Below are 288358 nucleotides of genomic sequence, written 5' to 3'. Positions count from 1 at the left end.
TATGCTCCGCTCTCCCAGAGAAGGAAGGTCAATGTCAACCAGTCAGCGCTTTCCTGCTTAGCTCAGGGTACCTGATGGCTCCAAGCCTTGCCTCTGCTCTATGTAAGGGTGGTAACCTTGCTTTAACCAATCAGCATATGCTCAGTATAACTTCCTCATTCCTGCTCACTTTGGCCTATAAAAATCTCTCGCTTGAAACTCCTTTCTCTCTGCTAGATGCTACCCAATTCATGACTTGCTGAATAAAGCCAATTAGATCTCTAAATTTACTCAGCTGAATTTTGTTCTTTAACAGTAGAGAGGGCCGTTTGTTGGCAGAGCTGTTTTATTTCCCCTGAGCTCCTCAAATTCCTCAAATTCAAAGCACTCAAACCAGAATTCACCAATTTCCTGCATCACTGAAATGTGTAACTCAGACTGGGACTTGAACCCATGTGCCAGGGCTTGAAACCAGCCAAAACCCAGATGGGACTTGAACCCATGCTCTTTTAACTGAGGTCACACACTTGGCCCCAGGACTTGATGAAGCTCAGGCTCTTGATATCTCATCCGAGAAAGAATTCAGTGAGAGACAAAGTGATAGGTAAGAAGTTGATTTAGAGAGAAACACACTCCACAGACAGAGTGTGGGCCATCTCAGAAGGCGAGAGGCCCCGAAATATGGGATGGTTAGTTTTTGTGGGCTGGGTAATTTCATAGGCTAATGAGGAGGAGGATTTTCCAAGTATTTTGGGATAGGGGTGGAGATTTCCAGGAATTGGGCCACTGTCCACTTTTTGATCTTTGATGGTTGGCCTCAGAACTGTCATGGTGCTGGTGGGTGTGTCACTTAGCTTATGCTAATGTATTACAATGAGCATATAATGAGGCTCAAGGTCCACTGGAAGTCAAATCTTCTGCCATCTTGGATCTAGTTAGTTCTAACCAGTTTTTTGTCATGTCCTATGGCTATGTCATTCTTTTAAAGGTTGTGTCTTGCCCCCTTCCCTCCTGTTTCATCCTCTGACCCAGGCTTCCTCTTAAACCTAAGAGTCACAACATATTCACACCTAGGCAGCAAAGGTAGAGACCCATGTTATCCATGGCCTACCATTTCCTTTATTCATTCCACAAATATTTACCGGGGACATTTTCTGTGCCGGACACTGTTTTGGGCACTGGAAGACAGAACTCTGAACAAAACAAAGTCCTCCTGGAGTTTACAATCTGTTAGGGGAAAAGACAATCAACAAATCGTTAACTTAATATCAGGTAGTATGTGGTAAGTGTATGAGATTGTAGGGGAGCAAGATTTGCTACCCCCTGATGTGTCTCTTTGGCATGAAGATTATTTTAGGCTGATTATTTTTAAGAAATAGAAGACTCAGGAAGTCTTTCTTTTTACCTCCCCCTAACTGCCTAAAGAATTCTGATAAAGGACATATTCTAGAACAGAGCTATCACCAGAGATATCTGCAAAGAATATGGGCTAGGGGTGGTGGGGCCTAGAGATCAGAGTCCACTCTGTGTCTCATTGTCTCTGCAAGGCCCAGCAAACATTACCTTACCAAACATTTGCTTTTCCATCTCCAAGTGAACTGCCTTCCTCCCATCTGAAGTCCCAAACCACTAGCCCCAACATCCTCTTTTGTCTTTAGCTGAAGGTGGTATTTAAGGTGAGGGCTTTGGCCACTTTGGTGAGTTACTCAGTTCTCCAGGGTTTCTCCCATGTATATGTGTTATTAAACTATTGTTCGATTCTCCTGTTAATTTGTCTCATGTCAATTTAATTCTTAGGCCAGCCAGAAGACCATAGGACGGTAGAGGAAAATTTCTTCCTCCCTGACAAAGTAAAATAAAGGAAGTTGAGGAGGACAGAGAGTAGCAGGGAGTGGTGGCTAGAAAAGGCTCCATGGTGACATCTGATCAGAGACCTGAATGCAGTGAAAAAGTGAAGCAAAGGTTTTGAGCATGGTTGTAGCTCAATGAGGCAAAGGAAGAGGGGTGTGTAAGGAGGTCCAAGAGATATGCAAGGCCAGGCCCCCTAAGACATGCAGGCTGTCCAGGGACTTGGATTTCAATACAAGTATGCTGGGAAGCCATAGGGGGGTTTGAGCAAGAGAATAACACAGTATGATATAGGTTTTAGAAGCCTCCCTGAATTTCTTCACCCTGCAACCAGATGGTCCTCCCCATTCTTTCCTCCTCTTCCTCCTTTGTCTCCTCCTATTTTCTCATTTCTTCTTAATGAAAAGAGCTCTACTGATTGTGTTGATTGTAAATATTTTGTACGCTTACTGTAAAATATTCAAACAGAATAGACAAAAATATTTTTAAGTAAAGGTTAAGTGAAATCTCATGGATAACATTTTGGTACATCTTACTAGTATTTTGGTAAATACAGAGAGGGTTCTTAGAATACAAATATACTCACTTTACTCCTTGAATCAAAGCCTTTTAATAACTTTTCATTGTGTAACCGAGCAGGACTCTATGGAGCCTTCCCAGGGCAGACGCCTCCCCCATATCCTCTGCTTTAGCTCCTCTCTGAAGAACCTAGATAATAGTATCTGATGCACATTTCCTGAGTTGTTTTTCAGGTGTGAAAACCCCCCACCAAATGGAAGATGTTAACTACGTGATGACCATGAGAACATAGCTCCCAGACCTCCTGGAGCCTGAGGATAGATAATGTTAACCCCTGTGAAATCGCCCTGTTACCTCACTATCAATCAATCAGAGAGCTGTGCACAAGCTGATCACATACCCTGTGACTCTCCTCCCTCACCTGGCCTTTAACAATGCCTCCCTAAAAACCCATCAGGGAGTTTGGGCTTTTTGAACATGAACTGCTCCAGACTCATTGTCTGGTGCCTTACAATGAATGCTGCACTTTCCTTCACCACAACCCGGAGTCAGTAGATTGGCTTTACTGTGCACAGGTGCGTGGACCCAGGTTTGGTTCGGTAACAATTGCTCTTCAGATAAAATTTATATCCTCTACGTTGAGCTCTTTCATCACTTCTCCATCCTGCTCTTTTTTGCATCAGAACCTCTGCAGAGACCCAATGCCCCACTCTCCTACACCCAGCTAAGCCTTCTCCCATAGCCTCTCAGACCCTCCACTTGTGCCTCAGCCTCCCTGCCTTATAGCCCGGCTCTCTATGGACTGTGAGCTTGGAGAGCAGTCAGACTACCAGTACCTAGCTCAGTGCCTGGTACGTAAGAGGAACCATAGATTATTTTTCAGTGAATGTATGAGACAGCTTTGATTCTATATACCCCATTCAAGAGCCATTTAAATATCAACTGGATACCAGATTCTATTCTGTTACCAAGAAGATAAAAGATTCTTATGACAAGGTTCCCCTCCTCAAGGTTTTCACAGTCTCTTGCTTGTCCTTCAGAGATGTCTCTAAACTAGAGTAAGGCAGTTCTTCAGGCTGTGTCAGCTTGATCCAAATATGCTTTATGGATATCACCGTTAGCTGTAATTCTAGGATTCCAAATACTCTTACGATCTGCTATTTTTTCTATTCACTGTTTCAAGATAAATCAGTGCAATGAGGATTTTCCCTTCCATTTAAAAATTGTGGTAAAATATATATGCAACGTAAAATTAGCCTTTTAACCATTTTAAGTGTACAATTCAGTGGGATTAAGCACATTCACAATGTTGTGCAACCACCACTATTTCCAAAACTTTTTCATCACCCAAACAGAAACTCTGTACCCATTAAGCAATAACTCTCCAATCCCCCTCCTTTTAGCCCCTGGTAACATATAATCTACTCTGTGAATTTACCTATTCTAGCTATTTCACTTGTATGTGGAATCATACATTTGTCCTTGGGTATCCAGCTTATTTCACTCAACATCATGTTTTCAAGGTTACAATGAGTCTTTTTATTTTCATTTTTACTTTTTTTTTTTTAAAGTATGGGGGAAAATGTTTGGTCTACTACCCACCTATAAATAAATCAGTGCAATGATATTTCTTATTTTCATTTTTGCTTGGAATATCTTTTATAACAGAGTAAATGCTTAAAAATTTTATTTGCGTTTTCTCCTTCCTTTGGTTTTGGCTCACGCACTTATGACATGTTCTTTCTACAGGGGCCTTATTCTGTCATCCCACTCCACAGTTTTCCCTGCTCCTGAGATGTTTGCATACACTTAACAGAGTGACAAGAGTTCTTGACCTTACATCTGGGGAAGTGGATGACATTATTCCTTGGGTATCCTGTTCTCTCTCCCCAAATCTAGGACGGGAATATCTTGAACCTGGAGAAAGAGAACATTTTGGATTGCCTGCTGTTCACTACCTTCTGGTTTTATTTCACATTCAGTCATAATTTTTCTCTCGGTGGTCATGGGCAAGATTGTGACCATTCCTTCAAGTTCTTCAGGTCCCTTTTTTTTTTTTTTTTTTTCTTGCGGTACGCGGGCCTCTCACTGTTGTGGCCTCTCCCGCTGTGGAGCACAGGCTCCGGACGCGCAGGCCCAGCGGCCATGGCTCACAGGCCCAGCCGCTCCACGGCATATGGGATCCTCCCGGACCGGGGCACGAACCCGTAACCCCTGCATCGGCAGGGGTACTCTCAACAACTGCAACACCAGGGAGGCCCCCCTTTTTCTTTTTTAAAAAAAATAAATTTATTTATTTATTTTGGGCTGCTTTGGGTCTTTGTTCCTGCATATGGGCTTTCTCTAGTTGCAGCGAGCAGGGGCTACTCTTCATTGCAGTGTGCAGGCTTCTCATTGTGGTGGTTTCTCTTGCTGCAGAGCACAGGTTCTAGGCGCACAAGTTTCAGTAGTTGTGGTGTGTGGGCTCAGTAGTTGTGGCTCACGGGCTCTAGAGCACAGGCTCAGTAGTTGTGGCGCACAGGCTTAGTTGCTCCCTGGCATGTGGGATCTTCTGGGACCAGGGCTCAAACCTGTGTCCCCTGCACTGGCAGGCGGATTCTTAACCACTGTGCCACCAGGGAAGCCCCTCAGTTCCTTATAAGTGTTTCATTATTAGTTTTCATAAGCATGGCCACAGCAATGGCTAAGGTTCCTCTGCTGCTCCTTCTCAGCTGGCTTAACCTGGCCTCTGCTCTCTTTCTTTTGGCAACATCAACAAATTAATACTAGTGTTGAGGATAAAGAAAACTTTACCCTTCTAGGTTCTTCTGGCTGGTCTAAGAATTAAAATGACATGAGACAGATTAACAGGAGAAAATCAAATTTAATTTTGTATGTACTGGAACCCCACATGCATGAGAAGGTCAGAGAACCACATACCTGAGAAGTTTAAAGACAGAAAGATAAAATGAGCTATATATGCCATTCTGAACTAAGGAATGGGACAGGGGCCTGAGGCTTCCAAGGACAGGATGATCATTCACGGGACGATAAGAAGAACAGCAGATGTTTGGTGAGTAGCTATTTGCCCTGCCATACTGACGGGGCACTTAGATAAACTTTATCTCTGGTAATAACTCTTTTCTGGGAATAATCCCCAACTTAAATTCTTCTAGGTAGTTAAAGGAAGGGTAGTTGTTTCTCTTGACTCTTCAGGGTCTCGATTGCCTTTGGCTCAAAAATAATCCTCATACAAAAGTGGCACATTTTGGGCTTCCCTGGTGGTGCAGTGGTTGAGAGTCCGCCTGCCGATGCAGGGGACACGGGTTCGTGCCCCGGTCTGGGAAGATCCCACATGCCGTGGAGTGGCTGGACCCCTGAGCCATGGCCGCTGAGCCTGCGCGTCTGGAGCCTGTGCCCCGCAACGGGAGAGGCCGCAACAGTGAGAGGCCCGCGTACCGCAAAAAAAAAAAAAAAGTGGCACATTTTGTGGAGACTGGTTCTGAACCCCTACAATTGTGATACTTGTATAGAGGAAGCTGCACAAATTCTTGGCTCAAACACCACCCCAGATTATAAAGGACAGATTAACAAGAGAAAAACAAACAAGTTTAATAAACATGTAAACTTCATGTATACATAGGAGATATCTAGGAAAACTGAGTAAGACTCCCTGAAATGACCCAAGAGACCACCCTGATATCATCTTCAGCTGAAGACAAAAGAATGATGTTGAGGATGGGGCAGTCTAGATGTGGGAGGTTAACAGGAAGGAAGGGCAAGTTTGTCATGCAGATTTAACCCGGTAGCCTACTCCATTGACAAAATCCTCCTGTTATTTAGAGCCAACCTTTTGTTCCTGGAGAAAAGGAGACACAAGTAGAGGTTTCTCTTATAAATATAAATTTCCTTTATAAAGAAAATGTTTTTAGGAAGTTCCCTGGTGGTCTAGTGGTTAGGTTTTGGTGCTTTCACTGCCATGGCCCAGGTTAAGTCCCTGGTTGGGGAACTGACATCCTGCAAGCTGCACGGTGTGGACAAAATAAAAATTAAAAAAATAGTTTTTAGAGATTCTCTTGTGTCTGCTTTCTCTCAAAAATAATCAGCTCAAAATAATCCATATGCCCAAGAGGCATATTTTGGGGTTGCATACTCTTTTACCCTTCAATATCTATTTAATTTTCAAAACAATCTTGCAAAGGAGATAGGGTGGGGTTTATTTTTCTCACTTTACAAATGAAGAAATAAGATATAGAGAATTTAGGTGACTGCACTAATTCGTGCAGCTAATAAGTGACAGAGCAGGAACTGCAACCATGATTTGTGATCGGTTGCTAGGCCTTGTCTCAGCCTGACAAAGCAAGCACTCAATAAATATTTGTTGAATGAATGAATGATGTGCTTGTCTGATTGGCCATTCTGTTGGCAGGCTTGACAAAAAGCCAGCTGTTTCTTAGAGTAAGCAGAACTTTTCCACCCCTACTTATTTCCATGTGTCTCAGTAATGCTGACTGTTATTTGGACAAACTTTTCAATGGATAATTTACTTTATCGAAGTAGCAGAAGATCCTTAATTTATAAAAATTCTCAGAATGTTGTTATAGGAAAATAACACATGAGAAAGTGGAGGACGTGGTTCATTGTTCATTCACAAAACACTTATATTTAATAACATTTATTTAACACATTAAAACAGGAAGGAGGAGGGATAATGAGAGTTGAGTTTCAGCCTAAAGGAGAAAATATTTTTATAATTAAATAGAAGAAAGCCTCTCATGGATCTATGGTGATAGTGAAATGTGAACTGAAAAATATGATACTTTTTTGCACTTGAGATCCAAGAAGAAAAAAATATTCTATGTATTTCTTTCCATGCAGTAATAGAGAAGACAGACAAACAAAAAACCTAAGCCCTTCTAAAGAGATGTAGTTTTTGAATTTCACTTTTATTTTGTAAGTAGCATCCTTTTGGAGAAGTGCAATCCCCAAAGAGAGAAAATTCATTTCAGAGTTGCAGTCCTCAAATGTAAGCCATTTCTGCTGTTTCTTGCAGATCGTTTCTGCCACCTGGGGAGTTGCTCTCAATTGTATTGACTTTCTGTGACCTTCCTTTATCATGCAAACCAAGGCAGTCAAGTTGGCTGAGCTGGGTCCTCCCCAGTCCCCAGCAGATGGTCATTACTCATAGCAAATGAATGGTAGGATAATTGTTGGGCTCTGGCTCTGCCTACAACTCTATAAGCCAGTAAACAGGTTCAAGGTCCCAAGATTAGACAGATGTTTGCAATGACTGATGTTCCATCATGTTCTCTGGAATGGATTCCTATTTTGAAAGCTTTAAATATTTCCAAATCACAAGTGAGGACTGATCTAAAATATTATGTAGGGGTTGGTTTAAATTCTTAAATCATTCACACGTAACAGTAAAAATAAATGCCATTTCAACGCTAGTCCTGAGAGAAATAGAAAACAAACTTGTTAATAAAAACATCTTGAAAGCTTTTTTATGAAAAACCATTTTTAACTTAAAGATAATGTTTTCTGATTCCAAAATATTTTCTTTTTAGAAAAACTAGAAAACAGAAATTACAAAGGAAGAAAATCTGTTTAAGAATCATACCGCTCAGAGATGAGACAAATAACCCTTGGTTGAATTGTATTTCCTTCCAATCTGTGTTTGTATGCTTGCATTTTTACTAAGTTAGAACTTAATAAATATACATTAAAAATTTTGCATTATTTCACTGAATATTACAAATCATTGGCATTTTTCATATCACTAGTAACTCCATCAAAGTGTTTTTGAGTACTGACTTATACTTTATCATATAGACATCCTATTAAAAAAAAATCAAGTTGAAAAGTATTAAAAGAAAAATTTCTATAGACAATTTACTGATCTGCTAGCTTTTACTCAGTGATTCATGAATTGGGCAGCATCCACTCTGGCAGATAGAAAGGAGCTCCAAAGTGCAGTAAAAGGCAAGAGATTTTAATAGCCTAAAGTGAGCAGAAACAAGCACATTATACTGAGCATGTGTTGACTGGTTAGAGCAGGGTTACTTTCCTTATTTGTAGCCATGGTAAGTCTTAGAACAGGTCAGATAACCTGTGCCGAGGAGGCAAGCACTGATTGGTTGATCTGGGCCTTCCTTTTCTGGGGAGCAGAGTACAGAAAGTTACGTCTTAGTTAATCATGAGTGACTCCATCCTGGGTCTACTTTATTTTTTTTTAAAGATATTTTTGATGTGAACCATTTTTAAAGTCTTTTATTGAATCTGTTACAATATTGCTTCTGTTTTATATTTTGGTTTTTTGGCCGTGAGGCATGTGGGATCCTAGCTCCCTGACCAGGGATCAAACCTGCATCCCCTGCATTGGAAGGTGAAGTCTAACCACTGGACTGCCAGGGAAGTCCCAACGGGCCTACGTTAGATATTTTAACAAAAGGGAATTTCTGGATGCCATTGAGGGCTTCAGAGTTTGATGATGGTACGTTTATTACCTCTAATTTCAGTTAAACTTTTATGACTTTAATTTTCATTTTTTATTTTTTAAAAATAGAGAAAAGAGAAAATAATATGACCAATGTATTTGTATTCATTACTCAGAATTAATCAATGCTAATGTTTCATTTTTTTCTAAAAATTTTAATAAATAAATAGGATATTACAGATGTAGTTGTATTCTACTTTATTCCCCCCACATCTCCGCACTACAAATTTGATGTGGAGTCAGTCCACTTTTTATATTTTCTGTAGAGAGAGATTATATTTTATGTGTTTGAAAAACCATGTAATGGAATCATACAACGCATATGATTCTTCAGCTTGGATCTATTGCCCAGCAATGTCTTATGAAAAACCATGTAATGGAATCATACAACGCATATGATTCTTCAGCTTGGATCTATTGCCCAGCAATGTCTTTTGAGATCTATTGATCCACATAGATTGATTCTTTCATTCAAACAGTAATCCATATAGTATTGTACTCTGTAAACATGCCAACATTTGTTTATCCATCTCCCAGCTGATAGACGAGTTGTTTACAAATAAATTTTCTTGTTACAATGTAGCATATTTTTTAAAGTCTCCTTGTATACATGCGTCAGAGATACTGAAAAAGTGAAATTTCTAGGTTGTAGGGTATGGTCATTTCAACTTAATAGCTATTACTCCAGTAATTTTTCAAACAAGTTCTAGCAACTTATACATTCCAGTTTTCTCACATCCTTGTAAACACTTGATATTATAAGACTTTTAAATTTTGCCAGTCTGATAGATATAAAATATCTCATACATTTTATTGTGTACTTCCCTGAATACTGACAAGATCGAAGACCTTTCTACATGTTCATCAGTTATTCTTCATTTGTGAACTCCCTGCTCAATTCTTTGTCTTAAAAAACCTATAATGTCGACGTTCTCTTTGCCTTTTTTCATTGATTTGTTCATTTTATATTCTGGACACTAATTGTGAAAGAAAATTCATATATTATGGCAAGACAATAAAAATTTAAACATAAAAAATCTTCTCTGTCCTTTGGCCCCCCCTTTCCCCTCTACTGTGCATTGTGTATCTGCATTATGCACTGACCATACCTCCCCCATCAGCAGAAATATCTGCTCAAACATAAAGAGCAATATTCTCCTAGCATCAACAAGACAGCTCCTTAGAGATAACATTCCTTCCTGATCTTGTAAGGGGCGTTATCTGGATTGTGTAAATTGTCAATAATACATCATTTAATGTATAGCCCCTATCTCAAAAACTTATATAACTGTGCCTTGACTTCTAATGGGCAGAACAGTTCTCAGAGATTTCTGAGATACTGTTCCCAGTTTATAATTCTCAGTTTGGCTCGAATAAAATTTTCCATTTCTTTCTTAGATCAAGTGATTAATTTTTTGTCAACATAATCCTTTGTGGTTTGTCTCTGAACAAATGCTTATAATAACCATTTTGTTTAAAAGTTTTAATATTGATGTACCAAAATACATATATTTTTTATGATTTGTTTTTAAAATTGTTATTTTGTTGTTAAGAAATCCATCCTTACCCCAAAGCTGTAAAAATATTCTCCTACATTTTCTTCTGAAATTTTTATTTTTATTTTTTATTTAAGTATAGTTGATTTACAATGTTGTTTTAGTTTCAGGTGTACAGCAAAGTGACTCAGATATATAGATATGCATTTTCAGATTCTTTTCCCTTATAGGCTACTACAAAATATTGAGTAGAGTTCCCTGCGCTATACAGTAGGTCCTTTTGGTTATCGATTTTATATATAGTAGTGTATATATATTAATCCCAAACTCCTAAATTATCCCTCCCTGAAATTTTTAAATAATTATTTTTACAATTAAGTTTGATATACTTTTGGAGTTTTCTCATGAAATGGAAATCTACTTTTACTTTTTCTCATATGGTAATCCAGTTAACGCAGGACTATTTATTGACTTGTCCATTATTTTTCTAGTAATTTGTGTTGACATCTCTCTAATACATTAAAGCCTCACATGTGATTGTGTGTGTTTCTGGGGTCTTTTATAGTCCCTATATTATAGTCTTCATTTATATGGCTTTATAATAAATTTAGGTATCCCTTTTTATTTTTCAGTATTATTTTAGACTTTTATTCTTTCATATGAGTTTACCAAACTGTTGACCTGAAACAAATAGACAACCAGATATTTCCCCAGCAAATATGAGTTTATTCTGGACAGCAGAGAATTGCAATTCAGGGTCTGTAATCATGGTGAGCCACATGCAAGTTCCTGAAGGACAAGGAAAAGAGAATGCTTTTTATAGGGAGGAAAAGGAAGATGGGAGGGCTATAGTAAACAAAGAAATCATGGTTTTTCATTGGCGGAGTCCCTGTCAAGAAAGGAGTATTTCTTTTTCCCATTGGGCTTTATTATCATCGTAGGGCATGAGAGCTCCCCCTTCTGGTCTTCCAACTCTATTTAATTGAGGTTTCTGTTCATTAATTTTTTACAAAACCATTGATGAGTTTAAAGATGTTGCCATCTATTCCTACTTTGCTAAGAGCCTTTATCATAAATGAATATTGAATTTTACTGAGTGTTTTCATCTCACTCTATTGGAAAGATTATGGTGACTTTCTCTTTGTTAAATCTAACATGGTAAATTATATTGATAGTTTTGTGTTAACCATCCTTGTACTGATGAGAGAAACTTTACCTGATTATGGTAATTGTTTTGTATACACACACACCACATTTATACTATACATACAGTCACTTCTCATTATTCACCATAGCTATGGTCTATATAGTTGCTGCAAACATGGAATTAGTGAACACTGAATCATTGTTCCTAGAGGAAATACAAACTTAGGTTCCTATAAAACTCTAGGTACATTTTAGTCAACTGGTCAACGTATCTTGTTTTATGTGTGCTTTTGTTTAAAGACACTTTATTTAATATATATTGTTGATTCATTAGCATCGAACTCATGGCCAACAACACTGTAACTCATGCCTGAATAAGGCATACCTAAGATGTACTTTCTCTGAAATGCACATCACAGCCTTTTGTGCTTAAAACACCAGACGGCATTTTAGCACATATTTGGGGGCCATTTTAAACAGCAAAATCACCAATAAAAAGCACAAAGATGTGAAAAATGTAGCACTAAACAGGTCGCAGAATAAACACTAGTTCACTGTAAATGAGTGAAAACAGGAAGGCAGAGTGTTGCCTTGTCTGACCGCAGCTGGGAACCAGCTCTGGCAACTCAAATTTTTTGCAACTCTGCACATATTTTTGAATAACAGTGCAAGCACTCTGAGTATTGATTTTGGGGTTACAAATACATTTTGACAAGTAGGGGAGTTCATAAATATGGAATCTACAAATAATGAGAACTGACTGTACTTCAGAATTTATTTTTAAAATTCAGGATTAATGCATCCGTGCTCATAGTAAAATTATACTGTCCTTGTTCTCTTTGATAGCAAGGTAATTTGGTGACTTTTCCTCTTTCTATTCTCTGAAACGTGTTATATGAAATAGCAATTATGTATTTTTAAAAAGCTTGATAAAACATATTTTTCATCCTGAAAAATTGTTCTTTGGCACAGGAAGGGGAAAATGTGACAACCTTTTCAACTTCTTTAATGTTTATTAGTTTACTCAACTTTTCATTTTTTTCAGTAAAATTTGGTAATTTGTATTTTTCTGTTTTTTTAGAAAATTGTCCATTGCATCCAATGTTTAAAATTTATTAGTTAAATTTTTTAAAACTATTTTTGCATCTCTAAAATACCTGTAAAAATGTCATAATTTTTATTCATTGTTTATGGCTTCTTCCTTTTATTCTTGCTCAGATTATCTAGTGTTATCTTTTATTTAAAAAAAATTTTTAAACATCTTTATTGGAGTATAATTGCTTTACAATGGTGTGTTAGTTTCTGCTTTATAACAAAGTGAATCAGCTATACATATACATACATCCTCATATCTCCTCCCTCTTGTGTCTCCCTCCCACCCTCCCTATCCCACCCCTCTAGGTGGACACAAAGCACCAAGCTGATCTCCCTGTGCTATGCGGCTGCTTCCCATTAGTTATCTATTTTACATTTGGTAGTGTATATATGTCTATGACACTCTCTCACTTCGTCCCAGGTTACCCTTCCCCCTTCCCGTGTCCTCAAGTCCATTCTCTACGTCTGCGTCTTTATTCCTGTCCTGCCCCTAGGTTCTTCAGAATTTTTTTTTTTTTTTTTTTTTTTAGATTCCATATATGTGTTAGCATACGGTATTTGTTTTTCTCTTTCTGACTTATTCATAGAGTGTTATCTTTTATATTCATCTTTTTAATGACTACTTTGGGGATGTATTGACTAGCTCTCTTTGTTGTTATCTATTTCATTAGTTTTCTTGCTTATTTTTATTCTCTTATTTTCCATACTTCATTTAGTTTGCTTGCTTAATGTTATTCTTACTATCTTATGTGGAAGTCTTTATTTTCCTTTCATGTCTTCAGATTAGTGCATTCAAGGCTACAAATATTCCTCAGAGCATTAATCTTGGTATATTCCACAAATTTGAAATGCAATTTTTTAGTTTGTTTTTTGGATCTCAATATAAAATACTGCTAATTTTCACTTTGATTTTCTTTTCAAATAATAATTTATGTTGTTTTTTGTTTTCAAAATATGTATGCAATTGTCTTTTTTTTGGTTGAAAACTACTACACTGTGGTGAAACCTGGTCTATTTTAAAAAGAATTTCACAATAGGCCAAAGATAATGACAAATAAATGCAATACCTAACCTTAACTAGATGCTATGCAAGATGGAAAAAAAAAACATTATAAATGATATTATTAGGTCAGCTAACAAAATTGGAATATAAACAGTAGGTTAAAGTACCAATATAAGTTTTTAAGGGTGATAACTGTGTGGTGGTAATGCAAGAGAATATCCCTATTTTTAGGAAATATACCTTGAAGTATTTAAGGATGAATAACCACAATGTGTGCAACTTACACTAAAATGATTCAGGAAAAACAATGCATACATATACACAGAAAATGATAAAACAAATGGGAGAAAATATTAACAATAGGTTAGTCTGAGTAAAGGCTATATAGGTGTTCTTTGTACTATTTCTAGCTTTCCCTATTTAACGTTCTGTATATCTTAAAATATTTCCAAATAAAAAGTTTTTCATGTTTCCTCAAAAAGAATGTGCATTTTCTACCTGTTGGGTACAATAGTCTATATGTATTAGGTGAATATTCTTAGGTATGTTATTCACATCTGTATCCTTAGTAATGATCCACTTGGTCTGCTTCAACTATCAGATTCAGAGAGAGGTCTTTTAAAACTCCCAATAGCTTTGGATTATTTGTGTTTTCCTAGTTACTCCCTTAGGTTTTGCTTTATACATTTTGAAAATATAATGGTAGGAACATCATTTTTTCTTTCTCTTTATTTCACCTTCTATGCAATTTCACCTTAGGAGTACCTACTATAAAAAGACAAATAAAAAACAAAGGACACCCACTGGGCAAATCTGGGATAAGTTACATAGCAAAATAAACAATGATAACACTAGATCATAACCAAAGGAATAAAGTATGAATCTGAGTCCATGCTGATGTAAATAAAGATTGAATAAAGAAATGGGGCCTGGGCATATATCCAGAGAAAACCACAATCTGAAACAATACATGCACCCCAGTATTCATTGCAGCACTATTTATAATAGCCAGGACATACATGGAAGCAACCTAAATGTCCATTGACAGAGGAATGGATAAAGAAAATTTGGTACATATATACAATGGACTATTACTCAGCCATAAAAAGGGACAAAATAGTGCCATTTGCCGAGACATGGATAGACCTAGAGACTGTCATGCAGAGTGAAGTGAGTCAGAAAGAGGAAAACAAATATGGTATACTATCGTTTATATGTGGAATCTAGAAAAATGGTACAGATGAACTTATTTGCAAAGCAGGAATAGAGACACAGATGGAGAGAACAAACTTATGGATACCGAGGGGCGAAGGGGTGGGTGGGATGAACTGGGAGATTGGGATTGACATACAGACACTACTATGTATAAAATAGATAATTAATGAGAACCTACTGTATAGCACAAGGAACTCTACTCAATGCTCTGTGGTGACCTAAATGGGAAGGGAATCTAAAAGTGAGGGGATATACTTATACGAATAACTGATTTGCTTTGCTGTACAGCAGAAACTAACTCAACCTTGTAAAGCAATTATACTCCAACAAAAATTAAAAAAAACAAAAGAAGATGTGGTACATATATACAATGGAATATTACTCAGCCATAAAAAAGAATGAAATAATGCCATTTGCAGCAACATGGATGGACCCAGAGATTGTCACACTGAGCGAAGTTAAGTCAGACAGAAAGACAAATATCATATGATATCGCTTATATGTGGAATCTAAAAAGATGGTACAAATGAACTTATTTACAAAACAGAAATAGAGTGACAGGTGTAGAAAACAAACTTATAGTTACCAGGGGGGAGAGTGGGGGGTGGGGAGATAAATCAGGAGATTGGGTTGACATATACACACTAGTATATATAAAATGTATAACTAATAAGGACCTACTGTATAGCACAGGAAATTCTTCTCAATACTCTGTAATGACCTATGTGGGAAAAGAATCTAAAAAAGAGTAGATATATATATATATGCATAACTGATTCACGTTCATGTACAGCAGAAACTAACACAACATTGTAAATCAACTATACTCCAATAAAAACTTTAAAAGAAATGGGGGAGAAGGGAATGTCTTCTTTTCATCAGAGTGCCAGCTAATAAATGCAGAACAAATGATTCAATTAGAAAATTGCCATTTGGCAACCAACACACAATAATAATTTTAGGGGAGAGTCATCAAGGGAGGCTAAAATGAATGGGTGAAAATTTGATGACAAACAGGATACTTACATAGTCTTAAAGTATCTCTGTAAGATACTTATTATGTCAACTGAAAGAAAAAGACACAACATAAGAGCTTAAGTTTAAGTTTTATTCAGGGTCTTCGAGGACTATAGCCCGGGTGACAGCTGCTCAGTAGCTCTGGGAAAGCTGTTCCGAAGAGGGAGAGGGAGAAGACAATTTATCTGTGATTTTGGCTGGGTAATACATGAAGTCAAGTATACATTTTGGTAAAAGATTTCTACTAGTCGCAAAGAACAAATATCTCAAGTTAATGGTTTTAGTGCTTTTCTATGAATGGAAAGACGCAGGAACCTGGGTCCAATAAAATTCTTCCCAAGATTATACATCTAGATATCGAAGGGCCTTGCTTGTCCAAAGCACAGAGCATCCTGTTATCATCTTCATTTCCTCTATCTGGAACAAGAGTCCTTCATCCCATTATCACCTTAACTTTCTGTCTGAAGCACAGAGTGCACTGTTGGTCAGAGACTGCAGTGGGTGAATGAATCTTTGTAGAACTGGGTGGTGAGCAAAAATGCTCTTTTGTTCTTGTTTACAATGAAAAAGGGAAAATAATAAGTGGAGAAATTTTGGCAGATACCATCTTAACCATGTGATCAAGTTAAGTTCACTAGAAATGGGATAAATGAATATTTTGTCATCTAGGTCATGAACATCTCCAATTTATACTTAGATGGTTTTATCCATTACATAATATTTTCCCTTGAGCCATGCCCATAAATCCATAGATTCCTGGCTTATCAGAAGCAATCTTAACCAACTATGTTCTTCCTGTTAAAAACATTCCATAGATAAGGACTCCCTTGCTAGGAAATCCCTTTAGCTCTTTTGCTAGGAGATATTTGTTAGCATTTTTACAAGGAAATAAGGTCTGGTCACCTGTCTTATTTCTGCCCCCACGCTCTTTCCCCCTCATCAAAGGAGAGAAGAGACCGCACACTTACAACTTAACCCTTTTCTTCCCATAGACATCGTAAATATATTCACATATTCTTCTCTATTAATTTTTCACCCTGGTGTGCTTCATTAAATAGAAATCCTTTATCTAGATATAACTGTGTTCATCGATAGTTTGCTTTATGGTTCCAATTATTTTTTTATTAGTTTCTGCTTTATAACAAACTGAATCAGTCATACATATACATCTGTTCCCCCATCCCTTCCCTCTTGCATCTCCCTCCCTCCCACCTTCCCTATCCCACCCTCCAGGCGGTCACAAAGCACCAAGCCAATCTCCCTGTGCTATGCGGCGGCTTCCCACTATCTACCTTACGTTTGGTACTGTATATATGTCCATGCCTCTCTTTCGCTTTGTCACAGCTTACCCTTCCCCCTCCCCATATCCTCAAGTCCATTCTCAAGTAGGTCTGTGTCTTTATTCCTGTTTTACCCCTAGGTTCTTCATGACATTTTTTTTTCTTAAATTCCATATATATGTGTTAGCATACGGTATTTGTCTTTCTCTTTCTGACTTACTTCACTCTGTATGACAGACTCTAGGTCCATCCACCTCATTACAAATAGCTCAGTTTCGTTTCTTTTTATGGCTGAGTAATATTCCATTGTATATATGTGCCACATCTTCTTTATCCATTCATCCGATGATGGACACTTAGGTTGTTTCCAGCTCCGGGCTATTGTGAATAGAGCTGCAATGAACGTTTTGGTACATGTCTCTTTTTGAATTATGGTTTTCTCAGGGTATATACCTAGTAGTAGGATTGCTGGGTCATATGGTAGTTCTATTTGTAGTTTTTTAAGGAACCTCCATACTGTTCTCCATAGTGGCTGTACCAATTCACATTCCCACCAGCAGTGCAAGAGTGTTCCCTTTTCTCCACACCCTCTCCAGCATTTATTGTTTCTAGATTTCTTGATGATGGCCATTCTGACTGGTGTGAGTTGATATCTCATTGTACTTTTGATTTGCATTTCTCTAATGATTAATGATGTTGAGCATTCTTTCATGTGTTTGTTGGCAGTCTGTATATCTTCTTTGGAGAAATGCCTATTTAAGTCTTCTGCCCATTTTTGGATTGGGTTGTTTGTTTTTTTGCTATTGAGCTGCATGAGCTGCTTATAAATTTTGGAGATTAATCCTTTGTCAGTTGCTTCATTTGCAAATATTTTCTCCCATTCTGAGGGTTGTCTTTTGGTCTTGTTTATGGTTTCCTTTGCTGTGCAAAAGCTTTGAAGTTTCATTAGGTCCCATTTGTTTATCTTTGTTTTTAGTTCCATTTCTCTAGGAGGTGGGTCCAAAAGGATCTTGCTGGGATTTATGTCATAGAGTGTTCTGCCTATGTTTTCCTCTAAGAGTTTGATAGTTTCTGGCCTTACATTTAGGTCTTTAATCCATTTTGAGCTTATTTTTGTGTATGGTGTCAGGGAATGATCTAATCTCATACTTTTACATGTCCCTGTCCAGTTTTCCCAGCACCACTTATTGAAGAGGCTGTCCTTTCTCCACTGTACATTCCTGCCTCCTTTATCAAAGATAAGTTGACCATATGTGCGTGGGTTTATCTCTGGGCTTTCTATCCTGTTCCATTGATCGATCTTTCTGTTTTTGCGCCAGTACCACACTGTCTTGATTACTGTAGCTTTGTAGTATAGTCTGAAGTCAGGGAGCCTGATTCCTCCAGCTCCGTTTTTCGTTCTCAAGATTGCTTTGGCTATTTGGGGTCTTTTGTTTTTCCAAATTTTGAAATTTTTTGTTCTAGTTCTGTGAAGAATGCCAGTGGTAGTTTGATAGGGATTGCATTGAATCTGTAGATTGCTTTGGGTAGTAGAGCCATTTTCACAATAATGATTCTTCCAATCCTGGAGCATGGTATATCTCTCCACTGATTTGTATCATCTTTAATTTCTTTCATCAGTGTCTTATAATTTTCTGCCTACAGGTCTTTTGCCTCCTTAGGTAGGTTTATTCCTAGATATTTTATTCTTTTTGTTGCAATGGTAAATGGGAGTGTTTTCTTGATTTCACTTTCAGATTTTTCGTCATTACTGTACAGGAATGACAGAGATTTCTGTGCATTTTGTATCCTGCTACTTTACCAAATTCATTGATTAGCTCTAGTAGTTTTCTGGTAGCATCTTTAGGATTCTCTATGTATAGTATCATGTCATCTGCAAACAGTGACAGCTTTACTTCTTCTTTTCCAATTTGGATTCCTTTTATTTCCTTTTCTTCTCTGATTGCTGTGGCTAAAACTTCCAAAACTAAGTTGAATAAGAGTGGTGAGAGTGGGCAGCCTTGTCTTGTTCCTGATCTTAGTGGAAATGGTTTCAGTTTTTCACCATTGAGGACGATGTTGGCTGTGGGTTTGTCATATATGGCCTTTATTATGTTGAGGAAAGTTCCCTCTATGCCTACTTTCAGCAGGGTTTTTATCATAAATGGGTGTTGAATTCTGTCGAAAGCTTTCTCTGCATCTATTGAGATGATCATATGGTTTTTCTTCTTCAATTGGTTAATATGGTGTATCACATTGATTGATTTGCGTATATTGAAGAACCCTTGCATTCCTGGAATAAACCCCACTTGATCATGGTGTATGATCCTTTTAACGTGCTGTTGGATTCTGTTTGCTAGTATTTTGTTGAGGATTTTTGCATCTATGTTCATCAGTGATATTGGCCTGTAGTTTTCTTTCTTTGTGACATCCTTGTCTGGTTTTGGTATCAAGGTGATGGTGGCCTCGTAGAATGAGTTTGGGAGTGCTCCTCCCTCTGCTATATTTTGGAAGAGTTTGAGAAGGATAGGTGTTAGCTCTTCTCTAAATGTTTGATAGAATTCGCCTGTGAAGCCATCTGGTCCTGGGCTTTTGTTTGTTGGAAGATTTTTAATCACAGTTTCAATTTCAGTGCTTGTGATTGGTCTATTCATATTTTCTATTTCTTCCTGATTCAGTCTTGGCAGGTTGTGCATTTCTAAGAATTTGTCCATTTCTTCCAGGTTGTCCATTTTATTGGCATAGAGTTGCTTGTAGTAATCTCTCATGATCCTTTGTATTTCTGCAGTGTCAGTTGTTACTTCTCCTTTTTCATTTCTAATTCTATTGATTTGAGTCTTCTCCCTTTTTTTCTTGATGAGTCTGGCTAATGGTTTATCAATGTTGTTTATCTTCTCAAAGAACCAGCTTTTAGTTTTACTGATCTTTGCTATCGTTTCCTTCATTTCTTTTTCATTTATTTCTGATTTCATCTTTATGATTTCTTTCCTTCTGCTAACTTTGGGGGTATTTTGTTCTTCTTTCTCTAATTGCTTTAGGTGCAAGGTTAGGCTGTTTATTCGAGATGTTTCCTGTTTCTTAAGGTGGGATTGTATTGCTATAAACTTCCCCCTTAGAACTGCTTTTGCTGCGTCCCATAGGTTTTGGGTCGTCGTGTCTCCATTGTCATTTGTTTCTAGGTATTTTTTTATTTCCTCTTTGATTTCTTCAGTGATCACTTCGTTATTGAGTAGTGTATTGTTTGGCCTCCATGTGTTTGTATTTTTTACAGATCTTTTCCTGTAATTGATGCCTAGTCTCATAGCATTGTGGTCGGAAAAGATACTTGATACAATTTCAATTTTCTTAAATTTACCAAGGCTTGATTTGTGACCCAAGATATGATCCTGGAGAATGTTCCATGAGCACTTGAGAAAAATGTGTATTCTGTTGTTTTTGGATGGAATGTCCTATAAATACCAATTAACTCCATCTTAATGTATCATTTAAAGTTTGTGTTTCCTTATTTATTTTCATTTTGGATGATCTGTCCATTGGTAAAAGTGGGGTGTTAAAGTCCCCTACTATGAGTGTGTTACTGTCGATTTCCCCTTTTATGGCTGTTAGTATTTGCCTTATGTATTGAGGTGCTCCTATGTTGGGTGCATAAATATTTACAATTGTTATATCTTCTTCTTGGATCGATCCCTTTATCATTATGTAGTGTCCTTCTTTGTCTCTTCTAATAGTCTTTATTTTAAAGTCTATTTTGTCTGATATAAGAATTGCTACTCCAGCTTTCTTTTGATTTCCATTTGCATGGAATATCTTTTTCCATCCCCTTACTTTCAATCTGTATGTGTCTCTAGGTCTGAAGTGGGTCTCTTGTAGACAGCATATATGTGGGTCTTATTTTTGTATCCATTCAGCCAATCTGTGTCTTTTGGTGGGAGCATTTAGTCCATTTACATTTAAGGTAATTATTGATATGTATGTTCCTATTCCCATTTCCTTAATTGTTTTGGGTTCGTTATTGTAGGTATTTTCCTTCTGTTGTGTTTCTTGCCTAGAGAAGTTCCTTTAGCATTTGTTGTAAAGCTGGTTTGGTGGTGCTGAACTCTCTCAGCTTTTGCTTGTCTGTAAACGTTTTAATTTCTCCATCATATCTGAATGAGATCCTTGCTGGGTAGAGTAGTCTTGGTTGCAGGTTTTTCCCCTTCATCACTTTAATTATGTCCTGCCACTCCCTTCTGGCTTGTAGAGTTTCTGCTGAGAGATCAGCTGTTAACCTGATGGAGATTCCCTTGTGTGTTATTTGTTGTTTTTCCCTTGCTGCTTTTAATGATTTGTGTTTAATTTTTGACAGTTTAATATGTGTCTTGGCATATTTCTCCTTGGATTTATTCTGTATGGGACTCTCTGTGCCTCCTGGACTTGATTAACTATTTCCTTTCCTATATTAGGGAAGCTTTCAACTATGATCTCTTCAAATATTTTCTCAGTCCCTTTTTCTCTTCTTCTGGAACCCCTATAATTCGAATGTTGGTGCGTTTAATGTTGTCCCAGAGGTCTCTGAGACTGTCCTCTGTTCTTTTCATTCTTTTTTATATTGCTCTGCATCAGTTATTTCCACTATTTTATCTTCCACCTCACTTATCCATTCTTCTGCCTCAGTTATTCTGCTATTGATCCTATCTGGAGTATTTTTCATTTCATTTATTGTGTTTTTAATCGATGCTTGATTCATCTTTAGTTCTTCTAGGTCCTTGTTAACTGTTTCTTGCATTTTGTCTATTCTATTTCCAAGATTTTGGATCTTGGAAATAGAATCTTGGATCATCTTTACTATCATTATTCTGAATTCTTTTTCAGGTAGACTGCCTATTTCCTCTTCATTTGTTAGGTCTGGTGGGTTTTTATCTTGCTCCTTCTCCTGCTGTGTGTTTTTCTGTCTTCTCATTTTGCTTATCTTACTGTGTTTGGGGTCTCCTTTTTGCAGGCTGCAGGTTCGTAGTTCTCGTTGTTTTTGGTGTCTGTCCCCAGTGGCTAAGGTTGGTTTAGTGGGTTGTGTAGGCTTCCTGGTGGAGGGGACTAGTGCCTGTGTTTTGGTGGATGAGGCTGGATCTTGTCTTTCTGGTGGACAGGTCCACGTCTGGTGGTGTTTTTTGGGGTGTCTGTGGACTTTTTATGATTTTAGGCAGCCTCTCTGCTAATGGCTGGGGTTGTGTTCCTGTCTTGCTAGTTGTTTGGCATAGGGTGTCTAGCACTGTAGCTTGCTGGTCGTTGAGTGAAGCTGGGTGTTGGTGTTGAGATGGAGATCTCTGGAAGATTTTCGCCATTTGATATTATGTGGAGCTGGGAGGTCTATTGTGGACCAGTGTCCTGAAGTTGGCTCTCCCACCTCCGAGGCACAGCACTGATTCCTGGCTCCTTAATTTGGGATGATTCGTTGTCTATTCATGTATTCCACAGATGCAGGGTACATCAAGTTCATTATGGAGCTTTAATCCGCTGCTTCTGAGGCTGTTGGGAGAGATTTCCCTTTCTCTTCTTTTTTCTCACAGCTCCCGGGTCTTAGCTTTGGATTTGGCCCCACCTCTCTGTGTAGGTCGCCGGAGGGCGTCTGTTCTTCACTCAGACAGGACCTATGGTTCCAATTTTTGAACTGTGTTTATAAAATTGTTTCCCACCTCAGGTCACAAAGATAGTCTCCTTTATATTCTTCTATGAACTTTATTTGGTAATGTTTTCTAAATCTCCATCTCAGAGCTGGAGCAGTCCTGCAAAACTCTTAGCTTTATGCACACAGCCCTGGTCCAGCTCTTTGTGCACACAAGGCATGGGCTGAATGCTAATTCCTGAGAAGTTGTCCTCACTCTAGCCCACGGCATTTAAGGCTTCAACCAGCTCCAACAACTCTGTGAGCCATTTTGGCTTCAGCCTCCTCATGCTGCTTAGATTTTCAGTTCACTCTCTTTTTGGCATCTTGGGTTTTTGATTTCAGCTTGACTATGTTTTCCCCCTTTCCCCCATTTTTTTCTTTTCTCTTTCTCTCTTGTCTCTTTCTTTCCCTTTCCTTTTTGTTTCTTTCTCTTTTTTCTCTCTCTTCTTTTTTTTTTTTTTTTTGGCTGTACTGCACTGCTTGCAAAATCTTAGTTCCCTGGCCAGGGATCAAACCCATGCCCCCTGCAGTTGAAGCACAGAGTTCTAACCACTGGACCGCCAGGAAATCCCCCACCCCATGTTTTTCTTTTTGAAGTAAAATGTTTGCAGCGTTTGTATGTATGCAGCCTTGGTGATAGGCCATCTTTTCACAAACCTTACCTTTTATGTTAATTAAGCAATTATAATTCCTTTCCCTTGTGATGACATGTTTAAGATCACTTAATAATCAAAATGGAGGAACTATGGTTCAGGTATTCAAAATGGAGCTGGGTGTCCATCGTGGGTCTGGTTTCTGGCACATTCCTGCATCTATTCCTCACTTTTCTGAACTGTTATCAAACTCAAGGACACCGCCAGCCATTTTCAAAACAGTTATCTGCTAGCAGATGCCAGCTACAGCCTTATGGTCTCAAGGTCTCCCCTTGTAACCACGCAAGTGTTTCAGAACCAAAGGAATCCTTGCTAAAAAAGCACCCTTACTTCTTGCCAGCTCCAATCCTAATTTTTTTTTTTTCCAGCTGTGCTGCACGGCATGTAGGATCTTTGTTCCCCAACCAGGGATAGAACAAGCACCCCTTGCAGCGGAAGCCCTGAATCCTAAATACTGGACCGCCAGGGAAGTCCCTCCAATCTTGATTCTTGACAATTTATGTAACTTTGCGGTTTTTGCCTATTAAGCCTCCCTCATTTTGTAGACCATTAGAACACAATTTAAGTGCTTCTTAAATCTGTGTCTCCTAGGTTATAGTCGTCAGCTTGAATAAAATTCTCTTCTATCCCTTATTATAGAATGTTTATTAATTATTTGCATTGCCAGTTGTAACATCATAGAAAACAGAAACCTCTGAGGATAGGAAACTTTTGGGGGGAGATAACAGAAATACCTAAAGAAGAATTTTACTAAGTTTTTGCCTAATGTGATATGAATTTTTCCCAGTGGATCCTCCCAATCTTCAGTATTCTGTTTGTTTTTTTGGTCACATGGCATGCGGGCCCTTAGTTCCCCCGACCAGGGATTGAACCCATGCCCTACACCCCCCTACAGTGGAAGTACAGAGTCTTAACAAGTGCACTGCCAGGCAAGTTCCAAAATATTCTCTTCTTATCAATGCCTTTCATCAGTAGTCTGAACTTGGATGTGACTAAGGATAGAGGCTGCTCATAGAATCCACTCAGGTTACAATTTGAGGTTCAAACTCCACTTCTCTTAGTAGCTGTGTGACCTTGGACAACTGAGAAGTTGTATCTCAGAGTCTCAGAAGAGTTTTATCTCTTCGATCAGGATCATATGTACCTCACAAAATTGTTGTGTTGAATGAGGAAGGTCATGTACGTGCCTTTCTTTTCTGCTCCCCCAGTAGAAAAGCAGAATAGTAGTGAAACCATGCACCTCAGATTGAGACTTGAACCCACATGCTGGGACTTGAACCCGGCCGAAACCCTGATTGGGACTTGAACCCACGTGGCTGGGACTCGAACCCAGCCAAAACCCAGTCTTCCAACTGAGATCACACACCTGGCTTCAGGACTTAATGAAGCTCAGGTTCTTGATGTCTCATCATAGAAAGGATTCAGTGAGAGACAAAGTGATAGGTAAGAAGTGGATTTATTTAGAGAGAAACACACTCCACAGACAAGACTGTGGGCCATCTCAGAAGATGAGAAAGGCACCAGGGTATATGGGGTTGTCAGTTTTTGTAGGGGTGGGTAATTTCATAGGCTAGTGAGAGGAGTATTCTAGCTATTTTGGGAAGGGGCAGGGATTTCCAGGAATTGGGCCACCGCCCACTTTTTGATCCTTATGGATCCTTGGAACTGTCATGGCACCTGTGGGTGTATCATTTAGCTTGCTGATGTGTTACAGTGGGCGTATACTGAGGCTCAAGATCTAGTGGAAGTTGACTTGTCCGCCAGCTTGGACCCATTTGGTTTTAATCAGTTTATGTCATGTCCTCCGGCTATATTATTCTTTCAAAGGTTGTGCCCTGCCCCCTTCCCTCCTGTTTCAGTAGGGTGGAAAGATTTCAGGAGCATTTGGATTCCTTATTCACTTGCACTGCAAAACTGGGTAAGTTACTCAAGCCTCAACTTACTTTAGTCTCACTATGTATGAAATAGTCTCTAGGATTTCTTCCAAATCAAAAAGTCTATAACTTAAGATTTTGCAATTGTATTTAGGATAAAACCCTGACAAGGTTCCTGGGCAGTTGTTTTTCTTTGCAAATATTTATTTATATTTATAAATTTACTAAATGAAATAAGTGATTTATGAGTTAAATATTTCACAAGGTAGCAAAGGGTATTTCTTAGATTATCTGCTTTAACCCAATACACAGTTATATTGTAACCGATTGCAAGAGGTGTGTCAAAAATTTTTTCTGAAAATTGTTAATTCGAGTGATAAGTACAATGGAAGGAAGAAGGAAATCCAGCAGAGGGGGATCAGAATTGTTGGAGAGATGTTGGGGGTGGGGCATTGGCTACAGTCTGTTTTTACTTTGGTTGGAAGTTTATTTAAACATTTATTACTTAAAGAGCAACAGTGAGACTAATTTAAGTCTTCTCGTGTTAATTTGCCTAATTTGATGATCATGTGAAAGTTGTAGTTTCTAGTAGAGACGAGTTTTTTCTTCTAGATCAAAATGACAAAGAACCAAGTAAGGTAGGACTGATAAAGGCTCTCTCTGTGTATGTTTTTACTTTTTTTTTTTTTACAAGTCATCAATCTTTAACGAGATTCTTTTTGCTATAGGCAATCTAAATTGATCCATGGTAAATGGAAAATAGCAGTCTATTCTTAAGTAACTGTGAACAGGAGGCTGAAAACTAGCTCCTGTTAGAAACAGTTGCAGTATGTTGAAGAAATCTGCACAGGCACACACACAAAGAGACCTCTCTCAGCAATGGAGGAGCAGCTGAGCTGCATCGCTGCAGAAGGCCATCGATCACATTTATTATACTGCAGACAGCAGCAATTTTAAGTGAGGCTGGGCTTCCCAAATGAATTCCAATAATTCAAGTTATGATTCCTAAACTGTGTCAGACTAATTCAATATTACTTTTAGGCAGGAAAAAAAAAGGTTGAAATTATTAGTCCCATAATGTGGGTAAAAGAACATGATTTTATTACCTTAATCATTAATAAGGGCATTACAAACCATGTGATGATTTTTAAAAAATAAAATGAGAGAAATTGTGCAACTCCTACTTACTGCATTACAATTGCATAAATGGTCGTTTTTGTTTGTTTTTACATTAGAAATAATTTACTTTAGAGTATAATTTGAGTTTTGAAGAACAATTATTATTTTGTTTTTTAAAAATGAAAGTGTTTTTGTTTTTGTTGATTATAAAAATCATTTATGGTCATGAAAAAGAAAGGAATGCAAGATATTTGAAGTGAATTTCCCCCATATAACACCTTTTGGAGATATGGGTAAGAAAAAAGTTATATAGTTTCCAGATTTTTAATATAGAGCTTTTCTTCCATCCCTCCATCTATCCCTCCATCCATGCCATCTTTCCATATTGAGAAGTAAAGAGTTGGAGAGGGGGCAGGACAGAGGAGTATCCTGTTCCCACAAAGTGGAAGACTCACACAGCACATAATCAGGGCACTGCTCAGACCCCTCTGTGGGCAAAAGAAGGCAGCCCTGCTGCAGGGTAGGCAGAGCTGAGTGCTGGGAGTTTGGGTCTCCATGTCCTTATTTAAGGTCAGTTTCTAACTAATGTGAGACTTTGGGCAAATCATCCCAACCTCATTTATAAAATATATGTTCTTTGCATGTTACTATACCTTGAATTAGATTCTGCTTTATAACTGTTTTGGGAAAGGAACCATTAATTTTTGATGAAAGGTAATTTTTTTAATTCATACGAGCATTTAATTGGTGGATGCTTTGAAATACTCTAACCAAATGTGACATTGTATATATTTTTTAAAGCCCCATAGTGACTGTTCAGCTAGCTTCCTTTAGGCTGAGCTTAAAACACTTGATATTTTTGAGGAATAGAGGTGAAACAGATGTTTCTGTTGGCTGAGAAAATGCTTCAAACAATTGATCATGTCTTGCCATTGATAAAATGATACTAGCACTGGGATCAGTAACACATATAAGGGTTTGGGAGTGGTTGTCTATGCATGTGGAATTTCAAAGATGTGGGCCACAGAAATACAGGGGATTTTGTATGGAGCTGAATGAACCTTCCACAGTCTGAAAGCCCATCTTTGGGAAACAAATATCTGGTTGCCATGGAGACACTCAAGGTGGATGAAGGATGGATTAATCAAAATACAGTAAATCCTTTTTACAAGCTTCCTAAGAAATCTAGTGTGACATGAACCCTCTGGTCTGTCTCCTCTTATTCTTCCCTCCATCACACAGGAAATCCACCATGGACGTACAATGACACACACTGATTGTTCTGAGTTCTATGTACATACTAACGATACCCTCTCTTGCCTGAAAGTCATGACCAAACAAGCACAAGGGCTCCTCAAACATTTATTTTTTAAAATAGCTTTTGAAATTTAAGGAAAAAATTATCCTACTCTCTCTGCTATAAAAAGAAAAGAGAGTGGTTAGAAACAGCCTCTGAAAATTGATTATTAACTGAGCTACATTCTCTGGGGAATAAAGGATATGAAATAATTTGTGCTGAGATAGAAGCTGCATTCAGACTGAGTCTAAATGTACAACTGATCTGATAATTTTAGCTGTTCAATTTAGTAAAAAAAAAAAAAAAGTCATCTCAGTCCCAGTGTCAGTTAAATAAAGGAATGAATCTAAATAAATTAAGTTGAATAAATTAAGTGAATAAATAAATTAAATGGCTATTCCCTTCCTTCCCAACAAACTGACAGGCCAAATTAATCAAAATAGTTAATCTAGCTGTGGGGGACATTTCCAGAAGTCTCCAGTAAATCACTTTGGGGCAGCCAATTCAATTCAGGACCCCCGATCTTGAATAGTCACTGCATCAAGTAGATTGGATGAGCTTGCACACAATCAAGCCAATGTAAGTAGGTTTTGGATACCTTCCAAGAACTGATAGAAGTTTACAGTGAGGATGTCAGTTATTGCAGGAGAGGGATGGAGTACAGGGCACAGGCAGGGAGGTTTTCCACATTGACACACCAGGTCTGAGACTCCATGTGTTCTCACAGACTGAAGGGAACAGAGGATGCAAATTCTAAAGGAATTCAGCACAGAGTAAAACAGTGATTCTCAACCCGGGTTGATTTTGTCATGACTGGGGGTAGGGAAGGTTGGGAGTAGGTGCTATTGACATCTGGTGAGTAGAAGCCAGGGATGATGCTAAACATCCTACAGTGCACAGGACAGCCTCTTGAGAAAAAGAAAAAGAAGAAGAAAAAGAAAAATGTTGATAATGCTGAGGTTGAGAAATCCTGGAGAATAAATAAATAGTTAATAGATTCTAAGCAGCACCTTAGATAGAGCACAAAATCATGGATTTACCTGAGCAGAACAGAAGGGCTATAACTTCTGAGCTGAGCAATAAGGAATCAACTCTGAACTTGGAATGTGAAGACCTGAATCTCAACTGGAGCCTTGCTATTTATTATTACCTATAACATGTCAGCCTCTTTGAACTCAGTTGTTTAATTTGTTAAATGGTGATAGTAATATCAGCCTACCTTATACTACGGATTGTGATAACAGATGTGAAAACATGGAACACAGGGTTAGTGTTGAGGAAATAAAGACTGGAAACAGACAAGCCACCTTATCTTTTATGTTTGTTTGTTTGTTTTTAGATTATTTTCCCATATTGGCCATTACAGAATTGTGTGGGGTTTTTGTTGTTGTTGTCATCCTTTTTTGGGGGTTTTTTGGCCCTGCCACACAGCATGCAGGATATTAGTTCCCCGACCAGAAATCGAACCCATGCCCCTATAGTGGAAGCGCAGAATATTAACCACGGGACTGCCAGGGAAGTCCCTATTACAGAGTATTGAGTAGAGTTCCCTGTGCTATATAGCAGATTCTTATTAGTTATCTATTTTATACATAGTAGTGTCTTTTACGTTTTTTGAGGCAAGGCTGGTCAGTTTTGGCCAACAGTGACAATAAAAAGAAAAAAAATTGATTTGAAATTTATTATTCATTTTGGATCTTAATGTACTGTAGGGGAGGAAAGTTTTCGTCAACCCTCTTAGGGTCACTGGCTGGGTCTGAAAATTAAACTGACGTGAGACAGATTAACAGGCGAAACACATACACGTCTTATTGAATTGTTACAAGTACATGGGTGCCTTCCCAAGAGAATGAAGACTCAAAGAAGTGACCAGAGTAGGAGCTTTTATACCTTGTAGACAAAGAAACATTAAATTTGTGATGAATTGAGAAGACAGACACGTTTTGGTTAGTAGTAGTCAGTGATAAAGGAGTAACTAGGAAGATAAGAGTTAGTTTAACAAAGTTTATTTATACAGATTTCTCAGCCCCCAGTTCCCTGTCTCTGGTGATAAGGATGCCTTTCTTCCTCCTGGTACAGGGAGGGTACATTCACGTGGGAGATTGTTGACCTTGAAACAGGAGAAGGGTGAGGCAGCGGAGGTCAGCATGACCTTCCTCCTGCTGTTTTCCCATACTCCTTCTGTGTAAGATTGTCAATATACCAAGGTGCCATATTTTGGGGTCACATGTCTTGAATCCCATTAGTATGAAATGTTTGAAATGTTTTTTGCTTAGAGGCTACTGGATGTGAGGCTGCAACACTGCAGAAGGCTATACTTCCTGTGTGGCTGAACCACCCTGACTCCATTTTGTCAGCTCCATCTCAGGCCCACAGTACAACCCCCTCCCCTTTCTGCATGACTGAGCTCTAGCCTACTCACCAGGAATGTGCCAGAGCCAGATAAGTTCCCTATCAACATTTACCCTTGCCTTCATCTAATATGAAAACTGCAAGAATGCCTTTTGCTGATGCAGATAGTTAATGGCCTGCAAGGCCTGATGGTCATGAGACCCCCCCTGGGGGGGAGGGAAGAAAAAAACCCTAGTTTCCATGGGTGTGGACGTGCTTCTCCCTTAGTAGTCAGATTATGTTTTTAGTTTAGGCCCCTTAAATCCCCCTGTACCCCTTTCTGCAGCACAGAGTGTAGCCGCGAATGCCTCTGGACCTTCATCTGCCTGATCCTGCCTGTATGTAAGTTACCCACAATAAACTTCATAATTGCACTTCACACAGTTGCCTGCTTTGTTTTTCAGTCTCAAAGTTCCTTTTCAGTTTGGAGGATATTATTCAATATCCCCACCATGCAGCACTTTGCACTAGAAAAAAGAAGTGCTAGGGAAGGTGTTGGGGAGAAGTGTAGGTAGGAAAACTGGAAAGGAAGCACAGGGTGCAGGTATCTAACGGGATTTCAAAAATGAAGTTTTACTGTGAGATAGGCAGTGTAATGTGCTATTTGTTTAAGAGTTATGTTTTTAACATTTTGAGAATATGCTTTGCCACCCATATACTGCCTTTGTGTAAAATAGGAAATTTGTCCCTTCCTTGAATATGTTTAATTTTATTTTCCTCAAGTACAATTTTTAGAAGGTAGTATATTATTTATTTTTTAATATTAAAAATTACAGTAAGCTTGAGGTCATTCTATATAAATTCTACAAATTAACACCCTTATATTCATCACAGCACCACTTACAGTAGCCAAGGTATGGAAACATCCAAGTGTCCACTGATGAATGAATGGATAAAGAAGATGTGATATATGTATTAGATTAGTGGTTACCAGAGGGGAAGGGCATTTGAGGGTGGGTGAAATGGGTGAAGTGGGTCAACTGTTTGGTGATGGACTTGTGGTGATTACTCTGTAGTGTATACAGTTGTTGAATTATAACACTGTACACCTGAAACTTAGATAATAATTTTAAAAATCTACAAATTAAAGTACTGAACACACAATAAGGGAAGTAAAACTTGTAATTATAATAACTCACTAGAGTACTCAAGAAATTAGGACTTAATGATTTGTTATAAAGTAATTATACATCTTGCTTTCACAGAGAAAATTTTTTTACGAGTTTTAATGCCTACTTGCTTCTGTCTTATTTTCTATAGAAATGCAGTTTTTCTTGTGATATTTATACCTTTAATAAATTTTATTTTCATGAAGCTATAAAACTCTTCATTGGCAAATGGAACTGCAAGGTTAAATTTATCCCAAGAGCCACGAAGAGTTATTGGAAATGTGTCCTGTAAATTATTACTGCAAATATACTGCCTTTTTTTTTTTTTTTTTTTTTGCGGTACACGGGCCTCTCACCGTTGTGGCCTTTCCCGCCGCGGAGCACAGGCTCCGGACGCGCAGGCCCAGTGGCCATGGCTCACGGGCCCAGCCGCTCTGCGGCACATGGGATCCTCCCGGACCGGGGCACGAACCCGCGTCCCCTGCATCGGCAGGTGGACTCTCAACCACTGCGCCACCAGGGAAGCCCCCTGCAATTCTTAAACTAGGGTATTGTAAGTGTAGATTTTAGAAATCAACTTAGGATTTTAGTCCTTACACATAGAATTCCCCTTAGTATCATTTTCCTTACTTTGTTCACCAGGCAACTTCAACTATTAGTGTTTACACAGTTGCAGTAGTTTATTCTTTAAATTACATTTGCCATCTATGACACTGAAAGGCCATTATATTCTTCCAGTATTTTAAAACTCTCCTTTAAAAATGATGTTGTTGTATCTAATAAAGAAAAAAGAAAATTGAATTTAAATTTAGTTTTGGATCATAAATGGGATTCTCAGTTGAATTAAAACTTCTTACTCCTTTTTTGGTATTGCCTATATTGGGAGAGAGATCAATGTCAAGAGACTCTACAATTTGTTTAGTATCAATATATTTTTCACAAACATTATTGCTTTGTCTTCAAAAAATGTATTAATTCCTTTGATGCTTTTAAGTGCATTGTGTACACTGAATTTTTGTTCCTGCATCATTTTCACTTAACATCAATTTTACTGAAGCTATTACTACAAATTGGTACCTACCAAATAAATGTTAAAATGATTATTTTCGCAATCAAACCTTTGACTTGTGTTGCAGAAAATACAACAGCACAATGGTTTTTAACAGAGCATTGCATTTTCCTTTAAGTAAGTTTCTAGTGTCATGATAGCTTCAGCTTCACTTGCTCATATATTTTTTTCAAAAATGGCTTCAAATTTCTTTCCTAAAATTGTTTTCAATAAACTCCAACATTGATACCAAAAAAGTTGTATGTTTTCTATCAAGTTTAAACGAAACAAGGAATATGGAATATTTTATAATTCTTTTCAGGGATTTTCTGCCATGATCCCTTATGTTTTCCATGCATATTTGTGGCATTGTCATATGCCTGGTCACTCAAATTATTTTGTCTAGATTATTTTATTATTTGTAGATTTGTCTAGATTTTGTCTAGATTATTTTTGTAGGCATTCTACTGAGAAGTGATAGTATCTGTGTCAATATGGCTTAACTGCTTTTCCCCAGGAAATTCTAGCCCAAGGAGATAAGATTGTTAACCAGTAAATAACTAACTTCACCATTTGCTTCAGGAAATTTCTGCAAACCAATTTATCAAGGCAAAGAGTTACCTCATCATGGAAATCAGCTAGTCATATCAAGAAAACTGTGTGCTCACCTGGACAAACAGCTTGCTTATCAGGAAAAGAGTTTGTGTATCCAGACTTGTTTCAAGACTTGCTGTGCCCACTAATCCTAAACTATTATGTTACAAACTTTGCCTAATCCTCGCCAGTTCCCTATCTTGAAGAACTTGCCTTAAATTACCTGAGCATAGAGCCAGAAACTTTTCCCTGCTGAGACACTAAGACTCTGTTAAGATGGTGCTCTCCCCTGCTGCTGTAAGTCTAATATGCTTAACTTTGCCTGACCAACAGGTTTTTCTGGTAGTTTTTGTGGAGGGAGACAATAGTCAACATTATGAAAAATATATATAGTCTTTTTCTAGTCATATCATTTACTGAACAAACTCCCACAAAGTGTTACAGACATGTTTGCCTTTTTGAAATCCAAAAAATTGGTAATAATTATAATCTGTTCTACATAGTGTGTATCAGGCGTTGTATCTAAAATAGGTGAGTGATATTTAGCACTTCTTACCTTAGTCAAATAATGTATGATTTGCTGTTGATGTTTGTATTCTAAGAAAATATTCTACACTTAATGTTATCATTTGTTGTGGTTACGACAGATGAAGAAAATGCCCATTTATTATGCTCATAAAGTTCTCGGATGATCTGAATGTTAGCACCATTGCACCCAAACTGTATCATCTATATTGTGTTAACAAGTGCATGAGATATTTTATCTTATTTTCACATAGTTTCTGTTTTGTAGCATTAATAATTATAGCTATATTTTAAAATCACAGTTCAATTTCAAATGCCTAACACTATTGTTGATATGCATTTAATTTTCATGTTTACTAAGAGCATGTGATAAACGTTTCCAAACTTTGTACTATTATCAATCTTAAGTCAATTTTTTTCATTTGCAATGACTTTGATATAGAGACAAAATACAGCTTTGAAGCTGAATGTTCTGGTAATCTTTTTTTGTCATCTGGAAGAATTTGTGTGTAATGGTCCCTAAAATTTATTATTTGTAACTTGAGGTGGATAAGTATCAACTAGAATTTCCTTTGAATATTCCATTTATATGGATCTGTACCTGCATTCACGAAAAGTACATTGGGTTTTTTTTTTTTTTTTTTTTTTTTTTTTTTTTGCTGTATGCGGGCCTCTCACTGCTGTGGCTTCTCCCGTTGCGGAGCACAGGCTCCGGATGCGCAGTCTCAGCGGCCATGGCTCACGGGCCCAGCCTCTCCGCGGCATGTGGGATCCTCCCAGACCGGGGCACAAACCCATGTCCCCTGCATCGGCAGGCGGACTCCCAACCACTGCGCCACCAGGGAAGCCCAGTACATTGGGTTTAATGGAGTCTTTGGGTTTTTTATCTTCTAATTTAAATGAAAATTCATCAGTTATGACTGACACGGAGATAGAAGGTAAATTCATACCCTGTCCAATCAGTGACATCTCAGTGCCACATTCTGTTGAAACTGGTAACTCTAAGGTCTTCTCCTTTCCCCTCCTGTATTTCATCTACTTTCTCCAAAAATTTGTTCAATTATACAAATATGTTTCTTTCATTTTCTCTAATGGAGTTCTCTTTTCTTATACTGATAATTTTTTTAAAAAATTCTTTTTGACATCTGGGAAGAAGTTATGAATAACTTAATATCTTATAATTTGAAACATTTAAAAATAATAGGTTTGGAGGAAATATAACTATACAGTGTAGAAACCGGGCAGTCAACACCTTAACCAAGTGATCAAAGTTAACATTCTGGCAAAGAGTGTAAAAGAACACAATTTACCCCAAAACGTGTCTTTGGCATTTGGATTATTTAGAGCTATAAACAATCAAGGACCAAAAGACTCAGGAAGAAACTCTGACCTTCCCCCTAACTGCCTAAAAGAATGTAAATAGAGAACTTATTCCAGGAAAGGAACTGTCACCATAGATAACTACAGTACAGAGTAGGTATGGTAGACAGGGAGGAGCCTAGAAAAGTTTGTCTGTTAAAATTCCTCTCCATGTTCCATTGTCTCTGTTTACCAAACATTTGCTTTTCCATCTCCCTGTGAACTGCCTTCCTCCCTTTTGAAGTCCCAAACCACCACCCACAACATCCTCTTTTGTCTTTAGCTGAAGGTGGTATTTGGGCTTCTGCCATTTTGGTGAGTTACTCACTTCTCCTGGGTCTCTCCCATGTGTACATGTTGTTAAACTTTTGTTTGATTTCTACTGTTAATCTGCCTCATGTCAATTTAATTCTTAGATCAGACAGAAGAACACAGAAGTGTAGAGGAAACTTTCTTCCTCGCCGATATGAGACATGACATCATCATGTGCCTGCTGACATCATGAACTGAGAAGGACTCAATATCACTTTGAGACAGGAGATATCTGGGCCCCAGGCTGAGCAGCTGGAACTTGTCTCCTGTTGACTCTTCCGAGATAAAGATAATGGCAGAGCTCTGCTTGAGTAACAGATAAGGAGGCCACATTTTTCTTGGGATCAAGGAGACCTCTCAGACCACACATGCGCAGAAAAATCCTCAGGGGTCAGGGAAGGGAGGGAGCACCAGCCCATATTATGTCCTGCCAATCTCCCAGAAACCCCCACACTGGAATCTATCTTGGGTAAAAGATGTTTACGCACATGAGTCAGACCAAATATGGGCAACGAGCAAGATGATTGACCAGAGGGAACCCAGAAAACTGCCCCCATATATGCAATTATTTTTTTTTTTTTTTTTTTTTTCGGTACACGGGCCTCTCACTGCTGTGGCCTCTCCCGCTGCGGAGCACAGGCTCCGGACGCGCAGGCTCAGCGGCCATGGCTCACGGGCCCAGCCGCTCCGCGGCATGTGGGATCCTCCCGGACCGGGGCACGAACCCGTGTCCCCTGCATTGGCAGGAGGACTCTCAACCACTGCGCCACCAGGGAAGCCCCATATATGCAATTTAAGCCACCCCAAAAGCATGGGGCTCACTCCACATGCTGCCTGTGTGTTCTTCCACATGTACTTTGCTTCTAATAAATGCATTACCCACTTCACTACCTCTGTCTCTTTGCTGAATTCTTTCTTGAAAGACGACAAGGACTGAGGTTCTGTTTCAAGCCTGCTGGCCCTCGTGTTCTAGTCGTTAGGATTCGGTGCTCTTCCCACCACAGCCTGGGTTCAGTTTCTGGTCAGGGAACTAAGATCCTGCTTCAAGCTGCCACACCCTGTGGCCCCCCCAAGATCAACTTCTGTGGTTTACTTACCAAAAATATTAACCCGAATTTATCATGAGGAGACATCAGATAACCCTCTGTGTCATTTTCCAAGATCAGTTTTGTGACACCAGCTGTGGGTCCTACCATTCACTTCAATCCTGACACTAACTACCCGGAATTAGCACAGACCGTGTAGGTTAAGGGGCACAGTCCCACAATGCTGCCCCTACTTCAGACACCAGCTGAAATTCTTGAGTGTCCTCAAAGCACATTTCTGCCCACCCAATCACACATTTGGGGGTTCCCACCACAGCCCTCTGCTCAGTTTTGATGATTCTCTAGAATAGCCCACAGACCTCAGGAACGTGCTACACTTACAACTACAGTTTTAGTATAAAGGATGCAACTCAGGAACAGCCAAATGGAAGACAAGTGTTGAGGAGGGATTAGGGAGTGCAGAGCTTCCACACTTTTTCCAGGGGGCTATCCTCCCAGTACACTAATGTGTTCACTAACCGAGAAGCTCCCAGATCCTTGTTGTTCAAGAGCTTCTGTCAAGGCTTCATTACCTAGACAAGGTTAATTATGCCAACTAAAAATTGTCACTAACCATCTGGTTCTATAAGAATAAAGTTATTAGCCACTGCAGCCACTGACCTCCAACACACCCTGAAAGGAGTTCAGGGTGAAGATCAGGAATGAGGCACTCTGTGCTCTGGAAAAAACTGGTGGAAGAGGCCTTTAGATAGTTGAATACTTTTAGGAGATTTTATGAGTGCATTTTCTTGCATCTTTTCAAATCATTAACAGAGACATCTCCCCATGGCTAGCAGCAACATTCTGCCAAAATGTGTGCCTGACTGCCTGTATCCCCTTTCACTAAAATCATGTATATACTGAACTCCCCCTACTTTTTCTTTCTCCCTCCCTCCCTTCCTCCCTCCCTCCCTTTCTTCCTCACTGGGTCTTAGTTGAGGCATGCGCGATCTTCGTTGTGGCATGTTGGATCTTCAGTTGCAGCATGCAGGCACACAGTTGCAGCATGCAGACTTCTTAGTTGCAGCATGCAGACTCTTAGCTGTGGCATGCATGAGGGATATAGTCCCCTGATCAGGGATCAAACCCGGGCCCCCTGCATTGGGAGTGCGGAGTCTTATCCACTAGACCACCAGGGACATCCCCCCCTACCTTTTCAGAGCAGTTCCTCAGAGCTATCTGAGAGGCTATCCCCCAGGCTATAGTCCTCATTAGGCCGCAAAAAGAACTTAACTCACAGCTCTCACATTGTGCATTTTTTTCAGTTGACAAAACATTTATTACTGGTGATTGAACTCAATCTCTAGTCCCTCTTCTCTCCACAAAGGCCGAAGGTTCTATTCTTTTAATCACATGGTTGGGTTTTTTTGGTAACTAGCCCCCCATCCAGAAGCTATCTAGGGTCAGGAGTAACCTTACTAGTGTAACAAAGATACTTCTATCACTCTGGAAATCTCAAGCATTTTAGGAGCTCAATGGCAGGAAAAGGGGACAAAGACCAAATTTTTTAAAAATTTTATTGCAATATAGTTGATATACCATGTGTTAGTTTTAGGTATACAACAAAATGATTCATATATATGTATGAAATTAATCCCTGTTGGTCACATAATTAGCAAATATTTTCTCCCATTCTGTAAGTTGTCTTTTCATTTTGATTGTGGTTTTCTTTGCTGTGCAAAAGCTTTTAAGTTTAATTACGTCCCATTTGTTTATTTTTGCTTTTATTTCCATTACTCTAGGAGACAGAGCCAAAAAATATTGCTGAGATTTATGTCAAAAAGTGTTCTGCTTATGTTTTCCTCTAGGAGTTTTATAGTATGAAGTCTTACATTTAGGTCTTTAATCCAGTTTCAATTTATTTTTGTATATGGTGTGAGAGAATGTTTTAATTTCATTTTTTTAAATATGGCCTTTATTATGTTGAGGTAGGTTCCCTCTATGCCCACTTTCTGGAGAGTTTTTATCATAATTGGGTGTTGAATTTTCTCAAAAGCTTTTTCTGCATCTATTGAGATGATCATATGGTTTTTATTCTTCAATTTTTTAATACGGTGTATCACACTGATTGATTTGTGTATACTGAAGAATCCTTGCATTCCTGGGATAAATCCCACTTGATCATGGTGTATGATCCTTTTAATGTGTTCTTGGATTCTGTTTGCTAGTATTTTGTTGAGGATCTTTGCATCTATATTCATCAGTGATATTGGTCTGTATTTTTTTTTGTAGTATCTTTGTCTGGTTTTGGTATCAGGGTGATGATGGTCTCATAGAATGAGTTTGGGAGTGTTCCTTGCTCTGCAATTTTTGGAAGAGTTTGAGAAGGATGGGTGTTAGCTCTTCTCTAAATGTTTGATAGAATTCACCAGTGAAGCCATCTCGTCCTGAACTTCTATTTGTTGGAAGATTTTTCATCACAGTTTCAATTTCATTACTTGTGATTGGTCTGTTTATATTTCCTATTTCTTCCTGGTTTAATCTTGGAAGGTTATACCTTTCTAAAGAATTTGTCCATTTCTTCCAGGTTGTGCACTTTATTGGCATAGGGTTGCTTGTAGTAGTCTCTTAGGATGCTTCGTATTTCTGCAGTGTCTGTTGTTACTTCTCCTTTTTCATTTCTAAATTTATTGATTTGAGTCCTCTCCCTCTTTTTCTTGATGAGTCTGGCTAATGGTTTATCAATTTTGTTTATCTTCTCAAAGAACCAGCTTTTAGTTTTATTGATCTTTGCTATTTTCTTTGTTTCTATTTCATTTATCTCTGCTCTGATCTTTATAATTTCTTTCCTTCTACTAGCTTTGGGTTTTGTTTGTTCTTCTTTCTCTAGTTCCTTTAGATGTAAGGTTAGATTGTTTATTTGAGATTTTTCTTGTTTCTTGAGGTAGGCTTGTATTGCTATAAACTTCTCTCTTAGAACTGCTTTTGCTGCATCCCGTAAGTTTTGGATCGTGGTGTTTTGGTTGTCATTTGTCTCTAGGTATTTTTTGATTTCCTCTTTGATTTCTTCAGTGATCTCTTCATTATTTAGTAACATATTGTTTAGCTTCCATGTATCTGTGTTCTTTACATTTTTTTCCCTGTAACTGATTTCTAATCTCATAGTATTGTGGTCAGAAAAGATGCTTGATATGATTTCAATTTTCTTAAATGTACTGAGGTTTGATTTATGACCCAAGATGTGATCTCTCCTGGAGAATGTTCCATGTGCACTTGAGAAGAAAGTGTAATCTGCTTTTTTTGGATGGAATATCCTGTAAATATCAATTAAATCTATCTGGTCTACTGTGTCATTTAAAGCTTGTGTTTCCTTATTAATTTTGTTTGGATGATCTGTTCACTGGTGTAAGTGAGGTGTTAAAGTACCCCACTATTATTGTGTTACTGTCGATTTCCTCTTTTATAGCTGTTAGCAGTTGCCTTATGTACTGAGGTGCTCCTGTGCTGGGTGCATATATATTTAAAATTGCTACATCTTCTTCTTGGATTGATCCCTTGATCATTATGTAGTGTTCTTCCTTGTCTCTTGTAACATTCTTTATTTTAAAGTCTATTTTATCTGATATGAGTATTGCTACTCCAACTTTCTTTTGATTTCCATTTGCATGGAATATCTTTTTCCATCCCCTAGCTTTCAGTCTGTATGTGTCTGTAGGTCTGAAGTGGGTTTCCTGTAGACAGCATATATATGGGTCTTGTTTTTGTATCCATTCAGTGAGCCTGTGTCTTTTGGTTGGAGCATTTAATCCATTCACGTTTAAGGTAATTATCGATATGTATGTTCCTATGACCACTTTCTTAATTGTTATGGGTTTGTTTTTGTAGGTTCTTTCCTTCTCTTGTGTTTCCCACTTAGAGAAGTTCCTTTAGCATTTGTTGTAGAGCTGGTTTGGTGGTGCTGAATTCTCTTAGCTTTTGCTTGTCTGTAAAGCTTTTGATTTCTCCATCGAATCTGAATGAGATCTTTGCCGGGTAGAGTAATCTTGGTTGTAGGTTCTTCCCTTTCATCACTTTAAATATAGCATGCCACTCCCTTCTGGCTTGTAGAGTTTCTGCTGAGAAATCAGCTGTTAACCTTATGGGAGTTACCTTGTATGTTACTTGTCATTTTTCTGTTGTTGCTTTCAATAATTTTCCTTTGTCTTTAATTTTTGTCAATTTGATTACTATGTGTCTTGGCGTGTTTCTCCTTGGGTTTATCCTGCCTGGGACTCTCTGTGCTTCCTGAACTTGGGTGGCTGTTTCATTTCCCATGTTAGGGAAGTTTTTGAGTATAACCTCTTCAAATATTTTCTCGGGTCCTTTCTCTCTCTCTTCTCCTTCTGGGACCCCTATGATGCGAATGTTGTTGTGTTTAATGTTGTCCCAGAGGTCTCTTAGGCTGTCTTCATTTCTTTTCATTCTTTTTTCTTTATTCTGTTCCACAGCAGTGAATTCCACCATTCTGTCTTCCAGATCACTTATCTGTTCCTCTGCCTTAGTTATTCTACTATTGATTCCTTCTAGTGTATTTTTCATTTCAGTTATTGTATTGTTCGTCTCTGTTTGTTTGTTCTTTAATTCTTCTAGGTGTTTGTTCTTTAATTCGTCTAGGTCTTTGTTAAATATTTCTTGCATCTTCTCGATCTTTGCCTCCATTCTTTTTCCAAGGTCCTGGATCATCTTCACTATCATTATTCTGAGTTCTTTTTCTGGAAGGTTTCCTATCTCCACTTCATTTAGTTGTTTTTCTGGGGTTTTATCTTTTCCTTCATCTGGTACATAGCTCTCTGCCTTTTCATCTTGTCTATATTTCTATGAACGTGGTTTTTGTTCCAGGCTGCAGGATTGTAGTTCTTCTTCCTTCTGCTGTCTGCCCTCTCTAATTTCATTGTTTTTACATGTAGTTGTCCAGTTTTCCCAGCACCACTTATTGAGGAGACTTTCTTTTCTCCATTGTATATTCTTGCCTCCTTTTTCATAGATTAATTCACCATAAGCATGTGGGTTTATTTCTAAGATCAAACATATTATCATACCACAATCCCAAATTGTGGGACATTTCACAAAATAACTTGTCAGTGCTCTTCAAAATTGTCAAAGCCATGAAAACAACAACAACAAAACAAAAGAAAGCAAAACAAACAGAACAAAACTGTTTCAGATTGGATGAGACTGAGGAGGCATGTTAACTAAATGCAGTGTGGGGCCTTGGATTGGATTCTGAACCAGAAAAAGACATTAATGGAACAATTGGTAATATTTGAATAAGGTCTTTAGATTAGTTAATAGTACTGTATCCATATTAGTTTCCTGGTTTTGATCATTGTATGATGGTTATACTACATGTTTACATTAGGGAAAGGTGGGCAAAGTGTACACAGAGAATGCTTTATACCATTTTTGCAGATTTTTAAAGTCTGATATTACTTAAAAATAAAAATAAATGTAAAATAGTATACATGTTACACACTCTAAATGTTAATAGCAGTTACTTTTATACTGATGAAATTTCCATAATATTAAATAAATTCTTTCTATAAAATATATAGTGGGTAATCATTTAGTAATGTCTAATTTATATCTATGAAATACTGCTTTGTGAATTTTTAGTGGTAAATGAATATTAGTTATCACATAGTGATTCATATCATAATGAAAGAACTTACAGATTTAAATTAGAAACTCAATAATACCTTTCTAGTACAACAAATACATAGTTGGTGATATGAACTACAATATGAAACCAGAGCCAGTGCTCTGGTAACAATAGTGAATTTTATTTTAAATTTTATTTTACTCTCCAATCAATAAAGTATATTAAAAATGTACTCTGGAACAATCAATTTAAACAATTTTAGCCTTACATTTTTCTTTAGGCTTGCATTATTAATAGCAATCGCTCAAAGATCAAAGAAATGTTCTTTTAGAATCAATTATACTCATTATTCCTAAATGTTATATTTCTACCATGGCAAATTTAAATCATCACTCCCAAGCTATTTGCTTTACAATGGTTAGTTCTAATGCCATTTTCCAATCATCAGGTGTACGTAGTTTTATCTAAGGGTAAGCTGGTCTTTTAAATGAGTTTTCCAGTGATCCTGGGACACTTGATTTTCCAGAGGAATGCATTTTTGTGTGAGGCAGATTGGGTTAGGTGACAAACAAGGCTGGGAAATTGAGGATGTTGTGGTCTCTGAGTATGCAGGGTGTGACAGAAAGACTACTGGAAAGTGCTCAAGACTGAAGTTAAGGGTTAATGTAACTGGGAAGTCTGGAGTTTGTCTTCAGAGCAGCTAGGAGAAATTTATGGCAGGGATTTCCCTGACAACTGCCAGAAGTCTTCTATCTCCTTGTGCAAAAACAGCTCAGATGGGTTTGCTCTTCCTCACACTTGCAAGCCATGCTCTGGATTCGGAGTCCCCTATGGTTACTGTCTTTCATGGGTGACATACTTCCTTCCAATGTGGCCAGTGTCCTTGGGCAGCCAGGTGGATGGCAGAGCCTGGGCTGGAGAGCCAGACCATTCAAGGGGCTCTGTTTCTATGGGGCCTACATTATTACTGGCAAAAAGAATATGAAATACCTACATTCAGACATTTAATAATGGCCATGAGGGAGCCATGAGGAGAGAATACCCTAACATCACTGCTGCAGCAGAAGGGGAAGGGCTGGATTATAGCCTAACAGCCCCAAACTGAAACAGCTCAAATATCCATCCCAAATAGAATACAGAAATTGAGGTATATTTACATACAACGGAACACCATAATAATGAAAATGAATAAACTTCAGATAGAGGCAAATTTAAGATTAAGGCAGCATCGTAAGACTAATCATTGAAAAACAGCATTGAGAAAACTGTTTTTTAAAAATTATAATCCATATGTCCAATAAAATTCCATGTTACACACTCTAAAAGTTCAAGAGACTGCTAATAATTTTTGTAGACATATAAACTCCCTGAGTAGATTGTAAACTTCTTGAGTACAGGCAGAGAATATTATACTTATTTAATTTCCTCCTTCACTGAAAAGCATTTGGGTAAAGGAATAGGAATGAACTAATGGATGAACAAATAAATAAATGTAAAAAGGGGGGAGAAATGCTCCATTTTCTCCTGGTCACTGCCATTTGTAATTGTCCTGGTCTAGTGGGGTCTTTTTAGTTTGTCTAGACAATGTCTGGTATGTATACCAAGAGCCAGAGTGAGATGAAACTCTACTGTCTTGAGCTGAGCTGTTGGCTGAAGTCCACAAAGGGGTTAGGGCTCCTGGGAAGTTCTGTTACATCGAAAGCCCTATTTAGTGTTAAAATATAATGGTATCAAAACAAGTGTCAAATGAAAGGAGAAAGCAAAGACACTGAGGACCAGAAGTCAAAGACATTGGTTCTCTTTCTGGTATCCCACTTAGGGGACAAGTGGCAAGTGGCATCACTCAATCTCCCTGAGGCTTTGTTTCCTCGTCTCTCAAATGGGGTCAATAATACAATAATTCTCATGAGGATCACTGAGACCATAAATGCGGAAATGAACGGTTAGACAAATACCTGCGCTGGGGAGGAAGAAATTTCCCTCTAACCTTCTAGGTTCTGTTGGCTGGTGTAAGAATTAAATTGACATGAGACAGATTAATCGGAGAAAATGAAACAAAAGTTTAATAACATGTATACATGGGAAAGATCCAGGGAAACTGAGTAACTCACCAAAATGGGCAAAGCCCTCTCTTAAATACCACCTTCAGCTAAAGACAAAAGAGGATTTTGAGGGAGGGGAGAGTCAGTTATGGGAGGTGGCTACGAAAAGTGCAGTAAGCAAGGGTAAGGTTGTTATACAGATTTAAGTCAGTGCCTTCTCTATTGATAAAAGTTTCCAGAGATTTGGTCATCCTCCTTTTCCAGGTACAGTGAAGGAGACATCTGTACAAAAGGAGATTTCACTCACAAATATAAATGTTTCTTACAAAAGGGTAACTCCTTCTTTGTTTTCAGAGTCTTCCCCATGTTTGCTGTTTCTTAGAAAATAACTAGCTTAAAATAATTAATATGCCAAAGAGATACATTTTGGGATGGCAAATTCTGTTCCCCTATACCTGCAAAAAATTTCACCCATATTGGTATTTTTTGCCTCAGGGCAGCTTTAAAGATTGGAAAACAAAAGACCTCTTCTCAAGAAGTTAATACAAAGAAACCATTTATGATTGCTGGGTAGTAGAGCATGATTTACCACATTTTCAGAATTCTGAACTGAGAGGTCAGAAATGGTTTCTAGACATTTCAGCAACACTACCAGCCCCCACAGATATGCCACCAGATTATGTCTCTCTCTCTGACTCTTATTACTATACAGATTGCCATGATTATTTTAAACATTAAAACAAAAACAGAAACAAAACTGATGAATGGAATACATATATAGAGAAATAAAAAAAACATAATTATGTTAGCTTGGGGTCCCTCAAGAAGCTGTTGCTCAAAGGCAGAGTACCTGGTTGTTGTTGGAATTTCCTGGTTCATACCTAACAGGTCATCCAATGCCAGTAGCAGGCTCTTTCTGGAATAGGCTCCAGTCAAACTGGATGGGTGGTGCTGAAACCAAGCAGAATTCTGCAGGTCCTTCCTGGATACAAAAGCCCCCTGTGTCCCCTGTTTCTTGTTTTTAGAAAAAGGCTTTATTCTCCTAGGCCTTCCCTAAGTTCCAAAGAACAGACTCAAGCTATTACTAATTAGGGAAATGATGGAATGCAGAAACAAAGGAGAAGCAAGAAAAGTAATAATAGTTTAAACACTAGTTCAGGGACTATCCTGGTGGCACAGTAGTTGAGAATCTGCCTGCCAATGCAGGGGACACAGGTTTAATCCCCAGTCTGGGAAGATCCCACATGCCGCGGAGCAACTAAGTCTGTGAGCCACAACTACTGAGCCCGCGTGACACAACTACTGAAGCTTGTGCTCCTAGAGCCTGTGCTCCACAACAAGAGAAGCCACCGCAGTGAGAAGCCTGCACACCTCAATGAAGAGTAGCCCCCGCTCGCCACAACTAGAGAAAGTCCGTGCACAATGAAGACCCAACGTAATCAAAAATAAATAAAATAAATTTATAAAAAAATAAAAATAAACACTAGTTCAGAGTCCTAGTTCCTCCTCAAGGGATGTACATAACAATCTGATGCATATCTTTGAGTTCTGCAGAAAATAAGACCCCAGCCCAGGTGGAAAAGGTGATTACATGCTGACCATAATAACCATGCAGACCCCAGACTGGTTGGAACCAGAAGGTTGATTGTTAAGATTCCCAAAACATCACCCTGTTACCTCACCACCACCCAATCAGAAGAAAGTCCATGAGCTGCAACCCTCACCCTTAATGTTGCCTTTAAAAATCCTTCCCTGAAAGTCATCAGGGAGTTTGGGTCTTTTGAGCATCAGCTGCCCATTCTTCTTGCTTGCAACCCTGCAATAAACACTGTAATTTCCTTCACCACAACCCACTGTCAGTAGATTGGCTTTGCTGCACAACAGGCGAATGGACCCAAGTTCAGTTAAGTAACATTGCTGAGACCTACAGTTCAGAAGAACTGAAGGGCCATGGAGCCCCTGAGCAGGGCTGGATGTACTTCACATTGTATTTCCTCCAGTGTGCCTCTGTTCCAATTCTAAGGTGGGGTTTTGTGACCTGCACCAGTAGGACAAGCAGAATGTGGAAGTGTGGAATGTATTGTCTCCAGTGCCTAAACAGCCCCAGCAGGTGTTGTGCTTTTTGTTAAAGTTGGGAGTACTAGGGGTGAAATAAAATTCATATTTTATGGCAAGACAAGAAACATTTAAACATAAAAAATTTTCTCTGCCGTTTGACTTTCACTGTGAATTGTGTATCTGCATTATGCATCCCCCCTACTGTGCACTGTGTATCTGCATTATGCATCAACCAAGCCTCCCCCATCGGCAGAAATACCAGCTCAACCGTAAGACAACTCCTTAAAAGATAACATTCCTTCTTGATGGTGTAAGGAGTCACATGACCCACCACCCTTACTTGCAGATCTGGATTGTGTAAATTGTCAATGATATGTCATTTAACATACAGCCCTGTTTCAAAAAAACGTATATAACTGCTTTGACTTCTAATGGGTGGAACAGTTCTCAGAGCTTTCTGAGATGCTATTCCTGGGTTAAAATCCTCAACTTGGCTGGAATAAAATTTTCCATTTCTTTCTTAGATCAACTGATTAATTTTTAATTGACATAAGTATAGTCAGAAACTTCTCCTTAAAGTCAGTTAGAATGTCCCATTGGGCTCCATCCCAAATTGTACCTAAAAAGATGACATGTTGAGCTGATCCTACAAATTTTTAGAGGTTAATGACCCAACCATCTAAGGTCACTGCCTGGACCACATTGTCCCAGACTGATATAGATGAGTGACAGCTCCTGGACTATTACTAGGTGCTAGTAGAAACAATACCTGACTCATGAGTCTATGGTGTTACCAAGGTCTGACCAGCCCATCCTAAACTGGGTCGACATTAACCCAACCAAAAAAGTGGGGCAGGCATAACAAAGTTCCATCATCAAATGGAAAAATACATACAAGACCAAAGTTACTTGAGGTCCTCAGGGGTCACATGCTTGCATAAACACGTGGCCCACACCCTAAAAGACCACTTCTGGGTGCAATGAAGCCTCTGGTTACCCCAGTAGCCTGTTGGGACCACGTTTAGAAGAGGTTCCCACAGAAGGTATGGCCTGGTTCATAGGTGGAAGACGAAAGCCTGAAGGGGTTCATTAGCAGCTGTCAAGATGGACACATCATTAGCAACCAAGGATCAGACAGATAGACCCAATGAGCAGAGAAGGTGGCTGTGTGGTTAGCCATGCAGGCTATTTTCAAATCCCCTCCATGCTACACCTTCATGGACTCCTGGGCCTGGCCTGTGACCTGGTCATATGGTAAAGGAAATAACGAAAAGTGAACTGAGCTATCAAAGGCACCCCAGTATGATGACAAGATCTATGTCAAAAACTGGCTGAGTGGGAAGGCAAAATATGGGTCACCCAGATAGATAAATGTAAAAAGGACCCCTACCAAGCTGAGAACTGGAATGAGCAGGCCGATGTCCCCTGCACCAAGTTGGTAGCCATCACAGGCCACCAGTTCCACCAGTGGGTCAGATATGGGACTGCAGCCCATATTCGGGACTGTCTCCCTCTCAGTGAAGCAGAGGCCAAGGATGCAGTGGGCAAAATACATGACGTTTCTTGTTAACTATTCTGGTGCAGGTGAGCACAATTTTCTCAGGGAACGTATGTCCAGACATGGACTTGGATCACTGCATGGGTCTCCACTATTTTTTTTGCTCTAATATTTAAATGTGAAGAGCTGGGCATGATTTTGGTGGGCTTTTAATAGTAAATTAAATAGAAGAAGGTTTCAATTTTCTTCCTTTAAAACCATGAGGAGACAAGGATTAAGACTCAGGACGGTCGACGGGAGAGAGGAAGGAGTGATGGAGAGCAGTGGACAAGTAGCTCAGGCACCTGGGTGCTCGTGCTGATGCCACAGCTCACTCAGTGCGAACCTCAGACCCGCCGCTTCCCTTCTCTGAACCTCAGTTTCCTCATCTCCAAGGTCTCTTCCAGCATAAACATATGATTAAGAGTAAGGTAACTAATAGCAATATTTATCTTCTAGAATCTTATTCTAAACATATTTTGTTTTTCATGCACAGGTGCAGCTTGTGTGTTCCTTGGGTGTAGCCCCGGTTCCTTCTTTGTGAAACGGCAGCCCAGTGGAGAAGATTGGTCACCGCTGCCCAGGAAGAGCCTGAGGGAGGAGGATAGCAGTGATCGTACTAATTTGAAGGTGGTGGGATATTAGAGGAGGTCATGGAGAAGATGTGACCACCGAATGACCCCTGAGCTGGACCAGGGCAACGGGAGGTTCCTCACCCTACCCCCTGTCCTTGGAATGTATGCTCTGTTCACCGTTCCCACAGTTGGAACCGTTTTCAAGGACGCATCCTGGACAGAACAACGTGGTGTTGAGAACGACAAGACTGAATATGTGACTGAAACCGTTAAGGCCTCAATACAAACTTCTGAGATTCTGGCAGCAGGTGCAAAGATGTACTGTTTCTCGGTGCCCAAGACAAGCCTCACAAGTAAGTTTCCTTCTTATTCAACCCACTGCCTACCGACCTGGAGCGCCCTGCCTCTTTCCTCAGTCTCTCCTGGCCCTCCATGTACAAGGGCCAGTTTGAGAACCAACATGGGACAAGGCAGTTCTGTGGAACCACTGAAGATTAAGAAAGATATACCATGAAGTAAACTAGTAAGATGTGATTTATAGTAAGAAATATATATTTGGTTTTTGTCCCTGTTTCTGCCACAAAGGGCCTAAAACTCTTGCATTTCCTAGGTGATGAACTCCGTACCTTCTGTTATGTTAGTGAAGTGACTTTTTGAAAGCCCTAGGTCACCTAAGGATGGGAGTTGGTGGCCAGAAGAATCAACCAAGTGATTAGAGGTTTGGGACCTAACCTCTAGGGAGGGGAGAGGAGCTGGAGACTGAGTTCAGGCACCAGTAGCTAACAATCTAATCCATCATGCCTATGTAGTGAAGCCTCCATAAAACCTCAAAAGGACAGGGTTTGGGGAGCTTCCAGTTGGTGAATACATGGAGGTCCTGGGAGAGTGGAGCGTTCAGAGAGAGCATGGAAGATTTGCACTCCTTCCCACATAACTTCCCTTATGCACCTCTTCCATCTGGCTGTTCATGAGTTATGTACTTCTATAATAAACTGATAATCTAGTAAGTAAACTGTTTTACTGAGTTCTGTGAGCCTTTGTAGCAAATTAGTTGAATACAAGGAAGCGGTGCTTGGAACCTCCAATCTGTAGCCAGTTAGTCAGAAGCACATCTGACAACCTAGACTTGCAACTGGCAATGAAGGGGGTTAAGGGCTGAGTCCTTAACCTATGGGATCTGATGCTGACTCCAGGTAGATAGTGTCAGAACTGAGTTGAGTTGCAGGACACCCAGCTGGGGTCAGAATTGCTTGGTGGTGTGGGAACCCCCTTCCCTTGTGTACATACACATACACATACACACACACACACACACACATACACACACACACACACACAGAGGAAATGAATGCAGAATCATTAACTAGGTAATAGGTACAAGGAATAACACAGGTTGTCAATGAGGAGGGTTGATGGGAGCAATCAATTTAAGGGACACACTTGCCTTGGGAATGTGTGGATGGGAGAAGCTGTGTCCCAGCAGCAGGAGGTGTCTACTACACAGGGAGCCTCACTCTACTCCAGAACTGTGCTCCCTCAGGTGGCACATACTCAGGTAAGTTTGTTCCCCTCCCCCCCACACCCCACTTTCCTATTACTACATCCTAACTACTCCAGACTAATTTTGTTAAGTCTTTCATTGTCCCATTCTCCATTCCTTAATGTATATAGAGAAACTGGTGTATGTAAACAGACATAGTGCCTCTTCCCCCATTCCCCATTTCTTTTTAACTAAATGTCCAATGTTGAGATGTTTGGGGGAAAAAACCTGACACTGAAATAAAAAATACCCCCAACGCCTTGCTTTTTCCATTAGTGGTCTGTCTCAGTTAACTTCTTACTTTACATTCCAATGAGTTATTATGTAATTACTGTAATAAAAACAATTCCAGCAACAATCCTTGGGAATCTTGTTTGATTGGAGAATTTAAATATTTTTTATTGATAGTTATAAAACCAAAAACAAAGTTATTACTTCTTTTGGTTTATAGCTGCTATCTGTAATCTGCCTTTAGAGGAGGAAGAGATTACTTTAAAAGAAAGGAACCCTACATAGATTTCTCTTTAGGTCAATTGTCTTATTTAATTGCATTTCTTGTCTTAAAAAAACCTCACAATTATTATAAAGAAACAATTAAAATGTGAATTGATGGTGTTAAACCTAAGTTTTCCTTAAGGTTAAGTATTGTTAGCTGTTTCAAGAAAGATCTCTATTTTTGTAATTTGATATTTGGTTTTTTTAAATTAATTTTTATTGGAGTATAGTTGATATACAATGCTGCTGTAGTTTGATATTTCAATGGGAAGAATGCCCAGTTAACCTTATACAGTTAAAAATCTCTAAGAGATACCTGACTGCTTCTCTGTCACATCCAAAGTCTTTCACCTGATGTCCCTTCAAAGCAACAAATCTAAGGAGAAGTAATCAATTTTTTGTATTAGTTACAAATCTAAACTGTGACTGCATGGGCACTGGGTCAAGTTCAGTACATCCAATTTGCTGATCTGATGATTCTGGCCTGGATTTGCTGATTTTCAGAAGCCAAATCCTTGAAAGTTTTGGCATCAAAGATTTTTTGTTTGTTTTTTGTTTGTTTTGGGTATTTGGGGGGCATCAAAGATTTTTGGTATCACCACTTGCAGTGGTTCTGTCCATAAGTACAATCTATTTGCATGGATAATCTTAGATGTAATTTTTTAAGTTAAAATTTATGTGCTTATGGAGTAATTACGATAGGGTGAGGAAAAATGGCATTTTATTACTAGTATTAAGATTAAATTCTAGTCTAAAATTTTTGCTCAAAGCACATGTGAAGCACAACTAAATTATTCTGAAGAAAGATTTTTTAAAAAGACTTTTCTTTTGCTACGATTAGGTTCTATTAATTACTCTCTTATTTTATGTTTAGAATGGAAAGGTGGGTGTTATTACCCAAGTGCAGATGGAGGAACCTACAAAGGAGGGGGAAGATTTGTCTTAGCCCTTTTAGGATCACAGGGCTTTGCAAGTATGCTGATCAGACCTTCTTGAACCTTGGTGATGTCACTGAGAAATAAATATTCTGTCATTCTGAAAACATTCCTGAGGTGGGTTAAGCATGATCTAATCGTAACACAATGGATTCTTTTTATGAACATCAGAAGAAAACACTCCATTTTAAAATGAATGTCTTGCACTATCTACTCCCATTTAAAATTGAAAGCCTGGGAAATTCATTACCAGCATGTATGACTTACCCACTAACCAAAATAGCATGAAGCACATGCTGGTAACAGCCAAGGTCTTCTTTCCATTCATCTTTAGGGAAGCTCTAAGAGAGAGTTTGCCTTTGGAATTTTTCTCTGTGTATTTGTTTAACAATCATTAAAAGAGATTTTGTGGACACTATATTTTGCTATTTCCTCCTCTTTCTTCTGTTCCTCTTCCTTCCTCTCCTTCTCTTCCTTCTCCTGAGGAGTTTCCATCTAAATGTTGGTAATACATTCAGTGCCATCTATGGTTGCCCTTGGTGTGGGAATTAATATGGATCACAGGTGGAGCTTTCTAGCCATGCAATGGTGGAAATAACATTATACTAGAATTTAGACCTGGGTTGGTCCTGGTTTTTTAAGTGTTTGTATCAAAATCATAACTCAGGTTTTCTGATTTCACACCCTGTACTCTTTCAATCACATCATTATTTCTTCTATTTTTATGCTGAGATCTCTGTATCATTTGCATATCAACTCCAATTGGGAACTACTAAGTATTGTGGGGTTCCCCAACTGGAGGAACTAGGTTAGCCCAATGGAGTGTACAATTTTCCTGGGACTGGGAGGTTTGGGTTGGGGCACATTCAGAGAAGGTCTTTTCCTTAAACAGTTACATTACTGAGAGAAGCCTAGTTTGGCTTTACAGAAGCAGGGCTAAGGTGAAGTCTGGAGGCAAAGGGAAGGAAAGCAATGCTAGAATAAATAACACAATTAGCTGGGAAGGTGTTGTGGACTGAATTTCACCCTCTCAAAAGATATGTTCAGGTCCTAATCCCAGTACTTGTGAATGTGATCTTATTTGGAAATAAGGTCTCTGCAGATGTAATCAAGATAAAATGATGTTCTGCTAGATTAGGGTGGGCCCCAATACAATGACTGGTATCCTTATAAAAAGAGAGACATTTGGACACAGAGAGAGACACACACAGAGAAAACACCATGTGATGATGAAGGCAGAAATTGGACTGATAAGAAAAGGAGTTACGGAGGAGAGGAGATTAAGAGCACTGCTTAAAGGAGTTCCAGAGAACAGCGCGAGTCACAGCTAACAGCGTGGACCCCAGAGACGGGTGTGAGATGCTAAGGCTGCTTCTGCTGCCACCAAGAAGCCTGTGTGCGAGCGCAGGTCACCGTCCACGCCCCCTTTCCAGGGAGCCTGTGCAGCCCACCACTGCCAGGGTCCCGGGATCCAGGGACAACTTCCCCGGGAGAACGCACGGCACGCCTCAGGCTGGTGCAACGTCATGCTGGCCTCTGCCGCCGCAGGCTCGCCCCGCATCCGTACCCCTCCCTCCCCCCGGCCTGAGTGAGCCAGAGCCCCCGAGTCAGCGGCTCCTTTAACCCCGTCCTGTCTGGGCGAAGAACAGATGCCCTCAGGCGACCTATAAGCAGAGGCGGGGCCAAAACCAAAGCTGAGCCCCGGGAGCTGTGCGAACAAAGAAGAGAAAGGGAAATCTCTCCCAGCAGCCTCAGGAGCAGCGGATTCAATCTCCACAATCAACTTGATGTACCCTGCCTCTGTGGAATACATGAGTAGACAACGAATCACCCCAAATTGAGGAGGTGGACTTCGGGAGCAAGATTTATTATTTTTTCCCCTTTTCCTCTTTTTGTGAGTGTATGTGTATGCTTCTGTGTGAGATTTTGTCTGTATAGCTTTGCTTTCACGATTTGTCCTAGGGTTCTATCTGTCTGGTTTTTTTTTTTTTTTTTTACTTAAAAAAATTTTTTTTTCTTAATAATTATTTTTTTACTTTAATAACTTTATTTTACCTTACTTTATTTTATTTTATCCTCTTTCTTTCTACTTTTTCTCCCTCTTATTCTGAGCCGTGTGGATGAAAGGCTCTTGGTGCTGCAGCCAGGAGTCAGTGCTGTGCCTCTGAGGTGGGAGAGCCAACTTCAGGACACTGGTCCAAAAGAGACCTCCCAGCTCTACGTAATATCAAATGGCAAAAGTCTCCCAGAGATCTCCATCTCAACACCAACACCCAGCTTCACTCAACGACCAGCAAGCTACAGTGCTGGACACCCTATGCCAAACAACTAGCAAGACAGGAACACAACCCCAGCCATTAGCAGAGAGGCTGCCTAAAATCATAATAAGTCCACAGATAACCCCAAAACACACCACCAGACGTGGACCTGCCCACCAGAAAGACAGGATCCAGCCTCATCCACCAGAACACAGGCACTAGTCCCCTCCACCAGGAAGCCTACACAACCCACTGAACCAACTTTAGCCACTGGGGACAGACACCAAAAACAACGGGAACTACGAACCTGCAGCCTGCAAAAAGGAGACCCCAAACACAGTAAGATAAGAAAAATGAGAAGACAGAAAAACACACAGCAGATGAAGTAGCAAGAGAAAAACCCACCAGACCAAACAAATGAAGAGGAAATAGGCAGCCTACCTGAAAAAGAATTCAGAATAATGATAGTTAAGATGATCCAAAATCTTGGAAGTAGAATAGAGAAAATGCAAGAAACATTTAACAAGGACCTAGAAGAACTAAAGATGAAACAAGCAATGAAGAACAACACAATAAATGAAATTAAAAATACCTAGAAGGGATCAATAGCAGAATAACTGAGGCAGAAGAACGGAGAAGTGACCTGGAAGATAAAATAGTGGAAATAACTACTGCAGAGCAGAATAAAGAAAAAAGAATGAAAAGAACTGAGGACAGTCTCAGAGACATCTGGGAAAACATTAAATGCACCAACATTCAAATTGTAGGGGTTCCAGAAGAAGAAGAGAAAAAGAAAGGGACTGAGAAAATATTTGAAGAGATTATAGTTGAAAACTTCCCTAATATGGGAAAGGAAATAGTTAATCAAGTCCAGGAAGCACAGAGAGACCCATACAGGATAAATCCAAGGAGAAACACGCCAAGACACATATTAATCAAACTGTCAAAAATTAAATACAAAGAAAACATATTAAAAGCAGCAAGGGAAAAACAACAAATAACACACAAGGGAATCCCCATAAGGTTAACAGCTGATCTCTCAGCAGAAACTCTGCAAGCCAGAAGGGAGTGGCAGGACATATTTAAAGTGATGAAGGAGAAAAACCTAAAACCAACATTACTCTACCCAGCAAGGATCTCAATTCAGATTTGACGGAGAAATTAAAACCTTTACAGACAAGCAAAAGCTGAGAGAGTTCAGAACCACCAAACCAGCTTTACAACAAATGCTAAAGGATCTTCTCTAGGCAAGAAACACAAGAGAAGGAAAAGACCTACAATAACAAACCCAAAACAATTAAGAAAATGGGAATAGGAACATACATATCGATAATTACCTTAAATGTAAATGGATTAAATGCTCCCGCCAAAAGACACAGACTGGCTGAATGGATACAAAAACGAGACCCATATATATATGCTGTCTACAAGAGACCCACTTCAGACCTAGAGACACATACAGACTGAAAGTGAGGGGATGGAAAAAGATATTCCATGCAAATGGAAACCAAAAGAAAGCTGGAGTAGCAATTCTCATATCAGACAAAATAGACTTTAAAATAAAGACTAGGGCTTCCCTGGTGGCGCAGTGGTTGGGAGTCCGCCTGCCGATGAGGGGGGCGTGGGTTCGTGCCCCTGTCCGGGGGGATCCCACGTGCCATGGAGTGGCTGGACCCGTGGACCATGGCCGCTGGGCCTGCGCGTCCGGAGCCTGTGATCCGCAGCGGGAGAGGCCAACGGCAGTGAGAGGCCCATGTACCGCAAAAAAAAAAAAAAAAAGACTATTAGAAGAGACAAAGAAGGACACTACATAATGATCAAGGGATTGATCCAAGAAGAAGATATAACAATTGTAAATATTTATGCACCCAACATAGGAGCACCTCAATACATAAGGCAAATACTAACAGCCATAAAAGGGGAAATCGACAGTAACACACTCATAGTAGGGGGCTTTAACACCCCACTTTCACCAATAGACAGATCATCCAAAATGAAAATAAATAAGGAAACACAAGCTTTAAATGATACATTAAACAAGATGGACTTAATTGATATTTATAGGACATTCCATCCAAAACCAACAGAATACACATTTTTCTCAAGTGCTCATGGAACATTCTCCAGGATAGATCATATCTTGGGTCACAAATCAAGCCTTGGTAAATTTAAGAAAACTGAAATTGTATCAAGTAACTTTTCCGACCACAACGCTATGAGATTAGGTATCAATTACAGGAAAAGATCTGTAAAAAATACAAACACATGGAGGCTAAACAATACACTACTCAATAACGAAGTGATCACTGAAGAAATCAAAGAGGAAATAAAAAAATACCTAGAAAGAAATGACAATGGAGACACGACAACCCAAAACCTATGGGATGCAGCAAAAGTAGTTCTAAGAGGGAAGTTTATAGCAATACAATCCTACCTTAAGAAACAGGAAACATCTCGAATAAACAGCCTAACCTTGCACCTAAAGCAATTAGAGAAAGAAGAACAAAAAACCCCCAAAGTTAGCAGAAGGAAAGAAATCATAAAGATGAAATCAGAAATAAATGAAAAAGAAATGAAGGAAACGATAGCAAAGATCAATAAAACTAAAAGCTGGTTCTTTGAGAAGATAAACAACATTGATAAACCATTAGCCACACTCATCAAGAAAAAAAGGGAGAAGACTCAAATCAATAGAATTAGAAATGAAAAAGGAGAAGTAACAACTGACACTGCAGAAATACAAAAGATCATGAGAGATTACTATAAGCAACTATATGCCAATAAAATGGACAACCTGGAAGAAATGGACAAATTCTTTTTTTTTTTTTTTTTTTTTTTTTTTTTTTTTTTTTTTGTGGTACGCGGGCCTCTCACTGTTGTGGCCTCTCCCGTTGCGGAGCACAGGCTCCGGACGCGCAGGCTCAGCAGCCATGGCTCACGGGCCCAGCCGCTCCGCGGCATATGGGATCCTCCCAGACCGGGGCACGAACCCGTATCCCCTGCATCGGCAGGCGGACTCTCAACCACTGCGCCACCAGGGAGGCCCAGAAATGGACAAATTCTTAGAAAAGCACAACCTTCCGAGACTGAACCAGGAAGAAATAGAAAATATGAACAGACCAATCACAAGCACTGAAATTGAAACTGTGATTAAAAATCTTCCAACAAACAAAAGCCCAGGACCAGATGGCTTCACAGGCGAATTCTATCAAACATTTAGAGAAGAGCTAACACCTATCCTTCTCAAACTCTTTCAAAATATAGCAGAGGGAGGAACACTCCCAAACTCATTCTATGAGGCCACCATCACCTTGATACCAAAACCAGACAAGGATGTCACAAAGAAAGAAAACTACAGGCCAATATCACTGATGAACATAGATGCAAAAATCCTCAACAAAATACTAGCAAACAGAATCCAACAGCACATTAAAAGGATCATACACCATGATCAAGTGGGGTTTATTCCAGGAATGCAAGGATTCTTCAATATATGCAAATCAATCAATGTGATATACCATATTAAAAAACTGAAGAAGAAAAACCATATGATCATCTCAATAGATGCAGAGAAAGCTTTCGACAAAATTCAACACCCATTTATGATAAAAACCCTGCTGAAAGGAGGCATAGAGGGAAGTTTCCTCAACATAATAAAGGCCATATATGACAAACCCACAGCCAACATCGTCCTCAATGGTGAAAAACTGAAACCATTTCCACTAAGATCAGGAACAAGACAAGGCTGCCCACTCTCACCACTCTTATTCAACTTAGTTTTGGAAGTTTTAGCCACAGCAGTCAGAGAAGAAAAGGAAATAAAAGGAATCCAAATTGGAAAAGAAGAAGTAAAGCTGTCACTGTTTGCAGATGACATGATACTATACATAGAGAATCCTAAAGATGCTACCAGAAAACTACTAGAGCTAATCAATGAATTTGGTAAAGTAGCAGGATACAAAATTAATGCACAGAAATCTCTGGCATTCCTGTACACTAATGATGAAAAATCTGAAAGTGAAATCAAGAAAACACTCCCATTTACCATTGCAACAAAAAGAATAAAATATCTAGGAATAAACCTACCTAAGGAGGCAAAAGACCTGTATGCAGAAAATTATAAGACACTGATGAAAGAAATTAAAGATGATACAAATCAATGGAGAGATGTACCATGCTCCTGGATTGGAAGAATCAATATTGTGAAAATGGCTCTACTACCCAAAGCAATCTACAGATTCAATGCAATCCCTATCAAACTACCACTGGCATTCTTCACAGAACTAGAACAAAAAATTTCAAAATTTGGAAAAACAAAAGACCCCAAATAGCCAAAGCAATCTTGAGAACGAAAAACGGAGCTGGAGGAATCAGGCTCCCTGACTTCAGACTATACTACAAAGCTACAGTAATCAAGACAGTGTGGTACTGGCACAAAAACAGAAAGATAGATCAATGGAACAGGATAGAAAGCCCAGAGATAAACCCACGCACATATGGTCAACTTATCTTTGATAAAGGAGGCAGGAATGTACAGTGGAGAAAGGACAGCCTCTTCAATAAGTGGTGCTGGGAAAACTGGACAGGGACATGTAAAAGTATGAGATTAGATCATTCCCTGACACCATACACAAAAATAAGCTCAAAATGGATTAAAGACCTAAATGTAAGGCCAGACACTATCAAACTCTTAGAGGAAAACATAGGCAGAACACTCTATGACATAAATCCCAGCAAGATCCTTTTGGACCCACCTCCTAGAGAAATGGAAATAAAAACAAAGATAAACAAATGGGACCTAATGAAACTTCAAAGCTTTTGCACAGCAAAGGAAACCATAAACAAGACCAAAAGAAACCATAAACAAGACCAAAAGACAACCCTCAGAATGGGAGAAAATATTTGCAAATGAAGCAACTGACAAAGGATTAATCTCCAAAATTTATAAGCAGCTCATGCAGCTCAATAGCAAAAAAACAAACAACCCAATCCAAAAATGGGCAGAAGACTTAAATAGGCATTTCTCCAAAGAAGATATACAGACTGCCAACAAACACATGAAAGAATGCTCAACATCATTAATCATTAGAGAAATGCAAATCAAAACTACAATGAGATATCATCTCACACCAGTCAGAATGGCCATCATCATGAAATCTAGAAACAATAAATGCTGGAGAGGGTGTGGGGAAAAGGGAACACTCTTGCACTGTTGGTGGGAATGTGACTTTGGTACAGCCACTATGGAGAACAGTATGGAGGTTCCTTAAAAAACTACAAATAGAACTACAATATGACCCAGCAATCCCACTACTAGGCATATACCCTGAGAAAACCATAATTCAAAAAGAGACATGTACCAAAATGTTCATTGCAGCTCTATTCACAATAGCCCGGAGATAGAAACAACCTAAGTGTCCATCAGCGGATGAATGGATAAAGAAGATGTGGCACATATATACAATGGAATATTACTCAGCCATAAAAAGAAACGAAACTGAGCTATTTGTAATGAGGTGGATGGACCTAGAGTCTGTTATACAGAGTGAAGTAAGTCAGAAAGAGAAAGACAAATACCGTATGCTAACACATATATATGGAATTTAAGAAAAAAAAATGTCATGAAGAACCTAGGGGTAAAACAGGAATAAAGACACAGACCTACTTGAGAATGGACTTGAGGATATGGGGAGGGGGAAGGGTAAGCTGTGACAAAGCGAAAGAGAGGCATGGACATATATACAGTACCAAACGTAAGGTAGATAGATAGTGGGAAGCCGCCGCATAGCACAGGGAGATTGGCTTGGTGCTTTGTGACCGCCTGGAGGGGTGGGATGGGGAGGGTGGGAGGGAGCGAGACGCAGGAGGGAAGGGATGTGGGAACAGATGTATATGTATGACTGATCCACTTTGTTATAAAGCAGAAACTAATAAAAAAAAATATCTAAATATTTTGGATTTTCCAGCTACTTTTCTGTTATTCATTTCTAGTTTAATTTCATTGTGGTCTGAGAGCACACATCATATGATTTCTATTCTTTTAAATTGGTTGAGGTGTGTTTGGTGGCCTCGAGTATAGTAATTATTGGTGAATGTTCCACGTGAGCTTAAGAAGAATGTGTGTTCTGTTGTTGTGGATGCAGAAGTCTATAAATGTCAATTAGAACCAGTTGATTGATGATGCTGTTCACTTCAACTACATCCTTGCTGATTTTCTGTCAATTACTGATAAAGGAGAGTTGCAGTCTCCAACTATAATAGTGGATTTGTCTATTTCTTATTACAGCTCTAGCAGGCTCTGTCTCACATATTTTCATGCTCTGTTGTTAGATGCATACACAAAAAGAACTGTTATGCCTTCTTAGAGAATTGACCCCTTTAACATTAGGTAATGCCCCTCTTTGTCCCTGATAATTTTTGTTATCCTGGAATCTACTTTGTCTGAAATTAAGATAACTACTCAGCTTTATTTTGATTAGTATTAGCATAGTGTATCTTTTCCTTCCCTTTACTTTTAATCTATTTGTGTCTCTATATTTAAAGTGGGTTTCTTGTACACAACATGGTTGTGTCTTATTTTTTGATCTAGTCTGTCAGTCTCTCTGTTTTAATCGGTGTATTTAGACCATTCATATTTAAACTGATTATTGATATAGTTAGATTAATATCTGCCATATTCAGAACTGTTTTATTGATTATTATTTATTGAACTTTCTTTTTTTTTCTTTTCCTCTTTTCTGCTTCCTCTGTTTTTTTTTTTTTTTTTCGGTACGTGGGCCTCTCACTGTTGTGGCCTCTCCCGCTGCGGAGCACAGGCACCAGACACGCAGGCTCAGCGGCCATGGCTCACGGGCCTAGCCGCTCCGCGGCATGTGGGATCTTCCCAGACTGGGGCACGAACCCATGTCCCCTGCATCGGCAGGCGGACTCTCAATCACTGCGCCACCAGGGAAGCCCTGCTTCCTCTGGTTTTAACTGAACATCTTATATAATTCCATTTTCCATCCTCTCAGCATATCAATTATACTTTAAATTTTTTTTCAGTGTTTGCCCTAGAGTTTACACTATGCATTTATAACTAATCTAAGTCCACTTTCAAATAATACTATACTGCTAGTGTAGATACATTATAACAGAGTATTCAATTTCTTCCTCCCATCCCTTATAGCACTGCTATCATTCATTACACTTATCCATACACCATAATCACCTAATACGTTGTTGCTATTATTATTATTATTATTTTTTTTTTTTAGACAATCATGTTTAATTACCTCACAACTGAAGCTGCCTTTGGGGCCAAGGGACAGGAAGGAGGCAGCAAACCCAACACTTGAGCGGCACTCTAATCCTAGGTTTATTCAACACAATTCTTTTCTCTACACAACAAAGTACAAACACAGTATTATCTAAAATGCTACAAAGTTACAAAACTCAAAAAAGAAAATGTATAGTACTGACTATACAATAAAAGCCAAAAAAGCAATGTACACGTTGCCAAGGTAACCTGCACGCCCACCATGAATACCAACACAACAAGGGGGTTCTGTGATGACCCGACAGAGCTGGCTCTCAGCTTACCAGTTTCAGAGAGAAAGGGAGATGTAGGTTTGTGTGTGTGTGTGTGCATGCACGTGAGTACACGTGAAAAGAACCATTTTGGGTATTTGGCCCTAGAGGTCAGAAGAGGACTCGAGCAGGGGAGCAGGGCCAGGCTAACAGGAACGGCAGCTGTGTAAAAGCACACCTTTCCTGTGGGACCCTGCAGGCCAACAGGTTAGGGCACGACCAGCCCACCAGATAGGCCCCACGTCATCTGTGGAATGGGAAAACATGCTCCCAGGCTGGGGCTGTACCACCTCCTGGAGCCCCCTGCTCATCCCTGCTGGCTCTGCCACTAAACTGACTCTCAGGAACTAGAAATGCGGAAGCTTTCTAGCCAGAAAACCGGAGGGCATCTTCATAAGCACGACCCCCAACCAACAACACTCCTGCAGCCGGAACTCTGCCGCCAGGGGAAACGTAGCAATTACTGCCTTCACCTTCAAAGCCTGCCCCTGAGTGAGGGATTTCTTTCCTACCGATCCTCCTTCTGCTAGAAAAGTGACAACTGGATGGGATACAAGTCACAGGGCAGAGCTTCGGTGGCCCTGCTTATCGGAAGGAGGTGGAGCTGGGGCGGCTCCTGTGGTGGCGGCGGCCCGGGGAGCAGGATCGCTGGCGCACGGGGGACCTGCGCCGAGGGGAACGCGAACTGCTCCTCCTCCGTGGGGGTGACCTGCACACATGGGAGGCGGTGGCAGCATTCTCCTGGGAGGGCTGAATCGCCTGGGGGGTGGCTGAGGCCAGGGGGCCAGCACAGCAGTGGCAGTGATCTCCTGGCCATCCATTTGTCCTCCATCCATATGCTTCAGCGCCTTCTCGGCCTCATCTGGACTCTCAAACTCCACATATGCATAGCCTTTAGACAGATGGGGGTGCATCCTGTCTACAGGCATGTCAATCATTTTAATTTTCCCGTAGGTGGAGAATATCTCCAGGATACGATCCTTGGTCACATTCCTGGTGAGCCTTCCAATGTGCACTTTGGTGGGTTTAGGAGAAGGGCTCTGCCTTTTCCTTTCCCTTCCATCTCTTTTGGGTGGTTTGGATTTGGAGTGGGAACACCGCCTGTTGTCAGGCCTGCGCTGAGAAGGACTCGGAGAGCCAGGGGAGCTGCCGGAGCTGGAGCTGCGGGATGTGCTGGAACTTCCTGAGCGGCTCGATGAAGAAGATGAGCTGGAGCTGCTGCTGGAGCCCGAGCTGGAGGTCGAGCTGGACCGAGACCTGGTGCTGCTGCTACCACTGGAAGCGCTGCGCCTCTTTCCAGTTTTATCCCTGCCACGATCCTTCTCGCTCGACTCCTTGGTGGCCCCTTTATCTTTAAAGCGATCCTTGGACTTCTCATCAGAGCGGTCTTTGCGTTTGGTAGAAGGAGCCCTAGTGCTGGACTTTTTATTATTTTCTTTGACTCCTAGCAAGCTCTTCTTTTTCACTCCTGATAAATCCATTCTCCCCTTCTGAGGTATTCAAAGCAGCAATGGCGGCCTCACTTTATCTGAACTCTCACTTCTAACTTGAGTCTGAGAAACAATCCCTAATCAACTGCAATTTACGCCAAAGGGCAGCAACTCCCCAGTCTAGGCGCCGGGCCGCGAGCACTTCCAGGGTAGGTAGGGCCCGGCGTTGCGGGCCTGGGTCTCCAGCTCGGCGAGAGGGCCCTGAGGGTGGAGGCCGGGTTCTCGGCTGCTCCGAATTATGGGGGCCTCACTGGGCCCGCCACAGAGCCGGCGAAGCGAGGGCGCCCTTCCGCCCTCCGAGGCCCCAACCACTTCCGCTATTATTATTTTGAATGAACACTGATCTACTAGATCAATAGGAATAAGAAAAATTAAATATTTTATTTTCCTTTGTTTTTTTACTTTTTTACTGCTCTTCCTTTCTTTATGTAAATCTGAGTTTCTGACATAAATAATCCTTTTCTCTACAGAACTTCTTTTAACATTTCTTAAAAGACAGGTCTATAGGCAAGAAATTCCGTTTTTGTTTGTCTGAGAAAGTCTTCATTTCTCCTTCACTTTTGAAGGAAATTTTTGTTGGATAGAGACTTGTAGGCTCTTGGTTTTGTTCTTTCAACACTTTAACTATTTCACTGACCCTCTTTTTCCTTGCTTGGTTTCTGGAAAGAAGTTGGTATAATTCTTATCCTCATTCTTCTATAGGCAAGGGTTCTTTCCCCTTCTGGTTTCTTTCAAGAATTTTTTGTTTGTTTTGTTTTCTGCAGTTTGAATGATGTGCCTCAGTGTAGATTTTTGGTATTTATCATATTTGGTGTTCTCTGAGCTTTCCGGATTTGTGATTTGGTATCAGTCATTAACTTTGGAAAATTCTCAGCCGTTGTTACTTTAAATATTTTTTCTTACCCTTTTTCTCCTTCTTCTGGTATTTCCATTTTACGTATGCTGCACCTTTGCAATTGTTCCACATTTCGTGAATGTTCTGTTTGTTTGTTTTTCTCTTTGCATTTCAGTTTTGGAAATTTCTATTAATATCTTCAAGCTCACTAACTCTTTCCTTGGCTGTGTCCAACAGACCAATAAGCCCATCAAAGACAATCATCATTTCTGTTACAATACTTTCTTTTTTAATTTTAAACATGATTCTTCCTTAGAGTTTCCATTTTTTCTGCTGACATTATCCATCTGTATTTGCATGTTATCCACCTTTTCCATTAGAGCCCTTAGCATACTAATCATAATTATTTTAAATTTCTGCCTCGTAATTCCAAAATTTCTGCCATATCTGAGACTGGTTTTGATGCTCACTTTGTCTCTTCAGACTGCATATTTTCTTGCCTTATAGCATGCCTTTGAATTTTTTGTTGAATGCTGAACATAATGTATTGGGTAATAGGAACTGAGATAAATGGTCTATAGTGTGAGGTTTTATGTTTACCAGGGTAGGTGTTAGAATGTGTTTAATGTTTGCTGTAGCTGTAGGTGTCAGAGAGTTCAATTTCCTCTAGTGTTTTTGTTTTTGCCTTCCCTGTTCCCTTTGGGCTTCTCTAGCAACTCCTTCTTAGTTAGAGACTGTTTCTTACAGCTCTGTCAGTTGTAACTCACTCTTGTTATACCAGAATCCTGTTTATAAGGTGACAAGATATTACACAAAGGAAGAAGTCTGTAATTTTATGATTGAATCTTGGTGGTTTTTTTTTTTAGTGGGCCTGTGTCTCTGGGTTGCAACCTTCAGAAGAATTTTTGTGTGTGTGTGGTATGCGGTCCTCTCACTGTTGTGGCCTCTCCCATTGCGGAGCACAGGCTCCAGACGTGCAGGCTCAGTGGCCATGGCTCACGGGCCCAGCTGCTCCACGGCATGTGGGATCTTCCCGGGCCGGGGCACAAACCCGTGTCCCCTGCATCGGCAGGTGGACTCTCAACCACTGTGCCACCAGGGAAGCCCCAGAAGAATTTTTATAGGCTTTCCCCCCTCCTTTTATGTGAGACAGGAAGGCTAGAGAAGGACAGGAAGGCTGTCTAATTGCCCTTCCTCTGGGAGAGGTTAGGCTATGGTAAAGCATTAGTTTCTCTGAGGGTGAGCTTTTTTTTTTAATAGAGAACAGAACTCTCCGTCTGGATGTATTTATAGTGGTGATTTTCTCCTTCCCCTACCCTAAACATGAGAAGATTTTTGTGTTATTTTCATCTTGAGAACCCGGTGGTGCTCCTGGAGGTAAATTCATGAAAGTATCAGGGGGCACTCTGAGACTGAGCCCCTAAGAGTTTTTAACTCTCAAGCCAGTCCTTGTTCAATCTCCAGTAACTAGTCAATAACATCTGAATTGTTCCCACAGGCTTCAGCTCCAGTGGCTTCTGTTCCATGTAAGCTGTGATCCATCCACCTGTCTCTTCAGTTTTTGGAGTGGGAATTTGTCCTGTAACCTCAATTTTCTGATGGTTTTAAGAAGAATGATTGATTTTCAGTTTGTACAGCTTTTTTCTTGCTTTGTTGGGAGTGATGACTTCCAAGCTCTTTTACATATTGGAATGGAAACCACCAGACAGGCTTGCATTTTTCTGTATAAAATCTTTCTATCAATTTCCTTTTGAGGTCACCATTGGTGGGGCCTGTGCTTAGAGAGCATCTAAGGGTAGCTTTCCAAGGTGCTGTCATCCACAGGTAGCTCAAAGTAGGAGTTCAGGGCTCTTCACTTTCAGGTAAGTGCTCTGTCAGTTAGCTCTGTGTTGCAGCTTACATCTGAGGCAAACTCCACACATAGGATCACTGCCACTTTACCTCATTCTTTCCTGCTTTTACCCAACTACTTTAAAAACAGACTTCTCCTCTGTTTTTAGACCACCTGCAACCCACCTCTGGGGGATCCTGGTGCCTCAAATCTCCTGAGACTGTCCGGGCTTCAACACTGTGAATCAGGAGCACTCCTACCCACTTCTGGTTTGGCAATACCTGATATGAATCAATTTTTGCTTAAATAAACTCTTAAATTTAAAAAGCAAAACAAAACAGAAAACCATTGTGAGTCAGTTTGCTTATCTTCCACTTCCACATACCCCTGTGCCCTCCTTCCAGGCACTCTCTGGCCTGGTAAGCAAATTACCTATCTTTCATTTTCATTCCAGCTCCCAAACTTTGGTTGACAACATCTACCCCCCCACTCACCTATTCTCTTTGCCCTTTCAGGTTTGTGACTCATAGGACTTTACTATTATTCAGTAGTTTCTGGATGAGCAGAGACAAACATATATTCAATTCACATACTTAATTGGAAATATTTTTGCCCTACCTAGTGTCAAAGAAAATATTATTCATAACACTTGTGTTAAAAGATAAACCGGAACTTATTAAATTTTAAAGTTTATTTGGATGTGGGAAAAAGGGAAGTCTCGTACACCATTGGTGGGAATGTAAACTGGTGCAGCCACTGTGGAAAACATTATGGAAATTTCTAAAAAAACTAAAACTAGAACTACCACATGACCCAGCAATTCCACTCCTAGGTATGTAACCAAAAAGAACAAAGACACTAATTCAAAATGATACATGCACCCCAATGTTCATATTATTGATATTTATAATTGCCAAGATATGGAAGCAACCTAAGTGTCCATCAACAGATGAATGGATAAAGAAGATGTGATATGTATATATATATATTATATATATATATATATATAAAATGGAATGCTACTCAGTCATAAAAAAGAAGTGAATTTTGCCATCTATAACAACATGGATGGACTTGGAGGGTGTTATGCTAAGTGAAATAAGTCAGACAAAGACAAATATTATATGATATCACTTATATGTGGGATCTAAAAAATATAACACATTAGTGAATAAATCATAAAAGAAGCAAACTCACAGATACAGAGACCAAACTAATGGTTACCAGGGGGGAGAGGGAAGCGGGGAGGGAAAATATAGGAGTAGGGGATTAAAAGGTACAAACTATTATGTATAAAATAAGCTACAAGGATACACTGTACAACACAGAGAATATAGTCAATATTTTATAATACATATAAATGTAGTATAACCTTTAAAAATTGTGAATCACTATATTGTACACCTGTAACATATAATATTATACATCAACTATAACTCAATAAAGTTTTTTTAAAATAAAATAAAAAGCTGGGGGAAAAAAAAAAGAATCAGGCAGCACCAGAACTGAAGTGGCTAGGAGCACCCCACTGGCAGGAGCTAAGGGAAAGATGTGGAAGCATCTTTTATAGGGAAGATGTGGAAGCAAAGCAAGGAAATTATCTGATTGGCTATAATAAGTGTTTGCATATTTGGGAAAGACTACTTGTCTGTTTGTGATCTGTTGTCTGTAGGTTTTGATTTCTTAACCTTGAGGCATTTTAGGCTTAGGTTTGGGTTTGCTAGAGGCATTAAAGCCACCTTATCTAACACCCTCCTTGTCTAATTAACTTAACACCTATTAAATACGCAGAGGCAGATCTTATTCAGGACTATCTTGATAAGTATAGGAACTAGTGTAGTAGAATTTTGCAGTGAGAGAGATTGGGCTCAGTTCTGAATACAACAAAGGAAAATGGAGATTTATACCCAAGCAGCAGGGTGGGGGTGAAGGTGGGGGTGGATGGAAAATTATTAAAAGATGGGTAATTCTTCACTACACTGACCTATCAAGATTCTTGATGAAGACAGGGCAGGGCGATATTACCTGGGGGATGGTGGGGAATTAGGAATTTGATCAGATATAGAGGGTGATTAGATATCAAGGGTGGGGATTCTGGCTAAACCTACTTCAGGATTCTTGCTAAAATTGGACAATTCAAAGATGGACACAGAAGACCAACATCAGCAGGTGCACCTGAGATGAAGGCTCAGAAAAACCTCACTAAAGTTGCCCAAGGAGAGAATCCTTGTCACAAGTTCTTTTTTTTTTTTTAATGGTTATCACCAGAATGTAAATATCATTTAGCCAACTCTTTCTCATTTGTACTGAGAAAGATAATGGCCAGCCCAGCATTCTGGACTTCATCAAGCTTCTTATTAGATATAAGTGTAACTTACATTTCTATCATTATTGTCAGTCTGATAAAATCAAAGCTGATACTTTCTGATTTCCACAGAATTCTGTCATTGTCTGGTATTTCCTGAAGCCCAAAGCTCTGATTTTATGAAGTGTTTGATGGTTGTGTGTAAGGAAACAGGAGAATTTTCAGGTAAAAGTGGCTCTGTGATTAGGTGCTAGATGAAGCGACCAAGGAACCTCATAAATTCTTCAGCAGAGCGCTGCAGGCTGAGTCCCTGCTGCCTTTGTGTTTGGAATTTAAAACTATTCCCAAGGTATGTATGAGCATTGCTCTCTGTTCACAATGCCCCCTTCTCTATAACATGGTCATTTCTCACAATGCATTATCTGTTTTCTTTTGACAGAAAATTTTTTTGTGTTATAACTTTGATTTTGCTACTGCTCCATTTTTTCTGATTTTTTTTTTAGTAATGCCTGCTTTTCTTTCATCTATATCATCTCTTTATCTATTTTAGTTCAGCTGCTATCTTTTGTTGTGTTATTTCTCTTATGAAAGTCAATTCTGGTTTGAACTGATGAGAATAAACAGAATAAACTGTGTATATTTTATTTAAAAATCTTATGCTTTATGAAGTAACTCAACTGGAGGTGGGGTTGTGTGAGAATTTCACATGAGCCTTTCCTATCTTACTCTTCTATTGTTTGTAATATTGGGTTATTTTGTTTGTAATATTAGGTTAATTTTTTCTTAATCCTATGTTTTTATTTGTTTATCTTGAAATTATCTAATGTTTTCCTTGGTGGGAAGAGGGGGTACTGATTTTAAGGCTGGTGAAGTAAAATGTTTGACCTTAGAGAGAGTTATCCAGGGACAATATTAAAATTAACTCAGCATTGAAAATTTTGCTTTTGGGTTTCATTCACTTGGAGGTTTCTTCTCATTCAGAGTGGAGGCAAGATTATCCTAAGGAGTGCCTCCACAGTGTTTTCTAAGAGCTATTCAGTATTTTTTAGTTTCCTTTGTAGATGCAAATTATCAGTTCAAACCATCTAAGCAAAGAAAAAAGACCTTTCCAAATCTCATCTGAGAAGAAAATCTCCTCGGGAGTGAAGTCCCAGTTCAGAGAACAAAGGAAGAATAGACCAGAGGTTTATTTACCTTTCACTGCTTCAGGGATTCAGAGACCAGCAAGCATACAGATGCAAAAGGAAGCTTAGGGCTAGATATTCTTTTTTCTACTCTTTCTTTCTTCTTCTTTTGTGAGATGCTATAGACAGACTTGCCCAGAGGCAAGGGAGCTAAGGAGTTTATAAACCTGGGTGGGGGAAGGGTGGGGGGTGAGCAATGCCATGGTAGTATTATAAAGCTTTTGTTACTGATTAAGGTCAAGGGAACGGTGAAATACAGACTCCAGAGAAGAGTCCTATGGGACTGCAATCTAAGAGTGTTGGGTTTGGGAAGATGAATAGTAACTTTCCCTCTTGGGAGGATTAACAGGATGGAGAGGTCTTTCCCTTAGGAGATTCTGATAAGCCAAACTTGGAATGGGATCCTTCCCCAATATCCCAACTCCTCTTGAGAATCATGGACTACATTGAGAGGAGAGTATTATTCATAACAGCTAAGGTTAAGACAAAAGAGGACTTGGGCTTCTATGGTGACTTCCAAGCCTAAACCAAATGTCATTCTTAAAGGCAGGTGATGAGTCTTATTTTTATAATCACAAGTACTGGTGGTGTTGTCACCGCAAAGCCCACTGACAATTCCCAGAGAATAAAAATAGAATCTGGGTAATAAAACAGAAAAAATAAAACATTTTTTCCTTTGTGCTTAGTCTAGTTTCACTTGGGTATCACGTGCAGAGGCCTTGCATCTGGCACTTCAGACCAGAGTTCCTTGTGTGAAATGGCTGTGCCTGATATCTCAGCTTGGTAGGCTGTGTGCAGAAGTGCTGTGCACAACACTGTAATTCAAGATGGTGGCAGCATACTGTGTGTAGAAATGTGCACCCAGCACTTTGATCTGGATCGCTGTGAGCAGTACAGCTGTGCCTGACCCTCAAGAAGTCCAATTCCCTCCCTGCTGACAAGAACCCTATAAGGCAGCCCTGCCAATGGCCTTTAAGGGAGAGCATGGACTCTAGAGTGCAAGCTCATACCTCTGCATTCCTTGATGAAAGAATAAAAAGCTTTCCTTTGCTTCTGAATGAAACTCAGCCTCATTCTATTGGCGCGAGTGAACCCTTTTTGGGGGGATCAACTCGGGAGGGTTGGTAACAAATTTTTGGTGACCCAGATGGGACTGATTGCGGCCCTCCCACCTGGACCCACCCACCAGGCTCTGGACTTGCTAGACACTCTAGGAACTAGAGAGGCTAAGCTGCTCTATCCTTGAGTCAGTGCCATCTAACCTCCCGCGGGGTATTTTGACTGAGGAGGGACTAACCGTCTCTAGCATGGGCCATTACAAATTCAAGGGGGAGTCTCCAAGTAATATCAGCATCTATGCCACTTGGACATCTCCTATTTGGGTCTTCTGAGGAATCCATTAACAGTTTGGTGTTGGTTCCAAATTTCCTGAACTGGAAGTCTTATTTGAGCCAAACCTTGTGGCATTTGCATGCCAACAAATCACTCCAACCTCCCTCTCAGTAGCTGGAAACAAATCTAAAACAGAACATCTAAGGTACGGGGAACCAAATGTCCTCCATACTTATGCCCATTAGGGTGAATCCTGAAGAATTGGAAGTTTTTCAGGTATCATCCCCTGACCAGAAAACAGTTAATCTTCCTATGTAATACAGCCTGGTCCCAATATTAGCTGGGAGATGGGGAAAGTTGGCATGTCAGTGAGTCTCTAAATTACAATACCATTTTACAATTGGACCTTCTATGCCAGAAACAAAAGAAATGGAAAGAAATTCCCTATGTCCAGTTTTTCATGGGCTTTTTCAGAACAAAGGCCTTCAAAAAGGTTGTGCGCTCTCTCCACTGAGGTAATACCAGTCCTTGACCCTTCCGCTGAGGACCTTCTTGTTCTCCTCCCTAACCCTCCTCCTACTGCTCCCTCCCTACCCCCTTCCTTTGTATAACCTGATTTGGGCCACAGACCCAAGGAGTCCCCTCCATATCAGCCTCCTCCCCTGGAACGTGGTCCAGCAAATAAACGGAGTGGGACTAATTACCAGCTAGGGTCCAACAACCCACAAGGAAAAGTGGTCCCCAGTGGAGAAGCTGGTCCCCAGTGGAGAAGGAAGGCTCATCCAGGTATACAACAATTTACCACTTCCGATCTGTATAACTGGAAAAGTCATAGCAAGGGGTTGAGGTAAGATCCAGAGAGGTTCCTGAATCTGATTAGGGGAATCTTTCAGACCCATGACCCTACCTGGGCTGACATTCAGAGCCTCCTCAATGTACTCCTAATGGGGAAGAAAAGGCCACAGTCTTTTCGAAAACCTGAGAGGAAGCATACAAAGAGAACAGAAACAATGTAGGTCATGCCATTTTCAGACCTGGGAATCAAGCGGTCCTAGATAATAAACCCAACCGGGACTGAGACAATGGAGAAGCGGGTAAAAGACAGGCTGACACATTATAAAAATATGACCTAAAGGGAATCCAGGCAACAGGAAAGAAACCTGTCAACTGGACTAAGATAAAGGAAATCAGGGATTTCCCTGGTGGTCCAGTGGTTGGGACTCCATGTTTCCAATGCAGGGGCTATGGGTTCAATCCCTGGTTGGGCAACTGGGATCCCACATGCTGTGTGGCACGGCCAAAAGATTTAAAAAATAAATAAATAAATAAAGGCGATCAACCAGGAGCCAAAAGAAAACCCTTCGGCATTGCTAGAGCGCCTCAAGGAATGTCTTTGAATTTATAGTACCACTGACCCCGAGTCACTGGAAGGGAGTACAAGCCTGAGGTCATATTTTATTTCCCAAAGTGCTCTCGCCATTATGCATAAACTTCAGAATCTGGAAATAGAAGCAGATACCCCTATCTCTTGCCTGGTGGAGGTTGCCTACTGCGTGTTTAAAAACAGATATATAGAGGAGGAAAAGTCAGAGGATAAAAACACCCAGAGGCAGGCCCACCTACTGGCTGTTGCCCTCCAGTGTCAACCGGTCAGCACAGGAATCTGGACTAACTGCCCACAGAGACCTCTGACTCTGGTGAGTGACCACTGGCCCCCACTGAGGGACAGCAAACCAAGGAAACTAGGACCCAATCAGCGTGCCATATGTAAACAAGAGGGACACTGGAAGAGAGAATGTCCTCACTGCCCCCAAAGGAGGACAGAAGTGGCAGATCCTGCCCACTACCCTGAAGGCAGACGGTCCAAATAGAAGAAGAATGCCAGGGCCAGGGGACTCCTAAGCTGGCACTCCAACTGACCCTCAAGGAGCCCTGGCTGACACTAGACATAGAGAAAAAAAACCTGTTGAATTCTTAGTTGACATTGGTGTCACTTACTTGGTTTTGAACACCAGATCAGGCAAACACAGTCACGAGAGTTGTAAAATTATGGGGTTATCTTGGAGAAGGCCCAAGAATGGGCATTCATAGAGCCATTAGAATGCTCACCCATTCCTCCCTATATGTTTCCAAATGCCCTATATCTCTGCTAGGAAGGGATATCTTACATAAATTGGGAATTACTATCCACCTACTGGGAGACAAAATGGAGACTGGCATCCCTTAGACAAGGGGCACCAGATGATAATGGCTGAGGACAAACCTCCCTGGACATAGCAAGTTGACCTCCCTGGAAGAAATCCTGAGGTCTGGGCCCAGGGATGGGTGGGACGAGCTAAAGGAGTCAGTCCTGTGATGGTCCATCTAAAACCCAGACATACATGGCCCAATAGAAAATGGTACCCTCTCTGTCAGGAGGCCTTGTTGGGCATTGCCCCTGTTATACAGGGCCTGGTTGACCAGGGCCTTATTAGGCCATGCCAATCCACCTGTAATACTCCCAATTCTCCCCGTAAAGAAACCCAGTGGGGAACACTGGATGGTACAGGACCTCAGGGCAGTCAGTGAAGCCACAGAGAACATACATCCAGTCGCCCCTAATGCCTACACCCTGCTGACCACTCTACAATCCACCAGGACCTGGTATTCTGTATTAGATTTCAAATATGCCTTCTTCTGTATTTTAATCACCCCAGAGTCACATGAAATTTTTGCTTTTGAGTGGCAGGAGCCAAACACACAACAAAAACAACAATACTGCCGGACAGTCCCGCCCTAAGGGTTCAAAAATTCCCCCATCATCTTTGGGGAAACTTTAGCTAAAGACTTTAAAGATCTATCAATATATCTGGGGGAGGGTTCCCTCATATATAAGAGGACATTCTGATCACCAACCTTACTAAGGAGGCCTCTGACAAAAATACTGTAACCACCCAGAACCACCTAGTTGACAAAGAATATAAGATGTCCAAGAAAAAGACTCAAATATCACAAACTAAGGTTACCTACATAGGCTTCATCCTCACAGAAGGTCAGACAAGCCTACCCCAGGAAATGAATGAAGCCATTTGCAGTCTTGCTCCTCTTAAAACTAGAAGACAGCTTAGGGGCTTCCTGGGGATGGCTGGGTTTTGCCACATCTGGATACCTAATGGTCTAATAGCTAAGCCTTTATATGAAAAATTGAAAGAAAAGGATCTTCATCCTTCCAGAATGTGAAGGGGTCTTTCAAGGATGGAGAAAGCAGGGACTTCCCTGGCGGTCCAGTGGTTAAGACTCTGCACTCACAATGCGGGGGGTACGGGTTCCATCCCTGGTCATGGAACTAAGATCCTGCATGCCACAGAGTGCAGCCAAAAAAAAAAAAAAAGAATTGCGAATGCAAACAACAAGGTCCGGGCTTCCCTGTGGTGCAGTGGTTGAGAATCTGCCTGCCAATGCAGGGGACATGGGTTCGAGCCCTGGTCTGGGAAGATCCCACATGCCGCGGAGCAGCTGGGCCCGTGAGCCACAATTACTGAGCCTGCGCGTCTGGAGCCTGTGCTCCGCAACAAGAGAGGCCGCGATAGTGAGAGGCCCGTGCACCGCGATGAGGAGTGGCCCCCACTTGCCGCAACTAGAGAAAGCCCTCGCACAGAAACGAAGACCCAACACAGCCATAAATAAATAAATAAAATTTAAAAAACAAACAAACAAAAAAAACAAGGTCCTATAGCACAGGGAACTATATTCACTATCCTGTGATAAACCATGATGGAAAAGAATATATATATAAAAAAAGAATGTCTATATGTGTATAACTGAGTCACTTGGTTGTACAGCAGAGATTGGTACAACATCGTACATCAACCATACTTCAATTAAAAAAAAAAAAAAAGAATTGGGAAAGAAATTACTTCAGGTCCCTGCTCTGGCCCTCCCAGATTTAGTTAAACCCTTTGACCTTTACATTCATGAGAGAAGGGGATTGACTTTGGGATATTAGATCAAAAACTGGGACCCCTTACTTGGGTGGTTGTTTATTTCTCTAAACAATTAGATAAAACCGCTAAGGGATGGGCTCCTTGTCTACAGGCAGTAGCAGCTACTTCAATCCTGCTAACAGAGGCTGAAAAGTTAATGTTTCGTCAGCCAGTCACTATTTGGACTCTACAACAGGGTCAGGCTTTAGTAAGTTCTAAGGGAACAGAATGGCTATCCCCTGGAAGTTCGATTCAACTTCAGGCTATGCTTTTAGACAACGGTCATTACCATAAAAACCTGTCACACCCTAAATCCTGCCACCCTGCTACCCACAGGAATGGGGCCCCTGGAGCATGACTGTATGGAACATGATATATTCCAGTTGCCCTGACCTAGGAAGTGAGCTTTTCCCAAACGCCAAAGAGGAATGGTTCACAGATCGGAGCAATTTTATGAGAGTGAAAAATGGATGGCGGGATATGCAGTAACATCTCAGACCCGAGTCATTGAGGCATGAAGCCTACCCCCAGGGACCTCAGCCCAAAAGGCCTAGCTGATAGTCCTCAGCTGAGCCTCAGAGCTCAGGACAGGGAAGATCTTAGATGTTTACACAGGCTGCTGGCATACATCCTACATGCACACGGTGCTATTTGGAAGAAAAGAGGTATGCTTACTGCAGAGAAGAAGCAGGTGAAACATGGCTTAAACATATTGAGACTCCTAGAAGCAGTGCAACTTCTGAAAAAAGTGGTGGTGATTCACTGGAGGGGTCATCAAGGTAATAAAGGGCAACAGCAAAGCAGATGCAACTGCCAAAAGGGCGGTCCTAGAACCAGTAACTTGGCAATTACTCCTCATACCTAAAAGGTCAGATCTATCCAATTACTCCCCAGTCTATACAAAGGAAGAATTAGACAAAGCCCAGAAATGGGGCTTCAAGAGAGATCTAGGAGAGGCCAGGGGTGGCTAGTTAATGAACACGGGAAATACTTCTTTTCCCCAACTGCAGCTTGTCAAGCCATGAGGGAGGCTCATCAAGGAACTCATTACAGAAGGGAAGCCCTATATACGTAATTGGTTAGTTGAGGTCGTGGTAACTCCTGGCATGAAAAGTGTAATCAGTTGGATAGCTGAGACCTGCCCCGTCTAAACAGGAACACCCCCAACACCAGAGCCCTCAGAGGTCCCCAGATAAGGCCCATTTAGACCATAGGGACATATCCTGGGGAAGACCGACTGATTGATTTCACTGTCCTGCTGAGAGTACTAGGCAATTTCAGGTATCTCTTGGTGCTAGTGGACACGTTTTCAGGGCAAGTAGAGGCGTTCCTCACTAGAACTGAAATGGCAGCTGAAGTGCCTAACGTATTACTAAAAGAGATAATACCCAAGATCCCGACTAAGTGATAATGGTCCAGCATTCATGTCAAAAATGGCAGCTGAAGTGCCTAACGTATTACTAAAAGAGATAATACCCAAGATCCCGACTAAGTGATAATGGTCCAGCATTCATGTCACAAATGGCAAAAGGGACAAGTGCCGCAGGCATAAAATGGACCTTGCACTCAGTCTGGAGACCCCAATCATTGAGAAAAGTAGAGATCCAGTCAGACCTTAAAATGAACCTTAGCCAAGGTATGCCAGAAGACTCAAGAAAATTGGATTAAATTACTCCCAACTGCCCTGCTATGCATGTCGTTTGCTCCAAGATATAAGTTAAATTTAAGTGTATTTGAACTTACATATGGTAGACCCATTTTCGAAGCCTGAGAGAAGGGACACCTTAGCCCCCTTGAAATGGAACAACTCAAGTACACCCTCCAGGTAGGAGAAACCACGAAAGCCCTCACAGAATACGGTAACCAGGTGCTATCTGTACCCACTGACACAGCCCTCCACCCCTACGGCCTGGATACTGGGTGTATCTAAAAACCTGGAAAATTAGCAACCGACGAGACCAGCTTACTCCTGAGTGGAACAAACCCCACTTGGTGATCCTAACCACCCCTTCTGCCCTGAAGTTGCAAGGGATCACTCCATGGGTACATCATAGTCGAGTGAAGAGGGCCCCCGAGCCCCAACCTCTGATAACCTGGGGCAACGGAGCCCCTTGATTACTTGTGTGAACCTCTCTCTGATCTGAAGCTTCTCTTCCGAAAACCAACAAAAGTGTGCCCCCAAAGAGCAGACTACTACTTGCAGGAATCATTGCTCTCATAGGGGTTCTAGTGACCTTGGCCAGGGGAATCTTATATAATTCTGTCAACATAAAAAACCTAACAGCCATTGTGGTGTTGGTGGCCAATGAGACCCACCTCAACTTCAAGCTATGACAAAAGTCCATTGGCTCACTGGCTGGTATAGTCCTGGGTAACCGAATTGCCCTAGATTATCTGTTAGCTGCCTGGGGAGGGGTCTGTGTGCTGGAAAATACACTGTGCTGTTTTTGCATTGATGAAAGTGGCCTGACTGGAGAAAGCACAGACAGACCGCTGGGAAAAGCCACTTGGCTGGCAGAAACCAGGCCGCCTAATCTGGCCAAACATGTGGAGGGGGTAACGCAGACCCTCCGGAGCGTCACTTGGTTTGTACCTTTCCTGGGCCCCTTCATGACCATTATTCTCTTGCTAATATTTGGGCCTGCATCCTAAATTGTCTGGTGACCTTTGTCTCCAAAAGGTTAGAATCTATAAAACTCCAAGTGGTGGTCACTCGGGGATGTGAAGAGTCACAGCGGAAGCCTGGTGACAACCAAACAGATCTAAGGGCTGCTGGGGACAACTTCTGCTCCTCTACCCGGGGTTATAACAACCGATGCCCAAACTTAGCAGGAAGCAGTTACAGAAGACGGACCCGCTGCCCCTCAGTGTCCCCTCAAGATTGAGAAGCAGCACAGAAGGCAGGAGGGATTTGTCACCAGCAAAGCCCATTAACAATTCCTGGGGAGTAAAAATAGAATCTGGGAAATAAAGTCTAACCTTTTTTTTCCCCCTCTGTGTTTCGTCTGGTTTCACTCGCTCATAGGGTGCCAGGGGCAGACGCCTCTCACCTGGTGCTCCAGACCAGACCTCCTCCTGTGAAATGGCTGCGCAGTCACCTCAGCCAGGCGGCTCGCAGGCAGAAGCTCTGAGAACAATATTCAGTACAAGATGGCGGCAGCGGGCTGTGCGCAGAAACGCTGCGCCCAGCACTGCGATCTCGAACGTGAGCCGCGCAGCTGAGCCAGCCTCGCGAGAGCTCCGCCCCCTTTCCCGGCTAACGAGATCCCTATAAAGCAGCCCGACCCGCAACCTGTCAGGAGTGTGTGTGCTCTAGAGTGTGAGCTTGTACCTCTCCATTCTTTGATCAAAGAATAAAACTTTCCTTTGCTTCTGAACCAAACTCAGCCTCGTTCTATTGGCTGGAAGGACACCAGGCCAGAGGACCGTTGTTGGGGACTGCCCTGGAAGGGTAGGTAACTTTGCCTTGGCAGACTAGGAGATATGAGTATCCCCAAGAAATAGTGAGCAATACGTGTCTGTGATTATTACATGATCCTTACAATGAATTTAAATTGTTTCAGCATAGACAGTGTGGTATGATATGTTAAATTTAGTTTTATTCTCTTCTTAGGAACGGTTACTCGATATTTGAAGAACCCTAATTGGGAAAACACACGCTGCGGGGTGGTAAGTTAAATTTGAAATTCTCAATTCAGAAGCCACATTCCAGAGGGGTTTGGTTACAGGGTCCAGCCATCTTTATCTTATATCTATCCCAGGGGCTTTGTTAATTAGCATACTGAGGTTAGAAATAATTTCTCATTGGTGAAATGAGTTTCAGATGAGTTTCAATTATGTGGATTGGCTAAACATGTTTTAGACATACCCTTGCCTTTGCATAAACAACATTAAAAAAATCTAGCCAGCCTAACAGTTTATACGCTTTGGATTATCTCTCCACATTTGGGATGCTAAAGTGTGTTTTGGGCTGTAATGGGAGGATTCTTTCACCTGACTCTGATTTGAGAGCTCAGTCCTGCCACAAAGCTGGAACCTTGTTCTCCTTGCCTCTAGTGCCTGTAGGATGCTGGGCACGTAAAAGGCCCAAGTGCTGAGACTTCATCAATCTCGGTGAGCAGGTCATGTGATTGGTTGGGACCTGACTGCTAAATATTTATACACGTGGCAGAATGCGGTCTGAGACTTGTTTTCATTATAACACACCATCTGGAAGTGAGGTCCCTGTAGTCGTCACCTGCCTCTAATTATTGAAAGGCATGTGTATCTACCAAAGGCAAGTAATAGGGGCTTCCCTGGTGGCCCAGTGGTTAAGAATCCACCTGCCAGTGCAGGAGACACGGGTTTGAGCCCTGGCCCAGGAAGATCCCACATGCCGCGGAGCAACTAAGCCCGTGCACAACTACTGAGCCTGCGCTCTAGAGCTCTCAAGCCACAACTACTGAAGCCCATGCACCTAGAGCCTGTGCTCTGCAACAAGAGAAGCCACTGCAATGAGAAGCCCGCACACTGCAACGAAGAGTAGCCTCTGCTCGCCGCAACTAGAGAAAGCCCGCGCACAGCAACAAAGACCCAATGCAATAAAATAAAACCAATAAACCCAATAAAAATAGACCCAAAAAACCCAAAAAAACCCCAATAGACCCAATAAAAATTAAAAATAAATAAATTTACAAAAAAAAAAAAAAGGCAAGTAATAACAGTGCATGACCAAACTGACTGAGGTACACTTGAAACAGCACTGCAGCCCCTTCCTTGTATCCTTCGTGGTCTTCAGCCACAAATGCATGCAAGTGACCAGATGAATATCTGTAATATTTGCATTTCTTTTAAAAATCATTTCTTCTTTCTCAGATTACTCCTTCATAGCACCAAATAGAACTTAAATGTATGTATCTGATTCAGGGAATCTGGCAGAACTAGGAGAGAAAGAACAAATCTAGAAAAGGTGTAATAAAATATAGTGTAGAGGAGGAAAAAAAATTTCCCTTCTACCCTTCTAGCTTCTGTGACTGGTATAAGAATTAAATTGACATAAAACAGCTTAACAGGATGGAAAAAAAAAAAAAAGTAACTGCATATATATGCACGGAAGCCCCACAAAAATATGAGATTTCAAATGTTGCCACAGAATTGAGACTTATATAGCATCCTGAGGTAAGGAAAGGGACTGGGGTGTGGTGCTTCTAAGTGGGGGAGGCAATTCATAGGACAGTGACAGGAGAAAATGTGTGGTGAATAAAGCTTTCCCTTTTATGCAAATAAGAATCTCAGGTGAAAAAAAGTTATCTCTGATAGTAGCTCTCTTCCTGGTACAGATATTCTTTCTAATGGAAGTTTCTTTTATTAATGTAGATTTTTCCCACAAATGGAGAAATTTATACTTTCTTTTAGGCAGTTAAGAGTTTTTCCCGAATCTGCTGGCTCTTGATTGCCTAGCTCAAAGTAATCTACATGCCAAAGTGGCATAATTTGGGGTGGAAAATTCTGAACCCCTTCAAGAATAATAATAGCTTTTTCCTTATTGCAAAATTAACTCTACCTCTCAGTACATAAAAAAATACATTCTATATATATTAAAGAAATAGACATAGACACTTTTAAAAATCATAGAAGAAACTGATAATATTTTAATTCTGGGAAGCCTACCCAGAATCAAAAAAAGATAAGATTGAGAGACTTCATTAGATAAAAGCAAAACACTGAGGTAAGACAAAAGATATCAGAAAAAATGTTAAAAGGCAACAACCCAGCAGAAAATATTTGCAATGTGTAAAAAAATCAGAAAATAATTACTTGCAATTGCACTAATTAAGTGATGACAGAGATGATGGTTCTTAATCACTTGGAGGGTGTGTCTATCTGTCATCGATCTCAATATCATAATTTTTCCTCACTTAATGACATAATTTGAATATATTTCCATATTATTAAGTGTGCTTCTAGATAAAATTGTTAACAGCCCCACAGAATTCCACTGTGCTGAGTATGGTGTACAAGTTGCAGTTACTGCAGTGGCACTGTTCTGGAGGAAAGTGAGCTGGTCACTTGCCCAGAGACCTTCCGCCATCCTTCCCCAGTCAATGACACAGGCTCCTGCAAATAAACACTGCAGAAATATTTATGAAGTGGCGCCAAATTATTAGCCTGCATGGATGGTGTACCCCTACTGCTTTTGGTTCAGTTTTGGTTCAGTTTTATCAGAATCTTTTTTCTTCTTATTAAGTAGAAGATGGAAGAACATGCAATAGTATGAAACCAGTAAATGCATGAAAATCCTTATGACTAATTTATCAAATTACAAGCAACTTTCTCAATAAATACATATATCATCCTTCTTATCAATATTTTCATAAAATAACAGGAAATGGAGTTTGACATATAATACACGTATTAACTCCCCTCTTCTGATACCCTTAAATAATACTTTAATTCATAGAGAATACTAGATAAAAATTGTTTTGAGTATTTTTTATTTATAAATTTTGAAAAATTTTGTCGTCTATTAGTGCAAATATATTAAAATTTATTTAACAATTAAAATGAATTAAAATGATTTTTTGGGACATTCATGATTTCAAATAATTTTTCAAATAAAATGTTAAAAGTTTTACATTTGTAACATGTTCAGTGAAAAACAATGAGATTGCTTTAATGAAATTAAAATGTGTTCTAAAATACATTTTAATGTTCTTATGTTTATGACATTGTAGTACTCTTGATTAAAAAGTAGAAAATGCTTAAGTGTGGAAAAAAGAAAAAAATCCAGTCTCAAAACTGTTAATATTTATTGTATTTCTTTTCAGTCATTTTCTTAGAGGTTCCTCTCTTCCACCCTTCATGATTATTTTTACATTACATATACAGTGTAAATTCTTCATTTTTCATGTGACATAAAATAATGTATTTTTAACAGGATTTTAATTCTATAAGAAGGATCTTTCATCCAAAGAATGCACACTTAAGATATGGCCCCTCTATCTAACAGCCAGAAACAACACCAGGCTGCAGTAGATGTGTTTATAAATGAGTCCCTGTTCAGTACAGAACCTTTTAGGAATTTAGAGAAGACATTTGGATAACATAACTCCTTTCGGCTCCGTTCCCAATGGCAAAAAGAATGGCTTTTGGCAGCCTGGCTTGTGATATACTGCCAATCACCAGAGGCAACGCCTGATGATTAACCTAGAAAATCTCATTACTTTTGACTGATAGAAAAGGAAAGGGATAGTCTCCAATTTATAAATATTTGGTTCATTATTGCATGACAGACACAAAACACATTTTGTGGGAAGATACTATTTATGTAAAATACATCCTTCCAGTAGGTTGGCAAACAGACATCTTCAGTCTATAGATCAGTGATAGTTACAGCAGACATCTTTTGTCCAGGCAGCTCTCAGGGTCATTGTACCTACAACGGATTCAAGCATTGAGCTGGGCATTTTTGTTTTAACCTCGGTCCAGAGAGGAGTCACTCACTCCATCATGCATTTCCCTTCAGTGAAGTCTAGCCTCCCTAGAGAAAGCCTGCTGTGAAAGGCGTGGCCTTCTCAAATATCAGTGCATAGTCTGGTTTATGCAGACACAATAATGCACAGAAAATAAAATTAATGCAACTGACCCGTGGTATTTATCTATCTCTGGCACTGGAATTCCCTTCCCAGAAGTAGAAACCCTGACTCTGTGAAGAATGAAAAGCACATAGTACAACAATTTCAAAGCAAAACCCCCAGTGTGCACAAAACACTGCTTTGGATAAAAGATGGCAGCTGCCCAGAACTGGAATGGTAGCTGGTTGCCATGGTTACCAAGGCTCTGATTCAGCCACCATATGCCACCTGGTGTTCTCAGACTGAAAAAGCAGGTCTGTGGTGTCCTAGATTGGAGATGGAGCTATGGCCACAGTTCTTCAGAGAAACAGTACTAGCTTTGGATGTGAAGCAATATTTGCACTATTTTATCCAGTGATAGATTTGGAGTCTACAGCCTTATCACTTAAGGCAGGGGTTCAGTTGGGGAGAGGAAACAAGAACAGCCCCTTTTTAAATAATTCTTTTACTGTCATGGAAACACTGCTATATGGACATTCATTCTCAAAGATCTTTGTCCTCTCTTCGGGGCAAATTTCCTCCCCGAATATCCTAGGTCATACAATATTGCAATAGCAACAAACTCAAACAATAATTGCAGAACACTAGATTTATACCAATTCTAAGGCATCCAGAATCTTTAGTACCTTATTTCCTTCTAAAAGTGCTAATGGCAAATAATAGCTGTATGACTTTATTTTAATGTTGAGTTGTGTCCAAATTTTATTTATATATATAAATTATTAATATTACAAATTATAATAATTTTTATCCTGTTCCACAATAGAATATAGAAGTTCTTAGAACTTGTCTTGGGCTTTCTTAAGAATGTTCATAGTCACTGGGTAGTTGTCCTTATGCAGTAATAAATAAATATACAACATACTATATAATGATAATAGCATATAAAATTTTCAGCCTTTACTATAAATTTTAGGGACTTCATGTTTGATTTTTGTATATTTATGATAAAGACACCAACTAGGTTTAGCAATTGCCAGTGATTTAACTTTGAAATCAACATTTCATGTTGTACTACTTTCTAATTTCAAGAGCTATTTAAAAAGTGATTACTGATTTCACATTAATGATTTGAGCATTCAAAATTGTATATGTTATTTTGCTGTCATTTTTACCAGAGCTGAGGAAACAATTATCAATATAATAAATAAGGTGGGTAAAAAAAAATAAGAAAAATAATAGTAATTGTTACTCTTTTCAACTATTCCTATATTGTGTCAGGATTTTTAATACTATGCAATTAAAAAAAGAAAATTTGATCTAGAGATTGCTATAACACTTAATATCTTAAAATTTGGGGGTTTATCAAAACATCCTCATTATTCTAATTAATTGACTTTATAATAATAAATATTACAAATTTGAATTTATAAATTGAATTATGTCAATTAAAAATAGCTTTTATTTCTCTTATATATTGGGGTCCCAAATTCAATTTTTTTTTCCCCCAAATGGGTTCTGCTGCTAAAAACAAGTCTGAAAAACACTACACTTGATAATGTCAGGGCCCTAGTTAAATACCCTTTTGGAGAGGATTGACCCAATCTCAGTAGACAAATCAGTTGAGGGAATTTCAGGGAATTTGGCTTCCCTTCTGGTCCAGGTAGAAGTGCCAGTAGTTTTAATCATCCCCCAAAGAAACTCCATTAACAGCCGTTCCCCATTTCCCCAAATCTCCCAAACCTAGGTAACCACTAATCTGCTTTCTGTCTTTATGGATTTGCCTATTCTGTACATTTTATATAAATGGAATCATATAATATATTATATATGACATTGAAAACAGAACGGATAAAATGTTGGTATCCGATCCAAAGTTAGAAAAGAAATATTACAATTCTCCAAAATACAGAAAAGATATTTGCTCTGTATCATAAGTTAGGTGAGAAAAGGCAAAAACTGTTCAAACTACTCTTTTTTTTTTGCGGTACGCGGGCCTCTCACTGTTGTGGCCTCTCCCGTTGCGGAGCACAGGCTCCGGACGCGCAGGCCCAGCAGCCATGGCTCACGGGCCCAGCCGCTCCACGGCATGTGGGATCTTCCCAGACCGGGGCACGAACCCATGTCCCCTGTGTCAGCAGGCGGACCCTCAACCACTGCGCCACCAGGGAAGCCCCATTCTAATATTTTAAATGCATATTCTGTTTGTATTGCTCTAACACGGATACCATTGCTTAGAATACATGCCTCTAATTATGTAAATTGTATCATTACAGATCTCATCTTGTTTCTTATTCTTTTATATTTTTCTCTGTCAGCACTATGTTTTAAAGATCCATATTGCTATGTTTACAGTTAGCCTGTTGCTTCTTCTGGCTGCATTAGTACTCTGTGCATTTACCATAGTTTTCTCATTCTCTCCCCTGCCATGGGCATCCAGATTGCTTCTGACATCCAACTACAACAAACAATGCTTCCATGAATATCCTTGTGCATGAAACCTTATGGACATGGATGGGGATTTCTTTGGGATAAATACTCAGATGTGGAATAGCTGAACCACAGGGTAGTACAGACAATTTGGCCAAGTGCCAGATTGCTCTCCAAAATGGCTGTACTGGTAGAATACACTTCCATCAGCAGTTCATTAAGGCCAATATCCCCCAATTTTCCTAACAAGTATAAAATGATCTCATTAATTTGTTTACAAAGATATATTTAAAATGAGTGTCCTATAGACAGCATATATAGTTGGGCCTTACATTTTTATCTAGTCTGACAATATCTGCCTTTTATTTTCAATTCTCAAACAAATTACATTAGATATAATTATGAATTTGATTGGGTTTGCATCTACCATCTTGCTATATGCTTTCTATTTGCTCCAAATGTTCTTTGATCCCTTTTTCTTTTTCTGCCTTTTGAATTTACTGAATATTTTTTATTACATTTATCTCTACTATTGACTTATTAGCTCTACACTTTTTTTTTTTAACGGTTGCTCTAGAGTTTTCCTCATGCATGTTTAACATAAAACAGGCTATTGTCAAATAACTTCCTATTCAATATAAAAGCCTTATTATAATATACTTTCATTTCCCCACTGGGTAGCTAGTTGGCAGCTAGTATGGGGTCGGTCTGGATATTCTGTCCTTAAGAAGGCCAACTATGGGTATCTAAGAACTTCATTGGTTTATGGATTCTCCAGAAGAATTTGGGAGTTTAGTCATGGAGTACACACAATAGCTGTCTCTGTGTAATGTCTGCCTGGGTCCTTTGGTTAGCACCACCCTTCGGCTGCACCACTTTCCTCACAGGAATTTCTCAGCTTCCCCCTTTTGGTCAAATGAGCTCCAAGTGAAACAGGCTTGTCCATAACAGGTTAGGCTCTTCTTGATACAGTCTTATCAGTTGAGTGTCAGCTTGGGATAATGGGATGGCTGCACAGCAACATTTTCACACCTGGCTATTTTCACACCTGGTGGAGGAGGGCACAAAGGGATGAGGACAGCCACAGATATTAACAGAAAATTGGGAACGTAAAGCCTAGCAAGAAAAGCAGCTTCACTAAATTTAAATAAGCTGTTTTTGGTGTGCCTGTCTTGATGGAATATTTTAACTGTTATTTGGTTTATTATCAAAACTAAATTATGGATCACATATTGTAGTTTTTGAGACTTCTCGCCAGAGTAGAATCCTCATAGAAATCAGTGAAATCAGGACTTCCCTTGTGGCGCAATGGTTAAGAATCAAATCAAGACTCATAATCAGGATATAGGATTTACACTTGAGCTTAGGTTTAATAATCATCTCACCTCCATTTCCTTACTCCTTTCATGTTAATCTTTTCTGTGGGCAACACTATCAATTTCCAACTGTTAAATTTGTTGTCCAACCTTCCAAAGTATTTAAAACAAAGCCTGATATCAAAACTTATCAAAAAGGATCTAAGACACTGGGTATCACTGATTTCTTTTTTTTCTTTTTTTGAAAAAATTTTTATTTATTTATTTGGCTGTGTTGGGTCTTCGTTGCTGCATGGGGGCTTTCTCTAGTTGTGACAAGCAGGTGCTACTCTTTGTTGTGGTGCACGGGCTTCTCATCGCGGTGGCTTCTCTTGTTGCAGAGCATAGGCTCTAGCTGCGCGGGCTTCAATAGTTGTGGCACGTGGGCTCAGTAGTTGTGGCTCGCAGGCTCTAGAGCGCAGGCTCAGGAGTTGTGGCGCACGGGCTTAGTTGCTCTGTGGCATGTGGGATCTTCCTAGACCAGGGATCGAACCTGTGTCTCCTGTATTGGCAGGCAGATTCTTAACCAGTGCACCACCAGGGAATTCCCCATAGAGATTTTGAGATAAGATCCCATTATCATTCGAGGGAGAGTAAGCTTCTTTGGAAGCTGGGCAGTATTGACTTTAAAATGTCATTAGCTTGCCTTTTTCTTCTTAGAGCTTTGAAAATGATGTGGACTTTTCAGTTAAATGTGAATACTTTGCATACATTTAAAAAATATTTTACCTGTAAAGTGAGCTTTCACTGTTATTGATATTTTCAGGTAGGAAAATGAAATCTTTGTTTTTATATCAGCATGTTAGTCTTTTGGCAAAAGACTGCTTAAATTCAACCAAAATATTTATTTATAAATAATCATTAAAAAATATATATCAAAGCTTGAAACAAAAAAAGGAGATTCATTTGTAAATGTTCAAATGATTCACTAGGTAGGGGTTTCAGGGGTTTCATACTGACACATTAGTCTGTATGATTTATAGCATTGTAAGAATCCCTCTTATAAAGAATTACCTATTATAATTCAATTTATTTTGACACATAATTTTAATTTTATAATCTATTATAAATTGGCTTATTTGACCATTAAAATCAGTAGAGGAAATCTAGAAAACTCAAATTACTTAGCTTTTTTTATTAGAAAATAAACCCAAGAAAATATGCTAAATAGTTTTATACTGGTAAAATCAGAGAAAAGATAGCTATTTCTAAACCAAAAGATTAAACCAGTCTAATTTATCCAAGGTATCATCTTATTATATAAAACTTTCCCCTATTTGACTATGTACCAGGTATTAAAATTTTTAAGTTTTTTAAAAACAATTTTTGCTCTTGAAATATTTCCAAGTAACCAAGTAACCAATTATCATAAGCTTCTCTTAAAACATTTTTTTCTGTTACTACCTTAGCAAGACATTTTTCCCGCTTAGAGACAGTACATATAAATCATAAAAAAGCAAAAAAAAAAACCCTAGAAATCTTTGCATTTTTCTTCAGATTTATTTTAATATTTGATATATTAATGTTGTTTCACTGGATGATTGGAATAAAAACTTGCTCCATTAAATTTTAATAACTCATAATCTGGTTTATTAATTCTTCCTGGAGGTAGATAAGATATATTTTTGGTCAAAAATTATAATATCGGATATTTTACCAACTCTTGTGCAAGCTAGACTTGCAATGGTGACAAAGCAGGAGACTCTAACGTGGAAATGGCGTCACTATTAGGAATATTGATCAGTTAAAGAAACAAAGACAATTATGTACCAGCAGGACCCTTGAGGGAGAATCATTATTGGAATCTAAGTAGTTTTATAATTTTTTTCTATAGTAGCATAATCTCGCTTTTTTTTTTTTTTTTTTCCAGTTTCTATGTCCCTATGATAATGGCAATCTCCTCCCTTTAGTCTCTGGAGCAGGGCAACACCAAAACGAAAGGGTCCAGATGATTGCAACGTGAATGATGGTCCATCCTGTTGCTGAAGGGCCACTACTATGTTGCTGCTAAGGTACTTTATAGTCTGCAGCTGGACCCCAAGGGGTGAGTCAGAGGCCTCAGGCCTCATCAAAACCTGGCAGAAGATGAGAAACTGCCTCACTGTGGCCTCCTCCTTGGCAGATAGGGAGCTGGTGAGAAACGGCCTGGTAGCAGCTCCTCACATGCCTCCAGCACACTTTTGTTTTCAGAGGACCCAGGATGTTCGGCCAAGGCTCAGATCAGCTGCAGATCAAGCTTTGCCTAATTGCCTACGTGGATACGTGCAAGATCCTTAGGTATTAGCACAGAGATGTTCTTTAACATTACTCAGTTAAAAACCTGTGTTTAGGGACTTATCCCAAAGGAAATACATGTGAGGCATTCCTGGCAGGGTCTACCACCTGGTCAAAATGCAGTTTCCAGTTTAAAAAGCCTGGGAATGGAGGTGGAAATTGATGGTGCTAATAGTCAGGTGCAGCTGTGACTGATGACACCTGTGTATATGGGCCGTCCTTTTCATGCCACACACCTTTGAAGAATGCTCCTGGAATTTCGAACATCAGCAGTGCATTTGGAGCCTCGTAGCTATATGGTTCTGCCTCCTAGACTACCAATTGCTCAAGGCCGTTTTAGGCAAAACCCTGTTGCTGTCTTCTTTGGAGTTGGCTGGTGTAAACTGTGTTCTGCTCTTGTTCCTCAGTTTTCCATAGTTCACCTTAGAGTTTAACTTTTCTTTCAGAGGCTTCTTGCCCAGAAGGCAGGTGGAGCTGGCAAGAGGAGACAACTGGTCTTATGGTTTCCATGATGATTGCTCATGTCATTGGCTTCTTTGCCTCCCTTATTAAAAGGAAACTACGAGCTTCTACCTGACATAGTCTTATAGGTGAGGACGAATCTCTTCCTCTACCCATCTTAGGTTCTCCAGCTGGAGCTCTGTAGATTGGACTGACAAAAGACAGATTAACAAGAGAAAAACAAACAGAAGTTTACAAACATGTGTATTCATGCATGTTACACATGGGAGTTCCCAGAGATGAGTAACTCAAAGGCTTGGTTAGAACTAGGTCTTACATAACTTCTTAACAAAGGAGCAATACATTTTTTGAGAAGTGACAAGACAAAAGAAAAGGACTTTGAGTCTAGGGGCAGCAAATTGTGGGAGGACAAATATATGGGAGACTAACAGAGGATAAGGTCTAGTTAGCAAAGTTTGTTATGTAAATTCCTCTGGTGCCATCTCCAGACTGATAAGGATCTAAAGTTGTCTCTAGCAGTTGAACTTTGTCCTTCCTGGTAGAGAGGGAGGAGGGACACTTTGTAAGTTTATTTCCTCCTTTTAGGCAAATCGGGGGAGGACAGAGATTTCTTATATCTGTTTCTTCTCAATTGTCTTCAGCACAAAATAATTCTTATGCCAATGTGGAGTATTTTGAGGTGGTAAAATCTGTTCTGCTTCAGTTATAATACACTGGTTCTCATATGGCCAAGGGTAGCCTTTAATCCTCCCGCTATTGTCACTTCTTCTCGGCCTCCCCCACTCCATAGCTTTATCCTGGAAGTAAACGCCAAAATCAGCTTTGCTCTTTTCTTTTTTTAATGCTACCTTTTGTGTGTTTTTTTGAAGTTTCCCAGGTTGTGATCTGTTTCTCCAGTCTCAATATTACGTTACCTGCTCTCTTTTGGAACAGTATTCACTTTGATTAGAAAGAAATAGGTTTCAGCCTGAAGAACAAACATGGCGGGCTTCGCTGGTGGTGCAGTGGTTAAGAATCCGCCTGCCAATGCAGGGGACACGGGTTCAAACCCTGGCCCGGGAAGATCCCAAATGCCACGGAGCAACTAAGCCGGTGCACCACAACTACTGAGCCTGAGCTCTATAGCCCACAAGCCACAACTACTGAAGCCTGCGCACCTAGAGCCCGCTCTCCACAACTAGAGAAGCCACGACAAAGAGAAGCCTGCGCGCTGCAACGAAGAGTAGCCCCTGCTCGTGGCAACTAGAGAAAGCCTGGGCACAGCAATGAGGACCCAACACAGCCAAAAATAAATAAATAAATAAATAAATTAAACAAACAAACATGGCTTTTGGGAGCCCCTCAGAACTGTTTGTATGGAGGGGATAGTCCTGTCAGATGTGAAGTCATGGGAACTTCTACTATTATTGTTTTATTCTAAACTTGAAGCATGTCTAAAATTGCTATTACCTTTGCAGCAGTTGTTTCCTGAAAGTACGTTAGGCTACTGTTGTCTACTCTTACTTCTTTGTCAATCCAATTACCTCAGCTTTCTTATCTTAAGGATTTGGGCTTCAGTGATGGTACCCTTTCTTTATTTTAGAGAGGTGCTATAGACTTAGCCTATTTAATTGGCTCTCTGCTTAGTTATTTCAAGAAATTTGGGGGGACTTCCCTGGTGGCACAGTGGTTAAGAATCTGCCTGCCAGTGCAGGGGACACGGGTTTGAGCCCTGGTCCGGGAAGATCCCATGTGCCGCACAGCAGCTAAGCCTGTGCGCCACAACTACTGAGCCTGCGCTCTAGAGCCCGTGAGCCACAACTATGGAGCCCATGTGCCACAACTACTGAAGCCCATGTGCCTGGAGCCTGTGCTGTGCAACAAGAGAAGCCACCGCAATGAGAAGCCCGTGCACTGCAATGAAGCGTAGCCCCCGCTCGCTGCAACTAGAGAAAGCCTGCGTGTAGCAACAAAGACCCAAGGCAGCCATAAATTAATTAATTAATTAATTAATTAAAAAAAAATTTGGGACAAGAAGGAAAGTGGATTACCAGCTTAATCTAATCTTTCAGATTGCTTCTGTTTTTCAATGGCGGTCTGTTATTAGAGCAATTTTTCTCTTGACTCATACCGAAGAAATTTTTTTTTAAAATTTATTTATTTTTGGCTGCGTTGGGTCTTCTTTGCTGCGCACGGGCTTTCTTTATTTGCAGCGAGCGGGGGCTACTCTTTCCTGCGGTGCACGGACTTCTCATTGCAGTGGCTTCTCTTGTTGCACAGTGCAGGCTCTAGGCATGCAGGCTTTAGTAGCTGTGGCTCACAGGCTCTAGAGTGTAGGCTCAGTAGTTGTGGTGCACAGGCTCAGTTGCTCCGCGGCATGTGGGATCTTCCCGGACCAGGGCTCGAACCCGTGTCCCCTGCATTGGCAGGCGGATTCTTAACCACTGAGCCACCAGGGAAGCCTGGTTTCCTGCATTAACTTATTTTCATTGGGGCTCGCTTGCCCATGTGTTTTAAACTCAAATACTAAAAGCATGGCATCCATTAGCAGTTTAATAATCTGAGAAAAGATAAAATACACAAGAAAAAACATAGCTGAATTATAAAAGATGAACGGTTTACTTCAAGCACTATAAACATGAGGCTAAATGGATTAGTTTTCAGTTTTATGCAATAAATTGAAATTATGGCATTAGGAATCAGCACATTTTAACATCTATCAAGAAAGACTCTTCTGATAGCAGGGTTTTTCAATCTCAGCAAAAATTACATTTTGGCCCAGATAATTCTTTGTTGTGGGAGCTGTTCTGTGCGTTGTAGGATGTTTAGCAGCATCCCTGGCCTCTTCCTACTAAATGCCAATATTACCTCTCCCCACCCCCACCAGTTGTAACAATCAAAAATGTCTCCAGACATTGCCAAATGTCTTAACACCCAGTTAAGAATCACTGTTTAAAAGAAAGAACCACTCACTCAAATAGCTCTTCTAATACTAGATGATAAAAATGTATAACACCGGATTATATGTCCGTTATATCCAACTCAATACTTTAAAATAGAATGTGTCTTGTCACAATTCCATGAAATGTTGAAAACATTGACTGATGATATCTGAGCTCAGCATGATTAAAAGTAGAATATAAAAGCTAGAAAAAAAGCTCTAACACTAGAAATTAAAGACAGGAACTCTTGTAAACAACTATTGAAGAAGAAAGCAAACCCAAAACTCAGAATATCTGTAAAATTACAAAATCGACTTAAGAAATCTTAACTAAAACAGTACTCAATGGACAGTTCATTATATTCAATGTTTATATTACTATACAAGAAAAACCAACAATCAATGAAATAAATATTCAACCTAAGAAGTTAGAAGTCTATGGATGAGTTATAGAAAACAGACAAGAGATAAATAAAAGAAAATGAGACATGAATGAATTAAGAAACAGAAAGACAGCAGAAGTAGTCAATGAATTTTCTTTCCTTTGGGAAATTTGGTCTAAATGAAATCCAGGAAAAATAAAAAATAACTTGATAAACCATTAATTAATTACAAAACAAAACCATAGACATACAAAAGAAGAATTGGAAGAGGGAGGTGACCACATGTTTAGGAAAATTAAAGGAATTGGAAGAGTACAGGCGTGTATGAGAGCTCAGGGACTTTTGTTTACTGAAATATCCCAACTGCCGAGGATAGAGCCTACCATAGTGGCACACAAAAAAACTTGTTGACTAAATGAACAAATATACCTCCATATGTTAAAACATGACATTGATACATCGTAGAAGAAGATAAATTTGCAAAATTGATTTGAGATGAAATAGAAAATGTACAGGCTCTCTATTGACAGAGAGGCAATTCTCAGGTGTATTCCACCAATACTTTAAGAAATAAGTCATTTAAATTTAATTTGTTCTAGAGTGGAGAGTGTGAAAGAAAATCTCACTCTCTCCTTTTAACAATGAAAGGAGCACAATTTGGTAATAGAAACTAATTAAAGAGTACACACAAAACTACACAATAGTCTTATATACGAATGTCAATAAAAAATGCTCAATAGTACATATCAAATAGCAACACAGTTTAAAAACATATGTTCAGTCATTTCCACTAGCTGCTCCTCTCTGACCCACATGTGACCAACTTCAGCAGGACATAAAGTGAGGGCTACCCAGCTCCAGATTGTCCTTTGGCAATTTTATCTCTTCCTGACAACCCCCAAGACAGGATTAAAGGGGCCCTCATGCTCCTAAGGATGCCACATAGTCTTTGTAGGAAGATTTACCAATGGCCAGATTTAAGGGGGGGACCTGCAAAGTCCATGTACTTTTGTCAAGACCAGTGCTACTCCCTCCCACCATATTCTGCATCTCAGCTCTCAATCTAGCTAAAATACCAGTGCCCAGAGGAGATTAAAAGTGATTATCTATCCCTCCTCACCCCTTGCCCCCATCAAGAGAAGTGAGAACTTGGGGATTTGGTATCTGGAGGTAGAAACATGGTGGGTACAGTTCAGATTCCGGGAGGGCTCACATTCAAGGACCAGGGCTCCACAAGATATCATGATATAGTTACTAGTTTGGAATGGTCAGAAATTGAAGTCACCAGTGAAAGCTTGAAATTTTAAGGGAGTTCCAGAGAAATACCAAGCCTGGCAAATATAATTTACCTCAACCTTTTAAATTTCCATAACTGTGGTCATGAAGTGTGCAGCACGTCGCAGTGTTGAAGCCTGCAGACTTGGGATTGGTGCCTATGTGCCTCTTGTGGCCTCTTCCAATAACCTCTGTGTCATTATCTATGGAAAACAGTGCCTGAGGGAGGTCTTCCAAGGAGAACAGTCAGTGATGGGCAAACAAAAAACATTCTGCGGGCTGGGGCAGAAAGTCCTTGCTGTTCTGGTCTATGTGTTTTTATGGATCAGTGGGTACACTGTTGGCCTTCTCTCCTTTTCCAGGCAGGTTATGTAACTATTGATGTATCTTACTCCATATTCCATTAGAGGCCTCTGATTAGGAAAGAGATTGATTTGGGTTAACAAACATCTTTAGGGTTGCAAAAGTCCCCAAGAAGGTCAAAAATATTGGTCATCGGGCCTCCCTGGTGGCGCAGTGGTTGAGAGTCCGCCTGCCGATGCAGGGGATACGGGTTCGTGCCCCGGTCCGGGAGGATCCCATGTGCCACGGAGCGGCTGGGCCCGTGGGCCATGGCCGCTGAGCCTGCGCATCCGGAGCCTGTGCTCCGCAACGGGAGAGGCCACAACAGTGAGAGGCCCGCGTACCGCAAAAAAAAAAATATATATTGGTCATCAATACCTGAGCTCAGTAAAGCACTAAGTAAGGCCATTTTTACTGCTGGTGTCAGCTTGAGAGACTGGAAATCTTGACTGAGAGATGGTATATTTGCTTGCTAGGGCTGCTTGAACAAAGTGCCACAAACTGGCCACTTACATAACAGAAATTTATTGTCTCACAGTTCTAGAGACCGCAAGTCCAAGATAAAGGTGTTGGCAGGGTTGGTTCCTTCTGAGAGCTATGAGGGAGAATCTGGTCCATGCCTCTCGCCTAGCTTCTGGTGGTTTGCTGGACATCTTTGTAAAAGCATCACCCTGATCTCTGCCTCTATCTGCACATGGTGCTCTCCCTGTGTGTTGCCTGTGTCCAAGTTTCCCCTTTTTATAAGGATACCAATCATACTGGATTAGCGTCTACCATACTCCAGTATGACTTCGTCTTACCTAATTGCATATGCAATGACCCTATGTCCAAATAAGGTTACGTTCTGAGGTACTACGGGCTAGTACTTCAACATATGAATTTGGGGGGCTACCATTTATCCCAAAATAGTTGGGAAGCTTGAGAGGAATGAGAGTGAAGGGAGAAGTGACATGCAGAAACTCATGCAGACCACCACTCTTCCCTGACCTTCTGTTTTCTGTCTCCAACTCTTTTTCCTCCATTTCTGTTAAGACTAAGAGAGAATTCCCCTCTTCCAATCTTTAGAAATACATGTATACATTTCCCCTGACAAATAGTGGGACTCTTTTCCAATGCCTGTCTTTAAAAAATGGTTTGATAGGTGTGGTCCTTCTTCCACGCCAGCCCCCTGAAATATTTTGAAGAGTTTTGACAGTAGAGGTCAGGACTTGAGTTTCTGTTCTTTCATTATGATACTCCCTTTTCTTCCTATCTTCCCTATCTTCCCAGTGCTAAATGTACAGTAGGAATTCAACCAAAGGTCTCTAATTTAAATGAATTCAGATGATTCCCCCCACCCCAAGCAACAAAATGGAGATTCATGTGGTAGAATAAATCATCATTTTTATTATTTCTTGTGAATGAGATATTTTCCAGAGAATAGCATTGTAAGTATTCATATTAGAATTATTGGAAACAATAAGTAGAGATCAGTTTTTTAAAATGGTAATTTCTCAGAAATGTGTGTTTTCAGATCATGGAAGATTATAAGCAATTGATCTTGGACAAACATAAGTTTGTTTTGATGTTTTGAAGTCTTGAAGCGCTCTCTTGCCCTGTGAGAGTGACTTAATATGAATGAATAAAATATATTACTCTGGCTGGATTGAAAATAGGTACATCTCTACTCTGGAATTCTAATAATCTTTTTATTCACTTAAAAAATTTACATATAGTAAAATTATCAGTGTTCTTTTGAACTTGCTACTTTCGCAAAATTCAGTTATCCCAATCACTTCCAAAGTCTTAAGTCTAATGATTCTATAAAACTTCTTTCAATATGTTTCCTAAAGCTTCCTTTTTATACGCCTCCTTTTGAAATAATGGTCTGTGGACTATTTTACAATACAGGGTATGCAGGTTGTCTCAAGCCACTTTGCATAATGGTGGTCATATAATGAATGGGGGCAAGAGTGGCAGGCAGTGTTAGCATGGATCACTAGCTTACTGAAGCTCAGGCCCTTTAAAGCATGCAAGAGAGAACAAGCAATTATCCATCTTTCAAGCTGGATAAAAGCTACACGAACACACATTGGATGGAAACAAACAACAACCAAATCAGTATGGCTTTGTTGACCGCTGTGGTGTTTAATTAGCTCTGTAGTAAGACTTTTCTATACTTAGCCCTCTCTCTCTACTCAAGGTGAAGCAAATCACTTCCCTGTTAATAATGCATGTGTGGATCTTACCTTGGCTGTGTCTGTATTACAGTCAATGGTCCAAACCATGAAGACCACTGCCAGCACATTGGCATGGTCCAGCTCTCCATCCTTGCTGTTGCCCTGTTAACTGCTAAAGAACTCAGACTACCCATGGCAGCAGTATCCAAATTCATGTGTTATTTATCTTCATATGTTGCCTTTGAAGTCTTTTCTAAAGCCTAATATTTTTCTTTCTGAAACCCAGAAGACATTGATTTAATAAAATATTAGCTGATAAGTTCCAAGTTATTTCAACAGATTTAAACCTATTTTTCCCCCCACATAGCTAAGTCAAAGTCACTTACACTACACAAAAGTTAAGTGTGTCTCCATCACCATTTCATCTGAGGATAGTAAACTCCTTTGACTTCCATAGCTGGAGGAACCACCCAGCCCAAAGTCCTGGCACATATAGGAGGGAAAATATCTGTTGCGGAGCTCTCTGAAGTCAGTATTCATCATGAAATGGGTATTCAGGATGGTCACACCACCTGCCAAAACAATCCCCCCAAAGGGAAAAAGTTCACTTCAAATGCTGCATGGCTGTATGTGTTACCAGCATCCTTTGCTAACTTCACCGACCATTCCCTCTTTCTCTTACTCATTCCATTTCTGTTTCGTGCCCATTCTCCTCCCATTTCCCCTCAAGCCAGCACCTTTGACTGAAGCCCCAGACAGCACCCTGGGTGTAAGTGTGGGGTGGGGGGATTGGGGGGGAAGGCTAGTTGTCTCCACATTAACATTTTCTTAGAACAAAAGCACAGGAGGTGAGCAATACCTGCCTACTTACACACTTTGTCCCAACTTCTTCCTCCTTCTGCTCTTTTGATATAAACTGCCTCCCATTTCAATAAACCACATAAGCATTTCTCTTCAAAACTCTATTATGAATCAGTGTCAGTCTCTTCTCAGAGTTTTTACTTGCCCCTATCACTAGGCCTCCTGAGAGTTGAAAGTCTGAGATTTAGAAAGTTGATGACCAGCAGAGTAAGTTTCCATTATGACGATGACGGTGATGATAATGATGAATCTATCTCTTAAATAAATATGGTGAAACAGTCTATAAGAGGACTGGAGTGTGTGTGTGCCTGTACTGAAGCACACCTAAGATTTAGTTCTCTGCAAGTACTACGAGCTTTAAATCAAAATATAAAACAAAACCAAAGAAGGCTCTCAAGGATCAGCCGGATGAAAAGCAGAAGAACCTTGGCCCAGCATCCCTAAATGATACATTTTTTTGATCAATGGGGCCTAATCTTTGTTTCTCCTTGCTGATTTTTCTAGTTATTTCCTGATGCAATGAGTTATTTTCCCAGTGTTGCTAGAATTAGGTATTAAAAATGTCAAATGTCAGGCTTCTCTGGTGGTGCAGTGGTTAAGAATCTGCCTGCCAATGCAGGGGACATGGGTTGGAGCCCTGGTCCGGGAAGATCTCACATGCCATGGAGCAACTAAGCCCGTGTGCCACAACTACTGAGCCTGTGCTCTAGAGCCTGTGAACCACAATTTCTGAGCCCACGTGCCACAACTACTGAAGCCTGTGCGCCTAGAGCCCACGCTCTGCAACAAGAGAAGCCACTGCAATGAGAAGCCCACGCACCGCAACGAAGAGTAGCCTCTGCTCACTGCAACTAGAGGAAGCCCGTGTGCAGCAACGAGAACCCAACACAGCCATAAATGAATGAATGAATGAATGAATGAATGAATAAATAAATAAATAAATAAATAAATTGTCAAATGTCAAACCAAATCATGTCACCAACCAACTGTAAAAAAAAAAAACAAAACAGCACATTGGTGGATTGGCTATCTCTTACTATTTCTTTTTAATTTAATGATATTTATTCAATAGAAATAGTTTATCTTCAAGAGCTGTTAATTAACGTGTAAGTGTTAGTTCTGTGTTTGTGTTTAGTTTTATGTTCTTGAGGCTAGGAGGTGCTTCTTGATTTCAAATAGTTTTTCCCCCTGGAAAATTCACATTAGAAAGCTGTTTATTAATTCAGAAATTGATTCCGAAATTCAGTGTTAGCATAGTCCACACTTTCTGACTCATGAAAAATAGTGGGACCAATAAGATAAGCGCCCAAACTATACGAACATCTTAATGAGCATTTTCTAAATGCTCACTTAAAGAGAAGATTGTGAAAAGAAGAATACTATCCAGGTGATTTCAAGAACTGGAAATACTAATGAAGAATGAGTAAGAAGAAAAAATGTGGGTATGTATGTATACAAATATATACGTGTGTATATATACATGAACTATATTCTTTTTTTTTATTTTTAAGGCTCTGTAATATTCAGAGAATAAAGGGTTACTTCAGTTGATAGTTAAATTTGGCAACACTTCGAAGGAATTTTGCTTGTGGGAAGTCAGACAATAGGTGAAGCCAGAAGCTCCAAATCTTATAGGCAAACATTTGTCTAAAACTCAACCTGGTGCTCTTTCTACTACACTCTAATGCCTCTCTCCCAGGAATTGTTCTTGTTGACAGCTTTGCTCTAATTTGTGCCCACTTTGATTTCTAAGGAAGAAATAAGTATGTTGTTTGCATATCTGTGCTGATGTTGTATTAACATAACGAAAACTGATTTAATTCTCCTCAATGTTTTTAGCCTTTGATGCCTTAACCTAACCAATGGGAATGTCATAAATGTCAGAAACTTTTTTTTTTTTTTTTGCGGTACGCAGGCCTCTCACTGTTGTGGCCTCTCCCATTGTGGAGCACAGGCTCCAGACGCACAGGCTTAGCGGCCATGGCTCATGGGCCCAGCCGCTCCGCGGCATGTGGGATCTTCCCAGACCAGGACACGAACCCATGTCCCCTGCATCAGCAGGCGGACTCTCAACCACTGCGCCATCAGGGAAGCCCCAGAAATATTCTTTTAAACAAAAATGTAGGTTTGTGGGAAGTTCCTAATTCAGAATATGCTGCCCACCAGCCTTTACCCTTGTGCCTTCCATGGACATGGTCCCAGTTCATGAGAGCCTGTTGGTTGACGCTTGACAATCCAACATCACTGCGCAGAACCTGATTAATGATCCCCCAGAACTCACATGAGCATTTCCACGAAGCGGACATTTTTATTCAGGCCTTCAATGTCCTTCATTTCTTCTTCAGTGAGAGAAAAGTCAAAGATCTGAAATAACAGAAACAAAAAACAGACATTTGTAATAGTAGAAGATGGGTCAAGCTTGGGATCAGGGAGTGAGGCCAGCAGTGGGAGCCCTTCAAAGATTTATGAACATCTCTGCAAATGTCTTAGAGGAGTTGGGCTAGTGCAGGGGGGCCACCCCACTCATGTGGAGGTGGAATTCTTTCTGCCCTTTGTCTTTAAGACAATCCTGCTGGGGACATCTTGCAAGAAGTTTCAAATGTTCTGAAACAATACACATTCAGAACATCTCCTAAAAATCTAAAAGTGAAGAATTCTTATTATTTTGGTATAAGATGCTGAACCTTTGATTCTGGACTATGGCCTTCGTGCACTTTTTTTTTTTTTTAACAAAAATATTCCCTAGTCTCTAAATTTGCTTATGTGTTTTTTTTAACCTTTAATTTGCTTTGGTTCATCATCTTAATCCTTTCTCTTGTCATTTTTAATGTCTCTTTATCTACCTTTTAATTCTAGTTACTTTTTCATTGTTTTGTTTTTTTCTTAGCTTGTACAGTTTGTACATTGGTTTTATGATTGTCCTTTATGAACATTTTAATAGTTTATTTTAGCTTATTTATATTTTTAACAGTTGATTTGTTTATAATTTCTCTTATTATTTTATCTTTCTATCCCTTAACTTTTAATTTAGTAATTTACATGAATAAATTTTAATTGTAAAAGTAATACATGAATATATGCTTTTTGTAAAGAAATGAAACACTACAGAAATACATGGACCTTTATGGAGTAAAAGAAACAAAAGTGCCTCTTGATACCCACCACCCCAGTCCTATTCCCCTTCCCACAGATTCCTTCCAGACATTCAACACAGCAAGAGCAAAATGCAATAATTGTATCATATTTCTATTATTCTGCAACTTTATCTCATTCACATAATATGTCTTGGTGATCTTTTCTGTCAAAATACATAGACTGACTTTATTTATTTAACCACTATATCCGTAGTATAGATGTAATACGATTTACTTAGTCATTCCCCCAAGGATTGTTTTCAAGTGGTCTTTTCAGAGCATTCTTTCCTTTGATTACTTATTATCCAAGAATTGGAGTTATGAGATTGTAGAAGGAAATTTGTTAAAACATAAAAACAGTCATGAATGAACCACTTATAAAAGAAATCCTTACAAGCTTCCTTTTTCTTTAATACCTTCCCGCACCTAATAGGGCTATTTGTCACATGACCTCACCTCCTTCAGCACAAGAATAGGGATGTAGCCCAGGGGACCAATCAAAGTATCTTGTTCATTAGACACAGTGATTATTATGGGAGTAGCCAATGACCCATAAGAGGACAAGCAGGGATTGACAGAGACAGAAGCCTTTATCTGTGATCATCTTTACTAAATGTGGGTAACAGATTAACCCATATTAATCTGTGTGTGTCACCATCTGGAGAAAGGGGGTGGGAAGAACTCAATCCTTTTATAAATCATTAGAATACCTGTGTCCAGTCATGTCTGACCTACCCATGGACTTTCCAGTTATGAGAGCCAATAAATTATGTCTCTTTTTCTTTGGTAAGTTTGAATTCCATTCCTTCATGTGGTAGCAAAAAAGCTCTGAAGATAATTGTCTAATATCATGGATGTCTTCCCATGTCAGTACTTATATTTTCACTTTATTATTTAAAAATGGATATAGAAGCACACATACTGTGTGAATTCATTTATCTGAAATTCTAGGAAATGCAAACTAGCCTATAGGGATAGAAAGCAAATCAGTGCTTGCTTGGGATTGGGGACCGGGAGGGATAGATTATAAAAGGGCATGAAGAGACTATTGGAGGTGCTGGATATGTTCATTATCTTGATTGTGGTGATGGTTTCATGGGTGTGTACATATGTCAAAACTTTTCCAATTTTATACTTTATGTTCAGCTCATTGCATTTCAATTACACCTCAGTAGAGTTCTGTTACAAAAGAAAAATAAATAAGAATACCTATATACTGTTTCATTGTACAAATATATCATAATTTGTTTTACAATATCCTATTGAAAATTGTTTCCAGTTTTTTTTAGCTGATAAAGTGTGCTGTAATAAACATCTGTATATGTGTGCATGAATATGCAAATACATCTATGGGAAAAAGATTGTTGGGCCAATGGACATGTATGTTTGAATTTTGATGGATCTGGAAAAATGACATCCTTCTCCAAATCTTACATCAATTTATGTTTCTAATAGTATTATATGAAACTGCCTGTTTTCCCACACACTGTTAACATTCTGATTATTTTCCTATCTGAGGGGATAAATACTATCTCATTTTTATCTTTAATTATGAGTAAGACAAAAAACAACTTACTTTTGAAATTTAAATTATTAACTGATTAACTACATGGTACTTTTCTATGGCTGCATTTACCTAGCAGTTTATTCTTTGGAAGTAGCACAGTAAACTAATCACTCCATTGTCTAGTGGCCTCTTTTCTCACCTATAATTTATAATGCTGATTACAGATTACTTATAGAGGAAATAAAGGGGGTTGGCATTTATGAAGTCTAAATGATCCACTTCAATAATTTCCAAATTTGTCCCCAACTTTTTCCAGAGCCATTAAGAAGGTGGAAAGTTGACTGTTACGAATTTCAAATTTAATACCTTCTATTCCTGCTGTGCTGGTGGGGAAGGGAGTAGGTAGTGTCCAGAGTCAATAGGTAAGGAAACAGAAGAAATAAGGGAGCTAGATAGCCTATAAGCAGCAAAGAAATCCCTGAATTACTAGGAATTGTCTCAAATTCAGCTAAAATTAAATCCAGGTATGGGCGGAGGGGGTCGGGGAGCAGGTATAAAATAACATATGAAGGCATTGCAACTTTCTTATTAATCTGAACACAAAATTCTCTCTAAAAAAAAAAAAAATACCCTACTTTTTACATTTCCAGAAGCAGTTCTCTTACTTGAAAGTTTTCTTTGATCCTTTCAGGGTTAAAGCTTTTAGGAATGACAACCACTCCTCGCTGGATGTTGAAACGCAAAACAACTTGAGCTGCTGTCTTATTGTATTTTTTCCCCAGTGAGTTTAGAAGTGCATCCTTTAACAAAGGTGGGGAAGACACATTCACCCTTTAAAAAAAAAAAATCGAAACATGCATCATATTTAGTCCGAGTAATGAGAACCAGTGGTTGACCAATCACCCTCGTCCTCTGACCCCCATTCACCTGGTAACCTATCCAGAACACTTCAGGTCACCTGTAACCAACTTCTCTGAGTGCAGAGTATTCAGAAGACTTGCTCTTAGTATGGGAAGATCAAGACAGGCAGATTCACAGAGCTGCCTCTTCCAGGCGGTAAATAATATTGCTTTGATGGATCTTATAGAGGGAACGGGGTTGGAAGTAGGCATACAGGGGAAGGCAAGAAGACTGAAGTAGAAGAAACAAAGGCACAACTCTTGGAATCATCTTAGAGTAGAAAACTTTCTACTTAAGTCTGTGGAATGCATCACAGTAGAAGTGTTGCCACTGAATACAGAGATTTAAAAAATTAAAAAATTTCGGAATATGGCCATAGAGACTCTTTGTCAAATAATAAGGTACTGGTAGGCACTTCCACAGGTAGAGGCTAATCAATTATTACAACACCTCAGTGAGGAAGGTTTTGTTAGCTCTCATTTGCATATGTGGAGAAGGACTTGAAGAAATTACTTCCTTAAGATCACACAGCTCAATAGAGTCATTTCAGTCAAGCAATTTACATTAGCCTCATACTCTACACCAAGGAAATATACTTCCTGAGGAGACAGACAGCATTACTTACCAGGACGGATTCCTAGAGGTCCCCAAAGGGCTGTAGGCAATAATGACAATGTCATGTTGTTGGCAAAATTTCAAGAGTTTTGGCTGGGTGAAATATGGATGGCATTCAACCTATGTGGTTGCATTGGAGAGCAGAGTACAGAATTAAGGGCAATTTTATATAGTTTGTAAAAAGTTCTGCAACAAAATCGATTGAAAAGTATTCTGGATGGCAAGGCACATCGTAAATAGTTTTCCCAACGAGGAAGTTTACATTGTTTATATATCGGTGAGATGAATTAAAACAAGGTTAGGGAGGTCACCATCTGTGGGTTAATCCTAAAATAATCGGGGGACACCTTCAATTTTTACAGCTATCAGTTTAAAACTTTAAGTGAACAGGCTCCATTATTTATAGTAAATATTCTAGCAAATACAAGTTTCCGTAACAAACACACAGTCTCAAGGTTCACATTACAGTCTTGGTAAATAGGAGTGACATGTTGCAGAAGCCCTCTGACCCTCACTATCAAACATCTAAGAATATTTTCACAAGAGATAGAGTGTGTATAAAACTAAATTTACAGATGAATTTTGTCTTCTTGGTGGAGAGTTCTTTACACCACCAAGTGTAGGCCTAGTTTCATTTTCTGTATCGTATTGACAGGATTCCTGCACTAAAAATACATGTGTCAACAAAAGTTCTCGAAGTTTCTTCTCAAACACTATGGTAGTTTTTGACCTACGTGTTTGCTTTCTTTTTAATTAAAATCAACCAAGTCTTAATTAAAATATTTTAAGTATATAATTATTATTTCCACTATCTAAAGTATTAAATACTTGACAAGTTACATTTCTAGAAGGCACAAGAAAATGCTATTGATGAAGTGGAAAGGTAAACTGGAGCTCTCAGAGGTGGGTCTTCTTTCCTTTCTCTAATTTGATAAACTTTTTTTTCCCCCTTGTCAGTTTCTCCCATTTCTTCTTTTTCCCCTGCCCCCTCATAATCTTGATCCCTCCTTTTCCCTAAGACACTTTTGTTTTCTCCCCCACTTGGGAACATTTTTTAATTCTAAAAAGTGACACACAGTGTCCATAGTACAGTAGTCCCTAGGTATTCACGTAGGATTGGTTCCAGAACACACCCCCCACCCCAGCAAACACCAAAATCCGCAGATGCTCAAGTCCATTCTATGAAATGGTGTAGTACAGTGGGCCCTCTATATTTGCGGGTTCTGCATCCATGGATATGGAGGGTGGACTGTATTTCTTTCCCTTACCCTCTCCCACTCCTAGCATCACTCTCCCCCTTTGGTCTCTTTCTTATTTTCCATCTTATTGGTACACTAATCTTTTCAAACAAATTTTTTTTTTTTTATCATGTCACGTCATTGCTTAAAGACTAAGTGTGAATTCCTTACTTTCATGCCTGCCTGCTTGCTCCGAACACATTTAATTTTCCCCACAGGGACTCCTTTATAATCAGTTGGAGTGCTGTTATGGTCTCTGGCCTAAATATGTATATGCACATGTGTATATAGCATGTGTATTTACCTATATACATATATATGTGTGTATATTTGTATGTGTGTGTGTGTATATATATATATATATAACACAAAATGTATACATAATAAGGCTAATACAATTAAAAAATAAAACAAACAGGTATGTGAATATCCATTCTATGAACAAATTCAGGAGTTTACAGAAAGTTGCATTGGGCAACATACTAGAAACCCGTACTCAACAAAAATTTGATTTAATGTAATATAAACTCAAATATATAATATAATATGTAATATAACAAAGATCTTTGCATAGATAGTTTTTTGATAAAAAACTTGAGGGCATATTGCTAAAGGACCACTCAGTGAAGGGAATTCTAGGGATGGAAGTGAGGGTGGGGGTGGGAGTGGGTAGGCTAACATGACCCAAGTGCGTATGACCTCAGAGAGTCACATTCCTTCTCTTCAGAGCATCTGTCTCAGTTTCCAATTACATATAACTTTCCTGACTTCATTAATGTCTGATCCACGAGAGCAAGGACTATATCTGTCTTTGGTCACTTTTGCATGCCTAGAACCTAGCACAGTGCCTGGCCTAAGGCAGGTGCTTGATGACCATTTGTTGAATGAGTGAAAACAAGAGTTATACAGAGAGGACAAAGCCAGACCTTAGGAAACGTCACTCTTGATGCTGCAGACTGTTGTAGGCTGGGCTTCATATGGGGTACAGCTGGTCACTTCTGGCTGGGACCGGATGCTCAGTTTAAGGTAGAGGGTGGTGATGGTTCCTGATGCTGCAGGGCCTTGATGTCATCCTTATTTCTAAGGAGAAGGGTACCTAAGCACACTTGCCTTCCTTCTTTGCTAGAGACTGCTTAGAGCCCTTTGTGAATGAGCCAGTGGAGCTGCAGTATTTACTTTTCCTTGTTTGCTATGTAAAACTGATGTAAGTTGTCAGCGTCTTGGTGTGTCCGGGGTTTTACAACACCCTTTGGTAATGCTGTAGTTTTAGATATCAAAATCTCACAGGGTGAAGTTAAGAAGCTGGACAGAATCCATGAAGGAAAATACCAAAAGTCCTTTCATTAATTAACCCAACCTCTTCTGTCTTTCCATGAAAAACTGCATTGAATTTTCATTCCATTAATGAAGTCACTCAACAAATATTTACTAATTTCTGTGTCAGGACACCTGTGAGTTAGGCATGGTGAATAGGATCAGGAAAAACGGAAGAATGTGGGAAGTTTCCTGACTCCTTCCCTTCTTCTTTCCTTCCCTCCGTCCTTCCTTGCCTCCCTTCTTTCCTTCATTCCTAGAGTTAGGTGTTGGAACTTTGTATGAGATTAAATGGCTTGAGATAGATCCACAGTCCCCTTTGACCTGGGCTGGGAGAGCACTGTATGACGCTAGGAAGGCTTTCAGACAGTCTATGCCAGGGGCGGAGCCTGGAGGGATATTGCTTCAGATGGACATCATAGGGAGTACTAAGGAATCTTGGATTGCTTAGGCTCTGAGAATGAGTATAGAGTGAGGTTATATTCTATGTCAATTTGTTCATGAAGTCAATGAAAAATACAAAAATTTGCAAATTTTATGTTAGATTTAGTCTAATGGGAAAATTCGTTTTGAAATACGTGAATTTTGAATCAGGCAAGGCCTTCAGGTATGTATCCCTTGCACATGAAATGTGTCCACTCTGTCTAATGCCCAAAATATGCTCACCGTATTCCTGGGTTGAAAGCTGCTCATTTTGTATCTCTGGAGTAGAGATGGTCCTACCAGGGCATAGGGTCATGGCTGGTGGCTGGGAGACCTGCACTTTGATCTATGCCAGCTCTAGAGTTTTGACATATTCTGCTTTCAGACACCACAGGACACATGAATAGGTTCAGGCTATGATCTTCCAACAAGCCTTGCTTCTCTTTCAGGGTATATTTGTGAAGCTGATTGACATTCTTGTGCCAACAGATCAGGGTATTTCCTCCTTGGCATGAGGAAACACACTGTCAAATTTTCACTATTTTTCATTCTCAGGTTGAAATCACCATCTGTCTCTGTGCATTTGTAAGAAGAAAGCTGCTTGTCACTTCAACATTTTTAGAACAAAATATTGTTCTTAGGGGTGCAGGAAGGAGATGTGAAGGATATGCTGGGTAGGGGATTGGTTAGGAATAAAGGGATGGATTGAGATCAATGAGGAAGGCAAAGGTTGTTGCTCTCTGTTCCTGAGAGTATATGATATAGCACTAGCTGAGGTATCAGTTTGGAAGTGGTACTTCTAAATATGGCAGCACTTCTATTTAGCTGTGGGCTACTGTCATGATGTAGGTAATTCATTTTGTCTGTTATGAATCCTTTTGAGTTTCTAATAACAATGAATTCAACAAACAAGTCCACCATAATCCAAGTTTGTGAATATTTACCAGTTCCAAGAGCATTTTTTAGTGCAGCTTCTTAATGTTTTATGAAGTAGGGGGAAGAGGATGTCATATCCCCATTTAACAATAATATTTTGTTGTGATTATAAGAGTAATATATGCTCACTGCAGAAGACTTGAAATACAGAAAAGCATAAAGAAGAAAACAGAATTTACTTGTAAAATTCACAGCCAGAGATAGCCACGGTTAGCATTTTGATATATTTCTTTCCAATATTTGCACTTTTTAAATAATATAATCGCCTTCATACTGTATTACGTTTTGTATCCTGGTCTTTCCCCTTAATATCGTGGCCATTTCTCTTTACCTCAAGAGTGATTCAAGAACATTTTTTGTTAAGATTTCACATATTATAAATGTTTTAAAGTTTATGTAAACATTCCATGAATTTTTCATATTTATGTTGTTTCCTTTTTGGTGTTTTTTTTTTTTTTTTTGCCATGATAAACAGTGCTGCGACAAACACACACATAAAGTGCTGTGACAAACACACATATGGGTGTTCTGATTTTTTTTCACAAGGATGGATTCCTAGAAATTGAAAACTAAACACTTTTTAAGGCTCTTGCTACTTATTGCAAAATTGCTTTTCAGGAAGGTTGAACCAATTTGCATTTGCCAGCACTCCATCACTTGCTTACATGGAACACTATGTTAAAAAATAAAACAGAAACTTTGCTAATTTGATACACAATACAAAATTACACATAAATTTAAATTTCCGTAATTACTAGAGCAGCTAAATATTTTTCATATGTTTACCAGTCTTGCAATCTGTCTTCTGTGACTTTCTGTTCATTTCTTTTGAGCCTTAGTATTTTTCTCATTGATTTTTATTAGGCTTTTAATTCATAAGGACATTATCCCCTTTTTCTATTATATTTTTAAATATAATCATCTAATTTTGTTTGCTCTTTGTTTCTAATATTTTTAGTGTTTAACATTTTTATACTATTACATGTATTGGTTTTCTTTATAATTTTCCCATGGCTTCCCTTTCTATCCATAGCTCCAGAAAACTAAAATTCTTTTGTAGTATTCACAAATAATTTCTTGTTTCTTCTTTAACTCCTGATCAAGGGACACTTTGGAGTATCACATGAGGCAAAGATCTATATTTGTTACTATATAACTATCAATTTTCCCCACACTATTTACTGAAAAATCAATTCCTTTGTCATTAGTTTGTGCTATTTTATTTTACATTAAGTTTTTATTTTATTTGAGACAGTTTCTAAGGTATTTCTTATTTTCTACTTATTTGTATGTTGGTTCTTGTGCTAATCTTACATTATTTTAAATACTCTGTGTGTCAATATCTGGTAGGTTTTGTTCCCCTACATTATTATTTTTCTTCAGAAAAAGTTTGGGTTACTTTTTGGATTTGAACTTTCAAATCTTTTTTCTTAAGAGACGTAAATTGACTTGCCCATGGTCTAATGATGAGATATACGTAAAGTGACCACAAGACTTCCTGACTCCTAGTCCAGGATTCTTTCTGTTAAGTAATGGATTCTCCCACATTCCCCAATCCCCACACTCCCCCTCACCTCCCTCCCCTTGTCAAGCTGTACCTGGTTGCTGACTGGCTTATGCTTAAGTCCTGGTTTGTTCAGAATAAGCTCCAGCTGCCTACGGTTAAAATTGGATACACCGAGGGATTTCACCAAGCCAGCATCTTTGCAAGCTTCTAAAGCCTGTAGGGTAAAAGCCAACGGGTCAAGAAAGAAACCTTAACACAAGCAAGAACAAACATTTATAAAGGTGACTGTGAATTCTTTAAAAAGTAAAGTCCCTGGGTATATTAATAGGCAATCTGTGAACTAAAGAAAAGTGAAGGAGATAGGCAGGAATTCTGTAATTGAATGATTTTGGGGAAATGTTGTATATCATATCTTCCCCTTGTATTTTCATAACGTATACCAGCATGATAATAATGATCTTATTTCTTAAAATTTGTTGAGGTTTTCTTTATGGTATAGTACCTGAAAATTTTTATGTGTCTGGTATGTGTGGAAAATGTATATTCTCCTATTTTTGGATACAGATCCTTATTGTTTCTCTTTCTCACATACACACGCATTATATAGAAGATTAGGTCTAGCTTTTCCTGGCTTTTCAATAATTTAGAGAAATATAACAGAAATCTCCCACTGTAACAGTGGATTTACCAGTGTCTTTCTGTATTCTATCAATTTTTGCTTTATATATTTGGAAGATATTTTATTTGGTACATATGTGTTTAAGATTGATATATCTTCTTAGTAAATTAAATCTTTATCATTATGATTTTTGCACTTCCCTATACATTTTAGAATCAGCTTTTCAATTTCCTTTGGGATAGTCATTGGGATTGCACTGAATCTATCCATGAATTAGGGGAGAATTAACAATTTATCTGTATTCAATCTTTCCATCAAAGAACAAGATACAGCTCTCCATTTATGCAAATTAAAAAAAAATCCTCTCAGTAAAATATGGTAGTTTTACCTATATGTCTTGCATAGATTTTGTTAAATTTATCTCTAAATATTTAACATTGTTTTTAAAAAATTCCATTTCCAATTGTGTGCTGCTAGCATATAGAGTACATATAGATTCAGACTTTGTTATTTTTTCTTTATCTTACGGGTTATTTACACATATCTTCTTAGTTTCCAAATATATGATGATTTTTCAGATATATTTTTGTTACTGACTCAAATTTAATTCCAATGTCATCAGACAGCCTACTTTGCATGAAGAATATTTTTAAATGTATTGAGATCTGTTTTATATCTCAGAAAATGAACTATTTTGTGAAGTATTCCATGTGCACTTGAAAAATAGCATTCTGTTATATTTTGGAAAAGTATTCTATAAATGTCAATTAGGTCAAGTTGTTTGATAAAGTTTAAGTCTCCTGTATTCTATAGACTTTCTGTCTACTTATTATCTCAATTATCGAGAGAGAGGTTTTGAAATCTCTGACTAGAATTGTGGATTATTCTTTTTTTCTTTTCAGTTCTCTTAGTTTTGCTTCATGTATTTTGGAGTTCTGTTATTAGGTGCATAGATGTTTAGGATTGAACCCTTTATTATTATAAAACAAAATTCCTTATCCCTGGTAACACTCTTTGCTCTGAAATTTTTGTTGATATTAAAATCGTTACTCCAGCTCTCTTTTGATTACTGTCAGCCTAGTACATCTTATTCTAGCCTTTTACTTTTGTTTTTAACCTTTTACTTTCAACCTATTTGTATCTTATTATTTATTTATTATTTTTTAAATTTTTGGCTGCGTTGGGTCTCTGTTGCTGTGTGCAGGCTTTCTTTAGTTGTGGTGAGCAGGGGCTACTCTTCGTTGTGGTGTGCAGGCTTCTCATTGTGGTGGCTTTCTCTTGTTGCTGAGCATGGGCTCTAGGTATGCAGGCTTCAGTAGTTGCAGCACACAGGCTCAGTAGTTGTGGCGTGTGCGCTCTAGAGCGCAGGCTCAGTAGTTGTGGCGCATGGGCTTAGTTGCGTGTCTTATTATTTAAAATGAGTTTCTTGTATATAATATATAGTAGCGTTTTGCTTTTTATCCATTCTGACAACCTCTGCATTTTAACTGGGTTGTTTAGGCTCTTTACATACACTGTGATTACTGACACCACTGAATTTAAATCCCCCATCTTGCTACTTATTTTCTGTTTTTCCCATCTATTCATTTCCCCTTTTTTCTTGTTTTCCTGCCTTCTCTTGGACTGATTATTTTTTATTATTTCATTTTGTCTCCTTTACTGGCTTGTTTGCTGTACTCTGGAAGTTTTAACATTTTCTCTTTATGTTTGACATCCTGAAATTTCACTATAAAGCATCCAGGTATGGGTTTCTTTCTCTTTCCTCTTTGGTAATTCATGCCTTTTCAATATCTCTGGGTTTTTTCTTCAATTATTACTTCCTTTTCTTTTTTCTTCTTTCTTTTTTTCTAAGACTTCTATTTTGTGGATACTGGAAATTCTAATTTTATGATTTACATCTCTTAGCTTTTCATATTTCACATTTAAAATTTTTTCTTGTCCTTTCCTTCTTCAATTGGGAGATTTCCTCATTCTGATCTTTTAAGCTGATCATTTTTTCCTTATCTGTACCCATTCTATTCTTATCCCATCTACTGCACTGTTTTTATTTTTAGTAATTATTATTTTTTCTTGTTTTAAAAAAATGTTTTTTTGTTCTTATTTCATATTGCTGATATCTTTCTTTTATCTCCTTGAATATATTAATTGGCTAATTAAAAAGTTCTTGGTCCTCTGTTCTGTTTTTATTGCGATATGTAATTGAGATATGTTGTTTCCTTGTGAAAGAAATGCCTTGTTATTTTGGGCTCTGAGCTCATTTTCTCCTGAGGATATTAGGTACACTGTGAGGCAGTCCCTTAGAGGAGAGTGCCAGACTCCAATCCTAGTCACCTCCAATGAGGTCAGGAGTGAGCGTATGGTCTTTCGGGTGGAGAGCCCCAGACAGTAGAAAACACAGTCAGTGCTGCCTCACCCCTCAAAACAAGCCACAGTTCAGATCCTCAGCTGTACCCTAAACAGGGGGAAGTCTATTAGAATGAGATGATCATTAGGGTATCACTTCCAGCCTTTGGAGTTTGAACTGGGAGAGGTAGGAAACAACTGCCAGAGGTCAGGCAGAGACTTATGTTTTTATCAGCTTCTCACAAGTGCAAGATTTCAGTGCTGCTCTGACTTGATTCCTGAAGACATCTGAACATGAGTCCTAAGTGTCTACATGTGTGGAGTGTGTCCCAAGGCTATAGCAAGAGAGAAATAAGAGCAAAAATAACTCCGATAGTTCCTCTCCTATATTATCTTACTGGTTGCTGAGTTGCCTTTCACTCTAGGTAAAAGCTTCTGTATTACCTCATAAACGAACCAGTTCAAAATATCTGTACCTGCCTCCCACCTAAATCCATAAGGGTTTTCTCATTATTTTCCCCTAGTTTCTCACTCTTATAATCTTGGGGAAAGAGCCAGCAGCCTGCTCAGAAATGGAACCAGAATTATTTTTCAGTTTTTCATATATTATTTTACATTTGTTTCTTTTAGACATCATATTACTGATTTTTAAACATTCAATTTGAGAAACAAAAAATTCATGAGTTTATCTCATTTATATATTTTTATTTACTGTTACAGTAGAACTTATTTCCTTTACTTTCTTTTTCCTCCCACACTTCTCTCTTCCTTATCTTTGGCATTCTTCTCTTCCATCAAAGCAAAATCAAACATTTTTCAGCACCCAGAAGTGGAGATTTTATACATCTTTGCTCGTGGTTAGAAATACCTGACTACTACTTTTCATTGGGAGTAAAGGTTGCAACTCTCCGTAAATCGAATAGGAATAATCAGATCACAATTTAAAAATGTAGTCTTTTAACATAAGAGGCCCACTTGAACTTACCTCCCAAGTGGCACACAGATTTGACTTGTGATATAACCATTTGCCATTTTCATCTCTAGGATAGAATTCATCCCCAGGCTGTTAAAAAAGAAAAAGAAAAAGAAAAAGTGTAGTTAACTTTATTTATATCTGGGGATTGAAACGATGGAATTTAAGTTGTCAGTATTCCAATATACCCGGGCCCTGGGAAACCAATTCAAGATATATATATATATATATATATATATATATTTTTTTTTTCCCCTCCCCCTGTGGAGCTGTCCAGAAATTCATTTGTCCAACATATATGACACATTAGTCTCATTCTCTCACCCCAGCATTCATTATTCTTTATTTATTGACAGATTATTGTTGTTCTTAAGCCATGAAGTTCTCTCTTAATGATAAAATTTCTCATTAAAGAAAAGTAAAAGTTGAGAATTAGGACTTTTAGACTCAGTGTTTGGATAGTCTATCCTGGCCAAAGTTGAGGACAGCAAATTTCTTACTCTTATAAGAAACCAAAGGTCATCACTAAGGCTGAGAGGAGGAAATTCTTCAGCTAAGTATAGTTGATGAATGCAATGTTCCTTAAGTATAAGGGAAATGCACAGCACATTACTTCTCAGGTCTGGCTAATCGCCCCATGGTTCTTTTCTTTCCCTTTTTGGGCCCTCCAGGAGTTCAGCATCTTTTTTTCTGCCTCATACACTATGTAAGTGTCAAACCTCCTCCTCTAACTTTTGGATGATACTTTCCCAATGAAGATTGACTATGGTGTGGAAATTGTCTTTCAGATTTCTCCTTTTTTGCTATATTTAAAAATGGGACCCATCTCTTATGGGCTTGGAAATGGGATAGAAATAAAAGATGATTTCTAGATTCCTTGAGTGAATGGTGGTAATCATTTCCTGAGGTTGGACAAGGAATTGAGAGTTTTGTTTTGGATAGTTTGAGTTTGAAATGACTGTTAGACAGTCAAGTGGATATTTGAAGAGAACAGAGACGTCTCAGAGAGTGGCTCAGAGAGAGGTCATGGGTACAGATAAAATTTGGGAGTCCTCAGCATATAAAATGGTATTCAATCCATGCAACTGGATGAAATCACCTATAGAGAGAGTATGGCTCAGTAAGACAAGAATATTGAGGATAAAGCACTGGGCAAAACATTTGGAGTTTAGCAGAGAAGAAGCTGTCAAAGAATCACCAGAGGGTGATATCATAGAAGCCATGAGATGAAAATGTTTAAAGAAGGAGGCAGTAGTCAACTGTGCTGAAAGAGATCAAATAAAATATGAGGACAAAGTGTCTTCTGGATTTGGTTGGTGGCATAGAAGTCTTTGTAGACCTTGATAATAGGAATTTTTTGTTGTTGAAAATCAAGCAATTGGATAAAATCCATTATATTCTTAAAATTTTTCCTTAATTTTTCGCTCTGCCATCTCACCTGAATGAAACTTCCACCTGGTGACAACAATTTCTCCATGCCCTCTTTAGCAAAGATAATTTCACCTCAATTTTCTTCTATTTCACTGAGAGCAGGAAAAGGACTCCTTTCTCCTCAAAGCCATGTAATCATTCATATTAACTGCCCTGGTTGTCTCTGATTTCTAAGACCTTTGACCTTCTCAACACTTATGAGGCTTATTTCCACTCCAGACTCCCTCTATATTTCTTGCTTTTTGCATTTCCTAATTTTACTTCTGACCTGAAATGGCTTTATGTCTCCATTATGAACACTTACTATTAATAGTTTTTACTCTCCCAAATTTTAATTAAGTCCTCTCCAAGTCTGTACCCATGTTAGATATTTCTATGATGTTCCACTGTGCTTACTTTACTGATCCCTTCATTTGGATAAGCTTATTGTCTTTTTACTCCTTTCCTGCTCCTGACTGTAAGGCATTATTAGAAGAATAACTCAACCCTCTAAAAATCCATGCTATTGACCTTCATTCCTGTTTAGCAGTAACTTCGTCTTTTTAAAATGTCTTATCATGATTTTTTGTACTTTGTATTTTGTTGTTCTGAAATTGTGTCTGCTTATTAACTTTACATTTAAAAAATAACAAAGTGGTAAAATATTTTAGTGAGAAAGGTTTTTCTTTAAAAAGAATCATGAGATTCAAAAAGCAAGTGATATTTTGGCTTCAAAGACTGATTTCTCAATTACAGGGAGTACAGGTTCAGTTGGGACGTAACATCACTATACTGTGTAATTTCTCACTGTTAAAAATTTACCTTCTCTGTGTCCTTGATCCTTGATCCTATTTAAGAATAGAAATAGAATTTCTTTATTTACCTTCTCCAAAAAGATTTTACAAGTCATTAGTCAGCCACAGAGAAGTAAATTTCATTTTCTCACTTTTAAATACAGGTTCTTTCCAAATCTGTAAGACTCAGCTTAGAACTCAGCCATTTGAATAAGAATCGAAGTTAGTTGAGTGAGGAGAAGGGCTAAGGTCAAAATCCCAAGAGCCTGAAATAAAAAAATCACTGTAGTCCACAGGACATTGCGATTATTAGGCTTGTGAGGATAAGGCAGAGGGTAGTGTAGTATAAGGAAACACGTATGAGATTGGCATCAGGGGACCCAGGATGTGGTTCCAATTCTGATGGACTTTAATCCTAAGTAGTTCATTGCTTTTCTCTTCTGTGAAATGAGGTTTTTGGGATATATAATTGCTAAGGTCACATCTTGGATGTGACCACAGAGGAGAGTTAATAAGGAAGGTGCTTCCAGAGAACAGAATGGGGCAGCCAGGTTGGCTGTGTAAAGAAATTCTGGCCACTGCAATGGCAGAGAGTCCTTGTCTTTCCTGTCCAGCAGGATCTGGTTTACCTCATGGACAAGTGGTCAGTTTTGTTTTTCAATCTCTCCTTCCCTCAGTGAAACTTTAAAGCAGCTGCTGCTCTTCAGCAGTGTATACTGGGTGTGTTGGTGGTGGTTAAACTGAGTCCATATATTGAGAAAGTTCAAGGAAGGAGTGCATTTGAATTAGAGAAATAGATATCACCTAGAAGTCCTGATCTTGGAGCTGGCTTCAAAAATCTGACTACTCTTTGGGTTATTTTCCTTTGGAGAGGGTGCAGTGTGAGTAGGTTTTCAGTTGTATTTATTATTTTACATTATGTTGTGCAGGGATGTTTTCATGACTGTGTGAATGGGAAGAAGGGTGTGTCTGGATGCTGGACAACTGCAATGTGGACTACAGTTAGGAGACTACTTGTTGGTTTGATGGAGAGCGTTTATAGCTGCAAAGACATGATATAACAGACAGTGCATTGGATTATGAATCTAGAAACTTGGGATCCAGGCCTGAGTTGGCTACACATAATCTTTCTTGGCATTTGTTGGGTTAGGTCAGTACTATCTGATTTACGGCAACAAAACATCATAATATTCTATGGTGCTAAGTAATGAATGAGCTTCCCGTACATAGATGTTGGCCCATGGTTGCCAAAGAGCAGAGGCCTTACCTTTAGGCATATGAACTTACCTTAAAAGCCATAGGTATTTCAATGATGTAAAGATCCACATAATCTAGCTGGAGGCCCTTGAGTGTCCTCTCCAGAGATGGGCGGACCATCTCTGGGTCATGATGTGTAGCCCACAGCTGAAAGAAAAAAAGGGAGATAGTTAACTAATATCCTCATTATTATTATTATTTTTAACAATAATGCAGCCCTTAAAAATTTTTTTTTACTGTTTCTTTTTTTGTGGCCGCACCACACAGCATGCAGAATCTTAGTTCCCCAACACCCATGCCCCCTGCAGTGGAAGAGCAGAGTCCTAACCACTAGACTGCCAGGGAATTCCCCAGCCCTTTATTCTTTACGAACACTCATACACATTGTATTCACCCATTTCATTTCACAAAAATATGTTCATGTTGCAGTGTCATCTGAGTATAGGTTGAGCTGATATAACTTGACATCCAGAGTATAACTTTATCCAAATATAGTACCAGAGATTTAAAGATCCACCTGAACCACAGAGTACCTAATTCAGCAATAAAGTCTTCCTCTGCTCTGTGCTAATTGCCTAATCGACTCTTAGCACTTTCACTTTTCCTCATTGTGTAATTAGGGAACATGTATCTGACTAGTGGTTCTGACCTGGCTTGGCACTTCATTTTCATTTCATTGATAAAAGGTGTGCTTCATCTGAGTAAGAAATATGGTTGTGTATGTGTCTTCACCAGATCCTCCACATTGTGATGGGTGGTGCAGAAGCTGGTAAAATTTTAAATTATTGCAAAAGTTTAAATCCCTTTTCACTGCTCCTTTGTTCTCATTTGGTTCACTTCCTCATTTCCCCAGGAAAATTCTGCCAATCCCTACTAAGATCTGAACCAATAATGTCACCAAAATGGCGGCATGGGAGACCCCAGCCTCCAGTCCTCCAACAAAGATCAACAATTAAATAGCTATTCATGGGGCATCCCTGGTGGTGCAGTGGTTAAGAATCGGCCTGCCAATGCAGGAGACACGGGTTCTTGCCCTCATCCAGGAAGATACCACATGCCGTGGAACAACTAAGCCCATACGCCACAACTACTGAGCCTGCGCTCAAGAGCCCGCGAGCCACAACTACTGTGTCCATGTTCAACAACTACTGAAGCCCGCATGCCTAGAGCCTGTGCTCCTAAGAAGCCACCACAATGAGAAGCCTGCATATCACAACGAAGAGTAGCCCCTGCTCACTGCAACCAGAGAAAAGCCCGCGTGTAGCAACGAAGACCCAACGCAGCCAAAAATAAAATAAATAAATATATATAAAAAACAATTAAATAGCTATTCATGAAAAAACAAAACAAAACAAAACAGCTATTCATGAATACATATGGGGAGATGTTGGTCAAAGGGTACAAACTCCCTGTTATAAGATGAATAAGTTCTGGGGATCTAATGAACAGCATGGTGATTATAGTTAATAATATTGTATTATATACTTGAAAGTTGCTACGAGAATAAATCTTAAATGTTCTCATCACAGAAAATAAATGGTAATTATGTAATGTGATGGAGGTGTTAGCTAACACTATGGTGGTAACCGTTTTGCAATATATAATTGTATCAAATCAATGCGTTGTACACTTTATACAAGGCCATATGTCAATTATATCTCAATAAAGCTGAAAAAGTAAATAAAAGGAATGTAGACAGCTTAACATAAATAAGAAAAAAAAGAAAAAGAAATTACTCATTCTCTAAAGTGTTAGGTAATGAACGATTAAGCCTTGGGTTGTCAAACTGGAGCATGTGTACCCTTGAGGTCTGTAAAACATGGGATACTGAAGGGTACCCAGAGCTTCAGGATAAATGAATACATCTTCTTGGAGCATCAAATTTGCTTACATATTTTTTGGAAAAAAAAGTTTTGAATTTATGTGCATTTTTTGCCACAAGTAAGAGCAAGCAAAATTAGCAAAATTTGATTTTTTTCCTATGTTGGACAATAATTTTTTTTCTTGCCTTCAGAGCATAGAGAAGAGAAGACAGTGTGAGAGTAGAGAAAAATGTGTTTTTGTTGTTACTGTGGGTCCTTTTGGTGTATTGTTGAAATCTCATCTAACTGAAAATTCTGTTTTATGTTTTAATCTATTTTTATTCAACAAACACATGCAGTACTAGTTCTAGGTACTCTTTAAGTGCTTTGTAAATGTTAACTCATATCAACCTTGAAATGAAATGAAATGGGTGATTTAATTCAGTTCAATTTTTTCATCATGATAGGTATTCCAACAGCTTTAACGGTTTACCAAGGAGATAAGAATGAAAGTTTTTTTTTTTTTAAATAAATTCAAAAATATTTCCAGCTTTGGGCAGGCTTCTTTGGCTCAGGTCCTCAGGATATGAGTTCAAGTTTATTTTTCCCCGGAAACACTTGGTAAGTTGTAATGAGAGACTCTGTAATAACAAAATCTTTAGGAATCAGGTTGTAAAGCTATAATAAAGTGAAAAGCTTCAGGCTGATATTTTGGGACAGTGGCTCTACATGGCCCCTTGAAATCATAGCCCATAAGTGGCTGGTGACTTGGGGAACTGCAAACTCCTGGAGAGGCTGGAAAGGAGTCGGGAGGACGGGGTTCTGGGGAGTGAGTGAAGTCAGAAGCACCATTTTGTTCTCTTTAGAAAACTTAGGAGAATTGTATTACAAGTTCTCTAAAGTTATACAGTTTTATTCCTGTTATTCCTGCAAGGCTGCCTGTAAATATGTATCCTATATTTCCACTGGCTTTCATTTTATCATGATGCTTTATCTTTCTGATTGCTCTTCAATGGATAGTGATTTCTAACACTGGAGATTTCAATTTCTCAAAAGATAGTGATCTAAACAAAATGTGGTATATCCATACAATGGAATATTATTTGGCCATAAAAAGAAATGAAATTCTGATATGTGCTACAACATGGTTGAAAGTAGAAAACATTATACTAAGTGAAAGAAGCTAGACAGAAAAGAACACATATTGTATGATTCCTTTTGTATGAAATGTCCAGAATAGGAAAACTAAAGAGACAGAAAGTAGATCAGTGTTTACCAGTGACTGGGGGAGAGGGATAAATGGGCAGTGATTACTAGTGGGTAAGAGGTTTCTTTTTGGAGTGAGAAAAATATTCTGGAAAAGGTAGTGGTCATGGTTGTACAACTTTGTGAACATACTAAAAATGGTGAACTTTATGGTACATGAACTATATCTCAAAAAAAATTCATGATCTATGGACAAATAGGCACATACAGAAGAAAAAGCTACCTCCTTTTTTTTTTTTTTTTTTTTTTTTTGCGGTACGCGGGCCTCTCACTGTTGTGGCCTCTCCCGTTGCGGAGCACAGGCTCCGGATGTGCAGGCTCAGCGGCCATGGCTCACGGGCCCAGCCACTCCGCGTCATGTGGGATCTTCCCGGACTGGGGCGCGAACCCGTGTCCCCTGCGTCGGCAAGCGGACTCCCAACCACTGCGCCACCAGGGAAGCCCAGCTACCTCCTTTTAAAAGAAGTTTTGACAAATGCTTATTATAATATGAACCACCTCCTTACTTCCCTTCACTCCTCAAATCGACTTTCTTTGTAGATTTGGCTCTTCCATATTGTCTTAAATCAATGCCCAAGTATGAAAAAAGAACTTTTCCCTAAACTTCATGGGGCTAATTAGTCCCTAAATTCTTGGCAAGATTGAGGAGTTTGGCAGTTAAGAACTCACTCCTCAGGACTTCCCTGGCAGTCCAGCGGTTAGGACTCTGCACTTCCACTGCAGGGGACACGGGGAACTAAGATCCTGCAAGCCTGCAGGGTTTGGTGAGTTCCACATCCTTCAGCAGAGAAAAGACGTCAGACCCACCATGAACATAAGTCATGTAGGATGAAGGGAAGACCTCACCTTTCCGCAGTAGAAGATATCCTGCCTCTGCACCTTTCCTTCTGCTATCTTCTCCCTGATGGCCTCCCCCACTTCGTGCTCATTCTGGTAGAGGTAGGCGCCATCAATGTGCCGGTACCCCGTGTCAATGGCAATTTTCACTGATCTTGCACAGGTCCCCTTAGGGGTCTAAAATGATAGGGGGGTTGGGTTGGGGGAGAAGAGAAATTATCTTTTCTTTAATCATTCTTAATCAGGACACTTGGCACATACATCATTTTATAGCGAAAACGACAAATTCGGACGCCTAAAAGGACAAGAAAGACCCCTGCGTAACTGGGTAGGATGAAAGAAAGAAGGGAAAAGGAAGAGGAGAGGAAGTGGGATGGGACCTGCACCCCTTGGGGGAGCTGAAGGTGAGGAGAGGTTCCCACACCCGCGGAAGCCCCCTCACCAGCGAGGAGATCAGTTGGGACAGAAGGGGAACTTTGGGGACTACGAGAGGAGAGCCCAGAGACCTGTCTGTGGCAGGCAGGACAGAGTGAGACCTACACAGATGGTCCTCGCCACAGCCCTGTGTGCCCCAGCCTGAGAGGTGTGTCGCCAGTGTGTATGGGGGCTGGGTGCTAAAATGTGGGGTTTGGAGAGAAGACCCGGGGAGAAGACTTCTGTTGACTGTGCGGAGACAGCCTGAGGGGATGGAAGTGAGGAAATCCGCAACTAGGAATGCTTGTAGAGGAAACCCAGACCGCCATAGAAGCGAAGTACCATTGTTAAGTGACTTGCAAGGGGCAGGACTGCCATTGCAGCCTCTCTCCTCACATGAGGCCCCTGCCTCCCTGGGCATGGGGAAGGGCTCCTGCCGGGGCAGGAGCTCTTGTGACCCCTGCCACTGCTGCATCCACATCCCCCTCTTCGCCGGGGCGGACTTGTGTGCTCCAGGGCAGCCTCGGGAGCAGACCCCTGTGGGTGGCCCACATGCAGAGGTGGTGCTGAAACCACAGCTGAGCCCCAGGGGCTGTGCAACTAAGGAAGAAAAGCTGAAGTCTCTCCTCGCAGCTGCACAAACTGTGAATTGACGACCCTGCGACCAGCTTTGTAAGCTAAGTGCCTGCAGAACATCTAAATGGACAGCAAGTGCTCCGGCAGCCAAGATGGGCCTAGCTTTAGCAGCTGTAGACTTTGTGGGCACTTACACAGGGGGGTCGGGCCAGGCCAGAGTCTGAGCTGCCCCCATAGTGCACACAGCGGGTCCAGATCCATGCTTACTGCAATCCTGGGACCTGACTTCAGTGGATCTGCGCTGGTGGCCTGGTGAAAACAACGTCTGAGGGACACTGGGGCCAAGTGCAGGCATTCCCACGGTTAAGGTGGGGACAAGAGCAGTACCAACAACAGTGTAATCTAAGAGCCTGTACAACAGGTGAAGGTGACACAACAGAGCACACCCATAGGTGAACAGCTCCAGAGGAGGAATGCTCCAGTCCCGCCTACCTCACACCGCAGATCAGAAACACAGCTCAGAAACAGACCTGGGGGACTCTACTCCGACAACTAGGGAGCAGGCCCCACCCCTGACAGCGCAGTGACAACCAGAGAGCAAAGGGGAGGCCCTGCTCAATATCCAGTGCAGGTTCTGGTCACCACAACATCAGTCACACCTCTTATCAAAGGGATAACAGCTAGCATACACTGAGGAAAGAGGTGGCAGACATCTATACTAAAAAGAGCCCTCGCACCAAAAAATATTAAACCCATGCAGGCCACACAGGGACGTTCCCATATGAAAATAGCCCTCTGTGGGGCTTCCCTGGTGGTGCAGTGGTTGAGAGTCCACCTGCTGATGCAGGGGACATGGGTTCGTGCCCCGGTCCGGGAAGATCCCACATGCCGCAAAGCAACTAAGCCCGTGAGCCGTGGCCACTGAGCCTGCGCGTCCGGAGCCTGTGCTCCGCAATGGGAGAGGCCACAACAGTGAGAGGCCCGCGTACCGAAAAAAAAAAAAAAAAGCCCTCCGTGACAGTCTGAGGGTCTGGCATTGGGAGGAAGGACCCCCAGAGCATTTAGCCTTGAAGGCCAGTGGGGCTTGAGTGCAGGAGCCCCACAGGGTGGGGGAAACAGAGACTCCACTCTTGAAGGGTGCACACAAGGTCTCACGTGCACTGGGATCCAGCACACAGGAGTACTTCCATAGGGACCTGGGCCAGACCTACTTAGGGGTCTTGGCGGGCTTCCTGGGGAGGTGAAGGTAGACTATAGCTCACTGTGGGGGCAAGGACACTGGTAGCGGAAGCCCCAGGGAATACTGATTGGAGTGAGCTCTCCCAGAGGTCCACATTTCAGCACTAAGACCCGACCCCACCCAATAACCTGCACCCTCTAGTGCTGGAAAGCCTCATACCAAACAACCAACAAGATAGGCACACAGCCCCACCCATCAGACGATAGGCTGCCTAAAGTTGTACTGAGCTCACAGCCACCTCAAAACACACACCCCTTGACATGGACATGACTCTGCCTATCAGAGGGACATGACCCAGCTCCATCCACCAGAGGGCAGGCACCAGTCTCTCCCAACAGGAAGCCTGCACAAGCCCCTGGACCAACCTCACCCACCATGGGGCAGACACCAGAAGCAAGAGGAACTATGATCCTGCAGACTGTGGAAAGAAGACCATGAACACAGAAAGTCAGACAAAATGAGATGACAGAGAAATATGTTGCAAATGAAGGAACAAGATAAAAACCCACAAGAACAACTAAATGAAGAGGAGATAGGCAACTATCTGAAAAAAGTTATATGACCTTTAGAAAAAAGCAAGAAAATAATTGCCATGGGGCTTCCCTGGTGGCGCAGTGGTTGAGAGTCCGCCTGCTGATGCAGGGGACACGGGTTCGTGCCCCGGTCTGGGAGGATCCCACATGCTGCGGAGCAGCTGGGCCCGTGAGCCATGGCTGCTGAGCCTGCGCGTCCGGAGCCTGTGCTCCGCAACGGGAGGGGCCACAGCAGTGAGAGGCCCGCGTACCAAAAAAAAAAAAAAAAAAAAAAAAAAAAAAAGAAAATAATTGCCATGAAAGTTAGAAGATAAATTACCTCTTGAGGGAGAGATGGTTTTGAATTGGGAAGGGCACACAGAGGGTTTCTGGGGGTTGGTATATTCTAATTTTGGATCTGTGTGGTGGTTACTCAGATATTAGCTTTAAAAGTATTCACCCTTCTATATATTTCAAAATTTTAAATGTTAAAAAAATAAGGAAGTAGATCAAAAATAAAAGGTAAGTGACTCAAAACTTTAGATACAAAGAATGTAGTAACCTGGGCATGAAACATCCATTTTTGGCCTTGGACCTACTATTTGTTCTCCTTTGTTTGGATCCAATTGGTTGCCAAGCTTTGTAGAGTCTACCCCATGGTTTGTATCCTTCAGCCAAGTTACTTCTTTTTTAGGCCCCAGCCAGATTATCTTCCTCACAGCCACCAACCAAGTTTAAGTCCTTATTATTTTTTGCCTGATTTATTAGAGAAGCCATCTTGCTTGATCTCTATGTATTTAGCCTCTTCTCATTTTAATTTGTTTTAACATTGGCAGTTTAATAGCTTTGAAATATGAACCTACATTTTTCTCCCTGGTATTTTTTTGTTACCATCTACCCCGCCCCACCCCGGCAAACCATTTTTTGCAGCTTGATGTGCAGCATTCATTGCCTCTAGAGAGGAATGATATAAAATGCAGAAGTCAGCTCTTGGTATTTGCTTTCTAAGAGCCAAGGCTTCTGCGGCAGGAATTTGAGTGTGAAGGGGTCACAGGTACTGCAAAGAACTCAGGATACACACTCTACTAAAAGTAAAAACAAACACCAGCTGAATTATTTTCTTTGACTCTTAAAATACTAGCTCATATAGCATTTTACAAAAATATAAATGTTGCCATTACTTAAAAATTATTAATTACTTTACAATATTCTTTGAAAAATGTGAGAAGATCAGGCCACACTGGACTTTGTTTATGCATGACAATTAGCTGTAGTGGAGAAATTAGCATCTTCATTTAGAATGGTGAGTGGAATCCCTGGTACTCTATTAATTGTGTCTTGTACCATCAATTGTCCCCTAAGTGTTACCTGCACATGTTTTTTGTGTTTTTGTTTTTGTTTAGTAGCAAAGAAGAAGAAAGCATTTCTTGTACTTATATCTACTATCAAAATGGGAAAGTAGAACAAAACTGAGAAATAGACTTGGCTCTCTAGGACCACTTATTTATGGTTCCTGCCTTGTCCCTGGTCCCTTTAGGTAGAGATTGTGGGAACATCCTTAACCCTGACAAACATTCTTTCATGGACCAAAGTCTAATCAGGTTCTTTTGAACTCTTTTCCAACATGGACTTTCATACTCATCTCTGCTCTGTCCAAGCTTAGCAAGAATCCTGCTAAGTCAGTTCAACCACAACCTTTCACCCTCCATATCTGATCACGCTTGATATCAAATCAGGTTCCTCCTCCTCCACCATGCCCCAGGAGATATCTAGTCACTCCACCCTGTCTTCAGCAAGAATCCTGTTAGGTCAGTTTAGCCAGAATGGCCCCTTATTCCCGATGTTTCCTCTTAGTAATTTTCTACCAACAGATCCCAACCCTGCACCTTGGTTATAAATTCTCCCTTGCCCATGTATTCAGAGTTGACACCAGTCTCTCTTCCCTACTACAAAATTCCATCACAGTGGCCCCTTGATGTTTCAGGCTCCTCCTTGGTACTCAAGAGATTGGACTTCACCTCTCCTTTGCCCCATATACAGAGCCTTTGGCTCACTCTTCAGAGTGTGAAAACTGTTTACAGCTATAGAAATCTTAACCAGAGCCACCCAGGAAGGGATACTGGATCAGTTACAACCCCAATCTAGGCTACTCCTTCCCTATAGCTTGGTGTTTCCTGATCTACCCCATAACTAGATTTGTTCACTGTTACTTTCATCTTTGAACAAGCACTTCAGCTTTTCTTTATATTTTATTTATAAGTGTATTTATTTTTTCTGCCTTCAGTCACTCACGGATTTTAAATCCCTTGTTTCTAGTCCATTGTTTCGATCCCTGTGTTACCTAGAAAAATGCCTCATACATGGGAGGCACACAATAAATATTTATTGAACTGAATTATTGCCCATTTTCCAAAATATTTACCATTGGTCCCAGATTTGTGTCATTTGCACACTTGGTAACATTCTTGAGTTTTATTTGAAGTTTTTGATAAATATTGGTTATTAACTCATGGGCTGATATACATAAAAACCAAATTAATTTCTATCAAAGCAGAAAAAGGAACAAGATTCAAAACTCTTGCCTATCGGACTTTCTCAGACAGAGATATGGGGAGACAGGAAGAAGGGAGACTTGCTGGGAGGCTATTATAGACTATTTCTTCCCTGTATGAAAACATTCTGGGAATCTGTCCTAGAGACATGGTGCAGAGATAATTTGTACAGTTCAGTTTTCATTAGTTAGTGATCGTCAAGTGAGGAAATGCACAGAGTGCTTGGTGCTACTAAATGTTGGTTCCATCTCAAATTCCCTGACTCCAGAGGCATGAAACACCTTTATAAGAAAGTCGGGCATATTAAGAGAAAAAAAATCTTTGTAAGTCAGGAGAAGCTAGGCTGGTTGGCCTCACACAGCTGCACAATAATATTCCTCTGGGCTGCTGTTCTACAGTTCCTATTGCCATGTGTGTGACAGTGGAATCTCAAATGGGCAGATGCTGGAGGAGAGGGTATTGTTAGTCTTCCTTATCTCAGCCTTTCATCTCTGCTCCTACCCTGACTCCCCCTGAAGACAAGCCTAAATCTTCCCCTGGCGCCTGCTAACTTCTGTATCAAAATGGAATAGGATCCTAAGACAAATATTGACTGACTTGATTATATACATGAAATGTGAAGCATTTCAGTTAATGAGTTACCTCAGCCTGTCATTCTCCTTCCATCTCTTGTGGAATGAAAGGTTTTGAAAAGCACCTCAGGCACACTGAGGGGAGAAGACTGAATTTTGGCATCAGATTTCATCTCTAGGACTAAGATTCTGACGTTAAATCTAATTCGGTACTTTTATTTCCTGGTGACCGACTTGGGCATGGGTACTCCTAGTGTCTGTCTCATCAGCCCTGGGTAGATGGTGAGGGAGTTGTCAGTTGTATGGCTTTGAACAGAAACTGCTGAGTGTTCCAGCTCGGAGATACTCCACCCTCCCCACTCCCCGTCTCCCCCTCAACCTAGCTCCGCGTATCCCCCTCCCCCAAATCTTCCATGGTGGGCATTGTTCTTCACATTAGGGTTTCCAATTTTGTGAGACATACCTTTAGTTCTGTATTTCTGATCACAAATGTGGTTTGTGCATGCACAATCTTCATTTCTAATAATATTCCTCGAATGCCATGTTCTCTAACTGCAGTATGTCTTATCTTCTGAAGTGAGTTACAACTCTTTTTGGGAAATGACACATGAACGCTTTTGAATGTCTCCATCCTGTAGCATTTAATATTATTAGACACATAGCAGGCACTTAATAACATTTATTGGTAGATGCGGCACTTTGAGCCCCACTGAGTTTCAGGAGATAGATAGAAAGATAGAGAGATAGATAGAATGATAGATGTGCAAGCAAGGAGCCATATAACTGATAGTCATTGAAATGAGTAGAGGCATGACATAACTAGATTCATATCCTAGATGTATCATTCTATCTATCTATCTATCTATCTGTCTATCCATCCTAGGTACTTTCTGGATATATATTCCTAGATACTTTCATATATAGAAATACATATAGAAAGTCATAGAAATATGCAGCTGCATTGACATAACATACATTTATAACAGGTAATATAGTATAGGGACTCAGAGGATAGGATCTGGGCCAAAACTACATTGGTTCAAATTCCAGTTCTCTTCCTCAGCATTATAAGTTTGGGACATTTTACTTTATCTTGCCATGCTTCAGTTTTCTCATCTGTAAAATGGGGTAAAATGGTATCTCTTTCATAATGTTGTGAGGATTAAATTAGAAAATGCATGTACTATAAAGTACTACAAAGAGTTCCTGGCACACGGTTAAGTGTTAAAAAAATTTTAGCTATTATTATTGTATGCATTTACATCTCCATATCCTCTGATGCACATATATATATATATATAAATATATATATATACACACACATACATACATATATATATATATATATATATATATATATATATATATATATATATCTCCTTTCATTCACTTGACAAGGATTACCTGAACACCCAGCACGCATACTATACTGGGAATATAGAGCTGAACAAGACATGGTCTCTTTCCTGATGGATTTTATATCTTATAGGGAAGATTGCACAGAAACAATGGTTACAACATAGTGTGATAAGTGCTACAACAGAGTTGAGTATGAGAGGCTATGTGAACACGCAGGAGGGGCAAGTTGTGGTGGTTGGGAGATGGGTTTCTAAGGAGAGGTATCCTCCAGCTGAGTCTTGCGGGTTTAGTAAAAATTAGTCAGCTCAGGAGAAAGCGTGTTCCAGGTGGAGGGCAGCATGTTCAAGGTCATGGACATGGGAGAGTTGTTCAAGCTATGTTTTACATGAGGGGGAGGTGGAAGAGTGGTGGTAGATGCTGCTGGACTGACAGGTCTTGACTAAACCATAAGGCCCAATGTGCAAGTAAGAAGTATGGTCTCTACTCTATAATTGATAGGGAGCCATTGAAAAATTAGGCAGAGGCATGACATAATCAGATTCATATCCTTGCGCCTCTGTGCTTCTCTTTCTGCCTACAATGTCCTGCCTCAGCTCTGCTTCTCTGCCTAGCTAACTTATACTTAGTTTAACAGAGTTCATTCACACATGATCATTCAAATTTCAGTAGCATTTCTAGATATAACCACTGTTTATTCTGGTAATCAGCATTAAATGTGGAATTGCAATGTGGAAAGCAGAAAGATATTTTTCTTACAAGTAGAAGCTTTTCTGTGTTTTAATGGAAACCCACTTCAGTCCTCATGGTCAAATCTAACTATTCCCTTTCCTGTGTTTTCAGAGAGATACTGTTTACAATCCTCAGACAGCATTTACTCTTCATTGTTCTATGATTAACTAGTTATTAGAGTCTGTCTCCTCTATTAGATTTTTAATCCCTAGACAGCAGAGACACTATTCTCTTCATATTTGAAGCTTCTATAGCCTAGTGCTTCATACATGGTAGGTTTTCACTAAATGTTTTGTTGGACTGAACTAAAAATTCTCAAATATGAACTTTAAAAAATCATAAACCATAAACTCAGAAATTTTACGTACTTCAGTTCAACCTTATAACCAGCATTCAGGCTGAATTTTAGTAAAGGAAGCAGAAAGGTCCCATTCTTTAAGTCAAGATACTTTAAAACCATAAACTGATTTAGTTTAACCATTGGCTCAGTACTTACTCAGCCAAACAGCAGTCCTTCAAGGTTGCATTCATTATTACAAAAATTAAATTAATGAAATCCATTCAAAATGAACTACAGATTATCCTTTAGGAAAGTGTTAATTAAAAAAAAAAACAGAGAGAGATAAGCTTACCAATCTAGGTTCTGAGTAGGTACCAAGTCCGATGATAGGAATGCTATTTCCATCACTTAGAGGTATGCGGTGATATGCAGCACTGAGGTACATCTTGGAAAGTCTGAGGTTTCAATTTCTAGAAATGATTCTGAACACCACAGAAAAGCCTTTTAGAAAAGGTGTCCTAATGCCTATTTAATCAAAGAAAGGAGAGCCAGAGGGAGGAGCAGTGGGAGGGAAGAGAGATTTCTCAACCTGTTTTTTTTTTTTCAGGTTGTTCTGGAAGTCCTAATTGAGGTTGTCCTTTGAACTTATCAGAGGCATGTAAATAATAACCCATTTTGATCTTATGCTTACTTCCCTGCAAAGAAATTATTTTAAAAATAAAAGGAAACCAATCTAGCTGGCTTCTGTCAGCTAGGATGCTTTGGTTGGTAAGTAACAGACCTATCACAAATTCTCTGAAATAATAAAAGAAATTTATTGGTCTATATTCCTGAAAACTCCAACCTTAGGGCTAGCTCCAGGTGTGACTAAGTTTTCCAGGACTTCCCTAGAGATTTGGGCTAGCAGGACTGGGAAGGGGTCTGGTATTTTTCATCTAGTTAAGTGGCAAACTGGACTGGAGGGGAAAATGATATGGCCGGGAACCGGTTTTTCACTCTCAGTTCATTTCTCTGCCTCCTTGCTCTCTCAGTGGATTTTCTCTTTATCACTGAAAGATGGTAACCAGTCCGTAGAGTGACATGGTTCCAGGCTCAAACCCAACAAAAAAAGGGATTTTACATCATAGCTCACACAGTAATCCAGAAGTACGGTCCAGTTGGCCTCAATTGCCTTTCTTAGTTCCTGGAGCCAACCACTAAGTCAATAACAGGGGTCAAAGAAAATAAAAGACTGATTGCTTTAATGTAATTAGAAGCCATTTCTAAATTTGGAGTTGGGATTAACCACCTGGGGAGATTCTGGAGATGTTAAGAGAAAGGAAAGGAGTAGCACTTAGTGAAACACATGTTTATTATAGTCTTCCTCCAAAGGATTGTGTTGTGTGTGAGAGTTTTGGACCTGGTGACCTTAAAGATAACTGTGTCCATGATGGTGAAAGTATCCTGAAGTTTGTCTCTAACTGACTGTCTTCTCTCCAGGACCACCTCATTCTTGCTTACACACACATAATCAGCCAGTGGACACAATAATTTGAACTATGTTGGGGCAGGGTGAAATATGGGCAGTAGTGATTTTCAACATTGTTTGTAATTCAACCCAACAAACACTTATTGTGCACCTTTGTGTGCTAGGATGTTGGCTATATATGTTTCTTTATTTTTCTTATTTTTGACTTTTTTGGTGTTTAGCTCTGTGAATTTTAGCACATGTACAGATTTGTGTAACTGCCATCACAATTGGGATATTGAAAAATTCTATAACCCAAAGAACTCCTTCATGCTATTTGTTTGTAATCAAAAGCTCCCCCACCGGCAACTCATAAAAATCATTATCTGTTTTCCGTTGCTATAGTTTTATCTTTTGAGAATATCATGTGAATTGAATCATATAGTATGTGACCTTTTGAGATTGGCTTCTTTCATTCAGCATAACACCTTTGAGATTCATCTAGGTTGTTGTTTGTATCAATGGCTTATTTGTTTTTAATTGCTTAGTAATGTATATATACATTATATATATGTGCCACAGTTTGTTTCTCTATTTGAAGGACATTTGGTTTCCAGTTTTTGATGATTGTGAATACTGCTGCTATAAATATTTGTGTACAGGTTTTTGCATGAATATTAGTTTTCATTTCTCTTGGCTAACTACCCAGGAGTGGAATTGCTGGGTCACGTGGTGTGTTGAACTTTGTAGGAAGCTGCCAAACTGCTTTTCAGAATGATTATATCATTTTGAATCCCCATGAGCAATGCGCACGAATTGCTATTTTTCCGCATCTTTGACAGCACTTAGCATTGTCGGTATTTTATAATTTTAGCCATTCCGATAGGTTTGTCATGGTATCTCATTGTTAATTTTAATTTGCATTGTGAATAATGATGTTGAACACTTTTTCACATACTTGCCATCTATATCTCCTCGTGGTGAAGTGCCTATTCAAACATGGGGGTTCAGTGGCCATTTTTTAGTGGGGTTGTCTTCGTAGTGTTGAGTTTTGAGATTTCTTGGTAAATCCTTTATACATGTTCTCTACTGAATACATGGTTTACAAATATTTTTTTCTCAGTATGTAGTTTGTCTTTTCATTCTCTTGACTGTGTCTTTCATGCAAAAGATTTTAATTTTGATAACGTTCAATTTTTTTGTATTGTTTTAGAGTTTCATGTGAAAGAAGTTTTTTTGTCTAACCCTAGGTCACAGAAGTTTTATTCTATTTTTTTTCTAAAAGTTTTATATAGTTTCATGTTTTCCATTTAGATCAATAATCCATTCTGAGTAAATTTTTGTATAATCTAGCATATTTAGGTAGAGGTGTTTTGTTTTGTTTTACGTAAGGGTATCCTATTGTTCCAGTTCCATTAGTTGAAAAAAATTATGCTTTCTTCACTGAATTTCTTTTGCACTACTGTTAAAAATCAAAGGTCATATTTGGGTATATCTACTTTTGGACTTTCTACTTGGTTTCATTGATTTATGTATCTCTTCCTTTACTGATATCACATTGTTTAAATTATTCTAACTTCATAAAAGGACTTAAAATCAAATGGTATAATTTCTCCAACTTTATTCTTCTTTTCCAAGAGTGTATTAGCTATTCTTATTTATTAACTTTCTATAGAAATGTTAGAATCAGCTTGTCTGTGTCTTCAAAAGTCCTGCTAGAATTTTTTGAATTGAGTTAAATCTGTAGATCAATTTCTTATCTTTACTTCTTTGAGTCTTTGAATCCATGAACACAGTATTTCTCTCCATTTATTTAGCTCTTCAGCATTTTGAAGTTTTCAGCCATACACATCCTATATTTGTTTTGTTAGATTTATACCTAAGTATAGGTATAAATATTTATTTTTTTAGAGCCATTGTAAATGGCATTTTAGAAATCCTGTTTCCAACTGTACATTGCTAATACATAGAAATAGGATTGATTTTTATGGCTTCGATTATTTAGTATTTATTGAGACTTGATTTGTTTTTGTTGCCTGACATACTGTCTATCATGGAGAATATTCCACATGTGCTTGAGAAAAATATGCAATCTGCTTTTTTGGGTAGGGTCTTCTCTAGATGTCTTTTAGATATAGTTGGTTCATAGCATCATTCAAGTCCTCTTTTTTTTTTTTTTTTTGCGGTACGCGGGCCTCTCACTGTTGTGGCCTCTCCCGTTGCAGAGCACAGGCTCTGGACGCGCAGGCTCAGCGGCCATGGCTCACGGGCCCAGCCGCTCTGCGGCATGTGGGATCCTCCTGGACCGGGGCACGAACCCGTGTCCCCTGCATCGGCAGGCGGACTCTCAACCTCTGCGCCACCAGGGAAGCCCAAGTCCTCTATTTTTAAACTGATCTTCTGTCTTGTTGTTTTATCTATTCTTTAGAGTGGGGTATTGAAGTTTCTAACTGTTACTGTAAAACTGTCTATTTCTCCTTTCAATTATGTCAGTTTTTTGCTTCATATATTTTGTGGTTCTTTTGTTAGAGGCATATATGTTTATAATTGGTATATCTTGATATATTGACCCTTTTGTCAACATGTAATGTCCTTCTTTGTCTCATCACGATTATTGACTTCAAGTCCATGTTGTCTGATATTAGTATATCCACCCCAAGTCTCTTTTGGCATTTTTTTATTGCATGGAATTTATTTTTCATCCTTTTACTTTCAATCTATTTATGTCCTTGGATTTAAAGTGAGTCTCTTTTAGACAACATATATTTGGATGATTTTTAAAAATCTATTCTTCCAATCTCTTCTTTTCAATTGGAGGGTTCAATCAATTTACAGTTCAAGTAATTATTGATACGAAAGGATTTACTTCTGCAATTTTGCTATTTGTTTTCTCTATGTCTTATTTTCTTTTTATTCCTCAATTTTCTTTTTATCCCTCCACTACTGCCTTGTTCTGTGAGTGATTTTTTTTTTCTAGTTTACTGTTCTGACTCCCATCTTGTTTCCTTTTCTGTATACTTAAAAAAAAGGTTATTTCCTGGATGTTTTAGTCAGCTTGGCTGCTATAACAAAATATCATAGACTGTGTGGCTTCAGCAACAGCCATTTATTTTTCACAGTTATGGAGACTGAAAAGTCCAAGGTCAAGGTCAAGATACTGGCAATGAGTTCCTGATGAGAGCTCTCTTCCTGGCTTGCAGATGGCCTACTTCTATTTATGTCTTCACATGGTGGGGAAAAGAGAGAGAGAGAGAACAAGCACACTCTGGTCTCTTCTTATAAGGGTATAAATCTCATCATGAAGACCTCACCCTCATGACCTCATCCAATTACCTCCCAAAGGCCCCATCTTCAAATACCATCCACATTGGGAGTTAGGGCTTCAACATATGAATTTTGGGGAGACACAATACAGTCCATAATACTAGGGTTACCCTGGGGTTACAATTAGCATTTTAACTTTATAAGAATCAAGTTTGAATTAGTACCAAGATACTTTCAGTAGTATTGGGTTTGCCAAAAAGATCATTCGGGTTTTTCTATAACATCTTACGGAAAACCCCAAATTAACTTTTTGGCCAACCCAATACATAAAAACTCTGATCCTTTAAAACTCCATCTCCCCCCTTTATGTTGTTATTTTTACCAATTACATGTTTATACATTGTGGGTCAGTTAACATAAGTATATAATTATTGCTTTATTTATCTTTTAATCATGTAGGAAAAAATAAAGGAGTTATAAACCAGACATACAATATTACTGGTTTTTATATTTATCTATGTAGCTACATTTACTGTTGTGTTCTTTATCTCTTCATATGGCTTCAATTATCCTTGTATTTCAGCCTGGAGGACTCCCTTTAGCATTTCTTGTAGCACAGGTCTACTAGTAATGAGCTCTTTCTGTTTTTGTTTTGTCGGATATGCAATTATTGGTGGACAGTTCTTTTCTTTCAGTCTTTCAAATATGTCACCCCACTGTCTTCTGGCTTCCAGTTTCCAAAGAAAAATGGGCTATTAATTACACACAGTATCTCTTGTATGTGATGAATCACTTCTCTCTTGCTGCTTTCTAGATTCTCCCTTTGTCTTTGGGATTTGACAATTTGACTATAATGTGTTTTCCTGTGGATCTCTCTTGGTTTATGCTTCTTGGAGTTCATTGAGATTCTTGGATATTTAGATTTATGATTTTCATCTAATCTGGGACATTTTTGGCCATTATTTCTTCAAATAGTCTTTTTGTTTCTTTCTCTCTTCTCCTTCTGGGACTCCTGGTATGTATATGTCAGTATACTTCATGGTGTCTCATAGGTTTGTTAGGTTTGGATCATTTCTTTCTTTCTTTTCTCTTTTCACTTCTTAAACTGGATGTCAATTGATCTATCTGTACTTTTCATCTCCAGAATTTCTATTTGTTTCATTTCTATAATTTCTACCAATATTCTGTATTTGGTGAGACATATTCTCCTGGTTCCTTTGTTCTTTCTCCATGATTTCCTTTAGCTCTTTGAGCATATTTAAGAGAGTTGATTTAATGTTTCTGTCTAGTAAGTCTAAATGTCTAGGTGTCCTCATGGACAGTGTCTGTTAATTTCTTTTCTTCCCCCTGTGAATGAGCCATACTTCCCAGTTTATTTGCATGCATTGTAATTTTTTTGTTGTTGTTTAAACGTGGAGATTTTTAATATTAAAATGTGACAACTCTGGAAATCAGATTTCCCCCCTCTTCAGGGTTTGTTTTTGCTATTTGTTGTAGGCTGTCACTGTTTGCTTCTTTTGTGATTTCTCCAAACTATTTTGGTTAAGTCTGTGTTGTTTGTTATGTGAAGTCTGTGTCCCATTAACTTAGGGGTCACCTGGTGTTTTGACAGAGTTTCTTTCAATGGAAAAAGAAAAGGAAAGAAAAGAAGAAAATACTCTCCCAGTCTTCGCAGATTGGTTCTATGTTGGAGCACTCCTTCAATGCTTAGCCAGGCTGCTTACAATTCTGCCTTAGCCTTCACTCACAGCTTGCACAGAGCCTGAAGGTCAGTCAGAGGTAAAAGCTTGGAGTCTTCTCAGGCCTTTTTTGAGCATGTACCCACCCCTGACACTATGTATACCTGATTCCCTGGTATGCATGGGAGCCTTTAAAGGCCCCTTTACCCCCACATATCTCTTTTCACTGCCTGCTCTTTCCCAGGGTTTTCAGTCTGTTTGTTGCTTGTCCCAACTGTTATCCCTAGCCCGAGGCTGCCACAGCCAATATTTCTGCCTTTAAATGCATATAGCAAAAGCCTCCTAGGCTGTCACCTTAGCCCTAGAAATGCTTGAGTCAGGCAAAATAAAGGCAGGCCCTTCAGAGAGCCACCAGATGGGCTGGAACTTACAACCACAATTCTTAGAGAATTTTTCGAGAAATTCTGCATTGCTCCCTCTGGCAACTAGCCTCCTGCACCAGGAATGTGGGTGCAGTCCTGGTGGCTGGCACCAAATAGGGGTATAGCACGTGGGACGTAGGCAATTTAAATCACCACAGCTGTCTCTTACTGCAAAGCAACAGCTTCTTTCTTCATCAAGCTTTCCCCTGGTTGTAAGTTTTTGACTAGACTCCAGAGTTCTGCAAAAAAATGATGCTGACAGCTTTTGCCAGCTCATCAGTTTTTTTGCAAAGGGACAGAGCCCTGGAGTTCCCTACGCTCCTATTTTCCTCTATTCATTTTTTTAAAATCTTTAAAAATTTCTCTGTTTTGAGATTGGATTATTTCTCTTGACTTATATTCAAGTTCACTTCACCTTTCCTCTGTCTTCTTTCTTCTCTACTCCATTCTGATACTGAACTCATCCACTGAGTTCCTTTTTTTTCTTAAATCGACTTTATTTTTTAGAGAAGTTTTAGGTTCACAGCAAAATCGAGCAGAAACTACAAGAGTTCGCGTGTACTCTTTGCTCCTCCACATGCTTCTCCCACTATCAACATCCCCACCAGAGTGGTACACTTGTTACAACTGATGAACCTATACTGACACATTACTAGCCACCAAGGTCCATGCTTTACAGCAAAGTCCATGGTTTCCATCAGGGTTGACTCTTGGTGTTATACATTCTATGGGTTTTGAAAAATGTATACTATCATGTGTCCACCATTACAGTATCATACAGAATAGTTTCCCTGCCCTAAAAATCCACTGTGGTCTGCTTACTCACCCCTCCTTCCTTCCTAATCCCTGGCTTCCACGGATCTTTTTACTGTGTCTGAAGTTTTGTCTTTTCCAGAGTGTCATATAGTTGGAATCACAGATTTTCAGATTGGCTTCTTTCACTTAGTAATATGCATATAAGGTTGCTCCACGTCTCCCCCACCCTTCATGTCTGTTCATGGCTTGATAGCTCATTTCTTTTTAGCAGTGAATTATATTCCATTGTCTGGATGGACCACAGCTTCTTTTCTTTTTTTCTTTAATAAATTTATTTATTTATTTATTTATTTATATTTATTTTTGGCTGCGTTGGGTCTTTGTTACCGCCCGTGGGCTTTCTCTAGTTGCGGCGAGCGGGGGCTACTCTTTGTTGTGGTGCGCAGGCTTCTCATTGCGGTGGCTTCTCTTGTTGCGGAGCACAGGCCCTAGGCACGCGGGCCTCAGTAGTTGTGGCTCATGGGCTCTAGAGCGCAGGCTCAGTAGTTGTGGCCCACGGTCTTAGTTGCTCCGTGGCATGTGGGATCTTCCCAGACCAGGGCTCGAACCCATATCCCCTGCATTGGCAGGCAGATTCTTAACCACTGCACCACCAGGGAAGTCCCCACAGTTTCTTTTTCCATTCACCTACTGAAGGACATCTTGGTTGAGCCCAAGTTTTGGCAATTATGAATAAAGCTGCTATATACATTTGTGTGCAGGTTATTGTGTGGATGTAAAATTTCAACTCCTTTGGTTAAACTCCAAGGAGCACGATTGCTGGATCATGCTGTAAGAATAATTGTTTAGTTTTGTTAGAATATTTGTTTAGTTTTGTAAGAAATGGCCAAACTGTCTTCCAAAGTGGCTATACCAAAGCGGCTTTCCCACCAATGATGAATGAAAGTTCTTGTTGCTGCACTTCAATGAGTTTTTTATTTGTTATGATTTTCATTTCTAAAATTACTATTTGATCATTCTTTTTTAAAAAATATTTCTTTGTTGAGACTTTCTATTTTTTCACTGGCTTCAAGACTGTTCTTGATTGTTGGTAAGGCACTTTTGTTATAGCTGCTTTAACATCTTTGCCAAATAATTACAATCTCTATGACATCTTGGCATTGGCATCTTTTGGTTTTATCCTACATAAATTTATATTTTCCTTGTTATTCACTTGCAATGTAAATTTAGATTATATTGAAGAGTTTTTGAATATTAGGTCTTAAGACATTGGGTGCTATTTATGTCCTGTAAGATGTTGATATTTTTGTTTTAGAAGGCAGTCAACCTGGTTAGGTTTAGGCCACAAGGTTCCCCTGCCTCTGTGAACTATGGTTCATTTCTCAGATTTTGCAGTGATCTTTGGATTTATCTTGCATGTATACTACCTGATGGCAAATCTGGGGCTTAGGCAGTGGTGTATCTAGGTAGTTCATTTCTCAAAATATTTGATATAACGAATAGTATCTGATCCAAGCATACACAGTTTAGGGGTGAGCCCAGGGTAGTTCATAAACAACTTTATGGGGTCACTTTCCCAAATTCTTCCCTCACTGCAATCTCTTGGTTACATTCTAGTTCCTTAATGTTCTCTTTTTGGTCTTCTATCTAGAAAGCTTTGGTTACACCGCTGCTGTATTGTGTGCTTCCACAACTGCACCTGAATCTAGGGCCATGTGGCAAGAGACTATAGAGACAGTATAAAGGCAAGAGAGGTTGGATCCACTCTCTTTGGAACTGCAGCTCCACTGAAAAAAGAGGAAGCTTTCCCTTCTGCATAGCTTTGGATCCTGCTGGCCTGTATTACCTGAGAATGCTACAACATCTACCATGGAATTTCTTGGGAACTAGGTCACAAGTTAATAGAGGGGAAAGAAAAAGAGGCAAAAAAGTAGGGGAAAGTAGGGGATTTTCAGATTCTCTAAGTATTATGAGTTTCTCTCTCAAGCCAGAATGAGAGCTCTTCTGAAGTTCTGTCTGCACTCTGGTGCCCACTATCTGGTTGGCAGGGTGATACTGAGAGAGCCCAGTGACACTTGAGTTTTGTTCTTCTCTCCTAATCCACCTGCTACTATTTACTTTTCAGAGTCCTGAAATAACTTCCTCACATACTATTTCATGTTTTATAGCTGTATTCAGTGGGAGAGTCAGGGTAGAATATGCTTACTTTATCTTACTGGAGCTAGAACCCTCACTTATTCCTAAAATTAGTTTTTAATTTATCACACATGCTGACTAAATTGATGTGAATTTACATATTGGATTGCTTTTCTTTTGAGAAATGGCTGGAGTTACTCTTTATATATTGATACTCTCAAAATAAATTGACCTAATTTAAAATAACTCATTTTCATTCAGTAAAAGAATTGCTTATGAATTATTTCTTTGCTGATATAAATTCACAAATAATTTTATTGATTACAATAATGTGATTATTTTCAAATAATTACTATGCCCTTTACATGGATTTTCTCATTTAATTTTCACAATTTTATGTGATGGGTGTCCTGAGTTGTACAGAATCCCCCAAAAGCTCATGTTCACCCAAATCCTCAGTATGTGACCTTATTTGGAAACAGAATCTTTGCAGATATAATTAGTTAAGTCATAGTGATATAAAAATGATATAAATGAACTTATTTACAAAACATAAATAGACTCACAGGCATAGAAAACAAACTTATGGTTACCAGAGGGGCAGCGAGGGAGATAAATTAGGAGTTTGGGATTAATATATACACACTACTATGTATAAAATAGATAACCAACAAGGACTTGCTGTATAGCATTGGGAACTATATTCAATGTCTTGTAATAATCTATAGTAGAACATATATATATATTTAACTGAGTCACTTTGCTGTACACCTGAAGCTAACAACATTGTAAATTAACTATACTTCAATTTAAAAAATGGTAAAAAATAAATAAAGTCATAATGGATTAGGTTGAACCCTAATTCAGTGATTGGTGTTATAAGAAAACAGATACAGACACTTGAGGAAGAATGTCCTTTGTTGATAGAGGCAGAGATTGGAGTATGCATCTACAAGTCAAAGAATACCAGAAATCATTGGCAAAAACCAGAAGCTAGGAAGAAAAAGCAAAGGATTTCTATCTAAAGTCTTCAGAGGGAGTGTAAGCCTGCTGATACCTTGATTTTGGACTTTTAGATTCTAGAACTGTGAAAGAATACATTTCTGTTGTTTTAAGCTACCCAGTTTGTGGTAATCTGTTATGGCAGCCCACATAAACTAATATAGTTGGTAATATTATTATGAAAGGGTCTTGAGGTCAAGAGAATTTGCTTGTCAAAAACTGCTCAGGGGCTTCCCTGGTGGTGCAGTGGTTGAGAGTCCGCCTGCCGTTGCAGGGGACACGGGTTCGTGCCCCGGTCCGGGAAGATCCCACATGCCGTGGAGCGGCTGGGCCTGTGAGCAATGGCTGCTGAGCCTGCGCGTCCGGAGCCTGTGCTCCCCAACGGGAGAGGCCACAACAGTGAGAGGCCCGCGTACCGCAAAAAAAAACAGAAACAAAAACAAAAACAAAACAACAACAAAAAACTGCTCAGTAACAGGAAGAATTGTCAGTCTGTCTCACTCCAGAGCTCATGCTTTTATCTAATGCCCTCTAGTAACCCTAATGGAACAGTATTGTTGACAAATCAGCCACAGAAAGTATTTTAAAGAGAGTGTGCAAATGACTATCTCAAACAAGTCTTAATTAGATGAAAATAGAGACCTCCATTTATATAATGTGCTTATAATGCCAACTAGAAAGTATTCTCTCTATAGTCTGTTAATAGAAAAATCCTTACATTTTATCATATCAGAGATAGAAGTTGATCTGTTTACTGGATAGCTAATATCAATAATCACTGTAACAACAAAAATGGTAATAAAAATTTCTTGAGGATATTCTATGTCAGGTGCTTTACATGGTCCCATTTAGTCAATAATTTAGTAGTGCTATTAGTCAAGGACCACTAGCAACATATCTATAAACAAATGAAGTTAGTTTTATAAGCTTCCTGCAGCAAGACTTGCAGTCTTCAGGGAAGCATGGGATGTCTTAGTAAGAAAGGGCTCATTGTAGAAATTGGGCATGTGTTAGGTGATCTGGGGGGCAGGCTTGAGGATGCAGGTATTTGTGTGTGTGTGTGTGTGCGCGCGCGCGCGTGCGCACTTTCATAAAGCAGGGGCAATATAGAGTGATTGGGTACTTTAACAATTTTTATCTAGGAAGCAGAAGGAACAGAACATGGCTAGAGTTGCCACTGGAGAAAAAGTAGTAGTCACTCATTAGCTGAAGATGGGATATTTGGTCATTTTTGTGGTTGCCTAGTGTCTCCACTCAGGCATAATTATGGAATGGACTTAGTTTTTTCTTATTCCATTCTGGTCATGAAGAGTCCTCATTTGATTCTGATAATCTGTGAAATTATTTAGGTTTAGTAGGAGAATACTATTGCCTAGAGGTAGAAACTAGGCTGGCTGCCAACTGATAGGCATAGGGCTGCTTTTTTTTTTTCTTTTTTCAGTTGCCACTCTTGGCCAAGGACAAAGTCAGGCCATGGGATATTAATCTTTGATGTTCAGATCTTTCCCATTGTCAGGATTCTTCTGGTTAGATTGTCTGGGGAATGTCACTTCTAAGTTGGACAAGAGTTAGTCCCTTCTGATCCTTCTATTGTAGAATGAACAGGATGCATTGACCAACTGCAATTCAGGCAATTATCAGAAAAAAAATTTTATTAGTTTGTCAAAGACTATTCATCAAGGGGCCTAGATGACTAAACCCAGGTCTCAAAATGTGCTTTAAAATCTAGTTGGGTCTTTGCAGCATTTATGTATTTGCATCATGGTATGTTCATTCTGGCAAAAACTCCCTCTTGGTTAGTCAAGAAGAAATCAAGGGCTATGTGACTGTCTGAATACCTTGGCCAATGAATTTAAACGGGTGTGATGGGCCTCTAGTGGTAGTGTCCACTGAGGAATTGTACTGTTGGGGGGCACAGATTCTATGGAGAGTATAAATATTGTTATTTTAACAGGAATGAACCAATCACTGGGCCCTATAGGCAGACATATGTTGAGTGAAGTTAAACAATTCCTGCAAAGCAGGATACAGTGACTCTGAAGAGAGCAAACTGACTGTTGCAGTGAGGGTGGTTCCTGCTTCTCAGTAAACTAGGTTTGGTTGGCAGCGTTTAATGATCTTACAAGAAGCATTCTGTTGATGTGTATAGTCCAAGTTTTACAAGGTTGAAGGTTGCGATTTATAATATGAGAGAATTTTTAGGACCAGAAGAAATCTGCATAAGGAAGTCTATTTTGAAAATGTTTTTAAAAACACCTATTAATTTTTTTCAGCAGGGTCAAGTGGGTACTGATCTACCGATTAGACTTATAGCAGTGACTATGGTCTGAGGGAAATGCATGAGAATGTTTTGTCTCTCTTTAAATGGCACAAAAAGACCATTGGGGTTTAGAAGGAAGAAAATGAAATTGTAGAAAAGCATACTGAGAACCCTTTAGTCATTTACCAGGGAGCGTCAATGTAGAAAACAAACCCAAAGAAAAAGGGTGTTGAGTTCTCTGAAAATGAATACTGTTCCAGAGATTTGAGCAGAAACTCTCTACTTCATGTAATTAGTTTCAGCTGAGGGTTTTGAGTCAACTGTTATTTTGGGGGACCATCTACTTCTGGGAGATTTCAAAGAACTCTCAGCTTGAGGTCTACCAATGAAACGGAAGTCCGATGATTTAGAGAAAATGATGTATTGCTTTTAATTGAAAATATGAATCCAAGGTTCACTACCCTAGAGTTTTATTACTGTGTTAATCATTAGCAGTACCTGATAAGGTCCTATTTGTTGGAGCCAAGGCAAATCTCCCTTTATTTTCTTTTCCAGAAGACTCAATCTTCAGATTTCAGGTCATTCAGAGATTGCTTCTGTGATTAATTTGGAAAAGCCACTCATACCTGTTTAATGATAAGATTACTAATATCAGCTTGCAGTAAGGCAAAGACTAGGATTAGAGTGAAACTTCTAAATGCACAGAGTGGGCTGTTGTTAACTCATAAAGGGAGTTATAGCCCATGTCATTAAGACTAATGGGAGTACCTTGAGATGTGGAAATTCCAGTCTCTGAGAACTTTGACAATTTTCAGTTTTAGAATTCCTTGGCTTTCTCTACATTTTTGTAAAGATTAAGGATAAGGATAATGAAGTTTTTGAGTAAAAGGCAAAATTCTTCAAAGTTCTTTAATAATAGTCTGGCAGAAAAAGTCTTAATCTACCTTAAAAATAAGCAAAGAATGATCAAAGCATAGTAGAAAATAGTGATTGGATCAATATTTGCTCTTTTATTTCATGCTAACTGGCAGGCTGGCCCAGGTAATTGTTATCTGAAGTGAATTTTCTTTTGGAAGAGGCCCATATGCCAAGAGTGTATTTGAATCTAGGTGCATAACTTGCTTGACGACCTCTAGTTTTTGTGTTTAAGTACGAACTATAAATGAACAAAATTAAATTAGGGTTACCAAAAGGTGCATTATTATGTTTGACTGTTTAATTACTGAAAGGATTCACAGGACTCAATTTATGCTCATGTTACAGGCAACAAATATAATATAGCAATACTATAGCTATATACATTATATATTATAGCAATAATAGCAGGAGAATATGCACTGGGAGGGGCCTGGAGATCTCAGGTGCAGGTTTCCTTACCCTTCCACCACTGGGTTGCCCAGGATGTACTTTGTCTTCAGGTTTTGAACCTCCACTGCCATGCGTGTGAAGCACCTTGGTGCCAGGAAACCCAAAGCCTGCTCCAGGTAAGCTGGTTGGTGGCCCAGGCACATTCCAGCCACATGACCAGTCTGAACTGGCAATTCTGCCCATCAGGTGCAAGTTAAATCCAATTATTACTACTGAACGTTGTTGATAGACTGGTACCTCTGTCTCAAAATAACTCACAGATCTATGGTTACAGAACCTTTACTGCATGTATCTCATAGCATTTCCAAGGGTCACTATCATGCTCCAGGCAGTTCTGGAGATAAGCATTTGGCCAATTCAGATCAGCTGAGATTAGCCCAAAGGTCCAGATAAGGCACAAGCAATTTCCTAACACATGTTCAACAATCAAGGGATTTTTCTTGGGAATTCCCTGGCGGTCCAGAGGTTAGGACTCTGTGCTCTTACTGCCAAGGGCCTGGGTTCAATCAGTGGTTGGGGAACTAAGACCCCATAAGCCGTGTGGCATGGCCAACAAAACAAAACAAAAAATAACAGTCAAGGGATTTTTCTTGCTCATGTGTGGAAGGAGAATTGTTGGGTTCAAGGTGCTACAGCTATGAGTAGTGTGATAGGTGAAGAAGAAGCAATGATGACAATAACTTGTCTCCAGGGCCTTTAATTTATCCCATAAATGTATTATAATTATTTCCAATTGACAAGGCATTTAAGTCTAAAACCCAAGGAAAAAAATCTTAAAACAGACTTACTTTACCAGTCCTTTATTTAATAACAGATATGTTTCTTTTAACCTGAAAAGTATACAATTATTGATATGTACTTAAATTAATACATTTTATTTAGACATAATTAACCTGGGAAGGTAAATTTTCATTTTGATTTATCAGGTTCCCCCCCCTTCAAGTTTCATAAACAAAAGAGTTTGTACAGTTTTTCTAAATTAATGAAAATTTGGAGAATGCCAAGTAAACCTGATTATTTTTACCTATATATATATTTTTTAAAATTTTTTCCGGAACGTGGGCCTCTCACTGTTGTGGCCTCTCCTGTTGCGGAGCACAGGCTCTGGATGAACAGGCTCAGCGGCCATGGCTCACGGGCCCAGCCGCTCCGTGGCATGTGGGATCTTCCCGGACCAGGGCATGAACCCGTGTCCCCTGCATCGGCAGGCGGACTCTCAACCACTGCGCCACCAGGGAAACCCTTTACCTATTTTTAAAATAAAATTTTGTGGTACCTAGTAGTCTTTCCAGGAAATTCAATGATAGGTTAGTCATCAAAAGATATCTTAATTGAAAAAATTTCCCAAGTTGGGACATTTGAAAGGACTCATGAGACCCCACAGAGTCAAGTCAGGTAATGCTTTGATTTACAGGTGAAGGAGAGAGTACAGCAAGAAGTACAGGCAAGAATGACAGGTCGGAGAAGTGGCCTACCAGGCTCAAGCTTCCCAGGGGACACGTTCACACACACAGCACGTCCAGTGTCCTGGCTGAACCACCACGATCTACGAGGGGTATCTTAGCCTCGGCTGGAACTCAAAACCGAAGCTCCCAGAATAGATGTTTATGACTCTGCTGGCTAACTTAACTGGTTGGGCCAGTTGCACACCATCAGTAAAGAAGCTGATCTTGGGGGTAGAACTGATTTCTAAGGGAGTTTCATTCTTTCACTCACAGACCATAAAACTGACCCCTTTTTGGCCAAGAGTCAAAAATGTCATCCAGGAGATCCAGAGATAGAGTTTTTCCATTCCATCTGTAAATCAACTCTATCGTCCATATAGTTTTATTTTTCTGAATTTGGGAAAGGCAAAATCAAGAATGTCTAGAGGATAAAAGTTATAAACATAAGACACAATTTTGTAGAGGCAGGCACAAGTTATAGGAAATGTTTTATTTTGTCCAGGCATTATTCTTAAAGCAAATCACAACCAGAAACAATAATTAGTAGAAACTTTTAACTCTTTGAAGCAATAAGGAACTTTTTGTTAAAATGATTTAAGAACATGCCAGAATTAATGAGGGATAACAATACTGAGACAATAGAAAAGACATTTTTTATTGAAAAAAAATTTATTTTGTACTGTGGCACAAAATAATCGAGTCATTTTACAGAAAGACAACCTAAATTGTAATTTTCACCTTTGGGTCAATATTCATGTAATAATTTGTAATAATGGATTTATTAATATGTAAGTATGTATATGTAAGTATTAAGACATTCAAATATATATAAATATACAAATAGATGATAAATGTAAAGGTTTTAATTTTAGTCTTAATGTATAATTAATTTATAAGCATGTTAAATAAATTATGTTTATCATATTGAGTTTATAATCTTAATCATGTGCAACAATTTCTTTGATAAATAAACAAATTATATTTACTATACTGTCTTGATATTTGTATTTTTCTATATCTACTGCTAAGCCTGTAAGGATTGTCTCTACATCAAAGCCTAAGAAACAATAATAAAAACACTTGTCTGGGACTTCCCTGGTGGTCCAGTGGGTAAGGTTCCACACTCCCAATGTAGGATCAGGGAACTAGATCCTGCATGCATGCTGCAGCGAATATCCCGTGTGCCACAACTAAGACCCAGTGCAGCCAAAATAAATAAGTAAAAATAAATAAATAATTATATTTAAAAACCTCTTGTCAATATTATGTGACTGATCAGGTTTGGGGGCATCTACTGTCTGCCTAGCGCTCTTGCCATCTTTGGGAGGCAATCTTCCCTCCATCTTTTTGAAAATTGCTCCTTTACTTAGTCTAGTCACGTGGTTATTATAGAGGCTGCTAATCACAGTATCTTTCACTCTTCCTGGCCAGTGTCAATTGGTTCAGAGGTAAGCACATAAAGTAGGTGGAGTCAGTCAGAATCCCTGCCACGAAGAGGAAGATGATCTGAGAGAATGTAACTGACAAGAAAAGGAAAGCAGTGACAAGTGACGGGAGAATGTCCTGGTTGTGTTTGTATCCACCATTCAGGCCTTCCCAAGGTCCAGCCCTTCTCGCTACTACATGAACTAGAAGGAAGTGTGTAAGAGGACTTATTAGGAGAGAGATGTAAAATATAGGAAATGTATTTGGTAAAAAACAAATCAGGATTTTTTTTAGTAGACAATATAAATGTGAACAAGGTTTGCAAGATTCAGAAAACATTTTTGCATTATATATGATGTAACCCATTATGTATGATGTTACCCATATGCAAAAATTTCTTCCAGATTTATTCCCAGGTATAGCAAGGGCAAAAAGTAATTCTACATGATTGTAAGAGCGATGTTTATGCAGCTGCATTCTGATACTGCAGTCTGACAATTTCACCAGGTATTGTTAAGAAAAGTTTCCTAAAACTTGGAAATCATACAGTTCCTCCAAGAATATTTAATTCTCTAGGACTCTTTACTACTTGATAAAAATCTAGGTATTGAATTTATATGTTAACTTGTAGGTTTCTGTTAGAAAAGATAGTCCCAAAAGTAATAGCTGTCTTGCTCTGTGGGACATTAACCAGTTTTGTACCTAACCCAGCATTTTTTTTTCTAAATTTTTAAAATGTCTTTCCTGATGGATTACTTAAACTTTTGTTTTTAAAATTCTCTTGGAACCAGTTGTACCGTTTTATTTGTTCTCTTCTTAATAGGTGAAATAAACCTTTGACATTTGTTTATATTACATTTATATGAGTCATATTTTCAACGTTTTGAAAATTATAGTTTGACAGGATATTTGTGGAGAGTACTCCTGTCCTTAAATTGGGTGCCTAAATTTAGGGATAAAGGTAAATTTGTTTTGAGTGATACACTCAACAAGTGGTAACTCATTATGTAATCCAGGGCTCTGGAAATTAGAAGGGCTTTTTTAGCCACTTTGTTCAAGATTTTATGGGAGACTTCCAGAAAGAGCAAGACTATGACGGTAGTATAGTGTTTGAGTCTCTCCAAATATACAAGAAAACTTTCCTATGTCCAAACTGTAGAGACAATAATAATAAAACTCTGTGTGTCATAAATTTAGGACATTAATTAGGGTTGATGTTCCTAACTAATGAACAGCTTCTAAAAAAAATGAAGAAGAGCAGCAACACAATAAATTACTTAAAACAATGAATATTCTTCTAAAAAAATGATACAAATGAACTTACTTACAAAACAAAAACAGACTCACAGACTTAGAGAACGAACTTACAGCTTACGGTTACCAGGGGAAAGGTGGGGGGAGGGATAGTTAGGGAGTTTGGGATTGACATGTACACACTGCTATATTTAAAATGAATAATCAACAAGGACCTACAGTATAGCACAGGGAACTCTGCTCAGTATTATGTAACCACCTAAATGGGAAAAGAATTAGAAAAAGAATAGATACATGTATACGTATAACTGAATCACTTTGCTGTACACCTGAAACTAACACAACCTTGTTAATCAACTATATACAATATAAAGTAAAAAGTTAAAAAAATTTGAATATTCAGATTAAAAGAAATTAAAATGGCCCTTAAACATGTTAAAAGTTGTTCAAGGGCTTCCCTGGTGGCGCAGTGGTTGAGAGTCTGCCTGCCGACGTAGGGGACATGGGTTCGTGCTCCGGTCCGGGAGGATCCCACATGCTGCGGAGTGGCTGGGCCCGTGAGCCATGGCCGCGGAGCCTGCGCGTCTGGAGCCTGTGCTCCCCAACGGGAGAGGCCACAACAGTGAGAGGCCCGCATACCGCAAAAAAAAAAAAAAAAGTTGTTCAACTTCTCTCACACACAAAATAACAGAAATGCAAATTAAAACTAAACTGAGATATTATTTTTTACATATCAGACCGGAAAAAATCTTCCCCATTGTGGAGGCTGTGTGGAAGCAGGCACGGTCACACTTTGATGAAGGGAATGCAAGATGGTACACCCCTATGTACCCCTATGGAGGGAAATTTGGCAATATCTAGAAAATCACATACACATTTACTCATTGATCTAGCAATCCCTGTCCTAGGAATCTATCCATAGACACAATGGCAAAAACATAAAATTATGGGTGCACAAGTTTTTGCTACATAAATTATTCATATTTGCAAGACACTAGAAAAAAATCAAAAGAACTATGTGACAAGGACTATTTTTCTGGCCCCATGGCTGAATCTTCAGTAGTCTATTCTAATTTTATTTAGCTAGCTGCTCTGGTTGATGATTAGACATCAACCAGAAGACCATGACTTGTACGAACATAAATCTATTGACATACTTTCTTTCCCAATAAATGTGATCTTTGGTCAGAGGCACTGTTGTTTGGTAAATAATTACAGTACATGAAGATTCTGTAAATATTTATATTCTGGAAGAAATGCTGTGAGCAAGAAATGCATATCTGAGCCAAAATGTCAAACGTCAGTGAGAACAAACACTGTCCCCTCTTTGATAGAAGGAATCTGGTGTAATCAATCCATCACAGTCTGTCAATGAAACCAACAGAGTCCTCCAGGGAATAGGGCAATATCTGCCGTTGTCTTGTTGGGTACCAAGAAGTAACAGGGTCATTCTCTGAGCATCTATACAACTAGCTAGACACTCCCCATGAATTTGTGTTGATCTTTAGACTATTTCTCTTTTCACACAAAGTGGGTAGCTAGAAATACCATGCGACATTCCACCCACTGGGAAGATTTTCTTTCACCTGTATCTTCAGGGGTACTCTGGAGTAAGACCATAGTGTAGCTACCAGTCATCCTGTTCTGTCGGGGTTGGCCATAGTGCATGCCATCTAACTGTAAACCAGGCCTTTGGTTTTCTTCCTTTATTAACTGGTCACATGGAACTTCCCATGAAGATGTATGTATAAGGAAATCACAGAATGTAGGACTGGTGACAATGGTGACCATTACCCACCTCAGCCTGAAAAGGTAAGAATGGGGAGTGGTTCCTGAAACCAACAAAGTGATTGTGTTTCAAATTTTGTTTCCTTTAAAAATCATGTTTGGTAATCTGGAGAAAACTATAATTTGAAAAGATACATGCACCCCAATGTTCATTGCAGCACTATTTACAATAGCCAAGACATGGAAACAACCTAAATGTCCATGATAGATGAATGAATAAAGAAGATGTGGTACATATATACAATGGAATACTACTCAGCCACAAAAAAGAATGAAATAATGCCATTTGCAGCACCATGGATGGACCTAGAGATTATCATACTAAGTGAAGTTAAGTCAGAAAGAGAAAGACAAATGTCATATGCTATCACTTATATGTGGAATCTAAAACATGACACAAGTGACTGGCATAGTTTCTATAAGATAATAGAGGCTGAAGAAAAGATTTGTTTGAATTCAGTTTACATGGATGGTCTAGCCTCTGGATAACGAAGCCTATAATTTCAGAGTTGGAATAAACTTTGAAAAGACACTGCAATATTAACAGAGTAACACAGTATTAATGTCCAAATTGTTATTCTTAAAATTATTGGCCTCCCGAATTGTGACAATTTGTTGCCTATGCACAGTCAGTGCCTTTTGATTTTGAAAGAGTAAATCTAGCAAATTCATATTTGGGTGTATGCTGAGACAGCTTCCCATATTAGGAAGATTCTGCCATAGAAACAGTAACCACCAGATAATATAAAAAGAACAACATATAAATGGATAAGTTCACAGATATGTTAAGTGAAAGACACTAAAACATGGAAGAGTACATACTGTATGACTTCATTACAATGAAATTCAAAAACAGGCAAAACTAATCTATGGCAATAGAAGTTGGAATAATGATTAATTTGGGTAGAGGTTTATTGACTGGGAGGGGTCACAGGGAGCCCTCTGGGTGGCTGAAAGTGTTCCATATTTTCTGCCTGGGTTGTGGTTACAGGGATATATACATTTGTAACAATTTGCTTAGCCGTACACTTAGGATTTGTGCACTTGATAGCATGCATGTTAAACCAAAATTCAAAAATTTAAGAAAAGAGTAATTAAGTATCCTGCATACAGGCACTTATGTTTGTTTACATATTATATTGTGAAGTGGCAGGTGTTATAATACTAGTTTTTGAAAGAGAGGAAGACTAGTGTAGAAGTCTGGGGTTTCCAGACATTTTCCCATTACAATCACCTATTTTCACCTAAGATTTGAGGTATATGTGTTTCTTCTTGGCCTTAAATAATACAGATACTGACTACATACTTGTCCAGTGCCAGCACAATTCAGTCCAAGCATTAGGGTACTCTACCAGCAAGCAAAGGGGCAGCGTGATGAATGGTACAAACATAGTATGCTTATTTGCTCCTTGCTTCTTCTTTTTCTAAACATGATAGATTTATTTGTCATCGATGTGTGGTCTTTGTTTGTTTGTTGTTTTTGTTTTTGTTTTTTGACAGCACCATGCAGCTTGTGGGATCTTAGTTCCCCAACCAGGGATCAAACCCATGCCCCTTGCAGTGGAAGTGTGCAATCCTAACCACTGAACCACCAGGAAATTCCCTGTTCCTTGCTTCTGTGTCTCTCATAAATAACTGGGTTTCTAAATGTAGGGTGCCCCATTATTGCTGTGTCTCCTCAATGTTCTAAAGCAAAAGTTTGTTACATTCAAATATTATCAAACTGTCCAAAGTCTATAAATCTAGCCATGTAAATTGGAAAAGCACTAATGGTTTTCTATTTGTTCTGCAGTGGTGTAAATACAACAAAAATTTCACTTAAAATAACAAAGACATGGAAAAATCATGAGGTTTTCACTTGTACTATCTGTAAAGGAATCTAATATTACTATGTTTAAGAAATTGGTGCCTCTTCTTTTTCCAAAAATTTTTTTTTTTTTTTTTTTTTTTTTTTTTTTTTTTTTTTGCGGTACGCGGGCCTCTCACTGTTGTGGCCTCTCCCGTTGCAGCGCAGGCTCAGCGGCCATGGCTCACGGGCCTAGCCGCTCTGCGGCATGTGGGATCTTCCCGGACCGGGGCATGAACCCGTGTCCCCTGAATTGGCAGGCGGATTCTCAACCACTGCACCACCAGGGAAGCCCCCCAAAAATATTTTTTGATTGAAGGATAGTTGATTTACGATATTATATTAGTTTCAGGTGTACAGAATAGAGATTCAGTATTTTTGCAGATTCTACACCATTATAGGTTATTAGAAGATAATGGCTATAGTTTCCTGTGTTGTACAATGTATCCTCTTGCTTATCTATTTTATACACAGTAGTTTGTATCTCTTAATCCCATACCCTTAATTTGTCCCTTCCCCTGCCCTCTCCCCTTTGGTAACCACAAGTTTGTCTTCTATATCTATGAGTCTGTTTCTGTTTTGCATATACATTCATTTGTATTATTTTTTAGATTCCACATATAAGTGATATTAGACAGCATTTGTCTTTGTCTGATTTCTTTCACTAATCATAATATTCTCTAAGTCCATCCACATTGCTGCAAATGGCAGAATTTCATTGTAATATTCCATAATGTGTGTGTGTGTGTGTGTATATCTATCTATCTATCTATATATATATCTCCAATCATCTGTTGATGGGCATTTGGGTTGCTTCCATGTCTTGGCTATTGTAAACAGTGCTGCTATGAACGTTGGGGTGCATGTGTCTTTTTGAATTAGTGTTTTTGTTTTTCCGAATGTACACCCAGGAGTGGAATTGCTGGATCGTAGGTAGCTCTATTTTTAGTTTTGTTATTAAAAAAAATTTTTTTTTTTGGCTGCATTGGGTCTTCGTTGCTGCGTGTTGCGGCGAGCAGGGGCTACTCTTCATTGCAGTGTGCAGGTTTCTCACTTCAGTGGCTTCTCTTGTTGTGGAGCACTGGCTCTAGGCACACGGGCTCAGTAATTGTGGCTCATGGGCTCTAGAGTGCAGGTTCAGTAGTTGTGGTACACGGGCTTAGTTGCTCTGCCGCATGTGGGATCTTCCCGGACCAGGGCGTCCCCTGCATTGGCAGGCAGATTCTTAATCACTGTGCCACCAGGGAAGCCCTATTTTTAGTTTTTTGAGGAACCCCAATAATGTTTTCCATAAAGGCTACACCAATTTACATTCCCACCAACACTGTACAAGGATTTCCTTTTCTCCACATCCTCACTGACATCTGTTATTTATAGACTTTTTTTTTCTTTTTTTTTTTTGGCGGTATGTGGGCCTGTCACTGTTGTGGCCTCTCCCGTTGGGGAGCACAGGCTCCGGATGCGCAGGCTCAGCGGCCATGGCTCACGGGCCCAGCCGCTCTGTGGCATGTGGGATCTTCCCGGACCGGGGCACGAACCCATGTCCCCTGCATCGGCAGGCGGACTCTCAACCACTGCGCCACCAGGGAAGCCCCTGCTCTGAGTTTTTAATTCTCAAACTTGTCCACACTGAGCCTCCATCAATTCATTAGTTACAGTGTAGGGTTTCCTACCCCAGTACTGGTTCCTGAGGAAGTTTTTACTCTGATAATTTGTGGTTGTTTATATTTGCCTATCTCTCCAATTTGGAGAACAGCAGTTTACCCTGTTACATCAATTCTTTGATGGATCTAAGAAGAGTTGTTGATTTTCAGTTTGTTAAGCTTTTTCTTTTCTTTTTTAATATTTTTTTAAAAAAATTAAAGTACAGTTAATTTACAATGTTGTGTTAGCTTCAGGTGTACAGCAAAGTGATTCAGGTGTACAGCAAAGTGATTCAGATATATATGAATATATAGATATATATATTTCAGATTCTTTTCCATTATAGGTTATTACAAGACATTGAATATGTTGAATATAGTTCCCTGTGCTATGTGTTAAGCTTCTTCTTGTGTGGGTAGGAATGATGGCTTCTAAGCTCCTTACAAGCTGGACTAGAAACCATAAGTCTCTCCACATTTTTTACTAGAGTGGAACATTACATACTGTTCTTTTTAGCAATTCCATGTTGTTTAAATAGGTGTAAGTCTCACACATGTACTAGGAAACATGAATAAGAATATTCACAAGAGTATATACATAATAGGAAAAACACCAGAAGTAATCAAATGCCAGGGACAGAAGGATAAATGACTTGTGGCGTATTCACACAATGGAATAGGACACCTCAGTGAAACTGAGTGAACAGCAGCTACACAGAGCAATATGCACAAGTCTCAGTAATGTAATAGAGTGGGGAAAAAAAGAGCCTCAGAAAACAACAAACAGTAAAGATACCCTTTCTATGAAGTTCAAAAGCCAGCAGTACTAAAATGTACATGGCTTGGCACAGATATCCTACATTTCATTGATTGTAAGATGCAAACTGAGGAAAAAGTTTTGAAAGAGAAGCACTGGAACGACATACTAGAAACAAATAAAACAACATAGTTCCCTCTAGTGGAGATAGTGGGAGTTTGGCATCATGGTGAAAGGCTTTGGAATAGAAGAAATCTTCTGTGAGTATATATATATCTTTACACAATGCAAGCTTCTACACAAGAAGAAGGCTCTTTCAGTACTAGAGCAATTGGATATCTATATGAAAAAAATCAATTTTGATTCCTACCTCACTTCATACATAAAATTTATTTTCAGATGGATTATAGACCTAAATTTGAAAGGTAGCATACTAAAGCTTCTGGAAGAAACAGGAGAATGACTTCATTACATATGGGTAAGCAAAGTGTTCTTAGAACACAAAAAGCACTAATCTTAAATGAAAAATCGACAAATTGGACTTAATTGAAATTTTAAACTTCAACTCATCACAAGTCACCATTCAGTAAGTGAAAAGGCAAACCACACACTGGGAGAAAAAAAATATACTACGTGTATTGCAAATACATAAATGTAAATTCATACATACAAGTTCTTGACAAAGAAGTTACATGTAGAATCTATGAAGAATTCCTATAAATCAGTAATACAAAAGATAAATATCGCAACTAAAATTGGACTAAAGACTCGAAAAAGTTCTTCACAAAGAAATATATCCAAATGGTCAGCAAGTGTATGAAAAGGTATGCAACATCATTAATCACTGGGTAAATGCAAATTAAAACCACCAGTATACGCCCACCTGTCTAAGGCAGGTGTTGGTGAGGATGTGGAGCAAGTGAAACTCCCAGATTGCTGATGAGCGTAGAAAATGGTGAGAACCACTTTGGAAAACTGAAACTTTCTAATAAAGCTGAACATCCACAGTAATTTCACAGCTAGGTATACATCTATCCAAGAGAAATGTGTGTGTATTTCCACAAAACAGTTTGTACAAGAATGTTCATAAAAGCTTAATTCATACTAGCCCTGAATAGGAAACAATCCCAAATTCCATCTACAGGTGAAAAGATAAACAAACCAATAGTGCTGTATACATACAATAATTCTATGGCTCTGCAGTAGAAAAAAAACAAAGTACAGATATAATCAACCCATGTTATTCATGAATTCTGTATTTGAGAATTTTCCTGTTTGCAAACATTTATTTGTAAGTCCACAATCAATAGGCATTTTCTTTCTTTTTTTTTTTTTTTTTTGCGGTACGCGGACCTTTCACCGTTGTGGCCTCTCCCGTTGCGGAGCACAGGCTCCGGACGCACAGGCCCAGCGGCCATGGCTCACGGGCCCAGCCGCTCCGCGGCATGTGGGATCTTCCCGGACTGGGGCACGAACCCACGTCCCCTGCATTGGCAGGCGGACTCTCAACCACTGCGCCACCAGGGAAGCCCCTCAATAGGCATTTTCACAGTCACTCATGGACCTGCAGAATGGTGAAAAATCTGAGTCACGTGGTGTGTGTGTTTCCAGTGAAGCTGAACAAGGCCATGCTCCGACCTCTTGTTTCAGCTCTCATACTATAAACGTACGTCATTTGTGTGGTCTATTTAATGTTACATTTTTCACACTTTTGTGCTGTTTGATGTTGATTTCACTGTTTAAAATGGCCCCCCAAGTATAGTGCTGAGATGTTGCCTAGTGTTCCTAAGCACAAGAAGGCTGCAATGTGCTTTACAGAGAAAATCAGTGTGTTAGATAAGCTTCTTTCAGGTGTGAGGCGTGAGCTGCAGTGCTGTCAGCAATGAGTTCAATGTTAATGAATCAACAATATATATTAAGTAAGGCCTCTTTAAACAGAAACACACATAAAACAAGGTACTGGTTTTGATTTTGCTTGTTTACATGCATTGATCAGCTAATACACTTTTATATACATTGATATGTTTGTTGATACACATTGATCAGTTGATGAAACTGTCGTGAGTAGACTTGCAGGAGTAATGGTTCAGTATTTGCTAATTCAATGTTTGTGAAGAATTTATAGAATGCAGCTACTGCGAATAACAAGAATTGACTGTACACGCAACATCATGGTTGAATCTCATAGACATTGTGAACCAGATACAAAAGAGTATGTTCCGTAGTACTGCATTTAGATCATGCTTAAGAACAGCAAATATTAGAAGTTGGAAAAGTGATGATAGGAGAGTACTGGTTTGAAAATGGCACAAGGGCACTCTTTGAGTTGATGGAAATGTTCTACATGTTGATCTGTGAGGTGAAAATTAAGATAGAACATAAGAGATTGCTCTTTTCTTCTTTTTTAAAATTGTATGTATGTATGTATGTATGTATGTATGTATGTATATCTGCGTTGGGTCTTCATTGCTGTGTGTGGGCTTCTCTCTAGTTGTGGTAAGTGGGGGCTACTCTTCATTGCAGTGCATGGGCTTCTCACTGCAGTGGCTTCTCTTGTTGCAGAACACGGGCTCAAGGTGCATGGGCTTCTGTAGTTGTGGCACACGGGCTCAGCAGTAGTGGCTCACGGGCTCAGTAGCTGTGGCTCGCGGGCTCTAGGGCGCAGGCTCAATAGTTGTGGCGCATGGGCTTAGTTGCTCCACAGCACATGGGATCTTCCCAGACCAGGGCTCGAACCCATGTCCCCTGCATTGGCAGGCGGATTCTTAACACTGCACCACCAGGTAAGTCCCAAGAGATCGTTCTTTTTAATGACTACTCAGCTCTTCCAACCCACAACTTCAGGTTTGCTAGCTGCAATGTTCTTCTATAGCCACATGGTGACAGTGTTGTAGAAATGAACAAAATTCTGGCTGAAACATAAGTTCCTGTCCTTTCTAGTTCAGATGTTTTGTTTCAGTTTGGTTGTGTCTTCCATCCTCCTTCTAGTAATCTCTGGACTCCACCACCTTCTCTTGTGACATATCACAAACAATATCCTAAGGTGAGGGGCATACACTGGTTTGAGGCAAAAAATATGGCATGGCAAAATCTATCTTTGAGGCCTCTGTCTCTTCCCGGCCCTTCACGCCCTTTAATTGCCCTGCTCCTTCCTGTCCTCCACTCTGGGAACCCCAATCCTGCTCTCTGGGCACCAGGTGCTCTGCAGGCTGTCAAATGCAACAATTGGAACCTAATCTTCCATTACTAGGAGAAGGTCACTTATAGGGAAATTCAAAAGAGAAAGGCGTATTAACCCATTTCATGTAACTGATGTTTCTAGAAGTAAAATCTGGAAATGGAATAAATGCTTATCAATTGGGGCATAAAAAGTGCTTTATCCTGTTAAAATAAGACAACAGGCCCCAAATGGAGTCACTTATGCTAAGTGCCACCAAACTGAGACTTAACATAAATAGAGTTTCTGCTCCGCCAGAAATGGAATCTCCTCAGCAGCATTAGGTAAACTGCCTGATACACCCCTGCCATTCCCTAAAGGAAAATAACCTTGCCATAACCAACCTGATTTTTTTGGCCCACTGTTAACTTCCTTGTTCCCACTCCCTTTTGTCTATAAGTCTTTCGTTTTGTACAGCTCCTTGGAGCTCTTTTCTATCTGCTAGATTCACTGCTGCCCGCTTCAAATATTTTTGCTCAAGCAAACTATTTAAATTTTAAGTATGTCTCAGTTATCTTTTAATAGTCCTTTTTTAGTCAGTCATTAACAAAAACGCATTAGATCTATATTGCAGGACTTGGGGGATTTTCAAGATCTACTGTTAAGTAAGGAAAGCAAAATGCAGGGAAGTGTGCATAATGTAACAATGACCAAGCTCCCCTATATGTGTGTGTATTTGTACAGAACTATATGAGCACAAAGTAAAGTGTGGAAAGGTACATACCAGGCTGTTAACATTGTTTACATGAGATGGGATGGGAGTAGAGGGAAAAGCAATTTTAAAAAGACCTTCGGGCTTCCCTGGTGGCACAGTGGTTGAGAGTCCGCCTGCCGGTGCAGGGGACGCGGGTTCGTGCCCCGGTCCGGGGAGATCCCATATGCCGCGGAGCGGCTGGGCCCGTGAGCCATGGCCGCTGGGCCTGTGCGTCCGGAGCCTGTGCTCCGCGGCGGGAGGGGCCACAGCGGTGAGAGGCCCGCGTACCACAAAAAAAAAAAAAAAAAAAAAAAAGACCTTCACTAGAAAAGATTCAGGTTAACAACAGCATGTATAACATTTTAATGATATTTATTTAAGTTACATATTCTGTGTGGATATATATATGTGTATATAAGTATATATACATATACACATACATACACACATATATCTAGGTATACACAAATCTAGCTTTTCCTATGTTTTCTGCATTTTATACTATGCCTAGATTGCTCTCACACTAAAATTATAAGTGTTTTATCTCTACTCTGAACAGGTTCGTTTCCTTTTACACTCATATACTTAGTCCATCTGAAGTTTATTTCCACATAAGTTGTAAGGTAGGGGTTATAAAATTTTATTTTCAAACAGTTAGCCAATGTTATTTTATTTATTTTTTATACAGCAGGTTCTTATTAGTTATCTATTTTATACATATTGGTGTATATATGTCAATCCAATCTCCCAATTCATCCCACCCCCGCTTCCCCCCCTTGGTGTCCATACGTTTGTTCTCTACACCTGCGTCTCTATTTCTGTCTTGCAAACTGGTTCATCTGTACCATTTTTCTAGATTACATATATGCGCTAATACATCTGTTTTTCTCTTTATGACTTACTTCACTCTGTATGACAGTCTCCAGGTCCATCCACATCCCTACAAATGACCCAATTTCATTCCTTTTCACGGCTGAGTAATATTCCATTGTATATAAACTACATCATTTGTGTGGTCTACTTAATGCTACATTTTTCACACTTTTGTGCTGTTTCACACTTTTAATGCTATTTAATAAAATAAAATTTAAAAAACAAAAAATAAAAATATTTATGCTGACTGAAATATATTTATGCTATTCTCTCAAAAGAGAGAACATAGTATATGAATCCAATTTATATAAAACTCTAGGAACTACAATTTAATCTATAGTGGCAGAAATCAGATAAATGAATGTCTGGCAGAGGGAGGTGGATGAAGAGTGGGAGGGAGGGATGATAAAGGGGCAACAGGAAATTATTACGGGTGATGAATACATTCATTATCTTCACTGTGGTGGTTTCATGGGTATATGTTAAAACTTGTCAAATATGTGTCGTCTTTAACATGTGTAGTTTATTACATGTGAATTATACCTTAATAAACCCATTGAAATAAAAAGTTAAGAAACACACACACACACACACACACACACACACACACACACACCAGCCAGTTGGCTGAGAAAATGTTCTCTCACATTTTAAAAGAAGCTGTAGTGTATTAGCCAGCTCAGTCTCACTGGCAAATTAACATGAGCACAGATTCAGAATGTGATTGGGAAGCTGCCTTGTGGCACTGGGAGGGTGTAGGCAAGATCTTCTGAGGGCAGCAAAGGTGCAGGCGGGCCAGCAACACGTGGCTGCAACTGCCCACACCTGCAGCAATTCCTGTTCTTCACAGCGGCTTCACGATGGCTCCACGTTGGCTCTGCCATCTCTGATCTTGCCAGGATGGGAAGATTTTTTACAGATTTTTTATTAGATTTTCCAAGCTCTCTAGGCTTTCCTAGCCCCCTCTCAGAAATCAAGAGAGAGAGATATGTTTCCTAGGCTTCAGGCAGAGTGGGACCACTCAGGACCTGCCTCAGGGGCTATTCTCTGTCAACAAGTGATTGTATCTGAAGCCAAGGCACTTGTGCCCTCCAGCCCTTTCCAGCTCATTGTCTCCTCAGGGCTGACTCCTGAGAGTCAGGTTGAGAGCATCTCCCTCACCTCCTCCTTTTGTTTGATTCTTTATCTTGATGCTCAGGGTTCTCATACCATTTTTTCAGGATCCCTCAGGGTTAAAGGACTCCATAGCCACTCCTGTAATCCCTCATTTTCTAGGGGGGGATTCTTCCAGACATCATCTCTCCTCTGTGTGCTACGTGCAGGAAAGAATAATGACTGTGAAATAGAAAGACACCATTTCTAGTTAAGTAATGATAATGGAAAGAAATTCCTCAATGCTGGAAACTGTCTTTGTTAAACTGAATATGGTTAGAACAGGGAGAATTAAAAGAAGGAACATCAAGGAGCAGTAGAATCTTGCTCCCATTCCAAACTAGAGTTAAGGGATAGAATAAAGTAAAATAGAATGAAAACTCTCCAAGCATGGTAGAAAGCCAAGAGCGTTATAGAACAAAATAGATACTTGTGTCTTCAGAACCATTAAAGCAATGTTCAGAGACAAACCATTTATCTATCAAGAATAGACAGGGGACAAGATAATGTGGACTAAGAATGCCCCTGCCATATCAGCAAACAAAGGGTATTGTGGACATCAAGCCGTCAGCCACTACAGCCCCCTTCGGTGAACCCTGAGGGGAATCAGGATGGGAAAGAATAGGATACTGGCCTTAGATAAGGTCCATATCAAAGGAAGGATTTCAATGAGTGCAGACTCTTGCATCTTCCCATACACAGCAAAGTGCTAAATTCATTAACTTGAGATGTCTGGTTTTCTTTAATTCACAGTAATCTTTTGATGTTCTGACTACATGGTTTTTGTTGCAAAACCCCCTATATAGCTTGACTCCTTCCTGCCTTACCTCTTCCGAGCAGTCCCTCAGAGCTATTTGAGAGGCTGCCTCTCAGGCTGGAGTCCTCAGAAATTTCACCAAATAAAACATAATTCTCAACTTTTAGGTTGTGCTTTTTTTTTAGTCAACAATAACAACATAGGAGAATCCCGAACTCACCTCCTCTCATGTACACACCAAATCTACAGCTATACATGGAACAATTTCCTCTGAAAGAAACCCTTAAAGGAGCTGAGTGACTCCTACACAGCAAGCAAACAAGAAAAAAACCACATCAAAATGGGTAGCAGAGGCTGAGACACAATCTTACCATGAACCTACATCTGGTGCAGTGACCCGCCATTGGGGGGGAACTCACAACCCTGAGCTTCCCCCTGAGTGAAGGGTTTGAACCCTACACCTGCCACCCCAACTTTTAAGACCAGCACCTGAGAGATGAGCTCCCAAAACATCTGGCTTTGGAAGCCAACAGGGCTTGTGTCCACGAGACCCACAAAATTATAGTGAACTGAGAAACAGTTATTAAAGGGCTCTTATGGACTCCCCTGGCTACCCTGCAGGACCCAATGCTGAAGCGCCCCACTGAAATGCATCTGGTCTTTCTGTGAAGTAGCCGTATTTGCTTACCTTAAAGCTTTGGAGTGAGGGGCAGGCATCTTATTTAACACACATCTAGGGGCAAGTGAAATACTTTCCAAAGACACTGGCCAGCAGGCACCATATATGAGTTTTCCCTCTGCCTCACTCCAGGTTGCCAGTATCTCCTGGAAAGGAGCTTGTGAACTTGTCTGATGCTTGTGGTTGCCGCCCAGGAGACACCTCTTGATCACCTGACACTGGTGGCTAGCAAGTCTTACACTAGTGGGTCTCACAAGACTGTGACAAATGGAGAAAGGGTTCTTAACCAATTACCCTTTCCCCACTAGGGCACAGTGAAGAGACAGCAGACTGGAACATAGTCCCAGTCTTTCTGTGAAAGAGGTCTATTAGTTTACCTTGATAGCTGTGGCCTGAGGAGTAGGTTTCTAATTCAACACATCTAGGAACTGACTATGATCCTCTCCAGAGACTAGGAAGGCCAGTGGATACCATCTTCACACTCTTCCTCTGCCCCACCCCAGGTTGTTGGGTCTCTGAGAAAAGAGCTGTGTACACGTCTGGCTCACTGGCTTTTTGTGGCTGTGACCCAAAAAACACATCCCTTGATAGCCTGCCCGAGTGGCCAGTGGGGCTTGTGTTCTTGGGTTCAGTGAGACAGTACCAAACAAAGAAACAGCTCTTAACCGGCTATCACCCAGGGCTCAGTGCAGAGGGACCAGACAGAAATGCCCGTCTCCAGTCTTTCCCTGAAAGAGGTGTATTTGCATACTTTACAACCTGCTGCCTAAAGGTCTGACTTCCAATCAGCCTAAATCTCGGTGCTGACTGAGAGCCTTCCCTTTGGGATACTAACAGGTCTTGGCATAGTCTCACACTCTGTGAACCACTAAGAATAAAGTATGTTGCTTGGACAGTCACAATGGTTTGAGAGATATCCAAGAGTTAAGGCAGGGTTGGACAATAACCTTTTATATGAGGCCACTCCTTCAAGACTGGGAGAAATGGCTATTCTAGCTAATGTATAGAAACCAGCAAAGAGAGTCAAAGAAAAAAATGAAGAAACAGAGTGACATGTTCCAAACAAAAGAACAAGAAAAAAACTCAGAAAAAGACCTTAATGAAACAGAGATAAGTGATTTGTCTGATAAAGAGTTCAAAATAATGGTCATAAAGAGTCTCACTGAGCTCAAGAGAAGAATGGATGAACTAAAGTGAGAATTTCAATAAAAAGAAAACATAACAAAGCACCAACTGAAGTCACAGAGCTGAAGAATACAACACCTGAGCTGAAAAATACAATAAAGGGCTTCAACAGCAGGCTAGATGAAGTGGAAGAAAGATTAGTGAACTCAAAGACAGGGTAGTGGAACTCATCCAATCAGAGCAGCAAAAAGAAAAAATAATAAAAAAGAGTAGTTTAAGGAACTTATGGGACAACAGCAAGGGGACCAACATTTGCATTATGGGGACCCAGAAAGAGAAGAGAGAGAGACAGGGGCAGAAACATATGTGAAGAAATAATGGCTGAAAAATTCCCTAACCTGGGAAAGAAACAGACACCCATATCCAGGAAGCCCAGAAATTTCCAAGTAAGATGAACTCAAAGAGACCCACATGAAGATACATTAAAATCAAAGTGTCAAAATTTAAAGACAAGGAAAGAATCTTAAAAGCAGTGAGAAAAAAACAATTTATTATGTACAAGGGTAAATCCCATAAAACTAGCAGCAGATTTTTCAGCAGGAACTTTGCAGGACAGAAGGGAGTGGCACAATATATTCAAAATGTTGAAAGAAAAAAAATTCCAATCAAGAATATTCTACCTGGCAAAGGTGTCCTTCAGAATTGAAAGAGAGATAAAGAGTTTTCCAGACAAGCAAAAGCAAAAGGGGTTCATCTGGCCTTAAAATAAATGTTAAAGAAACTTCTTTAAGCTAAAACAAAAGGGCACTAACAGGAAAACATATGACAGTAAAAGCTCACTGGTAAATCACGAAACTAGTATAAAGGTTAAAAGACAAAAGAGTAAATAACTATAACTACAATAATCTTTTTCTTTAATTTATTTAATGAACATTATAAAATACACAGAAAGTTGTATGTGACATTGTATCAGACATTGGAAAAGTTCTAAATACAAAACTAGATAATTCCTTGATTTATAGAACTTACAAAACTTACAGTTATAATAAGGTAATCAAATATATAATAAAGATCATATCTGATATTAAAATTATAGTTTTTTAATTATCCAGTTTATGGGATATGATTTAATATATATTTTTCTTTATTATAGCACCCTTTTCTCCTTTGAACATTACACTGTATGGACATTTTATATGGACATTATAAGAGTGTAAATAAAATAAAAGAATTCTAACTTTAACTGGCCTGGGGAAGTTGTTTTTGGTTTTTTTTGGTTTCTTTTTTTTTGGTATTTAAAAAAATTGTATTTTATATTGGAGTATAGTTGATTTACAATGTTGTGTTAGTTTCAGGTGTACAGCAAAGTTATTTAGTTATACATGTACTTATATCTATTCTTCTTCAGATTCTTTTCCCATATAGGTTATTATAGAGTACTGAGTAGAGATCCCTGTGCTATACAGTAGGTCCTTGTTGATTACCTGTTTTATATATAGTAGTGTGTATATGTTAATCCCAAACTCCTAATTTATCTCTCCCCCTACCTTTCCCCTTTGGTAACCATAAATTTGTTTTCGATGTCTGTCAGTTTGTTTCTATTTTATACATAAATTCATTTGTATCATTTTTTTAGATTCCACAAATGAATGATATCATATGATATTGTCTTTATCTTTCAGACTTACTTCACTCAGTATGATAATCTCTAGATCCATCCATGTTGCTGCAAATGGCATTATTTCATTCTTTTTTATGGCTGAATGATATTCCATTGCATATATGTACAACATCTGCTTTATCCATTCCTCTGTTGATGGACATTTAACTTGTTTCCATGTCTTGGCTACTGTAAATAGTGTTGCAATAAACACTGGAGTGCATGTATCTTTTTAATGTATGGTTTTCTCCAGATATATGCCCAGGAGTGGGATGGCTGGATCATATGGTAGCTCTATTTTTAGTTTTTTAAGGAACCTCCATACTATGTTCTCCATAGTGGCTGTTATCAATTTACATTCCCACCAACAGTGCAAGAGGGTTGGTTCCCTTTTCTCCACACCTTCTCCAGCATTTATTGTTTGTAGACTTTTTGATGATGGCCATTCTGACTGGTGTGAGGTGACACCTCACTGTAGTTTTGATTTGCATTGCTCTGATAATTAGTGATGCTGAGCATCTTTTTACGTGCTTTTTGGCCAAGTATGTCTTCTTTGGAGAAATGTCTATTTAGATCTTCTGCCCATTTTTTGATTGGGTTGTTTATTTTTTTGATATTGAGCTGCATGTGCTGTTTGTATATTTTGGAGGTTAATCACTTGTTGGTTGCATCATGTGCAAATATTTTCTCCCATTCTGTAGGTTGTCTTTCCATTTTGTTTGTGATTTCCCTTGCTGTGCAGAAGCTTTTAAGTTTAATTAGGTCCCATTTGTTTATTTTTGTTTTTATTTGCATTACTCTAGGAGACAGATCGAAAAAGATATTGCTGAGATTTATGTCAAAGAGTGTTCTGCCTGTGTTTTCCTCTAATAGTTTTAGAGTATATGGTTTTACATTTAGGTCTTTAAACCATTTTGAGTTTATTTTTGTGTGTGGTGTTAGAGAATGTTCTAATTTTATTCTTTTACATGCAGCTGTCCAGCTTTCCCAGTGCCACATATCGAAGAGACTGTCTTTTCTCCATTGTGTATTCTTGCCTCCTTTGTCGTAGATTATACACTAGTTTTTAATGGATACACAAGATAAAAAGATGTAAATTGTGACATCAAAAACAAAATGGGGGGATAAAAGGGAGAGCCTTAGACTGCATTCAAACTTAAGTTATTATCAACTAAAAATAGAATATGATAAATACAAGTTGTTTTCTGTAAGCCTCATGGTGACCACACAGCAAAAACCTATACTAGATACACAAAATATAAAGAGAAAGATATCTAGAATTACCATTATAGCAAATCACTAAATCACAAAGGAAGAGACCAAGAGAAGGAGAAAGGAACAGAGGATTATAAACCAGCTAGAAAATAATTAACAAAATGGCAACAATTACATACCTATCGATAATTCCTTTAAATGTAAATGGACTAAGTTTTCCTATCAAAAGACAGAGTGGCTGAATGGATAAAAAGACAAGACACATTTATATGTTCCCTATAAGATACTCACTTCAGATATAAGGACACACACAGACTGAGAGTGAACAACTGGAAAAATATTTCATGCAAATGGAAACCAAAAGAAAGATGGGATAGCTATACTTATATCAGACAAAATAGACTTTAAGAGAAAGACTGTAATAAGAGACAAAGAAGGTCATTATATAGTGATGAAGGGGTCAATCCAACAAGAGAATATAACATTTGTAAATATTTATGCACCCAAAATAGAAGCACCTAAATATATAAAGTAAATATTAACACATCTAAAGGGAGAAATAGACAGCAATACAATAATAGTAGGGACTTTTAATACCCCACTTTCATCAATGGATAGGTCATCCAGAAAGAAAATCAATAAGGCCTTAAATGACAGGTTAGACCACATCAACTTATATATATGTGTATATATACACACACACACACATACACACACACACACACCCCCCATTCCATCCAAAAGCAACAGAATACTCATTCTTTTCAAGTGTACAGGATGGATCATGTTAGGCCACAAAACAAGTCTTAATACATTTAAGAAGATTGAAATCATTATAAAGCATCTTTTCTAACCACAGTGGTATGAAACTAGAGATCAGTTACAAGAAGCAAATTAGAAAATTCAAATATATGTGGGGATTAAACAACATGCTACTGAACGACTAATGGGTCAAACAGGAAATCAAAAGAAAAATAAAAAATACCTTGAGACAAAGGACAATGGAAATACAACATACTAAAACTTATGGGATGCAGCAAAAACACAGTGATAAATGCCTACATTAAGATACAAGAAATATATCAACTAAACAACCTCAAGGAATTTAAAAAAGGAGAAAAAATGAAGCCCAAAGTTAGTAGAAGGTAGAAAATAACCAAGATCCCAGCATATACAAACAAAATAGAAACTCAAAGACAATAGAAAAGATCAATGAAACTAAGATCTGGTTTTTTGAAAAGATAAACAAAGTTGACAAATCTTTAGCTAGACTCACCAAGAAAAAAAAGGAGAGAACACTAAAGTAAATGCAGAAATACAAAAGATCTTTTTTTTTGTGGTACACGGGCCTCTCACTATTGTGGCCTCTCCCGTGGCGGAGCACAGGCTCCGGACGGGCAGGCTCAGCGGCCATGGCTCACGGGCCCAGCCACTCCACGGCGTTTGGGATCCTCCCGGACCAGGGCACGAACCCGTGTCCCCTGCATCGGCAGGCGGACTCTCAACCACTGCGCCACCAGGGAAGCCCCAAAAGATCTTTCTTTTAAAATATTTATTTATTTATTTTGGCTGCATGGGGTCTTAGTTGCGGCACATGGGATATTCGTTGTGGCATGTGGGATCTTTTAGTTGCGGCATGTGGGCTCATAGTTGTGGTATGCGGGCTTCTTAGTTGCAGCATGTGGACTCCTTAGTTGTGGCATGTGCATTTCTTAGTTGTGGCATGCAGACTCTTAGTTGCGGCAGGCATGTGGGATCTAGTTCCCTGCCTGACCAGTGATCAAACCCGGGCCCCCTGCATTGGGGGTGCAGAGTCTAACCCACTGGACCACCAGGGAAGTCCCAAAATACAAAAGCTCTTAAGAGACTACTATGAACATACACCAACAAATTGGACAACCTAGAAGAAATAGATAAGTTCCTAGAAACATAAACCTACCAAGACTAAATCAGGAAGAAAGAAAATCTGAAAAGACTGATTACTAATAAGGAGATTGAATCAGTTGATTTTTATTAAATCCTCCCAACAAACAAAAGTCAAGGACCAGATGGCTTCACTGCTGAATTCTACCAAACATTTAAAGAAGAATTAATACCAATCCTTCTCAAACTTTTCCAAAACATAAAAGAAAAGAGAATACTTCCAAACTCATTTTACAAAGCCAGCACTATTCTGATATGAAACCCAGACAAGGACACCACAAGAAAAGAAAAAGACAGACCAATATTACTAATGAACACAGATGCAAAAATCCTCAATAAGATACTAGAGAACCAAATTCAACAATACATTAAAAGGATCATATACCATGATCAAGTGGGATTTATTCTAGGGATGCAAGGATGATTCAATATCCACAAATCAATCAATGTGATATATTACATTAACAAAATGAAGGACAAAAATCACATGATCATCTCAAAAGGTGCAGAAAAAGCATTTGACAAAATTCAACACTCATTTATGATAAAAATCTCAGAAGTGAGTATAGAGGAAATGTACCTCAACATAATGGAGGCCATATATGAGAAGCCAACAGCTAACATCATACTCAATGGTGAAAATCTGAAAGCTTTTCCTCTAAGATCAGGGACAAGACAGGGATTCCCACCCTCACCACTTTTATTCAAAATAATATTGAAAGTCCTAGTCAGAGCAACAGGTACATGAAAAAGAAATAGAGGCATCCAGATAGGAAGAAGGAAACTGTCACTATTTGCAGATGACATGTTATTATATGTAGCAAACCCTAAAGATTCTAGCAAAATACTCTAAGAACTAAAAAACAAATTCAGTAAAGTGGCAGGATATAAAAATCAATATGTAAAAATCTGTTGCATTTCCATACACTAATAATGAACTCTCAGAAAGATACATTAAGAAAATAATTTCATTTACAATTGCATGAAAAAGAATAAAATACCTTGGAATAAACTTAACCAAGGAGGTGGAAGACCTGCACATGGAAAACTGTAAGACACTTATGAAAGAAACTGAATAAGACACAAATAAATGGAAAGATATTCCATTTATGTATTGAAAGAGTTAATGTTGTTAAATGTCCATACTACTCATAGTGATGTACAGTTTCAATGCTGTCACTACCAAAATTCCAAGGGCATTTTTCACAGAAGTAGAGCAAACAATCCTAAAATTTGTATGGAACCAGAAAAGACCCCAAATAGCCAAAGCAATCTTGAGAAAGAAGACCAAAGTTGAAGGCATCATGCTTCTTGATTCTAAACTACATTACAAAGCTATAATAATCAAAACATTATTGTATTGGCATAAAAACAGACACACAGATCAATGTAACAGAATAGAAAGCCCAGAAATAAACCCATGCATACATGTTCAATTAACTTATGACGAAGGATCTGAGAATATACAATGAAAAAAGGACAGTCTCTTCAACAAATGATGTTGGGAAAACTGAACAGTCACATGCAAAAGAGTGACACTGGACCCCTATCTTACATAATACACAAAAATTAACTCAAAATGTATTAAAGACTTGAACATAAGACCTGAAGCCCTAAAACTCCTAGAAGAAAACATGGGTGGTAAGATCCTTGACATCTGCCTTGGTAATGATTTTTTTTTGGATTTGTCACCAAGCAAAGGCAACAAAAGCAAAAATTAAAAGTTGAGACTACATCAAACCAAAAGGCTTTGTGCAGCAAAGGAAACCACCTGCAAAATGAAAAGGCAACCTATTAAATGGGAAAAAATATATGCAAGTCACATACCTGATAAGGGTTTAATATCAAAAAAATAAAAGGTTTGTATAATTAAATAGCAAAAAATACACAAAAATCTGATTAAAAAATGGACAGAGGATCTGAATAGACATTTTTCTAAAGAAGATATACAGGGACTTCCCTGGTGGCGCAGTGGTTAAGAATCTGCCTGCCAATGCAGGGGACATGGGTTTGAGTACTGGTCCGGGAAGATCCCATATGCTGTGGAGCAACTAAGCCCATGCATCACAACTACTGAGCCTGCGTGCCACAACTACTGAAGACCATGCACCTAGAGCCTGTGCTCTGCAACAAGAGAAGCCACCGCAATGAGAAGCCTGCAAGTAGCCCCCACTCGCCACAACTAGAGAAAGCCCGCATATGGCAACGAAGACCCAATGCAGCCAAATAAATAAATAAATAACTTAAAAAAAAAGATATACAGATGGCCGACAGGAATATGAAAAGGTGCTCAACATCACTAGTCATCAGGGAAATGCAAATCAAAACCACAATGAGATCTCACCTCACACTTGTTAGGATAGCTATTAAATGACAAGAAAAAACAAGAGATGGCATGGATGTGGAGAAAAGGGAATCCTTGTACACTGTTGGTGCAAATGTAAATTGGTACAGCCACTCTGGAAATCAGTATGGAGTTCCTCAAAAACTTAAAAATACAGTTATCCTATGATCCAGCAATTCCACTTCTGGCTATTTAATCAAAGGAAAAGAAAACACTAATTCAAAAAGAAATCCTGACCCCCACGTTCCTTGAAGCATTATTCACAATAGCCAAGACACAGAAGCAAGTGTCCATCAGTGGATGAATGGATAAAGAAAATGTGGTATATGTATAAATTGGAATATTATTCAGCCATTAAAAAGAAGGAAATCCTGGCATTTGCAACAGCATGGATGGACCTTGAGGGCATTATGGTAACTGAAATAAGCCAGACAAAGAAAGACAAATGCTGTATAATCTCACTTGGGTGGAGTCTAAACAAACATACAAGCAAACTCATGGATACAAACAGACTGGTGATTCCCAGGCAGGAGTTGGGGGTGGGCAAAATGGGTGAAGGGAGTCAAAAGGCAGTCTTCCAGTTAGAAAATACATATACATAAGTCCTGGGGCTATAATATACAGCATGGTGACTATAACTAGACATTGTGGTGCTCATTTCACAATATATATAAATATCAAATCATTATGTTGTACACCTGAAACTAATAAGTGTGCTATGTCAATTATATCTCAAAAAAACAAAACCAAACCAAACCCAAAACCAGTCAGAGGAGCAAGCACTGCTACTTTTTTTTGTTTTTTGGGTGGCGCCATGCAGCTTGCAGGATCTTGGTTCCCCCACCAGGGACTGAACCTGGGCCACCACAGTGAAAGCGTCGAGTAGTAACCACTGGACCACCAGGGAATTCCTGAGTGCTGCTACTTTTTAAGGGAGGCCAGAGAAGCTGGGAAAAAAGTCAGCTAAATTGTTAAGTCCTAATTATGTTAGGGGAGGGGACAAACTCTAGACTCAAGATGTAGAACAAGAAATGTGCTGGTGAGAAGTCTTCGTACCTTGAATGGGAGAAGCAAACATGCAACAAAGGAGGCTGAAAAACCATTTAGGAATTGTGACATTACTATATTACTATGGCAATACAGATAAATTTAATCAAGCATTTAGGAAACCAATTATTATGTTACTGATTTTATGAAGGAAAAAGTCAGTGGCTTAAAACAATATAAACTTCTTACCTTTAGTTTGTGCGGGTCAGGAATCTGGGTATGGCATAGCTGAGTTCTCTGACTCTGGGGCTCTCGCAAGGCTGCAGTCATCTCAAGGCTCAATTCGGGGAGGATCTGCTTCCACAGTCACTCAAGTGGTTATATTAACAGGGTCCAGTTGCTCCTGGGTCATCGGATTGAGGGACTCGGTTCCTTGTTGGTTGTTAGTTGGACACCTTCCTCAGTTCCTTGCTATGTGGGCCTCTCCATAGGGCAGCTCACAGATCAGAGCAAGCAAACGAGAGGAGGAGAGAACGAGCAAGACAGGAGCCAGAATATTTTTTGACATCCCATCGCTTTTGCCACATTCTCTCTGTTAGAAGGAAGGCCCCGGGTCCAGCCCACGCTCAAAGGGAGGCAGTTTCAGAGGGTGTGAACACCAGGAAGCAGGATCATTGGAGCCATCTTAGAAACTGCCAACCACAAAGGGCAAAACCAGGGACTGACGTTGCCTGAGGCAGAAATGTTTGACAGATACATGCTTGTATTCCAATTTAAGGAGGGTGTACATGTTTCTTACCTCACTTGCTCATGTTGAGTGTTATGCCAAGAAAAATGGAAAAAGTTGCTAAAAATTGAAAAGGTGATCTATGAAAAGGATGTGGTGAAGGAGGTAGCAGACTGGAAAATAAAAACCAAGGACTAAGAGAAAAATGAGAAAACTATTATACAAGGAAGGTACGGGGCCCATAAACTAGAATTTCTACTTACGCATTAAAATATTCTCCAACGACCCAGGAGATAGGACCAGACAAATGGAACAGTTTCTACCATAAACTACCACTTAAAGACACCATAGAGTTCTAAGACAAAATTGGACTGACCCTATCCACCAAAAAATACTTGCGAAGGGAACAAAGTAACACCTCCATACCGGAATGTGCCATTGTAAGAAACTTCTAGAGACAACTGGCAAAGACTCCCTTACATTTAAAGTGAGCAAACTATATATGCAAGCACTTTGTTTCCTTAAAAGGAGTCTGATGCAATATTGTAAAGCAACTATACTCCAATAAAAATTAATTTAAAAAAAGAAAAAAAAAGGAGTCTGAAAGGAGGAGAAAAATCACAAGTTGAGGGAAAATAGTTTAGAAGAGGCTATCTCTTTCCCAATATAGGCAGGCCTGGTGGTCTGTCCCCTGCCCATCTCTCAGGCCACCTCTCCCCTCACTCACTCCCTGGCACCTCAATCCGCAGCCACACTTGTCTCCTTGGCTGTCTGTAAAACACCAGCTTCTCCCAAAACCTCATTTCATTCAGGTCTGTTCCCAAACGTCACCTACCCAGAAAGAACTTCCCTGATTGCTATCTAAAATAGCATCGACCTGCCCCATCCTCTTACCTTTCTTTGATTTTTCTTTATAGCAGTTACCAGTTTCTGACATTATACGTTTCTTTCTTTACCTGTTTGTCTGACTCTTCCACTGAGGTAAAATCTCTATGACCTGGAAAAGGAAGCCGTTGGCTCTTTTCAACAGTGTCTGTTGGGTAAATAAAAGAAAAAAATAGAATAAGGAGAGCCCATAAAAAACACGTCAGGAGAAGAGCCTAACAGAAAGCGGGAGAAGAGCCTAATAGAAAGCGGGAGAAAAACCTGAAGCACAAGCAATTACAATTTGCCAGATATGTGCTAACATGAATTCATGCATAATAGGGAATATTTATATTTGTGTGTAATATGTGACTTATTTTTTAAAAATCCTGAAAGACTCAAATGAGCTAAACTACTGGAAAATATTTAGGACACTACGTAAATCAGGCCTCCCAGCGGCACTCTCTTCCCCTAGACGCGCGCGCTAATTTCTCTGGATTCTCAGGCAACTGAGCGCACCCTCCCTCTTATAAAATGTATTCTTGTCGCTATTTGATTGGCTGTCCCTCCCAGGCTTTCCTTCCTCATTGGTTGCGCCCCCAGTCCATCACTCCTGGGCTCAAGCACTCCATTTGTCGGCTGCCGCAGACCTCGGCTGCCGGCTGTAGTAAAACCGGAGTAGCTCCCCGGTGACGTCAAAGGAGCTGCCCGCCCACATTCCAAAGCCTGGGCGGAGACTTCTCGCTGTCCCTGCCTCTGGACGGAGAGAAAGACTTCTGATTGGGTAGGGCGGGAGAAGTGAGCATCCGATTGGTCCCCGCCCTGGAGGGAGGAGGAGTCATAGCTGTATCCTGGAGCAGAGCTGAGGAGCCCTGGGGAATCTCAAAGTTTGTGCCTGGAGCAGTAGTGGAAAGTGAGCTTATTGAGAAGGGCTTTTCTTGGGATGAGTACTGATCTCCTGCCTTTATTTTGGATACACACCCTGCTCTATTCTCCTCAGCCTTCGGTCTGATCTCTAGACAGTCTGTCTCCTCTGGGGATTCTCAGATCTCCGAGGACGCTGGACCGGAGCCCTTGGCAATTCTCTCTCAGGCAGAGGAGCGAACGTTTTCCTTCCTAAGTGCATAAGCCACACGCATACGCACACACACGCACACACACTCACGCAGAGGCGGTTCTCGCCCTCCGAGGCCGCCCTACCCGCTCCCCTCCTGCCCTCAGCATCCTCGGCCCAGCGCACCTCGGACCACCATGGAGGTGCTGGAGAGCGGGGAGCAGAGCGTCCTGCAGTGGGACCGCAAGCTGAGCGAGCTGTCAGAGCCCGGGGAAACCGAGGCTCTCATGTATCACACGGTGAGGACTTGGCGGGGCGGCGAAGGGGAGGCTTGAGAGGGGGAAGTGTCATCAAAGGAACAGCTCGGGACAGGGAACTGGGAAGGAAGTATTTGGGAAGAGCATGCCCAGAATGGAGAGATCTGAGGAGAGGTGTGGTTTTTCTAGCTGAACAGTGAAGGTGGGCCGCTGTCTCTTTTAAACTTTTGATAATAGTAACGACGCTTTGTATTGCTTCAGCAACTTATACTCTTTTCCCTGAGGGCTTTTCACATATGCTATATCATTTCGTATTGCGCTGTAAAGCAGGAGGAAGGGTAGATGTTTTGATAATCTGCCTCTGTTTAGTTTGCTACTAATTTTTGTGGGAAGGTTTTTTTAAAACTGGGCAAAATAAAGTAGCATTTTTTTCCTTCGCTGTCATATTCTCTCTTTCTCTTCCTTTACTTTCTTATTTGAATTTTAGGAAGTATACTTGTGTGTGTGTGTGTGTGTGTGTGTGTGTGTGTGTTTTGAAAAAAGGTCCCTTCATATTAGGAGGAAGACTACTTTATTTGGCTCCTTCAACTGTTCAGCCAAGAAATCTGCTTCCTCCTTCTTCAGAGGAAAGATCAGCAAAGGAGAATGGAAAATCTGAGGCAGCGCATATTTCAGAAAGGCTTTGGAGAAGGTGGGACAGCTCACCAGTTCCTTGCTCAGTCTTATGCCCCAGAGATCCCTTTGGGCATTAAACTGTCACAGAGCACACACATTTCTTATAAAGTTTTCAATTTCAAGTTTTGGGTATTAAATTTGCAAAATGAAATTTTGTTTCCAACAGCCAGCACTGATAATATGACTTTATTGTGAGATGCCTTTGTTTCTTTTTTACAAATGCAGAGTTTGTATAGAGAGAGACACTAATGAGAAAATTAGAGGCTTGGCTATTTCCCCTTCATGATTCTTTTAATGGAGTCAGTGCCAGGATATTTGAAACTTTTTCAAAATGGCCTGCAGGCTCCACCCCTTTGGCCTTTGCCTCTGACTGACGTTATTTTGGGAAAAGGGATGAGGGCCTCCCTGTGATTCCCACCAAGGCATTTGTGGTGGCTGAGAATGGCTTGTTGAAAACACGCCGAGTGCAGGGCAGAGAGGTAGTGGAAATTCATGCCGGGTCAAAAGCCAGATGTGTGGTGTGATCTTCTGGTCTTTGCTCACTGAGTCTGTCCCAAGGACACTGCGTGGGCTGCCTTTGGATTGGGGGCCCAGATGTACTTCCCGTTGCCAGGACAGAGCTCAGAGAACGCTGGCCGTCAAATATCTTCTGATAGTATCTCCAGATGTTTCTCCTGACATAGGCCACATTTTAACCATTTGCGAGGGGCAGCTCTTCTCTTTTGTTCTCATGAGTACTGTGAAAATGTCTCATCCCGCAGCTGTAATGCTTTGGGTCAGCTGGTGGGATGAATTATGCACAGCATCCGCGTTCCCTTTCTCAGGCCTCGTGACTTGCCTTTCTGAGATCTTATGCCAGGGTTTGAGATGCTACCCGTGACTGTGACATTGTGACACAGACTGTGACTGTGACAACTTCAGGCAGGACAGTTTGGACTTGCTCTAACTGACATCTTCATGCACAGTTTCAGGGGTAGAGACCTTACCTTCCTTTTGGTAGCAAGGGCTTAGTTTTTCTATGTCATTGTAATGAAGCAGTGATGGGTGATTATTTTTCTTCTAATTTGATTTTATTTTTAATTACTTCTATGTGTGCCACTTAGGGACGTGTTTCTCTTCTGGGCAGCTCACTCATATAAAATGCCACTCATCATTGCTGCAAGCCGTGGCCCACAAACTGAGTATATGAATTAATGTTGAAAGACGTATTGGATTTGGTAGCACAGACAACTGGGTTATATTCCTTCTAAACTAAGGGGAGTTTGGCAGAGATTTGAAAATAGATAACTTTCCCATCTGTTTCTTGAACTCTGTTGGGTATCCAGTTGCAGAGCTGGTTATTATTGCCATTTGTCCATAATGAGAAATGGCCTGACCTCCAAGTGGAAAAAGGATGGCCTGATGATGCATTCACTCACAGATTTATTTGTTCTTTCAATGAATGGTTATTGAAAAGCTTCTATGTGTGAAACACTGTTCTAAGCAGTTGGGATACATCAGTGAACCAAAAAAACCTCAAAGTTCTTGACCTTGGGAAGCTTACGCTCTAGGCCTGAAGTAGGGGAGAAGGTTATCTCAGCAGGATGAAAAGCCAGAGCAAAGGCTCTAAGGTGGGAGTGTGTCTGGCATGAGCTTATGGTAACATCACCTTCTGTTTTAGATCCCCCCCCATTTTTGTCAGTTTTTTTCTTGTAAAAATGCAGGTTACTTCTGAGGCAGAGTGCCTGTTTTTGGAATGGCCCAGTGAAACTTTCCAAGTTGAGTGGATTAGGCATCACAAAGGGAGTGGAGAGCCTGCAGGGAGGGTAAGGTACAAATGTAAGCTGGGAAATTGGTAAGATAGTGTACTACCATCTATTGTATATTTATTATCTGAAAGGGAGGGCTGGCTTCATGGGCCTGCCACCTGTGCAGTCCCACAGGGCCCCACACTTTGATGCTCTGCTGTCACCATCTTGAGATCCTCAATAATTTTTGAACAAGGGCCCACACGTTTGCATTTTGTACCAGGTCCCATAGATTATGTAGCTGGTTCTCATGAAAGGCATTGTACTTTACAAAAATGATGTATCAGTGGGACTTCCCTGGCGGTTCAGTGGTTAAGACTCTGAGCTTCCACTGCAGGAGGCACAGGTTCGCTCCCTGATCAGGGAACTAAGATCCCTCATGCTGCAGGGCACAGCCAAAAAAAAAAAAGAGGATATCTCAATGATCCAGTGAAGGAGTCGTTTTACAGATAAGAAAACTGAGGCTTAATGAGTTTAAGTGACTTGGTAAAAGGTCATTTAAACTCAAGTCTACCTGCCTCCAAAGCCCAAGCTCTTGCCCACTATGCTGTATGAATGAAGGATCCAGACTTAAAAGGAACTGAGTCAGAGGATGGGGAGTCAGAAATTGCTGAGTCTGAAGGCAGCTAATATTTAACTGAGGTGGCAGTGCAGCCACCAACCCTTCCTAGCATGATCACTCTCTGCTCTAAATAGGGATTTAGCTACCACACGCATGATTGCTAATGCCCTGTTTTAGCCAAACTGTCACCTACTTGATTTTAAAAATATAGAAGTTGCCCGAGGCTGGGATTGTCGCGTCTCCGAGGTGCCTTCTGTGAGCCATCAGGAGCAGTGTTTTTCTCATTTGGTTAGTTATGAAGAAAACTTCTGGGTCCAGAAGGCTTAGAGGAGACAGTTTCAAAGTCTATAAAATAATGAACCACACAGAGCGAATTTGGACTTGCTCATTAGATCCTGAATTATTAGAGCTTTGGGCTTCCTCTTGAAGCTGAAAAAATAGTTCCCATACAGATGATGAGATATAATTTTAAATCAGTGAGTAGTACATTTAGGAAAGCTATTGCTTCTGGAGTGGATACAAGTGAAAACTGGTTTCAGAAAAGATGGCAGATATAAAAATGAGGAGTGTATATATTATGGTTTCAAATCATTGCAAGAAGCCTTGTCCCTTCCCCTAAACCTGCCAAGATGTTGGATGTTTCTAACATTCATGTTGTGTTTCCTGTAAGATTCTGTGCAAATTACATTTCTGGGAATTTACTGTGGGATTTTGCAATTTAAAGAGCAAAACAGTCTATAAATCTTATCTATGTATATTATTACATGCACTGACTATATCTGGGTGGATGCTCAAGAAACAGATGGCTGATGTTTTTCTGGTAAGGGGACTTGAGGGACTAGAGGTTAAGAGAGGGAGGGAGGGAGGGAGAGGGAGTTACTTACACACTATCCCTTTCGTACTGTTCAAACTTTTACCTCCTGAAAGTATTTAGGAAATGAAAAATGACAATTTAAAGGCACCACATAAAACTGGACTAGAGGTAATTTTAGCCTGCATTTCCTTGGGGAGAGAGGGGATTCTGGGGCTCACTCAATGCCACCAGAGTTGGTGGAGGCCTTGGGTAATGAATAGAGGAAGCAGGAGTGCTTGCTGGAAAAGGGCTTTGAGGATGAAGGATTAACAGTGGGTTTGTGTATGATAAACTTCGTGCTCTTGGTAATTTTCTTATAGCTCAGTTTAGCAATCTGGAAAAGAGGGATTTTATCAATTTTTGCAATGATTATTTTTTTTTAGGTATACAATAGGATACCTTTTCTTTGCAAAGGTAATGACAGAGGTCCTGCTTGGTTTTTCATTTTATTTTATTGAGGTATAGTTGATTTACAATATTATGTTAGTTTCAGGTGTACAGCACAGTGATTTATTTATATATATATATATATATTTTTTTTCTTTTTCCGATTCTTTTCCCTTATAGGTTATTACAAAATATTAAGTAGAGCTTCCTGTGCTATAAGAAGGTCCTTGTTGGTTATCTATTTTGTATATAGTAGTGTGAATCAGTTAATTCCAACCTCCTAGTTCTGCTTCTTTTAAATACTAAATTCATGGGCTTCCCTGGTGGCGCAGTGGTTGAGAGTCCGCCTGTCGATGCAGGGGACACGGGTTCGTGCCCCGGTCCGGGAAGATCCCACATGCCACAGAGCGGCTGGGCCCGTGAGCCATGGCCGCTGAGCCTGCGCGTCTGGAGCCTGTGCTCCGCAACGGGAGAGGCCACAACAGTGAGAGGCCCGTGTACCGCAAAAAACAAAAAACAAAAAAACCCCTAAATTCATGTAAATCCAGTTCTTTGTAGAATTATTAGTGGTTATGTGCTTAAATTTTATATCCAGTTGGTACTTAAAATGAAATGACTGAGCCCAGAGGGTGGTAGGTGGGGTGCTAAGGGTAGGTTCCACCTGCCTGGTGAGCGGATGTGAAGGCCATCTGGCTTCCACATCCATCGTGATTGCCGGAAGGTGGATGGCTGATCTGAGAGGCTGGTGGTTTCCCCTTCCTCTCGGCGGCCCAGAGACCTGATAGGGCTCCCGTGGGATATGGGAGCTTTGGGTTTGGTGTTCGCCTCCTATTGTTGGCCTCTGGCCAGATTCTGAGTGGGACCCTGGGTCCTTGTGGCTTGAGAAATCATTACTTCTGGTCACCTGACCTCCACCAATTGAATAAAGGTAATGAGTTCCAGTAGGAGACAGAATTGTGAAGTCAGTATAATTTGTCTTCGAGGCCCTACTTCACCTTTCTTCACCTTCACTCCTTTCACGTTTCCCTCGCTTCTTGGACCCCGAGTTGCTCGCTGTAATGGTGTCCTCCTTCCAACTCCTCCTCTTTAATTTTGTTCTCAGGAAAGATTTTTAAGCTTACACTAAACATTTCAATATTGGTAAAGCTAAACATATGACCCCTAAATGGGCGTTTATATTTAACAATAATTTCTTGAATCTCTAAATGGAGAACTTTAGGCAATAGCCAGGTAGTAGGGGAGGAGTATTTGGGGAGCTGGGGGGACCTCTCACTACCCCTCTGCATGTGGCCCCTATTCATAAGGCGGCCTTGCATATATGTTGCTGATTTAGCTATGATCTAAAGAATTTTCATTGTTTTGGTGAACAATCTTTGGCTCAGTTAGATTATTGTCTCTGAAATTGTCCTCATTGTGTTACCACGGGTTGGGGGAAGGTGGGCTTGGGCACAGTTCTGAACGATGAGAGGGCAGTACTGAGCTTTGTACTTGCCCTCTTTCTTCAGTGATCCCTGAGTGATAATATCCTCTCGAGCTCTGATGTGAAGTTGCTCTGGCAGGAGAAATGAGGCACTGCATCTAGATTAATAATTGAATTAAATGACAGTGCTTGCCGCTGCGAGTAACTGAAAACCGATTCACATTGCTTACACAATAAGTGAATTATTCTGTCACGTTGCAAGATGCCTAAAAGTATAGCTACATGTTTGGCTGCTTCAGCAGCTGCTCAGTTCATCATGGACCTAGATTCCATCCATCCATAGGCAGGTTCCATCTTCAAGTTGGAGGCAACCAGAAGGCAACTCATATCCTTATGAGTTTCAGGTGTTCACATAAAAATGACAATATCCAAAGGGAGAAGAGAGGTTGTGTCTTCCTTGTGTCCTTTTTTAAGATGGAAGAAACTTTTTTTAGATGCCTACCAGCTGATTTCTCTTCGAGCTTTATTGTCAAGGATGGGATCACATCATCATTTCTGAACCAATGGCTGGAAAGGGATTTACCTGATTGGCTTAGATTAGTCATGTGGGAATGGAGGGGCTATTGGAGCCTCAACCAGCATGACCATGTGTAATGATCATTAGTCAAATAGTCTGAGTTGGCAGACCTTTCCTTCACTAAAAGGTGTGTTCATTTAGCTAATGGCTGTTTTTCTCACAAAGGTGGGCTAGCAAATGGAAAATGTTTTAAAACATTTAAGCATGGAATATTCCTGCAGTGCATGCAAAGGCTATCATGGAGGGGGTACTGCTGTGTCCCAACTCACGAATGAGGAAATGTAGAATTAACTATATTATCTGAACTCTCTGCATCAGGGTCAAATATCAGGGCTGGAGGTAGCTAGCTGAGCCTGTGATCATGATCACGGTGCAAGACAAGAATGACTTTTTCTGTTCGAGGTCCACACAACCTCATCTCTGCAGGCAGAGAGCTGAATGCCATTTTTCAAAGAAGCTGTTTTTCCAGTTGCATATGGCTATTCAAACACTGATAAGGTCAGACTGTGCCTGTTTGCAGCTTGAACTGCCGGGCTCAGCCCTGTGGGGCTCTGACCTGTCTGTGGACTGTCTTGGGGCAAATGGCCTTAGGCTTTGGCTGGGAGTTTGGTAGGACTGAGGGCCTAGGGCCGCAGAGTGTCTGAATTGCTTGTCAGTGATTTTATGAATGAGGGAGTAGTGTTTACATTCTCCACCTCAGTAGAGTCAAGCCTGAAATGAAATGGTGAGATTCACCATTGGTGTCAACCTTGAGTCTATTCCCCCTTCTCCCGGCTCACCACATGCTCTCCGGCTCTTCCAAGTGAAGCACCAAGTGACCTCATTTTTTCCCTAAATGGAATTGTCTAGGTTACCCACAAGGCACATAAGAGGTGATGGCCCCATTTATCTATGCAGAATCTAAGGCCTCGAGCAAAAAAGAGACCTCAGCTGGAACACAAGCTTCTTGAAGGCAGGGAACATGACTGTCTTTTCTATACTTCCAAGCACAGGATGCTCAGAGATATGCAATACTTGCTTGATGCACAATTACGTAGAGTAAGGCAGTCTTGGAGAATGAATAAGCTCAGTGACCTCAGTCTCTTTTGTTAATGTATTTTTTTAAAACTCTGGATGCTTGTAAATGCCTCTGCAAGTCTGAAAATTTAATATGAAAGTGACTTGGGTAGTTTGATGTCAATAACTTTTCTTGTTTAGTTTTGAGACCCAGATGGGAGGGAGGATGATTCTATAATAGTCCCAGTTTCCGCTAGAGTAGAGTTGAAGGCAGCGTTGTGGAAAGGGTGTGCCTTCGAGCCAGGCAGATTTGGAATCCAGGGCCAGTGGTTCTCTGGTGACCTTGGGCAAGTAACCTCTCCTCTTTGGGTCTCAGTTTCTTCACATGCCACTGCCTAGCTCATAGTGTACACACTTTTTCACCCTCTCCCCTAAGTCAAATGTCTTCTTTCTGGGGAAGAAGTATCCCCACCTCAGGAGTCTGATATCATTCAGGAAGCACAAGGCACCTGTAATTATTCTCTCTCAGGCATCTTCATTTCCTCTTCTCCGCAGCTTCTGCCTTCTGCTGTAAACACAGGTCTCTGCCTTGAACACATGTTTGCCAGATGCTGTTGCCCCTCCTTGCTCTGCTTGTTTTTTCTCTCTTGTTTACTGCCAGGTTTTCTCAGACAAGTAGTCAATAGCTACGGCCTCCATTTCCTCAGTTTTTACTTCTGCCTCCTGTATGTTCTGGTTCCTACTGCTGCCTGAAGGTTCTCCAACTTCTCTCTAACTGCTCCATCCACTAGTCTTCTCTCCATCCTTACCTGCAAGGCCTCATGGGAACATTTGGCAATACTGACCGACCACATGTTCATCTCGTAACTCGCTCTTGCTTTGGCTCCCATGATACCCCGCGAGGCTTAGATTTTCCTCCTTTGCTGGCTGCATTACCACCTGTTAAATGTGAGCGTTTGGTACTTGGTCTTGTGTTCTCCCTGTACACTCTCCTGGGCTCCTCCATCTACTTCAGTACAGGTGGTTCTCAGATCTTTACATCTGTTAGTTGTCTGTGGATGGAAACTGGGAGATCTTTGGAATATGACCCAAGACCTTCCGGGCCCTCATGAGCTGTAGAGTGGCTCTGGCTGGGTAACCTTTGAATCTTCCTGATGCATTACTTTGAGAAGAGCTGAGAACACTCTGATCCCCCTTATCACCGCACCCCTGTTATCTCAGGGGATGTTTTGTGACTCAGCCCTCCTGCAGTGTAAACCCAAGAGAGACTCATGAGTCATTGCTGGGACACAGCTGTTTCTTGAGTCAGTGTCACTCATCAGATGCAGGCTGTGTTTTGACTGGGTTCATCCTTATTCTTCAGCTTGGGAAGCACTCTTTTGGTGTTCTGCGGTGGTGTATCTAATTTTTTCTAGGACTGAGTGGAAGGTCAGTGCAAAAGTCAGATATAAGTTCTTAGATCTTGTACCATTGATCCTTCTGGTGTGTCTAGCTGCTGTCGAGCTCAGTTACAGGTGCCTGATGTTGAATTGCCTGCCCTTGAGTTGCTCTATTCCGGTGTAATACATTTATCTAAACTTTATTGACATTACTGAAGAGCTTTTAAAGAATTGAGACAGGTGACGCTGAGCCACTCAAATTTGTATGCCTGCTTCTTGTTAGAAGTATCTTGGAAGAGAGTTTTTCTTTGGAAAAACTCATTGTAGTACAAGTTACTTCACATCCTCCATCTCAGTTTATCCTGCTGTAAAATGCTGCCTTTGTATAATGATCCCAGAGGTTCCTTTTAACTCCAAAGTTCTGTGCTGGGTATCATGCTGTCACCCTTGAAAGTCTCTGATCTTTAAAAAATGGGTGATTTAAAACAACAACAACAAAGGTCAGTTGATTACCTCTTTCCTTTGGGCACTCAGTTGGCGGGTATAGTTTTGCATTTTGTAGCCTCTGTTTTCTGACTTAAAAACCCTGCTTCAGTAAAACCCAGACAAAATAAAGAATGGAAAAACAGAGAGACACAGAGGTAGGAGACTTTTTTTTTTAACATCACACACACACACACACACACACACACAGACACTCACACACCCCTCTTCAGACTTCTTGGCAAATTAGAGGAGTCTGGGGGAAAAAAATCTACAAACAGTTTTCAGTCGTCTGAGTGGAAAATCTTGGTTTTTTAACATTTCATATCTTGGAAATGTCTGAATAGTTTTTGTTTAAAGGGAAATTCCTTTTGGCTGAGAAAGAGGCTACAGGATTCAAACTGATAGGGTGATTTTTTTAGGAAACTTGGAGGAAACAAGGATTTGTGATGAAAATGCTTTCTCACTAGCCAGTTGTGTCAAAACAGACATTTAAATCCAAGGTTACCAGTCATAGCATTTGAAAGATTCAGCCATTAACTCCTTCCTTCCCCTCGCTTCCTGTCTGTACATCCTGGGGAAATATCTCTCATCACTGGTCCTTCCTCCAATTTGAGGAACTTAATGAACTGCTTTTCTAAACCTGTGCATGTTCTAGGCAGGAGGATATACATTCTTGACCTTGTGGTTCTCCCAGCAGAGTGGGAAGGGAGATATGTAAAGAAGTCATTAAATCACAAGTCATTAAATATCTGGTGTACATTTTGCTTTAAAGCTGTGTTCAAAGTATTTCTGGCACACAGAGGGTGGAACAAGAGATCTGAAGGAGATGAAGAGTTGGAGAGCCTCTCACTGAAAAGGTGATATTTGCATTGGGTCCTAAAGTATAAATAGGAGTTCTCCAGGCCGTGGGAACAGCAGATACAGAGTAGGAATGTATAGCATGTCATAGTTGATCCTGGGAATCCCAAGTGGTTTTATGTAGTTTCCAGTAGGATGCTCTGTGGGGAGTGTTGGGAGATATGATAAGATCATACAAGGTTTGCATGCTTTGTTAACCATTTGGATATTCTTTTGTGGGCAGTAGTGTGGGAAGCTTTTAAGACTTTTAATAAAAAAGAGACAGTGAGAGAAGTGTGTTTTGGAAAGGAAACCCTAGTGTCTGTGAAGCATGGATTGGAGGGGAGAGTTAATGTCAGCAGGATGATCTGCTGGCTGGCTATTTCATCCATGAAGTAGAACAAGGCACCATGAGGGCCTTGAACCTGACAGGGAGCAGCACATGAATACAAGAAAGGGTTAGGAGCTGGGCGTGAAGACTTGGTGGCAGCGGGGCATGTGAGGGCTATGGGAGGCGTCGTGGTTTCTGATGTGGCACACTGAGTTGACGGTGCTGCCTTTCGTGCAGGAAGGTGAGTTTGCTGGGGAAGATGATGAGTTCAGTTTTGGACATGGTGATTCTGGTGTGTTCATGGCACATTCAGGAGAGGTACCTGAAAGGCATTTGGAAACATAGGTCTGGAGTTCTGAGAAAGGTCTGGAGATGTAGATTTGGGTGTTATGAATCTCGTGGGGGAGAAGTGAAGCCAACAGTCCTAATAAGATAGTCCAGCGAGGTCCGGGGGAGAGTGAGGAGTGTGAGAGCAAAGCTGAGAATGAAGCCCTGGGGACACTTGAAGCGTTAGCAGGGGAAGAGAAATCTGCAGATGGAACTCAGAAGGAATCCACAGAAAAAGTGGAGAAAATCCAGGAAAATCCAGGATCCAAAGAGGGGAGGGTTGCTACGGAGTGGTCAAGATAAAGAAGGGCTGAGTGTGCTCTTCAGCTGCCTGCCAAGCACTGTGTGGTGTTAGCTCAGGGTGGGACCGTGTCCTGGAGCCGCAGAGGTCCCCCGAGGGTCTGGACCTGTGGGCATGCTCTCTGGCTTTGTGCCAAGGGAGTGCAGGCCTTGCTTCCAGGCAAGAGCAGAAACAGCAGAAGGCCAGGTGCTGGGAGTAAATATGCATGGTAGATAATGTGTACAATAGCGCCTCTTTCTTCCCTTTTGTTTTTATAAAATCAATCCTCAAAATTGGCCTTGGAGACTGTCCCTGTGCCCTTGCGGTATTATGAAGGTCCTTTCTTCATTCTTCTCTCCACACTGAATCCACCTGTTCCTGATGTCCTTCTCATGAGCGAGGTGTAGTTTGTGCCTGGGTCACCTCGTGCATGTGTCACGTAGGAGTCTCAGGCTTTGGGGCATGCACAAGGAGGGTCTCTGGATTCATTAAATCTGTATAAGACAGTTGGGATTTATCAAATGCCTAGAAGTCTTGAGCCTTTTCCTTTCTGTATTTCTGCTGACTTCCTACTGAAAGAGTATCAAGTGGACCCAGTGGTTGCCAAAGATAAGTTTGATCACAGAGACATCAACGGTATTCACATGTTAGGAGAATAGAAAAGAAACAGATTGACCCCATTTTTAATGACATAATAATAGGGGCAGGTGAGGACAAATGGTTTTGTAATAAGAATATGATAAGCCCGAGGGCTTTCCAGTGGAAGGAACACTAAAGTAAATGATGCCGCTTCGAAGAAAATGTGCAGCTCCAAGCAGTGCCTGGGTTTCAGGACCTACAGAGGGGACTCTGGAGGGCACCCTCCAGTCCTCCCCGTGCCCCCTGCATTATGGGGCTCGATTCTACCTTTGCGCTCTGCTTCCCTGTATCCAGGATGTTGCTTTCATGGCCCTCAGCCCTCCTGGGGAGATGAGGAACAGGAATGGGAGGAGAACTCTGGCCCCAGGACTGAAGTTGGGCCCAGGAAACAAGGGGGTGGAGAATAAGGAGAATTCTGCTTTCCGACTGGCTGCACAGGGAGGAAACGGGCAGCCCTTCTCAGCCCAGAGCAGACTCCTGTGAGGTGACACCAAGTTGAGAATTCACCCAGCACAGTTCAACTACAGTGTGGGTTAAGTTGGTCTCTTGGCTGACTGAGAATTGATTACTTTTTAAAAATATATATATTCTTTTCCTTTATGGTTTATCATAGGATATTGAATATAGTTCCCTGTGCTATAGAGGTAGGACCTTGTGGTTTACCCATCCTATATAAAATAGTCTACATCTGCTAATCCCAAACTCCCAGGCCTTCCCTCCTCCGCCACTCCCCCTTGGCAACTGCAAGTCTATTTTCTACCTCTGTGAGTCTGTTTCTGTCTCATAGATAGGTTCATTTGTGTCGTATTTTAGATTCCACAGGTAAGTGATATCATATTTGGTATTTGTCTTTCTCTTTCTGACTTACTTCACATAGTATGATAATCTCTAGTTGCATCCATGTTGCTGCAAATGGCATTATTTTGTTCTTTTTTATGGCTGAGTAGTCTTCCATTGTATATATGTACTACATCTTCTTTATCCATTCACCTATTGATGGACATTTAGGTTGTTTCCTAAATGTGAATAGTGAATAGTGCTGCTATGAATATAGGGATGCATGTATCTTTTTGAATTATAGTTTTGTCTGAGTATATGCCCAGGAGTAGGATTGCTGGATCATATGGTAATTCTATGTTTAGTTTTCTGAGGATTCTCCACACTGTTTTCCGTAGTGGCTGCACCAACTTACATTCCCACCAACAGTGTAGGAGGGGGAACCGATTACTTTCGATCATGTTATTTCAATAACTATATGTCTTGTGAGTTTGAAGCACTTGTGTTACAAATTTTTAAAAAATAGCCTAAATTTTTTAGAACAGCTTTAGATTCATAGCAAAACTGAGCAGAATGTACAGTCTCCATACATTCCCTGCCGTCTGCCCACCACGCACAACCTACCCCACCATCAACATCCTGCTGTTACACACTTTTGGAATGTGGATTCATAAGCTGGGGTTACCTGTGGCAGCTTTTGACTTTAACTTTGTTTTTTGAAATTAGTCACAGCCAAGCTCCCTTTTGTAATCCAACAAGAAGCCAGGTTGGTCCACAAGAGCCTCAAACATATGTGTGTGTGTATAGGCTGTCCCTCCATGTGCCCCCCGCCCCAACCTCTGCCCTCTGCCATTTACAAATGGCTTAGGAACTGGACATTGTCCTTTGGAAAGGAGGGTGGGATAGAGTGGGGGACATACTGTATTGTTTTGTAATCACAGAACCTGAAGCCGATCTTTGTAGCTATGACTTTGAACTTCCTACCCTGAGATAGTATTCATTTCTGAGGCACTGCCAGGAGTTGTTTTTCTGGTTCTGCTCTGGATTTGCAAGTTTTCTTTCCAAGACTCTCCTGCAGCCCATGACCTACATTTGGGAGCAGCTGGAAGGCCTGGGACTGTGGGCTGGGGAGGCCGAGGAGGTCAAGACCAAACCCAGAAGGAGACCAACCTGACCCCCTTGTGTTCCAGGGCATCGTGCTCTAACTGAAGGTACCCAGTGACCCTGGCAATCTTAACGTACACATACATTTTTGTGTTTGATGAGAAAGGGAGGCAGAGAAGTAGCAGCCAAAAAACCATTTGGTGTTTCAGCTGTGTTTACATATTAGGAACATGAGGTGGTTTTATTTTATTTTATTTTGTTTTTTTTAACATCTTAATTGGAGTATAATTGCTTTACAATGGTGTGTTAGTTTCTGCTTTATAACAAAGTGAATCAGCTATACATATACATATATCCCCATATCTCCTCCCTCTTGCGTCTCCCTCCCACCCTCCCTATCCCACCCCTCTAGGTGGTCACAAAGCACCGAGCTGATCTCCCTGTGCTATGCGGCTGCTTCCCACTAGCTATCTGTTTTATATTTGGTAGTGTATATATGTCCATGCCACTCTCTCACTTCGTCCCAGCTTAGCCTTCCCCCTCCCCGTGTCCTCAAGTCCATTCTCTACGTCTGCGTCTTTATTCCTGTCCTGCCCCTAGGTTCTTCAGAACCATTTTTTTTAGATTCCATGTATATGTGTTAGCATGTGGTATTTGTTTTCCTCTTTCTGACTTACTTCACTCTGTATGACAGACTCTAAGTCCATCCACCTCACTGCAAATAACTCAGTTTTGTTTCTTTTTACGGCTGAGTAATATTCCATTGTATATATGTGCCACATCTTCTTTATCCATTCATCTGTTGATGAACACTTAGGTTGCTTCCATGTCCGGGCTATTGTAAATAGAGCTGCAATGAACGTTGTACATGACTCTTTTTGAATTATGGTTTTCTCAGGGTCTATGCCCAGTAGTGGGATTGCTGGGTCATATGGTAGTTCTATTTTTAGTTTTTTAAGGAACCTCCATACTGTTCCCCATAGCAGCTGTATCAATTTACCTTCCCACTAACAGTGCAAGAGTGTTCCCTTTTCGCCACACCCTCTCCAGCATTTATTGTTTGTAGATTTTTTGATGATGGCCATTCTGACTGGTGTGAGGTGATACCTCGTTGTAGTTTTGATTTGCATTTCTCTAATAATTAGTGCTGTTGAGCATCCTTTCATGTGTCTGTTGGCAATCTGTATATCTTTGGAGAAATGTCTATTTAGGTCTTCTGCCCATTTTTGGATTGGGTTGTTTGTTTTTTTGATATTGAGCTGCATGAGCTGCTTGTAAATTTTGGAGATTAATTCTTTGTCAGTTGCTTCATTTGCAAATATTTTCTCCCATTCTGAGGGTTGTCTTTTCGATTGTTTGTGGTTTCCTTTGCTGTGCAAAAGCTTTTAAGTTTCATTAGGTCCCATGTGTTTATTTTTGTTTTTATTTCCATTTCTCTAGGAGGTGGGTCAAAAAGGATCTTGCTGTGATTTATGTCATAGAGTGTTCTGCCTATGTTTTCCTCTAAGAGTTTTATAGTGTCTGGCCTTACATTTTAGGTCTTTAATCCATTTTGCGTTTATTTTTGTGTATGGTGTTAGGGAGTGTTCTAATTTCATTCTTTTACATGTGGCTGTCCAGTTTTCCCAGCACCACTTATTGAGGAGGCTGTCTTTTCTCCATTGTATACATGAGGTGGTTTTAAATCAAAGGAACCCAGTGTTTCCTTTTGACTTAAATACAGACTTATAGGAGGAAACTGAAATTAAGCTTGGCCCAGCTGAGAGGTGGATGGTTGAGTGGATTGAACATGATGAATTTTCAGCTTTCTTATTCCTACTCTTCCTATTTCTGTTGTAGATTCTGAATGTCCTGTTGTCTTCTGATCACTCAGCTGCTGGGGCAGAGGGTTGGTAGAAAAAACAGGGATTTTGGAGTCAGCACTGACTTCATAGCCCTTATCACCACCAACAAATTATTTATTCAGTGCTTCTCAGCTCTGTCAACATGGCACTAAGAGAAAATGATGATATCTTCCCGGGGCATTGAAATAATGGATGAGGCTGATCACAGCCCAAGTGCTCTGTGGGCTCTAGCCTCCACTCAGGGCATTCCATAGGCATACTTGTTGGGAAGCTACCAGAACAGTGGTGAGCACATCATAGGGAGCCAATGAAATATTTGCCAAGTGAACGGATGAGTGAATGATTCTGGGCTTATGACCTGGTTCTGGCACTCCCTACTCTGGATACCTTTCTGAGGTTGTTTCACAAGGCCGTGATAGAGGATGAGTGACATGATATAAGTGAAGTGTCTGTCTCCATGTCGGGTACATGGCCTCTGCTTAGGAGATAGTAGGTTCCTGCCCTCCAGTTTTCTATTCCAATAATTTCAAGGAGGCATAGGAAGAAATGCTTGCTGAATTCTAAACTGAAGGAAAAAAATTAGTAAATAGAATAAAGCTTCTCTAATGTGACCTATTTATTTTGCTTGTTTATTTCTCTAGTTTTACTGAGATATAATTGACATATAACATGTGAGTTTAATTTTTATACAACATGACTTGATATATGTATATATTGCAAAATGATCACCACAGTGAATTTAGTTAACATTCATCACCTCACAGAGTTATAATTTTTTTTCCTTGTGATGAGAACTTATAAGGTCTACTGTCTTAGAGACTTTCCAATACACAATACAGTATTGTTAACTATAGTCACTATGTTGTACATTACATCCCCAGGACTTACTTATCTTATAGCTGGAAGTTGGTACCTTTTGGCCACCTTCACCCTAATGTGGCCTAATTGTGATGAATTTAGTGGGGGGAAAAAACCCGAAAAGTTTTTTCAGTTCCTACCTGAACCTTTTTAGGCTCAAGGCCTGGTATTGATTTGCATGACTGAGTTCACACTTCGATTTTTCAAGCACCTGCTTCTGCAGAACTGAAATTCTTTGTAGGTTTTGACGGGGGTGGGGATTGGTGGCAGGTGTTAACATTCTTCAAGTCACAAGAGGCAAGGCATGTAGGGGCCGGCCCATTCCCTAGTCCTGCCATCACCTGAAACAGCCATCTGTGACTGAGATGGTTTACCCTGCTTTTTTAATATAAATAGCATTTCTGGGGCTGACTGTGATAAGCTTAAGAATTCATTAATAGGAAGAGAGCGGGAAGGAATGGTAAGCGTGGTGTGGAACAGCCCCTGGGGGCCCTGCCCACAGCATCAGGGGGTAGTGCTAAAGGGCTCTCCATCTGTTGCGGCACCGCCTGGCCCCTGGACCTCCCCAGCAGTGCAACTTTGAGTGCTGTTGGTAAGCTGCAGCAAACGTGTTAAAGCCACAGGCTCTCCTTCTGACCCAGGGCCTGAACTGACCTTCCAAAGTAGTTGATGTAAGTAGAGTTCAGCAAGGCAACCTTCCCTCAGTCTGCTTGCTTGGGAAGCAGAATTCTAAGTTGGTTTTCTCTGGCTGCCTTTTGTGTGGGCCAGCTAGCATTCTAACAGAAGGTTCATAGAGATTCTGGCATGTGAATGGACCCACATCCATAATGCCTTATTATTTTGGCAGTTTCAGTAGGACTTTGAGAGGGAGATGTTAGAAACCTGTGTCCAAATCTTCATCCCCTCTGGAAGTTATAATTTTTATTTTAAACAAACACACCAAAAAACCCATTGCTGGTATTGGGGTGAATGCCAAAGAGAGAAAAATCCTTAGCTGTAGAGGCTAACAAGTTTGAATGAGTAACCTGATGGTTCTTCTCTATGGAGCTGCATATTTGCAAAACAGCTGGCAATTTGGGAGACTGGTTAGCCCTTCATTGGTTTTTCATAAAATACAGATGATTTTCATGGAGAAGTTTGTTCTTTGGTATTTTCCAACCAAAAGAAAAATATCCTGGTAGGTAGATTTTTTTCTTTCTTATTGCCCCTTTGAGAAACCACTGCCTGAGCCAAATTTAGAAAACAAAACAAAACAAAAGCAAACCAGAAACAAAAGTTTCAAGACTGCAAGCGTATATGTCACTTGGCTTTAAAATACAGTAATTGAAACATGTAAGGGGGCCTACTTATGAACCAAGAAGTCTTGATCGAGGCCATCTAGGACTGGTATAGTGGTTGAACAGTGCCAGTGGGACCCAGGATTGTCCCATCTTTTCATTCTGCCATCTTTAGCAGGTAGACCTTTATCTTCTTGGGCATTACCTCACGACTGCAAGATGACTGCTTTACCTCTGGCATAACATCAGCCTCCCCGGTAGGGAGAAAGTGGGAGGGCAAAGCAGAAGAGGGTAATACCTGTACTTGAAAAGCCAAGGCTTGCTCTGAGGTTCCCAGCAGAATTCCTCTTAGGTTTCGCTGGCCACCCCTCACTGAGGAGAAGGCAGGAAGGTGTTTTAGCTGGATACCTTGTTACCTTGAACAAGATTGGCGTGTCTGATTGTGAGGAGGGAGGGCAAGATGGACATTGAGTGGTCAAGCAGCAGTGTCTGCTGCACCACAAAAGAACATTTTCCCAAACTTATAGGATCCTAGGTCTGGTAGGGACCTTTGAGGTGGCCAAGCACAACCCCTTCCTGCCACAATAAGGGAATTGCTTTATTTCCTTCTACTATGGCTCCACGTGCCCCAAACCCCGGTTGCGCTTTTGGGCACTCCTGGGCTGGGCTGCTCATCCCTGGATGTGTAAACTGCCCGGAATGTGAGTGGGCTGTGAAGAAGTACCTTTTACAGGAGAGGAGAGTGGCAGGGATGCGGGCAGTGTGTGTATGGGAATCCAAAGGTCTGATTATGCTTTTTCAGGAAAAGCAGCCAGCCAACAATAATTACTGGGCCACCTCTGAGTGCAGAACCTGGAATCCAGTCTCCTGGAATGATCACAAAAGCCAAGGAAGACTCAGCCCTGCCCTTGAGAAGCAAAGCCTAGCAGGGCCCCCAGAGCAATGGCACACGTGTGATGTGTTCTGACTGTGAGGAATGGCAATGGTAGACCAAGTAGTCAGGCCAGGAAGGCAACCTGGAGGCATTGGCTTTGAGCAGGAATTTGTAAAGATCTGTTATTTGGTGGAGAGTGATGGTGTGATGGTGTGTAAAAACACTGATTTGAGGGTAAGCAGCTTTGCCTGGTTGGAGCCATTTAATAACACTGGCCTGTAGCCTGGTGTATTTTCTTTAGAAGAGCAGCCTTGAGTTGACAGTGTTTATGGATTCCTCCCTGCATGCAGAGGGGGTGTTACGATGGGCAGATTTATTGGAACATGTCAGAAAGACCACTATCTCTGTACCAGCTTTCCCTGCGAAGTTTCAATTTTAATCCTCTCCTTTTCCTAGGACTGACTGGTAGCCCTGACATTTCATTTCTCCTTTGCTTCTCCTGTTTGAGATTCCTTCTTTGGGGGTGCAGCCAGTATCCTCAGTGCTGGATCTGTGTGCCCGATAGTGCTCTGGAGGGCATGCCTCTGGGCCGTGTGGTACAGGATGCAAAAATGAGGGGATCAGTGTCTCAGTGGCTGTTATGCCCCACAGTGGACCTGGTGGATGGTGTTTGGCATTGAAAGTATCTGGTGTATTAGTCTGCTTGGGCTGCCTTCATAAAATATCATAGACTGGTTGGCTGGAACAACAGACATTTATTTCTCAGAGTCTGGAGGCTGGGAAGTCCAAGATCAGGGTGCCAGCAAATTCTGATGTTGGTGAGGGCCCTCTTCCTGGCTTTCTTCTCACTGTGTCTTCACATGATGGAGAGAGGGAGCAATCTCCGGTCTCTTGTCCTCTTCTTCTAAGGGCACTAATCCCATTATCGGAGTCCCACCCTCATCACCTCATCTAACCCTAATTACCTCTCAAAGGCTCCATTTCCAAATACCATCACATTGGGGGTTAGGGCATCCCTATATGAGTTTTGGGATGACACAATTCAGTCCATAGCACTGGGGATTCACTGGAGTTTCATGAGGCTCCTAATTAACAAGTAGGGGTGACCAGACAGTGTGCTTTCTACTGGACAAAACCTGTAACAGTTGAAAACCTGTAGAGTGGCAGTTCTTTAAAGCTGAGATCATGAATTAAGGTGGGTCTGGGAACCTCCTGGAATGCTCTCCAGAATTCGTAGGTATACTGCACATGTGCATTTTTCATCACATTTTCAAAAGGTATTCATGACCCCAAAATGTTAAGAGTTACTGTCTTGGAGATTGTACTTCTAAAGTGGAGGCTGAAAGGGGTCAGGTCTGTGCACAGCCGGTGTCCACTGCCAGCATCCTGTGTACATGGATGAGACCACCCTGCCCCCGTGCTACCCCCTTCTCCCCCCAGCATTCCAGAGAACCCCTGCCCCCTCTTGCTGCTGTGCACTAATTAGACTCTGACTGCTGACAGGTGAGCTTACCACCCAAGAACTAAAGGAGCTCTTTCCCCAGAAACTGCATTGTTTGTACCTTAAACCCTTTGTCTTTGTTTTTTGGGAAAAACACATTTTATCTTATTTTTTTGGAGAATGCATTAAAAAATGAGTGGCTTACATCATAAGCCAAAAAAAAATTCTTGCATATTAAAGACATTTCATAGTATTCTCAAGATACTGACTCAAAGTAGGCAAAAGTTAAAGCTGCCTCTTCTGACTGTAAGTGGAGGGGTCTGGCCCATATATTCATTCATCACAGCCAGGGCTAAACCCTAGTTTGCCCTTATTTTTTCTCCTTCTCTACTTCCTGGTCCTCCCACATCACAGATTCTTCTCTACATCCATTTTGAATTTTATTTGACTTCATATTATGTATTTCCTTTAAGCCATTTAAATCATTTTTGAAACATGGTAAACGTAAATACCTTTTAAAAGCACAGACCTTCCTAGAATCTGGGCTTAGCCTAAGGCTGGCTCACTCCTGACCCAGGCACAGTCCCTAAAGGAAGCTGGAGGCATTGGCCTGGGTTCCATCTCCCCATTCCCCACCCCGGCTTCCTTCTTCTCATCTCCTTCCTATCCTTCTTCTCTTTTTGTGTCTTTTGCTCTCCTGGGCCTTTTACTTCTTCTATGACTGTGCCCTAACTCTGCCACTGTTTCTAGAGCTTTGCTCAGCCCTGATGGTATGAGGACCCCAACTCAGGGTTTGGGATCTGTTCTTAGATTCTCCTGCCTCATTGCCAGAACTTGTGATCTGCAGCTGATGATGGCATTCTGGAGGTTGTCACATTAATGATGTGCATTGTTAAGGGGGGACTGGAAATTGCAGTAATGACTTTCCGAATCTATGCAGTAGCTAGAGACCCAGAAGGGGCAACATTGTGGAGTAACTGGGCCAACGTATAAATAAAGAGCAGGAGTAGCCAAGGGATGAGCTAGGCACTCTTAGAGGTCACTGAGGAATTTTACTGGTTAACAGTGGAAAACTTCTTTCCTATTTTGCCTTTCTTGTTTTTTTTTCCCCCTTCAGTTGAAATACTGGGGACCTCCAGGTCTAGTGGTTTTGTCACCTACACTGAGCAAGCCTGGTCCACTGGTTGGGGAAATCTGGGTCTAGTTTTGCTCGTTACTGGTGTCTGTAATGCTTGACTCTGGGCACCAGCAATCCTTCTCACCCCTTTCTCCAGTTGTGTTCGTCCAGGCCTAAGGGTGTGGCCCACGAGTCTAGGTTCTTATAACTGGGCCTCTGGTCACCTCCTTGGCTGACCTCACCCACAAGTTGCTTTAGGCCCAGTGAACACCCTGCAATAGTAAGGCTCCTGCTGTGACCACACCCATTGCCTATAGCAATGGTTCTTCGTCTTCGCTACACGTCATAATTACCTGGAACCTAGTGCCTGGGTCCCAGCCCACGCGATTCTGATCTAATTGGTTCTGGGATGAGGCCTAGGCGGCAAGATTTTTTTTAACAGCTTCCCTGGTGATTCCAAAATGAAACCAAGGTTGAGAACTGCTGGCTGGGGGCTTTGCTACTCGAAGTATGATCTGTGGACTGGCAGTATCAACATCATCTGGGAGTTCGTCACTGATGCAGAATCTACTCCAGAGTTTCCAAATGATAATCTGAAGATCCACAGCTCCCAGCTGATTCCTATGCACGTTCAAGTGTGAGAACCAGTGGTTAGAATGTCCTGCTGCCCCTCCTGTGAGGGATAGAACCCCCAACCTGGAACACCGCACCAAGTACTGATGCCAGGTCAGGCTAGATGGACCCCAAGAAACTGACTTGCCCCCCATGAGCCCTTCCTGGGGGTCAATTCTACACCTGGATTAGGCTCCCTTCCTTTCCTGACTAATCCCTTCTCTACCTGTCTCCTCAGAAGTCCCAACATGTTTCAGTGACAGGGATACAAGGGTCTAGGCAGCAATCCTATTCTGAAATTGGAGGCCAGTGGAACTGGTTGCAGTCTGTGCTTTGGGATGTCTCGGCCTGATGGCCTGACCTCGTGGTGCTTTGCCTGGTCAACCTGGCAGAGTTTGCCCCGTCCTGACCCTAGGGGGTGGAAGTAGGGAAATCAGACTAAAACAAAAGTTTCATGAAAGACAATGGAAAAAAAAAAAAAACATGCTAGAGGTGGGATGATTAGAACAGAGATGACAGGTGCGAAGCACTGGTGTGGCTCTTCCCTCTGCTTGCCTGCAGCAGATGCCTCCTTTTGGATCCAGCTCTTTTACCTCCTGAGCTCCCTCAAGACCCTAGTCCTAGTTTCCTAGTTCCCACCCTGCAATAGGGCACTCCACCCAGACACTGCCAATTCCTCATGTTTTGCACTTAACATACAACTACTTTGAATTTTCTTTTTCCCAGAATAGCAGCATTTACTACTCATATGGCGATTCTCGGGTTTCTTAGCACAACTTCTGAGTTCAAGTTCTCAAATACCCTCTGAGATGTCCTCAGCGCCCTTTGCCTCAATTTGCCGCTCTTGTACCTCTCGGCCCTCACAGGCAATTGGTAAAACGAATGCACGCATCTCGGAGATGGTCATTCTTGTCTCCATCCCACAAATCTCTCTGGGGCAGCGCTCTGCCCAGCGCTGCAGGGGGCTGGGACTTAAGGAAGCACAAACTTAACAGGGACCCAGCCCCCTTCCTCATTGCCTCACCCCTGCTCAGTTCCTTTCCTTCCTCATCACATGGTGGGAATAATAGTGGATTGGGTCATTCAGCTTCCTGATCTCCAGTATCACTGCCTGACCAGGGTCCCCATTATTTGAACACAGTGTGACCTGACTTACTAACCTTCCTATACTGTCAGGGCTGTCCATTACTACCTTCCTAGACCATTGCTTTCATGCTGATTTGAACTCAGGAGTCAGGCAGGTAAATGAGGGAAGCTGATCTGGGAGATCGTAGGGGTCAGCAGGGACTGGAGAGGCTGGGAGAGCTTGGGACCTCTTCAGCAGAATCTGCAGCCCCTCAGCTCCAACAGACAGTGCCAGACAGGAATTTGGACCCACTATTGGCAGATGATCTAGCTTTCAAAGAAGCCAGAAACACAGATTTTTGTGTAAATCTCTTGCTTTTTAAAAGTTGCCCCCTTACGTCCTGCCACCAAATTAAAGAAAAGAACACAAAGTAGAGATAAATCTTTACAGGGCATTCAGAGATAAATCTTGGACTCTCAAAATTCACAGAAATTCAGTAAATGCTCTAACCTGTGTAAACTGAGCTGCCATCATCCCAACTCAGGCATGGCTCTCCCAGGTTGTAATTTATCTGTGTTTTACACAAAAAGTGTGCTGTTTCTGTACCCATAGGAGATGCTTCTGAAATTAGAACCAGAAATGGCATCAGGACATTTTATTTGCTTTGTCCTGCCTGCCTTTCAAGCTCATCTTTTCCATTGTTAAAAGTCTGTTTTAAGAGAGATTGTTCTATCTGACCTTGATTTCAGTTCTTCTGTAAAGCGCTTTCAAGATTACAAAAACGTGGCCAGAAATCAGGTCATTTATATTATATTTTGGATTCATTAAGCTCAATAGTCTCTGATTTAATTTTATTTATCTTGGCCTCATTTGCTCCATTTATAAAGTGGAATGATAATACCCACTGATTTCACAGAGTTGGCTTGAGGATTAAATGAGATTATTTATGTGGAATCATTTTAGAAAAGGTTGAGTCCTCCCTAATTGTGAAGTATCAAGTTCAAATTAAAAGGCACTGCTGGACACTGCTTCTACATTTCTTAAGCAAAATAAAACAAAGTTTACTGGTGTTGTTACATATGATTGGTCACCTATCTATCTATCTACTGTCTTCAACATGAAAGTAATATCAAGGTATTTCTGATACTACTACTGATTATTTGGTTAGGTGCTCAGTGGGTTATACCAAGATTCTTCCCATAGTCACTACTTGTCATTCCCTTTTCTGAACTATAGGCATGATCTGTCCCCACAGTTTTATTTTGAAACTGTCGTGTTGTTGCATAACCATTTCATATGTGTGCTCTGGGTCTCTGTGAGAACAAAAATGGAGATGCTGCTGCTTCAATGGTTGCTGCCACTGAAGCATTCTGCTCCTGGATCCTGTGGACTGAAAAACCTAGGCAGGGTTTATTGCTGGCCCTCCATTCTCCCTGTTGCTAGATTTTGAGAATACCTGCAACCCCATCTCCATGCAGCCTTCAGTGTACATTGAGGGCAGAGCGAGGGGGAGAGGGAAGCTGTCAAGGATGGAGAGAGGCAGCTGGGCGGGGGCCATGGACCAGTGCATACGCTCAGGGCGTGTCTTTAGACCTGAATTTTCCCTACAGCAGCCTCAGTTCTAGAGGAATAAAGGCAAGTCATTCCAACCCACCCCCGCATCCTTTGCCCATTGTGTTTGACTGTGGTTGGTTGTATGTGTTGGTGTGCACCCACAAGAAGGCAGTGCTGCGGGCTGCATAGCTTGTGGCATTCTTTTGCCTCCACCCTGTGGCCTCTCCCACCCCCACCTGTCAGGGCTCATGGAAAGCATATGTATTCTCTCATCGATCCCTTTCCTACATGTTTGAATTACCTGGGGAGATTGAAAAAAAATACTGGTGTCTGATCCCCACCCAAGATTAACTAAATCAAAATGTCTGGACATGAGGCATAAGAATTTTTTTTAGAGCAAAAATGTTTAGGTTTTTTTTGAAATGAATTTAGACTTACTGAGAAATAGAAAAAAATAGTGTAGAAATTAATGTTAACAACTCACATGACCATAGTATAATTATGGGAACTAGGAAATTAATACTGATACAAGATTATTAATTCATGTGCAGATATTTATTCAGATTTCACCAGCGTTTCTACTCATGTATTTTTTCGGGTCCAGGATCCAATCCACAATCCCATATTGCATTTAGTGGTGATGTCTCTTTAGTTTCCTCCAATCTGTGACAGTGTCACATTCTTTCATAGTACTTTTCTTGACAATTTTGAAGATAACTGATAATTATTTTGTAGAACATTCTTCAATTTGGGCTTGTCTGATGTTTTCTTAGGATTAGATTAAGGTTAGGGCATAAGAATTTTTTAAATAGTTCCCAGATCAGGTCTGTATTTATCCAGGAGGTCTGTGATTTACCATGTAACACATAAAAAAATAAAATAGAGTCAGATGAATAGATTGGTGGGTAGATTTGTGGTCAAGCAGGAACAATAAAATGTTAGTGGTAGAATCAAAGTGGTAGGCATACAGTATTCATCATAAAATTCTTTCAACTTTGCTCAGATTTACATTTTTCCAATTAGGATATTGGGGAAAAAAGTTCCCGGCTTCTCCAGATGATGAATTTGAGGCTGATGCCACCCAAGGCTTGATGGTGGGGTGGAGATGAGTAGAAAGAAACCACGTCTGTCCTCTGGGAAAAGAGTGTAGGGTCAGCAGGTTTTAGCACATGCCTGGTGGCTGGGTGGCCATTGTATATTTAGAAAAGTCACCCCAAGAAGGCCCCAGAGAGAAAGTAGGTGAGAGCAGACTCCTGGCCGAAAAAATATCCATGTTGAACGCCAAACTTGATTAATTGGAATTCTGAGTGCCATTGATTTACGTATGAGCATAGAGAAAATAGATGTTTTTGAAAGATGCTGACTCTTGTATAAGAACATCTGGTTCTTACATACGGGAGCAGTCTTGGAGCTGGAGAAACCATTGAAGGTCATCTGGTCCAGCCTCCCACTCAGTGTCTTTCCCATTGGCCCTGTGCTGAATTGCATTTGATTTATGCAGCTGGACAGAATGAGTCTAAGGTCACTGTTTTGAGGGTGAAATCACTTTTAATTCCAGCAAATGAATGCAGTTTAAAACAGCTTCCCTAGGAGAGAAATAAAAGCTGTTTTGTGCAAGGCTTGCTTGCCTCACTCCCCCCTGCTATTTTGAAACTGGGCGTCAGGAGATGAAGAGTGCCTTACGGAGAAGTGTGTTGTGTGATGCTTGTGTTTTACTTCTCACTGAGTCATGGGTCCCGGTCCTCCCTGAAATGGGCAGAATGAAGTCTCTCTCTAACTTCTCTGCTCCCCAAACTTCATTCTGCTTTTAAGGGCTACAGAAGCAAAGGTCCTTCTGTTCTGCCTGTGGGGCTGGGGAATAAGCGACAAAGGCCCTTTAAGAGAGAGAGAAGGGCGAAGAGTCCTGCAGATGTGAGGTTGCAGTGTGTCAGCCAGGCCCCTGGGAGCTGCAGCCAGCTTATTGCAGAGGCCTGAGTATGGGGATCATTTGTGGGTTCTGGAAAAGAAATACCCTGCTGATTATGAGTAACTCTAAGCCTCCTTCCCAGAGCCTCTTGGGCTCACAGAGAACGCAGACAGTCTGCTCTCCTGGACTTATTGGAGCTTTGATATGGATTATACTCCAGCCCAGTCCTGTCTGTACAACTCCTGGCCTTGCTGAGCTTGATCTGTAACCTTTCTCTCAGTTTCTACACCTATAAAATGCAGAGAAATTCAGTTAGTCTCCAAGCTCTTTCAGGGTTTACAGTCACTAATTTTTATAGTGCTTTACAGTTTATAAAATCCATTCATAGATGTTCTTTCCTTTGACTCACATAACCTAAAAGGGTTTGAGTGCCTCAGAGCTCAATGCTGAAATGTCATCTCTTCTCATCCTGTAACCATTCCTTGGGCAACTTCTGTTGTGTCGATTACCATCTATATAATGATAGGCCTATAATTTATATCTTTAGCCTGGATCTCTCTCCAAGAACTGATTATCCAGCTTGTCTCTCCACTGGGCTATCTATCTCAAAGTTTCCTCCACGAAATATGTTAAAGACTGAACTTATGATACTTCTTTTTCCGAGGTGCCACCCCAAACCTGTTTCCTATCCCAGCACATGGGGCAGTCATCCACCCACTGGGACAGGCCAGACACCCAGGAGCCATCCTTGATGTCATCCTCGCCCTTAACCCTCGAATCCAATCTGTCACTCAGTCCTATGGACTTTCCTCCTAAATGTCTTGACTCCATCCACTGCTTTCCATCTCCTGGGCTGCCTTATTAAGACAATGCAACCCCCATCTTTTACCAGGACTACTGCAGCAACCTATTAACAACTCTCCTCACATCTCTTTTGTCCTCTTTCCTTCCCACCATCCTCAAATTTGGAAGAAATCTTTACAAAAAGCAAATCCGAATAGGTCACTGTCATTCCTGAAGCCCCTCAATGGCTTTCTATTGCTGTGATGATAAAAACACAATCCCTAATAAGGCCTACGGCTCCCTCTGTGGTTTGACTCCTGTAGAGCTCTGCCCTGGCAATTTGTGCTCCTCTTTTTAAGTTCTTTAAATATACTCCTCCTGCCACAGGGACTTTGCACGTGCTATTCCCTCTGTCTGGAACACTCTTCCTCCCCTCTCCCCTTTTCCCAGTTAACTGCTGCTTAGCCTTTAGACTGACCTCAAGCCTTAAAGAAACTCTCCTGGCAATTAGAGATCTGGTTCCTTTCTTTCAGAGGAGTTATAACATTTTATCTTTTATATTCATTATTTTGATTGATTGACATCTTCTCTCTCATTAGTGTAAGTTCCAGACAAGTAAGAATCTGTTTGCTTTTCACCACCGTTGTACCCCAGTCCCCGTCACACAGAAATATTTCTTCAGTGAATGATCCCAGTGGGGTAGGTAGGGCAAGCCTGTTCATTCATATATTTTTTTTAACACAAGGAGATTGGTTTTTTTGAAAGGCAGACACTTGGCTTTATTTCTTTTATTTCTAATTTTATAATAGGGGTGTTTCTGCCTCCAATCGGTTCCTTCTTCCATCATTTCTTCTTCCCAGCTGATTCCAGCTTCACCCCAGCAGTCAGTAATGAGCAATCACTGGTTTGGAAATGCTCCTCAGAACATCAATGCCAACTCATAAAATGTTTTTAGATTGCTAGAAACCTTGTGAAAACTTGCTTAATTAACTACTGGAGAATTTAACTGTGAATATGGATGGGAGAGTTGTTAATTAAAAGCTCTGGATGGATAATTGCTTAAACAATAAAAGTAGGATTTTAAGAGGAGGGTTTTGAGACTGAACTGTGAAGCTCTGGCTGACTGAGACCCCTCTTGCCATCCTCACGTTTTGCCTGCATGGCATTAGAGAAAGTGCCCTGTCCCTTCCAGTGTCCCACATCCTTCCTAGTAGGTCTCTGAGCACAGCAGTATATCTCGTGCCAGACGGGCCCTCAGCTGCTGCTTTCTCGACTTTGAACATGTCCTATTATCTTTTGCTGCTGGACTCCTCTGGGGAACACGAAGAATAATTTACTCTAGCTGTGCTTTCTTCTAGCCCCCAAGGGCCATGCCGATCTCCATTGTGTTCAAAGAGAAGAGGCACCTGTGGGCCACTGTCTAGGAAACTCTGTGTTTCTTGCTGTCATACTAAACTGATTTAGTAAAAGCTTATCAACTTTGGGTATCTCACAGCCACTGTGAGCTTCTGGATTCAGGGAACAGCCAGGACCTCCGCCCCTTAGGACCCAAGTCTTCTACACAAGAACATTTGGGAATAGGGCTCTTTATGACTGAGTTCGTCATTAGTTGAAGGATTTCAAACCATTTCAGTCCTTTTTACTAGCCTGTGTCTTCAATTTTCTGCTGTGTGTGTGTATGTGTGTGTTTTCTCATGTACAAATATTTTCACAAAGGCCCCTTGCATTGGCATTTGGGGACATTTCCCAAATCAAACAGGTGGACTCTGTTGCCAGGATGTCCAGGTGGGAACTTGCTGGTGTGAAAATTCTCACTGTGTTGATTGATCCACGGTGTATTTATCAGTGACTGTTATGGATACCCGGTATTTAGTTCCCTAAGATGACTGTGGAATTCAAAATAAGAAATTTGCCTTTATTCTAGATTCGTTGTTTTGTTTTTTCTTATCAAGAAAAACTGGTATTATTGTTCACTACAGAAAGAATATCACCCCATTAGAGAAACTGAAAACTAAACAAAAAAGACGTCTCTCAAAAACTCAGCCTCCCCCTCAACTGCTGCTAACTTCTGTTGCATTAGCATTCAGAGATATTTTTCTATGAATATTTCTCTTATATAGCTATGATTCATATTTTTCGTATTACTTTTGTGTCATACTCTTTTATATTCAATGAAGACATTAAAAAATTTTCAGGGCTTCCTTGGTGGTGCAGTGGTTGAGAGTCCGCCTGCCGATGCAGGGGACTCGGGTTCGTGCCCCGGTCTGGGAGGATCCCACGTGCCCCGGAGTGGCTGGGCCCGTGAGCTGTGGCCGCTGAGCCTGGGCGTCCGGAGCCTGTGCTCCGCAACGGGAGAGGCCTCAACAGTGAGAGGCCCGCGTACCGCAAAAAAAAAAAAAAAAAAAATTTTCATACTTCTTACCTATTACTAAAATTTTTAATGCCTATGTTTCATCCATTGTGTGTATATTTTATAGTTTCTTAACTAATATCCAAGTGTTAGAATTTTTTTCTCTTTTAAATAGGTTGGATTATTTTTTTGTAATTTTAGAAAGGTGAAAAGAGCCGGAATATGCATTCTATGGCTTTTTGTGACATTCCGGAGAAGTCCATGATTAAGGTCAGAAGAACATATGATAAGGTGGTTTGCAACTGGGAAGGGGACCCAAGGCGTTCGAACTGCAGGGAGTAAGGACTCAAGTTCTGCATGTACCCAAACGTCACGGCATTGCCACGGAGACATCAAGCTCTGCCGTGTCTGCAGCTTTCCTTAGTGTCCTGTGTAATAACTTGTCTGTCATCCAAAACTTTAAGAAAATATACATAACTCAAATTCTGGGAATAAGTGGACAACTTTAGGCCCTGTGTAGACTTGATTATTTTCTTTTAAATTTGTGTGTCTCAGTATTTCTGCTGACCTAATTCAGGAACTCTGTTCATACTGATGTTGAAAGTATTCCATACTCGAGGCTTTTAAAAAAATACGGATATTCTGAAATGTCTCACACTGGGGCCCTCAGTTTTAAAGTAAGTGCAGTATAGGTGGATGTGCGCTGCATAACAGTTCTTCTGTCAGTTGGAGAAATAGCTGGAGGAGAAGTCTGTTCTTAGAACAAGGCACAGGCTGTTGGTTCCAGACATTCTTTCTTGCTGGAGGATACAAACGTGGTGTTTAACGGCCGCTGGCCCCACGCCCACTCTCCAGCCCTAAGGAATGTGCTCTGTCTGGGCCACACTCCCAGTCATCAAGGCAGTTACTGGGGGGAGGGAGAAGCCAGCCCTCCAGGTCCTCAGCCTGAGCTTTTCCTGCCAGAAGAAATCTGTCTGTTTTGACTTTGGACTTCCCACCCAGCCCCTGCTCCTGATCCATGAACTGTCCTGCTTACACGGGAAGCCTCATTTTTCTTTCTTACAGTTGCTGTTTCTTCACTGCAGGTTCTTCACCTGAATGTAATGTTAAAAACAGAGTTTAGAAGAAATGTTATTTGGTAGAGAGGCGTCACCCTGTTCTTCTGTTAAGAGATGTGATGAGTAGATCGATTCCAGTATCCGGTTTCTGGCACATGCCATCTTTCTGAGACTGCCTCTCTACATTTCACATAAGAGGAAGAGAGAGAAAGAAAATTCTAAAACAAGATAGCTTATCCTTGAGAATTCTATTCGGGCGATTTGAGTGGGGAAAATAACAATAATAATGATAACATTTTGTGAATTATCCCATTTAGCTCTCAACTCCTGGAGTTAGGTTTTATTTTTGGCCCCATTTTACAGGTGAGGAAACTGAGGCTTGAAGGGGTTAGGTAACTTGTTCTGCTCATTAGTGATAGATGGTGTCCCAGTGCAGGCAGCATGAATCCAGGGCTGGATGAGACTTTAATCCCCACAAAATAGTGCCTTCAAGGTCAGTAGGCGAGGCTTATGGAAGTTTTGCTTCTTAGGTTGGGGCTAATTTGTAATTTTTTCCCCTAAACTTTCTACCTTGAAAAATTTCAGGCCTGAGAAAAGCTGTAAAAACAGTACAATGAAGACATATATCCTTCAACTAAATTTACCAATTGTTAACATTTTACCATATTAGCTTATTTGTCTTTCTGCCTGTGTATGTGTGGGTCTGTTTTGTTTTGTTTTTGCTGACCCTTTAAAAGTTAACTGAGACATGACGTTTCATCTCTAAGTAAGTTAGCAGATATCTTTGAAGAACTAAGACCTACTCCTAAAAAAACCTCAAGGAAAATTCTATAGGTTCAAAAAATTTAGCATTGATTCACTGCTGTTTTCTAATGTGTCCATGTTCAAATTGCCCGGTTGTCCCCAAAGTGTCCTTTATAGCTGGATTTGTAAAAAATCCAGTATCCAGTGAAAGATCAGACATTGCTTTTATGGTTTGTAATCTTGATATCATGCACATTCTCTTCTCAGACTAGGAATGGTTTGCTTTGGCTTAACTAAAAGACTAGGGATTGTGCTACGATTCCAGATTTTCCTTTCCCTCCTGACTAAGCAGCCTCACAAATGTCCTTATTTGACACATGTTGTTTTACTGGGCACCCTCCCTTCTTTCTTCCTTCTCTCTTCTCTGCTCTGCTTTTTTCTTGATTCTTTCTTCTCCTTCTTTTCTCTTTTTTCCTTCCAAATTTTCTTTTTTCCTTTCCTCTCCTTTTCCCTGACCCTTCCCCCCACCATAATATACACAAGACTTGTTCTTTTTTTTTTTTTTTGTGGTACGCGGGCCTCTCACTGCTGTGGCCTCTCCCGTTGCGGAGCACAGGCTCCGGACGCGCAGGCTCAGCGGCCATGGCTCACGGGCCCAGCCGCTCCGCGGCATGTGGGATCCTCCCAGACCGGGGCACGAACCCGTGTCCCCTGCATCGGCAGGCGGACTCTCAACCACTGCGCCACCAGGGAAGCCCCTACAAGACTTGTTCTTATGCACTGGAATTATTTTATGCTTCTATCTGGAAACTGATGGTGTGGCAGGTGGGAGTTGCAAGATTAGATCTATTCCATATTTATGGGTTGGGATATAGACCAGGTGATGGGGTTGAAGAGGGTGCACTAGGGGACTGACCTCAGGTAGACCCTGTTGCAGAGGCTCACACAGCTTCCTGGCACCGCATGAGGCTAAGAGGATGTGGGAATGGCCATCTTCAGTCCAGGGAAGCGTCAGCAGTGGAAGTTAGGGAGAGGATGGGTTTCACCAAACGGGAAGAAATGGCATGGTGCTGTACTGGAAGAACTATAGACTTTAAAGTCAGACAGACAGACAGCTTAAAATAGCAAGACTTTACTGACTAAAGTAGAGCTGTGTGATCTTAGGAAAATTATTTAACTTTCTAAGTCTCATGTTCTTTACCCACAAATGGGAAGAGTAATATTTATCTTGCAGCGTTGTGTTGAAGGTTAGGGATAATGCACGTTAAAGCCAAGATCCTAGTACAGAGTTGGTGCTCAATAAACAGCATTTGCATGGTGTTAGGTATTTACATGGTGTCCTAACAAGTGGATGGAGCATTGCAGTGAAGGGAATCCCTGGTAGGTGATGGTTGTAAGTTCATGCAGGTGGCCAATATGAGGACGACCTGTCAGTGGGTAGAAGAAGGTACTTTGGAATGGAGTTCAGGGCAGGCCTCCTGTGGCTGGGAGGGAAACTTGTAAGGCAGGTTCCAGGGCTCAGAAGCACAATTCCATGGGGCTTGGGATCTGGAGGAGAATCCAAGTACCAGAGCCAAACTGTCCCATTAGGTTCAAGTGAATGGCAAGGGCAATTTGCTGTTGAGCCATCTGGAGCATCTTTTATTTGGGGTTAGCATTAGGGAGGAACTGGGGGCTTGGGTGGAACCACTGTGGGAGGGGGGCTGGCACTCAGACTAAGCCTGGGGTGTATTCTCTTTTTAGAGCTGCTATTGATGTGATGACATTATTAAAGAGGCTCTTTTCTTCCTGGGTACTTGGCCCACATTGTCACTAGGTGGACGATGATACCTTGATAATGAGTCCAGAGCCCAAACTGTTGGGCTGATCTAGGTTTATTCCCCATCTGTCTTAGTCAGTGAGAGTTGCCATAACAAGACACCATAGACTGTGTTCGTTAAACAACAGACATAATTTTTCCCAGTTGAGAGAGAGAGGGGGAGAGGGAGAGGGAAAGAGAGAGGGAGAGAGAGGGGGAGAGCGAGAGAGAGAAGAAGCCAGCAAGCTCTCTGGTCTCTTCTTATAAGGGCACTAATCCCATCGTGAGGACCCCACCCTCATGACCTCATCTTAACCTAATTGCCTCCTAAAGGACCATTCTCCAAAAACATCACATTGAGGGTTAGGGCTTCAACATAAGAATTTTAGGGGGACACAAATATTCAGTCCATTGCCCCCTCCTTCCATGCTCCCATTCCCAGACACTTGAGAATCTGTATGTAATGAGAGATGCTACCTTAAGGAGAGTGCTGCTCATATGTCTTACATGGAAGCAGAAAAATTATTCAGAACCACAGTTCTTGCAGCTTGTCAGTAAAAAGCCTTTAGAAGGGAGCTCCAATTAACTCTCATATCAGTTCTTCCTTTTTAACTCCAATTTTTCTGTTTATAATTTCCTTATTTTTATTATTTTTCACTCCAGAGTCATGAAACTGCGGCAAAACACGTTATTGCTTGTTCTTTGTAAAATCTCCAGGTTAAACTTTCTATGGCCCAAGGTGAGGCATTCTCCACTTCTTTCCAAAAGATTAGTTTATTCCAAGCTTTCCCTCTTCTATTTGAGCCTGGCAAGAATCAACAAAAACTTCTTAAATATTTATATTTAACACCACAGATAAAGCCATGCCTTTCCCCTGAGCACAGGTGCATCCAGTTTTCTTTGTTAACTAATTTGCTTTTGTATTAACTTTCTTTCTGAAAGAGAAATAAATTATAGTCTAAGCTTATTAGGACATAGCTTTTTTTTTTTAAGTATTTAAGCAAAGTATACAATCAAAATAACGTATAATCTATTTTACAAATTATAAAGTAATGTACATGAGGATATAACTTAAGAAGATGGAACTAGCCCTATGCTTCCACCTTTTGGGAGAATTTCATGGCTGTTCACATTTGTACCTGCTTCTCTGGCCTTGTGTCTTCTTTGACTCTCCTGCCTTGGTTGACTGGTACCCTCCCACCCCCAGCTCCCTAAGTCCCTGAACCCATCAGTGAACATCAAGGCCCTTCCCTGGAGATCAGTGGTTCTTCCCGTGTGCCCCATGGACCAGCAACAGCATCTGATAACTGGTTACAAATGCGTATTCCTGCGCCCCATTCCAGATATGTTGAATTAGAAACTCAAGGAGTGAGACCCAGCCATTTGTGTTCTAAAGACCCTTCAGATGATTTGATACATACTTGACATGGACTGAATGTTTATGTCCCCCCAGAATTCCTCCATTGAAATCCTAATCCTCCATATAATGGTATTTGGAGATGGGGCCTTAAGGAGGTAAATGGGATTTAGGCCCATATAAAAGAGACCCCAGAGAGAACCCTGGCCTCTTCCGCCATGTGAGGACACAGTAAGAAGGCACCATCTATGAGGAAGCAGGCTCTCACCAGACACTGAATCTGCTAGCATCTTGATCTTGGACTTCCCAGCCTTAAGAACTATGAGAAATAAACAAATTTCTGTCATTTATAAGCCACCCAGTCTATGGTATTTTCTTATAGCAAGCAGCCCCAAAGGACTAAGACAATGCTAAAGTTTAAGAGTTCCTGGCCCAGGCTAGGAGGCTAGATTCAGTGGACTTATCTCCCAATTGCCAATTTTGGCCTAGATAACAGTACTTTATTTTGCTCCTCTTCAGGTATAGAATCATTTTCAAGTGGAGTGAGATTTTAAGATTGCCCTGGTCAGTTCACTTTACCATAGAAGAGAGTTTGTGCCTGTACAAGGCTTTGCAGATAGTCAGTTGCATCATTCAGATGGGAACCCAGGCTCCTTGCTCCTGACCTGGGCTGTTTCCTTCTCTAAGACTGTTTAATCTTTGCTTTCTGAGCCCAGGATTCTTTGTAAGGTGGCCTAAGGAAATATTCCAGAAGCACCTCTGGCATCAGCCTGATCACCTGTGAGTTCTCTTAACATTTTAATAACAATATTCTAGGATTTCAGAAGTAGACTCCCAAACCTCGAAATCAAGTGGCTTTTGTCATGGATTTCCATTTAATAATTCTAGAGGAAAAAAGTCAAATGCTTAAACTAGCAGAATTCCACATTTTTCTATCCTTTTTGGCTTTTGTTCTCCTATAAAATAGTATAAACATATCTGTGTGTTTGTGTGTGATATGTGTTTGAGAGAGAGAGAGGGAAGAGAGCAAAATTTCTATTTATGGGAAAACTGTTAAGTTATCTGAAGAAGCCGTGATTCCTGGAGTGGCAGCAGGTGGAGCAGTTTGTGGGGCACTGGCCACCCTGGTGTCCCTTGTCCGCACTGGTTTTGGAGAGGTGTGTATTTCGAGTGTCTTCACTTTCAGCAGTTTCCTCCTCTGTTTTGTTTCCCCTACTGGATAATCTGTGGAGTGGATTTTACTCATTACTGGCTGTGATGCTCTGTAATCTGAAGGAAAGGATAGAACTTGAAGCAGTTTATCCAGATAATTCAATGTCTGACTACCCCGCACATCACACCTGTTCCTCTCCTTCCCTCCCTGGAGGCAGGGGAGGCCAAATAACCCTTTACCTGCATGATCTGGTTTTTCTGGATGGCTTAAAATTCTTGTGTCTGATGGGTCCATAGCCTCAGGTGCTTGCATATCTGTTCTGAGTGTGGGGAAAAGATAAAGACCTGAAGAAAACATTCCCCTGTCAAAATACGTGATTGATTTTGTTGTAGCAGGTGTTTTGGGGGCCGGGATACAGACTTGCTGGTAGATTAAGTACATGGGTGTCTTCATGGTTGCTTTAAAGAAGATAAGGGGATTGTTTAGACTTTCTAGGATTTGGTTCTGCTGGAAGTAGAAACAAGTAAGTGGTGAGTACTTATTTTGATTTTGTCATCATTTGTTCATTTTTATTTTTTCTTTCTTTCTTCAACAAATATGCCAAACACCGAGCAAAATAGGCTAAAAAGACCCCCACCCCACCAAAACTTAGAGGGGAATGACCATTTCTATTTTAAGATTATAAAAACACATCAAGTAACACGTGCACATAATTATGCTTGTATCAGAAATTTAAGGAGGAGGATTTCAAACGATCCAGGGACAAAATTAGGTAAGCTCCATAGCCAAAGACTCTAATATAGTTTGTAAAGGATGAAGTTAGAAGACAATTTAAATTTAATCTATAAAAAGCATGAACACGAAAACAAAGATAGGGAGTAATGACACCAGAGTGACTCGAGAGTTTTCTGGTAAGCTCAGATTTCAAAAGAATGCGTCCGGAAGATAGAAAGGTTGACCTTTATCTTAGGACTTAGAAAAGTCCTGTGGACTGTTAAATTGTAATAAGGAATACCAAAGTGAAGTATGAGTTACCAGAGAACTAGAGAGAGAGAAGTCCAGTATAGATCTTTGAAAAGGGAAAAGCTTGACATTAGTCACTGGAAAACATCTAGAGCTGATGATTAAACAGGTTCTTGGGGAATAGAAGAAAGCAGTGCTGGCTGAGTGGTAGCATGGATTTGCTAAGAGGTAGTCAAGAGAATGTAGATTCTGGCTTAAAGCCATAGGAGAGGGAGTTCTTTAGGAGGGCTATGTCTGTTCATCTTTCATATCAGCAAGTTAGAAGATGACATAGGTCATATACTTTTCATGACTTTCGTTGGGGTAGAAGGTTCTGGATCAGGAAGGGGAGTAAAGGAGGGGCTGGTGTGAGGGAGGGAAAGAAGGAAGGAGAAGTGGAGGACAGGAGACTGCAGGGACTCAAAGCTGCTGGGGACTGTTCATATGCCAGAATCAGTATTCACAGTCCCCTTGATGGGTAGGCAGGCGGGATATGCAGGCCAGTGGGAGAGAAAGCAAATACGTATGTGAGCGATAGGGAATGGTGAGGGTGGGAGGGGTGGGAATTCATTTATTGAGTAAATATTTACGGAGTACTTACTTTGTGCCAGGCGCTGTGTTCCGGGCGCTGGGATGCAGCAGTGCAGCAAGCGATGGAGGTCTGGCCCTCGTGGAGCTGACATGCTAGTGAGGGAGAGAGTAAACAGGAGAATTAAATGAGTACATAATTTCTCAGGAGGTGCTAATGTTATGGAGAAAAATGAAACAGAATGGGGGGTGGCTTGTTTCCATAGGGTGGTCGGGAAGGTCTCTCTGATGTAGTGGCATCTGAGCCAGAAGCCGTGAAGATGAAGGAACATTAAACCCCAGTCCTGGGAACAGTGGTTCCTGAAGGTGTGTGGGCATCTGCGTGGGGGCATGAGGAGGCCTAGTGTGTCTGAGCAGAGACAGGAGAGGGGGTGGGGGAATGATGCCGGAAGAACAGGGAGAGGGGAGGGGAGGAGAGAGGGCCTGGGGCCGGCGGCTCATCAAGTGAGAGTCAGGATTTTGTTCAGAGGAACAACAAGATCTGAGAATAAGTACTCAGTATATGACAGTCTTCAGATAAGTTCCAAAGTCAGAACCACAGCCAGCCAGCGAACGTTACGAGGAGACGGCTTTTAGTTCGGTATGTGACAGTGGAATAAATCACGCTGCTCGGCTCGGCCGTGGTCCACGCAGCTCTGAAAGGGCTTCATCTTCAGGCTCTGCGTTGAGCCTGGGTTTACATTTGAAAACCTCCAAGGTCCCTTTTGACGCGAGCATTCTCTGGTTCTCCCCCCTTGGAGGACAAGAGTTTCTTGACTTTGGCCGTGACTTTTGGTGGGCTGGAGGATGGGGAAGCGGAGCAGGGGCGTGGAGGTGGGTGGGGGTAATGGAGGGCTGGAGACAGCTTCGTGGAGACACTGGGGAGCGGGTTGAGCTTCTGGGAAAGGGGCTGTGTGGTTCAGTTAAGTTAGGGCATCAGGCATAGAGGGGTGGATGGGCTGAGCAGTGGGGACACAAGGAGGGCGTCATTGTCATCGTAAGATCGGGTGAGAGAGGCCTGGTTAGTGTGGGCAGGGTGGGGGATGGGGGATGGGGGATGGGGATCCTTCAGCAAAGGATGAGGCGATGAATTTCCAGGGACTGGAGTGTGGAGACAGCAGTCAAGGTGGTAATCCAGAGGTCTGTGAGAGGTGCCCCTGGGTGAGATGATTGGGGAGGGGCAGAGTTGAGGCCTAGGGGCGGGTCCACAGAAGGACTGCTCTGGATGTCCTCATAAAGGACCTCCTCCAGAGAGGGCAAAGTGGGAAGGTGAGATTCCCCCAGCTTTTGGGCCCTTGAGTGTGGGCAGTGACAGCTGACTCAACCAGAGAGACTCAGACTCATCTTTGCTTTGGCTGTAGAAGGGGAGAGTCCCCGTGGTGGTGTTTGGTGGCCTCATGGCCTGTGCAGAGTCCTAACCACTGGACTGCCAGGGAATTCCCTCTTTCCCTGGTTTTAATTCAGAGGATTTATATACTTTCCCTGAAACTGTGGCTTAATTATATACTGGCCTGATCGCAGGGGACTAATCAGTGGAAATTGGGAAAATTGGAGACAGTCAAACCTTTCAAACGTTTTCGTCTTTCCCCTCCAGTTTATGAATAATTTGGAAGAAGGAAATGAATTTAATACAGAACATAAGATTCAATTTAAATATTTATTTCTTACCCAAGTGGCAGATTTACTTTTTAAAGCCACCTTTCTTTTGGAGTAAAAGAGATAATTTACTTTTAAGTTTAAAATAATTGATAAAGAAGATTATATTTATTTGTTAAATAAAATGTATGTTTGACTTTAGTAGTGGTTGTGTTATGCAAAACTGTTCACAAATATGCACAATTAGCTGTGTTTCTGTGAATTTTATATCGTTCCCCTCCTGATGTCTTCACACGAGTATGCTTTGCATTCAGAGATGATGGATCCAATGATGTCTTTTATTGATAGTTCCGAACTGACATACCACAAATCTTAACCATCATGTATTCCTGCTTCTTTCTTTTTCTCTAAGTCATGGAAAGGCTTTGGCCAAAGTCAATAAAATTCCAGTTCTTTCGGTAGAATTGCAGTTTGCACAGCCACTTCTTACTCTCTCTTGTTCTTTTTCACACACTCTCTCTCCCCCTACATATATGTGTATTTATAAATACTTATTTTTGATTTTAAGCTTCTTTTCTCTTGAGAAGTCTGTTAGGAGCTCAGCACTCATTGTCACGTGGAGGCAGTGTTACATAACGGGAAATTCATGAGCTGTGTAATCACACAGATGGAGGTTTAAATTCTGGCTCCAGCACCCTAAGCCATATGACCATAGCAAGGTAATTAACCTCTCTGAGCCTCAGTTTACAGCTCTGTAAAATGGGTCTAATCATGCTCACCTAATGGGGCCATTGTGAGAATTCACAATATAATGTATTTGAAGCACCTATTAAAGTGCCTCCCTAAGTGGAAGTTACTACTGTTCCTTTTGTTTGTGTTAGAAAACTACAATGGGGATATGAAGTAATGGGAATTATAAAAACTAGGGAAGGGGAATACGGAAGGGTAGACTTCTGTGAAATAAAGGGAATGGAGTGAAAGTGAAAAGTTATTGAGGTGAGTATTTTACCATTTGATTTTTCTACTCTACTGGTAAATTCAGTAGTAAAATTACTTAAAATTTTCTAAATATTGTACCCGCTTCCCTCACTGGATGGTGATGGAAGCATTTTACCTAGGATAATTTAATTTGGTCTTTCTGACTTTGATTTTCATCATGATTTCATTCACCCAAGTTTGTAGACTATCTGAGAAATCATTGTTCTGGTTCCCTGTTTTCAAGGATTTAAATGCCATTCAGACATATGTTCATCTCTTCCAAAAAGTTTTTGAGAATGGTGTATGAGTTTTTGCTGCTAATAACTGAGTAATAAATTAGTGATTTAAAACATACAACCATTTATTTAGCCCACAGTTCTGTGGACCAGCAATTCGGACTCAGCTCAGACGGATAGTTCTGCTGCTCTTGGCTGGGCTCACTAGTGAGTCTGTGACCAGCTGTTGTTCAGCTGGGAAGGTCTCCTTCTGGAGCATGGCTGGTGATGAGCTGGAAGAAAGAGGATGGGAGTGGTCGGGGTGCAGGACCGTGCGTCTCCCATCACCCAACAGGCTAGCCCTTGTTTGTCCATACAGTAGCTTGAGTTTCCAAGAGGGAGACTGGAGGTTCCAAAGATTCTTGAGTCAAGTTCTGTCCAGTTTCAGAAGTTGGACAATGTCACTTCTGCCACATGCTGTTGGCCAAAACAACTCAAAAGGCCATTCCAGAATCAATGAGCAGAGAAATAGAGGCCACCTCTTTTTTTTTTTTTTTTGCGGTACGCGGGCCTCTCACTGTTGTGGCCTCTCCCGTTGCGGGGCACAGGCTCCGGACGCGCAGGCTCAGCGGCCATGGCTCACGGGCCCAGCCGCTCTGCGGCATGTGGGATCTTCCCGGACCGGGGCACGAACCCGTGTCCCCTGCATCGGCAGGCAGACTCTCAACCACTGCACCACCAGGGAAGCCCACTATTCGTCTTTAAAAGCAGCTCTTCAACAACTAGGTTAATTGAATTTGGCCCCTTTCCTGTAAGCAGAGGATTCCTTTTTCTAGAAAAAGGTGAACAGATTCTTCCCACCCTGGGGAATGTCATTTCACCTGTTAGAATGGTCTGACTTTTCGGGTGCAACATTGTACTGTATGTACTGATTGTAACATTCAGAACCTGGACTGTGAAGTATGAATTAAAATGAAATACTTGTCATTGTTAGTTTTTGCTGTTTGAATGTGGCATTTCTGGGTTTTTGGCTTCTCAAAAAATATTCATCATGACACTCTGTTTTGTGGCTTGTCAGGGCCCCCTAAATGGAAAATGTAGAGTGATGTAGCAGTCTGCAGGGGGCTGGGGTGGGCTTAAGAGCTTTTGTGAATAAGAGAAAGCTCAGGTTTATATGGAGGAAATTTTAAGAATGGTTTTTAATTTAAAATGTTCAATTACATTGAAATCGTACACTCCTAGGTATATCTTATTCTCTTTACACATGACCGCTTTTTAATTTCATTTTCCGCTTATAAGCAAGAAACAACTGTTTGTAAGTGATTATAAGGCCTTTTGGGGCTTTTCTGACTCGAAATTTTAAGTTCCTGAGGTGAATTAACTGTTCAGTCTCACCACCAAATACCTGGCACCTGTTAGCACTTGGTGGCAGCAAAATCTGAGTCCTGGAATCACATGCTTTGGTTAGTGTTGTAAGCATCCAATTAGGAATGATTTCAAGTGAATTGAAAGGTACAGTGAGAGAAGAGAAATCATGCTTGTAGCAAGGATGTGAATGCTCCCAGAGACCCGTCCTCTCTAGCTTTGGGAAATTATTTAATCTTTCTGAGCTGTAGTTTCCACCTTCCTATGGCATCTGCCTCTTTGAGTGGGGTTCTAGTGTTACCTGCAACATTTCAGTTCTTTTGTGAAAATCTGAGGCCAACATAGCAGACTGACATTTGAAAACTCTGGTGGTGGGTTTCAGGGGTATCTGTGACATTATTTTCTGAATTACCCTTTGTTTCAAATTATTTCCTAATTAGAACAGAATTTTAATCAGAAATGGTAAGTGAAAGTGCCAGGTGCCTTCACCCATATATCTAGACTCAATAAGCATTTTTGAATCTGATGTTTGTGTTAGCTTGAGGGGCTTAAGGGGAGATGAATGAGGTGGCAGTGCTGAAGAACGAATCCTAAAATTGTCATTGTCACACTTATCCTGTGGCTCTTAAGAAACTACAGTGCGGCTTTGCTTCTATCCAACAGGCCTTTGCTGCTCGCTTCTTAAAGGAAATGTCTGTGAACGTGTGCTTTTTCTGTGCCTGTCTGATGGCTTCTTACTCTACGAAGATGGAAAATGGGCAAGGATTTCTAGAGAATTTCTAATGATGGCGTGTAGTGTATGTGCTTAACCACTTACAGGAGGCTGGCCTGGTGCGAATTAGGGGTCAGGAAGGTAACTGGTTTATCATGGCCAATTGTTTACCTCTAAGTATAGGGTAAAATGGTAGAAGAATGGTGCCTTTAGCAGTGGCTCTGTGGGAGGAATGCTGTGCTTTATTTGATCTTCAATAAGAACCCAGACGCCCAGTGCAGGGTACAGGGTGGGGAGGCCCCATCATCACAGATGCTGGTTCCCTGCAGTATGAGAGCAGGGACACCATGGAATAGGCTTTCCTGAGTCTGGGTTCTCTGTGGCTAAGAGTGTTGAATGACTAAGTACATCTGTGCTTAGGCAAGATCTGCAATTTTCCTTCCATTCGTTTGTAGGTTGAGCCGTTGTCCCAGTTTGCCTGAGACTGAGGAGTTCTGTGAGATGCAGGATTTTCGGTGCTAAAGCCAGGAAAGCCCTGGGCAAGTCAGGGCAGTTGGCTACCCTCCCTTCCGGCCCCACTGCCCGTCTCCTCTCTCTTGCCTCCACTCACTGCCACGCAGTACAGTGAGCCTCCGGACAACTCTGTTCTCTGTTTCCAGGGACTTTGCATGGTGGTGGGCGGGGGCCTGGGGAGCTTGGCAAAACAAACGACCAGTTTTTAAAGATAGGGGCGCTCCTTAAGTAGTTCAAGCTTAAGTATGACTGTCTTTGTAGAGGGTGACACCACCCTGCGATGCTCTGGTTATTTCTTTGCAGTACTTTTCCTTTTGCTGAACATCCGTGAACATAGAAAATGGGGGCTACTGCAGTTAGAGCAGGGGGCAAACAGGCCCCAAGTCTACAGCCCCCTCCTGATTGCCCTCCTGCTTCTCCTGGAGAGCTATCCACTGTCGCCACCTGCAAGAGCAGGTATAGTTGTAAACCGTGAATTATGTCCCTAGGACTGATGACTAGTCTTTTCAGGAAAGATAATAGCAATTGGAACAAAATTAAGTAAACACGAAAATCCTATGCTTTGGTCCCCAGTGAAAGTTAAATGCTACAGGTCATTTCACAATTTTAGGTGTCATTTTCGTTATCCCTCATGCTTAAGTAGAACAAATACAAACTGTATCTCAAGATCAAAGGGCAGAATTGTAGTTACGCTTGTGAAACTTCAAAATCCCAGCCAGAAGCCCATGAGGGGCGCCTCTCAAGGGTTTGATCTTCTCTCTTTTGAGAGTGACTGGATTTTTTTTCTCTGTATGATTCATCGAGAAAGTTCCATTTGTTCTGTGTTTGCTGCTCACAAATCCCTGCTTCTTTTTACCTCCTGGCAAAGTTACATGGCTGTGGGATCTTACTGGGCTGTGTGAAAACCCATGATCATATCAAGCATTAAGCAGTTGCCTAGAAATCATTACGCAAACAGGATTAAGTGAAGCACTTTTTTCTATATTACAGCTGCTTTCTGATTAAGACATGATGTCAGAAATAGCTCAGTGTATACCTCTTCATGGCCTTAAAACACAGATAAATGAAACAAAATTTTCAGCAGAGATAAATGACTGCTCCACACTCACGTCTTGAGATGGCCATCACCAACCCGAATCTCCTCTCCTCCACTCCCCACAGACGCCTTCCTTCGTGGAGAGTCACGTGTTGGGGCTTGCTGGCCCCCCCTTTTTTTGTAAGGTTTTTTTTTTAGGTTTTTTTTTTTTTCTGCGGTACGCGGGCCTCTCACTGCCGTGGCCTCTCCCGCTGCGGAGCACAGGCTCCGGACGCGCAGGCCCAGCGGCCATGGCTCACGGGCCCAGCCGCTCCACGGCATGTGGGATCCTCCCGGACCGGGACACGAACCCCTGTTCCCTGCATCGGCAGGCGGACTCTCAACCACTGCGCCACCAGGGAAGCCCCGCTGTTGGCCCTTTTTAAAGAACATGAACGTAAACCCACACAAATCTCAGACTCTTATTGGTCCATCGATCCCTTGGACCTCAGCCAGACTGGAGTGTGTGTAGAGAAGTTATGAGGCTGCTGCAGGGATCTGGTCACGAGGAAGGAATGTGTTACGTGAAGCAGCTGAGTGATAAGCAGGTTTGCAGCAAAACATCATCAGGAGCTAATCCCACTTTAAATCAACTGCAGGGAGTTAGAGAGAACTGAATCTCTAACTCTGGACTCTGCTGTCTCCTAGGAAACAAATTGGGATGGAATCAAGGGACATCGAGAAGTATGAATTGAAAGGACTTACTATAGGATTGAGGTATTCCTAAACTCCCTTTGGAATAGGATAGTCAGGTAAATAAATGATTATGGCTGGTTTGGGGTCAAAGGAATCAGGAAAACCTAGAAAACCTAAGAGTCAGTGAGTCAGCAAATATTTATTGAGCTCCTCCTATCTGCCCGTGGGCGCTTCTAGGTATGTGAGGGGGTGGGGTGGGCAAGGTGACTGTCAACAATGAGTAAGATGGACAGTCATGTATGTCCCAGCACGGGGTGGGCAGGAGGCAGGCGATAAAAGCTGGAACAGATAAATAAATACAATAGTTTCAGATAATGGTAAATGCCAGGAAGATGGTGAAACAAGGTCTGTGACTACAGTTGGAGGTATGGGCACTGCCTTTCTGGGGTGACATTTGAGTTGAGGGGCTGAGAATCTGAGGGTCTTGGAGCGACGCCATATTGGCAATAGGGGGAAGTAGGGAAGGAGACTGAATATATGGTAGCAAATAGTTTGTAGAAATCAAAACAGAAAAAGAACCTTCAATGTTGTTGGATAATAAATCAGATCCATACCAGGAACATCCTTTTCAGGTTTCTCAGAAAAGTGAATCAAGCCTCACCAGTCCTCCAGATGGTTTTAATTACCTTTGGGGGGTTGCCTAACATAGATTAGTCATAGAATTGACAATGAGGAGTTTTGTGTTTTTCTCACAGATGTTAATGGTGGGAGTTTTTTGCATTTAAAATTTTATTTTTAAACCATGAAAATAACATATTACCAAAGTTGGAGAAATAAGAAAACTCTTCTATAATTACACGAACCTAGAGGCACTTTTTATCTATTTTGTATATTCCCTCCCAGTCTTTTTCATGTTTCTGGTTTTAGATAGGTAGCCGTTTAGTTGTAATGTACAACGTGATAAATATAAGTAACACTGGGGTATGTTATATATGAAAGTTGTTAAGAGAGAAAATCCTGAGTTCTCATCACAAGAAAAAAATTTTTTCTATTTCTTTAATTCTGTATTTACATGAGATGATGAATATTCACTAAACTTATTGTGATAGTCACTTCATTATGTATGTAAATCAAATAATTATGCTGTGTACCTTATACTTATGTCAGTTATACCTCAGTGAAACTGGAAGAAAAAATATGTAGCCCTTTAAATGCATAGCAGGCATTTTCCCGCTCTTCTTCAAATTTATATTTACAAATTTTAATGACTAAATATAATCCATTCTTTTTTGGGAGGTAGTTATGTTCTATAAAGTCCCTGTGAATAGTGAATTAGTGAATACTGAATGAGTGAATACTGAATCATTGCTCCTAGGGGAAATACTGGGTTAGGTTCCTGCGAGCCTCTGGTCACACATTTTCATCAGCTGATCAATACATTGCCTTGTTTTCTGTGTGTTTCGGTTTAAAAACACCTTGTTTAATATACATATATTTTTGAACTGATGCCAAGAGAACTATAACTCATGCCTGAACGAAGCTTACCTAACACATGTAGTTTTTCCATAGGGCACATCACAGTTTTCTTCTGTTCAGAAACCCTAGCTAGCACTTCAGCACTGCACTTGGGGACCATTTTAAACAGCAAAATCACCCACAAAAAGAACAAAAGTGTGAAAATGTGGCACTAAATAGACCATGGAAAGGACGCTTGTTAACAGTATGAGCTGAAAGAAGGCAGAGTGTAGCCTTGTTCAACCTCAGCTGAGAATGTGCACTTCAAGAAACTGAAATTTCTACTGCCCTGTGCATATTTGTGAATGACCATGAAAGCACCACAAGTATTGATTTTGGGGTTACAAATAAATTTTAGCAAGTAGGCAAATTTGCAAATATGGAATTTATGAGTAATGAGGGTCGGCTCTATGCTGTTCTACTGACCGACTATGCCATGATTAACTGGACCGTAAATGACTCACCTGGATGTATACACAGACGTGCTTATGCTCTGGTGTTTGTGGAGCCTCCTTAATTCCTCCTTACTCCCCACCCCAAAGAAACCAAATCCTGAAAAAGCCCTAGTAGCTCAGAAGCACAGGGTAGGTGAGAACAGCAGTCTGTCTCAGTAGGGGCTAATGGTAATCATATCACCTTACGTTTACAAGGGCTTTAGAATTTGTGAAGTTCTTTGATGTGGTCTATGTAATTTGATCTTTGTTACAAAGACCCAGTAAGGGAGATGGAACTGTTATCTTCATTTTCCCAGAAAAAGACACAAATGTGAATTGATGGTATGCATACCTGACCTGACCTGTCTCTCTGAAATGACTCAGGCATTTTGCCCTCTGCAGATGCCCAGAGAACATGATATCTCGTTGGAAACCGGTCTCTCTCCTGTGGTCCACCAGTGCACGGCAACATCCACTTGCATTTTCACCTTGGAGAGTCGAGAGGCGGTTGGTCTAGTGGAAAGAATGTAGCTTTCACAGTCAGAGGAAGTGATGTGATTTCCTGGCACTGCCCATTCTTTACCTGTGCAATGTCAGCCAGGTTGTCAAACCTCTATGAGCTTACATTTTTGCATCGGTAAAATGGGGGTAATAATATTACCTAACACACACATTTGTTGTGAAGATTTAATGAAGTAATATATTTAGCCGCTTTCCTCATTATACCTCTGATGATAAGAACTGTGATGACAAGGAGCTTATTGATAGATCCTTAGAAAAAAATCAATAAGTAATCTTGACAGTGACCTCTGTTTCCTAGCAACTCTGCCTGGAGAGTACCACCCCCGATAGAACCATTAGCGAATAAACAGTGTGCATTGGCTTCTGCGTCAATGAGTAACTAAACTAATGTCATTTCCATCACACTTTATTTTCCCCTCGTGTCAGAAACATAAATGTTTCAAATAAATATTAATGAAGTCTCCCTTAGATTTTTTTTCTAATCTTGATTGGGATGTTGTTAAGCTTTATGTACATGTTGGCTGTTGAACAAAGTGGTGGAAGAGGCTTGCTTCATATAACAGACCCAGGTCAAATAAGTGGTATGGGAAGAGGTTTGTGCAACACCAGTACCTGTTCTATTCATGGGAAAGTGACCTATAGGGAAGTGACTGGCACAGCAAGATCCCCAAAGTAGATTAAGCCTCCCCAAGCAGCCAGCCTTTGAAATACTAGAGTGGGATGAGGGGAGGAGTAGAAAAAGATTCTTTTCGTGATAGTTTTGCAATTAAATGAATATGTGTCCTTTATAAAATGTTTTGAGATCCATTTTACACCTACCACACAGTTTCTGGCATGTTCTTCTTTAAACATCTGTGCAGCATCAGTAGAAGATGACACCCGTCCGTTAGAGCAGGGGTCCCCAACCTCTGGGCCGTTAGGAACAGGGCTGTGCAGCAGGAGGTGAGCGGCGGGTGAGCAAGCGAAGCTTCATCTTCCACTCCCCATCGCTCCCCATCGCTCCCCATAGCTCTCATTACTGCCTCAACCATCCTCCCCCCAGCCCCTGCCTTGGAAAATTGTCTTTCGCGAAACCGGTCCCTGGTGCCAAAGAAGGTTGGGGACCGCTGCGTTAGAGTGCTCTTATAAGGTCACAGTAAACCTCACAGTGGCAGGGATGATGGTGTCAGCAGTCTGAATGCTAAACTCCAGGTCCAAGTGGCTATTTCTTTCTGAACTTTGATGGCTGGTGTCTGCCTGAGAGAAAACGACATTTGTTTTTGCTGGCTTGGCCTTTGAGATTACTCTGAGACCAGTGATCTCTGGACCCTGATGTGAGCTCTAGATTAGATACAGGAATGCTTCATGTATAACTTGTTTGAGATTTTTCCCATTTTTGTGTGAACATCCTGTTATATTTCCAATGACTCATACACAGCCATCCTTAAGCTTGGGGCAGCATGATAAAACTGACACGGGCAATTGCAGGGATCATACTGGCTTTCATTGTCATTGCTAGAACTCATTAGAATGGCCACTTGCTTGTTATGCCATTCAGTCACAGAACAAAGAGAACAAAATGCATCTGATCTGCTTTCTGGGAGCTTGCAGTCTAGGACAGCTACATGGGTGGGGATGGTCAGCTTATTTTCATGAGGCTGTTTTTCAGTAAAACACTAATATTCACGCCTATGAATTCAATAGGAAAATTGACACTAGGGAGTTCTTGTGTTGAGCTCAGCACACATTTGAGTAACCGAGAGGACCCTCTTAGAGGTTAATATTCACGTCTGCTGATTCACGTTGGCCAAAGTGAGTCTCTTCTGTTACTTGCAATGGGTATCTGCAAGTAAACAGTCTAATAGTGAAAGTCTAGTAGGGAGATGGAACTTAGACATTGAAATTCTATTACATTTGTTTTCTTACAACTTTATAGAGTAAACTTATAGGTGATAGAGAAGCTGCAGGTAAGTTTTGGTCCGTACCATGGTGCTTAGATGCCACTTAGGCATCAGCTAAGAAAAGTAGGTTGACCGTGAATCGATTTTTGGAATTGTGTAGTACCGGTCTCCGTGATGGACTAGTGAGTGTGTTTTAGGCAGTTCTAGTAGGCCTTGGGCTACATGATAGCATCTCTGTAGCTCTGGAATTCAGCACAGTTGCCTGACACACAGTGAATTCTTAATATATCTTAGGTGAATTGAAGCCAAAGGGACAGAAAGTAAGAGCAAGACACAGGAACACAGAGGTCTGAAGACAGTGAGTAAAGCACAAGTGTCTTGTAAGGTCCCCAGCGTGAGGCCTGGGAGAGGAATCATTGCGGTCAGATGGAGAAGTTCCTTCTTCATCCTTGGAGCCAGAAAGCAGAGTGGGAGGACCTGGGAGGGAGGCTCCAGGGCTAGGAAGGTGCCAACTCAAACGCAAGTTGAGCCAGAGGGAGCCTGGCACAGTTGTAAACCTCCTGCAAAGACAGGGCTGGGGAGGGAAGCGGATGTGGACATGAACGTTCCAGGAGCTACACCAGCCAAACCAGGCTGTGGCCAGCCTTTAGTTAAGTTAGAGTAAGAAATGTGTCCTACGTGTGTCTACTTTCATTTCAAAAATTCCTTCTTCTTCCTTCCCTTAGTTTTCTTGTAAAAGTTCCTTTAAAAAAAAAAATCAACTTGACCGTGCCCAGTCTATCAGGAAAAAGAGATTTATTCAGACCTAGATTTGTGATCTGGGAGGCCAGGTATTCAGCCACAGCCACCATCTAACCCTGACTTGCCAAAAGGAGTGAACAGAGGGAGGCAGGCAAAGCATCAGGTTCAAGAAACAGGGGTGGAGTGCCTCAGACAAGTCTTGCTGGGTGGGCCTCACTCCCCAGTTGGAGGCTGAGTCCAAGGAGCACAGGGGATTCTTTTTTCTTCCACGTAGACATCCTCAGAGGAGGTGGACAGGAAGAAGCGAGAGTGTGGGCGAGGGCGTGGACAGACACTTGGCCAGTCAGCGATGTGTTCGTCTTCTATTGTCATGTAACAAATGATCACAAAGTTAGTGGCTTAAAACAGCAACATGTATGATCTCACACTTTCCCCGGGTCAGGAATCTGGGTACAGCTTAGCTGGGTCCTCTACTCAGGGACTCACCCACCAAACTGCAGTCAGGTGTCAGCTGGGCTGCCGTCCCTCTGAGCTTGTGGTTGTTGGTAGAATTCAGTTTCTTGCATCTGTATGACTCTTGGTGGCCTGCAGGAGAATCTCTCTCTGACTTCTAGACCTTCTTTGAAAAGGGCTTGCCTGATTAGGGCAGACCCACTCAGGAAAATCTCCCTTTTGGGTAACTCAGAGTAAACTGATGTGGGACCTTAATTATGTCTGCAAAATTACCTTCCCCACAGTGTAACCTGGCACTCACAAGAGCCGCATCCATCATATCCCTAGGCCATACAGGCCACACTCAAGGGGATCTTATAGGGTGTGTCCACCAGGGAACCAGAATCTTGGGGTCATCTTAGAATTCAGCCTCCTACAGAGGGCGAGAAAGTAAGCGACCAGTGCTTGTCCATTCTCTCCATTGAGCGGACTGTAATTTGGGAAGGGGTTGGAGAGCAGGACCAAAGATATTATTTGAGGTGTTTATGGCTGGTTGTCCCAAGTCACGAGAGAACAGAAACTACCACTAAGTACAATCTAAGGATAGAAACTTAATTGTAGTGGCTTAGGGTGGAAATTTTGATTTAGAAAAGAAAAAGTGTTATTGATCGGGCAATTTTTTGGAGCTGTTTCAGGGCCCACCCAGGTGGGGAGAGGGTGAATGAGAGGGGCTCTTTGCCCATGTTTGTGATTCTGTTGCAAACGGAGTTCCTGACGGAAGCTGTTTTTAAAGACAAACCTTGCACGTGACTTGGGGTTAGCTGTAGCCGTGCTTGTTGGGCAAAGACCCAGTTGTTGTGGGTCCTAGTTGCTCTCAACACGGAGGATAAAATTAGAGAGGAGGTTTCTGTCCATTTAACATGTAAAGTGTCAGGAAAAATGGGATATTACTGTCCTGCAGAGGTGTCTGGCTTTTAAGCCTGCGCCTGCCAGTGAGTTATTTTTGATCAGGAACAAAATATACAGTATCCGTCTTCTGGGTAGAAAATGTTGCCTCTAGTCAGGTGTCCTCACTGTTCTTTGTTCCCTGAGGACTATTTAAACCAGGTCTCACTTAATTTGATTAAATGGAGTCTGTTTTTTAAAAAGCAAATGCTTCCCCCCACCATTATAAACTCCTAGGCTTTCATTGTAGAAAATACATGTAAGAAGAACAAAAAAAACACATCTGTTACACTATGCAGAAGTACGGTCACCATTTTGCTGGCTGTCCGTCCATACATTTCTACATTATGGCATTTACAGACAATTCTCTACTCTATAATCGAAAAATAGAGAATTCCTTTTTGTAAAATATTTTCACTTTGTTATATATTATGAACATTTAGATGTTCCTAATAGAAAGCTATTAACAAATAGCTTTCTACAATCACGTTTTTAATAACCACTTAGATATACTATAATTTACTGCAACAATCTCATATGGGCTATTTTAAGTTTTAGGTGGATAGATGATAGCTATTAAGTCAGGGTTATCCATCTTTATCAGTAAATTTTTCTTAGTGGTTGTGATGCTGTTGTGTTCATCCAACACTTCCTTCATTTATCTTCATTTATTAGGTGCTCTGATGTCGTTGATGCTGTGCTTGCCGCTTGCAAAGGCGAAACTTGTGCTTTGTGTTTACTTTTCCCCTGGTCTGTTCCCAAGGCTACATGTAGAGTTTTTAAATACCTCTTTTGTGAGCTAGAAGCCCTAATAAACAAACCGCTTTGTTGAGACTGGAGTATTAGCACTGGCACAATTTACTAATTTTGCTGCACGTTACAGACATCACAGCGAGGTGGTCCAGCTGCACCTTTAGTCCTACACACAGGCTGTGTACAGCTTTGTGAGTTGCTGTTTTTCTTTCCCTTTCCCTTCCAAGTGGACTGCTGGTGGCAAAAATCTGTTTAAACAAAGGTGAGGAAAGGATCAGTTTATTACAAGCCCAGACTAAAAGTTAGAGGTTTAACCTATTAGAAACCTAAGCTTTGCAAATGTTGAGAGTAGTAGGATGAATGGGGAAAGGGGCACTAAGATCCAGACACGGTTATCAAGAGAATTTTTTATTATAATGAAAATAGACCCATGGAAAGAGCCTGAATCAACATAGAGATTCCTCATAATCCAGCCGAGCCTATATATGGAAAGTCAGCTTCTTTTGCTTTTAGAAACACATGGTAGCATTTTTGATTGGCTTCATGATGGGGAGAGGAAGCTACTAGTATTTAGTGCCCAGGGGACCTGTGATGTTCAGGACAATGCCAATCAATGAAGAATCTTTTTACCTAAAATTCCAACATGGTCTGGTTGAGAACCTCAAACCCTTCAGAACTTTTGGTTTCTTGAAAGGAATGGAAAAGAAAACAAGACATTATGTCCATGAATTTTTTCTGGAGCTTCCTAGAAATTGTCTAGTCCTCGTTCTCTCTCCACCATTTCTCATAGAGGGTCTGCAGAGCTAAGGTTAGAAGGATATTGGTCCATGTAAGGAGATGTCAGTCAGGAGAAAGCAGTACAGAACTTTTTAAGTCTATTTTTCTCCATCTCTACTTGGCCTGTGAGAGTGGAGTCATTTTTTCTGACAAAAGCCTGTCTGGTTGTTTTTCTCATACACCAGCTGTTCAAAAGCAGAAATCAGCCAATACTGTCCAGCTGTTAGCTCAGCCATTCTCAGGGGAACTAATTCCTTGCAAAAAGAGTCTCGGAAAAGGCCAGAGAGAGGGAGTTGCAGGGAACACTGACTCAGGCTTAAAATTTGTTTTCAGGCTATTTTATTCCTTTAGGCACGTGGAAGCAGAGGCCACCTCCAACTGATCTCAGGATTTCTGTCGGGGATGCAGGGGGTCTGGGATACCAGCTGGTCCTATTCTTTTATTTTACATTCTAAGAAAAGAGACCCAGAGTGGTTAAATGACTTGCCCAAGGTCACAGAGCCAGGTTGTGACAGAGCTGGATCTAAACCCAAGCTTTCTGATTCCAAAGAGTGTCCTTTCTACTATACCAGCAGCTACCCTATTGACTTCTTATATTGTTTATTAATGAAGCTTTGCTGACTTTCTTTCCAAAATATTCCCCCACCCCCACTGAGGCATTGCATCATTGTTTCATTCAAACCTTATGTCACTTCTGAGACCATTGGCTTCATGGGCAACAGAAAAGAATCTTTTACAACCAGAAGGCAAAGACTTCCTATTCATGATGCAGTAAGGAGTTATCCACCACTGTCCAATCATGGAAAAAAAAAATGTAGAAGCATTGTTCTATATTCTCTATGGGAGAAAAGTATTCAGTTAAGCTATTTGGTAAAAAGTCTTAACTTAGAATGTGCACGTGTTTCCCAGAGGGACTGCAGAACATCTTCAGTTTGCTTAGTCTCGTTAACAACTGTCGACAAAAAAAAAAAAAAAAAAAAAGCACAACCTAAAAGTTGAGAGTTATGTTTTATTCAGTGGACAAAACTGAGGACTTAAACCCAGGACACAGCATCTCAGATAACTCTGAAAGACTGCTCCAAAGAGGCAAGAGGGAGAGCCAGGATATGTAGGAGTTTTTGCAACAAAAGACCAGGTTAGTCAGAACATCAAATGATCACTGAATTTAGCGCTTTTCTATGTATGGGAAGATGCAAGAGTCTGGGCTCACTGAAATCATTCCTTTTATGTGCACCTCAGCTGTCTGGGGCGTTTTCTTGTTCTTGGTTTCCTCAGGGTGCACTGTCGGGAATGGCTGCATTGGCTGACTGCTAGATGGGCTTGGCAGTGGGCAGCCTGTTTGTCTCCATCCTGAGCTCCCTGAGGGCTCACTGTCAAGGTGGCTGTAATGTGATGGCTTGATGGCTGCAACATCCTTTGTTTAGTGATATGGCAGGCGATATTTTAGTTCGCACAACTCTGAGATCACTAGATTCCATTTATGGTCTTTCTTAGAAAGAGAATACTCTGGCCTCCTTTTTTCATCTTCCTTAGACATTCTTTAACTCTTCCAAGGTCAAATGAAGAGGAGGGGCGGGGTTTTAGCTAGGTGACAGGGTCTATCTTGGTGGCAAAGGCACTTAGAGGGATACCTTTTGGAGCACCTGGACTCCAATTCCAGAGCAAGGCTTGAGAACCTGAACATACCCATCTGTTGGGAAAGATTTGGCTGCTGCTGCTTAGATCAGGGTCAGGAATCTTTGAGCATGTCCAGGACATTTTCTCACAGCCAAATTGCTCTGTTTTTCTCCTTTTCTGCTGGTGCTCCATCGTGGACTCTCAGTTGCCCACTGGGTGATGATCTCATTCTTCTTACTGGCTTACTTTGGGTTTTCTGGCCCTTTTTTTGGCGGTAATACCACCAAAGAAGGAACTTGATAATTCAGTTTGGCTGTGACCAGTTCTCTTATAAATTGTTGAGTGAGAGGTGTACAAAAAATTATAATTGCTAGTTAAAATGAAGAAACATATGATGTGATCAAAATGTTGTTGATAGTCTAAAGAGGAATTGCAGGGAATGCGAGAGGTGTTTGAGACTGGAGATATGGGCCTGGTCTTCAAAAAGGGGAAAAGGAAGAGGTATCGATTATGAATGACGAACTGAGCCTTGAGCCCCGTGGTAAGCACATGAGTAAACTAGAATCTAGTATGAGATCACTAAGAATAAATGATATTTAACAAGCCTCATAATTTTTTATAGTGTTAATAGGCTGATAGATCAGAGAAATGCTTAATAAATTTGTCCCAATTTCAGCAAGGCATGTAGTAATAACAGTAATAAAACAGCTGTCATTTACTGAGCTCTTATTAGTGAAGGGAACTGTTCTAAATGAGTAGAGAAACATCAAATTTTGCATCTGTTTTTGGGATAAGGGGGCGGGTGGTTTAGCATCTCTTAACTGCATCTTCTTTCTTTTAAAATAATGGAGCTTGGCTTTCTAATCACTCTTGTTTCTATTGATGGGATTTGAGTTAATGGCTCAGCTCAGAGCAGGCAGTGTGGGTAACAGAGAGCCATCTGGTGCTTTTTCACTCCCAACTGTCCTATCCTGACCAGGCTGTTGAGTTCCTAGATTCTAGTACCATTTGGAGAGAAAAGAGGATTCATTATCTCAGCTGGTTGAGTTTTGTAAGAGGAAGAAACATGCAGGAGCAGACAGCCAATGGGTGCCATGCTCCCACTAATGGCCATTGCTAACTGGCTAGTCAAGGTGGAGGTAAGAAATAACTATGTGGGTGACCATGAGGGAGCTTTCATGTTCATAGCCCACTAATGGTTCTCAGCTAATTTTCACTTACTATGGTACTATATTATATCTAGATCAGACTATCTATGACTTCATTTTATCTTCACAACAATTTTGAATGGCAGAATGTATTCTTCCTAATTCCAGGTGGAACAGAAAGCATGAGTGACGTGCCCAAGGTTATTGCTGATAATTACAGAGCTGATCTAGCATATGGTGTCCTCTGACTCATGACTCCCGTGCATAAAATACTCCTTCAGATGGTTAAGATTCTCTGCTATGTTTCAGCAGGCCAGCATTCCAGAGAGGTGGAGCATGACTGTGAGATCTGACAGAGTGAGAATCTAAGTGGCTTTAAGCCAGAACTTGCCTGGGTCTCCCAGTTTGGTAACCTCTGGATTTTTTCTTGCTTTTATCTTGGGGTGAAGGAGTACTTTCTGGCAGTGAGTCATCCCTGTGCACTTACAAAACAGGGCAGATAATTTCTTGTACATCTGAAGCACTTTCCCTTTACTCCTTCGTGCATTCTAGGGATGAGATTATCTCAGTAATTCTTACGACATATCTGGCTCACAAATAAAGGATAGCTTTCGCGGGAGTATGCCATTTTATTTTCATAAAAACTTTATGGGCTCCTTTAATTTTTCATATCTGACATCTTTGGCATTGGATCTTGACTTGGAGACAGAATTCTCTTATTGCAAAACATATGTTCTGTTCAGAGAATTCCATGGAGGACGGCTATGGGACCCTCTTCAGTCGTCCGTTTGGTGACCCTTAATGGTTAGTCACCACCTTTCTTATTACAGGATCTATAGTATAAAGAGGTCAACCTTCAACTCTTTCATTTCATGTACCACCCTAGATCTCAAATTAGATGTCATTTCTCAAATTAGAATGACCAAGTAGACTCAGATGATTTCCAGTGTTTCTTCATGCTTCATCAGTCTATGATTTGGAGCCTGTTACCATAATCAGAAGTTTTTCTGGAATGGCAAAATACCAGATTTTAGTTGTTTTAGGGTCAGACCTAAGAGCGTACAATGAATGTCTTAGCTTGGGCCTTCACTGAAGGATATGAGGGAATGCCCAGGGTGTTTCCTGGCGGAGTAAAGACTGAAGTGTTGGTAATGGAAGGTGTGTGATGGAAGAGGGAAAATGGGAAGTTGTTTTCTGTTTTTTTTTTTTTTTTTTTTTTTTTTTTTGTGGTACGCGGGCCTTTCACTGTTGTGGCCTCTCCTGTTGCGGATCACAGGTTCCGGATGCGCAGGCCCAGCAGCCATGGCTCACGGGCCCAGCTGCTCCGCGGCACGTGGGATCCTCCCGGACCGGAGGCACGAACCCTTGTCTCCTGCATCGGCAGGCAAACTCCCAACCACTGCTCCACCAGGGAAGCCCGGAAGTTGTTTTCTGTTTAGGAGAGTGGAAAGAACCTGAGAGAAGCAGATTATGTTTGTAGAGGGGGCAAGAGACCCAATTAGAAGAGCCTGACCAAAACAGCCTCTGAATTTCCTCATAAATGAGAACATAAAAGGGTTGAAACCTGCAAACTGAAGGTAAAGGACAGGAGGAGTATCAAAGGAGAAAACATCAATTAGGAAGAAACTCTTCAGGGACATTAACTGGGAAATAGTGAATAAGAAACTTAAATCAATTTTAAGTCTACCTGTGGGGAATTTGGACTTGGAGAATTTTAAGTGTGGGAGGTTAAAAGCAAACATTTTGTTGGCTTTGGCCTGTAGGATAGATCAAGCAGAAAGCCCCACAGGGTCACCAGCACTCCCATTGAGAGTGTGGAGGTAGAATCTGGATTTAGGGGTCAAAGTGGAGTAGGCCGGAAGGAAGAATCCGTCATCCTGATGGCTGCCTCTCACCATCCCAGGTACCTCTGGCTCTCCCACCGTGGATGTAGAGAACAGAATGGCAGATTCTCTACTGCCTCAGCCTTGAATGGTTGGCTTGATCATGGTTTTGAAGGGCTTTTGTTTGTTGGGAGAATTCAGCTGTCTGTTTGGCAGAAGGAAGAGGCAATAGAAGGACTCTGGGGGATGGTTTGAGTTTCTCAAAACCAATCAAAGAGGACTCCTCCATCTTATATGGACTATAATTTATTTCTGGAGTGGTTCTGACTGCTCTGAAAGGACCCTAAGGATTTCCTCCCATAATACGAGGAGATTGCCCAGATCTCAGGCCCACATTGCAATTCAAGAAGCATTTGACAGTCAGGAATCTGGTTGCTGAGGTCTCTGTGTTAGTGATCGGGAGGGAGAAGGCTGTGCTGGAAGTATATGGGCGTGGAAACCAGAAAGCAGGAGTCCTGCTCTACGGCACTCTCTCCACACCTCCAGCTGTACACTCTGGATAATCCTTGATCTTTTCAAGGTCAGAGACAACAGTGATGTGGAAGTGTTTTGTCATATGTAAACCATTATGTGTTGAACATGGGAGATGACATTCTTATTATTATTCTGATTATATTTTCTTGACATTTTTATTCCTGTGGGGATTGGTTAGATGCTGTTAAGCCATGGAAGGAGAGGCCTTCCACCAGGCTAAGGCTAGTTTGGGTTCAGAAAGAACTAAGAAGTGCATTTTGGGGCATTTGCAGCTGTCTATGTAAGTGAGCCCAGAAGTAGGCAGATTGAGATTCTTTGTGCCAGCTAATGCTGAATCTCTTAGCTTTCCTTTGCCAGCAGAAGCCACCACTGGTGTTTTTCTCTTAATCTCATTAACTGATTTGTTTGTACAAAGTGAAGGAGTGAATTTTTTTTCCACATCAAATGTTAAGCTAAGAACTGCTGTAGACCATTCAGGATTGGACTGCATTCAGAGAAAGTGCATCATTGCCTGTTTTAATGATGAAAAATGATGTAGTTTAAAAAGGAATTAGTACTGGTGCATCTCCCTTGAAGCACATAGCATATGTAAAACTTTATATTTACATAATTAATAAATTAGGGGTGACTCTTTTTACAGAAAATAGAATATATCCTATCAATGGACTTATAGCAGGTTTCCTTTAAATAAGCATCCCTAGTACCTTTGATTGGCATATTTCACATACTTGTTTTACAAAGAAAGCCACATCTGGATATTAAAAACCAGAGTGTGCATGTTTTGGAATTGGGCTCTTTAAAAAACAATTTTTGCCACTGCTTGTAAAATTTCAGTAAAGCCAACATCACTTCGTCAAAGAAACAAAACCCCCCAAATTTCCAAACCTCTTGTGTAACAGAGTTCCAAGCCTCAGCTCCCAATTCTTTTTTTATTTAAAGAAATATGTAATGTATCTAAATTTTGGTACCAGAAAAAAATTGGGTCCCCTTGAAATTTCACTGTAATAGGGCTTGTGAGCCTTTTTTTTTTTCTTGTAACTTTGACAAAGTGGCCTTTTCTTCTCCAGGTGGTCATCTGGCCCTTTTCTGTGTGGTATGTGAGCAGGGCACGTATGCAGGGCAGGAATCCCCTCAGGTCTAACGTGCGGCTCCTTGAAGGTGGGCCCCTGGGAGAGTGGAGGAGGGAGGGTACCTCTTCCCGCCTCCCCCTCCCTCCCCCTCCCCCTCCCCTCCCTACCTCACCTCCCTCCGTCCTCCGCAATACAGGCGAACTGTGTTTTACTGGAGGCAAACCTTGGTTTCTAAAGTGAATTTGAGGCGTGCCCTCCAAATTACTTCCCTGCGTTTCTCTGAGGCTTTGGGGGTTGTCAGCTTGCCCCCGCCGTGTCCACTATATCCGTGACTGCTGTCTGTGGAGCATTCTGTGCTCTGGGCAAGGCTCCTAGCTGCGATTTTTCAGTAAAATCCCTTCCCCTGCCTGAGATGGAGCCTCCAGCCAGCAGCCGGTCTCCAGGCGGCGGGCCTGGAGAATAGGATCTTTGTGGGGCGCGGGCGGCGGAGCCCGAGTCTTGGACCCGGGCCTCCCACAGGGAGCGGTCAAGTTCTGCTTTCGGAGCTTGCGCCCCACCCGTTTCACTGCCCCTGGGCAGGGTAACAGGGGCAAAGCTAAACAAACCCAAGAAGCAGAAAGAGGGCGTTTTCCCTAAGTTGCAAAGCTTTTCCATTTGAATATCGCCTGCCACATTTTAGAACATTTTAGTGTAGAAGAGCCGAATAGCTTGTCAGCAATGACTGATAACGCGTCGTGTGTTATTACTATCACCTCTGCTGGGAATGTCTACCCGGAATCCACGGAATCTTCCTCTCCATGGACAGACCCCGGGGGGAGCGGCGGGGGGGAGCCCCACAGAATCCTGCACTTGGCCTGTAGTGCCCGTGGGCATTTTTCCAGCAGGAAGCTTTCATTAGATTCTCAAAAGGGTCTACATATCCAAAAAAAGGTGAGAAACTACTGACCAAGTCCAAAGTCTGCTCCATCACTTCCCCTCACCTTCCAACACACACACACACACACACACACACACACACACACTTTTACAGACGAGGAGACAGAATCCAGAAGAGGTGGGGCGACAACCAGTGAGGTGTAGGGCTGAGACTAGAACTCCTGTCCCTACCCTGAGCCAGCACAGAAGATGTTGGGCCCACATCAGGGGGACAAAATTGCTTTAGAAGCTGCTCTATGAGCCCAGCAGTCATACGACATACTTCAGATAAACTCATGTTGCACCTCAGGACAGTCCTCTCTTTATAAGATGACCTTTAATCATATTCTGTCCACCCCTTGCCCAGCCCAGGCTTTGCTCGCAGTAGCTGCTCACTCTGTTGAGTGAGTGAACCCCGTGAGCAGCACAAGGAAGACAGCTTCATATCTTTTTTTTTTGCGGTACGCGGGCCTCTCACTGTTGTGGCCTCTCCCGTTGCGGAGCACAGGCTCCGGACGCGCAGGCTCAGCGGCCATGGCTCACGGGCCCAGCCGCTCCACGGCATGTGGGATCTTCCCGGACCGGGGCACGAACCCGTGTCCCCTGCATCGCTGGGCGGACTCTCAACCACTGCGCCACCAGGGAAGCCCAGCTTCATATCTTTATACAACCAGTTACTGGAGCTCAAGAATTACGGATCCTTCATTTTCCTCCTACTTTACTCCCCTTCCTCACCCCCACGACCCTGGTTCTTGGGGCAGTTGTTAGCAGAAGGAGGCAGCCCAGACTTTAAACCACTCTTTCTTTGCAAGCTCCCTTGACAGCTAGTTAAGGACCTGCAAACAGAAGTGTAAATGCTTCAGAGTCAGGGTAACTTCTTATAAAGTTAGTAATTTATGTAAGGTTAACAACTTCTCTTAATTTATCTGATTTGTAAGTTTGGATATGTGTTTTAAACATTGGATAGCATTTATTTATAATTGTTCGGGAGGCCTGGGCTCTAATTCAGATTTGTTTACTGCTTGACTGGGATATTATACAATAATTATAGGTGGAAAGAGAAAACTGGTGAGTACGTATGATGTGTGATCTGTGCTGGGCTCAGAGGGGGGTAGGTAGAAGTGTAGGTAGGTAGAAGGAACATCAAAGGAAAGTAAAAAAAATGTCCAATTAAGAAATACTTATTTGAAAAGCTGTAGTTTGTCAGGGAAGTGAAAGATCAGTTCAAGCTGTGTCTGTCTAGGATGACTTTGTAAAAGAAACAGATTTATTTTGTTTTAGGTAGATTCCTGACAGAAGAGGAAAATGAAAGGATATTCTAGGAGGAACAGTGGGGGGAGCCAGTGTACAAGTAGAGAATGCCCACATTTTGTTTCAATTTTGATAGGGTTTTGTTTTTTAAAAAAGCTTTTTAAAAAATTGATTGCTTTGCCAGTGAAGCGTTAGGTGCATTACATGCATTATTTAATTTAATCATCACAACAGGAAGCTGCTAGTATTATTATCCTCACTTTACAGTTGGAGCAAACTGGAGTTTGGAAAACTGAAGGGTCTTCTTCAGGTTTGCACAGCTAGGAGCCAGGATTCAAATCCAGTCATCTGGCTCCAAAACTGTATTGCTCCAGTGTCCAATATGGACACTGTTAGGGCTGGAATGAAAGTGTCATGTATTAGAATAAAGGGAGTGACTTCCCTGGTGGTCCAGTGGTTAAAACTTCACTTTCCAATGCAGGCGGTGTGGGTTTGTTCCCTGGTCGGGGAGCTAAGATCCCACATGCCTCAGGGCCAAAAAACCAAAACATAAAACAGAAGCAGTATTATAACAAATTCCATAAAGACTTTAAAAATGGTCCACATCAGGGGGTAGGAAACAAGAAGGCGGAGTAGAAGGATGTGCTCTCACTCCCTCTTGCAAGAACACCAGAATCACAACTAGCTGCTGGACAGTCATCGACAGGAAGACACTAGAACTCACCAAAAAAGATACCCCACATCCAAAGACAAAGGAGAAGCCACAATGAGACGGTAGGAGGGGCGCAATCGCAGTAAAATCAAATCCCATAACTGGTGGGTGGGCGACTCACATACTGGCGAACACTTATACCACAGAAGTCCACCCACTGGAGTGAAGGTTCTGAGCCCCACGTCAGGCTTCCCAACCTGGGGGCCCGGCAACGGGAGGAGGAATTCCTAGAGAATCAGACTTTGAAGCCTAGTGGGAATTGATTGCAGGACTTCAACAGGACTGGGGGAAACAGAGACTCCACTCTTGGAGGGCACACACAAAGTAGTGTGCGCATTGGGACCCAGGGAGAGGAGAAGTGACCCTGGGGGAGACTGAAACAGACCTACCTGCTAGTGTTGGAAGGTCTCCTGCAGAGGCAGGGGGTGGCTCTGTTTCACCCTGTGGACAAGGAAGAAGTTCTGGGAAGAAGTCCTTGGCATGAGCCCTCCCATAGTCTGTCATTAACCCCACCAAAGAGCCCAGGTAGGCTCCAGTGTTGGGTTGCCTCAGGCCAAACAACCAACAGGGAGGGAACCCAGCCCCACCCATCAACAGTCAAGTGGATTAAAGTTTTACTGAGCTCTGCCCACCAGAGCAACAGTCAGCTCTACCCACCACCAGTCCCTCCCATCAAGCCTGTTAGACAGCCTCATCTACCAGAGGGCAGACAGCAGAAGCAAGAACTATAATCCTGGAGCCTGTGGAACAAAAACCACATTCACAGAAAGATAGACAAGATGAAAAGGCAGAGGGCTATATACCAGATGAAGGAACAAGGTAAAACCCCAGAAAAACAACTAAATGAAGTTGAGATAGGCAACCTTCCAGAAAAAGGATTCAGAATAATGATAGTGAAGATGATCCAGGACCTCGGAAAAAGAACGGAGGCAAAGACCGAGAAGATGCAAGAAATGTTTAACAAAGACCTAGAAGAATTAAAGAACAAACAAACAAAGATGAACAATACAATAACTGAAATGAAAAATACACTAGAAGGAATCAATAGCAGAATAACTGAGGCAGAAGAACGGATAAGTGATCTGGAAGACAGAATGGTGGAATTCACTCCTGCAGAACAGGCTAAAGAAAAAAGAATGAAAAGAAATGAAGACAGCCTAAGAGACCTCTGGGACAACATTAAATGCAACAACATTCGCATAATAGGGGTTCCAGAAGGAGAAGAGAGAGAGAAAGGACCAGAGAAAATATTTGAAGAGATTATAGTTGAAAACTTCCCTAACATGGGAAAGGAAATAGCCACCTAAGTCCAGGAAGCACAGCGAGTCCGATACAGGATAAACCCAAGGAGAAACACGCCGAGACACACAGTAATCAAATTGGCAAAAATTAAAGACAAAGAAAAATTATTGAAAGCAGCAAGGGAAAAATGACAAATAACATACAAGGGAACTCCCATAAGGTTAACAGCTGATTTCTCAGCAGAAACTCTACAAGCCAGAAGGGAGTGGCATGATATACTTAAAGTGATGAAAGGCAAGAACTTACAACCAAGATTACTCTACCCTGCAAGGATCTCATTTAGATTCAATGGAGCAATCAAAGGCTTTACAGACAAGCAAAAGCTAAGAGAATTCAGCACCACCAAACCAGCTCTACAACAAATGCTAAAGGAACTTCTCTAAGTGGGAAACACAAGAGAAGAAAAGGACCTACAAAAACAAACCCAAAACAATTAAGAAAATGGTCATAGGAACATACATATTGATAATTACTTTAAACGTGAATGGATTAAATGCTCCAACCAAAAGACACAGGCTTGCTGAATGTATACAAAAACAAGACCCATATATATGCTATCTACAAGAGACCCGCTTCAGACCTAGGGACACATACAGACTGAAAGCTAGGGGATGGAAAAAGATATTCCATGCAAATGGAAATCAAAAGAAAGCTGGAGTAGCTATACTCATATCAGATAAAATAGGCTTTAAAATAAAGAATGTTACAAGAGACAAGGAAGGACACTACATAATGATCAAGGGATCAATCCAAGAAGAAGATGTAGCAATTTTAAATATATATGCACCCAGCACAGGAGCACCTCAATACATAAGGCAACTGCTAACAGCTATAAAAGAGGAAATCAACAGTAACACAATAATAGTGGGGGACTTTAACACTTCACTTACACCAATGGACAGATCATCCAAAATGAAAATAAATAAGGAAACAGAAGCTTTAAATGACACAATAGACCAGATAGATTTAATTGATATTATAGGACATTCCATCCAAAAACAGCAGATTACACTTTCTTCTCAAGTGCGCACAGAACATTCTCCAGTATAGATCACATCTTGGGTCACAAATCAAGCCTCAGTAAATTTAAGAAAATTGAAATCATATCAAGCATCTTTTCTGACCACAACGCTATGAGATTAGAAATGAATTACAGGGAAAAAAACATAAAAAAACACAAACACATTGAGGCTAAACAATATGTTACTAAATAACCAAGAGATCACTGAAGTAATCAAAGAGGAAATAAAAAAATACCAAGAGACAAATGACAATGAAAACACGATGATCCAAAACCTATGGGATGCAGCAAAAGCAGTTCTAAGAGGGAAATTGATAGCTATACAAGCCTACCTCAAGAAACAAGAAAAATCTCAAGTAAACAATCTAACCTTACACCTAAAGTAACTAGAGAAAGAAGAACAAACAAAACCCAAAGTTAGCAGAAGGAAAGAAATCAAAGATCAGAGCAGAAATAAATAAAATAGAAACAAAGAAAATGATAGCAAAGATCAATAAAACTAAAAGCTGGTTCTTTGAGAAGATAAAGAAAATTGGTAAACCTTTAGCCAGACCCATCAAGAAAAAGAGGGAGAGGACTCAAATCAATAAAATTAGAAATGAAAAAGGAGAAGTTACAACAGAAATACAAAGCATCCTAAGAGACTACTACAAGCAACTCTATGCCAATAAAATGGACAACCTGGAAGAAATGGACAAATTCTTAGAAAGGTATAACCTTCCAAGACTGAATCAGGAAGAAACAGAAAACATGAACAGACCAATCACAAGTAATGAAATTGAAACTGTGATTAAAAATCTTCCAGCAAACAAAAGTCCAGGACCAGATGGCTTCACAGGTGAATTATATCAAACATTTAGAGAAGAGCTAACACCCATCCTTCTCAAACTCTTCCAAAAAATTGCAGAGGGAGGAACACTCCCAAACTCATTCTATGAGGCCACCATGACCCTAATACCAAAACCAGACAAAGATACTACAAAAAAAGAAAATTACAGACCAATATCACTGATGAATATAGATGCAAAAATCCTCAACAAAATACTAGCAAACAGAATCCAACAATACATTAAAAGGATCATACACCACAATCAAGTGGGATTTATCCCAGGGATGCAAGGATTCTTCAATATACACAAATCAATCAGTGTGATACACCATATTAACCAATTGAAGAATAAAAACCATATGATCATCTCACTAGATGCAGAAAAAGCTTTTGACAAAATTCAACACCAATTTATGATAAAAATTCTCCAGAAAGTGGGCATTCTACCTAAACATAATAAAGGCCATATATGATAAACCCACAGCAAACATCATTCTCAGTGGTGAAAAACTGAAAACATTTCCTGTAAGATCAGGAATGAGACAAGGATGTCCACTCTCACCACTATTATTCAACATAGTTTTGGAAGTCCTAGCCACGGCAATCAGAGAAGAAAAAGAAATAAAAGGAATACAAATTGGAAAAGAATAAGTAAAACTGTCACTGTTTGCAGATGACATGGTACTATACATAGAGAATCCTAAAAATGCCACCAGAAAACTACTAGAGCTAATCAATGAATTTGGTAAAGTTGCAGGATACAAAATTAATGCACAGAAATCTCTTGCATTCCTATACACTAATGATGAAAAATCTGAAAGAGAAATTATGGAAACACTCCCATTTACCATTGCAACAAAAATAATAAAATACCCAAGAATAAACCTACCTAGGGAGACAAAAGACCTGTATGCAGAAAACTATAAGACATTGATGAAAGAAATTAAAGATGATACCAACAGATGGAGAGATATAGCATGTCCTTGGATTGAAAGAATCAACATTGTGAAAATGACTATACTACCCAAAGCAATCTACAGATTCAATGCAATCCCTATCAAATTACCAATGGCAGTTTTTATGAAACTAGAACAAATCATCTTAATATTTGTATGGAGACACAAAAGACCCCGAATAGCCAAAGCAGTCTTGAGGGAAAAATACGGAGCTGGAGGAATCAGACTCCCTGACTTCAGACTATATTACAAAGGTACAGTAATCAAGACAATATGGTACTGGCACAAAAACAGAAACATAGATGGAACAAGATAGAAAGCCCAGAGGTAAACCCACGCACCTATGGTCAACTAATCTATGACAAAGGAGGCAAAGATATACAGTGGAGAAAAGACAGTCTCTTCAATAAGTGGCGCTGGGAAAGCTGGACAGCTACATGTAAAAGAATGAAATTAGAACACTCCCTAACCCCATACACAAAAATAAACTCAAAATGGATTCAAGACCTAAATGTAAGAGCAGACACTATAAAACTCTTAGAGGAAAACATAGGAAGAACACTCTGACATAAATCACAGCAAGATCTTTTTTGATCCACCTCCTAGAGTAATGGAAATAAAAACAAAAATAAACAAATGGGACCAAATGAAACTTCAAAGCTTTGCACAGCAAAGGAAAGCATAAAGAAGACGAAAAGACAACCCTCAGAATGGGAGAAAATATTTACAAACGAATCAATGGACATAGCATTAATCTCCAAAATATATAAACAGCTCATGCAGCTCAATATTAAAGAAACAAACAACCCAATCCCAAAATGGGCAGAAGACCTAAATAGACATTTCTCCAAAGAAGACATACAGATGGCCAAGAAGCACATGAAAAGCTGCTCAACATCACTAATTATTAGAGAAATGCAAATCAAAACTACAATGAGGTATCACCTCACACCAGTTAGAATGGGCATCATCAGAAAATCTACAAACAACAAATGCTGGGGAGGGTGTGGAGAAAAGGGAACCGTCTTGTACTGTTGGTGGGAAAGTAAATTGATACAGCCACTATGGAGAACAGTATGGAGGTTCCTTAAAAAACTAAAAGTAGAATTACCATATGATCCAGCAATCAATCCCACTACTGGGCATATACCCAGAGAAAACCATAATTCAAAAAGACACACGCGCCCCAGTGTAATTGCAGCACTATTTACAATAGCCAGGTCATGGAAGCAACCTAAATGTCCATCGACGGACGAATGGATAAAGAAGTTGTGGTACATATATACAGTGGAATATTATTCAGCCATAAAAAGGAAGAAAATTGAGTCATTTGTTGAGACGTTGATGGATCTAGAGACTGTCATACAGAGTGAAGTAAGTCAGAAAGAGAAAAACAAATATCGTATATTAACGCATGTATGTGGAACCTAGAGAAATGGTACATATGAACCGGTTTGCAGGGCAGAAGTTGAGACACAAATGTAGAGAACAAAAGTATGGACACCAAGAGGGGAAAACCGTGGTGGGGTGGGGATGGTGGTGTGCTGAATTCGGCGATTGGGATTGACATGTATACACTGAATTGTATAAAATTGATGACTAATAACCTGCAGTATAAAAAAACAAACAAACAAAAACAACTAATACTAAACTTTCTTTGGGTTATTTGTATGGAAATATGTTAATATAAATGTTTCTGGCATTACATGAAATTTCTAAAAATTTTATATGTTCTGGTATAATGTTATAAGTCATAATTCTAGTTATTACTGTAAAATGTATATCTCAGAAATAACTAAATTTCCTTGTCAATTGCATTATTATGAACTTTCATCAAATCTTTAACCGTGGTCATTTTTAAGTCTTTTGTCATTTACAGACAGTTGTGGGTGTACTCTGATGCTTTGGAAATATGTTCCTATAACAGGGTTTCATCTTCAAGGAATTCATGGAAAAGACTGACAAGTATAGGTTTCTGGTAACTGACTGTACTGCTGAACTGAATCAATAAGCATTTTCAGAACTCTAATGGAAAACTGATGAACTCATAAAAGTGCTAACAAAAGATCAAGATGAAAAAAAGTTAATTACATGGGACTGAGTGAACTGATGAGGATGCTCATAATTTTTATGACTTTCTGTTTGAATTAAAAAAAAAATCCCACAAGGACTCAGAGGCAAAAAATATACAAATCAATTTTCACTGCAAAGTAAAGGAGCTGTAACAGTGGAGGATTACCGGACTGAATGTGAATATTATGACATAGTATGAGTGTGTTTTGTGTTTGGTAATTGCAATCACTGTTGCTTCTGTTGTGGTCATCCATTTACAATGGTTGGTGTCAGTCTATTTATCTCTTGTAAAAATAAAATACAGTGTGTGTGTATGTGGAAAAAAAAAAAAAAAGACCCAGGAACTAGGAGAAGGAAAAGGTTTATTATGCTTCTCTTTTTTTAAAAAAAAAATTTCTTTTGACTTATTAATAAACTATAGAGAAAATTGAAATAAAAATAGAGAAAAGTACAGTAGGACCATCACATTCTTAAGGAATATTAAACAATAAAAACAAAAATAAATCATTTAAAAAAATGGTCCACATCAAAAAAAATCTTAAAAAAAAAAAAGAATAAAGGGGGACAAGACTTCACAGGATGGTTGGGGCCAGGTTGAAGGAGGTTAAATGCCAAGTCTTCAGTAATGGAGAGACAGACCTTGAAAAGGGTTCATAAAGGAAGTTGCATGCGTCTTCACTGAGGAGATGAGGAATATTCATGTCATGAGACCACACCATATTCACTGAGGAGATGAGGAACATTCATGTCATGAGATAGAGGTTTAACCTCGACAGGAAGTTTCTTCCAACTGGAGAGTCTGTGATGTGGCTTTGAACCCTTTGGCAGAACCACGCTCAAAGGGCAAGAAAATATTTCTGTTCTCATTGCTGATGCCCCGTGGAAGTGATACCAGGAGCCTCTCCATCTAATAAACCCCTGACACATTTCTACACTTCAAATGTGAGGACTGTGTGTTCATAATGGATGAGTGGATGGGCTGTCAGTGAGTCTGTCTTTTGTTTTTTAAAATCCAGTCTCTACTACATGTCAGCTTCAGAGGCTGACTTAAATGATGGAGCATTCCGTGGTAGAAAGTGCATGGGCTTTGGAACTGGCTAGCCTTGGGATGGAATATTAATTCAGTTATGCATCTCCAACCTTAGGCAACGTACCTGACCACCCTGAGCCCCAGTTTTCTCATCTATACAAGGAGACATGCCTACCTTATAGCAAAGCACTTAGCTCATTTTCTGAAAATCTAATATGTCAAGCACTAAGTCCATCAGATGAGCCTACCACCTGATCCTATCAACATCTTCATTAATGATCAGCATCAGCATCGTGTTTTCATCCTGGTTAGAACTTCCCCAAGCCGTTGGATTGTAAAGCTCGGATACTTCTTTCCTAGGAGAAATAATGTGGGGAAAGTTCGGTAAATTTGCAATAAGAGGATCTGTGTTCAAGGCGAAGCTCAAACAGTAGGTGACTGAGACCTTGGACAGTGGGTTTAAACCAGCTTCCCAGGACTGATGTGATCATTGGTTGAGGGGAAAGCTGTGAAAGTATTATAAACCCATAAAGCTTGATGAAACTCTTAGGCAGAACGGTAAAATGCTATTATGCCATGTCTTTGAAAGAATTCAACTGATTCATAGCCCTTGAACTTCTACACGAGTAGTCCTTTGCTCAAGTGTTTGTAGGCAGAAAGCCTCCCTCTCTGAGGCTCACTTTGCTCCTTTCTCTGGTCTTCGGCCTCCAAGACCATATGCCCCTCTCTCACTGGCATTAAAGATGGTCTGATTCTGGCCTGGTTCCTGCACAGGCAGTGGGAGCTTGACCTGTCTGCTGAGCCCCAGAGCCCATAGCTGCCAAAGAGACCCAGCTGGAGCTAATTTGCTGGGCTGAGTCACAGTGTCTGGTTGGGACAAGTTGGGCGTATCCTTGGGACCCCAAAGACACACAAGAGTCTCTCTGGGACCTTCTCAGTGCTCACCACTTTGTTGAGTTCCTTGGTGTGGGTGGTGGTTAAGCACAGTTGTTCCCTTCTTCTGAGGAGCTTCTTTTTCCAGAGGGAAGGTTGTCATAATGCACTTTTTAACAACCATGAGTTCTTCAGGACTCCCTGTCATTTAGGACTAAATTGTTTGGTGACATGATAATCACTACAAAATCCAAAGTAAGGGGAGGTCAGGGATGGTTAGCAGAGCTAGAGAAGGTTTATTATTGGTTATCCAGGGGATGTTCATGAAAACATTCATTAGTGCTGCTCAGGAGGAAGAAAATGGTGTCAGCAGAGTAGCCCAGCATGGCCAACTTCCATAGGAAAGCACCAGCAATCAAAGAGAGCCTTGCCTCAGGATTCCAGAGGCTTAGATGGGCCAGCATAGCTGGCAAGGGCTGACACTGCAGCACAGGGACAGAATTGTGGCTTGGGAATGCAGGGATTGTGAGTTCAAGTCTTGCTTTTGCATTTTACATTGTGTCATTTATTTCTCTTCTTGTTTCCTTAATTTTGGTCTTGAAAAGAATTCCATCAAACGCTTGCAGAATATTCACCCTCAGGTAACCAGTAAATTTGTCTTTGGGGAGCCGCTTAGAAAATCAGACCCTGGCTTCAGGTTATCAGAGTCAGGAAACCTGCATCCTAGTCTTAGCCTTGAAGCTGTTCCACTCCTTGACATGCAAAGTCCGGTCCATGGGCCAGCAGCGTTACCTGGGAGCTGATTAGTAATGCAGAATCTCGGGCCCACCTAGATTTGTGAATCAGCATCTATGCCTTAAGATCCCCAGGTGATTCATATGCACATAAAAGTTTGAAAAGCACGGGTCTAGATGATCAGCTCAAGGAAGGCAGGGTTTTTTCTGTCTTCTTCTTTATTATTTTATATCCACAGGACCTATCTAAAGTTTAGCACATGATGGCTGCAAAATCCATGAATCTTTCTCTGACCTTGAGCATGTCCAAACTTCTAGGGACTTTGTAAACTTCCAGTGACTTTGTAAACTTCCAGGGACTTAGTTGTAAAGTGGTGTAGGGAGAGAGGTGGTGAGTGGAGATGGGGTCAACCTTCAATGGTTGAAAAACTGACGTGAACATTAGAATCACAGGTGGTAGTGGTGGTTTTTATATGGTTGTCTTTGACCTACTAAGTCAAAAGCTCTGAAGATGGGTCATAGGATTTGTATGTTTTAAAATTTCCCTTTATGTTCAATAATGTTTATTACAATAGCATATATATAAAAAATCTTTAAATGTCCCTCAAGAGGAAATGGATAAGTACAATGTAATACAATTCAGAAATTTAACTGAATGAAATAGAGCTACACATGTAAACATGAATAAGCCTAAAAATTTTTTTGCAAGAAGAAACTTGCAGAGGAGGTGTGAAGTATGGTGCTGTTTACTTAAAGTTTAAAAAAGTCCATATGTTTGTAATAGAAACATACTTATGTAGTAAAAGTGTAAAGTCCTAGATGGGAAAAATAAACACCAAGTTCAGGGTAGTAGTTAACTCTGAGAGGAAAGAAGGGGCTTGGATAGGAGCTTCATGTTTTATTTTTTAAGAAAGAAAGAAAGAGTAAAGAAAAAAAGTTGCATTAACAATGTGGAAAAGTAAGATTTTTTAAAAAAGGAATCAATACATAATTATTCATGGTTCTATTCTCTCTAATTTTTCTGAATGCTTGAAATATTCCATTATAAAGCAACTACAACAAAATTCTTCTGGTGATTATGATGCAGACAGTTGGCATCTGGGAATTCTTGCCTTAGATGCTTCTAAGGACCTTTCAGTTCTAAATATGTTTGTATACAGAGAACCCTCTCCCAACCACCCTGTCTTGTTCTCACAGATGACCCATGCCTATTAGGATGTGCCCAAGGCCTGTGGCTTCTCTGCATTCTGTCCTGATGAGATGCAGCCATTTCTCATGTTTGTGCTATTGGTGAAACCCAGCAATCTAACTCTGCTTTAAGGACCTAGCCTGCAAGGCCTCCTCTCTGTTGTCTGCTTCTCTCCTTTACAAAAGCAGAAGTTCTGCCCTATAGCTATCCTAATATTAGAGCTCTAACCTTAGGGTTACCATCTGCCCCCCCTTCCCTAAGCTGCATTCATTTTCATAACACCTTCACTGACACTTCAGTTCAATGGTAGGACTTAGTTGCTCTGCAAATCCCAAGAGTTTTCATTGTCTACCCCAAGCATCACCATTTGCAATCAGTTCTCTTATTGCTGTACCTGCTTTCCTAACTTCCTTTCTATACCAGAGGTGTCCCTAAAGTTTAATCAATAAGGATGACACCTGTTGGTCTGTGACTCAGGGAACATTAAGAAGGTAGAAGTGGCTCCAACAGCTGGTATCAAGTGAAATTTTAAATTAAATTATATTATAATTATTTTTAATATACTCTGGCCCTGAGTGAGTCATGCCATCCTGTTTACACTTGCCTGCGATGTGATTTTGCAGTTCCTCTGGTCAAGAGGTGGTGTCTATTTTCCCACCCCATGAATCTGGGCTGGCGTTGTCACTTGCCTTGACCTGAAGAATGTGGAGCGGGTGATGATGTGTGACCTCTGAGGCCATGCAGCTTTGGTTTTCTCCCTCTGGGAACATCTCTACCATCCTATGAGGACTCCCAGCCTGCTAGAGCCTCTTTGAGAAAAAGGCCCAGGCGTCCAGTGTCCCAGCCCAGCCCTCTCCAGTCTTCCAGCTCATTGTGCCTCTGTCAGTGAACCCAGGTGAAATCAGCACATCCACCCAGCCAACCCACAGAGTGGTGAGAGATAATAACTCTTGCCTGTCGTAAGCCACTACTCTTTGGGGTGGTTTGCTACACAGCAACAGATAACTGGACATTGTGTATAAGGGACTTCATCTGAAGCAGTGGATGATATTTTTGCTTTAGAACATGTGTGTAAATGTCAGATCATGGTTAAGAGAAACTGAGTCCTTCCTCCTTTGTTTCTTGTAGCACTTCTCGGAGCTGTTGGATGAGTTTTCCCAGAACGTCTTGGGCCAGCTCCTGAACGACCCTTTCCTCTCAGAGAAGAGTGTGTCGATGGAGGTAGAGCCGTCCCCAACGTCCCCGGCGCCTCTCATTCAGGCCGAGCACAGCTACTCCCTGTGTGAGGAGCCTCGGGCCCAGTCACCGTTCGCCCATGTCACCGCCAGTGACAGCTTCAATGATGGTAAACCCAGAGCAGGGGAAGCAGCTGGGACCTCGGCACCTTTGGCTCTGACCTCCTTGAGGGTGTGGAGTGTGTGTTATCATTAGCGCCCCCTTCAGCCACATATCTGCTGTGTGTGGCCTTGTGCTTGGGCCATGGGGAAATGCAAAGAGGCACAGAATACCTCTCTCTACCTGAGACTGTGTACTCTGGAAATTTGCTAGAGCTGAATGGTACTAATTGCTTTCTCTGACCCTGTGGACTGGGCAGCAAAGCATCCTTTTGTAAATCAAGTTGGCCTATCTGGTTGATAATTCCAGTACATCCATTGTTTCAGAGGTCATGCCATTTTTTTTTCTGAGAAGTCATTTTTGTGACCATTCTTTCCGTAAACACTTCTTGGGCATCCTCTTAACCTATTTTCAGCATGTTTCATTGACCCCATGTATAGGAGATCTTGGCTAGCATTCCTATGACTTTTTTCATTGGTTACCCTTTCATGTCCATTATCAATGCCATTAGTATGGTGTGTGTTAAAGGTTTAGTTTTCCTGGCCTTAGAGATGTTCAGATGTTTTGACTATTAATCCATAGGCCTTGAATTGGTATAGGCTGTATGTATACTTTTAAAATTTAATTTTCTATGTTTGTTTTCCTAGAAGTATAATCAGCTATTTTAGTATCTTGAGTTAAGTTTTGAAAACTATATTCTCTAATACTAGTTTGACATATGCTCTCTTCTCCCAGGAGGATGAAAAGAGTGGGGGATGGTCACTAACTTGATGTCCTCTGGCTTGACCTGGATGTCCCCCTCCCTTTCTGTACTACTGTACACATGGCAACATCTTGTGAAGTGGCTACCTACAGAACAAGCTCTCTCCTGCTTCTTTGGGTCAAAGGCAAATGCTTCCTATCAACTTCACAAATAGGCTATTAGCTTTGTGGAGGAATCCCTCCTCCAGTTGGGGTTCTTAGGTCTACTACTGGCCTCTAAAAGAACCAACTCTGGGATCAGTAAAACATCATATCTTGGGACAGAGAATGCTCTAGGTTTTTTCTTTCCCATCTCAGATCTATTCTTCCTTTGATTAGAAGTTTGCTGACCAGCAGCCCAGGAAATCTGGCCTTATATCCTCAGTGAAGGGAAGGACCTGAATCTGTGGGTGGATTCTTTCTTGATTGGACCCTCTGGAGCCTTAACTGTATTCTCAGATTTTTCCTGACAAGAGGTCAGATGCATGATGATTTAATCCTTCCTCTCTGTGGTTTGTCCACTTTCTCTACCTCAAATCTGGAGAACAGGGTAAGGGGAAGACTCCTGGGAAGGAAGGGAAGAAGTAGAGCTAAAATAATTTGAGGATGTGGAGCTGTTTTGAGGGTAAAATGAGATGATGTGTTTAAAGAACTTAGGACAGTGCCCACCACACAGCATTTCAATAAATCAGTGTTTCCTCTTTCATCTTCTGTTGTTGTAGAGTTGTTATTGTTCTTCTTCCTGATCCCCTTCTTTTCCTCCTTCTCCTGCTTCTGTTTCTTCTGCTTCTCCTCCTTTTTGTCTTTCTTCTCCCCTCCTCGGTACTCCATCTTCCTTCCCCCTCAATTTCTTATTAAATCACTTCCAGGAATGACCTCAGTTCAAATGCAGGAATATGGTCTCTGTTATGACTACATACTCCTCATTTTATCATTACACAGAGGACCACTGTAAGGACTCAGCCTTCTTCGGGGTTTTAGCTTAGATAAGTTCATGCAGTCCCTGCCTTAGTTGTTTTATTTTTAAAGTAGACTCTAGCACTAGATGAAAGGTTGGACTAAATTGACCTTTAAGATTTGTTTCCAATCCTCAGGTTCTATGTGGGTATGGTTTCTGTTTAATATTTGTATCTGCATTTGCTCATGGTTTTCCCTGTATTCTCTTTACTGCTTTGCCTCTGTTATTCCTACAATTCCTTTGATGTCTCTATTTCAAGCCCTACTTCCTTTGTGGAAGTCATTTCTAATACCTCTTGTATTAGTTATCTACTGCTGTGTAACAGATCTCCCAAAATTCGTGGCTTAAAGCAGTAGTAATCATTCATTACCTCTCATGATTTCTGTGGATCAGGAATTCAGGACTGGCTCACTTAGGGGGTTCTGTTTGTTGACTGAAAAAAAAATGCACAACCTAAAAGTTGAGAATTATGTTTTTTTATTTGGCGGAATTTCTGAGGACTTAAGCCGGGGAAGCAGCTTCTCAGATAGCTCTGAGGGACTGCTCGGAAGAGGTGAGGGAGGAGCCAGGATATATAGGAGTTTTTGCAACAAAAACCAGGTAGTCAGAACATCAAAAGATTACTGTTAATTAAAAAAACCCAGACATCTCAAGTTAGTGAATTTACCATTTTTCTCTGTATAGGAAGATGCAAGTGTCTGGGCTCATTGAAATCATTCCTCTGATATGCACCTTAACTATCTAAGGCCAGTATCTTGTCCTTTCCCATCCTGAATCCCCTCAGGGTGCACAGCTGGGGACAGATGCAGTGGCTAAGGGCTTGATGGCTACAACATCCTTTGTTTGCTGATATGGCAGGTGGCATTCTTTGTCCACATGGTTCAGGTTCTCTCATGAGGTTGAAATTGGATGTTGGCTGAGGCTGCAGTTATCTGAAGACTTATCCAGGATTAGAAGATCTGCTTCTAAGGTGGTTCCATTACATAGCTGGCAAGTTGATGCTGGTGAATCAGTTCCTCTCCATGGCGCTGCTTGAGTATCACCACAGCATGGGAGCTGGCTTCCCAAAGAGTGAGGGATACGTTGGTGGTGTAGTGGTGAGCATAGGCGCTTTCCAAAGAGTGAGAGAGCCAAGACACCATGGCAGGAGCTAAAATACTTTTTCTGACCCAGCTGTGGAAGTTATTCTGTCAGTCACACAGGTGAGTCCTGATTCCTTGTGTCTGGGGACCATACAAGGATGGGAATGCCAGAAAAACAGGATCACTGGGGGGATGTCTTAGAAGCTGACCACCACACTTCTTCTCACAGTGATGTCTATAAACTGGCTTCTTCCATGTCTGAACTCCTTTATCACATGTTATCAGTGCCTTACAGTGTAGCCATTCATTCTCCTAGTGGTTCTTGAGTTGTTAAGGGAGAAGGTATAGGAGACTGAAAGAAGCATGTTCCCAGCCTTTGGTGATACATCAGGGGAGACACCTGCTCTGCGTGCCCCATCACTGTGCAGACACACTGGGCTGCAGGTACTTGATCAGGTTACAGTTTCCTGGCTTCTAGCAGTTGTCTTGTGCAGGATCAAGCACAGTGCCAGGTAGAGGTATGTATTTTACAGGTGTTTTGTGATTCATTTAAAAAATTTATTCCTTAGCTATTCACTGAGCACCTACTTTGTGCTTAATCTGCCACCGGCTATCCTAAGCACTGGGGGATAAAGACTGAACACAATTTATAAAGATCTTTGCTTCATGGAGTTTATATTCTAGGATGTGAGGGGGGAATAGGAAATAAGAAAAAGTAAAGAAGTAAACTATATATATGTATTCGATGGTGATCAGTGATATACAGAAAAATAAATCAGAAAAAAAATTAGGGAGATGTTGGAGGAGGGGGGAGTTTCTTAATCCATTCAAGTTGCCATAACAAAATACCACAGACTGGGTGGCTTATAAACAACAGAAATATATTTCTCACAGTTCTGGAGGCCGGAAGTCTGAGATCAGGGTGTCAGCATGGTTGGGGAAGAACCTTCTCTGGTTGCAGACTTCTCATTGTGTTCTCACATGGTGGAAGGAGCTGGGGAGCTCTGTGGGGTCTCTTTTATAAGGGCACGAATTTCATTACAGAGGGCTTCACCCTCATGACCTAATCACCTCCCCAAGGCCCCACCTCCTATTACCATCACTTCGGGCATTAAGATTTCAGCATATGAATTTGGGAGGACAAAAACGTTCAAACCATAGCAGTGGGGGAGTTGAGATTTTAAATAGGATAGAAAGGGAAGGCCTTTCTTTGAAGGTAGTATTTGAGCAAAGATCAGCAGATGAGGGAAAGAACTAGGTGTAGGTCTAAGAGGCTTCTAGGCAGAGGAAAAGGCAAGCGCAGAGGCCCTGTGTCAGGAGTGTGATAACAATATATCAATACCTATATTGTTATCATCTGTGGCGCTAGTCAGCTGTTCAGCAGCCTTGTTTCTAGACTATGCAGATTAGAGCTGGCCTAAACAATCTGGGCAACTTTCCCCTTCACTTCCGTGTTTGTTGAACACCTACTGTGTGTCAAGCACTGTCGTAGATACTGGTGAGACAACGATGGTAAAACTTACACCCAGACTCTAGGGAAAATGCCTTGTACCCCAATACTTGATCAGACCGAATATGAGCAGTGTCCCAAGAGGAAAAGAAACTAGAAGTTCGGAAGACAGAGTGTACGCCCAGTGAAGATCACAGGAAGAATTGCATGAACAAGGCAGAATTTTGTTTGGGCCCTAAATCATTGAGTAGAATTGAAACATTGGTGATGGTTGGAGGGAAGCACATAGTGGGCAGAGGGCTAGGACACTGATTCTTCTAAACCAAGGCCCCGACTAAAATGTTTGCAAATAAGCAGGTTTCCAAAAGTTGAGGGTCCCTTTCTCTTCCTGATAACACTATTTCTTTGCTTTTTAATGCTAATCAGTATAAATGCAGCATAAAGGAACTCACAGGTGCCAGCTATACTGATAGCTTAGTGTGGGGAGAAATGATCAGTCAATCTTTTCCAGGAAGCTGTCTTATCGTTAGACCAAAGCACACACCATTCCTTTCCCCCCATCTGGCCCCTTCTTCTGTTTAGAGGTGCTATACTGCTGTGCACAAAGAATGTGTCGCTTGCCGTATCATATCAATAAACAAAAGATGTTGTGGCCATCAAGCCGTCAGCCAGACTGTGCACCCCGAGAGGATTCAGTATGGAAAAAAGCACGATCCTGGCCCTAGAGAGTTCTGGTGCATATCAAAGGAATGATTTCAATAAGCCCAGACTCTTGCATCTTCCCACACAGAGAAAAATGCTAAATTCATTTCCTGGAGGTGTCCAGTTTTCTTCAATAAACAGTAATCTTTTGATGTTCCGACTACCTGGTTTTTGTTGCAAAAAGTCCTGTATATCCTGGCTCCTCCCTCACCTCTTCGGAGCAGTCCCTCAGAGCTACTGGAGAGGCTCTTTTCCAGGCTTAAGTCCTCAGAAAGTCCACCGAATGAAACATAATTCTCAACTTATAGGTTGTGCAACTTTTTTTTTTTTTTTTTTTTTTTTTTTTTTGCGGTATGTGGGCCTCTCACTGTTGTGGCCTCTCCCGTTGCAGAGCACAGGCTCCGGACACGCAGGCTCAATGGCCATGGCTCATGGGCCAAGCCGCTCCGCGGCATGTGGGATCCTCCCAGACCGGGGCACGAACCCGTGTCCCCTGCATCGGCAGGCGGACTCTCAACCACTGCGCCACCAGGGAAGCCCATGTGCAACTTTTTAAGTCAACACTGCAATAGGCCATGCTGGTAATTTGCTGAGAATAGGTACAGTGGGTCAGATATATTTTGCAGAGAGTTTCTGATCCACAGTTCATCTTTGTTAAGTACCAGTTTCTCTCTGAGTAAAAGCTTTCTATGCCAGCTTTTGTTTTTTTCTAGCCACACAGCATGCAGGATCTTAGTTCCCCAACAAGGGATCGAACCCGTGCCCGCTGCAGTGGAAGCACGGAGTCTTAACCACTGCACCGCCAGGGAAGTCCCAGCAAAAGCACTTTTATAAGTAGGGGATAATGAACACGGATAGGAACCATTTGGGATGTGTGAAATCAAAGGTAGGCAGTGTGCATGAATGGATGAGGAACTTGCCCAGGAATGCTTTGTCGAGTTCCTGGCTTCAGTTGTTTTTCTGTGGGTATACAAATGTTTGGGAACAGACTTATTTGATTCATTTGAACCCCAATTTGCATCCACCTTACGGGAGGATTAATTCACAAAGATCCCTCTGGAGTCAGTGCTCTCTTAAGAAGATTGCCTTCCTGATCGAGGAGGATGATAGTTCTTTAGGCAACGCATAAATGGGCAGCATTTAAAAATCCCTGTTTGGGGCTTCCCTGGTGGCGCAGTGGTTGAGAGTCTGCCTGCCAATGCAGGGGGCACAGGTTCATGCCCTGGTCCGGGAAGATCCCACATGCCGCAGAGCGGCTGGGCCCGTGAGCCATGGCTGCTGAGCCTGCGCGTCCGGAGCCTGTGCTCCGCAACGGGAGAGGCCACAACAGTGAGAGGCCCGCGTACCGCAAAAAAAAAAAAAAAAAAAAATCCTGTTTGCATTAAATTTACTATTCTTCATCTTTTGCATTGTTTAAACAGCTTAAGCAAAACTAGGATTTCTTGTTTCTAGTGATGGATAGTATTTCATTATATCTCAGGATGCCAATGATTCTAATCTTCTTGTCCAGTTTTACTGAGATTAAATGCAATTCTTCTGTAACTGATTCCAAGCCTGAAACAAAGTGATAAGCTAAACAGTTCAAGTACAGACGCTCTCTCAGTTTACTGGATTTCTCTTTTTTCCCTCCCTCTTACTCCCTTTTCTCCTCTCTTTCTCTCTCCCACCATCATCCTTCTTTCTTTCCCTTCTTCCTTCCTTCCTTGTTCTTTCTTTGCTCACTCTTTCTTTTCCCTCTTCCTCCCTCCTTGAACCCCAGGCCAACTATATTGGGCAAATGTAGGTGTTCTCATCCTGTTAGTGTATCATGTTCTTCAGATGGACTGTAGACCCCTAAAATTATATGCAAAATTTTGGACTGTCACCATTTGTCAGTTTTCCTGCTGAGAACATTTATAACTTTTTTTAGATCCTCAAAAGAGTCTGTGACCAAAAGAAGGTTGAGAAACACTAGTCTAAGATTACACAGGAATCATCTGTCTTCAGGGCTGAATTTGACTGTAGACTTCTCTGAAACACTTGAGTTAAAGAACTTCACATCGTTTGGCAACCACAGGAGCCAGTCCTAGGAATGTGGGCTCAACCTTCAGAACCACCAGAAAGACACCCTACATTCAGCTCGTTCATTTCTGCCCATGATTAAGGCTGCTAAGCAGGGTTTTCTGTTCTTTAAAAAAAAAAAAGTAAAGAGGTTATAAAGAGATAAGCAGAAGCTTCCAAGTAGATTGAAGAATAAAAAGCTTATATGTGAATGACCAAGTCTTGCACCTCACCACCTGGAGGGTATCTTCATGAGTTACTCTATTTTGGTCATGTTCCTTTGTAATTAAATTGGGATGCTAGGTATTCATTTGCTTTGTTAGTTAATTTCAGTCTTCTTCCTAAAGAAGAAACTTAGTAGTGCTGGATGAAGGCTGTTCAGAGAGAACTAGACATGGCCCCTATCCTCCAAGATGATATAAGAACCAAGTTGGAAATAATATAGAATATCAACAGACTCAGCATAAAATATATTAATACATAAGTGGTCTACTGGCACCATGCACAAGTCAAGGTAACTTTATTTTGGGTGGAATAAAGGACTATAACTGTGGCTCTTCCAGGTCTAGAGAGGGACCAGCACATAAATAATAATCATCTTCCTTCAGGTTAGCCTGGTTAGACTTCTAGAGGAGTAGGGTAAGACATTAGCTTGGTGTGGATATCCTAAGTTTAAGGAGCTGTTTTCATAGGTGGGAATGAAAACAATACTCTGTGAGCTAAGCATGAACAGATGCTGCTGGTATGAGGTAGCCTGATGGAAGGCGGAGACTCAGCATTTAATGGGAAACAAGGCCTTAGGAAAGTGGGATGGTGTTTTTTTTTTGGAGACTAGAAGAAGAAAATGATGTCTCGTGGCTGATGATGCCAGAGCAGGGAAGGTGTGCATGGATATAGCAATGCAGGGAGAAGTGGAAAGGCGTGTGCCATCCATGGCAAAGAAGACATGGATTTTGAAAGGATTAGATGAAACCCAAAGCAGGATTAGCACACCATCGGGTATGCTGAATAAAGGGCAGAGATGAGTCATGGGTGACTTAGGTTTCCTGTTTGCAGTGGGAAGACCTCTTGATGTTGAAATATTCCAAGGCCGTGGGATCTGGGAAAGAAAGTCACAGAGAGGGCTTCCCTGGTGGCACAGTGGTTGGGAGTCCGCCTGCCGATGCAGGGGACGCGGGTTCATGCCCCGGTCTGGGAAGATCCCACATGCCGCGGAGCGACTGGGCCCGTGAGCCATGGCCGCTGGGCCTGCGCGTCCGGAGCCTGTGCTCCGCAACGGGGGAAAAAAGTCACAGAGAGATGATAAATAGCTATATCTTCATCACATTTGATTAGAGCTGTTGGTCTGAGCTGACAAGATAATGGGTCTGAGCTGTCTTAGAGGGGTAGATTCTAGGGTAAAAAAAAGGCAGATGTGTCTGTCATCTACCTACAGAGAGTAGCTGGGTCCCCTGACATGGATGCGCTACAGAAAGAACCTGATGTGCTTGGGGTAGACAAGCAGAGGAACAGCCTTCCTTTCCGAGTCTGAAGCCTGGGCTAGTGGTGTATGCTTTTTTGCTATTCATGCTTTCCCCACTTTTAGAAGTGAAATAATGACTTCTTCGTTTGCCTGGCCATTGCAATGCTAGAATGGTATAAGAAAGCAATATGTACAGCTATCTAGCGTTAAACTTACTCTATTCATGGGTAAGAGTCATTAATTTTCATGAAGGAAAAGAAATGTATACACAAGGGTTTTTTGCATGTATATGCTAAGTAAATCTTTTGAAATCAGTCATTTGCTCCACAGATATTTATTCAATGAATACTTTAAACACAGTATCCTATGGGAAGACCTGAGATGTCAAATGCAGAACACGGATGGAGTATAGTGATTCATCTCTGGAATCAATTTGCCTGAATTGGAATCTGGGCTCAGCCACTTACTAATGGTGTGATCTTGGGCAAGTGGCTCAACTCTTGTGTTTCTTTCCTGATCTTTTTTTTTTTTTTTTTTTTTTTGCAGTACTCAGGCCTCTCACTGTTGTGGCCTCTCCTGTCGCGGAGCACAGGCTCCGGACACGCAGGCTCAGTGGCCATGGCTCACGGGCCCAGCCGCTCCGCGGCATGTGGGATCTTCCCAGACTGGGGCACGAACCCATGTCCCCTGCATCAGCATGTGGACTCTCAACCACTGTGCCACCAGGGAAGCCGTTTCCTGATCTTTAAAATGGGAATAATAGTAATAATACTTAACCTTGTGCTGTTGTTGGGGGGAGTAAATGAGTTAGTATGTATTAAGCATTTATAACAGCGCCTGGCAATTAGTAAACACTAAATACATATTAGCTCTTGTTATTATTGCCCTATGTAAATTACCACATAATTAAATACATAGTTTATCAACTGGCCACAATATGAACACCAGAGTAAGGGAAAGAGGTTCTGTAAGCACAATCACAGAAAGCATGGAGTGAGGGAGGTGTACAAGAGAAATCGCATCAATCACAGAAACCTGTATAAGTACGTGAAGACATTTAGAACGGTGCCTGGCACACAGTGAGCTCTCAGAACATTTTAGCTATTATTTGCTGGTGTTAAACTGGAATTCTTAACCTCAGGAACATTGGATTAGGAGTCCATATAAACGAAGGTGAGAAGTTTAGAAAGAACCAATATTGTACCTTTTGTAGTGGCTAATTATGGGCTCAAAATAACATTAATTGAAGAATACTCACTTTTGACTAGAGGTCTGTTTCATCATTGATCTCTTGCAAAGCAGTATGCTAGAGGGGCCAGGAGCAGGGCTGTGGGTCTGGTTTGCCTCGGTGTGGATCCTAGGTTGGCCGTATACCAGCTGGGTAACGTAGGGTGAGGGAGTTAATCCCTTAGTGTCCTTGTCTATAAAATGGGGGTAATCATAGTACATGCCTTCCAGGGTCACTCTTAGGATTAAGTTAATTAATATATATCTAAAGCACTTGGAATAATGCTTAGCACATAGTAAACACTCACAGTTCAGTGTTTGCTATTTTTACTATTTTCAACACTTCTTCATGCCACTCACCACTGGAGGTGATTTCAGGGTCCAGGCACTCAGGGAGGGGACCCTGGGCAGGCAGGCGCCTACCTTCTGTCTGAACATGCGGTGGGCTACAGCTTAATATGATTCTGACATATTCAACTGCATTCCTGCCCCTCTCCTAGCCTCCAGAACCCAGCCTTAGCATTTTCCTTTAAGAGGTGTTTACATCAAAAATCGGCCAAGATTTGCCAGCTCCTTTGAAATTTTTCAAAGGGCAAACACAGTTATCAAATGCTGAAGGGATTAGATGAGGCATACTTCTTTAATTTACAAAAATTTCCTTTTTACTTTAGACATATTATATAAATAGCTAATGGGTACATATATGTGTATATCATGTAAGTGGTATTTGTCCTATGTGATTTCTCTTTTTAAAAGTACACAGACACACCATATATACATATGTATATGAGTGTATGTGTATATATATATATAAAACACACACACATATATAAAACATATTTATAAAGATACTACCTACTCCCAATTTAGAGTTTAATCTCTTTTTTCCCCCTTCCCAGGAATCAGTATCTATTCAGTGCCATTGTTTACGCAGCACATATGGAAGTGATTGAGGACCTGCATTTTGGTGTTGCCTCTATGTTGGCTTTGGTTTGTGGAGTTTTTAGCTGCTATCTTGGTAATCTCAGCATCTAGCCCCATTGCTCATAGCTGCTCCATTTCATCCTTGGATATGAAGGACTCATTGCCACGAGACAGTGGCTTGTTTTTATTTTCTTGCTGACAGCTAAGTGGTGATGCCGAGGAAATTTGCCACTCGAGTCTGACCTTTGATAGGGAGCTGTTTATTTTATTACATTTTTTATTTTTTTATAAAGTTATTTTATTTATTTACTTTTGGCTGTGTTGGGTCTTTGTTGCTGTGCACAGGCTTTCTCTAGTTGCAGCGAGCCAGGGCTACTCTTTGTTACGGTGTGCAGGCTTCTCGTTACAGTGGCATCTCCTGCTGCGGAGCATGGGCTCTCTGTGTGCGGGCTTCAGTAGTTGTGACACGCGGGCTCAGCAGTTGTGGCTCGTGGGCTCTAGAGCGCAGGCTCAGTAGCTGTGGCGCATGGGCCTAGTTGCTCCATGGCATGTGGGATCCTCCCGGACCAGGGCTCCAACCCGTGTTCCCTGCATTGGCAGGTGGACTCTTAACCACTGTGCCACCAGGGAAGCCCAGGAAGCTGTTTAAATAAAATCAGATGATATGCTGGTTGTGCTTCTTACTCCCCACAGTGCACTACTGACCTTATTGGGTGGTGTTTTCCTTCTGAAATGAAACTTAAAAGGCATATAGACACAATTTACAAAAAAAAAAATTTCACTCACTATCTGAGCTTCAAGTATTAGAAATTGGACAGTATATAGAGTGTATACTGAATCTTGTTTTTGTAGTTGTTTTTTTTTTTTTTTGCGGTACGCGGGCCTCTCACTGTTGTGGCCTCTCCCGTTGCGGAGCACAGGCTCCGGACGCGCAGGCTCAGTGGCCGTGGCTCACGGGCCCAGCCGCTCTGCAGCATGTGGGATCCTCCCGGACCAGGGCACGAACCCGTGTCCCCTGCATCCTCAGGTGGACTCTCAACCACTGCGCCACCAGGGAAGCCCCGTTTTTGTAGTTTTATCAATAACTCAACCATCTAAGTTCTAAGCCATGGTGCTCTGCTGATCTTTTGCCAATGAAATAAAACTACAAAAATAAGGTCACGTAGAAAAATTGTAACATATTCTGCTGATTCCCTTTCCCTTTATCCTTTGTTAACCCCCTACCTCACAGGTTACATTTGTCATTTTGTTTTCTCCAATTTGGTCTTTATTTCCACTGAGGGACAGAGTACAAGCCAATACCTAGTAGTTCAGAATGAAAGCTTTTTTCTCTAATTTCAACCGCCACTGGAATGTTCTCACCAAACTTCTGGCTAACTTTCTTCAACTGAAATCATTTATTTTATTATATAATTGGTAGATCAAATCAGTCAATCTACAAATATTTATTGATATGGTTCACAGTTGGTGGTTTAGAGGAATTATTATGGGAACAAGGTGTAACTATTTGTTGCCATAGGTTCTGATGGAATGGATTTAATTTCTTGTATATACATGCAGCTGTATTGTATCAGCCAGCTGTATTCCTGCATAACAAATCACCGCTAAACTCATTAGCTTTGACAACCATCATTTGTTGTTAGTGTTCACCTGTCTGTGCCTTGGCTGGAGGTGGGCTGATTTAGGCGTGGAGGGTCAGGGGCAGCTGGGTGATTTTGCTGATTTCAGCTAGATTCGCTCACATGTCTAAGGCTGAGAGTTAGCTGATCTTGGCCAGGCTCATCTGGGAGCAACTCTGATGTATGTGTCTGTCCTCCTTCTGGGATCAGTAGATTGTCCTGGCACATCCTTCTCATAAGTGTGATGGCAAAGGTACAAGTGTGTAAGTTCAGTTGTACAAGTGCATTTCAAGACTTTTCTTGTGTTACAAAGCTAACATCCTTTGGCCAAAGCCAGTCATGTGGCCAATCCCAGGGTAGGGATTAGTCCCCAGTGGGAGGGCACTGCAAAATTACATGGCAAAGGACAGGGATAGAGGGACAACTGAAGAACTGGAGCCAGTTATGCAATTTATAACATATATTAAGGTACTCATTGACTCTTATTAAGTCAAGGGACTCTAAATGGGCCACTTGACCCACTAAGGCTTCTACCTAATAATTTACCATCATAAAATATGAGGCAGAACAGGCAGAAGCAGGCCATGTCCATGTGTGATCATCCAGGGACAATATATTCCCAGTATAGGAAATTTAGAAATAGTATGAAACTAGAGAAAAAAAAAGTCACTCATGTTCTGAATTATTCTCCAGAGATATTTTTACTATTTTGACCTATTTCCTTTCAGTCTTTTTTTCCTATCAGTTTCTTCATTAATAGTACATACATTTATATTCAGGTTTTTTCCTTAATATTCTATCATAACTCTTTGCCTTGTTATTAAAAAGGGTTTAAACATGTAACATTACTGGCTGCACAATATTTCCATTATATGGATGTACCCTAATTCATTCACTTTGCCTTTTTACTCTTTTGGTGACTTTCAGTGTTTTGTGATTATAAATAATGCTGCAGTGAGCATATTTGTGCACACATCTTTTTAAAAAAATATTTATTTATTTTATTTTATTTTTGGCCGCATTGGGTCTTAGTTGCAGCACACAGGCTCTTTGTTGTGGCACAGGGCTTCTCTCTAGTTCTGGCACGCAGGCTTCAGGGCACATGGGCTCTGTATTTGAGGTGCGCAGGTTCCCGAGTGCGTGGGCTCTGTAGTTTGTGGCACACAGGCTCTCTAGTCGAGGCATGCAAGCTAAGTAGTTGTGGCGTGCTGGCTTAGTTGCCTCGCGGCACGTGGGATCTTATTTCCCTGACCAGGGATCAAACCCACATCCCCTGTATTGTAAGGCAGATTCTTTACCACTGGACCACCAGGGAAGTCCCTGTGCACACATCTTTATCTACATGTTTAGCTGTTTCTTTGATGGATTGGGAGATCTGGATTCTACCACATATTTGCTGTGTGATTTAGGCCTGCATGTTAGTTTCCTCATCTATAAAAACACATATCTGAGGTTGATGGCCTTAAACTTCTTTCTAATTCAAAAAACATCTTTCAAGGTAGAGTAATAAATTGCTGTACTGAAATGGAAGCATGAAGGCAACACCAGTTGTTTGTCCCCAAAAGGTTCAGGGTAGGAGAGGCAGCTTCCTTGGGCTTTTCTCTTGCAAGAGTTCAGGGGAAGTTTTGTTTCATAGTTCACATATCATTATTTGTCCTTCAGTGTCCATCTCTGATACAGCAAAGATTATATAAAAAATTTTAAAATAGGGGTGTAGGACACTGAGCGTGAAGAATATAAACTATCTTGGGCTTCCCTGGTGGTGCAGTGGTTGAGAGTCCGCCTGCCGATGCAGGGGACACGTGTTCGTGCCCCGGTCCGGGAAGATCCCACATGCCGCAGAGTGGCTGGGCCTGTGAGCCATGGCCGCTGAGCCTGCGTGTCCAGAGCCTGTGCTCCGCAACAGGAGAGGCCACAGCAGTGAGAGGCCCGCGTACCACAAAAAAACAAACAAAAAACAAACAAAAAAAGAATATAAACTATCTTGACCTATTTTATGAATGTGTGTGCTTTGAGAATGGTTTAGCCAGATTGGAAGAACTAATTTCATTACCTGCCTCTATTTTGCTTGTAATTTTGTATTTGCTTTTTGTATTTATTTTTACCTATTGTGCCTTGTGAATTATGTTTCATCACAGTAATTGTAACCACACAGCCATGGGATCTGGCCTTATCTCACCATTTCCTGGTAATTGCATGTGACCTTTTCCTCAGGGATGCCTCCTTAACTGTTAATTTTAATATATACTGAGACTATATTTCATCTTACTATCTCTCTTCCAGTCTCTGCTAGGGGTAAATATTGCTCAGTGTGGACAGGCTGTAAGTGCTGACAAGGCAGAGGTATGAACACATCATTGCTGAGTGGAGAAAATGTGATCTGTGCTCTCTGTCTCTCCAGCCCCTCCTGACATCTGTCCTAAGCGTGTCTTCCTTACAGGTGGCAGAGACCTCATGCCTCAGCTCATTCTGGGAGTGGTGTTAGGTGCTTCGTTTGGTTCCTCATCCAGTTGCTTCCCCAAGCTGAGCTGGGGGGGCCCATCTGCCCAGCAGGGTTCTGCATCAAGTACAGTGTGGTCTCCATCCTCTGGCTGCCTTCAAAAGGACCTTTGTTACCTGCCCCTCCCGCTCGGCCAGGATGTGGCGCACACCCCGGGAATGATGGAAATCCTCCATCACCCCGTAGCACTCAGCAGCTCCATAGAACCAGCTCTAAAAGCAAACACCTTCAACCAACCTAAGTCTTGCCCGTCTTTATTTGACCTCAGGAAATAAATTGGGGCTGGAATAATTAATTGAGTCAGTTAGAAATTGGATTTGGGGGAAAATTATTTTCCATGGTGCATGTGAATCTAACCTTTCCCTGTGTTTGAAGGAAGTTGCTTATGAAATACAACCTTCCCTGGTGGTGCAGTGGTTGAGAGTCCGCCTGCCGGTGCAGGGGACATGGGTTCGTGCCCCAGTCCGGGAAGATCCCACATGCCGCAGAGCGGCTGGGCCTGTGAGCCATGGCCGCTGAGCCTGCGCGTCCAGAGCCTGTGCTCCTCAACAGGAGAGGCCACAACAGTGAGAGGCCTGCGTACTGCAAAAAAAAAAAAAGAAAGAAATACAACCTTAACAATTGCGAACTTTAGTTTTTAGCTTCCGTGCCCACTCTTCACTGCCCTCTTGACAGTTCTGAATGATGTTCATGTACATTTTCATAAGAAAAGTTGAGCCCAATTCTTGAGTGTAAAATAATTCATAATGTGAATGACTTTGCTCCCCTGGACAGTAATAGTTCATGAAGCACCTGGTGTGTGTGTGTGTGTGTGTGTGTGTGTGTGTGTTTTGTGTGTGTGTGTGTGTGTTTAAACGTTTTCATAAAGCAAGGGAGCATATCTTTGCTTTATTTTAGTCTTGTTTTAGTAAAACTGGTAAAGGTGAGGAATGCTGACTTTGGGAATCTCTGACTTGTTTTCTCTTGTTCTGCACCTGTTTGCAGCCTTCTTGATGTTGTTCCCTTTCCTGCCCTCCTCCCTCCTTTCCCAGGGCTATGCTGAGGTACCTGCTCTGATGTAACTTGGTAAGAAATGCAGGGTACCGTGCAGGCTCCCAGGAGAATGTCACTGAGTGATGGAGGTGCTTCTGTCTGTTCGGTGCTATTGCTTTGTTGTGATCCCCAGGCCCGTGATCGTCACGAAAGCCAGAGGCAAGCCAAGACCAGACTTGGCAAGATGCCGCCCTTTCCTCTGGATGAGCATTTCATCCATTTCAGCAAAGGGCAGATGTCTGTTACAAACTCTGAAGTTTCCTAGAGGGCTAAGTAAAATTCTGGAAGTCTAGGTCAGGTGTAAGGCATAAGTGGCGCTGTAGAGAAGCAGACTAGGACCAATGATGGGGAGTGAGAAGAAAAAGAAGAAAACAAATAACCATCCACTGGGGAGAAGGACAGAGACCTGTCTCCAGTCCTGTTTCCTGAGACCCTGGTTGTCAACCATTCGCTTCTTTCCTTCTTATTTTTAAATGCATTTCTTTCTTTCTTTTTCTTTTCTTTCTTTCTTTCTAGATAATATATTAATTGGTTTGAAAACCAAAAAGTATAAAACACTACACATTGAAATTCTCTCTCCTATCCTATTCCCCATCCACCTAGTCTCCTTCCTGCTCTGCCCAGAGAGCCTAGTTTCTTTCTTTTATATGTATCCTTCCAGAGTTGCTTTAGGCATCCTTACACTCAAGTGAATGCAAGTATAGATTCTCACTTTGTCATTCATTTCTTCATCCATTTATCTCCTCTCTCACATCCTCATTTTATTTCCTTTTATTCTACTCACAATAATTCTTTGTTGGAGTTTTTTTTTTTGAGGAGAAAGGTCAGTGCCATTTGTTTTACTTATACCTGATGCCCTGAACAGATTCACATGTGTGCTTATCTTTTTCCCACAGATGAAGTGGAGAGTGAGAAATGGTACCTGTCTACAGACTTTCCATCAACAACCATCAAGACAGAGCCAATCACGGATGAGCCGCCCTCAGGACTAGTTCCGTCTGTCACTCTGACCATCACTGCCATCTCTACCCCTTTTGAAAAGGAGGAACCCCCTCTGGAAATGAACGCTGGGGTATACTCATTTTTCCTCCATATAAACAGATTGGATCAAAAGATACGGATCCTCTTTCTCCAATAAGGCATTTAATCTTTTTGGAGCTAGTGGTTGTATATGTTTAAAGATATATAACTATATATGTATGTATGTATGTAAAAATGTATTTATGTATATATCTAGGATATGTTGATTTGGTGTCAGCATTGCTTATATCACTTCCTTTAAAGGCATTTCCAGAAAAATCGGTAGCAAGTCTCATTTCATTTTTTCTATGATTGCTATTACAAAATTTAAAAAATACATAGATATCCATGGGGAAAAAAAATTCTCCCTGGGACTGATTTTTAAGCCAGTGGAAAGGGAGTGGTTATGATGATGATGCGATCCATGGCTTTCTGTGCCGTGGCAATAGGGAATGCTAGTTCCTGTGTAATACTTTACTTTCCTAGTGTAGTGCTCAGTTGCCCTGACTTAATTCAGGGATCTCCCACCTACCAATTCCTAATGTATTCCCCATGGAAAGCATAAGAAATCTGTAATTTCTTCCTTGCTCAGTTCCACACCTACAGCAAGTAAGATTTAGTTTTACTCCACCTTCTCTTCGGGTATTTCAGTGTCTGGTGATGGACCAGAGTCATACTTGTACATCTTCTTCCAGATATTGGAATCCAGTCCTAACTTTCCTTAAGTTCAAAGTCACAGGTTATAAACAATGACTCCACTGACGGTCTTTAAGTCAGATCTCCTCTGAGCGAGGTACAGTGGTCCACCTGTTCAAGAAAAGGTAACACAGCAGTGGTGGGGCCACTAAGGCTTTGCTGCGTACTCACTCCTGTGCTCTTTGCCTTCCATCCGTGTGGAAGATGAGGGATTGTGGATAGAGCACCTCTGCACTGCCCTCTAGAATCCCCTTCTCAATAGCTACCTGAGTCTGTTAATCGGACTAGGCTTCTGGAGTCTGTATTAGTCTCCTTGCTCCATGAGATTTTAGTTCAGTTCATTTTCAAGTATGTCACTAAGAAAGGGCAGGGTCATGGCCTTGCTCCCCATGCACGGGCCAGATACCTTTCCTCCTTCCTGTACTCAGTGTTTCATGGTTAGTTGCTGTCAGTTGTCAGGAACCCGGAGAGAATGGATGCAGCTGGGCTCACACAGTTCCTACCGCAGGACACACTGCTGGAGGCCATGACCCTTAAAAATGTACCAGACTATTTTGTGATAAAAGGCCTTTATAGTCCATAAAAACAATAGAAAGAAAGCACTGATAAGTGAGCCCTGGAGTTTTTTTTTTTTTTTTTGGCTGCGCCATGAGGCTTGTGGGATCTTAGTTCCCCAACCAGGGATTGAACCCAGGCCACAGCAGTGAAAGTGCTGAGTCCCAACCACTGGACCACCAGGGAACTCCCGAGCCCTGGGTTCTTAATTTTAGAATTCTGAGGGCTCCGTCACCTGTACTGCCAGGTTTGGCAATGAGGGAAAGGTTAAGGACTAAAACACCTCCCTGTCCAAGAAGCAGCCTGCACTCAGCCGGGCCTCGCCAGCCCCAGAGAAGCAGGGCTGCCCTGGGAGGAAGACACAGATGACAAATACCTCTCCGGGGTGTTTCTTCAGGTTTGTTATTGGTTTTTAAAAACTGTGTTTGAAATTCTTCCTTTAGGTTGATTCCTCGTGCCAGACAGTTATTCCTAAGATTAAGCTGGAGCCTCATGAAGTGGATCAGTTCCTAAACTTCTCTCCTAAGGAAGGTCTGTCCACTCTCTCCTTTGGGTTAACAGATGTGGGTGCACCGTCTAAAGAGATGGGGAATGTGCGAGACAGTGCTGGGCTTGATTGTACCAAAGGCAGAACTTGCTTTATGAAATAGCTCTGTTCTTGATTGTAAATACAAATTTTGAAAGCTCAGTTTTCCCACCTAAATCTTTACCTTGTACTCCTAGGCAGGGTGCCTTTTCAGCATGTTGATAGACTGCTGTGACTTGGGTGCTGACAAGGGGACGAGGGAACTGCTGCCCTCAAGCCATCGTGTGGATAAAACCCAGCTCCCTGTCCTGGAGTGATGATCCGTAGAGGCAAATAGGCACATATCCACAAAGGCACCTGGCCTACTTACAACAATTCTAGTTTAAACCCTTTGTGAAGTGAATTCACGGTTTATCTGTCTGAACAATTCAATGTTTTTAAATGTTGATTTCAGACGACAGTTGTTGCAAGGAGCCTCCTTTGTTCCTGCATCCTATTGGGCTTCTTGCCATCCATTTAGAATTAAGTAGTGTCACACTTGGGGTTATCACACTTTCACTTTCTTCTTTCTCTGTGTCAGTCTTTTTCTTGTCCCGTGTGAAGCCCATAGTCAGGAATCACGGAGTCTAGGAAGCTCTCTCGGCATTTTTTTATTCTTTTCTTTCTTTTCTTTTCTTTTTTTTTTTTTGGCTGCGTTGGGTCTTCGTTGCTGCACGCAGGCTTCAGGAGTTGTGGCGAGCGGGGGCTACTCTTTGTTGCAGTGCGCTGGCTTCTCACTGCGGTGGCTTCTCTTGCTGGGGAGCACGGGCTCTAGGCGCGCGGGCTTCAGTAGTTGTGGCACTTGGGCTCAGTAGTTGTGGCGCACAGGCTTAGTTGCTCCGTGGCATGTGGGATCTTCCCAGACCAGGGCTTGAACCCGTGTCCCCTGCATTGGCAGGTGGATTCTTAACCACTGTGCCACCAGGGAAGTCCCTCTCAGCCTTTTTAATTGAGTTACTTTGCACAGATCCTGCTCTTAGTTCTGTGCCTTCAGACATGCCATCCCCTCCCTTTTTATTTATACTTTTGGCACAAGGTTAGAAGGGTAGCTCATTGGTGTGGTCGACAAATAGGAAATTAGTATACGCACTTGTCATGGGAAGGGTATGTGCAGATGTTACATAGTAGCAGTGCTCACGGAAACAAAGTCTACCTTCTTTCCACCAGAAACATACTCAGGATTTGATCCGTGACAACTTAATTAAGGTCGGCATTTACCCTTTATCATCAGTAAAGAAAGGATTCTGTTTTTAAAATTAGAAATACTGACTAAAATCCATATTGAGACAGTATTTCTTTTCACTGAGTGATATACGTTTTAGTGCCTTTCAGCTTTATATACTGCTCCAAAGTAATTCCTTTCATTTTTGTGACACTGGTTACAACTATCACATACATCTTGCTTTTTAAATCTATGTTGCAATATGCTTCAGAAAATGTCACAACTGTACCAGTGAATCCCCTAGTGGCTTCGGAATCTGGGATCACTTGAGGAGAAACGTTTCAAGGGTAAAGTAAATGGCCGTCCTTCCTCATTATCCTAGATATACAGAGAGGAGGAAATTCAATATCCTTGATTGCAACAGGGCTTCTAGGCAAAGTAGCCGGTTGTCCCCAGCCCTGTCAGTAAGTAATCCAAGAGCAACATTTCAAGTGATATTTAGAAATCTGATACCGAGGCACCTGTGGCCAGGGCAGTAGCTCTTAATAAGTAAGAGGAGATTCGAGTCTGCTTCACTTTTCCTGCCATGCCATTTTCATTGTTTGTGGAGCACCTTCTGCTTGGAAAGGAGAAAGGTATTAGAATAATTAGGGCTGTGCCTAGTGAAAGGGACAAGTGAGCTCTGGTATTCTTGGTTAGTTCTGCAGACTAACCGCTCAGCACGGCAGACAGCGGGAGCCCCTGTTAGGTTTGGCCGCTCCTGGGTTTTGTGTTGTTTTTGTTTGCTTGTTTGTTTGTTTACCATGGTTAAAAGATAAACATGGTTAAAAGATAAACTCTAAAAAATTCAAAATTTTAAGAGCTTATTTGAGCAAAACTTAATTACATTCTGCAGCGCCAAACCAGTTACAAGTTTCCACCGACAGGAGCTGGGGGGAGACTTTTATAAAGAAAAGGTGGAAGCAAAGTAAGGAAATTATTATTTTTTTTTAATTAAATTTTTTATTTTATTTTTGGCCGCCTTGGGTCTTCGTTGCTGCGCGCAAGCTTTTCTCTAGTTACGGCGAGCGGGGGCTACTCTTCGTTGCTGCGCAGGCTTCTCTCTGTGGTGGCTTCTCTTGTTGCGGAGCATGGGTTCTAGGCGCACAGGCTTCAGTAGTTGTGGCACACAGGCTCAGTAGTTGTGGCTCACGGGCTCTAGAGCGCAGGCTCAGTAGTTGTGGCGCACGGGCTTAGTTGCTCCGCGGCATGTGGGATCTTCCCGGACCAGGGCTTGAACCCGTGTCCCCTGCATTGGCAGACGGATTCTTAACCACTGTACCACCAGGAAAGCCCAAAGTAAGGAAATTATTGATTGGATATAACTTAAAGCCAATTTGGCTGTTTGTGACCGGTTGTCCTAGGTTTCAGTCTGGTAACCTCGAAGCATCTAGAGGCTTAGATCTTGGTTTGCCTATGTAGGGCCACCAGAGCACTGGAGCCACCCCAGTCTGATGGCTTCCTTGCTTAATTAATTCATCTGACACCACAGAGTGCCACAGGTCATCATGGCATTGGGAAAAACTTGGTTAACACGCTTGGGACTCCTTCCTAGGTGAGCACATAAGATTAAGGCGCATACCTACCCTCCTTAGCTGCCTGGAAGTGGTGGCAGAAGAGTTGGCAGTGGAGATGCATAGGATTGTTTTAGAATATTCTTTAGCTTTAAGAGTGCCCATGGACTCTAAAAAACTAGGGAGCTCTTGGGCGGAGAAGCATCTAGTGAAAAGCAGTATGTTAGAAAGAGAAAAGAGATGGGTTAGAGAAAGAGAGAGAGAGAACGAAAGTGTGCTGTGAATGGGAGTGGGTGAGGGGTGTGGCAGAGAGAGACACATCACCTGTGGATACCTAGGATATTCAGGTGTCTCAGTGGGAGAGAGAGCCGTCTGGTTGCAGCTTGTCACCTCCAAAGGCAGCTATGGGGGGATCCTTTCTCTTAGGTGAGTAGCTGTGTGTCAGAAAGTCTCTTCCCATTCACAGTACATCAGGCAGGAGACCGAGGCCTTTCCATGGCCCCGAGCTGTTCTCTGGCCGAGGAAGGCCAGGTGTGTATGAGGCCTCCAGGCTCCTTGCGCAGTTCAGAGCCGCTGCACTCAGGGCTCTGTTGTCCTGGGGGCTCCAGGAGGGGTGTGGAGTGAAAGGTTTACCCAAGGTCATGTTCCTTGGCTCAGTAACAGCAGCTGGCTGTCAAGGTATTTCAGCACAACGTGAAGATTTGCAGGTCAGAAAAAGAGTGAGACCCCAAAGCTTGTTTGTCAGGTTGAACTCCAGAGTGGATTCCTCCCTCGGGAACCCATCCCTCCTGCCCTGGAGATGCAAGATTGGCACTGGCTAAGGCTCAAAGGCCCCGGCAGAGTGTGTGGGTGTCTCCCTGAGGAGAGGTGAAGGATGCTTAGATGCTGGAGGACTCTGTGGGAGACACCCCTCCCCCAATTTGTCTTCCAATGCCTACCTGTCTATCCACAGATGGATTGGGTATTATCTGAATCAAGAATGCCTGGCATCTGGCCTATGGGCCCTACCATGCACATTCCTCCAGAAACAAATGAGCTTTTCTCAAACACTCATGGGCTCCCTGCTTTTGCTATTAAAAAAAAAAAAAAAAAAAGATCCTAATACATTAACATGGTTTACAAGTCAAACTATGGAAACTATATGAAATGAAGAGAGGGAAGGTTATGCCAGCACCGTCCCTACTTACTGTAATTTCCCCTGCCCCCATTACATCATAATTTTATTAGTTTCTTATATACCTTCCAGAGTTTCTTTACGAAGATACAAGCAAATGGGGGTCTGTATTCTCTTTCTCTCCTTTTTCATACAAAAGGAGGGCTACTTTATACACTGTTTTGCACCTTGATTTATTCCCCTCCTCTATAGGCTGAGACCAGCAGACAATAATGTCACATCTACTGAAACCCCCATTGACCAAAGTAAAACTGAAAAACCCAATCCAAAAATGTATCCAAAATAAAGCCTGAAAATCAAGCCAAGAGCACCTGCCACGAGGCCATATCAAGGACTGCGGACTTGGAACCCAATAATTCAACCTTTCAAATTTTTTGAAAGAAACACTCTTAAAATTTAACCTTAATAGTAATGCATCTTGGAGGCCTTTCCATATCCACACGCAGAGATTCCTCATTCTTTTGTTTGGCTGTCCTGAGTTCTGCTGTAGGGATGTTGAATGTTGAACTGCCCCAGGTCCTGCTCTGTTGCTCCCTGATGGATGCAATCCTTTCTTTTCCCCTCAGCCTCCGTGGACCACCTGCACTTACCGCCCACCCCTCCCAGCAGCCACAGCAGCGACTCAGAGGGCAGCCTGAGCCCCAGCCCGCGCCTGCACCCCTTTGGCCTGCCGCAGACCCACAGCCCTGCCAGGGCCCCAGCGCGGGCCCCCTCGGCACTTGCCAGCTCCCCACTCCTCACCGCACCGCACGTGAGTGTCCCCTGCATCCCTGCACCCCCATCCCCCATTCTGTCACTCGGACCTTCACCCAGCGTGGGTACCATTCGGAGCCTGTAGGAAGTTTTAGGTCTAACTGCTGAAGCAGGGGGATGACAGTCTTAAAGAACATTTTCTAAGAACTGCCTGTGACCTCATCATGCTAACACATTCTCTTCCTTTCCTGTGCACACTTCCAGTTTTTATCCACATGTTTCTTTTCTATAGCTACAAACATGAGGAATAAAAATGCGTTGTTATTCTTCTCAAAATTGTATCACAAATATTTATCATCAGTTTAGGCGGTCTTTATGACCTGTGATAGGAAATAATTTATTTTTTAAATAAGCAACCTTTGACAAACTGAAAAATTGCTCTGAGAGTAAATGCGTTGATGTCTAAAGCTCAAAAATATAATTTAACCCTTTTTGTCTGTGGTGCAACTCTTAACCCAGTGACTCAGGATAGAAATCATGAGTCAACATTCATCCCTCACATATATAATTTTTCCAAATAAAAATTAGAGGTAGGGCTTCCTTGGTGGCGCAGTGGTTAAGAATCCGCCTGCCAGTTCAGGGGACACGGGTTCGAGCCCTGGTCCGGGAAGATCCCTCATGCCACGGAGCAACTAAGCCCATGTGCCACAACTACTGAGCCTGCGCTCTAGAGCCCACAAGCCACAACTACTGAGCCTGTGTGCCACAACTACTGAAGCCCACACGCCTAGAGCCTGTGCTCTGCAGCAAGAGAAGCCACCACAATGAGAAGCCCGCACACCACAGTGAAGAGTAGCCACCGCTCACCGCAACTAGAGAAAGCCTGCGTGCAGCAAAGAAGACCCAACACAGCCAGAAGTAAAATAAAATAAATAAATTAAATAAATAAATTAAAAAAAATTAGGGTTAGATAATTAACTTCTCATTGTTCTGAATAGTCAATTGATTTCTATGAGAATTAAAAAATTAGTCAGCCTTACTGAATTTATAATATCACATAGAGCAAATTTGAATGAAATGAATTATTTAAAAATTCTTAGAAGAATCATATATTAATTAACATAATTTTGAAATTTTGAGTTCTGTCTGTGTCAGAAACTCAGAAAGTTCTAGATCTGTGGCCGCGTTCTTATATATCACTATTACCGAGGGCCAGGGAATTAACTCTTTCCATTCCACCTTTGCCTTCTCTCCTCTTACCCTTCACTCCTTTGATTACTGAAATAGTGTCCATCCTATGGATTTGTGGGTCCTACCACAATTAATCCATTCCACGTGGTCATGGAGGAAATCCTTCCCATATCATACCCTGGCTCAGCATCTGTGTTATTTCCCTATTATCTGTTGGCATCAAGCCCTCATACCTCTGCTGGCTACAAACACCCTCCTCCGTGCCCAACCTGCCGCTGCTTCCAGACTTCTTCACCCCCCCTACGCGGAGTGGCTTCTTCAGTTACTTTTTACAATACTGCCTTTGTTGTAATGCCCTCCTCTGTGTAAATCACCCCCTTTCTTTCAGGAAGCCCCATTCAAGCCTTGTCTGCTACCCTAAGCCTTCCCTTATCACACAGACTCACATAAGCGTTCTCCTTCTTCCTATTTTTAATGTACCTTGAGTGAATATTACAGTCTAGCATTTAATTGCTCTCATTCTTTCACGTGTTTCAATTCAGTCTCCGTCTCGATCATTAGCTACTTAAGAGACGGAGTTCGTTTTGATTCTTCCGTGCATCTAATGTGGAACTGATATGCAGTAGGTACTCCATTTATTTGACTAATTATAAACACATTGTCCTAATATGGGTGAAATGAGATGAGCTACAGTTCTCATCTCCACTGATGATGGACAGTCTGGGACTCTGCTGACCAGTGACTTCCATGGAACTTGCCTGCAGGTGTGTCCCTAGGAGCCCTGGCCCCTTAGCTGGAAGTAGAGCTCAAGAAGCAACTCCTAGTGTATAGAGAGCATCTTGCAAAATGGCATCTTTAGGAGAACAGCAAAACTTTCCACAAACAGAGTTCCAAGTGAATCCTTCATCACTCTGAGGACAGGAAATCTCTAGGGACGTGGGAAATGAATTGTATCCTTTAATTTTGATGTTTTAGCCAGCAGGGTACTTTCTGGGAAATAATGGGTGGAGGCTTCTTTACCCGTTCCCTTATATTATAATCCTTGGGTTGTAACACTCACACGAGTGTCTTCTGCATTTTTGCTTCCACTTCAAAGTGCCCGTTTCTCACCAAAAGAGATGAGCCTCTTTTTCCCTTAGCCATTGGCAAGACATCATAACAGACCCTCCTCACCCCTCAGGAGGTGTTTCTCCGGTGCGCCTGGCTTTTCCTCTTTGACCTTTTTCTGCTCCTTGGTCTGCACAGAAGCTGCAGGGATCAGGCCCCCTGGTCCTAACGGAGGAAGAGAAGAGGACCCTGATCGCCGAGGGCTATCCCATCCCCACCAAGTTGCCCCTGACAAAATCCGAGGAGAAGGCCCTGAAGAAAATCCGGAGGAAAATCAAGAATAAGGTGAGCCCTTCAAATCCAGGTACTTCTGTGAGCAGAGACAGTGAGCAAACCCGGCCAGCATGCCCACCCTCCCTTCCCGGTGGCCAACACTGGCCCGTCCCGTGGTGGGGACCAAGGCTTGCCCCTGTCTTCCCCCAGATCTCCCCATACATCTTCTGGTCAGTGGGCCTCCAGGTCGGGCGAGCACACTCTGTGGTGCCTAAGATGACCCATACAGGGGTGGGAAGAAAATATTAGAACTCCCATTTACACTTTGAAAAAATCTCAGCCTTTAAAATTTGTTTTATTAGATACACAATATTTCCCTCTAGTAGGCATGTATATAATTTATAAATGAATGCATATAAATGTATTATGGGTGCTTGCTTAAGTTTTTTTCTTGATAGAGGTTTTTGATAAAAAATTCTGCAGACCACTGTTCTATACCTGGGTCCAGCAGTCTTCTAGTCCTAGGCCCCTACAGTGGGGATCAGGGGTGCAGAGGCCCTGGGGCATGGCTAGGGCGTGGGCAGAGCAGGAGGGAGGGGACAAAGAGAGAGGAAGGAAAGAGCTTAGAGTTAAAATTCTTTGTCCATGTGCAGAACCGCCAGGGAATTTTTATACGACTAACCCCAACTGGCTTATATTATGTATTATAGTTGAGCCAACTAGGTCCACAGAATTGAGATCATTTGTCTAAGACCATACAGATGGTTCGTGACCCACATGTTCCAGTCTGACTCCTGGACCACTGTCCTTCTCACTGGGGGCCTAGTGTGTTGGAAAGTAGATGAGAATATCAGCTGGTTGAAACCAGGGAAGGCAGAAGAGGTGATTAGTAGATGAGCCAGTAGGTTAAACAAATGGCAAGTGGCCACAAAAGTGAGCAGGGCTTTTGTGATTTCTTTGCTCATGGCCTCTTGTCATACTGATTTACTGAGATAGCTGGAACATAATCCTTTTTTCTCCCCTTCCATTGCAGATTTCTGCCCAGGAAAGTAGGAGGAAGAAGAAGGAATACATGGACAGTTTGGAGAAAAAGTAAGCCTCCTGCCAAAGTGGTTGTGTGTATTGAGCAATTCATGTAGAGAAATGTAAGTGCGGGGCGGGGGCCCTGCTTTCTATGAGAAGGGGGTTCAATTTCTCCGTCTGGACCCCAGCAAAGGCCGTTGGTTTATCAGCTATGTTTTGCCTGCCACCTAGTGGTTTTTAGAGGGGAAATCTTATAGATCTGGCAGGTGATAAAAAATACATTCAGTCTTAGTAGGCATTTGTACCGCACAGTTTCCAACCAAGGGTCCTTAAGTCCCTGAAGGCTTCCTTTCAAATAAGTACAAATGCTAACATTCATGCATATTCCTGGACTCCTCAGAGGAGAGGCGCTAATTAATCAATTCCTGTTGGCCACATCCCTCGCACGCTAGAGAAAGCAACAGGGGATGAAGTAAGTAAGGCAGGTTGGCGTTCTTTTTTTTCCGTCCACTATAATTTGTGTTAGAGGGGAGTGACTTTTCACAAAAACACTTGACGGCACCTTTTGCTCTTCTGAATAGCCTGGAATATCAGGAGGGCTGTTAGAAAAACGTAAATTAAATACAATTTTGTATTAGCCCTAGAAAATAGTTCCCATCTGGCAAACTAATGCCATTTTAAGATGGGAATGAGTCCCGGGACCTAGAAATGAATCTTTATGTGTGTCTGGTGAGAGGAGCGGTTGGTGGATCCTGGCTGGTTCTTAAGTTCCTACTGAAAGTCAGTGTTTCTTCCTCCTGATTTAGGTGTTGGTAATAGAGCATTAAGCAGTCCCATTCTGTTTGTTATTGTCTGTGGGTATCCAGGGTCAAGATGTTTCAATGAAAATCTCTTTATTGCCTCTCTGGGGCATGCCTGCTCCGGCACCTGGATTCCTTGTCTTGAGGCCCCGGGTTCTTGTCCTTCACTCTCTCCCTGCCCCAAGCCCCTTGGCTTCCTGTCAGTCCTTCAGGTCAAGAGTACAGCCAGCAGCATCCAGACCCTGTAGCATAGAGGGAGAATTGTGATGGACATTGAGAGCCATAGGGAAGAGTCGAGAGAAATCAAGGTTGGAACACCCTAAAAGAAGTTTATGTTTTGTGCCGTCCCTATTCATTTTCCATTACTGAGGCACTGGTTACCCATCTCTCTCTCTCTCTTTTTTCTTTTGGCTCCTCACTCTTTTCCCCAACTCAGGTTGGCCAAGTTCTCTCCCTCACCTCCCTAGAGTAGCTGCTTCCCTGTCTTTTTTCTCTGAACCCCACCTGCCTCCATCCTAGCTCCTGGCTTAGTGTTTGCTCCCCTGATAAAAAACTAAGTTTGTTTTTTTTTCTCTCTCTCTCCTCTGTAGGGTGGAGTCTTGTTCAACGGAGAACTCGGAGCTTCGGAAGAAGGTGGAGGTTCTGGAGAACACCAACAGGTGAGGGTCCCTGGCGTGAGGAACTGACACAACTGCCTGATGGAAGGTGGGGAAAGAGGGGGAGATCCAGGGCCAGAGCTGGGAGGAAAGGGGAGGAGATGACATTGAAAGGATAGTTGTGTCAGGATGCTCAAGACGGTCGCACTTCTCTCACCTGTTCCTCCCGTGTGTGCGCGTGTGTGCACACACACACACACATGCATGTCCTTTTCTTTTCCTAAAATACGTGGGACTGATGAAGAGGCTGATTCTGCTAAGGGCTATGATGAGGGGGTTAAGGAAGAGGCTTGGAAAAGAATAAGGTCAATGAGTCCGATTCTCCTGAAAATGACATCAGACTTTAGAGGTGGACAAAGAGGGCCAGACCACTTTTTTGTCACCCAATTTGAGTAATAAATGGTGTTTTTTAGTAAAAAAAAGGAGAGAAAACCAAGTTTGTTTTTTTAATTACTGTTTTTAAAAGTTAATTAATTAATTACATTTTAAGCCCATTTTGAAAAATAAATATAGGATTGTTCCTCTAGCACCTCTTGTGCCAGGTACTGTTTTCAGCATTTTATAGATATTAATTCATTTAACCTTCTAATGGCTCTATGAGCTGGTCCTATTACTATCCCCATTATATAAAGGAGGTCCTGAGACTCAGAAAGGTTAGGTGATTTGCCCAAGGTCACGCAGTAAAATGCTAGAAGGCTGCATTTGAAGGCAGGCAATCTGGTCCTGGAGCCTCGATGTAGGAGAAGCATACTGAGTTTACCCGGGGTCATATGCAAGAGAAAGGGGTTAAGATATAGGGCTGAGAAATGGCGGTTGGGGAGTTTCATCGTGTGTGTGTTTGTGTGCGCGTGTGTGTGTGTGTGTGTGCGCGCGCGCGCGCACTCATGGAGCCTGCCTATGCTTTGAAAATTAAAGTGTTCATTAGTCAAGGGATCCTGTTGCCCTTAGTTGTTATAGATCTGACAATCCAAGCAGAGAAAAATTGACTTTTAGGTAAGCAAAATTTTAATTCATCATTTTAAGGCTTAGCACTAATGCCTAGTAACAATTTTGCAAATGTTAAGGGATCAGGGTAAATCTATTTGCATGTCATTTCATAATAACTTGAAATTTGGCTCCCATTTTCTAAATCTTCATGGTCTGTTGCTCAAACAGCAGGCTAATCTAGTCATAAGGTAAAAATACCATCCTTAGGAAAAGTGGACATTGTGACCCCGCTGGGTTTCCCTCTGCATTTCTGGGAATGTGTGCTCATATAGCAAGTCAAGGGCAGTCACCTCTAGTGCTCTGTAGACAAACAACAGAAGTAAGTAAATGTCACCAGCTCCATGTGGTATCACCTTGATCCCCTGAGGCAAAGGAGCTGGTTTCCAGTACGACTTCAGGTTTCCCGTTTCATGGTTGCCTTTGGCCATTAGTCTCCTGAGGCTTCCTCTCTTCTTATGTCCACCTTTACACCTGCCAGAGTGGTTCTCAGGGTCCTGAACCCCACCAGCATCTGTATCCATCTTGTTAGCATCCTGAGCTGATAGTGTTCCCACCCCCCTGTCCTAGCACTTGCTGTTGCAGAAGTCCTGTGTTCATGAATGGGACAAATCCAGGTCATGAATTGGCGAACAGGGGAAGAAGAATCCATCCAAGATAACCGTGGAGTTTGGTCCAGGTTGGGTCTAGTCTAGGGGTTCTGGGTGTCAGGTCTATCCACAGCCACACGGGGGCAGCAGAGGCACAAAGAGCAGTGGGTGCTTGTGATGAGACGGGGTTGCTGCCACCTTTCCGGGGGAAAAAGGGTCTCTCCTCCCCTCTCCAGGCTGATCCTGCTCTATCATATTTTTCTAAACTTAAAAAGAAAAACCCACACATGTAATTTATGCCCATTGTATAAAAAATTAGAAAATACAGTTTAAAAAGGGAAAAAAATTACAATCTTTTCACCTAGAGAGATGTTTACATTTTGGAATATTTTATATATATATGTATTTATATTGTACATCCTCCTCTGTTAAGAGCCTTTTCCATTTAACAAAAAACACTGGGTATATATTTTCATATCAGTCAATATATTTCTACAGAATCCTATTTCTTTCAGATTTCGATAAAGAGCTGTCATCTGAGGAGCACTGACATAAACCACATCTGATTCTATGTAACAGCAGTCCGTGTTTTGCAATTGTTTTTTATGTTTTACAATAATGGCCACAGCCTTTTTATTATGATATTGGTATGAGTTATGAGTTATGGGAGCATATGCATATTTGAGCTTGGGGTCAGCATATCTGGCATTCTTCCCTGAGAGCCAGTGGTGGTTTTCCTTCTATTTTCTTCACTGACTGGAAGTTTTTCCCAGCCATTCAGCCTGCTGGAATGTCAACTGAGAAAACCGTCTATCTTATGCTAGTGGTGCTCTCCTTGTCCCTGGACTGTAGGAGCCTCCACTGTGGTTCCCCCAGAGGCCCAAGTGCCATCTCTTCCCTCTTCAAAACTTACCTCTCCTGGTAGGCAACCTTTTATGATGGAAATGGTTGCTACTTGATTAACCTGCAATCTTCCCACAGATAGTCTGATGAGGGAGTTCTTATAGTCATCATCTCTCAGTCCAGCAGCTTTTAATGTGCTTTGGCTTGAGAAGTCAGGGAATAAAAGCAGAGCCGCTCTTGTTCACACAAGGAAGGGCCTTCCTTGCCCCCGACTTCCTCTTCTCCATTCTTCTTCTGTTCCTGCCAAGGGCCTCCCCTCGCCAGAGGACACTGCAGTCGCCAGAGTGACTGTAACATGAACCGTGGCAATCTCCTGCCCTAAACCAGTCAGGAGGAGTTGGTGTTTGGGGCCCGTGGTAAGGGGAGATTTTCGGACCCTTTATTCGTCGCACCGTGTGAGTGACCCAGTGTTTGAGCTAAGTACAGGGTAGGGCCCAGTGAACACACACCTGTGTTTGTGTCCTGTTCGTGCTTCTTGTATTAACGTCCTTTGGAGGTAGCTGGGCAGAGGTAGAAATGGCTGTGAGAAGTGGACAGGACCCTGGGTCACCAGAAGTGGGGTGGGAGACGTCGTGTGCCGTTGTTTCATTTGGCATGATGTGGCAGGAAAGGCGAGTGGGTACGTGGACCAAAATAAAGACAAATTATACCTCTTTACATTTTACCACTTCTCTGCTCCCCCCACGAGGGACTTTCCATCTATCCAGATGAGAATGAGCCCTCAGATTCCAAATCAATCCCGACTCTTCGGTTAGTACCCTCCTCAGCAGCAGCCATTTAGCATGCTCTTGGCTTCTAGGCAAAAAAACCCCTATTATCTGAGCTCAGGAAGCTGGAAGAGGATGGAGACAGGAGAGGAGACTTCTGCAGCCTTACCCCAGGAGCCTAAGAGCAGCCGAAGCAGTGGGAAGGCACCTTCACACTTCTTTGCTAAGGCGATCCACGAATCGCACGCCACCAGGAAATGTGTGAGCTGAGAGTGAGTGGTCTCCCAGGGGGCCCTCTTCCTGTGCTCAATCAGGATATACATTTGCACTTTGCAAAGTCCAGGTGAGGCCATTGTTGGCGCCGGAGGGTCTTCCTGGCCTCCCTTGCTTATCATTCGCCTCTCCGAGCTTCATGTCTCATTCTTGAGAGACCCTGTCTTTCCCCAATTTCTAGCCTTTTCTTCTGCACAAGTGATGCACATCTACTGCCCAGCCCATCCATTTTAGGTGTTTGTGGCCCAGTTTGCTCCATTCATTTTTAATTTTGCCCTCGTGCTGTAGGCTATAGGGCTGTGAGCCACTATCCCTCTCCTCAGCCCTGATTTGTACACTCATAGGTGCTTAGACTTGAAATGTACTTTAGACATCATCTCATTTAACTGTTAATCACTTCCTTTTACAGAAGCGGAAACTGAGGGCTGATGAGGTTAAGATCATCCATTTAGAGGTAGGACAGGGACTAGAACTCAGCCACTTACTTTCTCAACTGGACCTGACCTCGGTCTCTTTTGCCGCTGTTGTGCTCTCTCTCCAAGGACCACTGTGTTTCCCAGCACGGGGTCAACCGTAGTTCCAAACAAGAGGGCCCAGCTTGGGATCTGTGTTTTAGGGGGCCCTGCTCTGGCTTTCCCCTAGCCACGCCCCTCCCCATGGGATGAGGAGTCAGCAGGAACAAGGCGATATATCTGTCTGGGGCTCTAACCTGGCCTTGGAGGAAGCTCGACAAAGCAGGTGTCGGGGGTACCCATGGGCAGTGTTTGCCTGGCTTGGGATAGGTGGGATGAGGAGAAACCTTAGGATGTATGACATGTATGGGATGTGGGCCTCATTGGTATTCTTTCTCCGAACCTCACAGAAGGTGAGGGGTGTGCTTGTCCTGTCTGTGTTGTTATCAGAAACAAGAATTCATTAGTTTTCCTCTTTGACCTTCCTCTTAGCTATAGTCCTCCTCTCTGTCTCTACTCTTCTTGTTCTTTAAAATCTACATGTGATTCCTGATGGCGGTCTTTCCAGCCAAGCCCACTGGGCTCTGACTGTGCTGTCCTCATTTGTTTGTGTAGCCACACAGCTGCGTCCATTTGCACCAGTTTTGTCTGTCGGCTTCCTCCTCACTGTTGTGTCTTCCACATGTGAAGTCTTCTCTTCGACTGACTGTAATCAGCTGGTCCCTCTCTCCTGCTGTGCACAAAGAGGCCGTTAGAGTGCTCAGGAATGACCTACGTCCAGGAGTGACCCTCTGTAGACCTTTATCTTGGTTTAAATCACTTTTCATTTCTCCATTATCTCTAACTTCTGGTTGTGTGAAGAGTATAAGCTTTCTTTTCAGTTGAAAATGTTACAAACTTCAAAGGATTGTTGGATACTAGACTAAGTTTCCCAGAGAGTTTACAAAGGCATTTTAGTAGGATTCCATGGTAAAGTTAGACATTCCTCAGCCCCAGAAAACATTCTAGAACTCTCTCTTTCTTGTGTTCCTGGGTGAGTAGGTGATAGAATATTTCAGAAGTGCCCTCTGGTCCCTGAAAAATAAACCTCCTTATAATGTGGCAATTACACAGTAAGAGAAAGGAGATAATTTGTATTTTAAAAAATTTAGGCCAGAGCCCCACGAACAACTTTCAAAACTTAAGTGAAAGATCATAAATAAATGAGTATTTATTCAAAGTTTAGGATTTTAGCAGAATGTGATTATCTTTTGTATAAGAGTTTGCACTTTAGTATTTAAAAGTCTTTGAGGTAGTTCAAGAGTCTCCTTAAATATTGTTATGCAATGTTTTGAATTATTATTAACGTTATATCCTACCACCTCCCCACCCTCTGCCTGAGGATTTTGAGGTAGGTGTTTTAGCTTTTTTTTTTTTTTTTTAATAATTTTATTTATTTATTTGTTTATTTGGCTGCATTGGGTCTTTGTTGCTGCGCGCGGCCTTTCTCTAGTTGTGGTGAGCGGGGCTACTCTTCGTTGTGGTGCGCGGGTTTCTCATTGCGGTGGCTTCTCTTATTGCGGAGCACGGGCTCTAGGCACGCAAGCTTCAGTAGTTGTGGCTCACGGGCTCTAGAGCGCAGGCTCAGTAGTTGTGGCGCATGGGCTTAGTTGCTCCGTGGCATGTGGGACCTTCCCGGACCAGGGCTCGAACCCGTGTCCCCTGCATTGGCAGGTGGACTCTTAACCACTGCACCACCAGGGAAGTCCCTGTTTTTGCTTTTTGACACCTCTCTCCTAACCCTCCAATCTTGTACACTAATTTTAGAAGACTGGGTTGGGTGGGGAGGGATTCAGGTGGGGTTTTGCTTCGAAAGGACATGGATGCCTGCCTCTTCCATCATGAAGCCACCTAATGTTCACTCATATAATTTTTTTGCATGTGTGCACTAGATAAGTAGCTTAGACTTTTTTGATCATATTGTTTTACATGTTGTATAGTGACCCAGACACACCACGCGTACGTACATATACATCACATTCATCACTAATATGAACGTTTCACAAAGGAATACTTATTTACTTTGTGTGATGCCCTCAGATATTGTGTGTTCTATTTGATTCTGTTTCATTAAATACACCAGTCACACCCCAGCTGTTTTCACAACCCACGACAATGGTTCATGATTTGGAATTTAGAACTTAACTGCTCTAAGTAGTTCCATAAGTAAAAAAAAGTCCCTTCATTCCTGTGGGAGGCTGATTCACCCAGAGGGTGATTTACTTATGCACACAAATGTGCACACATGCATTATAGCCCAGCTAGTTCCATTTCTGAGTAAGGTGTATTACAGGATTTGATGGAAATTGTGTTTATAGAGAGGACCTGGTTTGAAGCTCCTGGCACAGCAAGTAATTGGGAACCACCAGTTTATTATTTTTCCTGGGTCCTAGTTTCTGACTCCAGTGGGAAATTAGGTACTAGAATGTTCAAAGTATAAGATGCAGTAACTGTATCACTAGCTCGTTCTCTCTCGCTCCCTCCCCACACCAACCCCTGCTGTTTCTCTTAAATAACAGAAACATAAGAAAACAAAATTAAACCAAATACAAGAAAACACATGAGGCTGTTGATGCATTTCCCAGTTTTTATAAGATTGTGTCTCACACTCTTGGCTACTTTTGAATGTTTTGCCCAATTTCCTTTGATATGCCTCCCAAGATACAGGGTGATGCTTTATTTTGGGCAAGGCTGGCAGCTGCCTTTAACTGCTCTTTTACTAGGAGCTGTGTGAGGACAGCCATAAGGTTTATTTTTACATCTCACCACAGGACAAAATCCACATTTTCAATCAAGTGTTGGACCCTCCAATTTAACAAATTGTGAAAAATGTCTTGGCCCAGATAAACATCTCTCTAAATTAAGACCTTGCTCCCGGAAGCCCAAGAATTCATTAAGCCATAATTAGCCATGATCACTGATGATTTAACATACAGTAATAAAGGAGAAGTTTAAACTGAGCTCTGAATGCACTGTTGGAAAGAGAGTCTGTCCTATGATTGACTTTTTATAGCTTTAGTTTTAAAATAATTCTTCCATTTCATCTGTTGGCTGCCTTTTCTCCAGCCAGCCCTTTATGCAAGCAGAGTAACAGCTGTCATCCAAGCTCCCAATGCTTCAGGCCATGGCATCTGTCCCAATGGCATCAGGGAAAGTACCACATCATCTCAGACCAACATATCAATTGTGAGATTCCAGGCTTTCCTGTAAAGAGACTCATCTGTCATCAGTGGAAAGAAATAGCAAGCACTCTGCAAAGGTGTATTTGTTTCAGCAAACCCAGAGTACCCCAGAAGGGGATTCTCTCATTATTCTGTTAGCTGGTGAGGTCAAGAGAATTAACTTTGACTAAGTGCCTGAACTCAGGACTTAAGGAATGTGATTAAAAACCATGGTACTGAGATCTAAATTCAGATTTCTCTTCCTGGGAGCTTATCGCCGTGTTCTGGCGAATATTACTGACTTAGTAATCCTAAAGCCATTTCATCAGCTCTGTTGGTGTCCAGTGGAGGGACAGGTCTTATAGCTTCCATTTTCCTAAACAAAGCTCAGGTTTGACTTCCTGACACTTGACGTGGGCTAAGGAATACCTATTATTCTTTTATCCATCATTTGCATTTTATTTTGGTATATCCAGAGATCTGCCAGGAAATGTTTATTTTACCCTATTGCTTTTATTTGTATCAGATCACTGAAACTTTGTTGGTATATATCTCACTGCCATCAGATTCACTGTGGCCCTTCTGTCTGCAGTTTGGTCACTGTCTGCAGTTTGGTCATTGTAATCTTTTCTTATTTAATGGTGGACACATCTCTTGGTTGTGCTGTTGTCAATGTGATGATTTTTTTTTTTGGCTGCGCTGCGCGGCTTGCAGGATCTTAGTTCCCCGACCAGGGATCAAACCCGGGCCTCGGCAGTGAAAGCACCGAGTCCTAAACACTGGACCACCAGGGAATTCCCTCAATAAGATGTTAATATCACTGGATTTAAGAAAAATCTACTTAACTAAGAAATCTTTTGATCATTAATTTTATTAGGTTATAGGTTTGGGTACCATGGTGTGCTGAATTGGAAAGCACGTGAGCTATGGAGTCAGATAGGTTTGGGTTTACATCTTAGGTCTTCTAGTTCCTGGTTACATGTCTTTGAAACCTTTACATAGTATCTCAGTATATGAAGTTCTAGAACTCAGCCAGTGGACACTCAATCACTAATAATTTTCTTTCCTCATGACAAAAATGAGTGTTTCTGTTGTAGGAATGTCTATGAATTTCCCAAACTTTATCACATCATGGAAATCTATTTAGACATTGGGGAATGGATGAGCTAACCTGCTTTCCTTGGGTGAAATCCCTCTGTTGCTGATGGATGGGGCCTTCAGAGTGTCATCATTCCCACGAGTTCACCTTTGCTAATCCGAGTAGGAGAAGCAGCAGCAAACAGCGTGTTATAACTCACTGTCGCTTTCCACCAAAATTTCAAACTGAAAAATCTATTTTGAACTACATGTTTGCTCATCTTAAAGAGCTGGATTATAAACTGTTAGAAATCAGGGGCCATTAAACAACCATTTTCATTTGCAGTGGATTCAGAATATAATTGTCTTTGAGTTTGGAAAGGATGTGCTGATGAATGCCAAGTAAAGCACCACACAACTAGTAAAGATACAGCCCTTCCTGCTCGCCCAGCCAGACTTAGAGGGTCCTTCTTCCAAACTGATAGCACTTTACACCTATAGCTGGGGTTCCCAACTTGAGCCTAAGGCATTATACCATTGGGGTTTAGGTGTGTCTGGCCTGTCAGAGGTCTGTCTTCAGAACAGGCTGTGGAGCCTCCTGGGAGACTGTTCATCCTAGAGAAGGGGTCCCAGGCCTCGCGATCACAATCAGAAATTGGAAGGGAGGAGTGATTCCGAGTATTGTGTGGAATTGGTTTTCTCAGTGGTTCATGCTCTGAAGACTGGACAAAGGGCAGGGATTGGGCAGGGAGGAGGTGCAGGAAGGTTGTGGGTAAATGGGGACTGTTGGTAAAAATGGAAATGGCGATTTTGCTTTGAAAACACCTTAAGGATTTGGAGCAAAAGTAAATGGCTGTGGTAACAACTGGAAATCTGCTGTCTAATGGAAGCCTGGATAGAGGAATGTCCTCCACCAACTCCTCCAGGCACAGAGCACAGCTGAGCTTCAACACCTTGAAGCTGCCAGCACAGGCAGCAGGGTGCCCCATGGGAGTTGGGGTGCCCATCAGAAGTGGCAGCCAGCACTACAGACGTGGCTCTTCAGCAGGCCACCAAGGAAACAGTGAGGCCCCTTTCTGTAGTTTAGCTGGTAACAAAGACCCTGTTGATTGGCACCACAGGAGGAGGCCAGAATATGAGAGAAAAGGTCTGTGCCACGTGATCAAGCATAGGTCTTATCTATGGCTCACCTGTGTATCTTCCTCACGTGTTCCAGAAATACAGCAGGGAGAACCCAAAGAGGGCTTTGGGGCTGGCATTACAGGATGTTGCCAATAAAATGTGTGCCACTGCCCACTAGATCTCAGCTCTGCCAGAAGGAACACTCACCCAGGAAGTGGGTGTGTCACTCAGCTCTTAGCTTTGAAAAGGCAGCCGTGCAAGCCAGTAAGAATGGGGTGCTCTTGGGAGGTCCTGGGAGAAGGAAGTGTGATGAGGAAAAAAACTTGCTGCATCATACGATCATTTAACTGCAAACTTCTAATTTTTTTCCATCTTTACTGAGGTGTAATCGACAAGTAAAATTGTGAGATATTTAAAGTGTGCAACGTGATGATTTGATACATGTATATGTTGTGAAAGGATTCCTCACATCAAGCTAATGACCTATTTACCTTATTTTTATTTTTTGGTAAACACATTTAAGTTCTACTCTCTTAGCAAATTTCAATTATATGGTACAGTTTTATCACCTAGAGTCACCATATTTTACACTAGATCCTCAGACCTTATTCATCTTATAGCTGAAAGTTTGCACCCTTTTACCAACCTCTCCCTATTTCCCCACCCCCAGCTCCTAGCAACTGCTTGTCTACTATTTCTATGAGTTCAACTTTTTTTTTTTTTTTAAAGATTCTATGTGTCAGTGATACCATGTGGTATTTATCTTTCTTTATCTGGCTTATTTCACTTTGCATGATGCCCTCCAGGTTGATCCATGTTGTCACAAACGACACAATTTCCTAAAGTAGAATTTACAGTAATCACGCTATCAGTATTTCTCAGCCTTGAGTAACTCACAAAACTCTTAAAGAACGTGTTGCTTGAATGTACAGAAACATAAACCAGTCTATACTACTTGTGATTATGCTTCTAGATAACCATAAAGCAAGAAAACATACAACTAAGTACTACAAAGACCTCCATATTAATAGAATTTAACGATATGAAATAATGGGATCAATGATTTTGTTTTGCTTAAATTAAAACCACTGTACAAGGTAAAAATACGGTGTAGATGGGACCACATGAGGTCACTGAGTTCAGAAAGCCTTCACTGTACGTGCTGTGGGCTCCAATTCTGCCTCTGCTCTTATCCATTGAACTGCTAAAAGCAATAGTCTTACTGCCAACCTGTCCTTAGTTGGCTTAAACCTGAGAGAACTTGTTTCGCTGGTACTGGTCACAGGGGAAGCTGCAAACTTGGGAAAACCTGCATGTCCTTGCAGCACTTGGAAGCTGTTCAGGAGATGGGCTATGGTGGAGGCAAGTTATCTGCCAAAGCCCAGAATTCTTCTGCAAATGAGTGATTTGCTTTTCGGTGTTTTTCAGCGAACTTGTCTGGCTTTCTAGTGTTCCATCACAGCATGAATTTTCTGAAAGTCTTTGAGACCCAAGAAAAAAGCATCTGCTTGTAAAACCTCTGCACCTTGCCGAGTGCATTGGGCTTGGAGAAGAGGGATGGGGGTGAGGGGCAGTCTCTGCTCTTTACGCTGCTCATGCAGAATTCATCCCCGAGGCTCTAATTCAGGAGTGTGTGCTGTGAGATCCTTTTCTGTGGCTGCACTGTTCAGAATTTGCAAAGAAATTCACCATCTGCTTCTCCTGTGACCTGATGTCACACAGAGCAGGACATACTATTCTCATCCTCAAACCCTTCCCTTGCAAGGGTGTGCACAGCTGTCCACTTTTAGGGATAGAACAACTCTCTTTTGCTCCTGCTCTGTTTTTTCCTGGAGAAACATCAGAGTCTGCATCAGAGGACGGCTTCCAAGATCCTGGCTCTGAAGGTGTGTCCAGCTGAGCAGGCTTCTTTGCTCCCGATTCATATTTGGGCTTCATTTCTGCCTGTGGAGGTGCTGTGAGCCTTCAAGTGCCACAGGCTTGAGGTGCTCATGGCTGTTTGCCTCCCTGCCATTCTTGTTTTCCTCTCCGTCTCTCTCCCTCTCTTCATATCTGCCATCTGAGCACCGGCATCTTCTTCTTCATGCTTTTCTCCTTTCTTGCATCTTGGGTGAACGAATTCTCCTTGGTTCACCATCACCAGCCAAGTTTTGCTTATTTTTTTTTCTCAATGGCTGACAGACAAATCCCGGGATTATCAGGGGTGATTTGGGGCATAGAGATGACTGTTACTGAGAACAGCACAGAATGGACAAGCTGCTCACGTGGGCGGATTCTGAGCCCCATAAGCTCTACGACTCTGGTGCTGGAAGACAGGGGCGTATGTGTCTTCACCAGAGGAACCCTTTTCTTGGTACTGTGTTCAAATTCAGCCGCAAAGCCACAGCCACTTCCCTGGAGCCTGGGGCAGAGATCACCCACAGGCATTCTCTTGTCTCTCAGACGCCCTTCATGGCTTTGATCCGTTGTGTTTGCAGAACTCTCCTGCAGCAGCTGCAGAAGCTTCAGACTTTGGTGATGGGCAAGGTTTCTCGCACCTGCAAGCTGGCTGGCACGCAGACTGGCACCTGCCTCATGGTGAGTTTCCTGAAGGCACAGCACCATCACTGCCCCGGCCCACTCCCCAATCTCCAGTCTCTCCCCAGCTTGCCACGTCCAAGTGCTGGGGTGTTCGAGGGACCACACAGCTCACTCCGAGGCTGTTTCTCCGCTATGATGTGATGGTGATTGACTGCGTGCGGTCTGCTGGCCTGATGGAGGGGGTTGTCTTTCGGGACCTCCCAGGTGTTGCAGGTGTAAAGGTTTGCTCCGTGGATCTCGGAATTGATGGCTCTCCACTTTCTCTCGTCCTGCAGGTTGTTGTGTTATGCTTTGCCGTTGCATTCGGCACCTTCTTTCAGGGCTATGGGCCCTATCCTTCTGCCACCAAGATGGCCCTGCCCAGCCAGCATTCCATGCCGGAGCCCTACACAGCCTCCATTGGTAAGACAGCACTCAGCAACTTGGGAGGTGGCTTGTTTCTTTTCTCTTTCATTTCTCAAAGCTTAACTTTCTGAAAGAAGTCTTATCTGAGAGTCTGATTTCTTTTTTTTTAGATGGGAGGACTTTACTAAACCACTCGGTTTAGAATAGCTATATGATAAACCTCCCTGGGTACAGAGCAGTGGTCTCAAAATCATTTATCCATAAAAATGCATATACATCCATTCCTTGGGAGAAGGCAATTCAATATCACTGTTCCCTCTCCCCCATAAAAAACATTCATTGAATAGACCCACACAAGCATCTGCCCCTGAATTAGTTACTCTGCAGTTAACTGTTATCGCTGTGACCGCCAAGACATTGCAGGAAGTGTTCTTGGCTTCTGTTTACCTATGAAAGTCTAATTTTTAAGAACTGGTAAAAGTGTAGCTTCTCCATTGAAGGGAGGAAGAGAGCCATGGGGGTGTCTGGTGCCCAGGCTGCTGGGTCTCCCCTTGTGGCACTCACCCACTGGGCTGAGACACCCCTTGGAATTCTCTACAGCTCAGCAGAGCACAGTTTGCAAACTACTACTCTAGACTGTGTTCCCTGGCAAATTCTGATGTCTTCTTTCTGAGTTCTGATAAGGGGGAGGGATGCGCATTTGCGGGGAAGGAGTAGGGGGAACATTAAGTTTTCCATGACATTTTCAAGGAATTCAACTCAGTGGAATTGTATGCGACCATAGTAAGCACCTGTAAAAGGAAATTAAAGAATCAGCCTGTCTTACAAAATATTATGCCTAAGATTTAGAAAATTTGGAGAATCAGGTGTCAGAAGTGATAGTCTCACCCAGATCAATGATCTCTTTTAAGTATGTAGGAAATAAAGAGGTGATATATAGGGATCATAAAATAGATACACTAGTAAGAACAAGGGTGGAATTAGGGGGTACTGGATATGGGGGGTAGGCATAATTTTGTGGTTCTGAAAGATCTGTGGTCTTTGTGAGGTAGGTGTATCCCTGCCAGGCATATGACAGAAAGGCTAGCATTTCAACCAAATAATTTCAGTGGTCTCCCGGGAAATTCTTTTTTCCCTAAGAGAATGTATCTCTAAATTTAATTGGAAGCCAATGGGAGCATAGTTTCTCTGTTGTAGAAAATTGCTACGAGCCATCTAGCTATGCAGCTATCCTATAAAACAAAAGAGAACGTCTCCGTTGTTTGACTTATGACTTTGGCTGTGTGTCTTCTCTCCAGTTTTAAGTGAAAACACAGTTTTCTGCCCTTTTACCTTCTCCCTATGCAAGAGCTACTCACTGGGAATGCTTATTTTAGCTGCGTCTGGACATCTCCAAGTATTTGACTCCTATTCTCCATGAATTGTTTCCCCCAGATGGTTGGGGGTGGGGCATGGAGGGGAGTTTTATTTTCAAAGCAGTGGGGTGGCAGTATGCTTCTTGTTTATTTGCTTTTCTATTGCTCTTCCAGACTTTTTATAATTGGTATCATTTTTCAATGCACAAAACTCTGAAATCTTGAAGCCTTTATAGAAAGCCAACTCCAGTTGGCACCCTCTGTCCTGGGCAACAAGAACCCATGAATTGTCATCTGCTCCCAGCCCTGGGCATCGAGTGAGGGGATGTGATGTACCCTTGTGGTCTCTTGTAACACCTGTCACTTTGCTTTGTTCTCAGTGAGATCCAGGAACCTGCTGATCTATGAGGAACACTCTCCCCTGGAGGAGCCGTCCAGTTCGGCCTCGGCTGGGGAACTTGGGCGCTGGGACAGAGGTTCCTCCCTGCTCAGGGCATCAGGGCTGGAGTCCAGGCCTGACGTGGATCTTCCCCATTTCATTATATCAAATGAGACCAGCCTGGAGAAGTCAGTGCTGTTGGAGCTGCAGCAGCACTTGTGAGTCAAATAGATACAGATTCACCTCCTCTAAGGCACCGATGATAGGTTATGTGTCAGCAACGTGCAGTGTGGGGTGTAGACTTTCCCACTGGCCTAGTCCAACCCTCGACTTTTTCAAGACCTACTTCCAGCACCTGGACTCTGGAGAGTCTATTGCTTGTGAACAGCTGCCCCGAGCAGAGACTGGGGAAGAGACCTGGTGTGAGCTGGCCCTGTGGCTGCTGCACCACTGGGGAGCTGGCAGTGGTGGCTCCGAGCGTCGGGGGAAAGGGCTTGACTCCCTTCCTCCCTCAAAGCCTCACAAGCAAACATACAGTCCAGTAACAGCAGTGTACTTGCTATGCAAATGCAGCCTCAAGACATTCCCCAGCTTCCTTCCAGCTAGAGATACATATATGTCATGCTATATGTCAGTATATAGTTTTAGGATTTATATGTAAATAAACATGCATTAATTATAATTATATAGTTATAATTACATATTAATATTGAAGGACACTTCGAGAGGCACTGTGCATGTATGTGTTTCCAAATTGAATATAACATACATTTGTCTCCAATTCTCCATGAGGCGTTTCCTTTAGATAGTTATGAGGAACAGTCCTTGTGTAAACACAAAGGCTTGTACAACTGCTGGGCTTTGTTGTCATGCTGGGGAGATACCTGGGTACACCGAATGGCACGGGAAGGAGCGTCTGCATCCAATCCTGGTTATACGTGGTGTGGTTCGTGTTCTAGCTGAACTCTGCCTCTGTGCCTCCCAGAAATTATGCTATTCCAATGCAAGTGGGAAAGATTTTGTTTCAAATTCTTCAGTTTTCTACGCCTAATGTTGCAGGGGAAAGTTTGTAGTTATATATACTATTATATGTTTACATTATATTATACATGCATGTAGTGCTTTATTATTTATTATTATTATTTATAGCGCTTATTATTTCAAGCACTATGTAAATATGACATATACAGTAAATCCTTTGAAATACTTGAAGAGGTTAGACATTATTATTATTCCTATTTTAGCAAACTGTAGAGCTGCCACTAGGAGTAGAGAAGACTCAGCTGCTCGACTACTTGACTCATGACACAAATCTTCTCTCCTCTTGTCTCAGCTATTCAAGGCCCCATTGAAATCCCTCTTGTTCTGGGATGTCTTCCTAATACCAGAGCCCTCATAGCCCTCCTCTGAATGCCTAGAGACTTTCTAGGCTGTTACATAACTTAATAATGTATTTATTTTCTGTTATATATTTACTGTTATTTCAAGTTAGTTCGGGTGTTTTTTTTTTTTTTAGTCTTTATCTAGAATCTTTTAATCTTTATAAAGATTTCATCTTTATCTAGATTTTTTTTTTTTTTTTTTTTTTTTTGTGGTACGCAGGCCTCTCACCGTTGTGGCCTCTCCCATTGCGGAGCACAGGCTCTGGACACGCAGGCTCAGCGGCCATGGCTCACGGGCCTAGCCGCTCCGCGGCATGTGGGATCTTCCTGGACTGGGGCACGAACCCATGTGCCCTGCATTGGCAGGTGGACTCTCAACCACTGCGCCACCAGGGAAGCCCCTTTATCTAGATTTTTTAAAAAAAATATTTATTCTAGACCAAGGATCAGTCTTTATCCTTTATTTTCTCCTTCCCAGAGTTTAGCATAGGGGTAACTAACCATCCTCAAGAAATACAATCATTTAAAGCAATGTACAACAAATCAGTATCAAACTGCCATGTTTATCCTCTGGGCTGGAATGTCTCCTTTGGCATGAGGCTAGAGGCAGGAATGTGGATGACGGATAGGCTGGTAGCGGGAGACTTCGGGAACGGGGGAGAGGACGAGAAGCATGCTTGGGCCAGCCTGCAGAGTCGCAGTCATGGAATGATTGTGTCATCCTACCGAGCATGAGGCAATTGGTAGTAAGACCTCTTTTTCCTTCTGATGCCTTCGCAGGGTCAGCACCAAACTGGAGGGGAATGAAACACTAAAAGTTGTAGAACTCGACAGAAGAGTGAACGCCACCTTCTAAAGAGACCATCGCCACCTCCCTTTATCTCCTCACTCTACCTTTATGTCTCCAAACCACCTTTGTCATAAGCTTTTCCTTTTTGCCACCCAATCTTGACCGAAGACCTGGACGTGCAGTCATGGCTTTGGATACGAGGACAGCCTGGGATTTCCACCCACGGTGAGAGAGCGCCTCCCCCGGTCCCACGTCCCTCCCTGCAGAAGGGAGCCTGTTTCTCTCCCTCCCTGTTGCTTACTGCCATAGGAAATTATCTTAGGGTCAGGGGTGGGGCGAGCAGGCTTGTTTCTACCGACAGTGCCAAAAATATACTGCCTGCTTCTCACCGGGGTGGGTGTGACCGCCTCTTTGAAGAAGAGCTGACGCTTGTTCATTCGAGACCCCAACTCGAGCCACAAAAATACCAGGATGCCTGTTGGAATCTGGCAAAGCACCGACTGACGTCCTGCCTTGTTCAGCCTGGGTCTCTCCTGCCGCTCTGCTCTGAGCCCCCACTGACTTGTCCTCCGGCCCTGGAGCTGGAGCGAGGCGTCCCCTTCATACTCTCAGGCCGCAAGTGCAATGCCTGAAGGAATCAGGCTTTTCTACTCCAGGCAAACCTGCCCCATCATGTTGCTTGTAGGATTTCTCCACAATCTGTGTCCCCACACACCTCTAGTTCTGCCTCCTTGGCTTCTCCTCCCCATGTGTAAATAATATTTATTAGCTTGCTGAGGCTTCCCTGGGCAACCACACTGAAGACATCCGGACGCCTCCCTCCAAGCTAGCAAAGTCTTCTGTTGGCCTTTGGAGCGAGGAGGGCACCCTAGGCTCTGGGATCCCCAATCCTTCCAGGCCATGTTTTGCTTTCTTTTCTTCTTTTTTACTGGAGCCCTGTAATTATAGTTGGGAAATCTCCCTAAGCATGTGTCCTCCTGTAGAAGGAACTCAGAGGGAAAGATGGAGCAGCGCCTTGCTCAGGTCTGGGGCTCTGTGGATAGATGCTTTTTCTGTCCCATACCCAT

At 41.2% G+C, this 288358-nt stretch overlaps 2 protein-coding genes and 1 pseudogene across 4 annotated transcripts; 1 reads left to right on the top strand and 2 right to left on the bottom strand.

Moving 5' to 3' along the window:
• Window positions 1-61231: 61231 nt before the first annotated feature.
• On the bottom strand, window positions 61232-62127 carry LOC307058249 (RNA-binding protein with serine-rich domain 1-like; annotated as a pseudogene). The gene has a single exon. The product of its transcript is annotated as an RNA-binding protein with serine-rich domain 1-like (transcript).
• Window positions 62128-95267: 33140 nt separating this feature from the next.
• AKR1D1 (aldo-keto reductase family 1 member D1) lies at window positions 95268-127153 on the bottom strand (the record flags this gene model as incomplete). Of its 2 annotated transcripts, XM_079711294.1 has the most annotated exons (9): window positions 95268-95310; window positions 97881-97963; window positions 100906-101071; window positions 101766-101875; window positions 107265-107387; window positions 111121-111198; window positions 114600-114716; window positions 118484-118651; window positions 127061-127153. In XM_079711294.1, the coding sequence occupies 9 exons, from the start codon at window positions 127151-127153 to the stop codon at window positions 95268-95270; spliced, it is 981 nt and encodes a 326-aa protein (XP_079567420.1). The 2 variants fall into 2 exon arrangements, with proteins under 2 accessions (XP_079567420.1, XP_079567421.1); XM_079711295.1 differs by lacking the exon at window positions 107265-107387.
• Window positions 127154-170668: 43515 nt separating this feature from the next.
• CREB3L2 (cAMP responsive element binding protein 3 like 2) lies at window positions 170669-287357 on the top strand (the record flags this gene model as incomplete). Its single annotated transcript, XM_079711133.1, has 12 exons — window positions 170669-170770; window positions 242801-243017; window positions 259641-259816; window positions 261459-261546; window positions 266036-266220; window positions 268599-268745; window positions 269707-269765; window positions 271087-271155; window positions 282938-283037; window positions 283316-283442; window positions 285121-285337; window positions 287282-287357. 12 exons carry the CDS (start codon window positions 170669-170671, stop codon window positions 287355-287357), a joined length of 1563 nt encoding a protein of 520 aa, XP_079567259.1.
• Window positions 287358-288358: the final 1001 nt, after the last annotated feature.

This window comes from Hyperoodon ampullatus (genome assembly GCF_949752795.1).
Source record: "Hyperoodon ampullatus genome assembly, chromosome: 9".
Taxonomy (NCBI): Eukaryota; Metazoa; Chordata; class Mammalia; order Artiodactyla; family Ziphiidae; genus Hyperoodon; species Hyperoodon ampullatus.
Note: the sequence above shows the minus strand (reverse complement) of the source record. Positions and strands in the feature narration are given on the sequence as shown.